Source organism: Sciurus vulgaris (genome assembly GCF_902686455.1).
Source record: "Sciurus vulgaris genome assembly, chromosome: 13".
Taxonomy (NCBI): domain Eukaryota; kingdom Metazoa; phylum Chordata; class Mammalia; order Rodentia; family Sciuridae; genus Sciurus; species Sciurus vulgaris.
Genome location: NC_136474.1, coordinates 61,049,797 through 61,291,441, shown reverse-complemented (window position 1 = coordinate 61,291,441; position 241,645 = coordinate 61,049,797). Strand labels below are relative to the sequence as shown.

The following is a 241,645-nucleotide window of genomic DNA, read 5'->3' as shown; positions in this document are numbered from 1 at the left end:
GTGCCACCAAAATGAACCAGGCTCTTCCCTTCTTAGTGAGCTCTAGAATTGTATTTTTTATGAGCAGTGAGTGTTGACAGTGACCTCCAAGGTAGAAATGAGGAAATATGGATAAGGGGGAAGTAAAGGTAGAAAAATAAAAGGGAAGTGGGTTAATGTCAACACCCACGATTCCTACCAAGAGTCCTGAATGGTGGCGAGAGGAGGGTCAGAAATAAAGCTCAGCTCTTCCAGCAGCCAGACAAAGAGGACCCATCAGTGGTCCTTCAGCGTCACAGAGGGAACTCTCTTGAGTTCTTCAGGAACAGAGAGACTGGAGGGAGTTTCTAGTGCAGGTCCTGGTGAAGATGGCACTGGGTGACCTGGCAAGGAAAGTCCTTGGGTGGTCATTGGGGCGGCTTTCCCAACTCCTGGTTCAGCCTAAAGCATTAATCTAAACCTTTAGCTCCCTCACAAGTGGCTGTGGGGTAATGTCCCCAGCCAGGCAATGAGTTGGGACAAGTGTTCTGGGCAAGGTGAGGTTCTAGAAAAGGTTTTCTTGCCTTGAAGAAGAGTGGCCTTCCTCTCCGGCAATGTGGTTCTGCTCACATGTGACACATGTGCCTCCCCATGCTGCCACAGCCAAAATGACCGGGCTTCAGATAAGGCTCCAGGGAGGAGGAGAGAGAGAACTGAAGTTGAGCTTCCTCCGAACCTCTGCTGTATGAAGTGACACTTTTCCTTTTTTTTTAAGGCCCTCGGATGAGGGATTTACAAGACTTAGAGCTGGAAGCATTGCATTTTCCAGCTGTTTTCTCAATTTTTTAGAGCTTCTTTAATTTCTCTTTTTGTTCTCTTTGTTATTCATAAATGCCCTACATGTATTTCAATAAATCATTCTTAAGGGCTGGAGTATTGCTCAATGGTAAAACCCTACTGTAGCATGGGCGGGTGTAGCATAGCACCTGTTTAATCACCAATTCAAGTGTCATGAAACTTGTCCTGATGTATTCTTGTAGGAGTTTTATAATTTTAGATCTTATGTTTAGGTTTTTAATCTATTTGGAGTTAATTTATGTTTATGGTATAAGATGAGGGTCTTATTTAATTCTTTTGCATGCAGATATCCAGTTTTTCCAACACCATTTGTTGAAGAGATTGTTCTTTAACCACTGAGTGGTCTTCTTGCCCTTGTTGAAGATACTTGGGTCATATATATGAGTTTATTTCTGGGCTCTAAATTCTATATAAATCTTGGTTATTCCCACTATTGCTTTTTTTTCAAAATTGTTTTAGCTAATTGTTTTTCTTCCTTTCCATATAAATTATAGAATAATCTTGTCTGTATCTACAAAAAAAAAATCTTGCCAAGAAATTTGATAGAATTTGCATTAGATCTGTATATTGATATGGGATAAATTGACATCTTTACTCTGTTGCATTTTTCAATCCACAAGCATGGTATGTTTCTCCACACATCAAAGAAATCTTTGATTTCTTTCATTAGCATAGTGTAGTTTTATCATAAAAATTGCGTACATGTATGTTTTGTTAAGGTTTATTGAACTTGTAGATTTACACATCAATATTTTTATTTTAGCAATTATAAATGGCATTATATTTTTAATATTGGTAACTAATATCATAGAGCATCTTTTTGTATCCTCATTGGCCATTTCTAAATTTCTTTTGGAGGAATGGCCATTCAAATCCTTTGCCCATGAAAAAAAAATTGACCTTTTTATTGTTGTCATTTAAGAGAGTTTCATATATATTCCAGACAGAAGTTCATTATCATGTATAAGTTCATTATACATGATTAACCAATATTTTATTCCATCCTGTCCCACTTTCTTGATGGTGTATTAGTATTTTTTTTTTTTTTGCTGATGTTTTTGGTTTTATATCTAAGAAGCAATTGCTGCTTTGAAGTCATGAGAATGATGTCAATATCGTCAGTTTTAGTTTGCTATTTTCCCACCATGACCAAAAGAACAATTTTAGAGAAGAAAAAGTTTCTTTGGGGCTTACAGTTTCAGAAATCTCAGTCTATAGATGGCTGAATTCATTGTTCTGGGCCTGAGGTGAGGCAGAGTATCATGGGGGGAGGGTGTGGAGGGGAAAGCAGCTCAGGACATGGCACCAGGTTGCAGAGAGACTGCTCTGCTCTCCAAGGACAATATTAAAACCCCAAAGGCACTTCTCCAGTGACCCACCTCCTCCAGTCACACCCTACCTGCCTATAGTTACCACCACTTAATCCCTATCAGTGGATTAATGCACTGATTATGTTAAGTCTCTCATAACTCAATCATTTCACCTCTAACTTTCTTGCATTGTCTCACACATGATTTTTGGGGGACACCTTATATCGAAACCATAATACTGCCTATTAAAAATTTTATAGATTTAGATTTTATATTTAGATCTTTGATCTACTTTTTGTATATGGTGTGATATAGGGGTCCACCTTCCTTTTGCACACTATCCTACCACCATTTGTTGAAAAGATGGTTCTTTCCATTAAATTATCTTAGGACACTTGTGAAAAAATCAATTGACCACAATCTAGTAAGTGATTATTTCTATATTTTCAATTCTATTCAACTGGCCTCTAGCCTTCCTTATACCAGTACATCACTGCTGAATACTGTCACTTTGTAGTAAGACCTGAAATCAGGAAATGTGAGTACTCTTACCTTTATTCTTTTTTCAAGATTCTTTTAGTGCTTCTGGGTATCATAATTTTCTGTATGAATTTTAGGATTGACTTCACACTTCCTGAAAAAAAAGTCACTTGGGATTTTGACAGTAATTACATTGGATTTGTAAGTCAGTTTGGGAGTATTACCATTATGATTTCTATTGTTATTGTTTCTAATGTGGTCTTGAGGTCTTTGTTGATAGCGGCCATAATCATGATGGCCACTTTTGAGAAGACGCTTACTGGGGTAAAGTTAGGTTCAGGTATGTGTGTCAGATGAGACACAATGAAGACGTGGAATCAAGAGTCATCGAGTGGAAGAAATGCATTACTCACAGGTCCCAGAAAGGTTAGGGGTGCCTATGAGGCTGTCAGGAAGCTGGAGACAGCAAGGAGTTCCGCCAGCAGGAGGTGATGGAAGAGGACTGTGGGACTTAGCCTTTAGTCCCAAGGGCATTAAATTTGAGGCTTTCCCTCAGAGGCTGTGACTTGGCTAGTTTGAAGAAAACATCCTAGAAGTGGGGATTTGAGACTCTGGTTTTAACCAGTAGGTTTTATCAGAGTCAGCAACTATAAAGCATGTTGAGTTTTGGGTCTGGAGGATGAGGAATGAGGAGGCAATATTGCAAACAAGCATATAAGGAAGGGGCAGTTTTAAATTAGATCAAAGATTAGGGGTAGGACTGAATTTCAAATAACTTTATATTAGGCCTAAAAGTGGAGGTCTGGGCAGCAATCCTACTAAACAATTTATGATGACCATCTTAATACCAAGTTTTTTGTTTCATGAACATGTTTATTTAATTCTTAATTTCAGTGATGATTTTTAATGTGTAAATCTTGCACTTTTTAATTAAATTTATTCCTAAATATTTTAGGAGTTCGGGTTGGTGGAGTTGGAAATCAACCCAGGGCCTTGTGCATGCTAGGCAAGTGCTCTGCCCCTGAGCTATCAGCCCTATTTTATTCTTTTTTATGCTATTTTAAGTGGAAATTCTTTTCTTATTTTCTTTTTTTGGGGTGGGGATTGAATTCAGGGCCATTCAATCTCTGAGTCACATCCCTAGTTCTATTTTGTATTTTTTTTAGACGGTGTCTCCCTGAGTTGCTTAGCACCTCACTTTTGCTGAGGCTGGCTTTGAACTCATGATCCTCCTGCATCAGCCTCCTGAGCCGCTGGGATTACAAGCATGTACCACAGCTCCGGCTTCTTATTTTTGTTTTTGAAATGTTCATTGACATTAATGTTCACTAAAAACACACTATTTTTTGTGCATTTATCAGTTCTAATAGTTTTTTAGTGGGTTTATTAGGATTTTCCACATGTAAAATGATGTCATATGCACATGGAATTTTATTTCTTCCCTATCAATATGGATGTATTTTCTTGCCTAATGGCTCTGGCTAGAACCTTCAGTGCCATGGTGAACAGATGTGGCAAGAGTGAGCATTCTCATCATTTTCCTGCTTTTAGGTGAAGAGTATCCAGGCTTTCACCATTAAATGTGGCTGTGAATTTTTCAGTGGGGATCTCTCAGATTGAGGAAATTTCTGTCCTTTCCCAGTTTAAGTTCCCAGAAAGGGCAAGGTTGTTGAATTGAACCCAGGGCCCTGTATATGCTAGGCAAGGGTTTACCTTGAGCTACATTCCCAGCCCAGTGTCTTTTGTCTGTCGAAATTATCAATTGAGGTGGTTTTTGTCCTTTATTCTATATTACCTGATTGATTTGTATATGTTGACCCTAGGATAAATCCCACATTATCATGGTGTATATTTCTTTTGATACATTGTTGGATTCAGTTTACTAGTATTCTGTTGAAGATATTTGCATCTATATTCATCAGGTATTTTGGTCTTTTTTGCTTTTGTTTTTTCCTTGTGTGTGTGTTTTTAACAAGGGATTGAACCCAGGGGCACTTAACCAGTGAGCCACATCCCCAGTCCTTTTTGTTTTGAGATGGGGTCTCTCTAAGTTGCTTTAGGGCTTACTAATTGCTGAGGCTGGCTTTGAACTTGAGATCCTACTGCCTCAGGCTCCCAAGTGGCTGGGATTACAGGTGTGCAACACAGTGCTCTGCTGTGTCTGGCTTTTGTATCAGGTAATGCTGGACTCAGAACAAAATGAGAAGTACTCCTCTCCGCTTTGGAAGAGTCTGTGAAAAACTGATATTAATTCCTTATATGTTTAGTAGATGTAATGGGTTGAATAGGTCTCCTCAAAATATGTATCCAGAACCTCAGACTGGGACCTAATTTGGAAGTAAGATTTATATTATTTTCCTGGTGCTGATATAACAAAGTACTACAAACTGAGTGGCTTCAATAAACAAATTTGTTTGGAAGTTAGAAGTCTAAAATCAAGTTTTGGAGAGTTAGTTGTTTCTAAGGACTTTGAGGGATTATCTGAAAGGCTCTCTCCTAGCTTCTGAGACTTCTCCCTTACTAGGGGTTAGTATTTAACTTTCTCATGGGTGGACCCAATTCCAACCTCAACAGGGTCTTTGCAGATATGTTAAGGTCATATTGGTTTTGGGTGGGCTCTAAAGCTAGTATAAATGGTGTTAGAAGAGATAGAGGCGCACAGAGGAATGCTGCATGAAGATAGAGATTGGAGTGACCCATTGGCAAGCCGAGGACTGCCAACAACCACAGGATTGAAAATGGTACAGGGTCTTCCACTTAAAGGCTCCATTTTGGGTCTTCTTTATTTCTGATTCTCAAACACATGTATTTGATCTTGAAGGCAGTTCACCAATGCCAACTTATATATATATAAGGAGGATGTTTTCTGGGAAAAAGCTGTGATCTTACCCAGCACTTTACTAGGGTATAGTGTACACAAAGTAAAATGCATGTACCTTAAATATAAGTCAATAAATTATATCCTCCCCAATAATATATATATATATATATATATATATATATATATATATATATGGCTCACTTTGGAAATTTTTAATTGATCTAAGTTCACTGAGCCTTTCTTATGCATGTTCTAATTGCTATTAATCCATTTAAGTGAATTTTAAGACACTTCAAGTTTTAGAATTATTTTTCTCATTTCTAGATCTTTTCAGAAATCTCCATCTTTTTACTTATCATAAATCCAAATTTCTTTCTGCATTTTAAAATACTGATTTCAAAGAATTTGCTAATTCCAGTATCTAGATAATTGATGGGTCTGTTTTTATTGACTTTTTAAAAATAAAGGTCACTTTCTTGATTCATTTTGTGGGTAGGGTCCTAGGGGATTGAGCTCATGCTAAGCATAGGTTCTTGCACAAGTCTACACCCCCAACTTAATCACTGTACTTTGTGACAGTGCATTGAAGAGACTATTCTGTTATCTTGCTGAGTTTGTTTTGCCTAAGAAGGCAATTTAAAGTGCTAGAACATTAATGTTGTAGAAGCTTGACTTTATACTTAGATATATGTAGTTCCATCTTGTACTTGACCCTATCAAATAGCCCTAAATCCTTACTAATGGTCTTTACTGATACACAGTACACATTCTGAGGTACTGAGGGTTCAGATTTCACATAAATCTCATACTGCTTTTGCTTTCTTCTTGGATTTCAACATAGTCTTAAGTGTTCATTAAGCCCCTGTAAATCTGAACTCATCTCTGTTGTTGGTGCTGGGTGACTGCTAAGATCTTTGCTCAATTCTTTTTGCCTTTTAGTTGTTTTCCTCTGGGTTTTTGGAGTTTCATCCTGTACACCCTTAATCAGTCATGGATTTGAGAAAAGTTTATATGCAGACTTGGGGGCCCCTCTGACTACCTGGGATTTTCTCCTTCAACTTCCAGATATTTTGTTTGCTCCCAAGACTGTAGACTCCTTAGCCTAATCCTATAGTTTGTGGAACTCTACCTCCAGTGTGCTATGTTCATGGAGGATGTTTTCTGGGAAAAAGCTGTGATCTTACCCAGCACTTTACTAGGGTATAGTGTACATAAAGTAAAATGCATGTACCTTAAATATAAGTCAATAAATTATATCCTCCCCAATAAATTAGCTTTTCTTGTTCGACAATTTTTAGATTTATCCCGTTGTCAGTTAACTCATTCACGCATTCTTTCAATTTTAGAATAGTATCTAATGTATAAATTGATTTTTATTATCCATTAACTTATAGCTGTTGAAGTGTAATCACTGATAGGCATATACTTTCCTAGGAACTAGCAAACTCTTTCCCAAGGGATTATGCCATCCTACATTCTAATAGTTGCTCCATGTTATCACCATTTGGCAGGTATGCACTGGTAGTCCTTGTGATTCCATTTTGCATTCCCTGATGACTAATGTGGAACACACTTTCCTATAGTGTTTGTGTATTTGGATGGCTTCTGTGAAAGTGTATATTCAAATCACCTACTCATTTTTATATTAGATTGTTGTTACAATGTTTTTAAAAAGTTCTGGTTTTCTGGATGAGTTTTGTCAGTTATATGTATTCTAATATTTTCTTAGGTCATGGCACTTCAGCAGTATCTTTTTGATAAGGAGTATCTAATTTTGCTGAAAATTATCAGCTTTTACTTCTAGATTTAATAATTTTGTGTCCTAAGATATTTTCCCAAATCCCAAGGTCATGAAGATAACCTGTTTTCTCCTGCAAAGTTTATTGTTTTGTTCTTCACATTTAGGTCTATAATCCATTTTCAATAAACACAGAACACATCAATGTTCAGGTTTTTTTACTGTACGAATATCTAATTACTCAGTTTTGATAGGGAAAAAAAAAACCTTCCCTTTTCCAATAGAATTGCTTGGTATTTTTATTGAAAAGTAAATGACCATGTATATGTAGGTCTATTTCTGGACTCTATCTATTGATATATTTGTCCTAACTCTAGTATCACATACTCTTATTTATTGCAACTTTAGAGAAGAAAAATCTTGAAATTTGGAATTATAAAGTCCTCCAATTTTAGTTTCTTTCTTCAACATTATCTTAGCTATTCCATGTCTATTTCATTTCCACTTCAATTTCTATAAAGCCTACAGGTATTTTGATTTCATTGAATCTATGGGTCAATTTGTGGGAAACTGACATCTTAACATTATGCAATCTTTCAATCAATAACAACAGTGTATTTATTTACTGTGTGTGGTGGTCTATAATTTTTTTAGCACTGTTTTCTAGTTTTCAGAGAAGAGGACTTAAAAACCTTTTGTCTTAAACAACTTTATTCCTAGATATTTGACTCTTGTTAATTGTATCTCATTATAAATGGCAATTTTAAAATTTAATTTCATTTATTTCAAATGTATAAATATACAACTGAGTTTTGTATATTTGCCTCATCATGAAAAATGGCAGAAAAATTAAGTAACTCTTTGTATACAACCTCTCATAGTTATCACTCCACAAACACTACTTTTGAATTTCTTTCTCCTTTGAAGAACATGTTAACTATAGAGTTAAATTTGTTTTTGGTATACGTTGTGGAAGATAATAAGAGCACCAAAGCCTTACAAAGAGGAACCTCTGTTTTTCAGCTAAATGGAGAACAGGGGAAATGAGGACATGGAGGCTTACATGGTGTTCTCCATTTGCAGAATGGTGAACAAAGTGGTGTTTCTCGGGAATATCAATTAGGACAGAGAGACATATTAAAATGGACCGAGATTAGGGTTGGGTGAATAGATTTGTTGAGATTCAAATTATCTTTAATTGCCACACTTATAATTCTTCTCTGGCCAAATAATAGTTCTATGTATTCATCCTTTGCTTTCTTTTTTCATTCTTCTCAATTTGATTTGTAATAGATTAGCATCTGCCTAATCTACAAATAGCTATGATAAAAAAGGATTCATTTGAATTTCAAATAAAACCAATGTAAAGCACAACTATTCAGGAATATTTTATATTTTCAAAGTATTTAGGAATATTTAATTAGAAAAATAAAGGCAATGGGATTTCTATCAGGTTCTAAAAGTACCCATGAATTTAATCACTCATATCCCCCACTTAAAAAACAAAACAAAACAAAACCTTAAATCACATTGCGGTTAAGCTTTCTTACAGTAAGGAATAATACCAAGCTATGCTAGAGTATACAAACCTGAAATTCTGAGCATGAAAATAATTTATTGATTATAGACATCTGATTCATTCAAGCAGTAGGCCTACTGAAAGTAGAATTAACACAGCTCATGGAATATAAAAAAAATTCCATCCAGCACCTGCATCATTTCAAATTTCCTGGGGACATTATGCATTCTGTATCATAGCCTCACCCAAAAGCATCCACATGTGCTTGATGTTGATTAACTTCAACAGGATATAAGAAACTTCATGTACACTCAGTTTGGCAAATATCGTTAGTGATGTGACTTTCAGAAACATTCTTAGGCACTAGAAATAGCACTGCCTGCAGTGAGTCTTTGAAAATCAAAGAAAAGAATATCATTAAATATAATCTAAAAAACAGGAAAGAAAATATACGCAGTTTTGCCAATGGATTGCTTTACATATCAGAAAAAATGTTGCAATGAGATTTTCTTTCTAGAAGATTAAAAAAGTAACTTTTAATTGATAGGTGATTTTGTGGTACTAAAAATCAGAAAAAAATAAAACCAATATAACTGAAATGGAATTTAGGAAGAAATGCAGGACTAGTAATATGGAACAAGAGCTGCACTTCTTTGGCTAACTTATTAAAAACTGCCAATTAAACATTTTCAGTCAAATTTTATTAAAAAAAGCAGCAGATCAACATTACAATTCAAGAATCTAATCTAAATATGCACTTAACAATGAAGCACATCTGAGTATGGAGTGAAAAAGGTTTTCCAAAAAACCATCAAATATATTATCTCCAAATAACCAAATTATAAACCACTCCTTGAAAGACTTTTGTTAAGTGGAATCATAAAGAACTGAAGATTTATTGCTGTGAAAACAAATTTGTAGTACAGTAGTATGAATCTTGGGTATTAAGCATCATCAGTTGAATCAAGTTAAGAAGTTGAAAATGTGATAAGAAAGTGTGTGTGTTTAAGAGAGAGACAGAGAGAGAAAGAGAGGGGGAAGGGAAGAAAGGGGGAGAGGGAGGGAAGGGGGAGAGGGGAGAAAGGGGGAGGGAGAGAGGGGGGGGAGAGAGAGAGAGAGAGGAGAGAGAGGAGAGAGAGAGAGAGAGAGAGAGAGAGAGAGAGAGAGAGAGAGAGAGTAAGAGAGAGACTATAAGCCAGTTGACCCAAGAACAACTGAGATATCTAACTTGTCCGGTTGAGACCAGGCATCATGTTAAATCTCCATTTTTTTAGAAGGCAATTAAAAAATCACAATTCCAACAGCCCACAAATCAAATAAAAATATTGTAGAAAGAAATTAAAACTATGTTCAAAGAGCTTTTTCTCCCAGCTCATTTTCAGCACCCCAAGGAAAATAAAAGCATCCATGACTATCACAGATGAAAACAAAATGAATGTCATTGGAATCAGTTATTTTTCCCCACTGAGGTATAAAATCTATATAGAAATTTGATACTATACTATAACAAATTGTACTTCTCATAGTTCTGTTTTAATTTTGTTTAAACCCTGTTTAATATAGTTTTTTTTTTTTTAAATTGTTGTAAAAATGTTATTTTCATGATTCTGAATCTGGTTCCAGTTCTTTTCATTTGCTTTTATGTCAATATTTAATGTACTGGCTACCAGTTCTAATCAGAAAAAAAAAAATCTTGGTAATCTCTTCTTTGTCAGCACACTCAGCAGAAATTACTGATGTGCAAGCAAACCATAAAAGGTGCAGCTTTCCAGAAAGCACATTTTGTTGATCGTTTCATTGTCTGAATATTCTTTCCCATGATTCTTGATGAAAGACTCTTTCAATCTTGTAAACATCAGTGTGCACAGTCTCACTACTATGCAGTTTCACGTCCTTGGACAGGAAGGCTGGTTCACAGCTAGTGAAAAGCTAGAGGAGTTTGAGTTTTAATGGCTGATAAACCTTACATCCCGCAGAGGAGGAAAGCACTTTTCCTTTTTTGCTACTTAAGAATGTGGCAGAAATGTATGCTGAGGTAGCCCAGTCAATCCTTAATTTTTTCTTTTTTTTTTTAAATTTGGTCTCAGAATATTTCTGGAAGGGTGACATTTCGAAGAAGCCACTGCTGGGACCGGCTTCCATTGCAGTCTCTAATGCTGGGCACCTGGCTGTCCTCTTCCGTGGCTTTATCCAGGCACTGATTACTGTTCACATGCTGCAGGGTTAATTTCTGAAATGACAGAAAAAAAATAAATCTTAACATGAAAGTGGAGAAGAAAAACATCTCAATCTTTTTTTTTTCTTTTCTTTCTTTGTTGGTACCGGGGATTGAACCCAGGATTGCTCAACCACTAAGCCACTTCCCTAGTCCTGTTTTACTTTGAGACAAGGTCTTGGTAAGTTGCTTAGAGCCTAAGTTGACCAAGCTGGCCTCAAACTTGCTATCCTCTGGCTTCAGCCTCCCCAGTTGCTGGGATTATAGGCATATATCACCATATCCAGCTTCAACCACCATTTTGATGATTACTAAATTTGTCTGTGAAAAGATTTTTGGTGGGCAATGTAAATTATTTAAAAGACAATAGAGAAAATGTGCATATTTAAAGATGCATTAAGAGCTAAGTGGGAGAGAAAAATCGATTTGGTTCAGTGGGACACAATTGACTTGCAGGAAGATGACCTAATTCTAAGCCCTAATTCTTGCATAAGCTCTATAACACTGTGAGAAACTTCTCTTTTTATGAGTGTGTGCTCTGGTTTCCCTAAAAAAAGAAAGGGGAAAAAAAAAAAAATAGAAAGAAAGAAAGAAAGGAAGACCAGACTGGTTCCTAATTTAAGATCCTTCAACCTATTTCCAAATAGCAAATTTCAAAGTTTTTTCATTTCCCTGTGATAAGGCTGCTCGTGTAAATTCTGTGATTTCAAATCGCAAGCTCTAGAAATTCAGGTCCTTTAGAATTAAAGCTGTATGAACACTTGGATGGCTAAGATTTGTTATAATCAATCTTAAGTATTCAATCCAGAAAGACTATTCTTGTGGTTAAGAGAGTTGGTGTAGGACACAAGAACACGGGAACTTGGAATTAGTTTGGGTTCATAGCCTGGGTAACTTGGCCTTTCTCATTTTTAAAATGAAGATTATGTTACATATTTTGAGCAGATTCTGTGGTGTTCAGAGAGGACAAAATTTAAAAACACGGTCTCTCACAAAGGAGGTTCTTAACAAATGGCTGACAGATAAGCTATTCGTCTTCCTATCTACTCATTTACATTTTGTATTTGATACTATCATGTTGATTTTTAGGATAATTTCGAAAAGGCAGGAAAGAGAGTTAATAGATACAGTTAAGATGATCCAAACTCTGATAATGTACTCTGGTCACATTAAGGTCTTCTAAGAGTTGTGCAGCCATAAACTTCAAGTTATTCTATAAATTCAAATAATTTTAAATCAAACTCTAATGATTATGTAACAACTATTCTGGCTTCTAGTCATTTACTATTCTTGAATTAAAATGAAATGAGAACTGGCAAAAGATAGTATACATGCAGATGTCTCTATTCATACTGATTTAAGTTCAGTGACTTCTTAATTTCTACAAATGCAAAAAAACAGAACCAAAAGACAGTGGCTATTTTAATTTTTTCAAGCAGATGCTGTATAGTTTACTGGCTGATAAGATGGGCTTAGCAGTCAGACATTCCTGGAATGAATTTTGGATTTGTCAACTGAAGCTTAATGAAACGTGTCAGAGAAACTTAACCTCTCTGAGGCTCAGTTTTCTCACTATGAAAAGGGGGCAAAAATTCTTACTTCATTTGATTTTTGTGAGGAAACAATGAGTTAATGTACATAAAGTGCTATCCAGTCCAGACTAAGTACTTGACAAATGGTACTTACTAGAAAACAATATCCTAGCTACAGCAGCCGTGAACACAATCCAGCGGCCAGACAGCTGAAGCTCTGCTGCCAAAGCAGTCACATTAACAATGCAGCACAAGAACAAATTCAGCAAAGTGGCAGGATACAAAATCAACATACAAAAATCAATAGCTATATAACAATAATAAACTTAATGAAAAGAAATCAGGAAAACAATTCCATTCAAAATAGCCTTAGAAACAAAACAAAACCAAATCTGGGAGTAAATATAACAAAAGAGGTAAAAGACCTTTACGATGAAAATTACAGAACACTGAGGAAAGAAATTAAAGATACTGTAAGGCAGGAAGACCCCCTAGGTTCTTAGATAGGCAGAATTAATATTAAAATGGTCATATTACAAAAAAGTGATTTATAGATTTAATATAACTCCTATCAAAATACCAATGACATTCTTCACAGACCTAGAAAGAAGTCTTAAAATTCATATTGAAGAATAAAAGACCCAGAGTAGTCAAAGCAATTCTGAGCAATAAGAACAAAGTGGAGGCATCACGATACCCAATCTCAAATAATACTATCGAGCTTCAGAAACGAACCAGTATGGTATTGTCAAAAAAACAAGACATGAAGACCAATGGAATAGAAGACACACAGACCAATCCACACAGGTACAGTTATTTGATCTTTGAAAAGGGTGCCAAAAACATGCATTCCAGAAAAAAGAGCCTTTTTAACAAATAGTGCTGGGAAAACTGGTTATCCATATGCAGAAGAACAAACTACATCCCAATCTATCATCCTGCACAAAAGTCAACTCAAAATGCGTAAGAACTGGGAATTAGAAATTTCTCAACTGCTAAAAGAAAACATAGGGGAAGCACACCAAGATACCAATTCAGGTATCAATTTCCTTAATAAGACTCCTAAAGCTCAGTAAATAAAACTAAGAATCAATAAATGAAATGGCATCAAATTATAAGCTTCTGCACAGCAAAGGAAACAATTAAGAGCATGAAAAGAAGCCTACGAATGAGAGAAAATCTTTGCTAGTTACTCTTCTGCTAGGAAATGAACTAAATAGACACTTCTCAAAAGAAGAAATGCAAATGGCCAACAAACATGAAACATCCTAAGTAATCAAGGAAAAGCAAATTACAACTACACTGAAATTTCATCTCATTCAGTTAAGAGCGGCAATCATCAAGAATATAAATAACAGATGATGGTGAGGATGTGTGGATAAAGAAACACTTACATGTTGTTGGTGGGATTGCAAATTAGCACAACCACAATGGAGATTCCTCAAAAGACAAGGAATGAAGCCACTATATGACCTAGTCATTCCAGTCTTTGGTATTTATCCAAAAGAACTTGAGTCTTTTTTTTTCGTTGTTGGGGATTGAATTCAGGACCTCATACATACTAGGCATAGCACTCTATACCACTAAGCCATATTCCCAGCCCTCCCATCAATGTTTTTAGCAGTGCAATTCACAATAGCCAAGTTACAGAACCATTGATAGACACAGAACCCGTTCATGTCACCAACAAAGGAATGGATAAAGAATATGTGATCTACTCAGCCATAAAGAAGACTGAAATTATGTCATTTGCTAGTAAATGGAAGGACTTGAAGAATATTATGTTAAGTGAAATAAGCCAGACTCAGAGTCAAGAATCGAACATTTTCTCATATGTGAAAGTTAGAGAGAAAAAAAAAAAAAAAAGAGGAAGGGATCTCACAAAAATATAAGAGACTGGTATAATAGAGAAGGGAGGTCAGGATAAGAAAAGAAGTGAGGGAAAGGGGAAGTACTGGGGAATGAAATGGAACAAATTATGTACATGTATGAATATGTCATAATGAACTCCACTATTATGTACAACATAATACACTATTAAAAAAAGAAAAAGAAAAAGAAAAAGAAAACCCCCAAAGGTTCTAAAACTTCCCACAAAGCTTGTCCCACTGGCATTCTTCCTCAGGTCCATGGTCAATATTATTAAAAGCAGCAAGAAATTTAAGTACAACAAAAATGTGGTTAGACAAATCCCAATTTCTAAAAATGTGTATTTCATTTACCTAAATTCATTAAAATAAACTTGAAACAAATTAGGTTATTGTTTGGTACTGGTTACTTAACTGTTTAACAACAATATAAAATTCCCATAATTCATGTAAACAAGCACCCCAAAGACCTGGACTCTTGTGAGGAACCTTGCTCCAGACAAGGCTCTGACAGCTGACAGCAGGTACAGAGCTGTGTGGCTCCGTGACACTGTGAGCTCTGTCATCACAGGACTCAGCAGAGAACCTACCTAATACTGAGTAGTCTCCGCATAGAGAAAACTCAATTAAGACAACTAGACAGGCAAGTGACAAATATCTACCTGTAATCTTTGAAGGGGAGGATAAAAGTTATAATTAGTTTTTGCAAAAAGTCTACCTGTAAGCTGGAAAAAATAATTTGCCTACTTCCTGTCTCTGATCGCTAGATGTAAAAGGTTCTTAATTTGCATTATATTCTAGAAGGGACAGCTATAAATTGTCAAAGCAAAAAAGCCTGGTGTTACATTATGAATTTTATATAATATAAACAAGTTTTAAAAATATATGAATATAGAAATTTAACTAAAAAGACAGCATGGTATTGGACAAATAGTCCAAGATCAAAAATCAAGAATCCTTGGTCTGAGATCTAGTTTATACCATCTATCTGCTCTGTGCAACTGAGTTCCATTCTGGGCTTTAATTCCTACTCATATAAAACAGTGTCCTGGATTTTATTTCCAGAGTTCCTTTGAAAACGAAGATTTCATTATTTTGAGTTTACATTTATAGATTACTGACATAAATATTTTGTTCTCTCTCCAGTTTGTTATGTTTTCAACAGCTAGAAGCAGGGCAATTCTGATGGACTGCTCTCCTCTAGAGATCACTACTGCAGTTAGCTCCGGCTGCTGGAGCTGGACCAGTATTGCAGCTTGACTTCTCCTTCTGCCCAAATTTTGCCTTCTCTCTTTTCTTTTCACAGGTTTTGATTCAAAAGGTGTCCCTAATAAACATCTGAACACTAAATTTTATCCTAGAGACTGCTTCTGGGAGAAACCAGCCTGTGACACTGAATTTTTAACTCAGGAAAAAAAACTCTGCAAAGTGATTCAGAAGTTTTAAAAAAACCTCACATAACTGGTTCTTTGTTAAAAATACCCCATCTCCAGCCTCTTATATTTCTAAGCAAACATTTACTTTTCAAGTACCTGCTGTGGTAGACTGTGTACGCTAGCTAGCCAACAGTCACTCCCTGTCTTTGTCATTTGGCAATCTCATACTACAAAGACTATAAAACCAAATGCTTAGTTTTCCATTCTTCTTTGTCACTCAGCTAGGGGTCACTATGGGATAAAGTTCTGGCCCTTAAGAAATAAGCAGAGCTTGCTAAAAGGGTTTCAGGAAAAGCTTTTGTTTTCCTGAGAAAGAGCAACACATGTGGTAGTGAAACACTACCTCTTCCCTTCTCTTTCTACTTTGAGTTGAGATGTGACAGTGAGAGCTTCAGCAACTATCTTCTGACCACATAGAAAAGCTGATAATATCACAGTTATGCTTTCCCTGACATTACTGTGCCACTGAATCTACACCAGAAACCAGACTTAAGAAAAATAAATGCCCATTTAAGCTATTATAAATAGTTTTCATATTGTCTAATTAACATGCTGTTATTTTCCAATGAACTTAAAAATGGGAGATTTTTCATGTTTAAAAAGTTTTGGTTGTCACAATGGCTGTGCCACTGGTATGGTCTGTCTCATGCCAGAGATACTCTAATCTTTCAATGCATGGGGCAGACACACCCAAGACAGCAGTAGCATGCACCAAAGAATATGCCAGAACAGACTATTCAGGCCATTTCCATGGCCATATTAACCATATTAGTTAATATGTTATTAATCACAGGGGCTACAACGAATATAAACATACTCAATGACAGTCTTAATTATTTTACTCTTATAGGCAATTGGATAAGTAACTTACCACTGGGTCATACTCCCAGAGCTGGTTGCCTTTTAGGTGGTGGCATTTGAGCATGGTAACTGGGCCATTAAGTTTGGAAACATCCAAGCAAAGGTCATCTGTTCTAATTTCTTTATTGGCAGTATAAGAGAAAACCTGGAAAACAAAATGGACACATGTAAGCTTTAATAACAAAAAGAAATTAGCCAGTGTTTTAGATACTCAGTAACTTAGGAGGGGAAAAAAAAATTCCAAGATACATGACTTTGCATTTTATTAAAGTAATGGAGAATTAAATGACTCCTAAAAGCTACCACTAGGTTTATACAGAGAAAAGTAAAAATGGCCTTAGTTCTCTGTATACACTAAGTGTGCTGTCAGTGAGTATAATTTCACTAAAAAGGGCAAAATAAAATTTGTGTTTAGCAATATTAATATAGTTTTCTCAAGGAGTCTGTTACAAAATGTTTTATTTTAAAAAATCATTAAAATGAAGGTTTCCTTCACCTAATGGTCATTATTATTTTCTCTTTAAAAACAAAAGTATTTCCTGAATGATGTCATGGATAAAGTGGGCAAAGCAAAAACAAACTTAAAATAATTCTTTTCATAAGTTTATTAAGATACTCACCTGATTGCCTCCCATACCATGACAATTAAAAATTCCAACTTTTTCATTCTCTTTTCTAGCCATGTTATCTAGACACTGATTTGTTTCCACATTTCGTATCTATGGGACAACAATGAAAATATCATGAGGGGTTAACTAGAGATAAACACACATACACTGAAAAATCAATTTAAGTTTTCCCATATAAAGATGGTAGGCTGGGGTGCTGGGTGAAGAGGATCAGTAACTGGCTATCTGGAATTCTTTGGTCTAGAAAGAAATATATATAATTTCTGTGTTTACGGGAAAAATTCCTTTAAATTTCTTTTCTTTCATTCTTCCACTGTCCTCTAGAACTTGTATTTAGTCTAATAAATTCTATTCTATCTAATAATTTAAACCAATGTAACAACTCCCTGAGGACACTATTAACAATTAAGATAAGCATATTATATTACTTTTGGTAACTACACTGATGTAGTTACCAGATACTTAAGATGAGGCATTTTCTAGTCAAAGACCTTGGGAATTGGCTTATTTTGGAAGCCTAGCATGGGAGGTACAAACTTTACTCTTTTGTTAGATATTTATCAATTACACAAAAGGAATTTAAATCAGTTATGACTTAGGAGGGCTATTTTGAGCAATGCCCCTTGACATTTTGCTTTCTTTAAATCACTGTAGCTTCAAAGCATTTGATAAATTAATAGACACCTGAAAATCCTAAATTTATTACCATGCATGGTATGGTTAGCAGGTAAGCCAGAGGGAGATGTGTGATATAGACTATAAGTGTCATGCTTATAGACAAAACAAAATGTAATTTTGTGTGATGAAGTAGGGTTAACATTAAAAGCACAAATAAGCAATTTACTTTTATAAACAAAAATATGGCTTACATATTATTCCAAAATTTTAATAAGGTACTAAGAAGGCCAGATACATATAAGTACAAGGGCACAGTGTAACATCTATTATTCCCAGATAGCCAAGAATGAGAATTGAGGCTTTGGCATAGAAGACCTAGATTTATCCAAGTGGCCCAAATCTTTTTAGATTGGTAATGGCGGTCAAGGTTGGCAGAGGGGATGGGGGATGACGACTGAGAACACTATAATGAGGTTATGTAAGACAGTGCATCAAGATATCTACTTCAGAGTCCAGTATAGCTAGATTCAGAAACAGCAATAATCTGCATCGCTACATTATCACTAGTCTCCAACATCTGGCTATTCAACCACCTTATTCAAAACAGATTTTTCAATTTTTCAATACTAATACTTTCTCATCCAACATTTTAATATGCTCCCACCCCACCTTGAGAATTGCTACCTGAAACATACCTCATTATCACTCCTCAAAACACTTTCCTTATTCTCCTGATTATCATTAATCTCACAACTTATCCAATATTCAAGTTGGATATCCTAAGTCTTTTTTTTTCTGAGTGCAATAATCATATCAGTGTGTAGTAACTCTTTTATCACAAGATTCATATACGTATGTGTATGTTTGTATGCATATATAAATGTACATACACACACACATATTTTTGGTACTGGGGACTGAACACAGGCCACTTTGTTACTTAGCCACATCCCTTTTTATTTCTCATTTTGAGACTGAGTCTAAGTTGATGATATTACAGGCACGTGCCACTGTGCCTGGCCAATTCATATCATCTTTTTAATCTATTATTTAAATTCAGGAACCTATTACCTAATAGATTATATAAAAGATTTTATAATTAAATATAAATTTGCATATAGAAAATCTTCCTATACCACAATTGGTGATCAATTAATACTTGATGATGATGACTATCTTATTTGAAAAAGAATTTAGTTCAAGTTATGACAAGACGATGTGTTCACACAAATCAATTATTCCTTAGAGTTTTGATTAAATGACAAACTCTGCTTGTTTTTCTTAATTTTTTTTTTTCTTCCAAAAGAAAAAAAAAATTGCTGAAGAAAGGGGATACATGTGACAGGAATGATTAGAGTACAACTGATGATATCCCTGGCTTCCCTCTCTATCAAAGAAAATGGCTATTTGGTTAAATAATTGTTTATCTTTAATCAAACTAAAAACTAATTTTTTAAGAATGCAATTTTCCCCAAAATATAATAGGGCTTCCTATCACTTTGTAAATATTTTATAATAAATGAACTTTGGCCATTTTGCTTCCATAAGTGATATGTTGCTAATAAATGATAGCAAATAAATTGGGCTTACTCTGCCAGGCACTGTTGTATGAGATCTATGTAAGAGCTTATATCATGTATATAGTACTCACATGACTAATTCTGGATTGTTGTCTGAAATGAGAGCTGATCTCTATCCCTTGGGGTTACTAAAGACTACTAGATGTTGAAAGTGAAGTTTCTCCAAGGACCCAACACTATTGCTTCCCATAAGCTGTTAAAACTGAGGGAAAATTAGCCTGTATAAGTGAGATGTGGCAGTGAGCCCCAGGTGGGCAGCCTGGAGGAGACCCAGTGTTAGTGCCTCTGGCAGGGCTTGGTGACACATCTCTAAAATGCAGGGAAAGTGGAGAGATGCCCTGCATTAGACTTCTGGAGGAGGACAGTTATGATGTTTTAGTCTTGAGTGGCTTTAACATTAGAAGGAAGAGAGGTTTGTTTGCCTTAACAAATTCATACCTTCTTTGTAGCAAGAAGGGGATGTCTTTTTTGTCCCAGGTGTGTTGGCTAGAAGATGCAATTTGGGGAAAATATCCTTCTTCTCCTTATAGGAATGTATGTGGATTACTTCACTATTAGGTGTTTTCTCAAGAATATACTAAAAATCAGGATGACTAGAGGGTCAGTTTAGGAAACAATTTTATTAGGATCCTAGGAGGGAGAGGATCATCTAGATTTATCTGGTGGGAGTTAAATATGAAGCACCTCTGGAGAAGAGAATAATTAGGAACAAACATTTTCTAGGGATGAAGAATTAGATGCTCAAAATTGTAATTCTGCACAGCTTTGAGGATATGCAAATGACTGTCAGCTTTCTAGTGAAATGTGGAGTAGAAATGATGGCAACACTCAGTGTTTATATTGGGATGGACATAGGTTCTAGGGTTGATCATTCAACATGTGACACGTTAAAGAATATATGAAACAAGAGTGTTAGAAAAATATAGAATGATATCAAACATAGGGAGTAGGAAAATATGTGTAAGAATGTAAGGATATGTGTAAGAATGTAAGGATATTCTACACAAATGACTCCTTTGACTTTTTAAAAAAAGGGAAAATCTTCTGACAAGTTAGGCAGTATTTTGAAGTTCAATACAAAGAACAGAGGGCTAACTTCTTTTTGGATTTTCCTAGTCATTCAAGATTTTATTCCATTTTTTGGCGTACATACAGTGCAAGGCTAACTTGTCTCACGACACTATTAATTCTTTTTAGTTTGTTTACCTTCCAAATCACACCTTGATGACTATCTTGGAAAGAGGATGTTTCCTTGTTTGGTAACATAATCATAGCAACTAAGATTCTAAATCATTGGGAACTGTTAAACTAAAAGGCTGATTTAATATGGGAAAAGAAGGGAGCTCTTCCTGGTTGAAGTGGAAATTCCCAAGCATCAGTATGGTGCTAATGTTCTCCTTAATCCAGTGGGAAGATAATTACTGACAGGATGGCTTGGGAATTTGACATGAGTTATTTAAGAGTAAGGGGTGTTACAGAGAATATATGTTAACTCTGATTTTTTTAAACCCGTGAGTTTGACAAGTCAGATATGGGCATCACAACTGAGGACCTAGGCAGAGAGAAGTAAGTGAAATGACAGGGTAGCAGTGTAGATACAGATAGATGAATGACCTCCTGTGCTGGCTGGCTGTGTTAATGACTCCAGCATCATCCAACAAAACTTTCTGTAATGATGGCAATGTCTATATTTGTGCTCTTCAATATTCTGCTTGATAACAACCTTGTCCCAGATATAACTGGTATTAAAGACATATTAGGTCAAGTTAATAAGCCAATAGCAATAAGGCCACATATGGTAAAATCTGTGACTTTACCAAGGAAGAGAGCTGGCAAGAGGTAGATAAGTGGTCAGCTTGCCTTGGCTATCATCTATTAAGAGTTAGAATGCCTTTACTTCATGTACAAACAGAGAAATAGTATGTATCCCATTTGTGTACAATAAAAATAAATTAAAAAAAAAAAAGAGTTAGACAAGTGTCTCTGAAATATGCCTATACTCTGGCTCAGTCAACAATGCCTTGGCACTCTCCAAAACTGGATCAGTTCAAAGGGAAAAACCCAACTCTTCACTTCCTATTTTAAAAGTAAGTTACAGGAAGTGACTGTTGTAAATCCTTCCATGGCATATCAGTCACCTTGGGCCTTTATTGACTAGATGGGGCTGCAGCAAAGAAAACAAGACTCTTTAATCATCAGAAGTTCAAGAAACTCAACAAACTGCTCACTTGTTTGAGGATGAATTCCTTAAGTTATGATAAAGTTCAGAGGTAGGTAGCTCAAGTCAACCCTGTAGTAGCCTCAATAACTACTAAGGATAAACATGGGGGGCAGCGCCTGTTATACTTCTAGAGAAAACACAGTTGAGCTAAATGGTTTCACTAACTCGCTGATTGGTCCATTTCTGTTATCTACTTCTTCTCCCATATCCTGCATTTCTGTTTTATATTTTTCCCTTCTTTACTCAAGTCCCTACATCACCAACACCTACTTCTCCACTCTCAGTCAGTCATTAGAAGAGAACTTCTTCACATTTCCACCTCCGAATCTGTATCTGATCTGTATTTGTCCCCATCCCTTCTACTTTCCATTCTATTCCTAGGGATTAAATGCCTTCTTCCCACATCCTTAATTAATAACCTCCTTTTGTGTACTCATCTCCCAACTACTTAAATATATAACTTCCATGACTATTGGCTCCCCTCGCCAGCCCTGGTTAAAAAAAAAAAAAAAAAAAACATGAAACATAAAAGTTATCATTTTAACCAGTTTCAAGTATGCAATTCAGCAGTGTTAGTATATTCACATTGTTGTGAAACCGATTTCTGTTCACTTCTCCACCTTGCAAATCTGAAACTTTATACCCATTAAACAAATTGTCTTTCCCACCTCCCTTCAGCCCATTGTAGCCAGCATTGTACTTTCTGTTTCTATGAATTTGGCTACTCTAGGTACCTCACTCATGTAAGCAGAAGTACACAAATTACACATTATTTGTCTTTTTGTCACTGGTTTATTTCACTTAAGAATATCTTCAAGGGTCATCTATATTGTAGCACATGCCAGAATTTCCTTCCTTTACAAAGGCTGAATAATATTCCATGGTAGGCATGTATCACATTTTGTTTATCCATTCATCTGTTGATGGACATTAGGTCTGCTCCCACCTCTTAGCTATTGTGAATAGTGCTGCAATGAACATGGATACACAAATATCTCTCTGAGACTCTGCTTTCAGTTCTTTTGGATATATAGTACAGCAAGAGATGGCACACCTGCATCATATGGTAATTGTATATTTTTAAAAATGTTTTTGGCACTGGGGATCAAATTCAGGGGTGTGTTATCAATGAGCTACACCACCAGCCCTTTTTATATTTTTTATTTTGAGGCAAGGTCTTGCTAAGTTGATTAGGGCCTTGTTAAGTTGAGGCTGGCTTTGAACTCATGATCCTCGTGCCTCAGCTTTTCCAGCTCCTGGGATTACAGGTGTGCACCACCATGCCCAGAGGTAGCTGTATTTTTAAATTTATTTTTATTTATTTTTATTTTTTGCAGTGCTAGGGATCAAACCCAGGTTTTCAAACATGTTAAGGCAAGAGCTCTACCACTGAGCCACATTCCTAGCCCTGTATTTTTAATTTTTTGAGAAACCTCCGTAGTACTTTCCAGAGTAGCTGTACCATTTTACACTCCCACCAAAAGTGCATGAGGCTTCAGATTTTTCCACACCTTTCCCACACTTGCTATTGTCTATTTTTTTGACACAAACCAGGTTAATGGTTGTAAATGGTTAATGGTTGGTCCTTTCTTGTGTATTTTCCAATTTTCTCTTTGGTGTCTACTCATATCAGCCCAATTTTATCTTAATAAAAAGAAACAAAAACTCTTAGCTCCATGTTCTCTTCCAGTCACCACCCATTTTTCTGCTGTCCTTCTCAACAAAATTCCTTGCAAGACTGTTGAACATTCATGACCCACAGTTCTCCCATTCTCTCCTGATAATCTCCATGGAAACTCCTTTTGACACTAAGGCAGAGACTACTTATAGCATTTCCTCAGCCAAAGGCAATGACCAGTTCTCAGTACTCATGTTGCTTGTTTCCTCTTTCTTGAGGCAAATCCTTCACACACAGTCTCTGGGACACCATTTTCTCAGTTCTCCTATTTTCCTGTCTACTTCTCAAAATTTTGTGTGTATGTGATTCTTTCTTATCTCCATGACTTCTCAACTGTGAATTTCCTTTGGCTTTGTTCTATCTTCTTTCTCCACATGTATTTGCTCTCCCAAGGTAACCGCATGTAGTTTTGTAACTAAGAATCATATATACGCTGACGACCCTTATATTTAGATCTCCATTGCCAACTTCTTCCCCAAACTGCAGATTTTTCAATGTCACTAACAGAGTCAACATCTTCCCTTGGATCTCAAATTTAATGTGCTCCAAACTGCTCTGCTGAATCCCTTCAGAAACTGCTCTTTCTACAGACATTTTCAATGCCAGCCACACCAGTACCAGTTAAAAACTTGATATAATCCTTGACTATTCTCTTCCTTCCATTGATACACTGTTTGACTCTTGATCCCACATATTTTTGCTCCACCAAGAGGTGATCTGATCCTTTTTTCAAAGGAAAGTTTGCTCATCTCTCTATGGTTTCCCATCTTTTATTGTTACTCAGAATAAAATCCAAAGTCCTCATTATAGTCCATAAGCTCTATATGACCTTATCCTCATTATGTTGTTGACCTTATCTTCTACTATCCCCTTACTTGTTCACTGTAGACAACTCCTTTTTGCTGTTTATGGAATATGCCAAATACACGTACATCTTAGGAATGTGTGTGCTTGGAGTTCTCTGTGCTCATAATATTCCCAGAAATTTATATGACTTGCTCACTCACTTCCTTCAAATCTCTACTCACTAATTACCTTATAAGAAGCCTGTTTCAACTACCCTATGAAAACCAGCACCATTGCCTATGCTTACCAGTTGTTCTTTATTCATTCTGCTTTGGCTATCATCTCATATACTGTATATTTTTCATAATTTGTTTCCTCCCATAGACTGTAAGATCAACAAGGGCAGGATCTTTATTCATTGCTGTGTTCCCAGTATTTAATTAGTATCTATTACACAGTAGGTACTGAAATATTTCTGAATAAATGAACTGAAAAAGAGACAACTTCCTACAGAGTGGGGTGGGGATTACTTCCTGAGTGTCAGGAAGACTAAATGTTAGGATATGGCTTAGCTGTGGCCCTGACCACACATATCATCATTTGCTGCTATGCCTTACAAAAGGAAATTTTGTCCTATCAATTTCTATCACAAAAGACTGCATTTTTCGTTCCACTTGGCTTCATGTTCTTTCTATAAAAGCTATTTTTAAAATTAAAATTTTTATAATTAAAAGCTAATAAAGACCTGCAATGAACTGAAGATAGCCCAGCCCATTAATGAAACACATTGCTACAGGGAAAGAATGGCAGAAAAAAGGCAAGATAATACATGATACACATACCTTCAGGCACACCAACCCAATGAAATGACTTTTTGGGAAAGGTGGGAGCAAAAGAGTATTATAAGACTATGGGATAAAAAGGAGGAAGGAAGCGAAGAAGTTCAATTTTATCAATTGGAGAAAATGCCTCAATAAAGGCTCCAAGTGGACAAAGACAAGCTGTAATAATAAATGAGGATAAGGAAGATTGCCAGTGACTGTTCCTGACTGAATATTCCAGGAGTCAGTAAATATTTTCTTAAAGGGGCAGAAAGTAAATATTTCAGTCTTGTGGGTCATATGGTCTCTGGAGAAACTACTCAACTCTAGTGCTGTAGTGCAAAAGTAACTAACTACTGTAAATAAATACAGGGGCATGGCCATGTTCCAATGAATATTTATTTACGAAAACAGGCAACAGGCTGGACTTAGCCTGCAGGCCATGGTGTGATGATCCCTGTCAGAGACCACCAAATATATGCCTGTGCTCCTAGAATAACTCTTCTCGTTCCCTCTCTAGAACTTTTCTGTATGTCAAATGACTATGGAGTCAAAACAAGGATGGCTACATCTTTTTACAAAGGGCCTAAGTACAAGTAATTCTTTTAACTGCTAAGACTGTCCCAGATAAAATGAGCCAATGTCAAGCAAAGGAGTTTGTGCAGGGGTGGAAAAGGAAGTAATGACTATATTATGCAAGGTAGAAGGCCTTGGAAGTAATGACTATATTATGCAAGGAAGTAATGACTATATTATGCAAGGTAGAAGGTAGAAGGTGTTCTCTGGGTGAAAGGAACAGAATGCAAAAAAGACGGTGAATCTATACTGAAAAGGTGGAACTTTTTTTCAACAACTTGTAGTTGTTGAAAGCACTAACTTAAGGTAGACTTTCAGAGACGCATACTGAAATCTCTAAAGCAACCATGAAAACAAAAACACAAGAAATACAACTAAGAAATCAACAACAGAGAATAAAAAGAAAATGTAAAAAAAAGAAAATGGCTCCTATTTCTTGGGAATGGAGGAAAGAACAGAGATGTAGTAAGGCTATAGGTGAAGACAGTTTTGTCTTCTTCCAAGAGAAGGAGGAACTCAGACTTGTAGGAGAACTTTGACCTAGAAACTCAACATTTTGGATTAACAAACAACAACCAGAACTCTGGGCTAGGGGAAGAACCTATTTGGATCCCTAGACATAGAGCCAAAGTCTGGCTGGGACACAGAATGGGTGGCCACTGGCATTCAAGGAAGAGGGCATACAAAATGGTTGCTTATGACCACCCTGGATTTACACCTGTAAATCTCTCTGTTACAACTGATCCGTGCAATATGGGAATTCAATGGGATAAAAGATAACTTTCAAAGTACAACTAACTTGTTTTAATTAATTATAAGCAACAATAGGCAGAGATTACTTCAGGTTTCAAGAACATTTGCTGAATTCTAAGAGAAATAACTAAAAGCATCATTAGAAACAAACAAGTTTATCAACATTCTTTCCAACTTCCCTGCCCAGAGATTTACAACTCCCAAGGGATAATAAAATGTGCCAAAAATAAATTGTTATGAACGATCTTTCAAATTCTTAAGCTTTGATTTGGACTAAAATTAAGTATAAGTTTTATGAGTATGTGATCTCAAGTAAATGGATTAGTTTGTTAAATAATAAGCTTAATGAAGATACTTAAACTGTAATAAGATAGAGCATTTTTATTTTAATAAAATATAACATGATAACATAAGATTTCAACTTATTAGGCAGACTGGGTAAACTAATCCATACTTGGGATTATCATTATTTAAAAAAATATTTTAGTTGTAGATGGACACAATAATTTCATTTATTTTTATGTGGCGCTGAGGATCGAACCCAGTGCCTCACAAGTGCTAGGTGAGTACTCTACTACTGAGTCACAACCCCACCAGTCCCCACACTTGAGATTATTTAATTTTAATGAGAAGGTACTTTGAAGTATCTTAGATGTTGAAAATTTAATCTTTATTTTTTTGAGGAGCTAAGAACATAATAAACACAAATGATACATGCTTTTACCTCTCCCAGTGAAAAATAGTGACGTGGAATTTGAGAATCAGGGTATATATTCTCCAGGTACCAAGAGAAAGGTTTGCACTGTAGTTTGTGTCTTAGACCAAGTCTTGATGATATATCCCCATAATCTACCTTTGTAACACCTGTTAAAAGAAATAATTGATGCTGAATTATCAGCGTCCTTTATTAAGTAATGAAAATTCATTTATATGTTGATTCTAACAAGACAGCTGAATAGAAAAGTGGTATTATTTGGGTGAGATGATTACATAAGTTACATACCATGAATCTATCTCTAAAGTATAAAACAAAGAAGACCTTAAAAGTGTTTTAATCTTTCAAAATAAAACTACATTTATATGAGAACAAAATACATAATAACAATATTATATGCAAAAATAAGTTATATAGGATCAGAAAACTTTAATAATACATGTTCAGGCAAAACAAAAAAATCAAAATTATTTTGCTAAATAGTGCACTTGTTTCCAGAAAGATTTCTCTCACACAGCTCACCGAACTGTGTACACTGCTACTTGACAGTCTTGTAGTAAATGAAAAATGAGGACAAATGGTTAACAATGTCAGGCAGAGTTATAGTTGATGAAACAATGGTTCCCACAAAACCCTGAACAGCAGAGAAATGTTCCTGGAGACCACATCCCTTAAGGCCCATTAAAGAGCTTTGCATTGGCCTATGACACTTGACAGTTTAACAAAATCTTGTATGATGGCATCAAGAACGTGCTTTCAGAAAATGATCATGACCTACTGCCAAAACACTGGATTTTTTTTTCCCTTGGAAAAAAAAGTCAAGAATCCATAAAGTTATATAAGCTAGGAAAATGGCTGAAACATCACAGAATAAATGTCAACTGTGGCAGTTATGTTTTAAAAAAAAGGAGGAGGAGGAGAGGGGAGGGAGGGAGGGAGGGAGAGAGAGAGGGAAGGAGGAAGAAGAGGAAAAACGAAGGAGGAGGAGGAAGGCAGAGAAGGAAGAAGGAAGAAAAAGAACACCTGGGCTGGCAAAAGTGACCATGATAATTTAGTATTATTGCCAATGATACACTGGGTACTTTGCCAAGCCCATTCTTTTACTATGATTTCATTACTTTTTATTATGATCTTATTATAGGGCAGGCATTCATACTCAAAGTTTCTTTTCCACCCTTTTTACCTCTCTTCAGAATGTATAGGATTAGGAACAAGAAAGGTATAGTCTTTTACTTCTAATGCAAAATAAACTAACCTGGAGAAATTATATAGAAGAAATTCTTGAATTCATCCATCCACACTTCTGCAAGTCGTCTGTTATTTTTATTGATAATTTGCCCTGTGCCTCCTGGAAATGTGTACGGGGTAGCTTTCCGAAACACATGTCCAACATGTGAGCAAGTGACAATTTCCAAAGTTCCTCCACATTGCCAAATCTGAACAAAATGGTAAAGAATACTATGTAAGACATTGCTCAGTAAACCAGGAAAAGGTAATCTTAGTCTTTCCATACCATTTTTCCTTTCAAATGAATAGAGGTTTAGTTTTAATTTAAGCTTAAATGGAAAATTTGCATTTACTGGTGAAAACTTTGCTAACTATCATCACATTACCAAATCTGAAAATGGCAAAGAAGACCATATCAAACATTGATTTTTTTTTAAACTATTGATAACTATTGCATTTTATGGTTGGAGTTTCATAGAATCCCAGGGAAAGAGTGGTTTACTATTGTTTGATTACAAAGCCAATGCTTCTTAGGAGCAAATGTTTCTCCAATCATCCATTTTGATCAAACCAAAAATAGCAGATTAACAGAGAAAATATAGATTACAGGCTAAATACAGAAGAGACAGAAGATATTGAGCACTTATTTTTCTAAACACAGGTCAAGATTCATAAGAGGTTCATAAATTCAAATGCCTGCATTACGTCCAGTCCTTGTTAACAAGGACATGCTATTGCTTTGAGTGTGTGTATAATGTGCTTATTAATGTGGTTCTTGGTTAAAAACAAAATATGAAACTGATCATGTAGTATCCAGCCAGATTTTCTGTCCTCCCCTCTCTAATACTCTGTCACTATTTATACATTAGACAGAACATAGGAATCTAAGTCAGATTCATTGTAAGTTATTCATGGAGGCAGTGATGACATGATTTGTTGTAAAAACAATAAAAACAAAAAAGGGGAAAAACATCATGTATGGGCTTTAATGCAGAATACTTCTCCTTTCAAAATATATTTTCTCCCTAAATTAAAAATCTCATAGCTATTTGCAATTAAAATCACACTTTAAAAAGTTTTGATTTTGTTAACTATTTAGAGCCTATCTTCAAGTTTTCCTAGGATCACAGAAAGTGTTAAGAGCTGGACAGGATCTCCAAGAGGATCTAGGGTCTAATAGTCTCCTTTTATAAAGGGCAAAGTGATTCACTAGGAATAAGTGAGCTCAGTGGTTCAGATTATAATACACTTCAGTGTGGTTTCTATTATAGTGAGATATGTGTTGAAGAATATATATTGTTATCTAAATGTTGATTTTAGTGAACATAAAATATAAAGGTTTTGATATAAGGTCAACTGTCTTAAATTAATTTAGAGCCATTTTAGAAGTTTTGCATTCTGCTTTTTATTGAAAAATATAAAGCTGATAAAATGACCAGGTATTATATAAATGAAAAATGTTTATGTAAGACAAAAAGCATATCACAGAATATGAAATTAAGTTTTGGCAGTTAAGTACTAAAGTAGCATGTATAAACTATATATTATTTTTTTAGAGCTTGAATTGTTTCCTTGAAAAATGATAAAAATGAAAAATGATTAGGGGACCTTGTGTAAATTTTACAGTTGGACTATTAAAATAATTGGATTATTTGCTTAAATAGTTTATAATAACCCTTAACAGTATAACCAAAGTTTTTGTGGGCCAAAGGTTTTGGAGTCAGATTAAACTAACATTAACTTCAATTTAATTTTTTTTAGAGATAACATGAATAATCAAAGCATATCTGTATTTGAGGTTAAATACAAGATTTATTTTTCTCAAAGGAAACTTACCCTAAAGGAAATTTCTAGGTTTTCTCCTCCCCAAATATCCATTCCAGCATCATATGTTCCAATTTCCTGAAAGTAATCTCTGTCTATTGAAAAAAGGCCTCCTGCCATTGTAGGTGTTCTGAAATTCAATCATAACACTATACCATTAATTTTAATGATTTAAAATTTACAATGCATTTTTGTTTTTTAAAAATACTATAGTTTTGTAACTGTTTGTAACTATAGAATAATGATTATTCACATACTCTTCAAAAAGTTTCAAAGGCCTCTAGGGGTTTTTGATGTCAGACATGACTGTACCCAGCTTATACTACCTGCTGGAACCACTGTTCAGTTTCTGCCTGGATGTCCCTTATGTACAAGTCTTAAGGATATTCCCTGTCTTTAGCACTTTTTCTGTCCTCAGTTCTGATTGAGGTTCTGCCTCAAACTCCTTAAACTGAAACTATTGCTCATGATTCTCTCCATGTGACTGTGTACACATCACACAGTTCTGAGCAACTATAAAGGCAATTAATTGACTATATGAACTCAGGTTAAGGTTAATATGGCAGGTTCAAAAAGGTGGCAAATACTGCAAAGTCATTAGATTAAACAGAATGAAAATGATGAGATCTTTTTCCTATGGCTAATAGAATAATCTTAAAAATTCTATTAAATCTTAATGATTCTATTAAATATTCTGAATAGAATCATCATTCTGGCCAAGTATGGTATGTTTCTCACAAAGTGGAGCCCAAATCATTGCCCCAAGTATGCAAGGGATGGGGATTGGGGTGTGGGAATCAGTGGATTAAGCAGAGAAATGGTAATCAAGAAAGATTTAGGGCTGGAGAGATAGCTCAGTTGGTATAGTGCTCACCTCGAGAGCACAAGGCCCTGGGTTCGATCCCCAGCACCACACACACACACACACACACACACACACACACACACACACACACACACACACACACACAAAAATCAAGAAAGATTTAAATAAATGAGCATCAGTTAACCATTTGATTTCCATGAAGGATGAGTATGCAGACAACAGGGACACCAGCCAGGAGAAAGTAAATACTAGGGTCTGAGATTATTATAGAGATTATATTTTAAGATGAACTGGTCACCTCTGTAACCCTAAAATGTATTCAATTCCAGGGTCTATTTAAGGTAACAGCATTTGCCTTTCCAGTGTGGAAAATTTTTTCCAAAAAAGATTTGGACTTATTTTGATTTTAGAAGAGAAAAAGAATGAGAAAAGGTTAATATCTTAGGACACAGGCCAACATGTAGAGTTACTGTTTAGTATAGGGGTACCTGACCTTCTAAATCTTCTCTAAGTGCATGTGCACCTTTCATCAGATTTTTAAGTAAGTCCAGCATCTTCAAATTGTTGAAGAACCCCTAATTTAGATGTTGAAATGAAGTAACACCTACAGAGAGGGAAAGTCCCTTGTACTGGTAAGAACTCAGACTGGCTGAGGAAAAGAACATAGTGAAAAAAATCTTAACTTTGCGAGAATTGGACTTGAATTCATGGGAAAGCAGACTTCAGAAGACCAGAACAAAAGAAAGCAGAAGGCTAAAGAAACTGAAAGCACTCTTAATTACTACAGAAGCAATATGTGGATGCAACTGGGATAAATACTAGATGAGTTAGAAAGCTCAAAGATCTCAATTCCATGACATGAACTACATAAAGATTTTTCTGTGGGGCTGAGGTTGTGGCCCAGTGGTAGAACACTTGCCTCACATGAGTGAGGCACTGGGTTCAATTCTCAGCACCACATATAAATAAATGAATTAAATAAAGGTTCATCAACAACTAAAAAATAAGAAATAAAAAAATAAAAGATTTTTCTGAAAAAAATCTATATATAGTCAAGTGTGAAAAAAAGAAAAATCAAAAAATATATTAATGGAAGGAAATCATTTAATTTTAACTTTGTTAATTCTAGTTATTTTTATGTTTGAAACAAGCTTTGCTAGCCTTATCAGACAGTAACTATCATCCAGATGGTATGAGTTTGAATTCAAAGTCTTACAATGCAAGGATCCAGTTTTATGTAGTTTTCACATACTGACACAATTCATTAAGGGTCAGTTTGATTAATGCTAAATATTATTATTCTTAACAAATGAATTAAAGCAGATTGGACTTCCACATTTTCAAAATGGTCATAGAGAAATGAAATAATATATTTCATGTGTACTAGATTTATAGAATGGAAAAGTTCTAATTTTATTGATTAAAATCCTTTTTAAAAAATATTGATACATGTGAAATATGGCTCTTAACTACATGAGATATAATTACTTCATGTTTCTCAAAATATAGTTATAATCCTTTTGATATGACTCCCAAAGCTTTATAATCCTCTATCAATAATACTTAAGGGAAAACAGATTAATTACCTGACAGGAAGGGTTCGATCACCTTTCCTTCTGTCCATTTCTCTCTGGGGAACAGGATACCAGCGAAAATTGAGCTTCCAGTTGAATCCACCATAGGTCATATCAGAGCCTGCCATGTACTCAAAAGTATCATCGCTGATCACATCAATGATAGGACATACCACTGTTCTCCTATCATAAAAACAATTTAAAAATCTTTCAGATTGTTCCTGCTTACCATAGTTATATAACAATTATACATCTAGTGTTTTTTTTAAGTAAAAACATATTCTATAATGTTAAAGACAATAGTGAAAAAACTTTCTTGCTATAGACTACACTAACATCATGATTACTTGTTGGCTGATAATCCTCTGTCCCTTTTTCATTTACACTTTTGCATATTTGCCACATTTTAAAAATGCAAAATATTTCTACAGGTTTTAAAAAATAACACTTTAAAAAAGTGACTCTGTATTTAATCATTTTAAGGTAATTTTTTAAATAAACAACTCTTGGACACTTGTGTTCCTTACAGTTTTTTGCTAATGAGATACTAGTAAATAAAAGGCACTATTCCTTATTGTTTTCCAGAAGTGTTACATGTGTACGTACAGATGTCTTCCTGCAGCTTTTCCATAATGCTATCAACTTTGGATGTTCTTTTCTTTCTTTTTTTTATTTTTTTTGTGGTGCTGGGAATTGAACCCGCGGCCTTATGCTTGCAAGGCAAGCACTTTACCGACTGAGCTATCTCCCCAGCCCTTATTTTCCTATATAATAACATTAAATAATATCTCTGGATTTTTAAAATTTGCATTTTCTAATTATTAGGATACTTTTCCTTCAGGTTTATATTTCTTTACACAAACTAGCTGATCACAAATTGAAGGGATTTTCAATTGGCATTTTAGTTTTTTAAAAATAAGTCTGAAAACACATACAAATGACCAAAGCCCTTTCTAAGGAAATGTGCCTTACACAGAGGCTTTGTTAGCCAGATTTGTAGTATGTGATATCCTACCCAGCCTATTGGTGTCTTATTTAAGAGATCTTTTCCTCTCCCAAGAGCATAAAAATATTTCTCCTATGTTGTCTTAACAAAAGAAGTATACTTTTGCTTTTCACATTAAAATTTTTAATCTTCAAGAAACTGATTTTTGGTATGATGAGCTAAGTATCCAACTTCATTTATTTTCCTTACGGATACTCAATTGTTCCAGCACTACTTGATAGTCCCTTTTTGCTCTGCTATAATTATCAGCACCTGCTCTGTCATAAACTCTATCTAAAATCAAGTATGCATGTGAAAATGGGTTGATTTCTGGATGCTGCCCTTTCACTAGTCTTTTTGTGAATTCCTACATCAATGTCATTGTCATAAGTAATATAGCTTTAAAATAAATCTTCAAGGCTGGCAGGGCAAGTTCCCTTTAGGACCATCTTAACCTTTTTGGTTTTTTGGCATTTCCATGTAAATGTTAGAATCAGCGTGCCCAGTTTCTCAGGGGAGAAAAAAAAAATTTGAGATTTCAACTGAAAACTCATTGAATTTATAGACCAATTTGGGAAAAGTTGGTATTTTTATGATAATGACTTTTCTACCCCTTATTTCACTTCAATTATTTTTCAGTGAATTTTACTACTTTCATATTTCATGCATCTTTTAATAATATATCCCTAAGTACAGTTTGTGACTTCTATCACTATTTTAAATGGTATCTTCTGTTTTTACCATTGTATTCTAATTATTCCTTGCTCGTTTAGACAAGGCAATTTATTTTTCTCATATTTGGCAATATTGTTAAATTCTTATTATTTCTATTATTTTGTGTACAAATTATTTTTCTTCACAGACAGGCACATCATTTGCAGTTCACAATATTTTCCCCCTTTTACTAAAAACTCAAGATTTCTACTGATACCAACAGTGGTGATTTCCTTTTGATCCTTCAGATTAAACCCATGTACTTATATGTGTTCTACCAGTGAGTTACATCCACAGCCCAATTCAGGGCATTCTTATTTTTCTTCCTTTTTTTTTTTTTTTTTTTTTTAATAACACTTTTTAAAAAAATATTTTTGGTTGTAGATGGACATAATACCTTTGTTTTATTTATTTTTATGTGGTGCTGAGGATCAAACCCAGTGTGAGGCAAGTGCTCCACTGCTGAGCCCCAAACCTAGACCCTCTCCTTATCTTTAAAAAACAAAACAAACAAAAAAAACTCATACTTGAGAACCTTCCATCTCAACCTCCTGAATAGCTGGGATTACAGGTGTGTACCACCACACTTGCTGCTTTCAACATTTTTCCTTTTATGTACTGTTTGCTTGTGAAGATTTTTTAAAAATATTCTTTCTTGGATTAGTAAATTTCCATTCCATAATAGCTTACTAAGCATTTTCTAATAACAAATGGATGTTAAATTTTAGTGAACACTTGTTTTCTCTATTTATGGAAGTGATCTCATAGGCTTCTAATACATTTATAATTATAATTTTAATATTATAGGAATGGGTTTTAAGCTAAACCAATTAGTTGTGTGTGTGTGAGTGTGTCTGTGTAATGCGTGTTTTGTTGGGTACAGTTGGCTGGTATTGTGAGATTTTTATACTAGCATTCCCAATAGGTTTGGGCCATGATTTTCCTCATAGTTCTTTATGGTTTTTTTAATGAAAGTTACCCTAGTTTGGTAGTTTGGTTGCTTCCCATTTTTTCTATATTCTGTTTATAAATCCTTATGGGAAAGTTGTTTCCCCTTTTCCATCCCATACTAAGTTTGAGACAGGCAAGTTATCTTTGATGTGGTGGGGTCTATATCTCATTCTCACACTGAGGTATAGATTTTGGATCCCAGCTTTATATAGGTGTTTGCTATGAATCTTTCCACCTTATGAAAGGCTTAGGTTTCTCCTCCTGTCCTCTCATGTTATTTACCTATCAAAAAAGAAGCTTAGTGTCTCCAGAGTTTGGCAATAAACTCCATAAGTGAAAGCTGGTTTTGTTAGGACAGTTCATTTGCTCTCACTTTGTTTTGAGATGGGCAAATTTCTTAAATTTCTGTGTTGTCAACTCAATGATGCATTTAAAATTTTGTTTTGTATTTTATCTTTTTTAGTTGAAAAAGTTATTTAGGATATCTGATCCACCACACAGTCCAAAATGGAAGTCACTATATTTGTTATTTTGGCCAATTCTCTTTTACACTATCGTCACTGCACACTGCCTTCTGTGGGTTCAAGTTCTTGTTTCTAAAGGTTATATTACTTTTATGCAACCAAATATTTCCTAAATCAGTCATTTATTATTTATAGAAAATGATGTATGGAGATAATCTATTCCTTTGATCCTTTAGGGCAATGTTCTCTTTCCTAAAGCTGCTGGTTTCTCCCTTTGGCCCAAAATTGTTTTGTGTTATCCAGTCATCTTTGAAAAGAAAGTGATGTAGGTCTGGCATTTGCTAACAAACAGAATAGATGCTGTGGTCTTAGCTTTTTCCAACTCATCTTACTACAAACCTTAATGGTGACACAGCTTCTAACTCACATTGCAATGACAAACAGAAATTCAACTAATGCAATTCTAGCAATCTGAAGTTAGGTTCTCTCATGATAACTAAGACAGATCCAAGTAATAGGTAATTCTTTAAAAAATGTGTAACATGAAAGACCATAATCACAAGTGTGCATTATCAATGGTCTTCTTACATTATCTAACATTACAGTACTTATTTATATACAATTAAGAATTTCAAGATACAATGTGCCCTTTCTATTTGTACTGCTAGAAGATAAAAGCTACATTCCCAGTGAAGATGTGCAAAGAGATGAGATGACCTGCCCCATTGTTACCCTAGAGAGCAGGGGCAGTAAAGGATTTTATCCTGCCTTTCTTGAGTTCATTGTCCACGTTTGCTTCTGTTTGGTGAACACAGCACATACTACGTATTCGAACAACATGCTTCCTAAGTTTAGGTTTAGGTTATGGTCTTATTTTGTTTAGAATTTTCAGGGTTTTATTATTTATTTATTTATTTATTGGCACCAGGAATTGAAAGCCAGGGACACTTAAACCACTGAGGCATATCACCAGCCCTTTTTATTTTTATTTTGAGATAGGGTCTCACTAAGTTGTTTAGGGCCTTGCTAAGTTGCTGAGGTGGGCCTCAAACTTGTGATCTGCCTTAGCTTCCTGAGTTGCTGGGATTAAGGCATATGACACCAAGCCTCGCTTCTTCAGGGAATTTTAAAGACAATTCAAGAGGAAATTATTTTTATATTTGTTTAAAAATAAAGAATCAGGGGCTAGGGCTGTAGCGCAGTGGTACGGCACTTGCCTATCATGTGTGAGGTACTGGGTTCGATTCTTAGCATCACATAAAAATAAAATAAATTAAAATAAAAGTATTCTGTCTGTCAACAACAACAACAAAGAATCTTGCAACTCACCATGTAGTCTAGGACAAATGTACTGAGAACAAGTTTAAGATTCAAAAAAATTACCTGTCATGTTTGATCCTTGCTAAGAGAGGCTCCAGCCATCCCACTGTGCACTCGCAATGAGCATCTAAGAAGGTGATCACCTGGCCTTTGGATACTGCAGCTCCTTTCAATCTAGCTCTGATCAATCCAGAACGCTGTTCCATTCGAATTACATGAACTGGCACTTTCAGTTTCTTCACATAACTCTCTAGAGGTCTTTTCAAAAAGTCTGAAAGAATCAACAAAACGATATCATGAAAAACTTCTGAACTAATGCTATCTAGATGATGTAAAGCAATTTTGATCTGTAATATTCCTTTGATGCATATTTACCAAGCACTACCAGCAAGGATCCCTGCCTCACAATGTATTTCCTGAAAGGAAGACTTCATTTCATGAGAGTGCAGATTAGGCTGCCTCTCCCTTGTTACATGTGGAGCTAGGACAGCATCTTTGGCTCTGGCTTCACCCAGAATAGGCATGTCACAACACTTCTCTTAAGTAACTCTGTCAGGCTCAATGCTTTATTTTCTAACCATACTTAAGGATCAGCAATACAAAGAAAGTAGTTTGAAAACATTAAATCCAGGTATCGACAAAGAGAAGGAAGAAAATATGCCACAGCTATTACAGTTCTGTTAATTCTGAAATTTCTTCAGAGGCAGAAACTGTCTTATTGATCACCATAGTCTTTGATTATACAGTCTTTTGTTAGGAGGGAGGAAGTGAGGTGAAAGAGATGAGAAATGCTAGACTGTAACTGCAGGTCCAAACAGAGATCCTTAACAGAAAAGTAGACGTAAGGAAAAAGTTTTTTAGAGGGAGGGGCAATTAAAGATGAAAAGGAAGAAAAAAGGAAAGGGAGAGCTATCTTGGAGGTCATATAAGAGGTTATTGTCTGTGAGGCAAGCATGTCCTACCTGCAAAGTTCACAACTGACTTTAAAAAGCAGAAAAGGCACAGTTTCATCAAAGCAAAGAGAAAAGGTCTTTTGAATCAGGTCACTTTGTAGGATTTTATGGCAGAGAAGTTACCGATGGTAATATGACCAGATAAGTGTCTTTTTCAACTAGTCCCCATGTGACTGACATAAGGATAATCTCTGTAGGACAGGAAACATTGAGGTGGAACTACTAATATTCCTCTGGTTAGCGCTGCCCAATAGGACTCTAGCAATTCACAGAACCCAGGATGTAAATTAAGGGATTCTTTTAATATTGAGCATAAGAACCCAAAGTGCTTCCTATATGGTAGGGTAGGGAGGACAAATGGGAGTGATGTGATTCCTGTTTGGTAAAAGCAGAATGAGTCAAAAATGAAGTAATCAGGGATATGAAAACTGTCCCACTACCCCAGATTACAAATAATTTCCATTTCTGCTAACATACTTCCTAATATTTGAGCTAAAAAGAATATCTAAAAAAGATCAATATGGTTTTATGAACCAAACCTTCAGATCAGGAAGGCCTAACTAGATTATGAGTAAAAAGGTAAGAATTGCAAATCCCAGGAAAAAAGCTATGTTTTGCAGTAGCACCTAACATTTTGTGACTGTTGAGCACAGTGCTAAACTTGTTAAATATTTTATCTTACTTAATCTTCACAACCACCCTGTGGGTTAAGTGTTACTATGCATACTTTAGAAATGAAAATCTAAGACTCAGAAAGTTATATAAATTCTATCCAGGTGATACAGTTTGTTATGGGGTTGGATGCAAGATTCAAAGCCAGGTCTGTCTGCCTTCAAAGGTCACCTTTTTGGCCAGAGCAAGAAAATTCTAGAAGGAAATGCTAAAGAGAACAATTCAGGGCTGTGGAAACACCTGATCCAGTATCAATTTAAAATATTTTTATCTCTAGAATTTGACAGAATCTCATGTGGTACGTATATGATCAGTCAAGATGATTGTATCATAAAATGTCTCCCAAGAAGCTTTTCCAAAAAGTGTTTAAAATGCTTCTTAAAAACCAAAGCAATCTAATCTCCAAGTCCCACGCCTTTGAAATACGTTATTTCTTTTTGTTTGTTTTTGGTATTGAGGATTAAACCCGGGGTGCTTAGCCACTGAGCTACAACCCCCTTTTTTTAAATTTAGAGACAGAGTCTTGCTGAGTTGCTAAGTGCCTCACTAAGTTGCTAGGGCTGGATTTGAACTCATGATTCTCCTGCCTCAGCCTCCTGGGCCATGCACACTCATGCCTGGTTCATAACTGTTCTTGTTAATGCACAGAATAAAAAACACATAAGACTGTGTATGATAATGTTAAAAACTTGTTATTTTACAAATTTTCTTGGAATCTGTGGTTTTCATGCAATAAGACTAAAATTAGTTGTCTTCCTTTCAGTTCATACAGAATTAAAGACTCAGGACTGGGTGGGAGTATAGGAACTATCAAGCCACATTTTATAAAAATGAAGCCATGAGAAGTGAAGTGACTGGTTAGAAGCTATTACTTCACCTAAAAAACAAGGTGAATCTTGTGTATTAGAACCTATAGTTATTGTCCTATAAATGGACCCCTAAACACCTCTCCATCAGGAAGCATGAGGCTATCAGTGAGAAAGGGAAAATCTTACTATTCATAGCAACATCTGAGAAATATTAACTAGCACTCTAAAGAGTAGTAGGAAGAGCAAGAAATTTAGAGGGTAATAAATCTAATTTGATTTCTTTTGTATAAAATGAGAAAAACAACAGTCATCTCAGATGAGGAACCTTATAAAAATTCTAAGACTTAAGATAAACTTTTAAGGTTATGATTACATAACTCTTGACACAAACTAGGGATTCATTCTTTCTCTGACTTCATTACAGATCTTACAATAGTAAAGTTCTGTGGAGGTAGTCAGAAGGAATGTATGCATAAGTTAAGAGGTCAGGCCCTTGTTTACAGAGTTTGGATCCCAAATGGGTAATTATAGCACCTATTTCATACTGTTGTTATAAACAGAGCTGCTCAGGAGGTTAACTGTGGAATCAAGTATAAAAGCTCTGAGCAGACTATGCATACCATACACTCTAATTAGAAACTCTGCATAGAGAATTAAAGGATGACAGACCATTCATACTAAACAGTTCATGGGCACCAAGGAGATAATAGTGAGCAAATAACCCTGATGGAGAGATTAGTCTAATAGAAGAACACACACATCAAACACCCAAGTCAATAATGGAAACTCTATAAGCACTGTGGAGGAATAGAAAGTGTTCCAAGATCAAGGAGACAATGGTGAGCAAATAACCCTGATGGAGGGATTAGTCTAATAGAAAAACAGACATCAAACATACAAGTCAATAATGGAAAACTCTGTAAGCACTGTGGAGGAATAGAAAGTGTTCCAAGATGTGTTCAGAGAGATGTAACAGCGTCTGGAGAGGTCAAGGAATTCCTCTCTAAATAAATCACATTTGAACTGAATTGTAAAGATGATGACATGTTAAGTAGGCTTGGGAAATGGTAGAGATGAACATTCCCTGGAGAACAATGTTCTAGAATAAAGATAGCAACAGCACAAGGGAAAGGTTCTGAAAAAGAAAGAATGGTACTTTTAACAAATTCAAAGAAGAAAATTGTGGACAAAGGACAGAAGTACGATTACATGAATGGTGTGAATCTACAACATATACAACCACAGAAATGAAAAGTTGTACCCCACTGTGTACAATGAATCAAAAGGCAGTCTGTAAAATTTTTATTTAAAAATATTGTTAAAAAAGGGGGGGGGGGAACAAAAGTATGGGACTAGAGTGGCAGGGAATGGTTCAAGAAGTCCCTGGAGATGCCAGATGGGGTTAAGTCACATAAACCTTAATCAGAGAAATGACACTATCATGTTTTTATAATTAAAAGCTCACTCTATGTACTGGGGTGAAAAGATGGAAGGGCTATCTAGATAATTCTCAATCTGGAAAGCAAAGTCTATACCCAAGAAAATAATACCTAGTGGTTTCCACATATCAGACATGAGTACCTGGATACTTGACACTTTGTAGGAAGAAAGATAAAAAGGGAATCAGACCCTAGAACAGAGACTCTGGGCTATCCTTCAGGAGACTGTGCCTAGTAACTAAGAGCCTTGATGGACCAGAAAAATAGGTATCTTCCCACATCAGTTTTCACTCAGATTTATACAAGTTGAGATATTAAGTAACTGCATGAGGAATGGGAAAGAGCTGGCATACTTGAGTTTTTTGGTTTTGGTTTGGGTACAAGTACATTCCTAAGGAAGACATATTCTACCCAAAATTACACTTCTATACAGCCTTTTAGGCATACACAGAGTAAGAGAAAACCAAAGGAGGAAATGGAAAAATAATTCATTTTATTTAAGAAAAATATCTCCCCTTGAGAAATAGTTAATTTAGCAAATGTCAGCATATAAGTAAATAAAGCACAAGTCACTTGCAGGATAAATGTTTGTACCATGATGTGCTGCATAATGCTATTTTGGTCAACGATGGACAGTACATATGATGGTGGTCCACAAAATTACATGGCCTAGTGTCATCACAGCTGTCTTAGTTTGTGTAAGTACACTGTTGTTTGCACAATGACAGTCTCCTAACAATAAATTTCTCAGAAATGTCCCCATCATTGAACAATTGCTCCTTAAATTAACTTAGGTTAATTTTCTCGAAGAGGGATGAGCTTCTAGTAAAAAGATACCCATATGAAACTTTTATTTTTATTGTCGATAGTAATTATTTCTTTGTCTTAAGGGTGGTATTCCTGGTATATAACAACTCTCATTTTGACAATGAATTGTTATACATTATATATACTACTAAGTCTTGTGTGATTATAAATTATTCCTTTAATCAGAGTAATACTTGAGAAGGTAACTATATCCTTTATTTTATTTATTGATTGATTGATTGATTGATTGATTGATTGATTGATTGATTGATTGTGCTGGGGATCCAACTCAGGGCCTTGTACATGCTGGGTAAGTGCTTTACCACTGAACTATATCCCTATCCCTAGAACTATACCTTATTCATTTGTACCTGTACAATCTGGCAAAATAACATTTAAATTGTTATTAACACATATATTACTCCCTATAATTAATATTTAGTGTGGGCAGAGGAAGGAGAGGGTATAGTACCTGACTAAACCATCTTAGGAGACACAACGATAGAATAGGCAAAATGAGTTGAAGATAATAACAAAAGAAGTTAAAGTAACAGTCATGAGTTTAAAGCTGATCAAGGAAGAGATAAAAAGCAACAGGAAACTCTTTTCTGTGGCTCCTTCCAAATTTTTCTTAAACAGGAAAATTGGGGGAACATATAACACCAATGATTCCTAAATAGATATGCTGCGGGGAAAAAAAAGGAAATTAGGAAATATTGGCTGAGTTTCTTTACTGATGGACTACATTTTTTTCTATAGTACTCTGCAGTGTGAAATCTCCAAGGATTTGGAATAAATAACACCAGTCCATTTAATTAATATAATTTTTCCCAAAAGAGTGTTTCATGAAACAATTTAGGAGATTCTAAGCTTATGAAAAATTCTGAGATTCTTAGAAGGATATATGGGTAAAAGTTATTGCTCAGATTTATTAAGAGATTAGAGTCATACTATATACCACTTTCATCCATCTTAATCCCCCCCCACCTTTTTTTTTGGTACTAGAGATTGAACTCAGGCACACTTTATCACTGAGTAACATCACCAGGCCTTTTTATTTTTTATTCTGATATAGAGTCTCACTAAGTTGCTGAGGCTGGCCTCAAATGTTGTGATCCTCTTGCCTTAGACTCCAAAGTTGCTGGGATTACAGGTGTACACCACCATGCCTGGCTCATCCTTCTTAGTCCTTTAAATAACTTAAGATACTGATCATTCCTGAAACTCAGAAATAAATAAATAGTGAAAGTTCAGAAGAATTTGGAGTACTGAGGGCTCATCCAGTTTAAGACTCCATTGTGCTCTCAAAAGTGCTTCCTATACATAGAACTAAAATTCTCTTTTCATAGCTATAAGTAGGATCTAGTCTCTTTCCACTGACTTAGGGCTATAGCTTTCCACAGAGGAAATTCTAACAAAATTATGCGAGTTTTTTTTTTTTTTAATTGTTCTCATAAACATTTACATTATAAAAAATTATTTCTTTTAAAAATAAGATTAAGATGTTATATAAATTAAATGCTAAATGAATACTCTGCATTTTATGTTATTTTTTTGCATAGGTGAATAAATTCAAATGCCATAAAAATTTTAGGATCAATTACAAGTTTACATAAAATCATTATAAGAATTAGAGCAACTAATTTGTAAACTATTAGTGACAAATGTGTAGGATATTACTGCCATCACAATTTACCTCTTTCACTGGCATCATCTACTAGAACAATTTCTTCTATCATGTGTCTTGGTGAGCGATTAATGACACTATGGACAGTTCGCAGAAGTGTGCTCCAAGCCTCATTATGGAAAACAATCACCACACTTGTTGTAGGAAGATTATCTGGATACACCTTTGTTTTACACCTAAAAACAAAGAAAATGCCTTTATAAAAAGTGACTGTTAAGACAATATAACAAATCAGTCTGGACTAGAAGTGATGAAAGAACAATAAAAATAGTATGCTTTAGTGGTGAGTTTCTTAGTACCTTTTTTTTTATTTAGGTTGTTTAAAAATATCTATCTAAAGCAATATGTTATTTTAAAGATGTTGCTCATACTTTCAAAATTAGGTACCTCTTCCTGATGAATGTTTCTAGTTGATTTATTTTAAGATAGAATAAACTAAGATTGTATTATCAATCCCACACTGAATGTATTTCAAGAATCCAATTAAACAAAAAAATCAGAAACACTAGTTTAATAACCTAAACAAAACTATCACTTCTACAAAGGAAGAGAAATAGCATTTACTGAATACCTGTTATGTACCAAGTTCTTATTCTTTCTACTCACTCTGTAAGGAAAACTGAAGTCACATGTCACACACATGTGACAAGACAGATAGTTAGGAAGCAGCAGGGCCTGCCTGAAGACTTCATAACCCAGGTTCTGCTGAGCAAACTCCTTATGCTGCTGCCTCCATAACTAAATATCAAGTGAATTCATCTCATTTAGTAAAGATTATGCTTGAACATGCAATCATCAGAAAGATCAAACATATCCAAAATATATTCACATAAAATCAGCACATTACATTGCATGTTTCTACCACTGTGTTAAGTACCATCAACTTTGTTAGCTAGATGAAACTACTAGAGGACAGATACTAGAGAACAGTAACAGCAGTAAGCAATCAGGTATCAAAGAATGTGATTTTTAGAAAATATGTCTCCTAAAAAGAGCATCTATAACTCCCTCTTAGGTATCTACAACGGTAATAGTTTCTCTAGTCTTTCTTCCTTTTTTCCCCGATTTCTCTCAAAAACCTTGCGCTTCTTATGCTCATCTGTTATAACCTGTCAACAGGAGTGGAGAATGGGAAGAAGGGGGAGGGACTAAGGAAAACATCAACCAAACCCCTCTTCTGAAGCTTCTACACAATCCTGCTTTCTGAACACACTACCCTAGGGCTGCTCACAGGCAGTAGGAAGAAAAGGAAAAGGACAAGAAAAATTATGACAAGGTAAAGGGGATAAAAGGAAAAATAGAGAGGAAGTCACTATAGAGCCCCATCAGTCCTTGTCTCTCCTGTCTCCTAGAGGAAAAGAACAAACAAGTAGCTTCGATTGTTCTTCATAATATACCATTTCAGCTCCTCTCATCCTTTTTACCAAATTCCGATGACCCCCGCTTTCACAGCATGGTCTCCATCTCCTATTACCAGGAACCTCACTATCTAACTGCAAATGATCCAGAAGGCCCACAGCCTCATTTTTACATCCCTGTCCATGCCCTTTTACCCTGTTTACTCCAAGCCCCTGTATATGATCTCTTTTCCCAACTTAATCCTCACTAATTTAACAGAATTGGGAAGGAGAAAGCAGCCAAGGTTACTATGACTTGCCAAAACAACAAAAATATCAAGTGAAACAGAAGGTGATTAGGTAAAATGTACAAACAGCACTGTTTGTTAGCCACATTTAAAGAAAGCAGAAAGCAGTAGAAGACCCACATACTCTACCACACTCTATAGCTCCTTCCCTCCAAGTCTGAGATAAAGGGATGGAGCCCAAAAGACTAGTTGTCTAGGTCATAGGAAAGAAAATGTGTCCCTAGAATTCCTAATAATACTTCTGAAAAGTTTTCCATCACAACTTCGTTATAATCAGTAGCTAGATTATGCTTCAGGTAGGTGATAAGTAATCAATCCAAGATATTCAATGTTTTTATGAGGATACATCCTGAATGCCTGACTTGCAGACTACTGGCAAAAGACTGAAGTCAGGAATGGCCTGTATATGAGCCAAGAAGTTCAGAGAAACAGTTTTTTTTATTATTTAGCTGGATTTATTGTGCCATTTGTTTTTTTCCTAAGTTAACAAGGAGAAAACCGTTAAGGTAACTTTATAACTGCTGGTTTACCAAAAATCAAGTGGGACAATAGATGATTAGGCAAAGTGTATACTGTACAAACAGCTTTGACAGCTATGCCCAAAACTACAAGGCAGAAAGGAAGACAAAAAAATCTGAGACAGGTTTTGCAGAAGAGAAGTAATGATTTAGATTTATTGTGTGGATGATGTGTTAAAGAATTAAATACAACTGAATGGGAAAGAAAGAAGACCATAAGAACATAGTCTTCAAAAAGAGAAAATTAGGAAGGATCCAGGAAAATTACATACACAATAATAGAGGACAACAGTTAAATAATATCCTAAGTCAACAGTTAAACCTAATAATTTAGAAACCATAACAAATTTGTAAAGGATAATATTATCCCAAAGTAAATCAGAAAATACCAAAAAGAGTGGGAAAATCATGTGTGCACATGAACGAACACAGCACCACCTGGAGAGCCACAAAACACTTGAGAAGAACCAAAGAACCTTTTGGTATTACAGTTCAGCTTTTCCAATGGAGACACCACCTGTCTGTGTGCAATGATCTGGACATGATTCATGAGCTCAAAGTCTGGCTTTCAATGTGGTGATGCTGGGGGGTAGTAGTATTTTTACAAGGTGGGCCGCAGTGAAAGGTCACTGGAGATGTTGCCCTTGGGAGAAGAGATGTAGTTCTTATGGGATCCTAGCTAGTTGGCTCCCTCAAGTAGGTTGTTATAAAAGAGCAAGACTGATCCCATGTTGGTTTCCTGCATTCTTATCTGATTCATCACTCTCACACATACTCCACCTTTATGCCATCTGCCATAGGGTACCTCATTATACTGTTTGGATTTTTAGCCTCCAAAATTGTGAGCTAAATAAACCACTTCTCTTTTTTCTCCATATTTTTTTATTGGTGTGTCATAGTTGTACATAATAGTAGGATCTGTTGTTACATATTCGTACATGTGCACAACATAATAGAATTTGGTCAATGTCATTCCCTAATTTTGTTTTGTTTTTGTGGTGCTGGGGATTGAACCCAGCATGCGAGGCAAGCACTCTACCAACTGAGCTATATCCCCAGTCCTAGTATTTTCTTTATAAAGTACCAACTTCAGTATTTCTTTACTATAATAGAATATGAACTAAATAACACTGTGTGTATTGGGGGGAATTCACAGAATGCAGAGCTGAGGATGAGCAGAAAGGCCTCAGGCAATGTTATGAAGCAGACTGTGTCTACACTGTCAAAACTCAGTCTTTAATCTTCAGTCATGAAACTAGACAGAGTGAGTTTGTGGTAATTTTTAGAAGTTACATACAGGAATAACAACAAAGTATGAGGTTAGGAAGAGAGGAAAATGTCTTCCCTTTTTTACTGAAATATAATACAAACATAATAGAATAATAATAATAAACATAATAATAATATATAAAACACTGACAAATTTTAAGTGTTTAGCTGAATGAACTTCCACAAAGTGAGTGCATGAAGTAGTCCACACCCAGTTAAAGAAACTCTCAAAAGGCTTCCACTGTGCTCCTTCTCTACTGGACTTCTAATTACAGGTGAGTACTGCCTGTTTATAAAGCAGTGCTCTAACTTTTTTTGACTTATAATCCCCTTATGCATATAGAAATTGAGGACCTGAAAAAGTTTTTCTTTAAGTGGGTTGGTTATATCTATTGCTACTGACAATATTACAAACTAAGACAGAACTTTGAAATTAAAACAGGAGAACCCATAAACACATTGCATCAACTGCCTGAGATAACCCATCATGTCAAGTAGTGCCCATTATGCATTTATTGCCTCCAAGCTCTAAACAGACTTTTCATTACCTGTTCTATGACAATGGAATTGGTCCCTCCAAGTGGTTCTCCTTTGCAATAGGTGTCACGTATACAGAAGCTCTGTTAATGAAGGGTGTTGGAAGGACACTCCAGGAAGAAGAAACTTCCCTTCTAAACTTGGAATGGACCTACCATTTGACCCAGCTATCCCACTCCTCGGCCTATACCCAAAGGACTTAAAATCAGCATACTACAGAGATACAGCCACATCAATGTTCATAGCTGCTCAATTCACAATAGCCAAACTGTGGAACCAACCTAGATGCCCTTCAATTGATGAGTGGATAAAGAAACTGTGAGATACACACACACACACACACACACACACACACACACACACAATGGAATATTACTCAGCTATGAAGAATAAAATTATGGCATTTGCAGGCAAATGGATGAAATTGGAGATTATCATACTAAGTGAGATAAGCCAATCTCAAAAATCCAAAAGACAAATGATCTCACTGATAAGTGAATGATGACACATAATGGGGGGGTGGGAGGGGGGCAAGAATGGAGGAAGGAGGGACTATATAGAGGGAAAAGAGAGGTGGGAGGGGTGGGGGGGGAGGAAAAAAATAACGGAATGAATCAAACATCATTACCCTATGTAAATGTATGATTATGCAAATGGTATGCTGTTACTCCATGTACAAACAGAAACATGTATCCCATTTGCTTACAATAAAAATAAATTTAAAAAAGAAACTTCCCTTCTAATTCCCCTGGGTTTCCATTCGTTTTTTTTCACCTTCCTACAGTATGGCTCTCAGGAGTGGGGTGAATACCCAGAGGCATTTAACGAACTTTTCTGCTATCCAGTGGACTACAATCAGACCTTCTTCAAAGAAATCTGAATCTTAGCCTTAGGGAAGGAGCGTCCTTCTGTGGTTTTTTTCCTTCCTTGTACTTTTTGCCAACTCTACGGTGTCCATTATGTCTTCATCCCTTTATAGTTTGTCCCATTAAAATTAATAATTATTGACATTAAACTTTTAAAATTATTGCATGATCTGTCGACTACTTGGTTGCTAATTCACATAGCCCCAGCATGACAATTTGAGAACTAGTGATACAGAGCATAATCTTTTGTCTAAATTTTTTCACTCAAAGTGATGTTTGTATATCATCCATGCTGTCATGGACAATAGTTAATAAACTATTATTAACTTTTATTACTACATGGCACTAAACTATATGAAACTGGATTATTATGCACAGTGCTGTGATCATCATTCATTACATGTCTTTTGGTGGTTGTATGTATACATTTCTGTATTGTTGGGAAATGTATAAATTGTAGGGTATGTATAAATTCAGCTTTAGTAAATACCATGAAACTGTTTCCTAAAGAAGCTGTTAACAATTCACACTGTTACCTACAGTGTGTTACAGAGTTCTAGTTGTTCTCCAAACTCATCAATATTTGGTTTTGTGTCATTTTTTTCCCATTAAATTAATTTTTGGGGGATGGGCAAAGTTCTGAGTTTTAACACATGTACAGATTCATATAACCACCACCACCAGTCAACAGAACAGTTGCTTTTCCCCAAAGAACTCCCTCATGCTATCGTTTTATAGTCACATCCTGACCCTAGGCCAACATCCATTCTCTGTTGCCAAATTTTATTTTTTAAATTTGGAGACAGGGGCTTGCTACATTGCTGAGACTGGCCTAGAACTTGTAATACTCCTGCCTACAGGGATTACAGGTCTATTATGCCTGGTTATATTTTCCTTTTCTTTTCTTTCTTTACTGTGCTGGGGATTGAAATCAGGGTCTCATTCATACTCAGCAAGTGCTCTACCACTGAGTCACATCCCCAGCTGTTCCATTACTACAATTTTGACTTCTCACAAGTATCATGTGAATGGAAGCATTCAGTGAGTCATCTTTAAGACTGGTTTTATTCACTCAGTATAATGTATAATAATCTCTGAAATACATTCAAGTTATTGTATGTATTAATAATTTATTACTTTTAATTGCTGAGCATATCCTTCATTATATGGATATATCATAGTTTATTTATCCATTCATTTGTTGTTTGGGCCATTATGAAGAGTTGCCACGTACAGATTTCTGGATGAAAATGTTTTCATTTCTCTCAGGCTAACACACAGTAATGGGCTCATAAGTTTCATGTAAATATAACTTTATTAAAAAAAAATTGCCTACCTCTGCCAGAGAGATTGTAGAAATATATGAGCATTCCAATTATTCAATATCTTTGTCAGCACTTCATTTTTAATTTTAGCCATTTAAATAGGTGTAGAGTGGTATCTCATTATGGTTTTAATTGGCATTTCCCCATGGCTAGTGTCTTTTCATGTGCTCATTTGCCAACCAAACAGCATTTCAGGTGACATATCAAGTCTTTTTGTTTAATTTTTATTTTATTAATTTAAAAAATTATATTGTATATTTAAAAGTTCTTTAAATATTCTGCACACAAGAATATGCAGAATATGTTCTTTATGGGATATTTGGTTTGCAAACATTTTCTTCCAGTCTTTAGCTTGTCATTTCATTCTCTGTGCAGTGGCTTTATAGTAGGGTGAAAGTTTTAAAATTTGATGAAGTTCATTTATCAAATTTATTCTTTTATGAAATCATGCTTTTGGTATTATACGTAAACATTCTGCCTCGTTTCAGTTACTGAATATATTCTAAAAGTTATAAATTTTTAGGTACTAGATTTAGACCTATGAGTCAATTTGACTTAATTTTAACAGAACATGAGATTTAGGTTGAGATTCACATTTCTGCATAGAGATGTCTAATACTTGCAACACCCTTTGTTGAGAAGAAATCTTTTCTCTATTGTGTTATCTTTTATACTTAAATAGTCAAATCTGTGTGAGTCTAATTCTGAACTCTCAATTCTATTTCACTAATCTATATATCTATTTCTTTGCAAACACTACCCTGTCTACTACTGTAGCTTTACAGTGAATCTTCAAATTGGGTGCTATTCATTCCTCTAACTTCATTCGTTTTTTAAAAAAAGGGATGTTGAAATAATTTTTCATAGGAGATATTCTACTTTCTTTGCCTTTCAAAATAAATTTTTAAATCCCTTGTTGGAACTTGAATTGGATTGCACTAATAGTTCTATATAGCAATTGGGAAGACGTTTTATGATTGAGTCTCCCACCAGAGCTAGAAGAGATGAGCTGTCAGTTTCCTTCCTCTGCTGTGTACTTCTGAGGACTATGTCATGTGCCCTAAGTCAATTGACAGAAGATAGAAAAAGGAAAGCAATGGTGATTCTACTCACTCTCTAGGATTAGAGTTTTTCTGGTTAGAGAGAGGATTCCCCTTCTCTCACAGTTTTAGTTGCTTTCTTGAACACTGCTCCCATTGCTGTGTCACCTTGGCAAAATTGCCTGGAAGGTGCTGTAGTAAAAAAGGGGAAAGGTGAAAAAAAAAAGAGAGAGAGAAATAGCCCTCTCCTTCTAACATTCTGTTGTTTTCTGAACCAGAAAAAGAGGACTTCTCTTGGGGTTCTCTTCTTTCTGCATCCAGTGTGCACTCCTGAGTATTGGGCTGCCTTTAATACAATTCTTAATAAAAGCAATGAGAACAGACATTCCTTTCTTGTTTGTGTTTTTAAGGTAAAAGCTTTCAGTCTTTCACTATTAAGCATGATATGATACTGAAAGCACAATTTGTAAAAGAAACAGTTGATTATTAAGGAAGTGCAAAGACAAGTCACAGGGCTGGGATTGTGGCTCAGTGGTAGAGTATTTGCCTAGCATAAGTGAGGCACTGGGTTTAATCCTCAGCACCACACACAAAACTAAATAAAGTTATTATTAAAAAAAAAAATCTACTCAAGAAAAAAAAAAGACAAGCCAAAAACTGGGAGAAAATATGAGGAAACAATTGGAGTAAAGTATTTGTACTGAGAGTACACAAGAAAACTTGACGACAGGAAGACAAATAATCAAAGGAAAATCAGGTCAAAGATTTGGTGACATTTAATAATAGATAAAAGAATGGTAAAATAAGTACATGAAAAGATCCTCAATATTCTTAGTAGTTAGAAAAATGCAAGTTAAAAATCACAAGATGCCACTTAACACTCAGTAAAACAGCTGTAGCAGAAAAGTAAAAAAGAAGCATTAATGAACACGTGGAGAAACTAGATCCTTATAACATTGTTAGTGGGAATGCAAATGGTATAGCCACTTTGGAAAACAGTTTGCCAATTTCTTAAACAGTTAAACATAGTCACCAAGGGACCCACCAACTGAATTTCTAGGAATCTACCCAAGAAAAGTGAAAACTTATATTCATACCAATATGCTCAGCAACATTATGAATAACAATCAGAAAATGAAACAACACTGGACAATACAAAAGACCAAAGGATACATGCTAAAACATAAATGAATTCAAACATTATCCTCAAGAAAAAAGCCCAGACGCTAATGACTACATAGTATTTGACTACATTTACATGAATATGTGCAGAAAAAGCAAATCTAAACTGAGAGTACATTAGTTAATCTAAGCCTGGGGCTGGGAGTAGGAATGGAAAGTAACTACAAATGTGCAGGAGAAATATTTTGGGGGTGATGGAAAACTTCTAAAACTTGTGATAGTTGCATAACCCTGCACACTGACTATATAAATAATTGAATCATACACTTCAAATGGGTATACTATTTGGTTCCAGGGAAGATGGAGTAAATGCACTCCATTCTCTCTTCCTTGAGTCAAATCTGGAAAGAATTCATAAAGCAGCTCTCTAAGGCGACTTATTATGAAATGTAAATGGTAGCAAGTCCACTAGAGGAGACCAGCATTCAAAGTTCCCCTGAAGTAGATACTTGTCTAGCATATGCAAAGCCCTGGATTTTCCATTCATCCTCCCTCTGGCATTAGCAAGGCACACTCAAATATAGTCCAAAGTGGTGATTGTGTACTATATAGTATTAAGGAAAAAAAAAAAAAAAAAAAAGCCCCTCAAAGCCCCAAGAGAAGCCCTCTCCAATCTGAGGAATGAGAAAGGGGTGTCTTAAAAGTCAAGAGAGTAGGGAAAAAATCTCCCTGTTTATTCTTTTTTCTTTCTCTCCTACCCAAGCAAGTTTGAGAAGCTCTAGATTCAATCAGTCTGTGCTGGGTGAGATGTATATAGAGAGCAGAATTATCTGAACAATTTTTTATATTTTTAGTTTGATCAAAGTTATATACACATGCTTAAAGAGTCAAACAACTTTCTAATCCTTGTTTAAAAGAAAGAAGAAAAAAAAAAAAAAATCCAAAAGAAAACTGTTCCTTCAATTCTCTGTTCCCAATTTTTTCTCTTGCTTCTCTTTCTTGCTATTTAACCTCCAAAGGTCTAAGTATTGTGTATTTTTACTTCCTGGGTTTTAAATTTCCAGTTCTAGGTATCATGCATTTGCTTCCTACTACAGAATATGAGAATTCATTTCTATCCCCATCCCAACGCATATACTTCCTAGTTCCTCAATCTCTCAATGTAACTTTGTGATATCATTATTTAATATTTACATTAGGATTACGTAAAATGCAATTCACAGCTGAGTTATATATTATGAATACTTTTCCTTTCTGCACAAGATTCCTTCTCCATTTTATCCTGCCCCTCCCCCTTGATTAGTTTTCTATGTATTTGCTGCTAATTTCAAACTCAGAGATAAAGGATATGTGGAGATAGGCAGGTTTTCCAACCATTATTACTATAGGGAACTGATGATGTTCACAAGGGAGTGAGTTAAACACTGGAGTAGAACTGGAGAAAATCCCTGTTTTGTTTGTTTTTCTGTGGTACTAGGGATCAAATGCAGGGCCTCCACCAAATCTCTAGTTTTTAAACCATGAGTGAAAATACTCACGGTTTCATTTATGTCCCTGTTCACTAAAATGTAAAAAATGGTCTACGTATTGAACACTCTTTATAAGTGGGTGAAAGGATTACTTAATAAACTGATGCAGGAAATTCACTATGTGATCTAAGAAATAACTTGAGTCCCTACCCTGAGTAGTGGTGTTTCTGGGAATAAAAAGATTATTAAAGATTACTTAGGATAATTCTCATCTGAGTAAGACTAGCTGACTAAAAAATCTAACCCATGCAAATACCTAACAAATTCAGTAATAGTGAATAGAAGTCATCTGATATTTATTAATACTGTTATTTTTCAATCATTAAAGTCTAACTCTACTTGTCTTAAATTTCAGGGCACTGATCTGAAAAGGTCCTGCTACTATACTAAGAGGTTAAGATGCATTATTCCACTTACAACTTACAACTCTTAAGATGATTACAACTCTTAAGATGAAGTATTACTATCCCAATTTTACATATGAGAAAACTGAGGCTTAGAGAAATGAAGTAGCTTGTCCAATGTAGCAGCTAGTAAGTGGCAGAATTATAAGCTGAATCCACAACTTAGGATAAAACTTGTGCCATTTATCCATCATCCATATGGAAAGACTACACTATGAAAGAAGAGGCCAGAAAAGAATTTTTAAGAGTTTTCCATATCAAGGCAAACATGAGCACATAATCCAATCCTCTTTTCCATTCATGATAGAGTCAAACCAGCTGCAGCAGTGGCAGTGGCACTTAAGAAGGGAGAAATAACAGAGAAATACAACAGACAAATTTGGCATGGAAAAACTTGTAGAACAAAAAAGCAGTCTGAACTTAGCTGATCCAGAGGCTGCACAGTGAACTGGTATTTGAAAAGTGCTCGTTTCTCAATTGGCAAGCTCTCAAGAATTTAGGTGGGGAGCAATCCTGAGGAGGCCACACTGCAGCTTGCTTCTGCAGGAGCCAGGGAGATCACCACAGACATTGTCACAATGTTCCAACAAGCACCTACCACATGGCTTAGGGTGTACCTAGCAGTGAAACAGGCATAGAGTAGATTGTATCCAGGGGGATTCAAGTCAAAGATACAGAGGAGAGTGCAACTTGTTTTTCTCTTTGAGTCTGGCGCTCAAGTGATCAAATGAAGAGGGTTGGGAAAATGAAGAGACTAAGCCTAGGAAGGCCATATCTGTTGACAGTGAAGTGGGTGAGACTTGTGAAGGGTTTGCTCCCTGTCCCACAAGTAGAATTCTTGGGAGGGTCCTGAGATCCAGACCTCCAGCAGAGATCAGCATCTGCCTGACCCTAGGGGGGTACTGATCTAATCTTTCCAAATCAGACACCACCCAATAAAGTCCCTAAGACCTGATCAGAGCTAAGCCCCAACTTCTCCAGAACTCCCCACTTAGAACTCTGCAGCAGTCTCATCCTGGGAGTTCAACCATCTAGTCTTTCTAGACAAAATTCCAAAAGAGAGTACTTCCCATTCCATCCTACCTCACAGTGGTGAGAAGGGAAGTTGGAAGCTATTTCAATCAGCTCCAGCTTCAGTTTTAGGTCACTACAGCTGGCAGCTTGATGAGCAACACACAAAAAGAAAGGGTTTAATAATGCCCAGCCCTCGAGTGTGTGAGAGCACATGCGTACTCTCTCTCTGTACATAGCCCAAAAAGAAACAGAAAGAACAGTCAGCATAGGCAGTCACAAACTATCCTTACTGACATTTATGACCACTGAGGAGACAACTGTTTCATTTTTCACTGAGAATTTTTCTCCTTTGGTATTCTTGTTGTGCTGTGTTGGTATTCTGTGTTGGTATTCGCGCGCGCGCGCACACACACACACACACACACACACACACATTTCTTTTTCTCATTTTTAGCATTTTTTAAAAATTGCTCTTTGTCATCTTTTGAGGGTTAGGGTTTTTGTGGTTTATTTTGGTTTTATGTTGTTTTTGTTTCTCTTTCTCTCCTTTCTTCTTCCTCTAATAGCCAAATTCTCTTGTTCTTTCCCTCTCCCTTGACTCAGTATTTAAAAAAAAAAATTTTTTTTTTTAGTTGTCAATGAATCTTTTATTTATTTATATGTGATGCTGAGTATCAAACCCAGGATCTTACACATGCCAGGCAAGCGTTCTACCCCGAGCCACAACTCCAGCCCAACTTAATATTTTTTAATTTAGTTTTTATCCTCCTCCTTTACAGCTGTCATTTGCTACATCCCTTCTGCTTTCTCTTTTTACATTTTGAATTTTCTAAACTCTCTACTACCTTCCTATTATATTTTCTTTTAACTGTATTTCTGCCACCTTTTAGAACTATTTAGATTATGTAACTCCTGATCCCACAATTCATGTTGTTGCAGTGATCAGTATGATGGATGACAAGCTATTTATTGTTTTTGCTTTTGGCAATTGCTTACTCTACCATTCTTCTTGTTGTGGACTGGGACATTTATTTTAATGTTATACATTGTTTGCTTCTTCCTTTTCTGTGAGGTGCTGGGAATCTCCTGGGACAATACAAGTTCAAAGGATAGAAACTCTGCTACTGAGCTAAACTTAGCCAAGAAACAGAGTACCTTGCTCTACATTCAAATTAACCAGGCTTAAACTTTAGCGATACTTTAATACAAAAAAAGAGAAGAGGCAAAAATTCAAACTAATGACCATACCCCAAGTAATAACAGATAGTGGGGCCACTCAGGCAGGTCCCACTCATGGACATAACAAAAACAGAATTAGCACAAAGGCTGTAACACCACACCTATGACAGGTCTCAGTCTAGATCAATCCAATAACCCTTTAGAATATACAGAATTGTTAGTGAAAAAGAATAACCAGAGAGGGTATATCCCATATAGCATGTTTGAATATAATACAATTGCCAGATCAACAAGAAGACCCCATTCTTTTGAGAACTACAGGAAAAATGGAATCCTAAAACTCTGACACAATATACACTGTATCAAAATACACTAATAATCACCAAAGAACTAGCAGGGAAACTATACTATAATACCCATTTAGAAATATATTGAAAAATTCATAACAACCTGATATCCTGGAACACTTTGGCAAGAGAAGGCTGTGCCAAAGCCCAATGGAGTGGAAGAGAAATCTCTCCCAACAGCTGCATAAATCCAACACAAGAATATGAGAAATATGAAAAAACAAGGTAACATAATGCCTCCTTTAATTTATAATAGAACAATAACCAACACTAAAGATACTGAAGTGGGGAAAATACCAGAAAAAGAATTCAAAAAAATGATTACAAAAATGATCAATGAATTCCAAGAGAACACAGGAAAACAACTGAATGAATTAATGAAATGAGTATAGGATATTAAAGAGAATTTCAATAAGAAAATAAAGATACCGATAAAGAATCAAACAAATTGTAGAAAAGAGAAACACAATAAGTCAGATAAAATGTTCAGTTGGAAGTTCATAGAGTAGATTATGCTGAAGACAGAATCTCAGAGTTGGAAGATAAAGTGACTGCCTTGAACATTCAGATGGTATTAAAGAAAGAAAATAATCATGATTAAAATATACAAGAGCTCTGGGACAACATTAAGAGACCAAATTTAAGAATCACAAGATTCAAAAAGAATATCTTCACAACACATTATAATTAAAATGTCCAACACAAAGAACAAAGATAGAATTTTAAAAGCCTCCAGAGAAAAATCTAAAGTCACATTTAGATGCAAGTCAATCAGAATTCCAGTTTCTCAGCACAAACTCTAAAATCCAAGAGAGCTTGGAATGATGTGTTCCAAGTTCTGAAAGAAAATAACCATCATCCATGATTGTTATATCCAGCAAAGCGATCCTTCAGAATTGGAAAACAAAAACAAAAACAAAAAACAAAACAAGACAAAAACCCTTCCAAGAAGAAACAAAGAGATTTTATGGCTATTAAGCCAACACACTGAAAATACTTATAGAAATACTACACCCAGAAGGGGGGGAGGAACCAAACAAACCCAGAATTCACAAATGAATAAATTCCATTTGAAGAGTAGCTAAGCAAATGAGAAATAGGAGCAAATTAAACATTAAAAGTAAATCAAGCCAGGCACGCCTGTAATCCCAGTGGCTAAGGAGGCTGAGGCAGGAGGATTTCGAGTTTAAAGCCAGCCTCAGCAAAAAAAAAAAAAAAAAAAACAAGTGCTAATAAGTAACTCAGTAAGACATTGTCTATAAATAAAATACAAAATAGGGCTGGGGATGTGGCTCAGTGGTTAAGTGTCCCTGAGTTCAATCCCTGCTGTCTCACCCCCAAAAAATCAAAGTGGCAGAAATTATTAAGCATCTTTCTATAATAACATTGACAATACTCTCCATTAAAACACATAGGCTGGCAGAATGGATTAAAAAACAAAACCCAGTTAAATATTTCAAGAGACTCACTTTGCAGGCAGGTGGAAAGTAAAAGGATATAAATTGATATACATTACAAATGGAGGCCCCCAAAAGCAGGAATAGCTACTCTCATATCTGACAAAGCAATAGTCAAACCAAAATTAATCAGAGACCAAGATGGTCACTTCATATTGGTAAAGAGAATAATTCAACAAGAAGATACAACAATAGTAAAAGTTTATGCTCCCAAATGTTTGTACACCTAATTACATAAAACAGACACTAGTTGAATTTAAGCTTCAGATAGAACCAGTACAATAAAACTGAGTGACTTCAACACACCTCTCTCACCAATAGGTAGGTAGTTTGTCCAGACATAAATGCAGTAAATACTATAAATCCAAAGGATCTAAAAAATATCTAAAGAATATTTAATCCAACAGCCAAACCCATATTCTACTCAGCTGCTCATAGAAACTCCTCCAAAATGCACCACAAAGCAACTCTTAGCAAATACTACATATATATAATTATACTACAGAGTTACGGTAACAAAAGTTGCATGGTTACTGACACATACATACATACATACGTACATATATATATATATATATATATATATATATAAAATATGTGTGTCAGTAATATATCAGTATAATCCCTTGGATCTTATCTGATAATAATGGAATAAAATTAGAAATCAACACACACATACACACACATGGAGACATGGAGACCAATACAATTTTGAATGATGAATGGATGATAGAATAAATCAGGGAGGAGACTAAAAATCTCTTTGAACTGATGAGAATAGTGATACAACATACCAAAACCTATGGGAAACTATGAAGACAGTTCCAAGATAAAAGTTTATAGCTATGACTGCCTACATAAGAAAATCTGAAAGATCTCAAATAAATAACCTAATGATGTATCTCAAGGTGCTTGAAAAACAAGAACAAATCAATTCCCAAACCACTAGAAGGAAGGAATTAAGGAACTCAATGAAACAGAGATTAAAAAAAAAAAAAAAAAAAAAAAACCTTACAAAGAATTAAAGTTTGTTCCTTACAAAGATAAACAAGATTGAAAAAGCCCCAAAATAATAAAATTAGGGATGAAAAAAGGAGAAATCACCACGAATGTCACAGAATCACAGAAATTCAGAAGATCATTAGGAACTATGTTGAAATTTAGTACTCAAAAAAAACCGGAAAACCTAGAGGAAATGGATGTATTTGTAGACACACATGACCTGCCAAAATTGAATCAAGAGGATACAGAAAACCTAAACAGATCAATAACTAGCAAAGATGCAGAAGCAGTAATAAAAAGCCTTACAACATGAAAAAGTTCAGGACTAGATGGATTCTGAGCTGAATTCTACCAGACCTTTAAAGATAAACTATTTTTAGTGTCACTTCTCTTTAAATTATTCCATGAAATAGAATGGAACCAAGTATCACCCTCATACTAAAATGAGATAAGGACACATCAAGAAGAGAAAACTATAGACCAATATCTCTGATGAACTTAGATATAAAATTATACTACAGAGTTACGGCAACAAAAACAGCATGGTTACTGACATAAAAACAGACACAAAGTTCAATGGTATCAAATAGAAGATAGAGACAGAATCCATATAGATACAGTTATCTGATCCTTTACAAAGATGCCAAAAATGTATGATGGAGAAAAGACATCCTTTAAAACAAATGAAGCTGAGAAAACTGGTTATTCATATTTAGAATGAGTCTAGATCCTTCTCTCGCCCTGCGTAAGTCAACTCAAGATTGAACCAGAAACTATGTAAATCCTTGCAGAAAAGTTAGCATCAACACTCCAACATACAGGCACAGGCAACAACTTTCTCAATAGGACACAAAATAGCTCAAGAAATAATGCTACAGATTAATAGATTAATAAATGGGATGGCAGTTATCAAATTAAAAAGTTTCTGCACAGCAAAGGAAACAATTCAGAATGTGAAGAACGAACCTACAGAATGGGATAAAATCTCTGCTCACTATTCTTCTGACAGGGAATTAATATCCAGAATACATAAAGAACTCAAAAACTTAACACCAAAACAAAACAAAGAAATAAACAACAACAAAAATAAACCAATTAAAAACGGGCAAACTGGCTGGGTTCAGTGGCCCAAGCTTATTATTCCAGCAGATTGGGAGGTTTGAGGTAGGAGGGTAGGAAATTCAAAGCCAGTCTCAGCAGCTTAGTGAGGTCCTAAGCAACTCAGTGAGACTTTGTCTCTAAAAAAGGGCTGGGGATGTGGTTCAGCGGTTAAGTATTCCTGAGTTCAATCCCTAGTACCAAAGGTGGGGGAAGCAAATTAAACAGACACTTCTCAAAAGAAGTATGTGTGGCCAACAAATATATGGAAAAAAGGTTCAATATCTTTAGCAACTAGGGAAATGCAAATCAAAATCACACAGATTTCATCTCACTCTAGTTAGAATGGCAGCCATCAAGAATCATATTCAGCACCACATATCAATAAATAAAATAAAAGATCCACTGACAACTAAAAATAAATTTAAAAAAAAAAGAATACAAATGTACAACAGTAAGTACTGAAAAGGATGTGAAGAAAAAGAAACAGTTACACTGTTGGTAGACATTGTTGATGAAATTACAAATTAGTACAACCACTATGGAAATCAGTATGGAGGTTCCTCAAAAGTCACTATATGACCCAGTTCTACCATTCCTGGGTATTTATCCTAAAGACTTAAAGTCAGCACACTATAATGATACACATATACTCATGTTTACAGCAGCACAATTCACAACAGCCAAACTATGGATGGAACTTGAGAACATTAAGCAAAATCAGTCAAACTCAGAAAGCTGACAGTTGTATGTTTTTTCTCATTTATATAGCAGCTAGAGAGGAAAAAGGAAAAGAAAAGTGGCAGGAAAATCAAAGGGAGATCAGGAGAGGATACGGACCCAGTGGGAGAAAGGAAGGAAGGAAAAGGGAGAAATACTAGGGAATTTTGTTGACCAAATCATATTGTTATATTGTATACATGTACAAATATGTAGCAACAAATCCAATCATTATGTATAACTATCATATACCAATAAAAATAGGCGAAAAAAGAGTTGGAAGCTAAAACTTCATCAGTTAAATCTGTATCAACTAGCAAAGCACGAAAGGAGGGGGAAATGAAAAAGATAATAAACAGAAAACTAGATTAGGTCAAAATTTATTAAACTGCAGTTCAATCCAACTGATTTTGTACTTGAGTTGCTGTGTGTGACTAAAGAAACATATGACCACGCTGAATGGTATCATTTCAAACTTACAATCACAAGCCACAAGTAGACTCAGCATTTTCAACAACACTGCTGCAATTCCTAATCAACTCCTTCAAACTACTATCTCTCCACAGATTCTCAAAACCTCTTCCTTTCTCCTCACCCACAACCTTGTTTTTAATTCCACTGGACAAAATAAATAAATAAAAGTCACCAGATAAGAATTTTCATACTGTATGCACCTGGGATCATAAACACTGTATTTTCTCCTGCTACACAATGGCTGAATACCCCTGTTCTTGTAAAAGCCAACTATATCCCTTCTCACCTACTCCTGTTCAAGGCTCTTGGTGTAACTCTTCTCTCAAACATTCCCTCTCAATTGGATCATTTCTATTAGCATACAGAAATACTGTACTATACACTGTCTTTATACAAGATAAAAGTCTCCTTTGATTGTATGCTCCTCCCATAACAATCCTTTCTCTTTATTCTTCACAACAGCCTCACCTCAGAAGCACTGCAAAATATTTATGGCTGTTTGAATAATCTCTTCTATGATACGCTCTCTCCACAGCTTCACCTCCCACTTCTTTCCAATCTGATTTTACTATGAAATATAGCATGAATACTGAAATGGAGTGCACAAAAACATAAAAATGAGCTAAATGAGTATTGCAGAGCAATCACCATGTAACCACCATTCAGAAAAGAAGCACCTCACAAGCCCCCTCACTCTTGGTTAATCTCTTTCCTTTCCAAAGGTGATCAATCACTATATTGTATTATTTTGCCCATTTTGACTTCCTAGAAACAGTAGCACTCTGTATATACTCTTATTTGATTACTTTGCACAATATAATATTGTTATATTGGTGAGATTCATCCATGGTGTGGCATGTAGCGTTTGTTCATTTTTACTGTTTATATATTCTATTGTATGAACATACCACACCACATTCTTCTGTTGATAAACGTGTTTTTCAGTTCACAATGAATACAATAGCACCGCTATAGACATTTTGGTCCTTTACCCCAGAACACACATTTCTAACATACCTAGGAGTGGAAGTGCTACCTGTCTTCAACTAAGTGTTCAAAGTATGCATGAGACTGGTTATAAACTCCCTATTTTGCTCCACTAATCTATTCATCTATCCTTGTAACATTATGCCACATTATCTTAATTATTACAGTTTTCTTTTTAAAAATATTCATAATTCTTCTATAGGAATGTTTGACTCTTTCAGGTCTTTGCATTTCTAGTGACATTTGAGAATCAACTTGTCAAATCACATATACACTAGGTTATGAATGACACTACAATGAATTTATAAATTAATTTGAGAAGGAACATCTTTACAATATTGAGCAATACAAACCATGAACATGAGGTATTTCTTCACTTATTTAACTTCTTTCAATGTTTCAGAATTTCCCTTGAAGAGTAGGTTGCTTTATTTTTGATAGTTTACATTTTGACTGCATTTAAGTGATACTTAAAAAATTTTATTTTCTAGTTGTTAGAAAACAACTGACATACAGAAATACAATTGACCTTTCTTATAAATACTGACCATAAAACCATCAACCTTGATGAATACTTACTCATTTGAATCTTTACCTGTACTTCATTTGGATTTTCATCCTACACAATCGTGTCAACTGCAAATAACATGGTTCAATTCCCTTTTTTTGAATCCTTATAACCTTATTTTTCTTGCTAAGACCTCCAGTGTAACAATGAAAAGCAGTAATGACAAGGGATATCTAGGTTTGTTTCAGGTCTCAAAGGGAAAGTTTTGAAATTATTGCTAAATATGGGCAACTTTGTGTTTTGTTTGTTTAGGCTCTCTTTATCAGATTAAGGAAGTTCCCTTCTGCTCCTAGTTTGCTAAGGAGCTTTATCATAATAGTGACAAATTTATCAAATATTTTCTCTGTATCTAATCAGTCACATAACTTGTAACCTTAACCCCTGTTAAGTAGTAAATTTAAATGAGTTTCAAGTACCAAAACAACTTTCTAGGTCTGACTAAAACACTTGAGTTTTGATGTATCAATTTTACATATTGCTGGATTTAACAAGTTCATTTAATTAATGTCCTTTTGTCCTTGTCAAATTTTCTTGTCAACATCATGCTGATTATATGAAACACATTTAGTATGGTCCCTCTTTTTCAAAAAGTTTGTTAGTTTGGCATTATTTCTTCCTTAAATGTATATAAAAATATAATTCATTAACAAAGTTAGTTATGCCTGAAAGTTTGTTAGCATTTATGTATGTGTATCTTTGGATGAAGTTTTAAATAATTATAGTACTTATTTAAAAGAGTACTTTATTTTTTCTATTTTTTTCTGGTGTAGTTATATTTTTCCAGGAACTGTCAATTTTATCTGAAGTTTTAAATAATTTTATTCATAATATTGATTTATAATCTTACATTTATTTTATTGTGGTTAAAAAAAAAAACAATATGAGGGTAGCTGGTCACATGGTCAGGGTGGGGGTGAGGGGGCCTCTCTAGCCTGCGGCCTGTCTATGGTCCCACCCGTAAGGTCCAGCTGCCCAGGACCGTGCTCAAGGGTATGGTGCCAAAGGAACCAGTTCCAGAGTCCCAATAACAGGCCTGTCCCCTCAGCTCTTGGCCTGGTGAGAAGGTCTCCCCTGACCTGAGAATGGCTACCTCACGATATGACCCAGTGGCTGAAATTGGTGTCAGTGCCTATGGGAAGGTACAAAGCTCATGACCCCACAGTGGCCACTTTGTGGCCCTCAAAAGCGTGAGTCCCCAATGGAGGAGGAGCTGCAGGGGGCCTTCCCATCAGCACAGTTCATGAGGTGGCCTTACTGAGGTGCCTGGAGACTTTTGAGCATCCCAATGTTGTCCGGCTGACAGATGTCTGTGCCACTTCCTGGACTGACTAGGAAATCAGGGTGACCCTAGTGTGTTTGAGCATGTTTACCAAGACCTAAGGACCTATCTGGACAAGGCACCGCCACCTGGCTTGCCAATTGAGACCATCAGGGATCTGATGCGCCAGTTTCTAAGAGGCCTGAATTTTCTTCATGCCAATTGCATCATTCATCAGGACCTGAAGCCAGAAAATATTCTGGTGACAAGTGGTAACAAGTGGTGGGACAGTCAAGCTGGCTGACTTTGGCCTGGCCAGAATATACAGCTACCAGATGGCCCTTACACCTCTGGTGGTTACACTCTGGTATCATGCTCCCCAAGTGCTTCTGCAGTCTACACATGCAACCCCTGTGGACATGTGGAGCGTTGGCTGTATCTTTGCAGAGATGTTTCGTTGGAAGCCTCTCTTCTGTGGAAATTCTGAAGCTGACCAGTTGGGCAAAATCTTTGACCTGATTGGGCTGCCTCCAAAGGATGACTGGCCCCGAGATGTATCTCTACCCCGAGGAGTCTTCCCCCCACAGGACCTCGCCCAGTACAGTCAGTGGTGCCTGAGATGGAGGACTCTGGAGCTCAGTTGCTCCTGAAAATGCTGACTTTTAACCCACACAAGTGAATCTCTGCCTTCCAAGCCCTGCAGCACTCTTATCTACATAAGGAAGATGATCCGGAGTGAGCACTGAAGTGGCTGCCACAGAAGGAAGAGACGGTGCCATTATCCTCCTTCTGGACACTTGAGTGAAGAGAACCCCACTGAAAAGGTGACCTCTGCCTCTCTCTGAGGCTGTGAAGACTCCCCCAACTTTTGACAGAGAATATTTTGCTGCCTTAATAACATTTTCCACCTACCCCTCCTTTTGAGGCTTATCTCCTGCCCCACCCCCTTTTCTATACACTAAGGGGTCTATCTCTCCCCCACCCACCTTGATATTGGGGTCCTTTTTTAAACAGGAAAACAAAACATGACAAAGAAACATGGTCTTTAAAAAAAAAAAAAAAAAAAAAAACCCACAATGAGATGTACCTTCTTAAAAAATGTTTAAGTGCACAATGAGTAAGTACTGTTATCTACAGACAGTGCTATGCAGTAAACCTCTAGCTAATTATCTTGCATAACTGAAGCTTTAGGCTTACTGATAACTTCTCATTTTCCCCTGCCCACTACAATTCTATCCTCTGCTTCTGTGAGTCCAACTATTTTAGGTATTTTACACAATCCACTTATAATATTTTAAATCACTACAGGATATGCAGTGATACCCTCTTTTTCATTCAGTACTTATTATTTAGAAAAGCATTTCTTGTTTTGTTAACTTCTTTCAAGGAACTAACTCTCAGCTTCATTGAGTATCTATACTTTATGTTTCTGTTCTATTTTATTAATTTCTGCCCTTAATAATTATTTTCAGATCTGGACATACAATAGCTCCCCTTTCCATTTCTCACATAAATCATCTGTGACTCCTATTTTCAAGATTGGTTACTTTTATTAGTCTTTTTCAATGAACCAGCATTTGACTTTGCTGTTTCTCTACCGTATATTTGTTTACTATTTCCTAAGTTTTCAGTCTTTAAGTTTCTACTTTTGCTTCTATTTGTTTGAGTTCAATTTGTTTTTCTTTGTCTAATTTCCTAAAATGGCTAGTTCTTTCATTTTCCATCTTCTTTTTTGTAAAATTAAATGCATTCAGAGTTATACAGTTTCAGCTAACTGAAATGCATCCCACAAGTTCTGAATTGTAATACTGGCATTATTAATTAAGATAAAGTATTTTATTCCTCAGTGTATTTAATGCCTGGCTAATAGAAGTTACAAAAAGAGAAAACAGACAAATGAGAAATATGGACCTGTCGAATGATGATATAATACTTATGGGCAAGATTTCACACCTTTATTACCACAAGCACACAATTTACTTGAATGCAAAGATACTGGGTACACAATCCCTCTAGATGTAACTACCAATCTACAGGGAAAAAAGAAAACAAAGAAACATGTTCAATGATATCAGAGAGATGCAGTCAGCAATATGCAGACTAAGAAAACAACATTATACCTGCACTCTTCATATAGTAAACTGTAGGGGAGGAAGATGGGGAAGGATCTTAAGGTTTAAGAGACATATGCACCAGCTGCAATATATAGATCTTATTTCTATCCTGATAATACAGAAAAGAAAAGAAAACTATGACATAAGGAGGGAAGTTTGAACAGAAACTGTATTTCAAGGTACGAAGGAAATCACTGTCAACATATTTTTAGGCATGAAAATAGAACCATGATTTTCCTTCTTTCTCTTTTCCAATGGGTCCGTATCTTTCAGAGGTACATACAGAAATATGTATGAATGGTATGGCTTTGCCTGGAATTGGAAAATCTACTTCTAATTTTATTGTCTGTAGATGCTTCTAATTTTACAGAGTGCAGAAACTATATAGGTTTCTCTATAAATGTTGCTCTTGTCAAATCAGCTGCTTACCCTAAAGTATATGACTCACAAGAGTAAAAGTCCAAAATGTATGCCACAGTGTATTTAATAGTTTAATTTTGGAAGTTACACTTTGCTACTCATATCCTGTACTACTGCTCAAACAGACCAACCCTAGCACAATGTGAGAAGAGATTATACACAGGGGTGAATATCTAGAGGCAGAGATTGTTGGAGGCTATCTTAGAAGGGACAGATGAGTGTATAAACTGAGACTGCTGGGAACTGCTGAAAATAGCCTGTGAATACATGAAGATTCATTATATTATTATCTCTATGTTATTTTCATAATAGAAAAAGTAAAATTTTTTAAAAAGGGGATGCCAGTATAAAAAGGCAACTTTATGATAGTAGTGAGTCCCTCTGAAATTCTATTGTTAGTCAAAAGGATTGCATATAGCAGCTATACTTTGTCAAGTCTGACAAAGCCTCATCGAGCCTAAAACCTATTGTGCAAGCATGTGTATCATACCATTTACACAGTATTTTAAATATGAAAGTATTCACTGTCAAAAAATTAATGACTAATAATGCTTCTCACTGATACACAAAGGGAGGTTTTCAAGATGGCAGAATACAGGAGGTCACTTTCCTGGCTGCTCCATGGCATGACACCAAGAAAGCAGACAGGCAGCTTCTTAGCAAGTAAGGTACTGGAAAACTTCAGAGACACTTTAAGTCCAGGGGGTAGAAACTACTGCCTCAGATCCATACTGTTCGATGGGTAGACACAAACAAACAACATGAAAAAGCAAGGGAACAAATTGCCCCAAGCAAACCAAGATATTTCTAATAACAGAATCCATCGACACCACAGTACAAGAAAAGACACAGGAGTTTAGAATGTACTAAACTGATCAACAAGGTAAAAGATGGTTTAAGGAGTGAAATCAGAGAAAATGCATTAAGTAAAAGATTACTTCAATAAAGAGACAGAGTCTACAAAAAACAAAAACAAAAACAAAAACAAAACAGAAATCTTTAAAATTAAGGAATCAATAAACCAAATTAAAAAGTCAATTGAAAACATCACCAACAGACTAGATCACTTGGAAGACAGAGCTTCGGAAAATGAAGACAAAATATATAAGCTTTTCTGGGGGTGGTGGGGCTTACCGACTATTGAATTCAGGGGTACTTGACCACTAAGCCACATTACCAGCCCTATTTTGTATTTTATTGAGAAAGGGTCTCACTGAGTTGCTTAGCACCTTGCTGCTGCTGAGGCTGGCTTTGAACTCTTGATCATCCTGCCTCAGCTTCCCGAGCTGCTGGGATAATAAGCATGTATCACTGCACCCAGCAAAACATAAACAATCTTGAAAACAAAATTGAACATGGAGAAAAGATGTTAAGAGACCATGAAAAGAACTTCCACGGAATGTGGGATAATCAGAAAAGATCAAACTAAAGATTTATTGGGATACGTGAAGGCTCAGAGATACAAATGAAAGAAATGCACGATCTTTACAAAGAAATAATATTAGAAAATTTCCCAAACCTACAAAACAAAATGAAAAAGCAAATAGGAGGCTTACAGAACCCCAAATATACAAAATTACAACAGAGTCACACCAAGGCACATTATTATGAAAATGCTTAACATACAGAAAAAGGATGGAATTTTGAAGGCTTCCAGAGAAAAGTGACAGGTAACATTTAAAGAGAAACCAATCTTGAGCCCAGCTGATCTCACAACCCAGACACTCAAGGTTAGTAGATCTAGGAATAATATACACCAAAAAAAACAGAGGCCAAGAATATTATATCCAGAAAAATTAAGCTTCAGAATTGATGATGAAATGAAAATCTTCCATGATAAAAAAAAGTTAAAAGAATTCACAACTAGAAAGCCTATACTATAAAACATACTCTAAGATATTTCATGAAGAAGAAATGAAAAATAAAAGTAAAAACCAGCAAAAGGAGGAAGTACACAAAAAGAATAGTGAATCAATGGACAAACAAATTCTAATTAAAAGCCAGAAATAAATCAAAATGACAGGGAACAAAAATCATATCTCAATAATAACACTGAATGTAAATGGTCTAAATTCAGCAATTAAAAGATTCAGACTGGCAAACTGTAATAAAAAATAACACCCAACAATACGCTACTTCCAAAGAGACTCACCTCATAGGCAAATAAATCCACAGACTGAGGTAAAAGGACAGGAAAAAAACATATCATTCATATGTCTCTTGTAAACAAGCAGGGGTTTCTATCCTCATATCAGATAAAGTGGACTTCAAGCCAAAGTTTATGAGAGGGGAAAAGAGGATATTTCATACTGTTTTAAGGGAATTACACATCAATAATACATAACAATTATAAATATTTATGCCCCCAAACAATGGAGCATCTACTTATATCAAACAACCTTTCTTGATTTCAAAAAGAGACCACAACACAATGATACTGGGTGATTTTAACATGCCTCTCTCACCACTGAATAGATCCTCCAAATAAAAATTAAATAAAGAAGCTATAGAACTAAAAATACAATAAATAATTCAGACTTAACAGACATACACGTATAGTATTTCAACCACTGATGACTAAATACACTTTTTTCTCAGCAGTCCATGTATTCTTCTCTAAAACAGACCATATTTTGGTCACAAAGTAACTTCTAGCAAATACAAAAAAAGAGATAATATCTTGCATCATAGATCAAAATGGAATGAAATTAGAAATCAACAAAAAAATAAAAAACAGAACCCACTCTAACACCTGGAGACTAATATTATGCTATGGAATGACCAATGGATAGCAGAAGAAATCAGGGATGAAATGAACAAACACTTAGAAGTAAAAGAAAACAGCAATACAACATATCAAAATCTCTGGGACACTATGAAGGCAGTAATAAGTGGAAATTTCACTGCACTGAGCTCATTCATTAAAAGAACAAGTGGATGATGATATATAATAGGGGTGGGGAGTGAGAAAAGATTGGAGGAGCTTTAGATTGTGTCGAGGGAAATGAGGGGGGGTATGAAAAATGGTGGAATGAGACAGACATCATTACCCTATGTACATGTATGATTATACAAATGGTATGAATCTACATTGTGTACAACCATAGAAATGAAACGATGTACCTCATTTGTGTACAATGAATCAAAATGCAGTCTGTAAACAATAAAAAATAATTTAAAAAAAGAACAGAAAGTCAACAAATAACCTAATATTACATCTCAAAGCCCTAGAAAAAGAACAAATCCACACTAAAAGCAGCAGAAGACAGGAAAGAATTAAAACCAGAGCTGAAATCAATGAAATTGAAACAGAAGAAATGATCCAAAACAATATAAAAAAATGAAAAGTTGTTTCTTTGAAAAAAAAAAAACCAATAAAATTGATAAACACTTATCCAAGCTAACAAAGAGAGAGAAATCAAATTACTAAAATTTGTGATGAAAAAGGAAATATCACAACAGACACTACTGAAATAAGACAATAATCAGCACATATTTTGAAAATTTATACTCTAATAAAATAGAAAATCTTGAAGACATCAACAAATTTCTAGAAATGTATGACCTACCCAAATTGAATCAGGAGGACACAGAAAATTTAAAAAGATCAATATCAAGCAATGAAATTAAAAATGTTATCAAAAGCCTACCAAGAAAGAAAAACCCAGGACTAGATGGATTCTCAGCCAGATTCTATCAGACATTCAAAGAAGAACCAATACCAATCCTTCTAAAATTATTCCATGAAATAGAAAGGGAGAGAACATTCCAAACTCATTTTATGAAGCTAGCTAGTATCAACCTGTACCAAAATCAGACAAAGACACAGCAAGAAAATAAAATCTCAGACCAAAATCCTTGATAAACATAAATGTAAAAATTCTTAATAAAATACTGGCAAATCACATACAAAAAACATATAAAAAGATAATGCACCATGATCAAGAGGGGCTCATACCAGGAATGCAAGGTTAATTCAATATATGAAAATCAATAAATGTAATTCATCATGTCATTAGACTTACAGTCAGGAATCACATGATTATGTCATCAGATGCAGAAAAACTATTTGACAAAATATAGCATCCATTCGTGTTTGAAACACTAGGGACAGTAGGAACATACCTCAACATTGTAAAGCTACATATGCAAAACTCAAAGACAACATTCTAAATGAAGAAAAATTGAAAACATTCCCTCTAAAAACTGGAACAAGACAGGTATGCCCTCTTTCACCACTTCTACTCAACATAGTCCTGGAAATTGGCCAGAGCAATTAGACAGATCAAAAAAATTAAAGGGATACAAATAGGAAAAGAATTCAAACTATCCCTATTTGCTGACATGATTCTATATTTAGAAGATCAAAGAAACTTCAGCAGAAAAATTCTAGAATTCATTCAGTAAATCAGCAGGATATAAAATTACAGCCATGAATCAACTGCATTCCTATACAGTGATACATAAACTTTAAGTGAAATTAGAAAAACTATCCCATTCAAAATAGCCTCAAAGAGAATAAAAATATTTGGGACTCAATCTAACAAAGGAGGTAAAAGACCTCTACAATGAAAACTACAGAACACTAAACAAAGAAACTGAAGAAAACCTTAGAAGATGGAATGATCTCCCATGTTCTTGGACAGGCAGGATTAATACTGTCAAAGTGACTATACTACCAAAGGTGCTATAGAGTTAATGCAATTCCTATTAAAATTCCAATGATGCTCTTCACAGAAATAGAACAAGCAGTCATGAAATGCATTTGGAAAAATAAGAGGTGCCAACTGGTACTGGCACCAGAACAGAAGACACAGAGACAAAGCCACATAAATATAGTTACCTCATACTAGACAAAGGCACCACAAACTATACTGGAGAAAAGACAGCCTCTTCAACAAATGGTGCTTGGGAAGACTGGAAATATGAAATACATACATAACAAAGTGAAATTAGACCCCTATCTCTCACCCTGCTCAAAACTCACCTCAAAGTGGCATTAGGCCAGAGACCCTGCACCTATTAGAAGAAAATGTAGGCCCAAATATCCATTACATTGGCTTAGGAACTGAATTCTTCAACAAAACTCCTAAGGCACAAGAAGTAAAACCAAGAATCAATAAATGGGATTATATTAAACTAAGAAGCTTCTTCACAACAAAGGAAAACAATCAAGAACATGGAGAGTGAGACTACAGAAGGAGAAAATCTTAGCCACCTGCACTTCAGATAGAGCATTAATCTCCAGGATATATAAAGAACTCTAAAAACTTAACACCAAAAAAACAAATAACCCAATCAATAAATGGGCAAAGGAACTGAACAGTTACTTCACAGAAGAAGAAATATAAATGGTCAACAAATATATGAAAAAAATGTAGAATATCTCTAGTAATTACAGAAATGCAAATTAAAACTACCCTGAGATTTCATCTCACTCCAGTCAGAATGATGATTATCAAGAATACAAGTAACGATAAATGTTGACGAGGATGTGAGGGAAAAGGTACATTCACACATTGCTGGTGGAACTGCAAACTGGTGCAACAGCAAAGGAAAGCAGTCTGGATATTACTCAGAAAACTTAGAATGGAACCACCATTTGACCCAGTTATCCCACTCCTGGGCATATACCCAAAGAACTTAAAATCAGCACACTAGCCAGGTGTAGTGGGGCATGACAGAAATCCTAGTGGCTTGGGAGGCTGAGGAAGGAGAATCAAGAGTTCAAAGTCAGCCTCAGCAACAGCAAGGTGCTAAGCAACTGAGTGAGACCTTATCTTTAAATAAAATACAAAACAGGCTGAGGATGTGCTCAGTGGTTGAGTGCCCAAGTACCCCTCCAAAAAAAAAAAAAAAAAAAAAAAACCAACAACATACTATAGTGATGTGGCCACATCAATGTTTATAGCAGCTCAGTTCACAATATCTAAGATAGGCAACCAACCTAGGTGCTGTTCAACAGATGAATGAATTAACAAAATGTATACATATACAATGGAATATTATTTAGCCATAAAGAATGAAATCATGACATTTGCCAGCAAATGGATGGAACTGGAGGCTATGAAACTAAGTGAAATAAGCCAATAAAAAAAAAAGAAAAAAGAAAAAAAAAAAAAACAACAAAGGTGGAATGCTTTCTGAATGCAGATGCTCACTCACGATAGGCAGGGATGTAGGAGGAGTGGAGCTTCACTGGATTGGAGGGAGCAGGGGATAGAGGGAAAGGAGGTGAGATGAAGATGGAACAGACAGTAGAATGAATTGAACATAACTTCCCTATGTTTATACATGCATACATAACCAGGGTAATTCCACATCATGTATAACCACAAGAATAGGAAGTTTTACTCCATGTATATATATGTCAAAATACATTTTACCCACGTGAATCTCCAGTGCCAGCCTACACGACAGGATCTCTAACACCCACCTGCCCTGTGCAGACCCCACACTGTGTCCTCACATCTACCAATGGGACACCTCTGCCACCATCTTGGATTGTCTTGCCTCTGCTGCTGCCATCTTTAATTGGGGCAGCATCCATTTGGGATTCCTGTTGGAGACCAGAAGTTCATTAGCAAGGTACCTACAGGTTAGTCACTGCTGCTGTCACCAGCTTGGGATGTGGCCACTTACATCCAGGGATAATAGCCAGGACCTGAAATATCATTAAGGGCCCCTGCAGGTTTGGTTGCATCTGAGGTATCCCTGCTAGGTTGTGCTAATAGCCACCATCTTCATGAAGAGACAGGAAAGGGTCTTGAGAGGGCTCGTTAGGTGGGAAAAGGGTGTGAGGACATCTTGATCCCAGCTCATCCAGTCAACTAGCCTGGTACCCACAAGGATCCCAGAGACAACTCGGGAACACTTGTTGAGACTCAACATCAGCCCGGTCCAGGACTCCACAAAGCACCTGGTCCTCCCAGTTTGGCAATCAACAGGGACCTCCGGCTCTTCAATCTCCAGTCTCCCAACCATCCCCTAGCCACCAACCAGTATAGTAGAAAAAATGTCAGAAAGGAGTTCAGAATGTACAAAATTAAAATGATTCATGAAGTAAAGGATGATATAAGAGAGCAAATGCAGGCAACAAAAGATCACCACAATAAACAAAAGAGCAAATGCAGGAAGCTAATGATTATTTCAATAAAGAGAGATTAAAACAAAAAACAAAGAACAAAAAACAAAAAAAGGAAATGCTTGAAATGAAGGAAATAATAAATTACAAACTCAATAGAGGGCTGGGGTTGTGGCTCAGTGGTAGAGCACTTGCCTCACATGTGAGGCCTTAGAGTCAATCCTCAGCACCATAAATAAATAAATAAATAAATAAATAAATAAATATCCATTGAAAACTGTAAAAATATTTTTAAAAAACTCAATAGAAAGCATCACCAACAGACTAGATCATTGCACGACAGAACCTCAGACAAGGAAGACAAAATATTTAATCTTGAAAATAAAGTTGACCACACAGAGAAGATGGTAAGAAACCATGAAGAGAATCTCCAAGAATCAAGGGATAACATAAAGAGAACAAATTTAAGAATTACTGAGATTGAGGAAGGCACAGAGATACAAACCAAAGGAATGAACAATGTATTCAATGAAATAATATCAGTAAATTTCCTCATCTGAAAAATGAAATGGAAAATCAACTGCAAGAAACTTACAGAACACCAAATGTACAAAATTACAACAGATCCACACCGAAGCACATTATAATGAAAATGTCCAATATTCAAAATAAGGACAGAATTTTTAAGGCTGTGAGAGAAAAGTATCAGATTATATATAGGGGAAAACCAATACATATATCAGCAGATTTCTCAAAGCAGACTCTAAAAGCTAGAAGGGCCTGAAACAACATAGTTCAAGTTCTGAAAGAAAAAGGTTGGCAACCAAGAATCTTATACCCAGCAATACTAACCTTCAGATTTGAGGATAAAATAATATCCTTCCACGATAAAAGATAAAAGAATTTAAAAATAGAAAGCCCACACTACAGAACATTCTCAGCAAAATATTCCATGAGGAGGAAAGGAAAAATAACAATGTAGGTCAGCAAAGGGAGGAACTGCCTTAAAGGAAAAGTCAATCAAAGGATAAACCAACACAAGTTAAAAACTGAAAATAAGCCAAAATGACCAGGAATACAAATCATATCTCAATAAAACCCCTGAATGTTAATGACCTAAACTCATTAATCAAAAGACATAAACTGTCAGACTGGATTTCAAAAGAAAACCGAACAATGTTGCTGCCTTCAAGGGACTCATCTCATAGGAAAAGATATCTACAGACTGAAGATGAAAGGATGGGATAAAATATATCATGCACCCGGACTCCATAAAAAAAGCAGGGGTTTCCATCCTCATATTAGATAGAATGGACTTCAAGCCAAAGTTAGTTAGAAGAGATAAGGAAGAACATTTCATATTGCTTAAGGGAATCATAAATCAACAAGGCTTAACAATTATAAATAATTATACCCCAAACAACAGAGCTTCTATGTATGTCAAACAAATCCTCCTCAATTTCAGGAATCAAATAAACCAAAACACAATAATAGTGAGTTACTTTAACACACCTCTCTCATTACTGGATAGATCTTCCAAACAGAAACTGAACAAAGAAACCGTAGAACTCAATAATACAGTCAATAATTTAGACTTAACAGACATATATCCAATATTCCATCCATCAATGAGTGAATATATTTTCTTCTCAGCAGTAAATGGACCCTTCTCTAAAACAGACCATATATTATGCCACAAAGCAACTCTTAGCAAATACAAAAAAAAAGATACTACCTTGCATTCTATCAGATCATAATGGAAATTAGAAATCAATGATAAAATAAAAAATAGAAATTACTACAGCACCTAGAGACTAAATAATATGCTACTGAATGATGCATGGCTAGCAGAAGACATCAGGGAGGAAATAAAAAAATTCTTAGAGGTAAATGAGAACACCAATACAACATACCAAAATCTCTGGGACACTATGAAAGCAGTACTAAGAGGAAAATTCATTGCATTGAGTTCATTCAATAAAAGAATAAAACGCCAACAAATAAATGACCTAACATTACATCTCAAAGCCCTAGAAAAAGAAGAACAAATCCACACCAAAAGTAGAAGACGGGAAATAATTAAAATCAGAACTGAAATCAATGAACTTGAAACAAAAAAAAAAATGAAAAGCTGACAAAACAAAAAGTTGCATCTTTGAAAAAAATAAACAAAATTGATAAACCCTTAGCCACACTAACAAAGAGGAGAGAAAACTCTTAATAAAATTCATGATGAAAAAGGAAACATCATGACAGAGACTAATGAAATACAAAACATAATTAGAAGCTATTATGAAAATCTATACTCCAACAAAATAGAAAATCTCAAAGACACTGACAAATTTCTAGAGACATATGATCCACACAAACTGAATCAGGAGGACAAACACAATTTGAACAGATCAATTTCAAGCAATGAAACAGAAGACGCCATCAAAGCCTACCAACCAAGAAAAGTCTGGGACCAGACGGATTCTCAGCTGAGTTCCACAAAGAAAAACTAATACCAGTACTACCCGAAGTATTCCATGAAATAGAAAAGGAGGGAACCCTTCCAAACTCATTCTATGAAGATAGTATCATCTGATACCAAAACCAGACAAACACACATCAGGAAGGAAAACTTCTGACAAATATCCTTGATGAACATAGACGCAAAAATTATCAACAAAATTCTGGCAAATTGCAGACAAAAACATTAAGAAGACAGTGCACCACAATCAAGTGGGGTTCATCACAGGGATCCAAGGTTGGTTCAACATCTGAAAATCAATAAATGTAATCTATCACATAAATAGACTTAAAGTTAAGAATCATATGATCATTTCAATAGATGCATAAAAAGCATCTGATAAAATATAGCACTCCTTCATGCTCAAAACACTAGAAAAAATAGGGATAGTGGGAATATACCTCAACATTGTAAAGGCTATTGATGCTAAACCTAAGGTCAACATCATTCTAAATGGAGAAAGAGTGAAAGCATTCCCTCCAAAAACTGGAACAAGACAGGGATGCCTTCTTTCACCACTTCTATTCAACATGGTCCTTGAAACTCTAGCCAGAGCAATTAGACAAACCAAAGAAATTAAAGGGATACGAATAGGAAAAGAAGAACTCAAACTATCACTATTTGCCAATAACATGGTTCTGTATTTAGAGGATCCAAACAATTCCACCAGAAAACTTCTAGAACTAATAAATGAATTCAGCAAAATATAAAATCAACAGGAAATAAAATCAACACTCATAAATCTAATGCATTTCTATTCATAAGAGACGAATCCTCTGAAAGAGAAATTAGGAAAACTACCCAATTCACAATAGCCTTAAAAAAAAAAAAAAAATTGGGAATCAATCTAACAGAAGAGGTAAAAGACTTCTACAATGAAAACTACAGATGACATTCTTCATAGAAATAGAGAAAGCAATCATAAAATTCGTTTGGAAAAATAAGAGACCCAGAATAGCTAAAGCAATCCTTAGCACTAAGAGTTAAGCAGGAGGGATCATAATACCAGACCTTAAACTATACTACAGAGCAACAGTAACAAAAACAGCATGGTATTGGCACCAAAATATACAGGTAGACCACTAGTACACAAAAGAAGACAATGAGACAAACCCACATAACTACAGTGACCTCATACTAGACAAAGGAGTCAAAAAAATACAACGGAGAAAAGACAGTCTTTTCGACAAATGGTGTTGGTAAACTGGAAATTCATATGCAGCAAAATGAAGTTATCTCTCACTCTGCACAAAACTCAACTCAAAATGAATCACCTAGGAATTAGACCAGAGAACCTGCACCAAACAGAAGAAAAAGTAGAATCAAATCTTTATTATGCATTCTTAGGACCAGACTTCCTTAACAAGACTCCCAGAGCACAAGAAATAAAACAAGAATCAATAAATGGGATGGATTCAAACTAAAAAGCTTTTTCTCAGCAAAGGAAACAATAATGTGAAGAGAGAGCCTACAGAGTGGGAGAAAATTCTTATCACACACTTCAGATAGAGCACTAATCTCCAGAATTCATAGAGAACTCAAAAAACTTAACACCAAAAATACAAATAACCCAATCAATAAATGGGCTAAAGAACTGAACAGACACTTCACAGAATATATACAATTGATCAACATAAATATAAGAAAAAATGTTCAACATCTCTAGTAATCAGAGAAATGCAAATCAAAACTACCCTAAGATTCCATCTTACTCCAATTAGAATAGCTATTATCAAGAACAGTAGGTGTTGTTGAGGATGTAGGGAAAATGGTACACTCATATATTGCTGGTGGGATTGCAAATTGGTGTAGCCACTCTGGAAAGCAGTATGGAGAAATCTTGGAATGGAACCACCATTTGACCCACCTATCCCACTCCTTGGCCTATATCCAAAGGACTTAAAATCAGCACACTACAGTGTTGCAGCCACATCAATGTTTATAGCAGCTCAATTCACAATAGCTAGATAGTGGAACCAACCTAGATGTCCTTCAACAGATGAATGGATAAAAAAAATGTGGTATATATACACAGTGGAATATTAGCCATAAAGAAGAATGAAATTATGGCATTTGCTGGTAAATGGATGAAGCTGGAGAATATCATGCTAAGTGAGATAAGTCAATCCCAAAAAACCAAAGGCCAAATGTTTTCTCTGATAAGTGGATACTGATACATAACAGGGGGTAGGGGAAGAATGGAGGAACTTTGGATTATGTAGAGGAAATGAGGGGAGGGGAAAGGGCAGGGGGAAGAAAAGATGGTGGAATGAGACAAACATCATTACCCTGTACATGTATGATTACACAAATGGTGTGACTACATCGTGTACAACCAGAGAAATGAAAATTGGAGGGATTCAAGATGGCGGACTAGAGGATGGCTGCGTTTCGTGTTGCTCCAGGACTCAGGACTCAAGAAGAAGAGATATAGAGAGACTTGGGACCAACTCAAAGCAGCCGGGCGAGAGTCTCCCCCTGGGCAGGCGTCCCGGACGGGGCAGGCGTCCTGGACGGGGCGGTAGCCCCGAAAGCAGGGATCTTTGCGAAGTAGAGCTGCCGGCGAGACGCCCCTCCCCCTGCCGGAGCAGTGATAGCAGACAACTGTGAGCATTGGAGAGGTGGCTGTTCACCACAGCGCTTGGACTCCGCGCAACCCACCCGGGCTCTGGGAGGCTGCCCAAAGGAGAAGGTGCTTGGTGAGCTGTTTGGACTGAAAGCGACCACCCCTGAACACAGGGGGCTGCCCAGAGGAGGAGAAATACGGGCTCGGCACGTCGCTTGGACTTGGAGCAGCTGCGCCAGGGCTCCGGGCGGCTATCCGGAGGAGCAGCGTGGACTCAGGACTCAAGAAAAGGAGATACTGAGAGACTTGGGACCAACTCAAAGCAGCCGGGTGAGTGTTTCCCACTGGGCAGGCGTCCCGGACGGGGCAGGCGTCCCGGAAGGGGCGGTAGCCCCGAAAGCAGGGAACTTTTGTGAAGTAGAGCTGCCGGCGAGATACCCCTCCCCCCGCCGGAGCAGTGATCGCAGACAACTGGGAGTATTGGAGAGGTGGCTGTTCACCACAGCGATTGGACTCGGCGCAACCGACCCGGGCTCTGGGAGGCTGCCCAAAGGAGAAGGTGCTTGGTGAGCTGTTTGGACTGAAAGTGACCACCCCTGACACAGGGGGCTGCCCAGAGGAGAAGGAGAAATACGGACTCGGCACGTCGCTTGGAATTGGAGCAGCTGCGCCAGGGCTCTGGGCGGCTATCCGGTGGAACAGCGTGGTGAGTGGTTTGGTCCCAGAGCATCTGCTCCGGAAAACAGGGGGGTTGTCTGGAGAAGGAGGAGGAGCACGGCGGGGTGTTTGGGCTCAAAGTGACTGCACCAGGGCTACGGGAGGCAGTTGGGACAAGAAGGTGCACAGTGAGTTCTTGGGACTCGTGACGCACCAGATCTCTGGGTGACTGCCTGGTGGAGAAAGAGGTGCGTGGTGGGTCACTTGGTCTTAGAGCGACCGCACAGAACACCAGGTGGCTGCCGGAGGAAAAGGCGTGTGGCGGGTCACTGGGACTCGGAGCGATTGTAAGGGGCTCCAGGTGGCTGCTCAGAGGAGGGGCCGCATAGCCAGGCGAAAACTGCAGAGCAGGGTCCTAGACGGCTTCTTGGTGGAAGAGCCCCACAGACAAACTGAGGGACGGAGCGAAGGCTCCAGGACTGCAGGCAGCTTCTCTGAGGAGAGGCAGCCTAAGGAGATTTGTTTGCGAAGGGTGAGGCTTCCAGGCCCAGGAGGTAGGTCCGGGTCCCTGGGAACATTGCAGAAGAAGGCTGCCCAGCCCAGGCGGTAGTTGTGAATTGAACGGAACCTCTGGGAGGAAAACCGACCAGCGAGACCTCCCCACTGGGTGACTCCTCCCTGTTGGGTGAGGTTCTCCCGAAAGGATTGTAATATCAGAGACACAGGCCCAAACTGGTCTTGCATCAGCCCACATCCTACTTCCCTTCTGGATGACCATTCATCAGCAAGTGAAGGTACCTCTGCCCACTAGCAGGGAATATACCCCACCGGAAGGCCACCACCCCTAGGGAGTCAGCTCCCTTGTGGAGCACTGCATTATCAACTTCCTCCAAGACTTCAGGCTACTGAAGACTAAGAGGGGATATAATAGAAATCTTCAGGGATATTATAAGACAATAGAGGAAATCTGCAAAATCACAGCGGTCAACTGATACCTGAACAATATGAGAAAACAAGGAAAGAAAATGCTGCAAACAAATCTAGATGTTACATCAATGAAACCCAACGACAGCATGGCAGAAGAAATGACAGAAAGGGAGTTCAGAATGTACATAATTAAAATGCTCAGGGAAGCAAATGACGAGATGCAAGAGCAAATGCAGGCACTGAATGATCGCACCAATCGACAGTTAAAAGAGCAAATACAGGAAGCAAAAGATCACTTCAATAAAGAGTGAGATATTGAAAAAAAACCAAACAGAAATCCTTGAAATGAAGGAAACAAGAAACCAAATTAAGAACTCCATAGAAAGCATAACCAATAGAATAGAACACCTGGAAGACAGAACATCAGACATTGAAGATAAAATATTTAACCTTGAAAACAAAGTTGAACAAACAGAGAAGATGGTAAGAAATCATGAACAGAATCTCCAAGAACTATGGGATATCATGAAGAGGCCAAATTTAAGAATTATTGGAATTGAGGAAGGCTTAGAGAAACAGACCAAAGGAATGAACAATCTATTCAATGAAATACTATCAGAAAATTTCCCAAATGTGAAGAATGAAATGGAAGATCAAGTACAAGAGGCTTATAGGACTCCAAATATACAAAATTACAACAGACCCACACCAAGGCACATTATAATGAAAATGCCCAACATACAAAATAAAGACAGAATTTTAAAGGCCGCAAGAGAGAGGAATCAAATTACATTCAGGGGGAAACCAATACGGATATCAGCAGATTTTTCAATCCAGACCCTAAAAGCTAGAAGGGCCTGGAACAACATTTTTCAAGCCCTGAAAGAAAATGGATGCCAACCAAGAATCTTATACCCAGCAAAACTTACCTTCAAATTTGATGATGAAATAAAATCCTTTCATGATAAACAAAAGCTAAAAGAATTTACAAAAAGAAAGCCAGCATTACAGAACATTCTCAGCAAAATATTCCACGAGGAAGAGATGAAAAACAAACAAACAAATCAGCAATGGGAGGAACTATCCTAAAGGAATTGTCAAATAAAGGAAGAACCAAGTCGTCTCAAAATAAATAAATAAATAAATAAATAAAATGAACCAAATGACCGGGAATACTAATCATATCTCAATAATAACCCTGAATATTAATGGCCTGAACTCATCAATCAAAAGACATAGACTGGCAGATTGGATCAAAAAGAAAGATCCAACAATATGTTGCCTGCAAGAGACTCACCTCGTAGAAAGAGATACACATAGACTAAAGGTGAAAGGATGGGGGAAAACATATCATGCACATGGACTCAGCAAAAAAGCTGGGGTATCCATCCTCATTTCAGATAATGTGGACTTCAAGTCAAAACTAGTCAGAAGGGATAAAGAAGGACATTACATACTGCTTAAGGGAACCATAAATCAGCAAGACATAACAATCATAAACATCTATGCCCCAAACAGTGGCTCATCCATGTATGTCAAACAAATCCTTCTCAATTTCAGAAACCAAATAGACCATAACACAATAATACGAGGTGATTTTAACACGCCTCTCTCACCACTGGACAGATCTTCCAAACAAAAATTGAACAAAGAAACCATAGATCTCAATAACACAATCAATAATTTAGACTTAACGGACATTTATAGAATATACCATCCAACCAAGAGCGAATACACTTTCTTCTCAGCAGCACATGGATCCTTCTCTAAAATAGACCATATATTATGCCACAAAGCTAATGTAAGCAAATACAAGAAGGTAGAGGCACTACCTTGTATTCTATCAGATCATAATGGATTGAAGTTAGAAATAAATGAAAGAGTAAAAAACAGAAGCTACTCCAATACCTGGAGATTAAACAATATGCTATTACATGATGAATGGATAACAGAAGATATTAGGAAGGAAATTAAAAAACTCTTAGAGGTAAATGAGAACAAAGAAACATCATATCAAAATCTTTGGGACACTATGAAAGCAGTACTTAGAGGAAAATTTATTTCATGGAGCGCATTCAATAAAAGAAGTAAAAATCAACAAATAAACAACCTAACACTTCAGCTCAAAGCCCTAGAAAAAGAAGAACAGACCAACACCAAAAGTAGTAGAAGACAGGAAATAGTTAAACTCAGAGCTGAAATCAACGAAATTGAAACAAAAGAAACTATACAAAAAATTGACAAAATAAATAGTTGGTTCTTTGAAAAAATAAACAAAATTGATAAACCCTTAGCCACTCTAACAAAGAGAAGACGAGAGAAAACTCAAATCACCAAAATTCGGAATGAACAAGGAAATATCACAACAGACACGATTGAAATACAAAACATAATTAGAAGCTATTTTGAAAATCTATATTCTAATCAAATAGAAAATTTCGAAGACATCAACAGGTTTCTAGAGACATATGAATCGCCTAAATTGAACGAGGAGGACATACACAATTTAAATAGAACAATTTCAAGTAATGAAGTAGAAGAGGTCATCAAAAGCCTACCAACAAAGAAAAGTCCAGGACCAGATGGGTTCTCAGCCGAGTTCTACAAAATCTTTAAAGAAGAGCTCATTCCAATACTTCTCAAAGTATTCCATGAAATAGAAGAGGAGGGTACCCTCCCAAACTCATTCTATGAAACCAATATTACCCTGATACCCAAGCCAGACAGAGATAAATCGAGGAAAGAAAATTTCAGACCGATATCATTAATGAACATTGACGCAAAAATTCTCAATAAAATTTTAGCAAATTGCATACAAAAATATATTAAAAAGATAGTGCACCACGATCAAGTGGGTTTTATCCCAGGGATGCAAGGTTGGTTCAACATCCGGAAATCAATAAATGTAATTCACCATATCAATAGACTTAAAGTCAAGAATCACATGATTATTTCAATAGATGCAGAAAAAGCATTTGATAAAATACAACACCCCTTCATGCTCAAAACACTAGAAAAAATAGGGATAGTGGGAACATTCCTTAACATTGTAAAGGCCATCTATGCTAAGCCCATGGCTAATATCATTCTAAACGGTGAAAAACTGAAAGCATTCCCCCTAAAAACTGGAACAAGACAGGGATGCCCTCTTTCACCACTCCTATTCAATATCGTTATTGAGACTCTAGCCAGAGCAATTAGACAGACCAAGGAAATTAAAGGAATACGAATAGGAAAAGAAGAACTCAAACTATCCCTATTTGTGGATGATATGATTATATACTTAGAGGAACCAGGAAATTCCACCAGAAAACTGTTAGAACTCGTAAGTGAATTCAGTAAAGTGGCAGGTTACAAGATCAATGCTCATAAATCCAATGCATTTTTATACATAAGTGAGGAATCCTCAGAAAGAGAAATTATGAAAACTACCCCATTCACCATAGCATCGACAAAAATAAAATACTTGGGAATCAATCTCACAAAAGAGGTGAAAGACCTCTACAATGAGAACTACAGAACACTAAAGAAAGAAATCGAAGAAAACCTTAGAAGATGGAAAGATCTCCCATGTTCTTGGATAGGCCGAATTAATATTGTCAAAATGGCCATACTACCAAAAGTGCTATACAGATTCAATGCAATCCCAATTAAAATCCCAATGACGTACCTTACAGAAATAGAGCAAGCAATCATGAAATTCATCTGGAAGAATAAGAAACCCAGAATAGCTAAAGCAATCCTTTGCAGGAAAAATGAAGCAGGGGGTATCGCAATACCCGAACTTCAACTTTATTACAAAGCAATAGTAACAAAGACGGCATGGTACTGGTACCAAAATAGACAGGTAGATCAATGGTACAGAACAGAGGACACGGACACAAACCCAAATAAATACAACTTTCTAATACTAGACAAAGGCGCCAAAAATATGCAATGGAGAAAAGATAGCCTCTTCAACAAATGGTGCTGGGAGAATTGGAAATCCATATGCAACAGAATGAAACTAAACCCATATCTCTCACCCTGCACAAACTCAACTCAAAATGGATTAAGGACCTTGGAATCAGACCAGAGACTCTGCAGATTATAGAAGAAAAAGTAGGTCCCGATCTTCAACATGTCGGCCTAGGACCAGACTTCCTCAACAGGACTCCCATAGCACAAGAAATAAAAGCAAGAATCAATAACTGGGATAGATTCAAACTCAAAAGCTTTCTCTCAGCAAAGGAAACTATCAGTAATGTGAAGAAAGAGCCTACAGAGTGGGAGAATATCTTTGCCAATCATACTTCAGATAGAGCACTAATCTCCAGAATCTATAAAGAACTCAAAAAACTCTACACCAACAATACAAATAATCCAATCGACAAATGGGCTAAGGAAATGAACAGACACTTCACAGAAGAAAATGTACAAGCAATCAATAAACATATGAAAAAATGTTCAACATCTCTAGTAATAAGAGAAATGCAAATCAAAACCACCCTAAGATTCCATCTCACCCCAATTAGAATGGCGATTATCAAAAATACAAGCAACAGGTGTTGGCGAGGATGTGGGGAGAAAGGTACACTCATACATTGCTGGTGGGGCTGCAAATTAGTGCAGCCACTCTGGAAAGCAGTGTGGAGATTCCTTAGAAAACTTGGAATGGACCCTCCATTTGACCCAGCTATCCCACTCCTTGGCCTATACCCAAAAAGGACCTAAAATCAGCATACTACAGAGATACAGCCACATCAATGTTCATAGCTGCTCAATTCACAATAGCCAGACTGTGGAACCAACCTAGATGCCCTTCAATTGATGAGTGGATAAAGAAACTGTGGTATATATACACAATGGAATATTACTCAGCCATAAAGAATGACAAAATTATGGCATTTGCAGGCAAATGGATGAAATTGGAGAATATCATGCTAAGTGAGATAAGCCAATCTCAAAAAGCCAAGGGACGAATGATATCGCTAATAAGTGGAGGATGACACATAAAGGGGGGGAGGGAAGGGTTAATGTTAGGGTTAGAGTTAGGGTTAGGGAGCGGGGCAAGTATGGAGGAAGAAAGTACTGTATAGAGGGTAAAGAGGGGTGGGAGGGGTGGGGGGAAGGGAAAAAATAACAAAATGAATCAAACAACATTACTGTATGTGGATTTATGATTACACAAATGGTATGCCTTTGCAGCCATGTACAGAGAGGCAACATGTATCCCATTTGTTTACAATAAAATTAAAAAAATTAAAAAAAAATAAAGAAATGAAAATTGTACTGTATTTGTATACAATGAATCAAAATGCATTCTGCTGTCACGTATAACTAAATAGAATGAGCAATAAAAACTGCATGCTACTGTCCATTTATAACTAAAATAAATAAAAACTTTTAAAGAATCACATAAAAGATGAAAAGAAAAAGCTTAATAAAATGTATCAAGTGTGGTGATGTACTTAATTATTAAAATTTAAAAACCAATTCTAGTAGAAGAAATAATAGCTAAAGCTATTATTTCAAAAGTACAAGATTTATTATTTTTAATAATTATTTATTAAACTAATTTAAATTTAAATTTATTAAATTTACTAATAATTAAATAATTATTTATTATAACATCATTTTAACTGTTAATTCCTGAAGAATCCATAGCCTACTTCAATACTGTTTAAACTGTTTGGGAAAGTAAACCATTTATGAAACTCTTTAAGATTATAATTAAGCATCTTTTGACTAATCTCCACTTGAACAACTTGATGGACAAAGACGTACTCTTTATCTCAGTTTAGTTTTTACCTACACAATATTCAACGGTTATCTTAATATGACTTATTCACAGCTATATCATGTAGTAGACTGTTACTTTTATTTTCTGAGCATCTTTTTAAAAGTTTTACCTGTAGTTTATTGGGTTTTTTTCTTGCTACGGTTTTCTATATATTCACTTACTAATTAATTCCCCAGATTTCCATCAAGTATTTAAATTCCCAGTAAAACTTAACTGAGAATGGAAGTGTTTCTAGACCCTACATATTAAAAAAACTTACTTATTAAACCTACATGCTTGACTTAGAGTTGGCCTGAATACAGAAATTATTCAAACATTAGATCGGAATCAATTTTCAGATGCTTTTACTCTTGTCCAACTCTTTAGTTACACTTGTGTGGAAGATTTCCTTTGTGTCTGCTATTATATTTTTGCTTCCATTTTTTTTTATTTCAAAAGTTCTTATTGGTTTTCTGAGTATCTTTTGAACTGTATTCTATTCTTGCTTTATATTTAAAATGTGTTTTCTATTTTGCTAAGATAAATATTTAAGTTTTCTTCTTCTAGAGTGATACAGGAGGCAACACAATACCTGATCTCAAATTATACTACAGAGCTATAGTAACTAAAACAACATGGTACTGGCATCAAAACACACATGAAGTCCCATGGAACAGAATAGAAGACCCAGAGAAAAACCCACAGATACAGCCATCTGATACCTAACAAAAGTGCCAAAAACGTATGTTGGAGGAAAGATAAGTCTTCTTAACAAACAGTTCTAGGAAAACTGGATATTCATATGTAGAAGAATGAAACTAGATTCCTATCTATTCATCCAGCATAAAAGTCAAATCAAAGTGGATCAAAGACTTAGAAATCAGACCAGAAATCTTGCAACTGCTAGAAGAAAACATAGGGTCAACAATCCTTAATACTGCTGCAGGCACCAACTCCCTTATTAACAAGATCCCTAAAGCTCAAGAAATAAAACAAAGAATAAGTGGGATACCATCAAATTAAAAAGCTTCTGCACAGTAAAGGAAATGATTAAGAGTGTGAAGAAAGAGCCTACTAAAGTGGGAGAAAATCTTTGCCCACTACTTCTCTGACAGGGGATTAATATCCAAAATATATAAAGAACTCAAAAAAACTTAATTCCCTCCCCCGCAAAAAACACCCAGCAAATATCCCAGTCAATAAAAGGGCAAAAGAGCTAAACAGATGTTTCTCAAAAGAAGAGGGGCTGGGGCTGTAGCTCCATGGTAGAGCACTTGCCTAGCATGTGTGAGGTATTGGATCTGATCCCAGCACCACATAAAAATAAATAAATAAAGGTATTGTGTCCATTTTTAAAAAAGAAGAAACCCAATGATCAACAAATACATGAAAAAGTGTTCAATGTCTCTGACAATCAGGGAAACATAAATCAAAACTACACTAAAATTTCATCTCACTGCAGTCAGAATAATAATCATCAAAAATACAACTAATAAATGCTGGCAAAGATGTGGAAAAAAAAAAGGTACACTCAAAAATTGTTGGTGCAACTGCAAATTAGTACAACTACTCTGGAAAGCAGTGATGAGGATTCCTCAAAAAACTAGGAATGGTACCACCTCATGACACAGGTATTCTACTCCTTGGTATTTATTCAAAAGAACTACAGTCAGCATATTATAACAATACATGCATACCCATGTTTACAGCAACACAATTCACAATAGACAAATTATGGAACCAGCCGAGATGTCCATCAGTAGATGAATGGATTAAGCAAATATGGCATTTACATATGTGTGTGTGCGCACACACACACACACAATGGAGTTTTACTCAGCCACAAGAAATGGTATTACAGCAATTGCTGGTAAATACATAAAACTAGAGAACATCATGCTAAGTGAAATGAGTCAAACTCAGAAAAATCAAGGGTTGAATGTTTTCTCTCATATGTGTAAGCTAGAGCAAAATAAGGGAAAAGGGCAAGAGGTGAGGTAAGGGAGCCAAATATCATAAAGATATAGGGAAGAACAGAGGAGCAGAGGGAGATTGAGGGGGAGAAGGGACGGATGGGGAAGGGGAGGAAATGCTGAATGAATGTAACAAAATCACATTATGTACATATAAAAACATACCACAGAGAATTCCACCTTTATATGTAGAAAGCACCAATCAAAAATAAATAGATAAGTAGGGCTGGGGTTGTAGCTCAGTGGTATAGCACTTGTCTAGCTTGTGTAAGGCACTGAGTTTGATTCTTAGCACCACATGGTCCATTGACAACTAAAAATTTTTTTTAAATAAATTAAAACAATAAATAAGTAAATGTATGAAAGGAAGATCAGTAGAGGAAGAATAGGGGGAGGGAGAAGGGAAATGAACAGGGACTGAAAGGGGGTACAATAAAGTCAATGCATGCATGATTTTGTCAAAATGAACCCAACTACTATGTGTAACTATACTGCTCTAATAAATTTTTTTTCTTCTTCCTGAATAGTTTTTGTTTCCTCCTAGTTGCTTTTGTTTGTTTTAAACTCTACCTTTCATGTTTGAGGACTTACTATAATGTCTAGTATTCCACAGTTATCTGTTATTAAGAATGGAAGACCAAAAAACTGAATATGGATAGTTTACAAGATATGAGCTTTCATAAAGGATGATTATTTGGAAAATCCACAAAGTCATTGTCTATACGGTGTTTTTTCTCCAATATGACTAGTTCAACTCTGAAAAAGATTCTCCAATTTCTTGCCTAGGACTGGAAAGCCTGGCATGGCTACAATAATGAAAGCCATATAGAGCAAGGTGGCTAGGGGTCTCAGCAGGCAGAATGTACATGAGCCCTTAATCCATTTGTTTTTTTACACAGTTCCTTTGCTTTTAACAGGGCCTATTATCTAGTCCAGATATTTTGTATTATCTTCTTCGCAAGGAACAACTAGACCTTTAATATTACTGATAAGAATGGAAATTGATAAAAACATTTTGGAAAAATGTTTGGCTATATACATTTTTAGCCTATTCTCCCTTCCACAATAAAAATGAAAGTTTAAGCCATCCAAAAGGCATGCACAAGAATGTCATAATGACTTTATTTACAATAGTTAAAATGTGGAAAGAACCCAAGTATCTGTCAATGTAAAAAATACAACCTGATACTACCATGGCGAGAAAAATGTCAGGTATATGCAACAATATGAGTCTCAAAGATAAAAGAACACACACATACCTACCTACTATGTGGATCTATTTATAAAACAAATTAAAAACAAAGACATAATTAAACTGTATTTAGAGAGGTCAAAACAATGGTTGCCTCTGGGTGGGGGGGAAATCAATGATTGAAATGGAAAATGAGGGAAATTTCAGGAGTGAAAATGTTCTGTCTTGTTTGAGATGATGGTTACACAGTTGTATACATAATAAAAATTCAATAAGCTATACACTTATGACCATGTACTTCACTGCATGTTATACACAACTCATGTCTTGTAAGAAATACATGAATATTTTGGTAATAACGAAGTTTAAAATCTCCCTATTAATCCATTAAGATAAATGATTATTTTCCAATAATTGGAATAGTCATTAGATCAGCAATATCTTGAGGTATTATTTGATTATCATTTAAATGTTTTAACTGCATTAAGTAATAACTTAATAAATGTGACATTTAAAAACAACGAGCACTTAAGTGCAATTTACTGGGAATTCAGAATGTTTTTCATTCAAATACTAATGGAACCACACTAGGTACTTACCCTTCTAACCTAACATCTGGTAAAGATCTGTTGAGTGCAATCATCTCGCTTGCCATTAAATTGAACTGATTGATTTTAAACATCTCTTTCATCTTTTCTTGATCCTCTTTAGGAATGACGACTGGTTTCCCCATTTCTCCAGGACCTTCATGAGGTTTTTGTACTGGCTCTAGAACTAAGAATAAGGAAACTTAATTAAAGTTAATTTCATAGCAATTACTTTATGTTTCTGTTTAATAACATTTGAGTTGAAATTGTGCCTTCAAAAACCAGAGCCATTTCTCAGCCCATATTCTCCCACTCTGTTAATACCTCTGAGGGCCTGGGCTGTCCTCCATGTCCATGCTGGGATGACCTGACTCAAGATGTACTCACTTTGTCCCACTCATCTGAATTGCTGCATAGCTTTGCATTCTCCATCTCAAATATTTTTACCACATTAAGTTTCCTAAAGCATAGCCTTCACTGTTTTTTTTCATGGTCTCCTAAAGTCTAGCCTCTTTAATAAAGAATTTAACTCAACTTTCCAAACCAATTACCTATTTGGTGCTCCTCCACCACCCCTCAGTATTCCTTCCTTCAGTTTGATACTGACTCACTAATTTTCTTCAAATGTGCCTCATGTTCTCTTGCTTTCATGTCTTTCTCCAAACAGGTCCTCTCCCTTGACATCCCCATTCCTACTCCGATCTCTGTATTATAAAACCCCAATTTGTCAGGTCAGGCCCAACTAAAATAGCTTTTCTTGCCTGCAGTTTTTTAAATCTTTCTATGGAAATAACTTACTATTCTTAATTATCACACCATTTCATCTAGGACTTTTACATCACTAATCAATTGCTAGCTCCAACCGTAATGATTGCTAAACCTGTTACACAACACCCCCCACCAAGACACAATCTCTTTTTGGCTGGGATTTGAGTCATTCACACATCTTGTATGGAGTTTAGCCTGGTGCCTTATAACAGCTTTGTTAACTATATGCTGAATTAATATGTAAGTACAAATGCTATTCAAAGTAAGTCAAGATGAAAATCCTATACTTGATAATGTAAGGCATTATAATGAGGTTTATGCAAGGTGGGACATCAGGAACAATAATTCTAATCGAAAGTAATGTTACACCATTACATGTGTATGTGTGTGTAATACAAAATAAGTAATATGCCAGATTAGCACTTCCCAAACATTGTTCCTTATTTTATGTTTCTGAGATGTTAATAATGTTCCAAGAAAAACATGTTTTGAGACACTGAACTTGGAAAATATTGTGTTATATTTCTCATGTAAAAGGGACAGAGAATGTGGTAAGGCCAAGAATGGAATGAAAATAAGTTCTGCATGTTACTTGCTTATTTTTAAAGCTGAAAGTTTTATTTTCCTCTAGTGTTTTTTTATATTCGTGGGGCGTGTGTGTGTGTGTGTGTGTGTGTGTGTGTGTGCACGTGCGCATTTTGCTGGGGACTGAACCAGGGGTGCACTACCACTGAGTAACATCCTCAACCCTTTTTATTTTTTGAGACAAGTCTCACCAAGTTGCTGAGGCTGGCCTTGAACTTGTGATTCTCCTGCAGGGATCCTCTCCTGACAGGGATTACAGGTATACACCACCATGTCGGGCCCTTCTACTGTGTTTTTTAGGCATTCTCAAAATATCTACCAATTAGATATATATATATATTTTTTTTTTTTAATGCTAGCATCAAGGGAACTGAAGAGCCATCTCTTCAATCAGGTTTCATCTGCCCAATAACAGCACTAGTTGTAAAGCTGTTCTGTAGGATGACTGTTACAGATGGTGGTACAAAGCAATCTACCAATAACAGAGATGTAGAATATGGAATTATTCAGTGCGTTCTCAACAACTTTCTCAGAATATAAAAATCTATTTCACAGAACTCTTAAGAGAAAAATGATGTATAATAATTTTCCCCATTCTTAGAATAAACTGGTTTTAGGAAGGACATTAAAATATTAAGAAATAATTTTCAAAACTGTAGAAAACTCAAGTAATAGTTTTTGAAAACAAATTATGTCAACTGTCTACCAATCAAGTAAACTCTTTAAATATAACAGTTGGCAGAATTTTTAAAAAATTCTCAAAAAGTATAATAAAAACTGTAACACTAGTATAGAAAGATGTGTAATGTCTTTTTTTTTTTTTAACTTTGAAATCATTAATCATAAAACTCTTAAAGGTCATGTCTGTTTACTTACCTCTGAAAGTAAAGAACAATCAACAGATTCTGGGATTGGAATGTGCAAGAATCAATAGGAAGAAGCAGAGGTGACAATGATATTTTATGGATGGCACACATAAGGAGTAGGTGGGAAACATCTAGTGGCCCTGATTATAAATATTCTTCTCTTACCTTTGCTCTATTTTGGTATAAGGTTAAAATAGATATACTTTCATGCTGCTCAATTTAAAAATTACGAGTATTAAGTTATACAAACATCATCTATAATTTGTTTTTACTGAAATAATAAAAATCCTAAATCTGATCAAGCCTCTGGACCAACTACCAATTTACAGGGATATGGGGGACAGAAGGACATAATAAACAACATTAAAAGGGTTGCAAATTCTGGCTGTGGTAAACTGCAAAAAGAAACAATACAATTTCTTCTTTTTCAAAGACAAAAAGGAAGGTTGGGGAACAAAGAGAAAGAAGTATCTGTACCACAAGACTAGCCATGAACTGACAACTCTTGAAGCCAGATGATATAAGTTTAATTTTCTATTCTTGCTTTGTTTCAAATTTCCATGGTGGCGGGCATGAAGAAGGACTCAAGAAATTAAAGAAATTATTATCATTTAAGTACTATATAGTATAAGCATGACTGCTTATAGAATAAGAAACTAGATATGATTAGAAATTTAAACATCACCCCATGGTTGCTGACTTTGAGATCTTAAAGAATCAAGTCAAGAATGTACAACATATAATCCTGCTGCAATATTTTATAAGTTTAATTACCTGGTACTTACTATAATTTAAATTCTGATATAAGGCCTACATCGAAATTACTGGTACACATGAGCTATCAGAGCCACATTAAAAATTACCATTAACCAAAAGTTGTAGTCTCCTAGCAGCTCAGGAGGCTGAGGCAGGAGGATCATGAGTTCAAAGTCAGTCTCAGGGTTGGGGATATAGCTCAAAGTGTCTGCCTCGCAAGCACAAGGCCCTGGGTTCAATCCCCAGCACCGCAAAAAAAAAAAAAAAAAAAGCCAGTCTCAGCCAAAGTGAGGTGCTAAGCAACTCAGTGAGACCCTGTCTCTAAATAAAATACAAAACAGGGCTGGGGATGTGGCTCGGTGGTCAAGTGTCCCTGAGTTCAATCCCCAATACCCCCATCAAAAGAAAAAAAAAGTTGTATGACTACTGCATGACTTACAGAATCTACCATAATACTCTAATAAAGAAATGGTAATATCCTGAAGAATTACATGAACTATTAATTTTCCTTGGCAAAAAGGCCTGGATAAAATGCAAGCAGCTAGTGAATACATTTAACTATTATTAGTAGAAAGCAACCAACAAAAAAGGTGGTATTAAGTTTCCATGTACTCACCCATCTTTCTTATAAATTAAAAGTGAACTTAGGGTCTCAGAGTGTAGTTCGGAGCTAGAGTGCATGCTCAGTAAGCATCAGGCTTGGGTTCAAGCCCCAGTACCAAAACACACACATGCAAGAGTTTAGGGAAATTTTTGTTTGAAATTAACTAAAATGGGGCTGAGGTGTCATTTCAACAACCGAAAAAACTTTCTTGGCATATAATTCTACATGCAGATCATTTCTAAGAACCAAATCAACTTTGACAAGGGAGTGACAAAGGTGTCTGTTAAAGTTTGGATAAGGGTACCTGCAAAGACCTGTGCATTAAAATGCCTGGTTCCTAGTTCGTGGCACTACTGGATGGTGGTAGAACTTTAAGAGTTGGGGACTGGTTCAAAATTTTCTTTCTGGTGATATGGGGACATGCCCTATATGGGGATGCTGGCAACCTGCTTCTTCCCACTCTTCTCTTTTTGCTTCCCTGCCATCATGAGGCAAGTAGCTTACTCTGCCATGTGCTCCCATCATGACACACTGCCTTGCTCGGGCCCAAAAGCAACAGATAATTTATCTCAGTATTTTGATAACAGTGATGAAAACCTAACACAGTGTTGTCCCAAAGTATTATGTGAGGAAAAAAATACTTCAGTTAAACTTCATATACATGATAATTAGAAAAGTATCATGTTTTAATAAACTTAATTACCAAGAAAACTACTGATCCGCTCTGAAAGCATGAAAGTAAAACATACATAAACTAGAGGGCATACTTTGAGTGTACTTTAATCAATCTTTTTCAAATTTCTAATCTGTGGTTTTCTCATGAAAACAGAATAAAGAGGTACAAAGTTACAACTCCTTTTCTGGGGAAAAATTATTAATAAAGGCAAAAATTTTTTTTCCAAACTATATTTTACCTTATTAAAAGTTATCATCTTTATTGTCTTTATGTAATACATTTCACCTATTCCAAAACCTTTTTTCCAAATATTAACATCTCTGAAACTGGAATGTGGCTTAAAATAATTGGAATATAGTTGCTTTCACAGTGGCATATAAAATAGCTATCCTATAAACAAAGGTATAAGATGTAATGAAATGTAGTACATTATCTCATTCTTTTAAACATCAAGATATCATCTATAAATTTGTTTCTAACACTACTACTTCAATATCCTTGCCAATTTCAACCTTTGTTCCAATCTAATATTCAATTTATAAAACTCTAAATGATTTTAAATAATTCTAATAGAATTTCTGAAAGCTTTTAATAATAATATTTTTATTTTTTAATCACTGGAAACTCTTCTGTAAAGTGTGCCCTCAAGGTTTCATAATATTTGACAACTAGAATAATTTCAACAAAAGAACCTGAAAGTTGAACCATCAATATTTCAATGATCTGGATATGAAGTACAGTGGTAAGCCTGATAGATCAATTCCCACTTAAAACTGTACCTATAAAAATATTGAACACTCCATCCTAATTCATAAACTGAAGGAGTGAGCTAATACTGAAAAGCAGAATTCCCGGGCTATAACCCACACTAACCTTGGTATTTCAAAGAAGCCCCATCTAACACTCTAACATCAGAAGAATTTTGCTATTTTCAGATAGTCTAGAACATAAAACTCAAGTACAAAACTGAGAGAAAACTACTCAGGAAAACAAAACAAACTCCTATGGAATCACTGAGGAATGGCCCTCCATTCCTTAAAGGAAGTAGAACCTAAATAATGAATGACAGGACTCTGACAGAACTTTAAATTGTACAACCACTACAATGAAACTTCACTTCAGGGCAGAATTTTCAACTGTACCTTTTCCCCTAATCACTTCTCTTCCTTTCGATTCAACCTCTTAACTGTTTTTACAGTATGAAACCAGCAGCTCCAAAGCCCTGTGAGAAACATCACCACTTAAGGCCTTCAAGGTTGCCTTCTGGCTCAAGTCTCAGCCCTCGTCTCTTACTCTTCACTGCTGACTTCCTTCTCAGTCTGTCCCACTGAATACCAAACACCTGCCCGAAAGAACACCCCCTGACCCCCATGCCCCGGTCATTACAGTCTCTTCATCTTGCCCTATCTACAGGTATGATGCAAATCCAGCTCTCCTCCAGGGTCCACTAACCTCACAACCTTTTCTGTGAGAATTGTTCATTTGCCCTTTCGCCAGCTCCACACTGTTATTTCCAGACCATTTCTCCCTTATTTTGTGCAAACCTACTCTTTTTTTTTTTTTTTTTTTTTGAGGTTCATGCCACTAGTGTTTTTAAACTGTTATTTACCTTAAGATACTCCTTAAGAATAATCCTTTTCTTATAGTTTTGATACTACACTGTCTCATTATAATTTGCTCTTTCAAGCATTCCTTTTTTCCTCTATATTTAAAACCTCTCTTCTCAGCTAACATAAATAACACATACATACATCTGTAGAAAATCAACTTTGGCTCTATTCCTTCCTTGTAACTCTTGTTTCACTACCTCCCTTTATGCCAAAACTTCCTAGAGAACAAGTTACACATCTTTACTACTTCACTGGTACATCAAATCCACAGGTCTCCACACTTAACACTCTGAAATGCCAGGGTCATTAGACACTCCATTACCAAATATATCAGAAACACTTCATCTTAGGTAAAATCTACACAAATGTCACGCCAGAATCACATCAAAGCTGCTCATCCTCTGGGAGTTCCACTCCTTAACAATTTGTCTAACCAAGGAGACCTAAGAGTCACCTTAAACTTTTCTTTCTCTTATTCCCAATATTCAATGCTTCCCAAGTTACATAAATTCCAGTAACACTTTTCATGTATATGCATTTTCTCTCCACCTCCAGTATCATTTTAGTGTAGGCTGTGGGTACATTTCCAGATTTTCACCATAACCTCCAAATGGTCTTTGCTACCTGTCACATTCTCTTCGAGTCCGACAGCAACATGACCACCAAAGAGTTCTTCTAAAATACAGATTTGATCTCAAGTTAGGATGACTTAACTTCCTTGTTTAAAAATCTTCAAGGGCATGCCACTGACTACAGGATAAAGTTCAAAATCCTCAGTATGCCATAAGGATTTTGTGACATTCATGATGTGGCTTCTGCCAATTCCCGAAATTCATCCCATGAATCCTCCAATCCATCAACTTTCCCTTATCTTGCACATGCTTCTTTCCTTGGTTTAGCCAGTATTCATCTCCCACATCAAATCTGACAATATCTACTTACTCTGATACTCGATTGGAGCACACTGCCTTGTTATACCTTCTCAGTCATCCCAAGCCCTTCCTTCCTTTCTACTCATATACTTCTGTGATTTCTATTATATCATTAGTTTAGAATTATTCTCTCTCCATTAGACTGAGTTTTTTTTTTTTTTTTTTTTTTAGTTGTCAATGCACCTTTACTTTTATTTATTTACATGCAGTGCTGAGAATCAAACCCCAGTGCCTCACATGTGCTAGGCAAGTGCTCTACCTCTGAGCCAAACCCCAGCTCAAGACTGAGTTTCTTGAAGGGAGGAATTCTGTCTCACTTAAGTTGTTGTTCAACCATGTTATCACCAGAACCTAGTACATTGTTCAGCAATGTATCAGCACTTCAAAAATATATGCCAAGTGAATCTTCGTAAGTTACAGGTTCTATTCTTTCTCACTTTTAGGCCTTTGAAGGCACTGAACTAAGGTAGAATGAGGGGAAATTTAATCCATTCTGTTTGAGAAAAGAATACTTGAATTTCTTACTGGAGAATGGTAATACTGTTCTGTGATTTACAGGTATACATACAGGAGGAATAGCTCTAACAACAGTTACAGAGTTAGTGTTTTATTACCCAGTAAAGTTACTAAACAGAGGAGTCATAAAGTAAATATTATGCAAATTAATAAGCTGACTTTGAATAAAATAGTGTTTTATTAAAACTACTGGAAAAAGCAAAAAATTAAAAAGTTAATGGTTAGCCTAGGTATTACTAGCATCCCATGCTAGCAACAGAACCTTATTTAAGGCAAATTTCCCAAGAAGAAATAAAGTGAATTGGCTATATAAATCCATCTATAAAATTTATGGTTAAATAGGCAGTTACCAATACAAATGAATAATTTTTGGATTATAAATTTTGAGGGAATACCTTTTCTCCAATAAAAGTGTAAAAAAAATTCAAATGTGGCTATATACTCAAAGAAAACCTATGCTAAAAAAACTATTATTTGCATAATATTCCTAAAACAGTGGAAGTATTATATAGCCATGCATTCTATTACTAATCAGAGAGTTCAGAGCCTAGAACAGTTAAACTAATAACTCTTCACAGTACAGTTATTTTCAAAACTGAATTTTCTGAGTGTTCTCTGCCAAAATATCAGTACTACCTATCTTGGCCTTCCATATTTTCTTTTCTTCCCCTTGCTCCCATATCATTGCAATGATCTCACTATAGCCCCTATTCTACATCCTGATCCTAAGCCCTCCCCTAAAAGCACTAACTGGAGCTATCTGTAGCATCAACAAAAGAACTCTTCAGAACACATGTATCTATAAAACTTCTTCCCCATAAGAATAAGATCACAGGGCAGGAGAAACATCTCTTGATAAATGATAGTATTTTAATGCTCCAACCAGCATGTGGCATTAGACTAATCTTTTGTAAAATTTTGATAGCTCCCACTAAGAGATTTCCTACATTATTTGCTAACATAAAATAATTTGTAGAAAATTAACTATACTTAATATTGAATGTAAAACCAAAACTTAGTGACTCAATAATGATACTTCAATATTAGAAGAAACCATTAAAGAATTGTTGGAAATATGATCAAAACATATAAATAGGAAGTTAGGAATTATATCTAAAATGCTTAAATTTTATATTATTCAAACTAGTAAAAACTAGTGATATGTTTATCAAAATAGTTGTATTATAAAATATCACTCACCATCCCCAGCAGGAAGTCCTCTCTCCTTTTTCTCATCACATTTGTTGCATTCACTGAAGTAAAGCAGCAAGAACATATCCAACAGTACCCAAATTAAGGAGGTGGCTAAGACCACCTTACAATATGCAAATTTTCTCATGGCACTTTAAGTCAAATGCAAAATTTTAAAATATATATATATATATAAATATACAAAGATCATGAAAATGATTCCAATCCAGTTTCATCAGAAATCACGTTCACATCCTATAAGGAAATAAAGAAAAGAATGACTTAAAAATTTGGAACCTGGAAAATTATCTGATTAATATATTAAGATATTAATTAATTTCATTAATAATATGAAACTTCATGATTATATATATAACTCTTTAAAAAGCTGTATCCAGTAGAAAAATGGATAAAGGATTTTAAAAGGCACTTTGCAGAAGGAAAAGATACATAGTCAACAAACGTGTAGAAATGTGCTCAATTTCCTATAATTAGACATATGAATTAAAACAACATCAAGTTTGCTATTTTACATCCATCAAATACATGGATATTGACTCCCTTTCTATACAACTGCTATATTAAATGCTAAGGCAAAAACTAATCTATTAATTGCCTTGGGAATTTAAACAAGAGGTGATCCCACCTATTTCAAATATCCACATTCATGTCCAAAGATCTCCCCATAGCCTGTACTGCAGCAGTTCTTCAGAGTAACTGTTGTTCTTCTTCCCCCCTGAATCCTATCCTAAAAACTCTACAATCACCAATCACTCAGGAAACACAGAAAACATCATGAAAAAGACAAAGATATCATACAATCAGAGATGGAGGCTTCACTTTGACTTCCCTGATTTTTAGTTTCTATTTCCCACCAAACCATTTTTCATTCTTCTGTTGTAATAGTATGAGAAAGTGACTGGAGTAACTGGCCAAATTTGGAAAGTAAACTGGGATAGTTTGACTAGAAATGTTTCTGGCACATAAAAAGTTTATCTTGCCAGGGGAGGTAGAGCATGCTATAATAACCAGCAACTCAGGAAGCTGAGACAGAAGGATGGCAAGTTCAAGTCTAGCTTGGGCAGTTATTGAGAAAGATCCTGTCTCAAAATTAAAAAATGAAAAGGGCTGGGGATGCAGTTCAGTTGTAGAGTGTCCCTGGGATAATTCCCAGTATCAAAACAAAAAATAAAATAAAACTAATTCATCTTGATAAGCTATGGTGCAGTTTGAGACCTCAGAGAGAAAAGGAATTATGTCATTGTGTAACTGACACCCAAGTTCAAAAACCTGTGTCACTGCTGATCAGGAGAGCGATAAACCAAGGGCATTCCAATGATGTAAACAGAAGAATTATATAGTATGCATGTGTGTTCCATGCTGAGAGCCACATAAGCAAATGTTCTAAAGTGTGGGCTGATAGGATGTAGCTTCTTGTTTACAAGGGCAACTTTATGTAACAAGTTCCAAGGTAGCCAGCAGAGATGGCTGAACAACCTAAACAATTCAGGACAGGTGAGTGATTTTATATATAAAATACATATAGTAGCTCTTCACAAGGTTGCTAGACAACAATCTGAAAATCACCTAAAAAAATATAAGGAATACTTTGAAGTGTAAAATATTACTTTTTCTGCTCATCTCTCTGGAGTCTGATTTCTCTTTCATCAGACAAACATTCTCTGACTGCAAGGTGAGAACAAGGATGCTATTGCCATACTCCTGTCTTAAAACCATGCTAAATCAATTTAACACTTGATACTGTGTCACATGCAGTGAGCAGCTACCCATAATTATGGTAACGGGTAAAAGGATTATAGGGCACAATGTCATGAAACAACAGTTCTCTCCACAGAAACAGATATATAAATTTATATTCTGAGTTATTTCACATGAAAGGTTACACCTCTTTTGGTCACTGGCAAAGCATTTGATTACTCATGAAATGAATTTCAAATGTGGCTTCACGGTCTCTAAAATCTTAATAATTTTTTAAACTAACACACAGTCAGTTCAGTTTTTCAAAGGAAAGCCCTCAAGAGAAAGGAAAACATGTCTACACAAAGACCTGTATGCACATTTTTTTAATATCCCCATTCCCTGTATCCAAATCCTTACAGCAGTTAAATCATAATCAAAATCCGGAAACAATTAAATATCCATCACCTGACAAATGAATAAACAAACTGTAGTACAGATTGAGCATTCCTTATCCAAAGGGCTTGGGATCAGAACTGTTTCAGATTTTTCACATTCTATTCATAAAGTAATATATGTTCAAGGTAAAGAACCTAGCAAACACAGAAAGATAAAAAACTACCTGTAAATTTACTTCCCAGTTAAACTCCATTGTCAAGGAGTTTTGTGTCCTTTCAGTCATTCAGAACAGATAGTAAATAATTCAATTTTAAAATAAGTTTGTAATATCTATTTTGACTCAAATGCTTTAATTTTCTTCAGTGGCTTCATTATGGGGAGCGGGGGGAAAGTGGGTATAACTACAAAGTGGTAACATGAAAGACCTTCATAATCATTCTGCATTTTGATTTTTTAACAAATAATGTGTTCAACAGATACCCCTCTTCCCACCACAACCACTAAGAATTGTGTCTTTTTTTTTTTGGAGCGTGGAGTGGAGTACTGGGAATTGAACCTAGGGAGCACTTAACCAAGGAGTCATATCCCCAACCCTTTTTTAAAATTTGAGACAGGGTCTCACTATGTTGCTTAAAGCCTCATTAAGTTGCTGAGGCTGGCTTTGAAATTGTGACCTTCTGCCTCAGCTTCCACGTTGCTGGGATTACAGGTGTGTGCCACCACACCTGGTTTGAGTACTGTGTGTTAAACAACATCATATGTCTTAATCCTCAAATCATAGATAGCTATGATATCTACATAGAGTTATGTCAAAATGGCACATATATTGCTGTATACTTAAAGAACAGACATGTAACAGACACAAACAAAGGAGGCTTCTTGGTTCAAGATTCTAGGAACTTATCCCCATTCCCATTGGCTCCTCTAAGCACTGAGATACACTATTCGGTAGTGAAAAATGTTTAAAAATGGAAAATTCTGAGAATTGCTGTTTTTCTAACATTGTGTTCTGAGATTCATCCATATACTGAACATAGCTGTAGTTAATTCATTTTCGCTACTGAACAATATTCTATCAGTTTAGCATATCACAGTTTCTTTACCCTTAATAGGCCTTTAAGTTCTTTTCACATTTGTTATTATAAGTAGCATGCTACAACTATACGGAACATGTTCCCTGGCACACACATACAGAAGTATTTATGCAGGGCAGAGGTTGCCCAACTTTTATGGCGAAGGGCCAAATGATAAAAATTTTAGGTTTTGCTGCCCATGGTGGAGCATGCCTGCAATTCCAGGAATGTGGGAGGCTAAGGCAGGAGGATCACAAGTTTGAGGCCAGTAGCAAGGCCCTAAGCAATTTAGTGAGACCCTTCTCAAAATAAAAAATAAAAAAGGCCCAGGATGTGGTTAAATGGTTAAGTGCCCCCTGAATTCAATCCATGGAATGAAAAAAAAAAAAAAATTAGGTTTTGTGTTTTGTGGGTCAATCTCTGTTGCAACCACTAAACTCTGGTTGTATTGTGAATGCTGCCATAAATGAATGTGACAATATTCAACAATTTATTTATAAACACTGAAATGTGAATCATATAATTTTCATATTACAAAATACATATAAAATGTTATTCTATTTTTAAGCACTTAAAAATGTTAAAAACTATTTTTAATTCATGAGTCATCACAATGACCCCTGATCTAGATGCCTGGGAGTGTTAGGTCAGAAGGTATGTGTATTTTCAATATGATTAGCTAACATTGATTTGTTTTCCCAGGTGGTCGAAACAAACTACGTAAGAATTCTGGTAGATGTATTCAATCCTTGGCCAGACTTACTGTTGTCAGATTTTTGTTTTTGACAATCCTGGTGAATGTGTAGTTGGTATATTAATGTAGTTTTAATGTGCATTTCCCCATCATCTGAAATTACTGGTCATTCCATTTCTTCTGTGATGTGCCTATTGAAGTCTGGTTTACTATTCTATTAGATGAGTAGTTTTACCTGTCTTCTTAGTTTGTGAAAATCTTAACACAATGTTGTATCAGTTTTATCTCCTTCAAGAATCTTTTCTTAGTTTAGAGAGAAATACCAACCCAAGAAAACTGGCAGGAAAAGACACATTCAGATAGAGAAATTTTCAAACAAGTTTTATCAGTAGGCAGTATAAGATAAGTTTCAAGTCAGTTTTTTCTACAGTTGTTTTGTTTCTGACTCTCCTTTACCTAAAATCTTTTCATGGCTTCCCATTGTCCTTTAATCAATGTTTCCCACTGTCCTGTTTTTTCTAAAGAACACTGGTACTACAGGACCCATACTTGAGTGAGTCTTCACTAAAGAAATTCCATCTTATTCCATCAAATAAGTTGGGGAAATGTTATACACTTATATTTGCCCTAGAAGATTCATATTGCATACTACTAGTACTAAAGGGTCTGTGAAGTTGTAAAAATTAAAAAAAAAAAAAAAAAAAAAAGAAAAAGGAAAGCCAGGAACAGTGGCTCATTCCTATAATCCCAGTGGCTCAGGAGGCTGAGGCAGAAGGATCCCAAGTTCAAAGCCAGCCGCAGCAATGGGAAGACACTAAGCAACTCAGTGAGACAGTCTCTAAATAAAATTCAAAAATAGGCTAGAGATGTGGCTCAGTGGTTGAGTGCCCCTGAGTTCAATCCCCGGTACCAAAAAATTTTTTTAAAAAAGGGAAATCTATTTTTAAACTCACAACGCTTCACTTTCAAGCATGGAACTTTCTCCATGTACTCTATATTTATTGTATAACTTGAAACAGAGTTCTAATAGCAACAGAGTAGTAAAAATTTGCTCCAAATCCTAAAATTAGGCAATTTTTAAAATTACAGACTGTTTGCTTTTGTGAAACTGATATTTTTGTGAATCTGCAAATTCTATTAAAAAAAAGGAGGGAGGAAATTCCCCACTGTGTTTAAAAGTCAACCACAAAGCAGACCTTCATGAAGTGAAGATTAATTTTGTAATATATTTACTTAACTTTTAAGTTCATATTTCTCTATTCTTGTTTAACATAAGTGTATATACATATAAATCAAATATTTGTGGACAAAAAGGCTGGAAATATAAAAGTCCATTATATAAATCCCTAAAAAGCGAAGAATCTACATACAAACTTCCCCTGAGAAAAATGAAATTTATCAACTATTTCTACTATCTCTCTCTCGGTTTTTTTTTTTTTTTTTTTTTTTTTTTGGGGGGGGGGGCTCCTAAACATTGAACCCAGAGGCATTTGAATACTGAGCTACATCCCAAAAACTTTATTTTATTTTGAGACAGGGCCCTCACTAAGTTGGTGAGGCTGACCTCAAACTTGTGATTCTCTTGCCTCAGCCTCCCAAGTTGCTGGGATTCCAGGCATGCACCATTGTGCCCGGTTTTTTTAAGTTTAGAATATCATGCTCCAAAGAATATATCTAGCATCAAATACTTCATTATTTCATGTAGGATACCATGAAAAAAGAATTAAACACAGTATTCTTGTTAATCTTTAGGGCATATCTGAACCCTGGTGATAACCCTAGCCAAACTCTGAGAACTAAAACTTAGAATGTTCATAGCTACTGGTTAATGATCTTATTCTTCTATATGTTCCAGGCAATGGTCAGGTTGTAATAGACTGTTAGCACTATTAAAAGTAATCGTCAAGATTTGTGACGTGTACCTGGTATCTGTCTAGGGTTTCAAGGTTCAGTTACCAGAGATAATCATACAGCAGAATAAACATACTTGTGCAACCAGCTCCATATAAGATTGTAACACTTGGGGCCATGGCTACAGATATCTTGTAGATGTCTCTCTCATTCACAGCCAGAGAGAAAAGCATGTCCATGTGCTTCTCAAAAGGAATACCTGGAAGCCAGGGCCTGACTTCTCTTATATTCGCCTATACATCTTTTCTCTGCTGTTTTGTACTGTAATCTTTGCTATAATAAATGTAAGCCTTCAGTGCAAATTTATATTGAGCTGTGTGAGACTTTCCAGCAAATCAGTGGCAACTGGAACCACTAAAAACATATCATTTTAAAATGTGATTTGCCATCATACCTATTTCTCTATTTGTCAGAAAGTGATTATAATTATAATCCCTTTAAATGAATAAATCAATGAACAGGGGAAATTTTAACATAGGAAACCTGAAATTGCTATCCTTAGAAAGACTTAATTGGCAAGGTTGCCCTTGGCTGGCACCTGGGAACCTGAATGGTAAAACAGTTTTCTACACTGATATAAAATTTCCCCTAAATGGTTTTGTTTTTTTTAAGTTCATGTCCTTTATTAACTCATACACATTACTTGTCTTCTGGTTTGTTCAAACAGTAAGTCAGACAACACTTGCCACAATAATGTCTGTCAAAGTGGCTGGCCGTGAAAACTCCAGCACCACATTCATCTGAAGGGCACTACCAGAGAAGGAGACTAATTTTGCCATTTTCATCCACCTTATATTTCGAGACAGCCAACAACCTTTCTCTTATGCCTATTCTTCTTGGGAGTGGTATAAGACTTCTTCCTTTTCTTAGCACCACCATGAAGCCTCAGCACAAGATGAAGGGTGGACTCCTTCTGAATGTTGTAGTCAGAAAAAGTACATCCATCTTACCAGCAAAGATCAGCCTTTGCTGATCAGGAGGGATTCCTTCCTTATCCTGGATCTTGATTTTTACATTTTCTATAGTGTCCGAGGGTTCAACCTTGAGCGTGATAGTCTTTCCCTGCAAGGGTTTTTATGAAAATCTACATCACAGTCCCACCACAGATGGCAATCAGAAAGCTCCCTAAATGTTAAGTGTGGATCACTGTGCCTAACTGTACAAACAGTATGATTTATGCCAAACATCTGCTTTCCTTCTGGGAATCTAGAATTTGTGTATGTGCTAAACAGAAGGTGCCTACATGAGCAGCCCCAATAAAAACCTCGGGACCTGAATCTCTAATGAGTTTTCCTGGTAGACAACATTTCACATGTGTTGTCACAATTCACTGTTGGAGGAATTAAGCATATCCTGTGTTACTCCACAGGTAGGGTTCTTGGAAGACTGTGCCTAGTTTCTTCCTCATTTCATCCTTGCACTTTTCCCCTTGCTTTGTAACCTTTTGCTGTAATAAATCTTAGCTGATAGTATGACTATGTGAGTCCTTCTAGCCAATCACTGAACATAGGGGTGGTCTGAGGAACCCACAACACAATCATCACATTAAAACAGAAGTGTGAATTTTTATGAAACAAAATACTGAAGTTCAAATGTAAACTCAAATTACAGTTCCAACACTTACACATGAAACTAGCTAAGTTAATTTACAAAAACCTGAGCTTCTTTATTCCTTAAATGAAAAAAACATACCCACTTCATAGTACCATCACAGTAAATTAAATGAGGAAATGTACAAATACACTATATTATACACACAATAAATACTAAATGGTATTTCTGGAGGTACTTTCTTAGATGAAACAATCGAAATCTTTTACATGTATACTGACACAATGAAAATTCAAATGGTCATTTGGGGTGCCACAAAAAGAAGCTAAGAGACAATTTTTGACCTTGTATCTTCAAATGCTGGCTTTATGAATTATTTCCAGATCACATGACAGGATTACTAGGTAAGCTTGACCAAGTGAAACTCTTATATAAGAATTAGCTTTTGATTTCTAAGCCTGCTCTTCATTTAATCTTCAAATTGCTCTCTAATGAGAAATGAAATTTGTCTTTCAAATTATTAAACTAGGATTTTAGCATAAGCCCTTCTCTTACATGTATGAGGCATAATGTTCAACTAATGTAAGTTCAAAACATAACCAGGTTTTCAAATCTAGAAAGCTGTAAGATCAAACCTAAATGTAAAAAGAAGCACAACCCTGAAGTGATTCACTCCAGTCTCTCAACTTACCCCAAAGCGGTTTTTCAAATGAATTCATATTCCAAATCCACATGTCCCACATTTCCTGTTGAAAAATAAATTTCCTAAAATGAGTAGATTTCAGAGTAATACTCTGTTCCCCCAAAGTTCATATGTTAGAAATTTAATTCCCAAATTCATATGCTGATGGCTTTTGGAGATAGGGTCTTTGGGGAGGTAATCAGGGTTATATGAGGTCACGAGGTAGGTGTCCCCATGATTAATGACTTAAAAGAAAACAAAGTGACCTAAGCTGAAATGTTCCCTTGCTCTCACCATGTGATGCCCCCTCCACCATGTTAGACATAGCACTAGAAGGTCTTTATCAGGTGCTAACATCTTGATATTGGACTTCCCAGCCTCTAAAACTGAAAGAATTAAATTTCTTTTGTTTGTGAGTTATCCAGTCTCAGGTATTCTATTGTAGCAACACAAAAGAGACTAAGACAGTGCTTTCCCTCAAACAGTTTGATATGGGAGATAACAGGGCAAGCTTATGTGGCACTCTATAATTATTATTGTTGTTGTATTTTTGCAAAAGTTTCCAAAAGCATAAGGGGCTACATTGTACAAAAGAGACAAACTGGTGGGAACAAAGACTAGAAAATTGGTCTGGGTTAGAAAAATCCAACAAGGAATTTCAGGTGGACAAACAGAGCTAAAATAGGAAATGTCTGAGGAATAGCAAACAGAAAAATTAGTAGATATAGTTGAAAGGATATATTCACAACAGAGGAATTCTTGGCTATTTTGCTGAAGTATTTGAATGGCCAGAGTAAGTCATTAATTTCTTCCCCTATTTTTATTTCTTTTGAACACAAATGCCAGATCATTACAACTGATCAATCTGTCGTGATTTGAAAAAATATGTATCATTCCCCCAACCATGAACTTAAACATTAAGAAATACAGTGTCACCATCATTAACAATGCAAGAACCTGGGGATTATGAGGAGCAGCTTCTGGGAAGTAAAGGTTCCAGCAGGAAATTCCTTCAGACCAGAGGCCCATGCTAATTTCTGGTCACAGAGTCCCCAAACTCTCCAACATTTTGTGGTTTTTACCACAATACCGATCTTAGCCTCAAGTGCCATCATGTTGGCCTATTTCCCTCAGATTATCCTCTCTTCTTTACTATCCTCTGTGCAAGCAGTCTTTATTCTCTGTCTCTAAGGTCTGGCTTCACTTCAATGAAACTGCTTGTTGATCAAGTCATTCCAACATCCCACCAAGAACAGATGCTTTTCTAGCCTCATTCCACTTGATGTCTCAGTCATCTTAAATTACTCTGGGAATAGGTAGACTATAAATAAACCTCTTCTTCTCATGGCTTCCAGGATCATTCCTTTTCTCCTACTTTTCTGACCATGCTTCAATCTTCTTTACTGGTTCTTCCCCCTCTGCCCTGAGTCTATGCTCAAGGCCCTTGATATACACTATATCTTTCTGGAGAAATTCATCAGTTGCACAGTTTTATCCACCATGTGCTGATAGCTCTCATATCTCTTATTTTCTTCCTGGGGTTTCTGGTTAGACTGCAAGCTTCTCCAGCAAGGGAACTGTTTTTCATACTTGAACCCTAAAACTGTTATGAACTATCTGAAGACAACAGACACTTATCTACAAAATAGCAATTCCTCTCCAATGTTAGTGTTTATCCTTTCCTAATACTTCACTTTCCACTATAGCATCAACCACTAATATATTTTATAATACATTATTAGTTAGCTTGTGAGCTCCACAATTGAAAGAACTTTGTTGTGTTTAATCCAATATATTCCTCGAACATCTAGTGTAGTGCTCTGCATAAGGTAGAAGAGTTTAACATTTATTATATAAATAAAATATCAGAAAACAACTCATGTGAGAAGGACTAAAGGTAGAAGAAATAAAAACATTTAAAGTTGTTTACATACAGAATAGATATTTACTTAATGTTAAGACTTTTTACTCAAATATCACAGTGAAAATTAAAAGGTAACAACTATGTAAGTAAAACAATGTTAAATGTAAAAATCAAAATTAAAAAGGGAATAAGAAAACCAATCAATTGAAAATAAGTAAAAGAATTTAAAACCACAAATATAGAAAGCACAAAATGAAATAGCAGGAGAAAAATTCAATAAAAAGATGTGCCCATTAAAAGATAATTGTCAAGGGCTGTGACAATTGTGTGGCTCAGTGAAACTGCATGTGCTTAGCACGTATGAGTACTTAGGTTCAATTCCTACCACCGGGCAGTGGGGGGAATAAGATAAACTATCAGACTGGATATTTTAAATTAACTTATTAATAAAAGTTATGTTACTTATGAGACACACACCAAAAACAAGGATTCCAATTAAGTTAAAAGTGAAAGCATGGAAGACTTTCACTCAGAAAACTAGACTAGCTTATACTGGACTAACCCACCCATAAACAGTAAATTATGATCTCTGGCCAAAACATAAAACTATTTTCAGGCTCCGGAGAGCAAACAAAAGGCAGAAACTAGGGAGAAGTCAACACCTGAAAGAGAAAAACATATACTAGGTGAGATATGCTTTTATACAACTGCTTGCCTGAGGACAGATACCAACCCATACTGCAGAGTAGCTAAAACTCAAGAAACTGCAATTACATTACCTGGAGGCACTCAAGGATGAGGTTCAAGCTAGCACAATAATTGTAAAGTGAGGAGGAAAACCTAGAAAATGGAACCTTCAAAGTATGTAGTGAATTCTACCACAATCCTTAGCTGAGCCATGAACTCTATGAACACAAGGCAGATTTCTATTGCAAAAGCAATAGTTAGATGGTTAAAATAACTGAGCAAATTTACCACCTGTTGCCCAATTTAGGGATCAGTTTAGAGTTGAAGTCTAGCCAGTTAATTATCTGCTAGAACAACAAAGAATAAATACTCTAGGAGAAAACTGAATTGAGGGTCAGAAAAAGTATTATCCACAATACCCAGTATACAATAAAAGATTGCTACACATGAAAACAAACAGGAAAATGTGACCCATCATGAAGGAAAAGAAGCATTCAAAAGGTAGGGAACATAAAATGACCCAGATGATGGAATCTGTTGAAGATTACAAGGTAGCTATCATAGCTGAACATGATGGTACATGCCTATAATCCCAGGAGGCTGAGACAGAAGGATTAGGCGTTCAAAGCCAGCCTCAGCAAAAGTAAGGCCCTAAGCAACTCAGTGAGACCCTGTCTCTAAATAAAATAAAAAATAGGGCTGGTGATGTGTCTCAGTGATTAAATGTCCCTGAGTTCAATCCCCGGTACCACCACCACCCCCACAAAAAAGAAAAAAGAAAAAAAGTACTAATCATACTATCGTACATAAGTTTAGAAAGTTAATAAATGAAGAGAAATCTCTCATCTGACAAAACTATACAAAAGAACCATGGAAAACACAAAAATACAAAGTCTGAAATGCAGTTTGCTTAATGGTTTTAACAGCAGATCAGAGACAACAAACTATAAAATCAATCAACTTAAACATAGATCAAAAGAAACTACCCAATCTGAAAATATGAAAGAAAATTTTTTTAATAAACAGAACCTCAATGAGCTATAATACAACATAAATTTAACTTGTGAAACTGGGAGTCCCAAAAGGATAGTATAAAGTGAACCCTAAAGAAGATAAATGTAAGAAAGTAATGAATCCTATAATTAGACATCATATTTAAACTGTTAAAAATCAAAGATAAAGAAAAAATCTTGAAAGCAGCCAAAGGGAAACTTGACATTTTATATATGGGGGGAAATAGCTGACTTTTCTACATGAAACAAAAGACATTTTCATGTAAAGAAATGCCAAGACAACTTATCTCTGCCTTGCACTGTAAGAAATGTTAAAGGTTCTTCAAGTAGAAAGGGACTGACTCCAGAGGAGGCTGTAAGAATAAATGAATGAATAACATAAAAAATATATAAATATACAACTAAATTAAAAAGTCTACTTTCCCTTTTTCTTTTTTTTTTTTTTTTTTTCAGTGCTGGGGATCAAACCCAGGGCCTTGTGCTTGCAAGGCAAGCACTCTACCGACTGAGCTATCTCCTCAGCCCCTTAATTTCTAAAAGACATATAACTGGTAAAAACAAAAATTATAGCTTTGCACGATTTAATTTATTAACATGAAGATGTAACACATGACAAAATTAGAGCAAAGGGGAGAAGTGGGGGAAGTTCAACTACACAGTTGAAAGGGATTTACATATTATGTAATACAGTACGACTCAGTACCCATTAATGATATTTAAAGCTTAAAAAAAAAAAAAAGAAAAAAAAATCCTCCTGGGAAATTAAAATAGGAAAGCTCTTTGTTAACCTGATGAAGGATACCTGCCCCCTGCCCCAAATCTACCATTAAAAACATAGAAAACATTTACTGATAAAGTGTTGGAAACATTACCTTAAAAGTTAGGAAAAAGACAAAGATGCTTTCTATCACTTTCTTATGTCTACAGTGTACTAGAGCTCCTACTCAGCACAGTAAAACAAACAAACAACAAAAAAAGAAACAAAAGATTTAAGAATTAGTAAGAAGAAAACAAAATACAAAAAAAAAAAAGAAAAAAATCAGATAAAAAAAAATCCAAGGGAAAAAAGACTATTAGAATTTACAAGATCAACATACAAAATTTAACTGAATTACATGGTACAAACTAAAATAATACATACAACTGGAATGTGCACTTCAGTAAAGCGGTAAATTCTCTATGTACTTAACGTTTCCAATCAAAAATGTCAACATACTTCTTTACAGAACTTTAAAAGTAGATTCTAAAACCACATGGAAAATGGCCAAGAAAGTCATTAAAATTTTGAACAAAGTGAGAGAACGCAAACATATCGAGCAATGAATAAGTCAGTTGATACACGAGACTGAATAACAGACCAACAAAACAGAACAGAGCCCACAATCTGACCCATATGAATATGTGAACTTGATATATGACATAAATGGAACTACAAATCAGTGTGAAAAGGATAGGCTCTTCGAAAAATATTCATCCATGTGTAAAAATAAAATTCTTACTTTATACCATACCAAAAAAAAAATCAGTTCCATGCAAATTAAAAATTTAAGAATATATATCTCTCCAAAACTTTAAAATATTGGCCTATAGTTCCCTGTAACTGGGTAGGAAAGAATTTCTTAAATAGCAATAAAAGAGAAGAATAATTTCTACTATACAAAAATAATATTTTTAATACAACCAAAGACATAACAGACAGTTAAAAGTGGCCAAAGATATGAAGAAAATGTCCACAAAACAAATAATCAACAAAAGATTAGTGTCAGAATGTATTCAAAACTTCTCTAAATTAAAACAAACAATAAACAAGAATGCACACAACTGAAAATGGCCAACAGGTATGAAAGGGCAAACTATAGACAAAAAAAAAAAAACAAAAAACAGAAATAGCCAATGACATATATAAAAATATGTTCAACCAGGCACAGTGGTGTGGGTATCCAATTCAGGAGATTGACACAGGAGGATTGCAAGTTAAAAGCCAAGCCTCAGCAACTTAGCAAGATGCTGGCTCAAAATTAAAAAAATAAATAAAAGGGCTAGGGATGTAGCTCAATGGGTAAGTATCCTTGGGTTCAATCCCAGGTAAAGGGGGGAGGGGTGTTTTCAACCTCAGTAGTATTAGGAAAATGAATTTAACATCATCAGATTAATAAAAACACAAATATTAGTAGGGAATAAAGAAACGGAACACTCATACATTATTGTTCGAAGTGTAGTTTGGCACTGCCACTTTGAAGGGTGATTAGCAAAGCTGAACAAAATACTACCCTATCACTCAGTAATTCTACTTCTAGATTCATACCCTGAAGAAACTCTTCCATGTGAGTATAAGTAGACATGACTGCACCATTGTTTATAATGACAATAAATAAATAAATATGAACTGTTACAGAATACTAAATGTACATCATGAAGAAAATGATAAATGAACTGTATTATTACAGAGCACTACAGAGTGATTAAAATGAATAAGCTAGAACTACATCAATATGAGTAAAAAACACTGAATGAGGGGAAAAAAAGTAACTTGCAGGATACATACAGCCTATTCCATTTATATTATAGTTTTAAAACAAGACATACTGCTTATGGGCACAAATATAAATTGTAAAGATAGAAGAAGGCATGTTAGTGGTTATTGTTGAGGAAGAAAATGGCTTAAAATATATTAAAACTTTTTTTGTAGAAAACATCTACATTATGGCAGACTCCTACTTGTTCACTTAGTATCTACTTTCTTTCTTGTCCTTTCTTAGCAATCAAACTGTTATTACTAAAAGTGGCAATCTATATCTCCTGACCTGCCTTGCAGATTAGGGTGGCCACTAAGATAAAATCAGAAGTCATTGGATAGGGCTCTGGGAAAGATATTTAAAGGAGACAGACTTCACTGGAAGATGGGCCCTTTTGCCCTTACTCCTTCCTTGAAACTGCTCCCTGGAATGTGAACACAATGGATGAAGCTGCAAGGACCTTCTGTACAATCATGTGATAACCATGAGAGGGAAAGTCACAAGCTAAAAAAAGATAAAAGAAGCTGGTCCTTGACAATCACACAGCTACCATATGGAGAGTGGGGGGACTGGACTTTAGTTTGTTTTAAAGCACCTTTCTGTGGGGAAAGAAGGAATGCTGAGATCTTTCAGATGCAACCAAACCTAATCCTAACTGACACAGGATGAAATAAGGCAATATGTTAAGATAAGACAGGGGAGAAGACACATGACTCATTCCTTATCTTCAACTAACTGGGCTTTTCTGTAGGTTTTTATCCTTTATTTTAAAAACCTTTCACTTCTCAGATTTTGAACAGCAATTCTCAAACATTACCCAAAACGTCCACTGGTCAGCATATCAAGCTAAGAGCAAAGACAACACATATATATACTCTGAGGTGGTCAACCAGAGTGGATAAAGAATTCACTAAGAACTTGCCAACTACACTGTAGAGAGAAAAGCTGCCACTGCCAGTTTGGATAACGAACAAGACTGTAAGATCCCACAGTCTCTTGGCACTGGACTGGGGATGAAAAAGACCAAAAACAATGTGCAGACTAAATGGAAATCTGTTGTCACTCCTTTTCCCCTATTTTTCCTTCTCCATGCACTTCCCAGAGCTCAGTCCCATACTTTTCTTCCTCAACAGGATCACCAAGGAGAAGGGAAAAAATTATCAAAGGGCAGTGGTTCCCTTAGATGAAATTTTGGTTGTCTTTCACAATCATAAACATGAAACTTCCTCTAAACTAATTCCACCATTGTGTGATGTGAGCCAGGCCCTGCCAAGCTCTGGGCTGCGGAGGGATACAGTCGCTCTCAGGACCTTCGGGGCAAAGCCTCCTGGCCCTGCCTGGTCACCGTGGCACCCAGGCCCTGGCCCCTTGCCACCTCCGGTGGGTAAGTGCCGCGATGTGGTGGAGACTCCCCGCATGCCAGCTGGCCCTGGGAAGGTCCTGTTGTCCTGCAAGTTTGTCCCACCTGGGCCCATGCCTGCCACGGCTTCCCGCCAAGCCAGCAGCTTGCGCTCCGCCTTCCCAAGTAGTTCGGCCTCCCATCCCTGCCCCGGGCCAGGTGGCGGGGCGCTGGTGGTCCCTGCCGCTTCCCTCCAGGGGCAGCCCTAGCCCTGCTGCGGGCTGTTGGACCAGGCGTTCCAGGCCCCGCCCTGCCAGCCAGCTCCCCGGTCAGTGAGGCACAAGTGCGTTTCTTTTCATCAGAGGGAGAAGTATCTTGCGTTGGCTGCTGACTCTCCCTGTGTGTAGCACATTGTCTGGGTGACTGTGTCCAGCTTTATTGCTCGTTGTTTCTATGCGAAAGAAGATTCTTAACGAAGGGAAAACAACAGCAATAACATTCGTATCTGTGAAGCAGCTAACCCGTCCCGACGCCCTGCTTTCCTACAGAAAGCCAGTGTAGAGCAGCTGACGTGTATATACTTACTGTCTCATTTTACACCTTTGTAATATACCTGTATATGGTGGTTCCTTTTTCAGAAACTTTTCTTATCTGTTAGTTGTCTTATTTTCTGGGTTGTTTTTAACTGAGGAAAAAAATGCTCCTCTGCTAGAGGGGACGGAGCAGCCCCTGGGCTGTGCCTCCGGCCAGCCCTCCTGGCCCCTAGGACCCAGGTCTGGGGACCCTTGACACCCGCCCTCACCCCCCAGACGGGGGAGGCGCCCCTTCTCCCACTCAGGATTCTCATGTTTTTCGATTAAGGAAGCAGACCCCCACCTCTACCTTTACAACCTGCATCCCGCACCCAGTGTCCCACGCTGCTGCTAATGACAATACGATGGCTTACTTTGCTACTGGAAAACTATTTTTATGTAATTAATGTATGCTTTCTGGTTTATGAATGCCTGATTTTAAAAGGAAGAAAAAAAAAACTGTGTGATGTTTCTTGGATATTAAGTGGCCTTTTGAGATCTAAAGTTTTCAAATTCACTCAAAAACAAAAACAAAAATTTGGGATGGGGTAGATTTTTTATTTTGGCCCAAGATAATAGCCAGAAATATTTAGTTACCACTGAAAACACAAAACAAAGAAACTGTTCATCTGTAAGCTTGGTAGATAGTATTCTAGTTAATTACGAATTCAATTTCACAAATTTATCACAGTACCACACACTATAAAAAGCACATATCCCTCATTTTCTTTCCTTAACTAGCCATCAATTTGGTATTCTGGTTCTTATACTGTTGTTTTTCTTCATTTGGTTTCTTTCTTATTTAGTTTCTCCCTAATGCCATTTAACTTTTACTAGTTTATGACCTTAGTGGTTGTTTGAATTCTCTCTTGCTGATCTTTCTGTCAATAGCTACCACCTGCCTCATTTCCTCCTTTCATCTTCTCTGTAGTCTCAGCTATATCTCTGTGGTCTCAAGCTTCTGCATTCATACTAGTTAAGATCCCTTTTAGGGAATGACATTTCAGTATTTTTTACTGTTTTTTTTTTTTTTTTTTTTTTTTTAGCTTTTTGGGGAGATTATAGGATCTGCTTCCTGCTCTGAAACAAACAAAAATAGTGCAATTAAGCTGTTATTTACTCAACAATGTAATAGGAAATTAAGTAAATTGTTGAAAGTCCCCTCAAAATCTTGCTGTTTAATTCACATCAATAACTCAAAACATTTCATTTGCATTATTTTTTTTAAATTTCATCTAAATTCTCAAAATTGTATGTTACTAAAAAAAAAACCTCTAAACCCTTAGGTTAGCTCTCCCTTCCTTATTAAAAACCCTAAGAGGTTACACGTTTGTCTTTTTACCATTAAAAATGTTCACTAAAAAATAACTTTTGCAGATGACATTCTCCACTTGTTTCAGAGAACATAATTAAGTTCACCCAAAGCAGTCTATTCCAAATACAAATATTATACTGTAGACTAGTCTCAAGCTTCCTCCTTATAACCATAAAGTCAAGGGAAATAACTACAAAAATTTTAAAGATATATGTAAGCATTTTCAAAAAGCATACTTTTTAATAAATATAAAATAACATTTCAGTTTTCAGTCCTCTAACAGCACTGCATATAATGCTATGCCACTGAATGAGAAAGTTCAGAGAATAGTTACATGTAACTGTAATTTTCAGTTCTGTATTTTACTGTGCTGTTAATTGTACTGCTGCCCTATACACTTAAGTGTTTTATTCTTAAAACAAACCAAAAAAAAAAATAGCACAGAAGTCTTAAAAGAGATGAAACGTTCACCTGATATAGCAAAGTTTATGGTTTCATTATAAAGAATCCTAATCTTGAGGGAGAGTTATAAAAAAGGAGGAGGAAAAGAAAAATACTAAAAACCAGGTATTTTACTCTTCCTAAGCAGAACTTTTTCATAAAAACCAATGTAATGTGTGGGCCTTGTGTCACTTCTGAATCTATAAACCTACTTAAACAGACACTTTAGGGACCACTGGGGAAATCTGATAAGGGATTAGATATTAGATACTACTAAGGAATTACTCTTATTTTATTAAGAATAACAGAATTGTGCTGGGCTTGGGGGCACATGCCTATAATCCCAGCAACTCAGAAGGCTGAGGCAGGAGGATCACAGATTCAAGGTCAGCCTCAGCAACTCAGCAAGACCCTCAGGAATTTAGTAAGAACCCTGCTGCAAAATTAGAACTTAAATGAGCTGGGGATGTAGTCCAGTGGTAAAGCTCCCCTGGGTTCAACATGCAGTACCAAAAAATTTAAATAAATAAATAAAATAATAAAAAATGGCTTTGTAGTCCTATTTTTAAATGTTCTCATATTGGGGCTGGGGAGGTGGCCCAATAGTACAGCACTTGCCTAATATGTGAAGCCTTGAGTTTAATACCCAGCACTGGGTGGGGGATTTTCACTTTAAAAGATTCATACTGAAGAATATTAGAATAAAATGATTACCACTTTAAAATACTTGCTCTTGGGCTAGGGGAGAGGAGAAGAGATTGAGGGGTGAAGCACAAAGGGGTAAAATCTTGGTTTCTGTTGAATCTGGAGGATGGTTCCTCCAGGTTTAAGTTTATTATACCCTCCACATTTATGTATGTTAGAATTTTCTAAAACACAAAGTTAAAGATATAACTTAAATGTGTTTCAAATAGCTAAAAGCTAAATTAAGACTACCAATGGATTTAATATCCTACTTTGGCAGGCCGAGTATTACAAACACTAGTTTTCCATAAACTCGGGACATGCACATATTCACTCACTTAACTTCGTTTTATCAGACCCTGGGAGAACAAAGATAAGTTAGACAACATCGCTGTTCTTAGGAAGGACAGAGTAAAAATGAATTCTAGATGTTTTAATAGAAGGGTATGGAGAATAGCAGCAAGACAGAAGATGGAAGGGGAAACTGTCTGAATGGCTACAATGTGCCATAGGTATTATATTTACATATCACTGCTATTCAAATGGGAGTGAAATTACTCAGGAAGTTTTGTTTGTTTTCATACCAGACCTCATCCCAGCATAATAAAATCAGAATATATGGATACAGGATTCTTCCATGAATAATTATTCATTAGAGAATTTCACCCTAACAACAACCCTTCAAAATGGGTTTTATCTTCATTTTCAAGCTGAGGAAGCTGTACAGTCAGAAGTTTTAGGGGTGATTAGAACATTGACATTTACAGAACTGGACGGTCTTAGAAGTCAGAGGAGACTCTGGAGAGTGGTGTCTAAAACAAAAGGACAAGCCGGGGTGGTGGTGTACAACTGTAATCCCAGTGGCTCGGGAGGCTGAGGCAGCATGATCTCAAGTTCAAAACCAGCCTCAGCAATAGCAAGGTGCTAAACAACTCAGTGAGACCCTGTCTCTAAATAAAATACAAAATAAGGCTGGGGATGTGGCTTAGTGGTTGAATGCTCCTGATTTCAATTCCTGGTACCCAAAAACATAACATAACATAACATAACATAACATAAAATATAAAATTAAAAAAACAGAACAGAGTTCTGAGACAGGAGTTATGGACACTGCTAAAGAGAAAGATTAAGTGACAACAGAAACTTGTTTCAGCCAGGTATTCAGCAAGCAACAGTGAGTTTGGTGATTTAAGTGCACCCCTAAAAATATCAGAGGGGCTTACAAACTGTGGTAAGTAAAGAAAATTAAACATTACTCAAGACTTTAGGGTGAGGATATTTGAGGGCTGAGGACTAGTCACATATTACCTATACACGATACAAATCTGGATAAAAAAGTAATCTGCAATTCCCAAAGCAATAAAGAATATCTTTTTAAAAACAGGATGTAAGTTAAAGGAAGACAATTAAAGTATAACAATCACTGAGTACTTAATATATACTAAGCACTTTAACTGGTACCATATTACATAATCCTTTCAACAACCTAATGAGGTAGGTCTTCCATGCTCACCATCTTACAGACATGAAATAACACTTTGGCATAGAACGCTCCCCATGCCACACCTGGCTCTGCTGGCTTTGTACATCTGTCCGTGCCCACCATGGTCAACATCTGGAAGCTGATAGGAAGATGGCACCTTATAGTCAGCAAAGACGGATGGATATACATGAAGCAAGTAGGAGTGGTACAGCTGATAGAATGCCTGCAACTTTACAGATGGTGTATGGGTTTAACACCAGGAGTGGGATAGGAAGAAAAACACAACAAGAAAATTGAAAGATGGAAAATTGCTTGCATCCCACCTTATGCACAAGTGGCACCAGTAGTCATGTCAATGAAAAAGTAGAACAAAAATTCCATTATCACTTTAGGAATTAGCGGTAAGAACAAACAAGCTCAGTTCAATGAGCAAATCTCCATACTCTTTTTCTTCCCATTACTGTGTTCAATTATCCTTATTATAAATACTTTACAAGCAATTATTTTAGAGTTGCTTTTGCATTGTTGGTTTGCATTTGTGCTAAAAACAAAACCAAAAACTCCATAAAAAAATAAATAAAAACCTAACACTTTTAAAAATTTTCAAGCACAGTGGTGCACGCCTGTAATCCCAGAGATTAGGAAGGCTAAGCCTGGAGGATCACAAGTTCAAGACCAGCCTCAGCAATTTAGCAAGGCTCTAAGAAACTTAATGAGACCCTGTCTCAAAATAAAAACTAAAAAGGGCTGGGGATGTGGCTCAGTGATAAACCCACAGGGGTTCAAGCCCTAGTACCCCCCCCCCCCCAAAAAATAGGTAATTTGATCAAAGTTACAGAATATAAATGTCAAGGCCAGAATTCAAAATTAATCAAGTCCCAGTATCCATGGTAAAAAACTCATAAATCTGTACCCTTTATATTGATTGTTCCCTTCTGGAATTTACATAAATGAAATCATACTACAATTTATCTTCTGCTTCCTTTTTAATCCAATATGTTTTTAAGACTCATCCATAATGATGCAGTAATAGTTCATTAACTACCACATTGCAAAGCAAGGGTTGGCAAACTATTTTTGTAAAAACAATTTTTGTGGGAATACAGTCACACCCATTCATTTATATATGGCTTATGACTGCTTTTGCACTATAATGACAAAGATGAATAATTCTGAAAGAGAAAACTTTTGGCCTGCAAAGCAAAAAATATTTACTATCTGGTCCTTTAAGGAAAATTTGCTGACAATTGCCATAGAGGTACATGGATAATGCATGTCAAACTTTCACAATTTTGTCAATATAGTTTTTTAATTTCTAATTTAATTAATAAATGTTTAGTGGCTATTCAATTTTTCTTCTATGAAATGGCTCTTGCTCATTTAGCTTTTTCACATCTATATACATGAGTACCAACAAATACACTGTATATTGTAAGATCCTTTCTTATGTGTTAGAAATTTTTTTTTTTATCCTTCCTATTCCCATACCCCTTCCCTTCTCTTCACTCCCCTCTACCTAATATAAAATAATGCTATTCTTCCCTACCCCACTCCCCATTCTGAATTAGCATCTGCATATCACAGAAAACATTCGGCCTATTTTTTTTGGTTTTGGTTTATTTCACTTAGAATGATATTCTCTAACTCCATCCATTTACCAGCAAATGACATAATTTCATTCTTCTTTAAAGCTGAGTAACATTCCATGATACACACACACACACACACACACGTGTATATGTATACACATACATACACTCCACATTTTCTTTTGCTCACTTGGAGTATTTTATGTTTTATTTTTGTGTTTGTGTGGTTTTTCTTTTGTTTTGTTTTTTGGTCATTTTGGATATTTTTCTATACAGGGAGTAATATCCTACAAACAGTGGATATTTCATGTTTTATCTTGCCTCATTACACTGGCTAGGGTCTCCAGTACACTGCTGAATAGGAGCAGTGAGAGAGTATGTCTTTACCTGTTCTTAATCATAGATGGGGAAAGCATAGATGGGGAAATTTTAGCTCTTGATTTTTTTGTAATGGCCCTTTTCAGGTTAAGGACCTTCCCTTTGATTTTGAATTTACTGAGAATTTTACAGTAATTTTCTCAAATGCTTTTTGCATCAATTAAATAATCATATTGTTTTTATTCTTTAGTCCATTTTTTACTCATAGAATTGGAAGAAATGCAAAGCATTGTTAAATATAAAGTATACAGAGCATTCTAGTCAACTACAGTTGTGTAACAGCTATTTGTTTTTGGATTTTGTCCAGAGAAACCTGTGTTTGTTTCCAGAGAGAATGAAAAACGTTATACACACCTGATCAGTTACTCCTCACTGAAGAATGCATAAAATGGCATTCTTTGTAGAGCCCACTGAATCCAGCTTCCCAACACTGTTACTTTCCTTTTTCCTTTCCCTCACCTCATTTCACTCTGGGTTCTATGTTCGTAAAACACAGGCATTCAGATTTTCTTCAAAAACATGTATGTACCATGATCAGAAGAAGTACCAAGTTTTCTAGTAGTTGTCCCCTTTTCTATTTCCAGATCTCTGCCATATTTAGTTCCAAATCTTTAAGACCTTTTAAGGCTTGAAGATTTCCTGTGTAAAAAGCTACATCTACTGTAAACAACCCATCTTGAGGTCCTCCATCATTTATCATGTTTAAGTGAGATAATTGCTTTTTCAAGTGAAGTTTGTAACTTTCATTAATTTTTTTTTTCCCTTTGAGGAAGAATTTATTAGGTGGTATAATTATTATAAAAATTAGTACTGATACTCAAGGAATCATATTGAAAGCTTCAAAAGTTTTTCAATATTGCAGAGGATATACACATACGTCCCTCCAAAACAGACATGCTATAGCTTTTGGGGGGGTCTGATTCCTAGGGGTGGAAGCTTTGAAAGTGTCTCAGATGTGTTCTGAGAAAGAAGTCTTCAGCGGGTCCTGGATTTCCCACTTACAGCTCTTGTCAGAGGGCTGCTGGACAACTAGCCTTCTCCCTTCAGAGTCTGGGGCAAAGCCAAGTGTCACCCCAAAAGACTTAGTGCTTTTTATGATTTCCCTTTCCATAATGCAAGACACATCACAGTGGATTCCAAGGAGCTGACAGGAGAACTGTGCTGGCCACAGGGCTCGAGTAGTAGAAATTTCTTCTACTGCATACTTGGGTTTTTTTTTTTTTTTTTGGTTTTGTTTTAGAGGTACTGAGGTTTGAACCCAGGGGCACTATCACTAAGTGACATCCCTAGCCCTTTTTAAATTTTCATCTCAAGATTTAGTCTCATTAAATTGCCTGGACTAGTTTTGGATTTGTGAGGGAGTAAGGCCAGGGCCCTTGCACAGGCTATGCAAGTTCTCTACCTCTCAGCTAAACATTTAGTTACACTCTACACTAAGTCTTAAAATCTGGTAGGACAAGTGCCTGCTTCAGGAATAAACAGATTTTAGAATTAACTTGTCAAGTTCCACAAAAACAAACAAAATCATATCCTGCAGGGTTTTTTAAAAAATACCAATGAATTTGTACATTAATGTCAGGTTAACTAATATATTTTCAATAAACAGTCGGTCTCTATGAACATACATTTAAGTCCCTACATACACTTAAGTCTTTTTTAAATGTCCTTCAATATATTTTTACAACTTTTATGATTTAAAGATCTTGCCCTCCGTGCATAGTTTGATCCTGAACATCACCAAAATGCCCATACATTAAAGGCTTGTCAGTTCCCTGTGGGCTGAAGATGAACCTTTAAGAGATGGAGCCTAGTTGGAGGAAGTTATATCGCTGGGGCTGGGAGGGCAGGGGGGTCCTTCAAGGGGATATAGAACCCAGGTCCCTTCCTGTCCTTTTTTCTTTTTCCAGCAGAGCTTTGAGATAATCAGGTCTCTTTTGCCACATGCTCCCACCATGATGTACTATGCCACCACAGGCCCAAAGCAACAAGGCCAAGCAACAATGAAATGAAACCTTTGAAACTGAGAGCCAAAACAAAACTTTCTTCCTTTTAAGATAAATCTCACCAGGCATGGTGGTGTACACCTGTGATTCTAGTGCTCAGGAGGCTGAGACAGGAGGATCACAAGTTCAAAATCAGCCTTGGTAATTTAGTGAGGGCCTAAGAAACTTAGCGAGACCCTATCTCAAAATAAAATATAAAAAGGGATGGGAATGTGACTCACAGGTCAAGAGTTCCTGAGTTCAATTCCTGGCAACCCCCCCCCCCCCCAAATATCTATCTATCTATATATAGATATATATATTTTTTTTTAATCTGTTACTTTTTTTTTTTTTTGCGGTGCTGGGGATTTGAACCCAGGGCCCTGTGCTTGCAAGGCAAGCACTCTACCAACTGAGTTATATCCCTAGCCCTCAGTTACTTTTTATAGTGGCAAAAAACTAACAAATTCCCCTTAAACAGTTATTCCTAGGTAGCTCTTTAATTATTGTGAAATGCTGAGAATTTTACTATTTTACTATTTCAAGCTTAGGTTAAGCAATTTACTGAACTATTATAAATCCAAAAAATTTATTTGTGGCCTCTTGAGTTTTTTATGATGATATTCATATTGACTCTAGAGAATGTTCACTTGGTCATTTCTTAAATAAAGCCTTATAATATTTTCTTGTGTTACTGCAGTATCTCGTATTTCCGGTGGAGATACAATGTAATGCTAGAGAGATAAAATATAATGGACATCTTTATATTGTATTATTGCTCATATTTAAAGGAATACTATTAATCAAGTATGATATCTGCAGTAGGTTTCTCATAGTCTTAATCAAGTCACAGAATTTCCTTTATATTCTATCTGTAATGAGTTTTTACCATAAAAGATTGTTGAATTTTAATAAATTCCTTTTCTGCATTTTTTTTTAAACTTTCAAGTGTTCATGTGGATAATTACATTAATAGACTTTGAAATGTTGATTCAAGCTTGCCTTCCTGGAAAAAACTTTTTTTTCAATATGTAGTAGTTCTTTATACACTGCTGAATTCAGCTTGCCTTCCTATTTTTGATAGCCTTTTGGTTCCTTAAACACGTATTTTTACCCTTTATACACATTAAACATTTTATATTCTGAATCTGACAACTAGAATATCAGCATTTTTGAAAACCTGGTTATACGGTTTTCTTGATCTGCTCATTAACTCACTGTGGCTTATTTGAAGTCTTTTTTGTTTTTTATTTTTTTCATCATGAGCTCACATTCCTAGAAACTTTGCCTGTGTTATTTCTCTGAGACCTGTGTTCCTATATTTCTCCAGAGAGGAACTGATTTGGTTCTCAGTCCTAACAACCTGAGACCACTTTTCATTAAATTCTTGCCTTGGGATGGTTGTTGCTGTTTTCTGCTTGCTTGTTGTTTTTTGTTTTACCATTCGGATAGTAGGAACTCTACCCCAAAATCCAGTTAGAACAAACTTGTAGTTATAATTTCTCAGGGAAGACTATTTTACCCTCTCAGTGAAAAACAAGCTTAGGCAACTTTCCCTTTCCTATCCCACACTTCTCCCTGACTGTGGGATGGGTTTTCTATTTTTTCCTAGTTTTACCCACTGACTCCTTTCACAGAGTTTCAGCTTTACACAAAGGTTGCTAGATATAACTTCTTACCTTGCTGGATATCCCATGGTTACCTGAAAAAGTCAAATCTCTAGGTTTCCAGAGATCTACAAAATCCCTGGTATAGCAGCTAGAATGACTATTACATAATCTCTCTGGATTCAAGGTTTCTTGTTTTTCAACTCTGTTATGGTTTGGATTTGAGATGTATCCCGAAAGCTCCAGTTACTACAAAAATATTCAGAGGTGAAATAATTAATCATGAAAGCAATAACCCAATCAATCCATCCCATTTTTGAATAAATATGCAGGGGGCATGGCTGGAGGAGATGGGTAATGAGGGTTGGGGGTGGAGGAGAGGGGGCACTGCCCTGAAAGACAGCATCTTCCCTGTGGTCCTTCCTCCTCCTCTCTGCTTCCTGACACCGAAATAAGTTAAGCAGCTTTCCTCAAATAGGTCCTTGCCCCACCTTAGGCCCAGAGCAATGGAGTCATCCTTCTATAGACTGAGACCTCTAAAACCATGAAACCCAAATAAATTTTTCTTCCTCTAAGTTATTTTTGGTCACAGCAAAGCATAGGCCAACTAAAATAGTCTCTGGAGAGTTACCTTATTTGTATGTAAACTCAACAATGGATTTAAAATGTTTTGAGTATTTGGTCCAGTATTATTGTTTTACAATGAAGGGCTTCCCCCTCCCCCCATTTGAAAGTCTAGTCTGCCACATTGCCAGAAAAAGAAACCTTTCTTCTACAAGCTACAATAACTGGTCAGCTGAGTATTTTTCCCCAGAAGAAATGTACCTCTACTACTTAAAACCAAAAGAAAGCTGATTAACAAGTACGTGCCAAACACTGTTCTAGGCACTTAGCACATAACAGTAAACTAAACAAAAATTAATGCAAAGTGCCTATGTGGGAGGAGAACAGACAGCAAACAATAAACATAAGTAAACTGGGTTATATTAGAGAAAGTATAGTGGGAAGAAATTAAAAAATCAAGTGTCTGGGTAATTAAAGGATCAAGAATGTATGGTGTTGGGACTGGGGGAGTAACTTGGTGGTAAAGAACTTGTCCTGCATGTATCAGGCCCTGGGTTTGATCTCCAGCACACCCCCCCCCCACACACACACACACATACACAAAGTTGTGGCATAGTGGTTGCAATCCTACAAAGTAGCTATTACTAAAACATTTCATACTTCCCTACAACATACCACCAATTAATTTTTATTAAGCACAAAATTATAAGGAACTGAGCATTTTCCTTTTCTTTCGGTGTGGGGTAGCAAGGAGGACAGCCTACAGATATGTTATTACTACATGACTCCACCTACTTCAAAGAAACTGGGGCACACTTTAATATTAACACTTGGAGATGGTGCTCAAAAACTTGTGATACTCCCTAATCAAAAAACTTAAAATAAGTGAAATTTTAAAATAAACATGAAAAAAATATGACAGGATCAAAGTCAGTACTTGATGTTCACTGAAAGAATGGTTTAACAAGCAAAAATATCTTTCACAAACACTTCTAAAGATAATTAATATTTAACTGTATTCCAGTCAGTCAATTCTTTTGAATGTTATACCTAACCTAAAAGGCAACTTGTCCAATTATCTGATTCTTTTATGGAGGTATACCCTATTAACTCATTAAGATGGTTTTTTCTTCTCTTTATAAGAACTGATAAAAAGCTAATAAATCACACCTTAAAAAACTAAACTCCAAAACCAAGATAGTACTTCGTAGCCTTCTAATTATTTTTATTGTTTTTCTCTTTATCTTTCAAATTTTTGCTCTTAAAATGTAGCAAATAAAACTAAAGCTCACATTTTAAATAAACACTGTGATATAAATACAACAAATTATCTCTCTTTTTAATGATATGAATGATAAATAGTGAGAGTAATGAGACCACTTTATGTTGTCTGTCAGATAAAACTCCCAAAAGGACAGGGCCTACAAAACTTAGAGATAGGATTTACTTATAAAAACAACAACTTTATAGGAAAGTTTTGCTGTGATCCCCTTTTCGAAGCAAAAAACAATTGTAATCATTTCATGCCCAAAGAAAAAAGCCCAAGTCGAGAATGTTTCCCAAGGCAGACAAATATAGTATTTTAACAAAGCAACTAAAATCAGTTAATAATAATGGCATTTAAAGCACTTCCAAGCTCTAGTCTTGCTCTTGTCAGCTGCCATTCTCCCTCAATGTCCAGACCATGACAATTCCTCCTATATTTGGCCAATATATTTAGTCTTCCCAATTCCCAAAATTCAGCTTCCTATAACTCCTTACTTTTACATATTATCAGGTATACAAAGGAAACAAACTTTTAAAAATCTACATTAGATATTTAAAAATGTTTCTATAAAGTTGTTGTAAATCACAGTAAAATTTTCTTACTGACTTACACAAAATTGGAAAATAAAACCCAGAAACAACTTCTTTTTTTTGTGAAAGCTGGCCTTGATAACATACTAATACTTATATTTCAATGCTTACAATGTTAGTAATAAGCTAAGATATATATTAACAGGCCATTAAATAAACTATAAAATGTGGTACCAAGTGTAAAATCCCCATAGTATGTTCAAGTGTCTCTCTTGTTCTAACACAATATCCCCACCCTGGAGATATCAATCCCTTGGCCAATTCAGTAGCTTAGCCAAGGAATGAGAATGAAAGGAAAAGGCACAACTCCAGAAACCTCCCCCTCCTCTCTCAATCCCAGCACAAATGCACTTTAACCCATATGGTTCCACTCTGTCTCTGTACAATGAAAATGAGTACAAAATATTATTTGAAAATGTACTCCTGCTACTAAAAAGTCTAAAAACCACCTCTAGCAACAATTCTTAGTGAAGTACAGGGATCTTCCCCGCATCCTAGGGATCATCAAGACCACTTCTGCAAAGTCAAAACAATTTTCATACTATCTTACATTATTTGCCATTTTGCCCTCATTCTCTAAGTAAATAGCCAAGTTCCCAGGTCTACATGACATGCAGCATCAAAAGACTGAATACATAAAAAGATTATAGGAATTCAGCTATAAGAAAGTCAGATACTAAGTTTTTGTTTGTCAAGTTATTTTTCATAAAAATAAATACACTAAGATATAATCAGATTATTTTTGTCCCCTTTTTTTCTTTTTCTTTTTTTTGCAGTACTGGGAGTTGAACCCAGGGTCTGGTGTGTACTAGACAAGCAGCTCTTCCACAGAGCTGTATCCCCAGCTCTCAACTTACTACTTTAAATGAACTACTTAAAAATTTCTATTTTTATCTTTAATATAGTAAATATCAACATTTATTCCCCATAAAACAAACTCTTTGGAGACCTTAGTCATTTTAAAAAAGCAAAATGGTCTAGAGGACAATAAGAAGCACCAATCTATAGAACAAAATCAAAATCATAGTTAAAAAAAGAAAATTCTGCACTTTCATTCATTCCATAACATATATTAAATGCCTGCTTTACACTAGGTTCTAGGTCCTGGGGATACAGCAATAAATAGGACAGACGATGTTCTACTCTCATCAAACTATAGTCAAGTGTTCAGAAATACACAATAAAGTGACAGCTAATAAGAAACTCTATGAATAAAAGAAAGTTGGCATGTTTGCAAAGTGACTATGTTACCATATTATACTAGCTGTTTATACTGCAACTTCCTTAACCCACAATGTTCTTAATTTTCACAAGCTCTGAATAGTTTACTTATACACTTTTCTAGTAGTTCTCTTGAATTGCTTACCCAGTTATTGAACTGAGCCTATAGTGAATACATTCTTTTCTTCATTCTCCTTCCTGTGGGTCTTTCAAGATTGGTTAGAACGCTCAGAATTTGTAGGAAAATAAAGAAATTTAAACCTACACCAATAAATAAAACAGTAGGCCCACAAAGATGATTTATTTATTCTGGTGCTGAGGACTGAACCCAGTTTCATTCTCTACCACTGAATTATATCCCTAGCTCCTATGACAATTTTTTTAAAAAACAAAACTTGTTGGAAGGAACACAACATTGGGTATGCCAAAGTAACTATAAGAAGGTAAACATTCACATTTTAAAGTGCTTTAACTATGCATCATGTTTAAGCAGCTACCTACTTCAACTTATATCTATCAGCAGTCATAATGTTAAGTTTAAAGCTATCAGCATAGTTTTAAGTTTAAAGTGATTTTGAAAAACAGAAAAACTATTGATTCTCTATATTATTCTCTATATTATTAAAATCTTTTTGACTTCTGGATTGCTGCTGTACTGTCATTTCTCCATTACTGGCAGAGCATGCATGAGGCCCTGAGATCCATCCTCAGCACCGCCCCCAACACACACACACAAAAAGACACACTCATTAACTATCCTCAAACGTAATGGTGACATCGAGATCAAGTGACTCAATTCCACCTCTAAAAAAGTACCTGTTATGTTCCTGCACACAAATCATCTGGACTAGTTCATTAGCCTCATTTCTTTTTTATAGTCTTTTATTAAAGTAACTTTCTTGTACATTCTAGCTTAATTTTCATCATGTCAATTAATACACTCATCAAAATCCTTCAAAAGAGCCTCTTGCCTTCCAACTATCCATACTCTTCTGTTTAGCATTCAAAGCCCCTCTCAGTCCTACCCAAGCCATCCTAGCAAGGCAGTCTAGTTTGTTAGTTACGACAATAAACTCTGGAGCCAGAATGCCATGTTAAATAGACAGACAAGGAAACAGGCACAGATCCTTGTTTGGCCACTTAACTTCACCATGCCATTTAATTTTATTACAAACATCAAATGAATAAATACAAGTAGAGTGCTTTGAATAGTGTGTGGCATGTGGTCAATGCTATCTATGTTGTGTTTTGCAGTCCCATCTCCAATTATCAACAGACAGTATTCTGGTATGTCTGAACCAATTCACTGTTGCCTTAATACTCAGAACTTTCCCTTCTTGAGGCAAGAGTCCACCTGACAAACTGACGGGGTTGCATTTCCTTCTCTAACTTAAAAGCATTCCCAGTCTAAAGTTTCTGTCACAAAAGGTCCTTTCTCTATACATTGCATGCACTGAAACGCTGCTTATCTAAAGAACTTCCAACCCTGATCAAAGATTCTCAGTCTGCAATTAGCCACCTTCTTTTTCCCTCTATTTCTCACTCCCCTCTCAAGTTGCTAATCAGAAATCATCTTAACACCACTTTTCATCCCTAATAGCAAAGCTGTTTTAGTTCTTTTATGCCCCTAAACTAGGTAAAAGTTGAAACTCTCATGCTATTCTCCCCATAAATAGTCTTATTACTTCGGATTGTGTTTAATTTGCATGAAATAGAACAACCTTCTCTGACAGAAGACTCTTCCTGGGTCAAAGGTATATGAGTAGTTCTGCTCCCCTACGAGAACCTTTAAACAACTTCTCAGGAAAGCTGAGTGAACCCCAAACAGGATAAACTCAAAGAAACCCATAATAAAAAGTACCATAAACTTCAGAAACAAAATGTGGAACACAGCTAAAACAATGCTCTTCAAGAGAGAAACTTTTAGTGCTAAATACCCGCATGATTATAAATGCAAAAATCTTTAACAAAACATTGGTAAGCAGAATTGAGAAATATATAAAAAAGAATTATATGGTATGACTGGAGAGGTTTATTTCAGAGATAAACTTCAGAAAATTAAAAAAAAAAAAAAAAAAAAAATTTCCTAAGAACCATCAGAGAAAAATGACACCTCAACTAGAGGAAAAATTATTTGAATACAATGGATTTTTCATCTGAACCCAAGGAGACCAGAAGAAAGTGGTACAATGTATTTGAAAGACTGAAAGAAAAAGAACTATGCATACAGAATCCTATACCCACAGAAAATGGAAGGGGAAATCAAGACATTCTCACATGAAGGAAAACTTAAAGAAGTTTTCATCAGAAGACTTACACTAAAAGAATGGATAAAGAAAGTTTTTAAAAGAAAGTAATATATAAAAGAAGGAATCTCAAGAACTCAAGAAAGTACACAGCAAGGAAAAATATGGGTAAATATCACAGGTTTGGGGTTTTCTAATTTATTTTTGACTTGGAAAGCTAAAATTATAACACTGTCTCATGTGGGTCTAACTATGTAGAAGAAACATTTGTAATTATATTATAAAGAGGGAAGTGTAAAGGAATGTAAAAAGGTTTCTATATCAACTGAATAGGTAAAATGAAAACACCAGCAGATTAAAATAAGCTCTATAAACATAATATCTAGAGCTACCAATGAAAACAAAACAAAATCTATACAAAGAATAACACTCAAAAACTGTATAGAAAGTCAAAATGAAAAACTTTGAAATGTTCAAGCAAGCACAGGAAATCAGGGAAAGAAAAAAAACAGAAGAAACAAGAAAAAATAAAATAGCAGAATTAAGTCCCAATATAGCAATAATTACATTAAATATAAATGGTTTACATGCACCAATAAAAACAGAGACTGGCCAAAAAAGATTAAAAATATGACCCAAATTTCTGCTGTTTACAATAAACCGACTTCAAATAAATACCAAAATAAGCAAGTTGAAAGTCAAAGGGTCAAAATAGATACATCAGACAAACAATCAAAGGCAAGCAGTAGTGGCTATGTTAACATCAGGTAATGTACAATTCAGTGCAAAGAGAAGACTAGGACAGAGGAAGACCTTATGTAATGACAAAAAGGCCAATCTACCAAGAAAACACAGTGACCCTAAATGTGTATAAAACAGAGTTGAAAAATACATAAAGCAAAACTAAAATGATTTAAATAAACAAATCCACAACTATAATTAGAAACCTGAATAACCCTTTCTCAATTTTTAATAGAATACCTAGACAGAAAATGAGAAGACTGCAGGTATAACTCAGTGGCAAAGCACTTGCCTAGCATACTCAGGCCCTGGGTTCTATCTCCAGTACTGCAGAAGAAGAAGAAAAGCAAAGATAGTGATTCAACACCATTAACCAACAGAACTGGCACTTAGAACACACTCCACCCAACAGGAGAAAACACATTCAATGCCCACAGAACATATACCAAAACAGATTATATTCTGGGTTATAAAACAAAATCTCAACAATTTTTAATTTTGTATTTGTTCTTTTTAGTTATACATGGCAGTAGAATGTATTTTGACATATGATACATACATGTAGTATAACTTCCCATTTTTGTAGTCGTACATGATGTGGAGATACACTGGTCACATTTTTGTATATAAACATAAGAAAGTTTCATCTGATTCAGTCTACTGTCTTTCCTGTTTCCCTCCCCACTTCCTTCCCTTCATTCCCCTTTGTCTAATCCACTGAAGTTCTATTCCGGCCACCCCGCCACCCCGCCCCGCTTACTGTGAGTTAGCATCTGCATATCAGGGAACATTTGGCCTTTGGTTTTTTGGAATTGGCTTATTTCACTTAGTATAATAGTCTCCAGTTGCATCCATTTACCAGCAAATGCCATAATTTCATTCTTTTTTATGGCTGAGTAATATTCCATTGTGTATATGTACCATTGCAACAAATTTAAAAGAACTGAAATCATACAGAGTATGTTCTTCAATCACAATGGAATCAGACTGGAAGCCAGGAAGAAATATCAGGATAATCTCCGAACACCTGTAATACAACACAGTTCAAAATAATCATAGATCAAAGAGAAAATCTCAAGGAAAATAAAAACATACATAGAACTGAAATAAAATGAAAATAAAAATACAACATATTAAAATCTGTGGAACACAGATAAAACAGTGCTCTTCAAAAGGCAAACTTTTAATGCTAAATGCCCTTGTGATTATAAATGCAAAAATCTTTAAATATAAGTAACTAGAATTCAGAAATATATAAAAAAGAATTACAGGGCATATCCAGTGAGGTTTATTCCAGGGATAAACCTGGCTCAATATTCAAAACTCAATCAACAGAATTCACTGTATCAAAAAGAAAAATCAAGGCTAGGGAGGCAGCTCAGGAGTAGAGTGTGTGATTAGCATATATGAGGACACTGTAAAAAAGCAAGAAAGGAGAAAAGATCAATCATGATTAATAGAAAACAAAATTCAACATCTACCTATGATAAAAAAATTCTTCATAATGAGGAATGAGAGAACTTCCTCAACTCAATAAAGAATACCTATTAAAAAAATCTATACAACATACTTAAGGGTGAAAGAAGAAACACTTTCCCCCTAAGGTCAGGAACAAGGCAAAGATGTCTTTTCTTACCCTTCTTACTCAACACAGTAAAAGAAACTTTAGTCAATGCAATAAGAAAAGGTAATAAAATGCATATAGAATAAAAAAGATGAAATGAAATTACCTCTATCTACAGAAAATAGGTATCTACATAAAAAATTCCAAGGAGTCTACAAAAAACTCCAAGAACTAATAAGTAGGTTAAGCAAGAACATAAAATACAAGACCAGCATGTGAAAGTTAATTTACTTTTATATACTATCAATGAGTGCAAGGATACTAAAATTAGAAATTCAATACCACTTATAGTTGCTAAAAATTTATGTATATATTCATGTATATAAAAGCCTAACAAAAACCAACTAGATCTAAGAAAACTTTTCCCTCTGTGGTTTTGGGTATTGAACCCACTACTAGGGAAGTGCTGTGACACTTACACTCCTTGTCCTAAGGAATCATATGTATAGGACTCATGATAAAAGTACAAAATGCTGATGAAAGAAATCAAAGATCTAAATAAACAGTACAGTGCTCAGTAATTGGAAAATGCAACATAGTAAAAATGTCAATTTTACCCAAATGGACTCAGGTCTATCAAAATCACAGCAAAATGTCTTTGTAGATATAGATTATTTTACAATTTATATGAAAAAGGAACATGAATAACTAAATCAACTTTGAAAAGGGAAGAATAAAGCGTGAGAAATCAGTCTACCCTGTTTAAAAATAACTATAGTTACCAAAACTGTGTGATACTGGCAGACAGATATACAGAACAATGGAACAGAACAGAGAATCCAGTAACAGACTTATACAAATATGCCCAATTATTTTTTGGCAAACATACAAAAGCAATTCAATGGAGGAAAGACAGCCTTTTTAACAATTAGTGCTGGGGCAACTGATCATCCATAGGCAATAAAGAAATAAACTTTGACCTAAGTCTCATACCCTATACAAAAAAATTAACTCAAAATAGATCATATAAAACTATAAAATTTTTAGGAAGAAAGCACAGAAGAAAATCTTCAGGTCTAGATAAAGGGTTCCTCAATTTGACACCAAAGGCATGATCCACAAAACAAAAAATTGAGAAACTGGACTTGGACTCTGCAGAAACCTTCCTAAGGGAATAAAAAGACATTTATAGACAAATTACATCTCTAACAAAGAACTAGTTTGTAGAATATATAAAGAATTCTTACAACTTAATAACAACATAATTCAATTAGAAAATGAGCAAAATTCATTTCCCTACAGCATGACAAATAAGCACATAAAAAAGACAAATAAAATGACAAATAAGCATATAAAAAAGATGATCAAGCGCTGGAGGTATACTCACTGGAGAGTTTGCCTAGCATGTACAGGGCCCTGGGTTTAATATCCAACGCTGCCAAAAACAAACTAAGTCAAAATCATTAGCCATTAAGAAAAAGCACATTAAAATCATAGTGAGATTATCACACTGTACCTAACAGAATAGCTAAAATCTAAAAAATAGTGACAACACCAAATGTGGAAAGGATACCGAGAAACTGATCATTCATACATTGCTAAAAGGAACAGAAAAATGTTTCAGCCACTCTGGAACTTGGCAGTTTCTATTAAAAAATAATAATAAATATTCAACTATCACACAACCCACCAACTACACTCCTTCATTTTATCCCAGAAGACTTATGTTTACACTAAAACCTGTATTTAAATGCTTATAGCAGTTTTACTTGTAATAGCCAAAAATTGGAATCAATCTGATGTCCAAAAGGTAAATGGTTAAAAGAACCATAAAAGTACATTCACACTATGAAATACTACTAATCAATAAAAAGGAAGCAATTACCAATGTATGTAACAAATTGGGTTAATCTCTTTATTATATGATTCCATTTATAAAATATTCTTGAAATAACAAAATTGCAAAAATGGAGGACAGATTACTTACTATAGGGCTTAAGAAGGAGGTGGAGGTGGGAGATAGAGAGGTATAGTCATTTTAAAAAGCCACAAAAGAAAATCTTGTGGAGATGGATATATTTTGTATCTTAACTGTATTGCTGTCACCATTATGGGTCAGATATCATGGGTACTATAGTTTTATAAGAGGATATCACTAGAAATATCTAGGTAAAGGGTACATGGGATCTTTCTGATTATTCCTCATAACTGCACGTGGATCTATAATTATCTCACAATTAAATGTTTTATTAAAACAAAACTAGACTTTCACTTGCTGTTCTAAGGGTCATCACCCAAATGTGAACACTTCAGATCACCATTCGAACCCCTTATTAGTTCTACTTTGTGCTAGACTAAGCGAAGACACAAAAATATAAATGCAAAGTATTATCGCTACATTTGATCATCACACAAAGAGAGGGACAAACACAGGCATAATTCAACAGTGACAGGCTTCATAAAGGAGATGGGATGTGATCAAACATTTCCACAAGAGGCAGCACTTCTGCAAGTGAAGGTGGAAAGGGGAACATCTTGGGAAGAGAAGAAATTGTTAAAGTCACAGAGCCAGAAATAAATACAGTGCCTGTGAAGAAAGTGTATGTTGTGAAACAAACAAAGATGGGATAAGCAATTTGGGGTCAATTAGGGAGGGCCCCTAAAAACCAAAGACAGGAGTTTAAATGTCACTCAGAGAAGCCCTCCTCACCAACCCAGCCAACAAAGTTGTCAATCCCTCAACCCCTCTTTCCCACCATCCAGTCACTTCAAGATCCTTTACAGCACTTATCACAAGCTATAATTATTAGGTAATGGATTCATCTGTATGTTTACTTGTTTAAGGCTGCCTGCCTGCCCCCCAGTTATCTTGAGTCTCTAGCACAAGTCAGGCATACATTAATCATTCAATAAATATTAACTGAATAAGTGAACAAACAGTAAGTATTCACTTCTGGTTCTATCTATGCAGCTACCTTACTCCTTCTATTTTCTTTCACTCTTTTGCCTTGATCCTTCTCTGACATTTCCCCTTTCCTGCCTCTTTCACCTTAGTCCTTATCTTAACTCACCATAAAAATAAAACTCAGTACATACTAAAACAGTGGTACACAACTGCAATGTTGTAACATTCCCCAGGCTCAATCAATGAGGAACTGTATCCAAGAATTTGTTACTGAAAACAAAGGACAAATATTGTTGTTACCTAAAAATAAGAAATGATATGTATTACACAAACAAATTAAGAGCTGAAATGGGGTTGTCCCTGTTATGGTCTTACTTTCCAAAGTATGAAAACGTTTCCCAGACTAGATGATTCTGTCTGGTCTGAGGAAGCCAAAAGAAAAGCCGCTGATGTGGTGGCAAATGCCTCTAGTCCCAGAGGACAGGGACACACAAGAGGATCACTTATGCACAGGAGTTGAGACCAGTTTTTACAACACAAGATCCTGTCTCATAAAAATAAATAGGAAACCAGAACAGTACTCCTCCAGGTCACCACAGTTATGAAAAACAAGGAAAGCTAAGAAAATGCCACAGACCAAAGACTAAGAGACATGACACTTTAATAAAATGTAGTACCTTGGACTGCACTAGGGAACAAAAAGAAGATATCAGTGGAAAAACTGGTGAAATCCAAATAAAGTTCAGAGTTTAATTTTTTTTTTAAATCCTATGTATAAGACACTAACATATGATTAAAATTTGAATTTATTAATATTAAGTTATTAAAAAGAGAGCTAGAGAGTATACCAGGATCAAAACTCCAACCAGGTGGCTAGAGCTTTTTCAACTGTGGTCCCATGAGCTCACCCGATGCAGTATGAGTGCTTGGGACTTAGAACCAGTTTTAACTATCTTAGTAGCTCATTCCTTTACTCAGCAAACACTTACTGAGTGCCTACTATTTACCAGACACTGTAAAGTCTCTAAAGATACAGGGCTAGAAAAGAAAAGAAAAAAAAAGTTAAACTAAACTGAGAAGCCAGGCATTTAACAAGTATTTGCATAAATGGTGAATGCTCCCAATTTTTTACAGCCTGCTGCTTAAACAAACCATCAGGACATTCATTAAGCCCAGTTATCCCGGGTATTCTGAATAAGGCTTTTTAAGATTTCAACGTACACAAAAATAATCTGGAACCTTATTAAAGCAGAAATTAATTCAGTTGATGGAATATGGGGCCTGAGATTCTGCATTTCTTCCAGACTCCCAGGTGACTAGAATTTTGCTGGTCTATGAGCCACACTTGAAATAAAAAAGCTCTGAAGTACTACTGTTTTACATCCTCAAACTATCATGCAAAACACAAGCTCCAAAAAGGCAAAGACATTTGGTCTCTCATTTGCCACAATATTCCCAGGACTTAAAACTGTGCCCAGTGTACTCAAGATTTAAAACTAGACAGATGGCACTCAAATATTTACTGAATAAATAAATGGATGCATGATCTAGACTGTGCTGTTCAACTGTAGCCACTTAAACCAATTGGCTATTAAACACTTGAAATGTGGCTAATGAGTAAGGAGTTGAATTTTTCTTTAATTTTAATTTAATTAACCACAAGTCACATGCGGTTAAATTAAGACTACTGGAAAGTCTAAGTCTAGACACAGATGTGACATAAAGAGCTCTAGACTAATAAAAGTCTAGGTTTGAATTCCAACTCTTGCCGTTTAGCCTGTGACCTGGGAAGTTTAACTTCATGAGTCCTCAACTTTTTCATTTGTGAAATGAGGGCAAGATCTCCTACCTCTCAAGGTTCTTGACAAGAACTATCATAAAGTAATGTATTAAACATAAAGAATGATAAAGGTGGGCATTTTCTGCCCTCCAGAAACAGTTCCCAATCACAAAAAGACCACTTTGCCCACACTTGCCAGAAAATGCCAAGCGAGTTTGGTTAAAGGGCCGGTTAGCTCAGTGGCTTTGAGAATGAGGCCAAGGTCATAAAATGGGTGGTAGGGGTCGCTTAGTAAGGTTGATGTAAGATTGGCAATGACAATGCAAATCACCACAATTCCTGGCAAATCTTTAAACAGGCATTGTATTGATTATGGGTGAGTAAATGACATTTCATTCATTCATTCTTCCAGGAAGGGCTCCCACATTACCTAAAGCCCGCTACTTCCCAAGCACAGACCTTTGCTAATTCGGAGCCCGGTCCTCTGGGACCGCAGCCGGCCGGGAAGCCCCCGCCTCCGGTTGCCGGCGTGTCTTCCCCTCCCCCGTCGCGCCAGCCCGGCGAGGGTCAGGCTGGTACCGCGGCTCCAAGTACCACACGGCCGAACCCAGAAGCCATATTTAGCTATATTTTTGTCAATAAAACAAACTTCCGTCTTCCAAAGAAAAACGGTTCCAACTCAATGTCAAACTAGGACGGAAACTCGCTGCTCGCCTCAGCTGCCAACCAGAGACGCCGCGTGTCCCGCGGCCCTGGAGTCCCCGACCAAGACACCGCAGCGAGCGCACCCGCGCCCCGGCCCACGGCAGCGCCCGCCACAAAGGGATGGGGACGCGGGCGGGCCTCCTCCTCCTCCTCCTCCTCTTGGCCCCGCGCTAGCGGCTGCGGCTCCCGGGCTGCCTGGGCGCGAGCGGACACTCACCTCGCTCCGCGCGCGGCGGCGGCGGCGGCGGGCGCTCCTCCGGGCCGGCCCGGGCGGTCGCGGCGCGGTCCCGCGGGCCGCAGCGCGGGCGCTACTCTCGGGCCGCCGTCCGCCGCGCCGCCTCCTCGGCCACTGCCGGCGGCTCCCCTGGCGGGCGGGCGGGCGGGCCCGACGCGAGCCCCGCCTCCGCCGCGCCCGCCCCCGCCTCCGCGGAGGGCCTCCCGGGCTCGGCGGGCTAGTCGTGGCCGCCCCGCATGCCGCCGCCACTGCCGCTCGCTCTGGGCCCCCTCAGCGCCGCTGGCCGGGGCCGCAGGGCCGCCCGCAGGCCGCTCGGGCGCGGTCCTCACAGCGCGCGGCGTGCTCGGCGGCAGCGGCGGCCCGTGCGGCTGCGCGGGGGAGGCGGGGGCGCCGCGCGCTCACCCGGATGCGCCGGCCTCCTCCTCTGCAGCGGGCCCACCTCGCGGCGGTCGCGCTTCTCTCTCGACCCGGGAGGTTCCGGCCGCTCAGCTTGGCTGCCTTTTTTTGCCCGACCCACCGCGAGGCGCGGGACCGCGGCGCCGGGGCCAGCGTCGCCAGGCGGGAGGCTCCCCCTGCGACGGGCTCTGCTGTGCTGTCTGGGCCTAGGGATTTCTCCCCAAACCTGTGTACCGACAAAGAGGCTGCGGCAGCAAGTAAAATAAACTCAGGCCGTTTCACGTCGATCCTGTCATGGGTGGGAGAAAATGGAGGTGCCCTCACCGCGCCGAGGAGGCCCTCGGATCGGCCCGGGGCCGTGCAGAAGGCCACCCCTGACTCGGGCAGAGCCACCTGTAGTGTCCGGGAGGTCCGAAGCTGGAGAGCTGTCGGTGGTGCTTCTTCACACCCTGCGGAGCCTGGCAACTGGGATGCTGTGGTCCAGGACTCGGGTGGGCGGTGAGAGGAGAGAGGCCACCGACCCGTACGGCCGGAAGAGTCAGCCCGGTCCCAAGGGACCAAAAAATACCAGCGGGTGGGGGGATGCACAATTGGGACCGTTTAGTTCCCTACAAGTATCTTTCCACTATTCCTCCTTGGAAAGTACTTTACTCAATACCCAGCAGCACTCTACCCTGAAGAGTATTAGGCAGAATCCTGGTCCTCTATCAAACTAGGCATAACCAACCGTTTTTTAAACCAAGTAAATTTTCTCCTTCAGTCATCCAGAGGTTTGTGTCTTACTGCGTGCCAACCAAGAGCTGGAATGATAAGAGATTGTACCATTAAAATAGCCCCATTTAAAACTTTTAAATACATATTGTTATATAGGCTGGGGGCGTAGCCCAGTGGTAGAGCCCTTGCCTACAACGTGCAAGGCCTTGCATTTGCTCCCTGGCACTACAAAAAATGCAGGTGTGTGTGTGTGTTGACATCACCAAAAGGCTGTTAGAAAAGAAAACTTTACCAAAGAAATTTACTATTTTGCTTTTGTGATTATCTACATCTTCCAAGTACTGTATTCAAAAATAAAAATTAAAAGGTACCATTTTAAAAATACTTATGTAATATTTTGGAAGAAAGTCAGTGATTAGCCTTTTAATGTTCCACAAGGAAACGTCACTTTGAAATAAAGACGTAGTCTTTTAAAAAATACTGTATCCAAAAAATACCATAGTTTGTGAGCAAATATTTGCAAATCATATCTGATAAAGGATTTTATGCAAAACATACAAAGAAATCATACAACTTAAGACCAATAATCCAATTAAAAGTGGACAAAAAACGGACATTTTACCAAAGATTTAAGTGATCAACAATTATTATTCAAAGTTATTAGTCACTTAGGGAAATGCAAATTAAAACCTTACTGGGAAAACTCTTCACACCTACTAAAATGGCTACAATTAAAAAGCAAAAAAAGAAAAAGAAATCCCAGGTAATTACCAGCATGTAGAGAAATCAGAACCTTCATATACATTACTTAAGAAAATGTTTAAAAATGTACCCACTTGGAAAACAGTTTTTCAGATTCTTACAAAGTTATACATAAAACTAACATATGACCCAACAACTCAACTCCTAGATATATACTCAAAGAATTGAAAATATGTTCAAATGATGTATCCTGAAATATTCATGACAGCATTATTCATAATTATCATAAAGTGAAAACAAATGTCCAAAAACTCTTGAGTAGTTAAGCAAAATGTGCTGTGTCCATATAGTGGACTTGTTGATAAAAGGGAACAAAGTACATAAAAGACACAACACAAAGGAACCTCAAAATTAAATGGAAGAAGCCAGATGCAAAACAGCACATATAATATGATCCTATTTGTATGAAATGTCTAGAAAAAGCAAATCCATACAGATAGTTGATTGATGGTCACCTCAGGCTGAAGGCAGGAATAACAAGTGACTGCAGATGGATTTGCAGTGATAGGCATATTCTAAAATTGGGTTGTAGCTAGGCGCAGTAGCTCACATCTGTAATCCAAGCAACTCAGGGAGGTTAAGGCAGGGGGATTGCAAGTTCGAGGCCAACTTGGGCAACTTATCGAGACCCTATCTCAAAATAATAAAAAGGTCTGGGGATGTAGCTCAGTAGTAGAATATACCTAGATTGAATCCCCAGTACATACATCCATACATACTCACATACATAAATGACTTGTGGTAATGGTTGTGCAACTCTGTAGATCCAAAATCTGAAACAAGTGAATATTGTGGTATGTAAAATTGTTTCAATTTTTAAAAAATTTTAAAGATTTCTCTGTACCCTTGAGTAACCCAGCAAAATAATATCTATTTTGTCTGGTTTCAAAAATCCTTTGCAATTAAAAAAAAAAAGTAAATAGAAAATGGGGTATAATTTGCATTGTACAATGTAATGAAATGCACTCTTTGCGACTGGTAGTATAGTCAAACACATTTAACCTCCAGTGCCCCCAGTATGCTTACTCCTATTCATTCAAAAATGCTTCTTCATTTAATCCACTGTGAGAACAGGAAGTGGGGTAGAAAAGGATAAACATGTTTGAGAGCAAGAAGGAACTGAGTATCTCCCATCCGGGTCAAGCTCACCAACAAAGAGTAGATAAGAGGGCACAGATCAGAGAATCCAAAGTAAGGACACTGACATATCTTTCCAATGTTATCCTCATTTCCCTTACTCTCTGTGCCCCAGGACTCTGGTTTCCTCCAAGTATGCAGATGTGTGCCTCAAGGGGAGCTCTACCTTTGGGCTAGATAATAATATAATTCAGAATTTTTAAATAATTTTATGTATTTTAAAAGGATTTTTATGACTTCTATGATTTTAACCATTGAAGAAATTGACTCCTAGAAGATTGATTAGTGTAGACACATTGAAATTGAACTATCCCATATGAAGTAGTCTATTTGACCTGCATTCCTTCTTCACAGCTCCCTATCCCAGAAAACACACCAGAGGCTGCTGCTTCTTTGAAGTAATCAGTAACTCAGTGCATTGTTTCTAGAAGGCCCTCTTTTAAATGGTTGTTATTTGAATGATGCTGGTATTCTTTTGATTTGTGAATAAGGTCAAGTTTGTTCCTAGCTAGCTAAAAAGTAAATGAATGATTCCCAGGATAGATTGGTTTTTGTGCAAACATATGGGAGATGGCCTGAAGCAAAATAAACTGCCCATAGGTGATCGACCTATGGTAAGAGGACAGAGGAAGGAAGAAGAGATTGGTTATACATAATTTTGTGTTAAGTACCCAAAGGGTAAGAAAGAGCGAAGAGGTTGATGAGTGAAAGAGGAACAAGCCAAGACAAGCCCAAACAGGAGTTGGAATGACATAAAGTATGTGGAATCATGCAGACCACATAAACGCTCTTTCATTGATTTTTTTTTTTTTTTACTCCCTGTTTTTACATTTCCAAGCAAAGAGTTGGCAGCCTTGCCTTGTGGCTACAGCCTGAGGAACGAATAGGGGTGCACTTCATTGTATCATAGCTCCCTTCTCCATAGCATATCATCAGTGTCAGGACGGCTGCACTGCTCTGAGGCCCAGGAACTAAAGGGTGCAAATTGGTTGAGGCAGGAAGCTGTTCATCTTTTAGGTGGTAATCGTGTATAAAGTCAGGTGGTGAGTCTGCAGTTCTGGGCAGATGAAGGTGAAATCATAGTCAGGATCCCACCAAAGCCTTGAATCTGATGATCAGAGCAGGTAACTATGACTAACAGGTGTAGTACTATATTAGATGACTGTAAACAAAAGCCCCAAATCCTGGTGCTTTAAAACTATGCAAGTTCCGGGTGGGAGGGAGGCAAGAATGGAGGAAGGAGGGACTGTATAGAGGGAAAAGAGAGGTGGGAGGGGTGGGGGGGAAGAAAAAAATAACAGAATGAATCAAACACAATTACCCTATGTAAATGTATGATTACACAAATGGTATGCCTCTATTTCATGTACAGAGAAACAAGTTGTACCCCATTTGTTTTTAAAAAAAAAAAAAAAAAATGCAAGTTCCTTTCTGTCTCACACTCCATGTCCCTTGAGAGTCAGTGGGGCTCTGCACATCACCGTGAGCCCATGCTAAAGGACAATCAAAATAGCATTCGGCTCCTCAGTGGAAAAGATAGCGAGAGTGCAAGTGGTGGCTTACACGGGGTCTCTACACTTCTTCCCCAGTATCTTTTTCATGCTTGTACTTCATTGGTCAGATAGAATCACATCGCCATATCTAATATCCCAGGAGGCAGGGAAACAGACTCAATCCCCGTATGTGCCCTGAAAGCAGAGAGGGAAATATGTAGATCGCAATATTAGTGACTACCAAACATCAAACTCAGGATAATTTTTTTTTAACTTTTTACTTTGAAATAATTATAGATTCACGAAATGTTTTAAAAACTGAACAGAGAGATTCTTTATACCCTTCACTCAGTTTCCTCCAATGATTACATCTTACGTTGCCAATAGTGTAGTATCAAAACCAGGAAACTGACATTAGTGCAACATGTGCATATAGCTCTTTGCCATTTTAGCACATGTGTAATTTCTGTAAACTACCACAAGAATCAAGATACAGAACTACTCCATCACCACAAAAATTTCCCTCATTCTGTCCTTTTACATATAGTCACACCCACTTCTTCCCTACCCCCACTCTCTTCAACCCCTAGCAACCACTAATCTGCTCTCCATCTCTATAATTTTGTCATTCTGAGAATGTTATATAAATGGAATCATACAGTATGTGACCTTTTGAGATCGACCTTTTTATTCAGTATATTACCCTTGCAAACAGTGGGATCATGTTTTTGTACTGTCCACTCTATCAACTGGCAGGGATGGAAGTCCTGGCTTCAACTTGGTCTTCTCTGACACCACCCCAGAAATGAAATGGGGTCCCTAGGGATGCCTGGTGAAGGTGGGAATCTAAGATTTCTATTTAGCCTTTGCTGACTTGGGTAGGAATGAGACAGTGTTTTCTGTGTTTTTGTTTTTCCTGCAGTGTTTGGCTGGAATGGGGCAAGTTATTGTCTAAAAGTTTTGTCTAGCGATATTACTCCTTTCTTGATCTTTAGCCTAGAAAGAGCAAGGCATTTCTTGGATTTTTTAAAATCTGATCTATAATAGTCCAGTGTTGTCTACTTCTCAAGCACTCAGTCCAGAATGTATGAAGCAAGAAGAAACCCAGGAGAACTTTTTGCCGTGTCATTCCTTAGGTTCCAAGATTCTTAGTCAATTGCCTACCTCTCTCCACATACCTGAATTTTCTTCTGTTTGTTTATATACAGTGCACAGGACATGTACTCCATCCTCTATTTTACTTTGTTCTGCAATAAAAGTTGAGAACAAATTTTTAAAACATACCTTAGGGCAGATAGCAAATTATTCCTACAAAAAATGTCACTCTCAGTTTCTTGTGTTGCATTTCTTTCTTGAGTTAGAAAGAAAAGGAAAGATTTACTGCTGGTCTACTGGGAGTTCCACACATACACTTTGGACATCCATATGGGTCATAATGTTTATTATAGTGAGAAAAATGCCCCAACTGCTAGCTAGATCACAGACCCAGTTGGAGTCTGCAGTCAGCAAGTATGGAGGAAAGGGAAAGTGGAGACAGTCAGTGAGAAGAAAAAGCCTGAGGCACAGCAGGCACATAGATCAGTACTTGCATTGATAAGGGCAAAAAATACTGTCTGGAAACATGGTCAATGAGGTAAAGAAGGTAGTGCACAAAAAGAAATCCAAGAAGCTGAAATTTTAAAAGTCAGACAAGTCATCAATATGAATTCTCTTATTTTTATTTTTAAAGAAAGCAGGAGTCAGGACAGAAGAAAAACATTTCTGGTACAAAAAAATATCAAGGAAAAGAGAAGCAAGTCTTAAAAAACAATAGGTTTGGTTTTGGGTTTTTTTTTTTTTCTTTTTTTCTTTCTTTCTTTTCATGTGTGTGTTGTGTTTTATTTTTTGTTTTGTTTTGTTTTTTGGTGTCGGGGAGTGGGCTGAGGATTAACCAAATCAAATGGGGTTGCACAATTTGACCAGAGGGGACCAAAGCCACATAATGTCACTAGCTCACTAACCCATCCATGCCAAATGAATTGTGAGGAAGATGATTGGGACAGCAATGCAAAAATAAACTGCTGAAGTGAGTGACCAGGTTTGCTCTGGATCCTTATTTATTCAATTATTTTAATCAGTGAAAACCCTTCTTTGCTCACAATGCCCTTCAACTTTCCACAGTGAAGTATATTGTGCTTCTCAAGGCTTTGCCTATTCCACAGACAAAGCATGTGAAACATGAACTGGCTGAGATTGTTCTCAGAGTTGGAAAAGTCATGGATCCAGTGACTGCAGGAAAATGCCGTGCAGAAACAACTTACCTGGAGAGTCCAGTCAGTTTGTAAACCTAACCCAAAAGCTGGAAGACTCAGTATCTCTTCAACACAGTTAAGGAGGAGCAGAGGAGCCAAAGGGAAAGATTTATGTTTTTGCTTTATGGAAAAAGAAAATTTTCTAAGTTTCATCACAAACTGTGTCCTATTTCTCTGTGGTATTTATGAAATAGCTAAAAGTAAATGGAGTAAAGGGCTTATTATAATTTTTCATAAAGGTTTATGATTCTGTTTCTCACATTTTCTTTTCAGTAACACACTTTATATTGCACTTAGTATGCCTACCAATCTGCTGCATTATTTTGTAATCTCACTGTTTCAGAAAGTATATTAGAGGTTTTTTTTTTTCTTTTTCTTCTTCATTTGAAAGAATTTTGAATTTATCTGAGAATTTTATTTGAGGAGAATAAAATATTTTATATAAAAATGTAAGTCCACATTAAGTGACTATTTTTGATGGTCTACATTCAAAATAAATTAAAATTTTTTTCTCTGACTTCACCAGTTCCAAAGGGAAATCATTAAAATGTTTGTGGTCAAAATTTTTTAGATTAAGCTGTATTAATAAGAATATTGAATGTGGAAAATAAAATTTTTAAATTCAGGGGGAAAAAAATCAAATGACATGAACCTCAAATGAGAAATAGAAGAGGTGACACATACTTGATTTAAAATAGGTACTATAGCCAGCATGGTGACACACAACAACAGCTATACCAGCTACTCCAGAGACTGAAGCAGGAGGGTCACTTGGTCTCAGGAGTTCAGACTGGGCAAGGTAGTGAGTCCTCATTGCAAAAGGAAACTAAAAAGAAAGACAGAGATAATGTAAGTCTAAGACTATACTCAGTGGTAGAGTGCACGCTTAGCCAGCACAAAGTCCTGGGTTAAATTCCAGCATGGGGTAGGGAGAGACAGGGAGAGGTAGTGAGTGGGAGAGTAGAGTAGAAAGGGAGGCAGAGAGGGAGAGAGGGAGGGAGGGAGAGAGAAAGAGAGAGAGAGAGAGAGACAGACAGACAGACAGACAGACCAAAAAGGACTGTAGAGTAAGAATGAAAATTATAGCTACCAGTTTATGGTATTATTAGATGATATTTAGGAAAACTCAATGAAAGAAACCATGTCAAGTAACACAAGGTGGGGATAATTTCTACAGGTCTTTTCCAGTTAGGAAATCTTTTTCAGAGGTTTATATTAAAGCCTCTTCTTTCACCAAGACATATCTTTCCAGTCCGGCAGGGCAATCAAATTGCTTACCTGAATAATGAACCACATATTTCTAGCAAAAGAGTGAGACACTGCTCTTTTGAAAATGTAGGCCTGGGGCTGGGGAGATAGCTCAGTCGGTAAAGTGCTTGTCTTGCAAGCACAAGGCCCTGGGTTCCATCCCCAGCACCCCCCCCCCCCCAAAAAATGTAGGCCCAAGGGATATGGGAGCAAAAGTTACACAACTTAATAACAATGCCTTGACATATGCTACACCACCTGCCTAAGTGGCCCTTGAGAACATTTCCACCAGCTCTGAGGACTCTCTTCTCAGTACACAACCCATTCTACACAGACCTGCCATCTTGGTCTTCCTAAAGCACCTAGTTCATGAAACAAATGTTTTTGCACACTTGTTGGTCAAGCCTTCCAAGTTCTTTAGAACAGAACCAAGTGTCTCCTTCCCAACTTGCTCCTTTTGCTCCTTCTGAAGTATCTTCATGAATAGAAGAACTCTATTCAGAACAGGCCACTGTCACCCCAGCCCTCTTGCCATAGTTCACCCATAATAGTTCTCTGCTCCAGCCATGCCACCCACCTCACTCTCCCCCAGCTCTCCACATTTCATATGCTGTTTGTTTCATTTTTATTTACTTTCCTCCATTTCTCTTAACCCCAAAGGATCCATTCTACTACAATTTTCTTTGCCTTCAATGAACTCTTCAGTTAGATTGATATTTTCTTTTTTCGGAATTCCTACAATTTCATCAGCTGTAGTACTTTATTTTTTCTGACATTAATTAAAGATCTCATCATACCACTGCTATAATATTTTATGTTTTGAAGGTTTAACCGCCTAGATAGTGTGCACTGTTTTGTATATTTTAAATATAAAAATAACATTGGCATTTGATTAAAAAGGCACATGGCAGGAAGATATAAAATAAAAATTTAAACTGTTCCCCAACGCCATCCCCCAAAGTAATGACTTTTTAACCATTTCTGTTGCTGCATACCTCTCCTGTAAATACTTCCCTAGCTCTAGAAATACACTTAGAATTCCAAATTTTTATTTATAAAGTTTAGATAGTGTGTCAATTTTTTGCCGCCATACAAACAATCCCCAAATCATGGTTTACAACATTTAGTTCAAGCTTGTGAGTCATTGCCTGCAGCTATGCTGGACTTGGTCCTGTGTGGCTCTGTGTATCTTCTCATTTTGGGACTGGGATAAAGGAGTGGCCATTGTTTGGGACACATTGTTTCCATGGCAAAGGGCCACAGCTCAAGAGGAGCAAACATGATACTTCAGAAGGTCTCTGTTCAGAACAGGCCACTGTTACTTCCAACTGTTACTTCCACCTGTATTCTATGGTTCAGAATAACACAAAGTTGAATCTAGAGTCAATCAATAGGGGTGACACTATATGTGCTTTATCAGGATGCAAGGCAAAAATCACATGATCAACAGTGTGGGTATATAATATATTACAGAAGGGGAGCAAGGAATTGGGAACAATTGGAACAATGGTCCATTCCAAATACACAAATATCTCCTGAGTCCCACTTTTCAAAGGTAAAGAGTCAGGCTGGGGATATATAGAGTGCTTGCCTCACATGCACAAGGTCCTGGATTCAATCCCCAGCAGCACCACAAAAAAAAAAAAAAAAAAAAAAAGATAAGGAACTGATTTCATTAATATCATTAATATAATATCACTCCTACCTCCCTCTTCTCAAAGTTTCTCAATTGTATAACATGTACTTCTTCTACTCTGTAACTTTAGATAATAGAGATAAAATGCTTTCTCGAAACTCAGCTTTAGATAGAATCTCATCAGTTTTTATTATTAAAAATGAGATATATAACCCTTAGATTTTTATCTCTTTCCACCTGAAAACACTTATTTCATGAACATTTGTAACATTTCCATTGTTTTAATAACACTAAATTCAAGTATTTTATGCCTTGTATGCAAGTTGATTTACAAAACTAAAAGTCAATAAAGATCACTTACAATACTATCATTGTGCACATATTATTCTCCGCAGAACCAAGAAATGTAGTTGGACTTGTAGAAAAATAAAATGGAAACCCCCTGCTAAGTTCGTGTAAATAAATATTTTAAAAACTGAAGTCAAATGATTTATTCTTCATGACACTCGACTGTATGCTATTCAGAATCATGCTACACTTAATTTATTTTATATAGGGCTGTGCTTTTTGCTGTAAAGTTTTTTGTTTTTCAAGAAGTTTCTCCTTATCTTACACTTTCCTTGTTGACAGGAAAATCTACTACACTATCTCTACATTCATAACAATTCTTAAATCGTACTTATTTGCTGAAGTGAATTCAGCTTCTTATCAAATACATTCATCTTCAAGCCTGACTACTTGTTTAATTTGAACCAATTGCCTTGATACCTACTGCCCAGCCAATTAGCCTTGGGGTTCTTTTTATTAGTATTCTTTTTTTTTAAATTTATTTTTATTGTAAATAAATGGGATACATGTTGTTTCTGTTTGTACATGGAGTAACAACATACCATTTGCATAATCATACATTTACATAGGGTAATGATGTTTGATTCATTCCGTTGTTTTTTTCCTCTCCCCCACCCCTCCCACCTCTCTTTTCCCTCTATACAGTCCCTCCTTCCTCCATTCTTGTCCCCCTCCCACCCCCCATTATGTGTCATCATCTGCTTATCAGTGAGATCATTCATCTTTTGGACTTTTCAGATTGACTTATCTCACTTAACATGATATTCTCCAATTTCATCCATTTGCCTGCAAATGTCATAATTTTATTATTCTTTATAGCTGAGTAATATTCCATTGTATATATATATACCACAGTTTCTTTATCCATTCATCAATTGAAGGGCATCTAGGTTTTTATTAGTATTCTGAGTTGTGACCATTATTTCTTTTTTCTTTCTTTCTTTTTTTTTTTTTTTTTTTTCTTTTGTGGTGCTGGGGATTTGAACCCAGGGCTTTGTGCTTATGAGGCAAGCACTCTACCAACTGAGCTGTATCCCCAGCCCCCATTATTTCTTGGATACCTTATCTTCAACTTTTAGTATTTCCATTTTCATTTTCCTAGAGCATGTACTCCAGTGATTTGTTTTTTCCAAAAAGGAATTAAATGTTGAGCCTTTTCAGTCTGACTTACAGACTGATGAATTGGGCATAGAATTCTGTGTCCCAGGTCACTTTCTGTTACCACTGTGAAGGCATCGTTCCATCGTTTTCCTGCCTAAAGCTGGAAAATCCAAAAGCCAATATGATTCTCATCCCTGTGCAAATGAGTTGTTTTTCTCTCAGAAAGCTTTTAAAAGTTTAACATTGTGTACTGAAATTTCATGAGGATATAAAAGTTCACAATGAGTGTTTTTTAAAAAACAGCTGTTTAACTGATGGGTATTTTTAATATCATGCTACATGGTCTATAGTGTTGAAGATGTGGGGAATATACAAAAGAAATACAATTATTTCTCAGAGAGTTTCAATCCATAGGACAATTACAATCTAGACAAAGAAAGAACTCTTAAGTGGCTCTTATGAAATGAATTCTTAATTAGCCAAAGTGAGTTCTGACATTTATTTTGTGTCTGATGGTATCATGTGTAGTAGAGGTTATTTATTTTTGAAACTTCGGGTAAAAAAAAATCTGAAACTTTGTGAGAAGGGAACAAAGGAAGTCATTTCTTTGCTCTGCTGTCTCTGTGAAAAGCTAAAGTTATTTTTCTACTAATCCTTCTCCATTGTTGTCATTTAAAAATAACTTCAAAAAAATGTTTTAAATTATATTACAATAGACCATTCACTTAGTAAATTACTACAGAAATTGAAATTAATTATTTTTGTTTCTTTTTTTGTATTTGGTACTGGGGATTATACCCACTAGTTATATACCCAGTTCTTTTTATTTTGTACTTTGAGACATGGTCTCCTCTAAGTTGCTGAAGGTTTCACTAAATTGCTGAGGCTGGCCTCAAACCTGCAATTCTTCTGCCTCAGCTTCCTGTGTTGCTGGGATTTCAGATATACTCATCATGCAGGGCTCATTTTCTCTTTTTAATTTTTTCTGTAGCTTGATCTCATCTGCAATAAGCTTTTTGGTGATTTGGTTTGTCATCTTTAGAGTATTACTATGTTTTCCTTTAGGATCACAGAAATCACACACCAAACCATGGCCATTTTTCACTTTTCTTTGTGATCACATGCCTAGAAGTGATCTAAGACCAGATTCCTCTCATCACAGTGAATGAGAACACGATCTTCCAAAGTAGAGGGAAATAAATGAGATATGGCGAGAATACAGACACCAGAGAGTCTTCCCCCAACCCCCAGAAAAAAGAATAAAGTGAGAGTACCTCCTCTGAATGTTTTACGATCTACGTGTCACCAATGAGAGAAAACGATCAAGGAATAATCTAGAGAAATTAGTAATTTAAAAAGGGAAAAGAGTATACTTTTTTTTATGTTAAAGATCCCTTAAAATCATGTTTCTCAATCCTTAATGTGATTCAGAGTTCTCAGAAGATGCTCGTTAAACATACAATTCTCTGGGCCTCACCCTTGTAGTATCTTGGAGCAGGTAGAGCTGGCTTTATCCCCTCCCAGTCTCAGAGATCTTTCTGGAAAGTCCTTGAGATTTTTTGATACAGAAGTTAAAAAACCTAAGGCTCTATTGCAAAACAACAGTTAGTTGCAATTGCTAAACCATTGTTACCTACCCCACCCTCAAAAGGTGTTGGCATGTTCAGAAGGCCTTCTAGTGTTTATATTTCTTTGGGTATCTGTAACTTAGATAACTAACTTGTTGACTGTTAGAAGAGATAGGACACACAAATTTTCCCTTTGGGATTTTTCTCGATGTATTTTTCTCAGACAAATGATTGGAAGATAAATCTCATATCTGAAAAAATTGAATCCCTAATAATGGGAGTGTGTGTGTGTGTGTGTGTGTGTGTGTGTGTGTATTCTTCCACACATGATCGCTCTTAGATATATAACCATGTACACAAGACTCTTTACTATAGAGATGACAGTCCATAATCAGAAGACAATGTCAGAGCGTCCTTCTGATACATAGCTGATCAGAAGAGCTTCTAGGCATGAGCAAATGAAATAATTTGAAAAACAACACAAAAATGAGATAAAATACTAGGATTTTCAGGACTGTATGGACACTAAGTCCTATTCTTTCTCTCATGTCTTAATATCCTTCCTGACTTCTCCACCAAGTGGTCATCAGCCCAGGTTTGAACTTTTCAATGGATGGGAAATTTATTGGCTCCACAGGTCACTATTCTACTTTTGTTCTTGTTCCCTAGGGATTTTTTCCCCTACATCAACAGGAAATCTAGAGCCTTTAGTTTCACCTTAATGTCTAGATTTTATCTGATTTTATCATGTGTTTTGCCACCTATTTTTCTGTTTCGGTAATTTTTCTCTATCCTTTCATTTTCAACTCTGTGCCTTCATTCAGGTATGTCGCCTGCAAATGACATATAGTTAGAATATTAAAAAAAAAAATCTCTGCAACAAATTTTTCTTTGAAACTGTGTTTGTTCTCTTGAGAATTACATTTGAATTTATTTCTACTACTCATTGAATGGATTCTATTTGTCCTACTTTTCTGATGTCTTTTATCCTTTCTTTTTAAATTCAATTCTACTTTCCCCCCATCACTTAATTTTTACCCATGTAGTAGTTTGGAGATTACCTACTTTATCTCTATTTCTTCTAGAAACTTAACAATATTTAATTTACTGATAATTTTATTTGCTAGCCATTTCTTCTAATATTTCAGATCTTGCCTCTGAGATCTTTTCATAATTGCCTGAAACACAACCCTTACTGCTCACATTAGAGAGGATCTGTTGGTACTAAACCATTTCTATTTGTCAGAACATATCTTTATTTCATAACATATCTTTATTCTTGAAAGAGTTTCAATGGGAATACAATCCTAGATTAATGGTCAGTGTATTGAAGATACCATTTCAATATTTCTTGGCTTCCATTATCACTGTTGAGAAATCAGCTTTCAAAAACATTTTTATTTATTAATCAGTAATTTATATTTTTGTTTCTGGCTGCTTTTTAAAAACTTGTCATTTTTTGAAATAACTAGAAATTCATAGGAAGCTGCAACATAGTACAGAGAGGTCTTTTAGACCCTTCCCCAGGTTTTCCCATTGACTTTATCTTACATAACTATAATATAATAGCAAAATGAGGAATTTGATGCTGGGACAATGTGTATACATTGTCCTGTGCCACTTTATTACATGTGTAGATCCTGTAACCACATCTCGTTTCAAGATGCAGGACTACTCCATAACCCACCACAAACATCTTCACAATGGCCCTTATAGTGACACCGAACCCCTGCCATCCCTAACCCCTAGAACTACCAATCTTCTTTTCACCTCTATAATTTTATATTTTTAAAAGCATCATATAAATGGAATTATATTGTGTGCAGTGCACTGAATTATATCTCCCCAAATTCACATGCTGAAGCCCTAACCCCCAATTTGACTGCATTTGGAACTAAGGCCCTTACGTGATAATTAAAGTAAAATAAGGAGACACCAGGCAACTCCTCATGCCTTCTTCTCTTTCTCTCTCTCTCTCTCTGCCTTGGGTATGCAGAAGGAAGGTGGCTATTAGCAAGCCAGAAGATGGCCATCACCAGAAACCACCAGTTAGATTATTATTTTTTTAAGTTGTAGATGCACACAGTGCCTTTATTTTAATTTTTATTTCTTTTGATACTGGTTATTTTATTTTATTTTTATGTGGTGCTGAGGATCAAACCTAGTCACTCACATGCTAGGCAAGTTCTCTACCACTAAACCAACCCCAGTCCCCACCAGTTAGACCTCTTTTTTAAATTTTTATTTATTTTTTATTTTTTTCCAGTTAGATCTTGATCTAAGATTTACAGATCAATTTTCTTTACAACTATCAAAAAATAAATTTCTGTTATTTAAGCCAGTCTATGGGATCTATTTATGGCTGCCCAAGTGGACTTACGCATCATATGTAAATTTTTGATACTTTTTTTTTCACTCAGGATTATATTCTTGAAATCCACTCAAGTTGGTGGGTGTGTTAATGGTTTATTCCTTTTTATTATTGACTATTCTTCTAACTGGCTGCTTTCAAGAGCTTCAATTTGGTTTTGGTGTTCTATAGTTTAGTTATGATGTGTCTAGGTGAAATTTTTAAAATTTTTCTTTTTAATTTCTTCTTGAGACTTTTTCTCTTCCCAAATCTGAGAAAGGATGCCTTTAATCAATTCTGGAGAATAGTCTTCTGGTATGGCATCTCTCCCATTCTCTTTTCTTTCCTTCTGGAACTCTGATTAGACATATGTTAGATGTCCTCACTTTATCCTCCATGCCTCTTACATTGTCTCTGTCTATCTGTCTCTGTCTCTCTTCACATATGTATATATTATACTCTGAATCATACTGTTAGATTTATGTTCCAGTTCTCTTATGTTTTCTAGTAGCTTATTCCATCTATTGAGTTTTTATATTGTAAAAATTTCATAATAATATAATTCACATTATATTAACCCTTTAAAAGTGCACAGATTTCATGTTTTTAGTGTATTCACAGAGTTGTGCATCCATACCACTCTGATCCAGAATATTGTCATCATCCCAGAAACTCCATACTCATCAGCAGACATTCCCCAGCCCTCTCTTTTCCAATCCCTGAAAACTACTAATCTACTTTGTCTCTTAAGTTTATCTATTCTGGACATTTCAGATCCATGGAATCCTACAATATGTACCCTTTTGTGTCTTTTTTTTTCATTCACCATGATGCTTTCAAGTTTCATTCATATCATATCAGCATTTCATTTCCTGTCATTGCAAAATACCAGTCTATTGTAGCAGACCATATCCCATATCACCATTTATTTGTTAACTGTTCATCAGTTGACGGGGTTGTTTCTACTTTCGGCTGTTGTGAACTACGCTGTTATGAACATTCATGTACAAGTTTTTGTGTGAACATATATTTTCAATCCTCTTGGTTACATACGTAGGAGTAGATTTGTTGGGTAATACGGTACCTCTGTTTAATCATTTGAGGAATTGCCAAATTGTTTTCCAAAGTGGCTGCATGATTTAACACGCCCCCCAGCAATATGGGAGGGTTCCAGGGTTTCAGTTTTCTTATATGCTTGCCAATACTTCCTTTGTTTGTATTACAGTAATCCTAGAGGGTGTGTTGCAGTAGTATCTCCTTGCAATTTTGATTAGCAATTTTCTAATGACTAATGATGGCTTCTTTGGAGAAATCTAGTTAAATACTTGGATCATTTAAAAATTGGATTCTCTGACTGTTGCTGAATTTTTTTTTTTTTTTTTTCACCATGCTGGGGATTGAACCCAGGGCCTTGTGCTTGCGAGGCAGGCACTCTATCAACTGAGCTATATCCCCAGCCCCTGTTGCTGAATTTTAAGAGATTTTTATACAGTCTAGATATAAACCCCTAATCAAGTATAGGTTTTATGAATATTTTCTCTGAATCTTTGGGTTGTCTTTCACTTTTCCCCAGTTTTGTCCATTGAAACACAAAAGTTTTTAGTTTCGATGAAACCTAGTTATCATTCCCTGTTCTATTGTTCCTATTGTTTCATGACATTTATCCAAGAAACCTTTGCTAAATCCAAAGTCATAATGATATGTTCATGTTTTCTTCTTACAAGTACTGCACGCTGATTGAGCTACTGAAGCTCCTGTATGTTTTATTCTAAGAGTTTTATAGTTTCAACTATAACATTTAGATTATAGGTCCATTCAGAGTTAATTTTTGCATGTGGTATGAGTTAAAAGTCCAACCTCATTATTTTGCATGTAAATGCCCAGTTGTCCCAGAACAATTTATTGAAAAGATTATTCTTTCTTACATTAAATTGTATTTGTGCTTTTTTTTTCCCCCCAACAGTCTGGAGGAATAATTCAGTGTACAGTGCATGCTTAGCATTTTGAGACAGGCTCTAGGTTGTTTAGGGCCTCCCCAAATTGCTGAAGCTGGTTTTGAACCTACAATCCTTCTGCCTCAGTCCCCTGAGCTGCTGGGATTACAGGTGTGCATCACCATACCTGGCTTCTCTCTAGTCTTTATGATTTCCTTTTTTCTCCTTTCTGGGGTTTTGTTTGCTCTTCCTTTGTTCTATCTTTTCTTTCCTCCTTCCTTCTTTTCTTTCTTTTGTCTTCCCCCTCTTCTCCTCTCTCTGTGTATCTTTCCTTCCTTCCCCTTTCCTCCTTCCTTCCTTCTTTTTTTCAGTGCTGGGGATCAACCCCAGGGCCTTGTGTGTGCTAGGCAAGCACTCTATTATTGAACTACACCCCTGATTTCCTTTTTTTTTTTTTTTTAAATTATAATGTTACCCAAAGCTTGGTCCTTGTATCTGATGACAACCTAGTAATGAGGACGTGGTTTTTGAAAAAAAGGAGGAAGAAAGTTTATTGCTTTGCTAGCAAAGGAGAAACACAGGGGCCTCCTGTCCCATGGGCTGTGATTCTGCCCATCAGTAGGAACAGGGGGCTTTTAAAGAGGTGATTCAAAGACTACATTCCATGTGTTCTCTGTTGGAGTTGTAATTCGCTTGTTAATTTGGGGGACAGTCATTTCTGAGATCTTCTGGTTCCATCCTCAAAGTATGGATTACTTCATTTCTGTTTCTCCATTTCCCTGGTCCACTTTATGCTTTAAATATAGCCCTTGCTCTGCCACTCTAATTTAGTTTTAAAATGGACATGTTTCTTTCTCTTCCTCTCTCCCTGCTCCTCCCTAATCTCTCTCTGTCCATAATCTCAGGGGAAACAGGATTATCTTTTCCCCCCCCACCTTAGGCAGATTTATCTGTCCTTAAGTACACACCCACCATAGGAAAAAACCAATCCAGTGGAGGCTGCTGGCCACAAAGTATGTGGCAGTAAGTTCCAGCATTGTAATTTATGATCTGAGGACAGAAATAGTCTCTCCTTTAATAGTCTCTCTGATCTTACAGGATTCCCCATTTGGCAAGGGGATATTCATCACTGGGGTAGAGCAATTCTTTCTATAACAGTATCCCATCAAACTGGGGAGTGCCTGGGGAGACTGACAGAATAAATAACAGTACTCAGAAAAGATAAAGACAGAAACTAAGGCCAATCAATGTTTTGTAGGCAGCCTCTGCAAAGGGATCTTCAAGGAATCCTAAAGAAAAGGGTGGAAAGGGCCTTCTCTGTTGCATATCAATATACCTAGTATAAGAAAAAGGCCCCAATGGAGCCTCTGGGTACAATTGACAGTGGGAAACTCACTTCAAGGTGATGGCACATGATAATGATAATTCAGACAGGTCAGGCTCAAAAAATATCCTGTGCTCCAACACCTTGAAAACCACCTGGGAGAGAAAAGATGAAGTCCCAGTTTTTGTATATACCAGATTGTCTGATCTCTCTCCTAGGATAAAATTCTTTGTGTAAATTAAATGCACAAATAACATTCATAAAGATTATTTCAGAATATAAATTTAAGAAAAGGTTCACAACTAGAAAAGATAAAAGAATTTATGGGCATAGGAATACATTTTAGTATGGAAAATTAGAAGGTAAATAAATGTTTCTGGGTGAGAAAGTATTTTGTCCAGTAAAGTAATATTCTTGGGCTAAAGTCTAAGATGAAAGAGAACAAAGTTAAGGATGCAATCAAGTTGTGACTCTCTAAATAAGTTGCAGAAGGTTTGTGGAAGGTAAATCTCAAAAAATTTGTTTTTGTGATTAAATTAACTCTAATTAGCAGAATCAGTCAAAATTATTTGAACTTTTATACTGTTAGGAAATAAAGTCTGAAACATTGATCTGCTCTTTTATATCAGGATATTTTCTTTATATGTTAGGTTTTATTACTTGGGGAAATTGAGTCTTAAAGGAAACATGGTTTGTACAAATAGGGTTATTTGTTAATGAGTTACAAAGTAATTATTTGTACACAATTTTGTGCTACTCTTCACACTGGAATTGGAATTTAAATGTGTTTTTGGAAAGTAATGAGAGTCTGATCTGTTTAAAAGTGACACTGTAAAACATGGAAGCATTCTGCCACTTTTAACACAAAAAGAAAGTTAAAAGTTCTCTTAACCTTTCTTTGATTCATGTTTCAGATGTAATGTTGTATTGCTATTTGTGAAGAGCCCAGTCTTACCTGAGATAGTGCCCTGTCTTACCCGAGGTAAGTCTCTGTCTCCCACCTTACTCCATGTTAGAATGGCTCCAAAATACACTAGAATTCAGCCCACATAAAGTTGTGTTCAAAACTTTGTAAAAATTACTGTGATCTCAAACAGGGGATATTCTGTGTACTAAGTAAAGGTTCAAGATTGTAAAAGTCATTTTTCTTGGTTCATAGCTATTAGACCCAAGCTGAATGTGTTTTTGTTCTGTTAATTTCATTTTGTATTTTTGTTGTAAACTTTATAACTGTTGCATTAGTGTTTTTGCAGAGGTGCTATTTCTGAAACAAGCAAAAACCAACCTGGGTTATTTTGAGATAATAAACCATCACCCATAGGACAGATAGTATATAATGCTGATTTCCAGTACTAATACTGACCCTATTTAAATGAAAGGGGTAACTGAAAAATTATAGATATTGAAGTTATAACCTGTTACTCCCTCTTTAAGACTGGTGAAACTGGTTTGCTAGGTGTTTAAAACCAAAAACATGGAGACTAAATTCAAGGAAGTACTGAGCCAAAGAAAAAGCAGTCAACATTTTGGCCCTTGCCCTCTAAGGTCAGCTAGGACCCAGAGAACAATGTGACCCCTCTCTGGGTCCTGCAATTCTGGTAAGTCACCCAATCTGCTGATCAGGGAGATCAAGAGGACCTTAGGGAACAGGAAGCCAACCAGTGTACATTCTGAAAGGAGGATCATTGAAGATGGAAATATCCTTGATGTTTCCAACAGAAGCCATATATGGCTAGCAGGACCCTGGCAGATGGCACCACTGGTAGAGGAAAGCTAAAGGAGCCAAAAGACTTTGCATACATCCCCAAGAGTGATCTTCTGACTCTTAAGAGTAGATAGGAACAAGGTCAGTTTTGACCAATTTGGTCTTAAATACCTGGCAGGAGAGTATAGTCTAAGTACAGTTCTACATGGACATTTAAAAGGAAAATGTTTTTTCACATGTAATTTGAGATGTACACTTGTGTCAGCCCTACCAAAAGTAAGTAAAGCTGGGGGCTATAAAGGAAGTGTCCTTGTGTGGGAATCCCTAATAATAATGATCACAAAGGACTTTAGAGTCGCAAATGTCCTGAGTTAATTTAAGTCTGATCTCATAGACTTACAAATCTTCCTAACCTCCTACATTGATAAACCTAATCTGTTTTTCACTGATAAGATTGAGTTACTGTCCTCATGGTTTTTAGAGATTGGCGAAATATTAATTGCTTTTTTGCCAATTGTTTACAAAAAAGTAATGCTTTGCTGTCTTGTTTATTGTTGGCTTAGCATGATCCCTGCCCTATGCATGCCTTATCTAGTCATTGGCCATCTGCCACTGTGGACCTCTGGACTACTCTGATGCTGAATGCCCTTAACTGTACACACCCCACCTGAAAGGGAACAAGAACCTTGGGTTACTTCCTACAACTTTGCCCTCTTTCAGCAAGAAGCCATTTGTAGATGTTGTTACCCATTTTCCCATAGAAATGGAATATAGAAATTGACAGTGGGGAAATGTAACAGCGGTCTACTTTATGCTTTGAATATAACCCTTGCTCCTCCACCACTGCAATTTATTTAAAAAAATTTTTTTCTAGTTGTAGATGGACAACAATACCTTCATTTATTTATATGTGGTGCTAACTATCGAACCTAATGCCTCAAACATGCAAGGCAAGTGTTCTACCACTGAGCCACAACTCCAGCCCACATGCAACTTATTTTTAAAATGGACGTGTTTCTTTCTCTTTCTCTCTCTCTACTCCTATCTAATCTCAGGGGAAATAGGATTACCCTCTTCTCCCATTTTAGGCAGATTTTTGTGTCCTTGAGAACACACCCACCATAGCAACAAAGTAATCCAGATTTTGGGGATAGTACCAGAAGATTGCAGAAATGACTATTCACCAAATTATCAAGTGAATTACAACTCCAACAGAGAACACATGGAAGGTAACCTTTGAATCACCTCTTTAAAAGCCCCCTGTTCCTGCTGATGGGCAGAATCACAGCCTTTGGGATAGGAGTTCTTTGTGTTTCTTCTTTGCTAGCAAAGCAATACACTTTCTTTTTCTTTTTTCTCAAATTCTGTGTCCTTGTTATTGGATTGGCATTGGGGACAAGGACCGAGTTTTGACAACAAAGGTAGTCTATTAGATTCTTGGTGTGGGCTTTTTCTTCTTTATAAATTATAGCCCTGCTTTTACTGCATCCCGTAAGCTTTGGTATGTTGTGTTTTCATTTTTATTAATCTCAAAGTACAGTATTTTCTAATTTCCCTTGTGATTTTTTCTTTGATCCTTTGGTTATTTAAGAGTGAATTGTTTAATTTCCACGTATTTGTGAATATTATGGATTCTTTCTGTAATTGATTTCTAACTTCATTTCATTATGGCCAAAGTATATCTTCTGTGATTTCAAACTTGATTTTTAAATTTATTTGGTTTTGTTTTATGCTTGGGCATATGGTTTGTCCTGGAGAATGTATCAAATATACTTAAGAAGAATGGAAAAAATACATATTCTGTTGTTATAGGATGGAATTTTCTATACATGCCTGTTAGGTGTAGTTGGTTTATAGGATTAAGTCATCTGTTTCTTAAATTATCTTTTGCCTGGTTCTTGAAAAATTTTAATGTTTTTAATCTATAAATTTTTTGGTCCTTTAAAATTATGCTGGGTTATTTTTAATTAGCTTTTTTCTCTCTCGTTATATTTTACCTCCTAATTCTAAATTTTTATATACAGATTAAACAAACTTACTTTATATTTAGTATCTGATAATTCAAATAACTGAAGTCTGTTAGATTGAATTTGTTGTTTGCTCTCACCCATGCTACCTTGTTTTCTTATATGTTCTGTAATACTTGACAGAGATCGTCTATACTTTGGAACTTTGTGGAAATTCTTTGAGCCCTGACTTCAGGGCATATTCTTTCATAAAAGATTTGGCTTGCTCCTGTGGGTGCCTGAAGCTACTTTAAATTTTCAGACTGAAGTTTTTAAAACCTCATGAGCAGTTTGAATTCAGGCCAAAACCCATATGTGTAATCCTACTGAGGATTACATATTATAAGGGAAGATTTTTGGCCTCCACTCAATGCCAAAGTTAAGACAGGCAAGTTTCCTTGCTGTCTTTTTCTTCATGGTGATTGTATTTGTAGTCTATCATTACATTGACATGGTACCCCTTGGGTTTCCCAATTTTATGCAGACATCTCCTTTTAGATTCTGTACTTTGAGCAGGCCTTGGATTTTAGTTCCTGTTTGTCATACACTGAAGGACCATTCAGTGAAATCTCAAGGTCACCAGGGTTGACTAGATGAACTCAAGGTTAAAGTCAACTCAGTGCTTTCCCTCTTATCCAAATTTCAACTTTCATTTCATTTCTGTCTTGGGAGGCTTTCTTACTGCCTGGCAAGTTCAAAGCACTTGTATATGTTTATAACACATATTTCAAAAACTTATTTAGCACTTTTAATTATTTTCTGGTATAGAGTTACTTAAGGTATGTTCTGTACATGTTCATTAGGTTTTGTTGGTATCTACTATTATTGTTTAAATCATCTTTTAAAATATTGATCTTCTGCCCTGTTCTTGAAATATTACATTTTTAATTTCTAGAACTTACTTTTGGCTTTTAAAATTATGATTGGTTACCTCATTATCTTTTTTTCCAGGATAGGCAGAGTATTGTATAGTAAGTAGCATATAGTGTGTATGGTATATGCATAGAACATACTGCCCCTTAGTATAAATTAGTCCTCAACAGCCCAACAAATTTGGAGGAAAGAGCATATTAAAAAGTTGCCACTTCTGACTAGCTTCTTACTGCATCTCAGAAAATACACTTCTTTACAAAGAGGTGCTTGAGGCATAACCATTCCCATTGCCCACCCTCAGCACTTCCTTCATGTGTCCACCCAGCTTCCTGGACCCCAAGGTCTCAGGCCAGGAAGAAAGTATTCCCACAGCAGAAAGCAGCAGGAAGAACCAATGTGTCTGGACAATCAATAGGAACACTGTCAAGCTGAAGGTCAGGAGCAGGTGGATAGTTGGACTAAAGAGAGGAACGAAGTGTGAAAGCCAGAGCCAGAGACCATGGCCATGGCTATATAGAGTTAGAGTGCCACAGGTTGGCCCTCCAATATCTACTCCACCCAAAGTGGTAGTTTCATGCTACATCTGGTTTTTCTCAAAGCTGTGCCACTTCATCTTTTACACTGCAGCATGAGACTGCTGCTTGAGACGTTGTAGCAGAGCCATTTGTCCCTTGTAGCAGACACTGTCTCTTTAGTGTGGTCAGCCAGACTTTGCCTGCTGACTCATTCTAGCTGACACCTAAAACACCCCATACTAACTCATCCCCCCATTATTATCTGATTGAATTTTGTTTTTAAATCTGAGCACATAAACACATTCAGATTCAGCCCACCATTTGAGCCCTCAAGAGCTTTTCATTCTGATCTGTCTACATTAGTATTTACTATCTTTCTTGGTTTCATGTCACCTGACAACTTCATGAGCAATTCACTATCTACTCATCTAAATCACTGATGAAAATATCAAGCCAGATCAAGGCACACTTTTTGAACTTTTTTTCCCCAGCTGATGTGGATGCATTGCTCCATACCCTTTGCGTATGATTGTTCAACTAGTTATTAATTCACAGAGCTATACCTGTACCCAGAACAGGTCTGCATGGTTATCATGTGTGTTCTTGTCAATAGCCTTGTTGCAAGTACATATTTTGTCAAACTACCTGCATAGTAATCATCTCAAAAGACAGGTTTAACAAGACTTGTTCTTCGCGCATCTACTTTAGGGTCTAGTGATTGCTACCACCTAATTACTCACCAACCTTCCTTTATTAATCCACTCTAAAAAATGACCCAAGATCACCTTCAAATTCACCAGTCAAAATTTATGGACTATGCCTTCTCTCTTAAAAAAAACAAACAGGGCTGGGGAGATATCTCAGCTGGTAGAGTGCTTGCTTTGCAAGCACAAGGCCCTGAGTTCGATCCCCAGTACCGCAAAAAAAAAAAAAAAAAAATCTTAAAAAGAAAAACAATGACTTATCCTTCATTTACTTCCTTCATTTACTATTCCTGCTTCCTAATATACTTAAAAAAAAAAAAACAAAAAACTTCTTGGTTAGTTTGTGTGTGTGTGTGTGTGTGTGTGTGTGTGTGTGTGTGTGTGAAGAATAAATGAAATATTCTGCATAAAGAAACAAGCAGTAGAGTACTCAGTACTTGGAATGTTCAACAAATACTTGTTTCCTTCCTCCTTCCTACTTCTGCCAGAAAAACAATTTTTCCATTTAAATTCATTGAAATTATTTAGCCTATTTGCACTCTTACATAGTTAATCAGGTAGGCAAAGGAAGCCTAAATTACAGGGGCTTATGCAAAACAGAAGTTTATTTCTCCTACACATAAAAGCTGTGCAGTCAGCTCCATAACACGTAGAAACCCACACCCTCCCTCTTGGGGCTGTGGTGTTCTTACCAGGCAATTTCCACCTCTCAGTTTAGACAGCAAGTGTGCCCTTCTTTTCACCTCTGAACTACTGGGAAAACAGGAAGGAAGGAAGAGGAGAGCATGCTTCCATGAGAACAACCCAGTAATTTCACACATCATTTTTGCTTGCATTTCATCAGGTAGAACTTAATTGCATGGCTAAATCTACTTAGAAATAAAGCTGGGAAATAATCATCTTCATTTTGGGTGACCAAGGGCCTACCTTGGGTGACCAACTCATCTTGGGTTCTCTAGGTCTTTCCTGGCTTTGGCATCGAAAGTCCTGCATGCTGGCAACTCTCTTAGTCCTGAGCAAACTTATGTGTAGCTAAAAACATTGGGTTCTAAAGACAGGAGAGAGAAGTGGATATGTATGGACCACTAGCTCTCTTCCTCACTCTCCAATTTGTTTTTTTGAAGCTGCTATTTCTTCCTGGTTGTGGGGCTATTCTTTCTCATTTTAGCTCTAAGAGGACCAAGGTAGAATAGATGTTAAGAGAGTCTGCATGGGCCTTATTCTCTGTCAACTTTGTGTCTGTTATTAACTGTCACTTCCCTTGGCTCTGAACGTTTATTTAAATTCCATTTGATGATCTTGGCGTTAAAAAACAGATACTCAGACAATTTGCAAAAGAATATATAAAATGACTAATAAGGGCATGAATAGGTACTTAACATCACTAATAATCAGGAACATGCAAATTAAACCTGCAACGAGATCCCATTTGACTTTTTTTTTTTTTTGAGGTGCTGGGGATCGAACCCAGGGTCTTGTGCTTGCAAGGCAAGCACTCTACCGACTGAGCTATCTCCCCAGCCCGACGAGATCCCATTTGAATCACTAAAATTTTAGAAGACTGATAATATCAAATATTGGTGAGAAGGTGGTGCAACTGGCATTCTCATAAACTGCTATTGAGTTTATAAAACGGTACACCAGTTTAGAAGATAGTTTGACAGCATCTTAAAATGTTAAACATACATCTATCAGGACTCACAGTGGAATTTGCCCAAGAAAAAAAAAAAACACAAAGCTTGTGTTTATACAAAAACTTGGCCATACAATCATAGCAACTTTATTTGTAATAACAATAAACCTGTAAAGAGCCCAAATGTCTGTCAACAGGCTATGAATATACAAATTGTGGTATTTACATATAATAGGATGCTATTCGGCAACACCAAGGAACAAACCACCAACTCTGGCACCAGATGAATCTCAAAATCATTATGCTGAGTGAAGGAAGCCAGACAAAAAACAGAACAGAAAAACAGAAATGTGTTATGTCATTTGTACAAAATCTAGAAAATACAAACTAATGTACCATGATAGATCAGACTGTGGCCAGGGATACAAGGAGGGATGGATTATAGATGGACTTAACAAAACTTTCAGGGATGATGGAAATGTTCACTACTTTGATTTTTTTGTGAAGCTTAATTTTACCTTTCAAACATGTGAAGTTTATGCCTTAACAAAATAATTTCAAGAAAGTGAAATGCTTTGGGCAAAACTAAGCTAAAGGTGTTAGAAGACAGGTTAGTGGTTAGCCTTGGTGGTGTTGGGAAGTGTTTGGATGCATAATGATAGAAAGGAGTCATGAGGATATTTCTGGGAATGCTGGAAATATTTTGTGTTTTGATTTAGATGCTGGTTACGTAGGTGTATATTATTATTATTTTTATTTTTATTTTTTACAGACTGCATTTAGATTCACTGTAAACAAATGGGGTACAACTTTTCATTTTTATGGTTGTACCATAGGTGTACGTTTTTAGTTGGATGTTGGTTACATAGGTATGTTCAGTTTGTGAAAATGAATTGAGATGTTTGTTTGTGTTTGCTGTGCTTTTAGTACATGAGCTATTGCTCAATAAAGATGGTTATTAAGAAAAAAAAAATTGAGCCCCATCTCTTTTTGTCCATTATTCTTCCTGATATCATTCTTTGTTTTTGGTACCAGGGATTGAACCCAGGGGCGCTTTAACCACTGAGCCAAATCCTCAGTCCTTTTTATATTTTATTTAGACACAGGGTCTCACTAAGTTGCTTAGGGCCTTGCTAAATTGCTGAGGCTGGCTTTGAACTCAAGATCCTTCTGCCTCAACCTCCCAAGCAACTGGGATTACAGGTGTGTACCACCATGCCCGACCCCAATATCATTCTCACCCATCTTTCTAACCATGTAGAGTCTTCATTGGTTCTGCTCCCTTCTTTCCATCCAAACTGACCACACATTGGAACTCTCAGAAAATAACAGCTTTCTTGCAGTGTGCCCTTATTTTCTTCCCAGAACAACATATTATATTTAATGGTTATATTTCCATTATATCATCAGGAATTCTAAAAGCAACAGGTGTCAGATTCCAACATCTAGAACAGTTCCTGGCACACCCTATATGTTTAATAAATATCCACTTACTTCCTCATGATTGTTGCATGTTTTCTTGATAAGCTACCTAATATGTGCTTCTATTGGCTAAAGGCAGCTCTTACGTTGTAGTCTACTTTTTTTGTTGTTGTTTGCAGTGCTGTGGTTGGAACTCAGGGCCTCACACATGTTGGGCAAGTGCTATACCACTGAGCTACACTTCTAGCCCCCATATTCTGCTTTTGAATCTCACCATACCAGTCTCAATTAAATCTGTAAATTTACGTTATTGGCCATGTCCTGCACATTGAGGCCATGTTATGATTTAGATATAAGGTGTCCCCCAAAAGTTCATTTGTGAGACAATGCAAGAATTTTCAGAGGTGAGATGATTAGATTATGAGAGGTGTAACTAATCAGTGGATTAATCCACTGATGAATCAACTGGGCACTGTAGGCAAGTAATGTATGACTGGAGAAAGTAGGTCACTGTGGTGTGCATGACTTTGGGGTTTATATTTTTTCTAGTGAGCAGAGATTGATCTCTCTCTCTCTCTCTCTCTCTCTGCTTCCTGGTTGCCATGTCCTGAGTTCATGTACTGAAACTCTGAAACTGTGAGTCAAAGCAAACTTTTCCTCCTCTAAGTTCTTATCAGGTCTTTTGGTCACAGCCATGAAAAAGTTGGCGAAACTGGGCCATAAGCATTTTTCTCATAGAAATTGCTGAGAATCTCCTGCCCTCTTAATCGCTCCATACCATATGTGTTGTGGTATGTTTAATTGTTTAATATTAAGATTTATTTTGTGCTGGGTGTGATAGCACACACCTGTAATCCCAGTGACTCAGTGGGGCTATGGCAAGAGGATCACAAGTTTGAAGCCAGCCTCAGCAACTTAATGAGATCCTGTCTCAGAATAAAAAAATCAAAAGGACTGGAGATGTAGCTCAGTGGAAAAGCACTCTTGGGTTCAATCCCCAATACCCTCTCTGCCCAAATATATATGGATGTATTTGAATCATTTTGTTTTCATCTTCATACATCTTTTTGTTTTTTAAAAAACTAACACACTTTCTAAAATCCTCTTGATAGGCTCACTTAGTCTTTGAGCAAGCCAGTTCTTCCTTAACTTTGTGAAGTCTACTTCATCACTAGCTAGAATTTTTATACCAGTTTTCTACGTTAAGGTCCATAATGTTAAATGTCCCCATAACCTCTGGTAAACAAACAAAAAATCCACTATTTCCCTCCTACATTCCCATCCCAAAGTCTCTGTGGCATAAGAAGAAATATATATTTGGTCTGTACCCCAGAGTTTCTGAGACCGAACTTCTAAAGTTAAAGCTTATAAATTCCTGAATGATGGGAGCATCTCTGATATATTTAGTGCTAGTTCCCAGTTACACAAGAGCTTCTAAAACCCGTGGTTTGGCTGAATGATTTGTGTATGTTAATGAGGTGCCTGGTGGCTGAAAACCCCTAGATCACTTCAGGAGCAGGGCTGGTTGCAAGAGGAATCAAGCTTGTGACTAGAGGACCGGCAATTTCAGCCCACCTCCTTTCCTCCTTGCGGGGAAGGAGAGCTAGAGATTTAATTCAATCACCAATAGTCAACTTTGATCAATCATGCCTACATAATAGAACTTCCATAAAAACCCTAAATAGTAGGGAGTGTGGTGTGCCCTTAACTCCATTGGGACAGAGGGCCTGTGCTAATGACCCTTCCGGATCTTGCCCTGTGTTCATCTGTATCCTTTGTAATAGCCTTCATAATAAACCTGTAAATGTAAGTAAGTGTTTCCCTGAATTTTGTGAGCTATTACAGCAAATTATTAAACATGAAGAAGGGATTGCAGAAGCCCCAATTTATAGTTGGTTGGTTAGAAATGGAACATGGAACATGGATGTCAGGTGGGTTCTTTGTGTCATGATTTTGAAGAATGAAATCCACAGACACAAAGTTGAGAGCAAAGTAACAGGATTTATTAAAGTGGTAAAAAGAAAGCAAAGGTCCCAAAGAGGGAAGGGTCCCGAGAGAGCTACGAATGGGAGTCTGTTGTCTAGTGTTTTTTTATGGGCTTGATCTGTCCCTATAGGTGACTGGTGGAATGACATGTAAATATAGAATTTAGAAAGGGGGCCAATCAACTCTCTTTATTTTTTCTTCTCTAGAAAATATAGAGAAAAGTCATTTCTAATCCTTTATTAGCACAAGGGTGGGGATGAGGGTCTGTTGTCACAAGAGGAAACACCTTTTGCAGTTAGTCTTGTCTAGGGACTGCTAAGGAACTGTGGCTAGGACCAGCTGGAGCCAGAAGCTTTATTTCCCAATCCTCTCTTCCTCCTTTCCTTCTCTCAGACACTTTTCCTGGCTGTCTATGAGTGGTCTATGTGTCTCAGGAGTACAGGTAACAACCTGGGAGTGGTGGCTGGCATCTGAAATCAGGGCAGTCTTGTGAAACTGAACCCTTCACTTGTTGGATCCTATGTCAACTCAAGGCAGACAGTGTTAGAATTGAATTGAATTACAGAATACCCAGCTAGAATCTGGAGAGTTGGAGAAGTGATCATTGGTGAGGAAAAACCACACACCAACCTATAGATAACTTGCGAAAATACCACTTATATTCCTTGGGTTTTCAGTCTCCTGTCTAATAATTTTCAAATAATTTACAGTGATGCAGCCACATCAATGTTTATAGCAGCTCAAATAACAAGAGCTAAACTATGGAACCAACCTAGATGTCCTTCAGCAGATGAGTGGATAAAGAAAATGTGGTATATACATATGATGGAATTGACTCATCTTTAAAGAAGAATGAAATTATGACATTTGCCGGTAAATGGATGGAGTTGGAGAATATTATGCTAAGTGAAATCAAACCCAAAAAACCAAAGGCCAAATTTTTTCTCTGATATGCAGATGCTAATTCACAATAAGGGGGGGAGGCACTAGGGAAGAATAGAGTTACTTCAGATTAGGTAGAGGGGAATAAAGGGAGGGGAAGGAGAATGGGGGTAGGAAGGATAGTAGAGTGAAACAGACATTATTACCTCATGTGCTTATATGACTGCATGACCGATGTGATCCTACAATATGTACAATCAGAAAAATGAGAAATTATATACCATTTACGTATGACTTATCAAAATGCAAAACCAAAAATCCTTCTGGTCTCTTTTAAGCAGTACCACTTGTCTTTCTGTAAATCAGCATATATGACCTTCCATGAGTGGGTCTGAGATAAGATTCACCCAATATTATCCCATTTTAGAAGGTGGCAGAAGCCCTTGGCACTACTTAGATCTATCAGTTCCTAACTTTCTGTCTATCTATCTATCTACCTACCTATCTATCTACTCTGGGCTTCTTTTCCAGAGGTTTTGTATATTCTAATTGAGTTATGATTCTCTAGGGCTATACTGATTCTTTACTTTCTCTTTCTTCTCTGCTACCTTTTGGTTCTAGACAACATTTGGTTCAGGTTTTATTCCTATTCACTTTCTTAGAATCATACATTTCTCAGTTTCTCTTCTTTCTGAGAAGTATATTATTTCTTCTAATATATCTAGGGATTTTACCTCCTTTTAAATGGCATCAGAATAATATAAAAATTGCTCTTATGGCAGGGAAAATATGAATTCAGAAACATGAGTATCCCCTTTAAAAAGAGAATTGGTTTTGGGTTAAGGGGAAATAAGGACGCAACCCCATGAGTCTTTGTTTATTCAGGTGCAGTACAGTAAATTGCCTCTGCTCCAGAATATTTCCAGTGCTTGCAAGTTACACAGTTCATTTCAGAGCTGGCCTGGGTGGACTTAGATCAAAGGTCTGTGCAGGCAGCACTCTGCTGTTCTCTGGTTTTGCCTCCTGGATTTCATTCACCTTTTGCTTAGAGTCCAAGGAGATAAGAACTCTCTTGGCTATGTTAGAGAGTCTGCCTTTATCTTTCAAAATAAGCACTAACCTCCATGCATATATCTCTAGGTTTGTGAACAACATTAGATAAACTTACAAAGCCAGAAATGTAGTAGAGTACAGGACACTGGAGTGGATGCTGGCTTGAATCTGGTTCTGAATTTCTAGTGGTCATGGCCTCTAGTAGAGGGACTAGTGTGTGAGAGAATGAGAGCCACACACAGGCAGATGTAGAGATATGAATGGACAAAGAACCTGTCACTATTGTCCTGGAGGATTGCCTATCTGTCTTGTCATGCATTATTCACTTTAGACTAAATGTCTTTACTCAACCTTATATTATCTGTTTCTGTCAATACCAACCAAAACTCCCTGGGCAGCACATGAGCCTGCCCTGGGACTCCAATTGCTGAGGGCCCTTGTCAGGAACTGAACATTGAGAAGGCAGGGTAAGATCTGGATCCTTTAGACCTGCAGACCTGTTTGGATGCTCCGTGGAAATGAGGAGAGAGAAAAGAGTGGATCAAAGACAGTTGGGAGGTAGAAGTAGTTCCTGATTCTCCCAGGTTCTGCCAAGGTCACCCTGGGAATCCAGGTCATTGTCATCTACAGAAAGCAAAATCACAGCAGTTTCCAAACTTTATGCAGCTCCCTTTCCTTATTTTCAATGCCCATTGGCTATTCCCTTTTCAAGTGGAAGCTCTCAATAGAGGTAACAGTTGCAACTATCAAAGGTTCACCTTCCCCTCGCCAAGGCAATAATAAAACTGTTTGAGTTCTCAGGTACTGACTTGTTTTATTACATCACAATGCTAATAGTTAGACCTATCGTTATACCCTTGTTGTTTATGTAAGAAAACTAAGGCATAAAGCAAATAAATATCAAGTTGGGGTCCTGCAGCTCCTAAGTGTTACAGCTGGGACAGCAGCTTGGAAGTCTGGTTCCAGAACTGACCAGCAGAACAATCTACATTCAACAAAGATCTACATTTCTTTTGTGAAATTGTGTTGGAAGGCCCACTTCATATGTGTGACTTACGACTAATGTTCTGCTTCTGTCATGTTGAAATTCTAAATACTTTTCGAACAAGAGGTCCCACATTTTCAGTTTGCACTGGGTTCCATCAATTAGGTAGTTGATCTTGTGAACTGATGAGGTTCAGAAGTAGGGATACAGGTGTGGTGGTGGCTAGAGGTGATGTGCAGGCTATCGTGATAGGAAAAGTTAAGTGAATGTCAATCACTGAACTGTAAGACACCCCCACTCTCTTCCCCCACCTTGTTGCCACAACCACATATTTCATACCTCTCTCTACCCAGTTTTTATCATTACATTTTTTTTATTGGAGTTGAAGGAATTCCCAACTCTGCTTATGTTACAGGCACTTACTTTACAATGTTGATTCCAATGATCACTTTACTGCCCATTTTCCACATTCCTTTCATATATATATATATATATATAAATATATACACACATATGAATATATATATATATATATCCTGAACACACACACACACGGGTGTATATGTATGTATAAATGAATATATATATATATATATATATACAGTATATATCCTGACAGACCCAGGATGAAGGTTTTTCATGTGTAAAACAAACAACAAAAAAAGAGGCAGACTAACTTCAAATTCACAACTTTTTGGAAGACTGTGGGGAGCTGAGTTTACACAGTAACTAAATGATCCAACATCTGAGGAGAGAAAAGCACCTGCAGGGAGAAAGGGACCCCAATAGGAAAAATTGGGCAGTGTTTTAGTCAGCTTTTTGTCATTGTAACCAAAATAAAGTATCTGACAAGAGCAACATAGATGAAGAGGGAAAGTTTCTTTTGGCTTACACTTTCAGAGGTTCAGTCCATGGTCAGACGACCCCATAGGTCTGGACCCAAGATGAGGCAGAACATTGTGGTCAAAGGGCTTGGCAGAGGAAAGAAGCTCAGGACACAGCAACCAGGAGAGAAAGAGAGAGAGAGAGAGAGAGAGAGAGAGAGAGAGAGAGAGAGAGAGAGAGAGAGAGAGAGAGAGAGAGAGAGAGAGAGAGAGAGAGGCAGGGCAGAGGGTGGGTGCTCACCCAGGGACAAAATATAAGCCCCAAATGCATGTCCCCAGTGATCTACTTTCTCCAGCCACACCTTATCTGCCTATAGTTACTACTACCCAGTTAATCCATATCAGTGAATTAACTCACTGATTATGTTAAGGCTCCATAACCTGATCATTTTGCTTCTGAGTGTTCTAGCATCGTGTCACACATAAGCTTTTGGAGACACCACATATCCAACTCAACAATGGGTAAAACGCCGGTTCAGAGCTGGTGAATCCGAGCTGAGGTTTGCTGTCATTCAGGAGATTCTTTCAGTAAAGGTCACCTATAGCTAGAATGAAGTGTTGTCTTGGAGTGTGTTATATATAAGAATAAAATTCTGTTTAAAAAAGGTAAAGTCACAAGTGACTAAAAAGTACTATTTAGGGAATAATCACAATACCTTGAATATTTAAATGAGCGAAAGGGATCACAACGGTGGGCATCTGTAATCTCAGTGACTCAGGAGGCTGAAGCAGGAGGAACCAAAATTCAAGGCCAGATTCAGCAACTTAGTGAGACCCAATTTCAAAAAAAAGAAAAAGTGGAGGAATGGATGCTCAGTGGTAGAGCATACCTAGATTCAACCCGCAGAAAAAAAACATGATGGGAAGAATATACACTAACATAAATAGTCTCTCTCTCTCTGAAGATAGGATTAAATATTTTCTTTATGCTTTTTCTATTTCTTCAATGAATATGTATTACCTTTATAATTAGGAAAAATTACTTTTAAAAAGGAAGGTGCTCTTGTAAGATTTGTGAGCCAGAAATGAAAAAGGAAAGAAAAGAAATAGCCTGACATAATAGCAATTGTCCAAAATACTTTAAGATTACTATATTCACCTAATTTTGATGCTCTAAACACCATTTTAAATTAAGTTACATATTCAATAACTTTGAACTGGTTAATTTTCTCTTATTCTTTTACATCATAGGCAACAGTCAAAGGAATAATGAATTCACATTGAGCTGTTAAATGTACTGGGAACTGAAAAAGAATTTTATTTTGCACTTTTTATTGTAGACTGTTTTTGTTCTTTTAGGTTAAGAATGCATAAAGTTGTCCTAGAAGCTTTCTTGGATTTCAGCAGAGCTCCGACCTGTTAGTGGTAACTCTTGTCCCTCCTCATCTTCAGGGTAGGATTGAGTACTCATTAGTTCAAGTTGCTGTTGTGGTTGGGGAAGGCAGAGTCTGGGAAAGGCAGAAGACTAACACCCACTGAACACTGCCTGGGGCAATGTACTTGGCTATCTCTGATTATCGTGCTTAAGATAAGACCATGTTCCTATAAATCCAAGCATATAAAAGAACCAGTCACAACATGGAAAAGCCTATGCCTAGCCCTCTGCTGGTGGACTCTGCATTGCTTTCCTGGTAGCCATGCCCCTACTGCCACAACCTCAGGCCTGCAGACTGAAGGGGAAGGATCCCATCCTTCAAACTACAGCAGGGAGAAGACATGAGGAGAGAGGGAGGCTCTGGCAGCACAGTCTCGCTGCCCAGATTTTGCTTCCTGTTATTCAACATTCATTTGATACACACTTATTGAGGTCCCTCTATATTCCAGGCAGTAGACCAGGCACTGGGGACAGAGCAGCGTTATAGACTGAATGGTGTCTCCCCAAATTCACTTGTTGGAGTCTTAATTCCTAGTTCCTCAAAATGTAACTATGTTGGGAAATAGGGTCTTTGCAGAGGCGACTAAATTAAATTGAGGTTGTTAGGGTGGACCCTAATCCTGTATCGTTATAGAGAAAAAAAAATTGGACAGAAGAAAGATGATGTGAAATCACAGGGAGAAGATGACCATTTATAAACCAAGGTGAAAATGGGAATAAATTCCTCATGGTCTTAGAATGAACCAACTCTACCAATGCCTCGATCTTAGGTTTAGACCTTAACTTCCAGAGTTGTGGAGAAATGAAATTCTGTTGTTTAAACCAACCAGTCCGTGAAACTTGTTACAGCAGTCCTAGGAAACTAACACAGACTGAAGGAAGGTATAAGACCCTTACTTCTTGAAACTTAAGTTTTTAAAAAAAACCTTTCATTATGGACATTTTTCAAATATATCTGAAAGTAGAGAAAATCTTATAATGAAACTCAAAGACCCATAATGTAACAGTCCCTTTGAAATAAAAGTCACAAATTATGTTTTTGTTTTTCTCTCCAATTTCCAATTTTCAGTATCTCTCCATCCCATCCCAGAATGGACACTGGAAAGCTGCCCCTTGCCCTCCCCCTTGGTCCTGGTGGGTACCAATGAAACTGGAATTGCCATGTTTCTCTGGCTAACACATCCCTGCTGAGTCTACATATGTATATTTCCTGGCTTTTCTTCCTATTTGTTGTAACATTCCTGTGGGCTGGTGGAGACAGTTTGGGCCAAATTGTGAGAATTCATTTTTCCTTTTTATATTACTTTCTCTTATTTCTTTTTTTTTTTTTTTTTTTTTTTTTTTTCAGTTGTATAAACTGTCTTTAATTGAGAAAGCATAGAATGGTGACCCACTCCCCCAGTTGGAGTGTCAGGAGATGGGTGGAGTCTGAGCGGGGTTTGTGTGGGTGAGGAGGGGAAACCTACCCCTCTTGCGACAAGCCAAAAGTAAAAAGAGCCTGAGAAAAAGTGACCTGTCTTTGAACACTAGCCCCTCATTTAGTATTTCAGTCTATCCCGCCCAGGTCTGTGGCGCTTGGGGATCTAGTTCACTAATGGGTTCCCAGTCCTTTTCAGGCCTCTTTATCCACGTTTTTCAGGAAAATCTAGTCAGGCCCTTTGGGTACCTAAAACCCAGCTGAGGATATAAGCTGTAAGATAATGCAAATTTTATTTACTTAGAAGCTCTGGGGGTGTATCAGGTCTCGAGCTCAAGAGGTCCTCACCCTCCTTGGCCTGACCTGTAGGGGAGACGGGTGGAACTTATTGCTGAACTGGAGTATCCTCACGTGGGGAGAGGTATCAAGGCTGTGTCCCATTTGTCCTTTTAGTTCTAGACCTATTGCCTTAAAAACCTCAGCTTTAAAGGGGACCTGGAAGGAATTCCTGCTGAGGTAGCTAAGTGTTCATGTCCCCCACCAACCCAGACACAGATTCAATCATGCCATGGCTTTTGGCTCCTTTCCCCTCCCAGCTTCCTGGGTCAGGGATCCTTTCAAAATTCTTTTGCCCTTCCCCAGACTTTTCCCTGGAAGGACCCTGGCTGGGTTGCAGGGGCTGGAACTGCATGTAAAAATAAGGTTAGCATTCTACATGGAAGAATAAAATTTTTTTTTAGAAAATTATCCAAGAAAATAAGTGGTTCTTGATTCAGTCAGAACTAATAGTTCTTTATGAATCATAGCTGGGTTCTTTTCAGAGCTCATTCTTAATAGATATCACTGGTCTAGAATTCAAGAGTCTAGAACTAATATGGCTATATAGGCCCTAGTTCCATCCTGGAAAGAGGGCTGAAAGTCAAGGTGTATGTTTTAGAGCTATGATTCAGGAGGAATTATGGCTCCATAAGTGTCTAGAACACCATGCTCTAGAACTGAGTATCTCTGGGATAAGAAGGTTAAACCTGTGGTGATCTGAGACTGGTCGAAGTTCAGGCCAAGGTCAACATCTAGACAGGGCTCAAATCCAATCTCTCTACTTGAAAGCCAAGGGTCCAACTGGGTCAAGGGTAGAAGCTTGATGGATCCAGAACAGAACCTGGCAGCATGCCTAGGTTCTAGCACAGAGCCCTAGAACAGAAATGGCCCTGGCTGGGAGGTTTGGTGTTTCAGAACCTGACCAGACAAAGGCAGAAAGTAGAGTAGGGAAAGAAGAAAACTAATCCTGAGCTCTAGTGGACCTATGGCTCAGTGGAAAAGAAAAGGGGTATAGGGTTCTGGGAAGTGGCTGAGCCAGGGAGAGGAGTTATGCCTGGGCTTTTCCAGGTTTAGAACCCCTAGTGCCATCTTGAGAAAAGGCTTTGGGGGAAGAGAGTGAGTATGGAAATAAGTGATCAGCCAGACTATTTTCAGATATCTGCCCGCCCCACACCACTCAAGGATCTAAGAGTCTCAACAGCCCTGAAAGTCCTAGCCAGCCCCTAGGCTCTTTCAGTGTAGAGCACCTGGTGGGACCTGGCTGCTCAGGGCATGTGTGTGGCAGCAGGGGTAAGAGCAGGGCCAGGAGCAGGGCTGGGAGACAGGCTGTGGTGGTGGCTGGCTCACTGGGAATGCAGGGAGCTTCCAGTCTGGGGACTACATTTCAGGGGGCAGGAAGACTGGAAGGGGAAGTCTCAGGGACACTGTGGAGAGAAGGCTCCCGGTACATGGCCACTGTGGAGGGGAGAGAGAGAGAGGAGCAAGGAAGGAGAGTTAGGCAGAGAGACCATGGCAAAACCAGAGCTCTGAGAAAGCTCTCTTCCCCTGCACTTGCCCAAAGAACCCCAACCCAAAGGAGAAGACCCCCAAATCCCCAAAGGCCAAAGCCTTCCCAGCTTGACCTGTCATAACACATCCTCTTTTTTTTTTTTTTTTCTTGTGAAACTTAGGATTGAGCCCAGGGTTCCACCACTGGGTTACATCCCAACACTTTTTATTAAATTACCAAGGTTGGCCTCAAACTTGCAATCCTCCTGCCTCAACCACCCCAGTCTGGGATTGCATGCACCACCACGCCGGGATAATAGCATCCTCTTAATATTCATAATCTGAGCTGTGTATCACTAAATGTTCATGTCAAGGTCAATACCCTCCCACATGGCCCACCTTTTCTTGAGTCCATACCCACCCTCCAGGAGCTTGGGCACAAAGTGGGCGGCTGCCTTGGTCTTCTTGACTCGGTTTCCCTTCATGACCCGGCCTTCCTTATCCAGGCCTAGGTACCAGGCCCGGCCAGAACGGCGCTGACGGTACAGAGCAGAAGCATACAGGACATAGTAATTCTCAAAGACACACTCCTTAAAGCGACACTCGGCAGTGAAATGTGGCTGAGGAGATAAAGACCCAGAAAGGCACACACAGAGAGATAGAAAGGCACATCACTGGCAGAAGGAAGCCCTTGGGACAAACAAGCCAGGATATAATATATACATTTTTGGGGGAAGAGGAAGGCAACTTCTGAATCCAGAGTGGAACTGAGTGAAAAGGGAGGATAAGGAAGAGTCTAGGAGGCCCCTGAAAGTTATAAACTAGACTTTTTGGGGCCCTGGAATAAGATCCCTATTCTCTATTTCCAACTTTTCACCACCACTTATCCCGCATGACTCTGGGGGAGTGAGTAATAATCAAGTTTGGAGGAGGCAAGATGAGAAGTGAGGACCCTAAAAGGCTGAAAGCATTAGACACCCAAAGAGCCTGGGGTTGGGCTGTGCAAGAAGCAGGGATTGGACACATCCTAGAGGTGGTGTGGGGTAAAAGTGACCATATGCCATAAACCAAAGCTGGAGGTGGGGAGTCCTGGGTGTGAAATATCTATAGCTGTAGAAGGTCATATGCTGGATGTGTCCCCAGTACCCTAGGCCACTCAGCCTCATCATCTCACCGAGCAGTACAGCAGCCCCTCTGCGTTCATGGCCATGTAATGACCCAGCTTGGCACTCTGGATGGTGACAACACGGAGCCCCACAGGAATCAGGTTGAAGTGAGTGAAGGAGCTGGTGTCCTCTGGGGTGCCCTGGATGCTTCCATCAGGATTCGCCTGGAGGTAGAAACCCTGGCGGCAGAACAGTTTGGTGACTATGCCTTTGAGCTGAGGTTCCAGGCCGCGGTCGGGCCGCGTTGGCCGCCCCCCGCACAGTCGCACCTTGGACAGCAGGATGAGGAGCTGCTTCTGACAAAGGGACTTGGTGCCGCGGGGACACACGCGCCGCTGCGCCGACACCGGCCGGCTGCCCCCGGGCTCGCGGACCTCCCGCTTCTGCCGGATCAGGCTACTGGCCAGCGCCGCCATGGCGCCCCAGGAGAAGACACCCCCCAAACAGCAGGCGCCAGGAGCGCCCTGGGCTCCTCCAGAGGAGCCCTCTCACCGGGGCATGCTCTTGAAGCTCAGGTTCCAACTCACCGCCCCACCCACAGGACCTGAGGATCACTTTCTCTTATTTCTGATAGGGGCAGGTAACCGAACCCTGTCTGTGGGAACCTTAGCAGGACCTCTGACCTAGGATGCTGGCTTCAACCATAATCGACACATGGTCAACCTTATTTCTTCTGTACTTCGCCCATACCCTCTGGATTGCCACTTTTTATGTTAAAACAAATGTCAATTATCTTATCATTTTTAATCTATAAATACTTAGAGATGTATCTAAAAGATAAGAACTCTACTTTTAAAACAGTCACAATACCATTATCATACTATAAAAATTAACATTTCATTGAAATCATTTGCTATTCAGTCAATGTTCCAATTTCCCTGTTGTCTAGGGTTATCTTTTGTTGTTATGGTGCTGGTGTTAGGGACCGAACCCAGGGCCTGGGGTGTGCTGGGTAAGCACTTTACCATTTAGCTACATCCCTAACCTGCCTCATTTTCTGCCCAAGAGTTGAGACATTTGATCAGGATTCAAACAAGCTCTACACACTCCCATTGGCTGACATCTTTTGAGTCTCCTTTAATTTCTAACCTTTCTTTACCTCCTTTTTTCTTACTATTATTTATTGTAGAAATCAATTCATTTGTCTTGTAGAATTACTCAGAATTTGGGAAAGCGCATCCCTGTGGTATTATTTAACATGTTCTTCTATTTATTATTTTTAAAAATAAACTGATGTTTGGGAGTAGAGGCTTGATTCGATTCAGGATAATTATTTTACAAGAATATTTCAAAAGTGGCTTTGTGAGTTTCCTATTACATCACACCATAATGTGTATGTGTGTGTGTGGTGTGTGCATACTTGTATAAGATTGATTAGTGGGTTTAAGTAATCTTATCCATTTATTGGTCTAATTATTATAGAGTTCTTAAGAGATTGCAGAGAAAATATGATTCTGCAGAGTTGTAGCTTTCTAAGTAAGTTTTATTGAAATTTGTTCCCTGACCCAAGAGCGAGCTTGGAGGGCAATTTATGCATGATCAGCTAGTGAGAGCATTCCAAAGAGATTGACCTAACTCTGGCAGTAAGAGGCTCAGAGCCTTGGAGACATCTCTGAGTTGAAAAACTGAATACACTGGGCTTATCTTTTCCCTCAGAGATTTATTTTCCTATTGAAGGACTAGGGGAAGGATTCTTCCACCTGATCTCCAAGGTGACTCAGAAGGGGAGTAGGGGAAATGGTGTCTTAGCCCTTTATCAACAAAAGAAATCCATATTTCTCTGCAGCCCACTGCTTGTGAACAGTATTTTTTTTTTTTTTTTTTTTCTGTTTGATTCTCACAGGGCACTCCATGGGGATGCTGGATGTTGGGGACCAGTGCTGCAATGTTTTGCTTGCTGTTGATCTTTCTGTGAGTATAAAAAGAGATCTGTCTCTGATCTAAAAACCTTGTATATATGTTCAGGAAAAATGAATAAAGATGAATGTTAAAATACCAAAGCAGGGGCTGGGATTGTGACTCAGTGGTAGAGCAATCGCCCAGCATGCATGGGTTTGATCCTCAGCACTATGTAAAAATGAAGTAAAGGTATTGTGTCCATCTACAACTAAAACAAAATATATTTTTTTAAAAAAGTAAAGGAAACAATCAATAGAATGAAAAGACAATTTGTGGAAAGGGAAAAAATATTTGCAAATGATAGATTTAATAAGGGGGAAACACCAAAATATGTATGGAACTCAAACAACTCAATAGAGCAAAAAACAAAACAAAACACCCAAATAACTCTGATTTTTAAAATGGGCTAGGCACTGTCTTATTTTTATTAATTCCCTCCTTCTGACTTTGGGTATATGTTACTCTTGCTTTTTCTAGTTTAAGGTGAAACCCTAGATCGTTTACATGAAAACTTTCTTATTGTTTAAAAGGAGCATTCAATACTATAAATTTCTAAACACTGCTATAGCTGCATCTCACAAAATTTTAATATATAGTATTTTCATTTTCCTCTAATTCAAAATATTTTCAAATTTTCCTTGATATTGCCTCTTTAATGCATAACTATTTAGAAGCATTTTATTTAATTTCTTAGCATTTGGAGGTTTTCCACTTACATTTCTGTTGTTCATTTTCAGTTTAATTTCATTAAGGGCAAAGACAAATCTTTATATGATTTAAATTATTTTATATTTGTTAATATCTGTTTTATGACTCTGGAAGTACTGTATCTTGATGAGTCATCTATGTATGTCTGAAAGAGATTCGTTGTTCTGATTTTGTTGTTCTGCTTTTTTAATGTCAATTAGATCCAGTTGTTTCATGTGGTGTTCAGTTCTATATTTTTGCTGGTTTTCTGTTTACTTGTTTTATCAACAATTGAGAAAGAAATGTTAAAATCTCCGGTATATTTCTGGACTTTTTTATCATTTCAATTCTGTCCATTTTTGTTGTATTTCAAAGCTCTGTTATTTGGTGCATACACATTTAGGATTGATATGTCTTTTTGGAGAATTAATGGTTTTCTTATTAAGCAAGTTTCTCTTTTGTTCTGGTAATTTTCCTTTCTCTAAAGTGTACTTTGATATTAATATGGCATTTGATTAGTGATTGCATGGCTCCTGTCAGAAGGTCTCTGGACAGAGACCTGTAGGAGACTGGGTGTTCCCATGGCTTGAGTTTCCACAAGAATGCCTGACCCTGTGGCTTGCACATTTTCCTCAGGGCAGGTTTCTAATCTGCTCCTGCCTTCCCTGTGAAACACTGGTCCTGCCTAAACTACTTCTTCCTCTCTGTTCGGATCCTATCAGTGCCTCTGCTTAAGTACAAATTCAACTAGCCCACCCCTCACTAAGGAAATCAGATACACCCATGGAGAAAAGTGTAGTGATATATTTGGAATTAACTCAAGCAACGACACATAAAAACACTTCGGCGCTGTGGCACATCCCTGTAGTCCCAGCTGTTTGAGAGGCTGAGGCAGGAGGATCTTTTAAGCCCAGGAGTTCAAAACAGCCTGCACAAATAGTGACATCCTGTTTCAAAACAACAACAGAACCAATCAACCAACCACCACCACCAACAAAAAAAAAACACTTGAAAATGTTTGGGAATCTGAGGCTGGAGATTTGCTCAAACTGGTAAGAAAAAGTAGGGAAGAACAAAAGCAAATTTGCTGAAAGCCTTAGTAGCAGAAGGCTGCCGTAGTAACACGAAAAATGATCTGAATTAGGAGAGTACTCCAGGGTTGGAACACACGAGAGGGAAAGAAAATCTTGTATGAAGGAAGGAAGGGGAGAAAGGATTGAGAGAATTGTGGAGTTCAGAGGGAATCAAGAAAGAGGGAAGAGGTTCAAGAAAGGTGCAAGAAAGGAAGAAAAGGGCTGGAGACCTCAACTATAAAAGAAGAGCTTCTCCAGTATTTTCTCTGTTATTTTTGTTTTTGTTTTATTTTTATTTTTATTTTTTAATTCTATAACTAGAAGTAGAACAGGCAGGGACAGAACTGACAGGTAAGTTTGTTCCCCATCTTGTGGATTCATTCGCTCACTCAGTGATGCTGTGGTATATCAGTCATGCTGCCAGGTAGTGGGATATGAACACCAGTGAATTCTCAGATTCTCAAGTCACTTGCAACCTGGGATAGGGTTGGTATCAGCGAAGTGCTGGCTGAAGGTTCTGTGGAGTGTTTTGTTCAGAAGCTCCCTGGAGGAAGGCCAGGCTCTCTTTTACTCATTTTGAGCTTTAGAAAGGATAAAGCAAACAAGAAATAGATATGTGTAAAAAGCATGTATTAGTCCACTTTCCATTTCCATTGCAAACTACCTAAAGTTGTGGGGTTATCTAGCTCACAGTTTTGGAGGTTGAAAGCCTAAAATGTGGCAGCCCCATCTATTCTACCTCAGGTGGTACTGTCTACCTGGTAAGAGTGTGTGCAAGAGAGAGAGGTCATCTAGCAAGGCAGGAAGCCAGGGAGAGAAAGAGACTGGGGAGGGCCAGTCTTGCTGTTTTATAACAACCCTCTCATGAGAATTAACCAGGGTTCCATGAGAATTACACTAATTCCTTCTGAGGGCAGCACCCACTGGATCTCACCTCTTAATATCATCACCTGGGGACCAAGTTTCCAACACATGAACCTTTAGGGGCCAAACCACATTCAAACCATAGCAATCAAATTGTCTAAGAGCTAAAGTTGCATAAGGCCACCTCCTACCCAAATAACTGCTGGACTACAGGGACACTGAAGTTCTGCACTGAGTGGGAAGAAAGGAAAGGAAGCAGCAGAGTCTTCTATCAGTGCTTTCCACAGACTAGTTTCAAAGCTAGCCATAGGAATACAAAAACAAAGCACTGGGCTTCATGCCCAGATCTGCTACTTATTAGCTATGTGACTGTGAACAAGTTACTTAAATTTTTTTTTTTTTTGGCTGTCCTGGGGATGGAACCTAGGGGTACTCTATCTCTGTGCTACATTCCCAGCCCTTTTCATTTTTTATTTTGAGACAGACTCTCAATAAATTGCTGAGACTGGCCTGGAATTTGTAATCCTTTTGCCTCAGCCTATCAAGCAGCTGGGAATACAGGCATGCACCCTGGTACTCAGTTCAATAGCTGTTATCATCATCTATCTGAGGAGCCATGATTAGACCCTAGGTCATTAGGTAGGATGGCTCCGACGCTGTGGAGGATGCCATGTGTCACTGCTTTTTGTTCTACAAACTCATGGTTGGAAGTATTGACATTGTCAGAATATGTGGTACCCATAAAACAGCTGCAAGGTATTGTTGCCTCTGAAGAAGTTAGATGATTATACCACTAAGAACCACTTATTTTTATTTGCTTTCTTAATAAAAAGTTCAATCTGATTAAACAAATATGAATTTATAGCCCTCAGGGAAAATTTCTATAAATTTCCACAAGTGGCAAAGGGCAAAGAGTAACATTATCAATTTTCATTTTCAGGAAAATGAACCCTAGGATATGTGTCTTGGCACCAAGGAGTCCCCTAGCTAACTTCTCTTCCTGCTGAACTTAAGCCAGGATGCTCAGATATATTCTGATATTTGTCTCCTCTGTAAGCCTAAAACCCCTGGAGGACCAGGATAAAGTTTGTTCATTTACTTACTCCTGGTCCCCAGTACAACACCAGGCACATAGTAGGAGTTCAATAAACACTTGATGAATGGATAAAGAAATGATAAATATATGTGAGATCAGGCCCCAGACTGTGTATTTCTTCCCAAGGAAGAAATTTCATTCCATCAGCTAAATCTAGCATATGTTGGCTACATTACTATACAACTAGGTCATTGTATAAGATAAGGGAATTTAGTGACAGAAACTCCCAGAGTTCAGGTAGGTTAGTATGTACTCAGATATTCCCCAGTCGACTCTGTCCAGGTTTTAAGCAGGAGACAACTTCTCCCAGGCACTCCCAGATTTCCTTCCCCTCTGAAGGCTAAGCCTGCCCTCCTTCAAACCCCAGTTTTTATCATTCTGTATTCCAAATGTTGTCATCAAAAGCAAGCATTTATTGAGGACCTGAGACTATGTACAAAGCTGGATTCTGAGGATTCAGGTAAGGGTGGGTCATAGCAGTACCTTGAAGTTTAGAATCCTGTATCTGTACAAAACAAACTGTCTTCAAAAGTATTAGTAAATAAAAATAAATATTATTTTTTTCACAATTTCCTGGGTTGGTTAGGATGGCTTTTATGGTCCAGGCCAAATTAGTCCAACTGGTTGATTTAGAATGGTTTCACTCTCACATGTGGCAGTTGGCCAGTTGCTCAGACCAGAACAGGTCATTTTTGGTTGGCCAACTGAAATGACCCATCTCTTCTCTTTGTAGTTTCTCTCATCCTTTATTGGCTAACCCAGGTTCCTCATATGCTGGTCTCAGAGTTTTCTATATTCTATTGGCCAAAACAAGTCATAGTCAGATTCAGGCTTAGATTCAAAGAGTAAAGACAGAGACTGACTCTTGGGGGCAAAAGTGGCAAAGGGGCATCTATATAAGTATGGGAGAAATGACTGTGGTCATATTGCAAACTATCATTGGGACAAGGATGACACATACAAATCTAAAGAACAATATAAAAGAGTACAGGATACATACCAGGAAAACCACATAGAGGAAGCCAGACTGAAATTGAGCAGGAGAGATGGAACAAAGATTAGATAGAGGTAGAACATTCCAGCTTGAGAGCACCACAGATGTGGAAATGCATTTGATGTGTTTAGTGGGCAATGAATGCATGACTTTGATCATAGCAGAGAGCTCACTTAGTGGGTAAGGGGGAACTTAGGACAATAGAGTAGTTGACAGCCAAATTGGCAGGATCTTGATGTAAGGCACTTGGGCTTAACTCTCTAGGCAGTAGGGAGCGGTGCTCATTTTTGATCCAGGGTCAAGCAGTACTTTAAGAATACTCTGCAATAAGGTACAGACTGGAAAGGGAGGATGTGTACCAGAGGGAAGATATGATTTTGTACAAATGCAGTGTTACGCCTTGACTACCGCACAAGTGGTCAAGCACAAGAGGGGCTTTTTAGTGGAGGGTTGTTCTTTGTTATTGTTGTTTTGTTTTGTTGCTATTTTTAACTCTATGTATACCTTGGTTACAGACATACAATACTTAACTTCTAGGGTTGTTGTAGGATTGAATTGTCAAATATGTTTAAAGGTCTCAGCATAGCACTTGATTTTTTGTAATACAGAGTACAGAGATTTTGGAAAAGGAGTCACAATAAGCAGGAGAAAAGCTTATATAGTATATTGAGGCTCTGCTGTGTTGAAATTCTTAATATTTTTGAAAAGGGACCCCATCATGTACAAGAACCCACAAATTAAGTAACTAGTCCTAGCCATGTGGTCTGTGTGCTAAATGGGTAAACCCATGCTAGATGTAGAGAAAGAGACTGGTTCTAGAATGATCTATGTGTCCTCTCTGTCCAAATGTGGTGCGACCTTAGCTCATTATAGATCAGGCTGGAAAGGAACCTGGCAACAGAGCACCTACAATTTTCTTTGTTTGCAATTAAATTTTTTTTTAGCAAATTTAAAAGTAGAAATGTCAACCTTTCCTTCTCTTAAACCTTAACACCTTGTGTGTGCCTATCATTCATGCTGGGGGTGGAGGAGGAAGATGGGAAATGTGCTAAGGGTGGGATGGAACAGGAAGTGGTCAGTGGACAGAGATGGTGGAGGAGGTTTAGGAAAGTCCTAGAGAAGAAGTACGTGGGTGAGCTGACTTGCAAGGAATTCTATCACAATTTTCCACATCCTCTTTTGTTATCTTTTCTTTGTGCATTCAAGATGCAAGAAACAACAATGTTCAAGCATTCAGAGAGAATGTTAAAGTACCTGCATTTATAGTAAATGTATGTACTCTTACCTCTTGGTTTATATACACAGATAGATATATTGATATAATATATACATATTTAATATTAGTAGAATATTGACTCACAAAGTCCCAAAGAGAGTTATGCTGCAAGAATACTCTAAATATATCTTAGAATGGTAGAGGTGACCAGTGTCCATAGAGTCCTCCATAGGCAATGACAATAACTGAGAACATTCCGAGGGTTTTAGGAAGCATAGGCAGCCTAGTATAGTGGTGCTTACCTGTAATATCAGCTACTCAGGAGTCTGAATAAGAAGAATCACAAGTTTGAGGCCAACCTGGACAGCTTAGCAAGACCCTGACTCAAAAATAAAATAAAAAGGGTTAGAGATGTAGCTCAGTGGTACAGCACTTGCCTAGCATGCATGAAGTACTAGATTGAACCCAGTACCATGCACACACTAAAGTACCAACTAAGGGCTGGTATATATAGCTCAATGGCAGATCATTTGCTTAGTATGCACAAAGCCCCTGGGTTCCATCCCCAGTATGTGGGGAAAGACAAAAAAGAAGTCTAGGATGCCTCCTCTATTACTCTGATCTCTGGCTTTTTGTTTTTGACTTGTATGTATGAGCTAATGTGATGTGAGATAAATTTCCATATATTTTTTCCTTCTTTCTCATCCAAGCTGATAGTTAACTCGGTTTTCATTTCCCTAAGGCATTATCTTCCAAAAGTCTGTGCTTTTAGGTCAGACCCAGGTACTTTGGAATAAACAACAAGGGAGAAGTGTTCTTCCTTGGCTAGACAGAGCATGTAGGGCCTGGAGTGTTGTTTTACTGAGTCAGCTGAACCAGGCAGGTGCAAATGGGGAAAATGGTTTTATTTTACCTCTTTTCTTTGACTTCAAAAATTTTTTGCCATTTCCATTCTTGACTCTTTGATGTCTCAGGCTAACTTTTATTTTTAGGGTTTTAAGTCTCCAATGGCATTTCATTTAAAATGTCAGTCCCCTCTTCTCTGAGCAGGGCTGCGTGCGTGGTGGTGCAAGGTGGATGCGGCAGTCTCTTGGCTCTCCCTTCCCTTTCACACTGCAGTGTGTTCCAGTCATGAGGAGAGGCCACTTCCCTCTCCAGTCACTGACAATTTCTCTCCTTTAGTGAGCTCTCCCTCTTGAATTTCAATCCTCCACTTTTACCTAAACATGGAACTGAAGGTGAAGGACCAGTTTAACTCTCTACCTGCAGGTTCTATGGGGATGTTCTTTAGGATGTGAGTGTGAGGAAGGGATCCAGGAGAGATGGACACACACACACACACACACACACACACACACACACACACACACAGGTAAGGTCCTAAAACAAGAGAAATCTGAGCTGAGATGCTCAGCAGCTTCCAGAGAGATGGGTGCAACCCAGAGAGGAGAGACTGGCACCCAGGGGCCATAGCCAGATTTGGTTATAGAGACAGATGTTTTCTTTTTCATGGATCATGGTGCTGTAAACAATTTGAATGTCACTACAGGTTGTGGTTGACAGAGTGTTCCCTGGAGTCTGGCCTCTAGCAGGTCCTCCTCATTTCTATTCATAGTCAGGAGGCCATTACATACTTGGAAACTCAGGCCTCAGGCTGCAACTCAGATTGCCACTCCCTGAGGCATCCTTGGTATACATGTGGCCAAAGAACCTGAGACCCAAAGAGGCTACTTGGGGACATAGAATAAGAGCTGGTTCTTTCCTACCACACACTCATACCCTGGCACTATGTAACCTAGGCAGAGGAGAGACATCCCAGCAAGGAGAGCACAAGTCCTTCACAAGCCAGGAAGATTTGGGGCTGGGAGCCAACAATTAATCACTTAAAAAAAAAAAAAAATCAAGTCTTAGCCCATTTTGTGCTGGGAAAAAAAAAAAAAAACAACAACTGATTTTGCATACTTGGATTAGTAAGAGAAAAAAATTAGAAAGTAAAATTAACCATTTGTCGAGTTTTCTTACTCCTCACATCACCTGTCATGCATCCTTTCAAACACCTATTTTTGTAGTCATCTTCACTCTTATCCAGTTATTGCCTTTCATCGCTGAGCTTGTGTATGCATCCATTAAAACAAAAAAAAAAACCCACCACCTTTCTGTGATGGAGACTTAGGACAAAAATAATCAGCAGCAACAACAACAACAAAATAATAAATAAAAATAAAAAACCTGACAGCATCTCTGCCCTGGATGAATCTACAACTGGAGGAAGGAAGAGGTATAATCCTCAGAAACATGCTCACCTTGACCACAAGCAAACATGTCCTAAATCATGGCCATTCTGCTGCTTAAAGTAGATGTTATTTGCTTAGTAGCAACTTAATGTGAAGGCGATGAACTAGTTCAAGGGCTGCTATTCCCTGCACTCCTAACTTCTCATCATAGGGAAATGCTGAATGAAAAGCATGGAATCAGAACTGATGCCATTCTGCCTGGACAAAAGGGCCACTGCAAATGGCTGCTGGTTGTGTGTATGTGTGTATACCAGTGGATGAGAGCAGCTATGTATATACGTATATATGAGTGTGTGAAAGTACAAGTGCTTGTGTATACAGAGCATCATAGGGATGCTGGATTGGGCACCCTGGTCTTGTCTGCTCAAGAGACCTGACCAAGTTGCTCCATGTGAGGGGCCATGAACTCAGGACAGGAAAAGAACAGGCAGAAAACACTGCAGTTCCATAAAGGCTTTCACCCTGTGGAAAAAGGGAATGGTGAATTTGCTGAAACCTCCAATTTTGCTCTTCCTTCACTGGAAGTCTGAAACTGCCTGACTCCTAGTAAATAATTCTTACATAAGAATGATTGCCATATGCTGTGCAGGGTGTCCTAAAATTCAGTATTATAAAATGCAGGGTCAAGTTACAAGAAAATAACTATAGTCACGGATGACCTGAACAGCCAATGAAGACTTACGTTGAAACTTCTCAAGTTTATGCAGGTGTGTTCCTGAGTATGAGGAGAGATTAACATTTTTCACACCCTGGTCTGGCAGTGTGGGGACAAACTGTGGTGGGACGGATAGCTTAGGAAGGGTAAGAAGCTCACCTGGGCACAGAAAATTGCTATGGGATACCATGGTTGTCTATGATATGAGCCACCCCAAAGCCTCTGTGTGTGTATGACATATTAATATCCAACTTCCTTTTTGGTCCCTGAACAGTGAAATATCAACCTATGAGAGGTAAGAAAAAGCATCTCATATTTTGACAGGGACCATTTTCCCTTTATGAGACTGTCCAGATGGGAAATTCTGGTCTTTGAGACGCATCATGGTATGGACAGGAAGTATGTCACTCCCAGTACCACAGGGCAGTCCTGAATCCAAAACTTGGTGACCTTGGTCAGAAAAGGTGACCATGGGAAGGTCCATGAACATCTTGGAAAGGGGTGTTGCATGGGAAGTCCCTGCAACATCTCCTTCCAAGTGAGGGACTGTTTGTGTTTGTGATGTACAAAGACATTGTGAAATCCGGGAGCCCATAGCATCACTGGGGTATGGGAGCCAGTGAGGGAAAGACAATCCCCGCCTGTGACATGGGGACTACAGCCCTCACCATAGGACCGACCCGAGGATGAATGTGGTAATGCATGTGACATGTTTGGCACAGGTTAGCATGCAGGACATGCTCAGGACAGAACATCTGGGCATTTTGGCACGTTTAGTCCACAGGCTGAAACTTGGCCTCACTAAACTTACTAACTGGCTGAATCTAATAGTGATTGCTTATGCCAGTGACTCAAAAACACAATTCCCCCTACTCTATATAGAGAAGAGGAAGAGTTTAAAGTTGCCCATGATTCCAAATTTCAGGTGTGATTTAAAACATGTTTCACAGTAACATTGACAGTATTTTGGGCTGGGGATGTGGCTCAGTGGTAGAGTACTTGTCTGGTGTTTGTCAGGACCTTAATTGCCTCAAATGAAATCAAAGTATTTTTTTTTTGACCCTGCTCTCATTTGAGTTGTTCTCCTTTGTTAGGAGGTTATGTCAAGGCATCTATACCCCAATGTGATGTGGAATTTCAACCTGTCATTACTTCCGAATGAAGATTTCAATACTTAATAGTCTTTTGGCAAGAAATTAACAACACTCTCAAGTTAGGAAAATTCATGGAGGTTTTAATGAAATAACAGTGTGGGCTGGGTACTGGGAGACTACAAGGAATAGTGCAACTCCCCCAGGCTACTATGGGAATCTGGGAGGAAACCACATAGAGGTGTGGAGACCTCCAGGACCTTAGGTTCAGGAAGGTAGCCCACTCAAAGTGACCTTGCCCAGAGGAAGCTAGGGGAATGAATACCCAGACTTTACTCTTCTTTGCTCATCCCATGCAGTTGTTCCCCATGGGTTGAACCCACCTAGTCTCCAGAGGGCCCTTGACCTGTCCATCTGGTCAGCCTTTAGGCAAAAATCAGAAGGTGAGGGAAGAAAAGCAGAGCCGAGATATGGAAGACTATTTTTCAGGGGAATGAGTTTCCAATTTTAGATATGAACTTCTAGATAGAGAAGTGAATGTACTTTCTCAGGTATGTACAACACAGTGGGGTAACACCTAAAGAAGTAAAACCTAACCTGAGTGTGTGGTAAACCAAGGAGCTGCAAAATATGCATCACTGGACATTTTACCTCAGAGTAGGTTTTAATCTAAATATGATCTAAAATATAATCATATATAATCCACAAGAATAAAATGTCAGTCAATCTGCATGTGATCTGGGTTCCAACTAGGACTGTGTGTGTGTGTGTGTGTGTGTGTGTGTGAGCCGAGTCCCTCTTACATGCAGAATCAGAAGGTTCAAGGCACTTGCTATATGTAACTCAGATTCAAGCTAACAGCTGTCCTCCAGAGATTATGTAAGAAAAGAATAACTATGCATGCAAGCACATGGATGAGCTGGATTTCTCTGGGCAAGAACTGAAACTGTGATGTCTTCCCCAACACCCTCATTAGGGTTGGGCTTTGCAACTGAGAGTTTCCATCATGCCCTCTCTCAGTCCAGGAGAGTTGCTGTCTTTGTTGATTACTCATTTCCAATACCTGATATGACCCAATGCACAGCCAGCCCAAGTCATGACAACAATAAATATACTAGAAAGGCAACAGGGGAAGGCAGGAGAAAAGGAGAAATCATACAGCCAGGACACTGAGGCCAAGACAGAGCCATGAGAAAATACAAAGAGGCATTCCAGGATATAAACCCAGAGAAACAAGGATCAGAAAAATGGGGAGCCAGTGAGAGGGAATATTTAGAGACTTTATGGTTTGGTTGCTAAATACGCAAATTTTAACAACTGTGCCACTGTGGATAGCTTGGTTTTCAAGCATGATTAATTCTGCCTAATGGGGAGAGTGGATAGCATTCATTTGGGGGAGATTATCTTCTGTCTGTCTGTCTGTCTATCTATCTATCTATCTATCTATCTATCTATCTATCTATCTATCTATCTATCTATCTCTCTATCTATCCTTTTGAAATGGACCAGGGTGGGTTTCTGACTAAGGAAACAACATGAGGCCTGGGACAGGGAGTAGCATGTGGTAGTGGGGGCTCAAGGAAGGAGCAATGAGACCAAGCACGTGGCCAGAGGAAGCATGGCAGTGCCATAGCTGGAAAGAGGGGCCTAGTACAGTGGAATCATGTACTTGGTAGGACATACTAAAGTTTTTAGGCAAAATGTTTTAGATATTAGAAGATACAACTTTTTTGACATATATACTTTTAAAATCAGAAGTCATTTTGCCAATAAGAAAGCCAAGTAATGTTTAAGAGATACACATATCTACATACAATATGTGCGATCATTTATGAGAAAAAATGATATACAAAGAGACATTTTTTCTAGTATTTTCTTTCTAGTGGGTCTATTTTGGAATGAGAAGCTTCATGAAATTGGAATTCTTATGTAACATGCTATAATGTAGCATGTTAATGTAGCCTAAAAATGTAGACCTCACATTAGATGCTCTGAGGCAGTATAAGACAAATAGCTTACAGTCTAGTTGGAAAAATATACAGGAACCAATGAGAAAATAGCACAAGGTAGGTTTTAACAAAGGGCTTAGCTGTGTAGGTCTGGTTGTCACGGTGACGGAAATTCTGAGAAAGGTCTGTGTGGTGATGACAGGTTCTCAGGAAGTCAAGAAGAATGCCAGCTGGGTCTGGAAGGAGGGAGATGATCTGAAGCATGTATAAGAGAGAATCTGCTGCCTGAGAACTGGAGACTATGAGTGTAGAGGGTGGGGTGGAAACCAACTGAGCTGAAGGTCCTGGGTGAAGGGGGTGAAAAAGAACATTGCTACAGCATCTGAAGAAGTACTCATTCTCAGAAGTCATTGGTTGCTGAAATATTTAGGTCAGATGAGAAAGAAGCTCTTTGTGAATTCAGCCCACAAGTTGCCACTAGAACATCATTCTGGCACTAGCTTCATTCTTCCCAGGGGCTGGCAGGGACAATTAAAAATAATGACACTGTTTCCTATTAGTAAGAATGTTGAAATTAACAATAGCAATTAGGATTGTCAGTTGTTGACATTTTCTGCATTATTTTTATTTATTTAACTTAAATAACAACCAAGGATCCTTGAAACAGCCACAAATAGCTTTACTGATGAAGCTATTTCCTTAGAGAAAATCCTTAGAGAAGAAATAATATGCAAAGTCTTCTGGGTAACTGAAGAAGAGGAAATATGTCTAAACTCAATTAGGTTACCCTAATACCAAAACCAGGCAAAAACATGACAAGAAAAGAAACTAAAGACCAATATTTCTCATGGATATAGATGCAAAAAGTTCTTAATAAAGTTGTAGAAAATTAAATTCAATATTAAAAGGATAAGATATTATATACCCAAGTGATATTTGGTTCAGTAATTCAGGGTTGGTTTAACATTTAAAAATCAATTTAATTTGTCATATTAATGGACAAGAAAAGCTATCTGTCCTTAATAGATGCAGGACAAGCATTTGGTGAAATCCAATCTCCATTCCTGATTATGAACTCTCAACAAACCAGGAGTAGAAGAGAACTTCCTCACCTTGATAAAGGGCACATGTTAGTCAGCTTTCCATTTCTGTGACAAAATACACAGATAAAATTGTAAGGAGAAAAGTTTTATTTTGATTCACACTTTTGCACGTTCAGTCCATGGTTGATTATCTTGTTGCTTTTGGACCTGTAGAGAGGCAGTGCATCATGGAGAGGAGTATGTGATGGAGGAAACCACACACCTTATGGTGACCAAGAAGGAGGGGGGGGGGATGAAGTGGAGGGAAGGTGTCGGGTCCCCAAATTCCCCACAAGGACCTGCCCCCCAATGACCTTCCTTCTACCATCTCCTAAGCCTTTAACACATGGACCTTTGGGGGACACCCTGGATCCAAACTACAGCAGGACATCTAAAAATACCACAGCTAATGTCACACTTAATGGTCAAAGATGAATGCTTTCCCTCTAAGATCAAGAAGTAAACAAACAAACAAACAAAAAAGAATACAAGCTGGGCGCGGTGGCACACACCTGTAATCCCAGCAGCTCAGGAGGCTGAGACAAGAGGATCGAGAGTTCAAAGCCAGTCTCAGAAAGCAAGGCACTAAGCAACTCAGTGAGACCCTGTCTCTAAATAAAATACAAAATAGGGCTAGGGATGTGGCTCAGTGGTCAAGTGCCCCTGAGTTCAATCCCCAGTATCCCCCCAGAAAAATAATACAATAAGGATATCTATTCTCATTGCTTCTATTCTACATTGCACTGGAGATTCTGAACAGTGCAATAAGCAAGAAGAAAAGATCAAAGATTTGATTGACTCAGCACTGATACCAAGAAACAGGGCTGGGTTCTCCATGAATGCCTCTGACGTTTTCCTACATATGTCTTGCTTATGTAAATGAGCTTGGCAACTGTGTAACTGTGTGGCCTTATAATATTTCTTAACTTCTTGGAACCTCAGTTTCTTAAAGTGTTGGGATGACCATAATAGCAGATCTGTTGTGAAGATTAAGTGGAGTAAGTATACACATGAAAAACCTTATAAACTGTAAAGGGCTAGTCCAGCTTTCGGCTTTGTTACATGCATGTTGAATCACAGCAGGAGCAATGTGATCCTTTGAAGGTGCAGCAGGGAGATGTGAGGGTTGGGATTTGAGGAGCTAAGTTGTCTCGGTGCTCAAGGAGGGGCTAGAGATCAGGTTACAGATGTGGTCCAATACTTGCTAGGTGGTAGCTAGACTAAGCCTCTGAGCACCCTGGGTGGTATTCCAGCTTGAGCTGCACCTCTCCTCTTAGGTTGTGGCAAAGGTGGGGTATGGTGGCTGGTAGGAAGAAGGGGCAGGGGACACAAAGGCCCTGGATGCGATGAGCTTGTGAGTTTCCTTCTTACTGCTCTATTCTCTTTGATGAACTTTAGATGCTCTCCCCAATCCCTGGTTCAGGGGGAAATAACTCTTGGTGGGCCACCAGGCCTTAGTGACTCAACACTTGACTTCTTTAGGGAACATCTGCTTTCTAAGATGGCGAAGGTTGAAGGCAGTACCACAGTGGTTCTCCAGGGCTTTGTAGGGGCACTGGGATGTCTATCCAGAAGGTGGTTTAAGTCATATTCTCTGCAGAGTCCTCTCTTCTCAGACTGAGTAGACAGATGGCCTGCCCTGTAGCAGGGAATAAGGGAAGTAAGCAAATAACTTTCATGAGAGAATGAGGCAATTTTTCAGGAGAAAGCACCACATGGAGGAGAGAAGAAGATGGAGAAAGGCAGAGCAGAAGTGGCTGTTAAATGGTATACCTACAAGTGGCCCCAAGAGGAGGGCTCAGTCATACAAAAGCCACCCAGTCTGACCAGCTTCCAGGAGAATGGCCAGGAGAGTCAGGGACTAAGGAGGATCACCTGGGTGTGCTTGTGATGAATGTGCATCTGTTAGTGTACAGCTGTGCTTCTGGGAAGATGAGAGGAAGCAGAATTCCACTGTTCTCAGAATTGAGTGCCTGATCAGGTGTTTGCTTGAAGTAGAGTACAATCATTCAGATCTTTGAGGAATCAAAAAGCAGTATATTCCAGGTCTGGGAATAAAACATGCCCTGTTGGATGGTTGCTTCAAATACTGAGAAATTAAAGTGGCTTGTTGGGCCACCACTTGGTTTGGCAAGTCCTCTGGCATACCTGGCACAGTTTTGGGATGCTGCGTCACATCTGGACGTTTGACAGTTATACATTTGAGAGTGGGCTTTGTCTAAGGTGTGGATCTTGGGAGTTGTAACTATAGAAAATAATGAGGAATAAAATAATCAAAATGAAGAAAATATTCAGATACTCTTTAACTGTGATTTTTTTAAACCTAGAAAAAGGTTGAGCAACTGGTAATTGCTTTAGCTTTTATTATCATGACTATCCACAATACTAATGGTCTGATATCTAAACCCCTTTTGGGGTTCAGAGACCCTTCCTTGTACAGAAGTTGAAAAAGTCACATCCACATTCTTTACATGTCCCTTGTAGCCAGGGTCTGAGCACAGGTCACAGGCTCCCCACACCCAATGGCCTAGCTCAAACTTTCTTTTGGGAGCGCATTGCAGGAAGGAAACTGGCAGAGGAAGCAGCATCCCACCTGTCTGGCCCAGACATGGAGGAGTAGGTGCTAGCAGTCACTCACCCATGGTAGCTGAAGCACACCTCTGCCACAGGCTCCTTTCAAACTCTGACCATGCTCTAGCTCTGATTTGCTTCTTGGGACAAAATAACACCACTCCAAGGCCAAGAACACTTTTGGCAAATTCTCATTCACTTCCCACCCTCTCTTCTTAAGCCCTTCAGCTGATCAGTGTCCTTGGACCAATTCCATCACTGCACTTGAAGCAGTGCTACTTTGGCACACATGAACACATCTGTTGTTTAATGTCTTCTCAGAGCTGACCCTGGGACTAACACAGGGAGACACCAGAAATATGAGATGAAAGAAGCATGAGGAAGCAGGAAAATCACAAAATGAGTGACTTTTATAGACAAACACAGTCTTATAAATCATCACTGATTTAGAGATGAGGACTTCATGGTCCAGAACAATAGCATGCTTCACTTGAAGTTTCACTTGAGTGATTTCTACAATACTCTACTGCCTCTTTCCTTTCTAGGTGCATTTATTTGACAAAAATAGTTATTCATCCAAAGTTCAATGAAAAAGTCCTGATCATGTGGTATAACTGGAACTCTCATTTGCTGCTGGTACCACCACTTATTAAAACTGTTGGACAATATCTATTAGACCACACTCTGACACCAAGACATTCCATTCTTGGAATAACCCAACAGACATGTGTAACTATGCACACTAAAATATATGTGTGTACAATGCTCAAAGCAGCTTGATTCAAAAGAAACAAAGATGCTGGAAAGTTCCTCAATGTCCTGCAGAATAGGAACATTGTAGGATATTGTTGCAATGGAAAATTGTATAGCAATGACCATGAACTACTGCCACATGCCACAAAGATGGATCTCACCAGAGAGGGTAGACATGCATAAATTTGTACAACATGTGTATGATTGCATTTCTATAATGTTCAGAACTAATCTCTGGTGTTAGAAGTCAGAACAGGGTTGGGGTTGTGCGTCAGTGGTAGAGCGCTTGCCTAGCATGTGTGAGGCACTGGGTTCAATCCTCAGCACTGCATATAAATAAATGAATAAAATAAAGGTCTATCAACATCTAAAAATATATTTAAAAAAAACAAGTCAGAACAGTGGTACCTTGTAGTGTGGTTGTCTTTTGGGAATGGCAGTAGGCATAAACGAGGGGCTTTAAGGTATTAATAACATTCTAACCCTTAAACTGGTTCATCGATGATGTTACTTTGCAAAAATTCATCTGGTTGTTCACTTATGATTTGTGTACTTTTCTGTATGTGAGTTATGCTTTAATAAAAGTGTTCAATTAAAAAAAAAACTTTCTAACTGGGCATGGTGGTACATGCCTGTAAACCAGTGACTCAGGAGGCTGAGGCAGGAGGATCCCAAGTTTGAGGCCAGTTTCAGCAATTTAGTAAGACCCTGTCTCAAAATAAAAAGCAAGAAGGAATGAGGACATAGCTCAGTGGTAAAGCATCTTTGGATTCAATCCCCAGCACCACTTCCTATCCCCCAAATCTCTGACAACACAGGTAAACAAATTGATTAGTTCCAAGGAAACTGAAGCCAAAAAGAGTTACAAGATTTACAAGAATACAGTTATGTTGGTGCTGGATCATTTCCTATGAGGAAAACCCTATTATACAGCTTCTCACAAGAACTTCTTTTTATTAGAACATAGTCCAAAAACTGTCCGGTTCACACTAGCAACCTCCAATCTTTGCAAAAAGTTCTGATCCTTAATGCAAACAGGTGGGAACCAAGCAGAACATTTCAGAAAGAGCTCCACAGCAGGGCCAAGGAGTTGTGAAAGTAGACGTGGAGGAAGGCAAGAGGCCAGAGCCACTAGCCACGTAAGTCCAGGAAGTGGGATCAAAAGAGCCAAGGCAGAACTTGAGCCAGGTTAGGGGTGTAATTCAGCCCTCCAAGAGCCCAAAGAACTGGGATGAAGAGGAGGACAGCTGGACTTAATCAGAACCCATTCAACATTCTAGTGCCCCAATGTGAGAATTAAAAAGGAAAGATGAAGGGCTAGGACATAGGGCATCCTGCGCAGTTTGAGTCTTTGAGACTAAAAAAAATTCTAAAAATCTGTAAGCATGTTCCATTTCCTGCATTCCAAAAAATGTCCAGCTTTCTCGGACAAGGCAGAGGATGGGAACTTCTTTGTCCCATCAACTTCTGAGTTTTCTCAGGGCCATGCCCAGGAAGAAAACTGCTGACAGCCAGTCCTCCCACCGTTCTTTGCCTAGAATGAATCTCCCTCCCTCAGCCACACCCTCTGCTGGCTCTCCCCAGGGCTGGAACACATTCTGGGAGCTGGACTGGTTGACTCACCTACTTGGAGCAAGAGTAGTAACATCTTGTGAGTGTTGAGTAAGGGTTACCCTGGAAGAGGCCTCAGTCTTTCAGTCTTCGGGAGAGCCTCCACATCACCTCTGTTTAGTTCCATAACCAACTGCCCCCAAAGCTTTTGGAATGACCTTCTCTAGAACTGTATCAATGTACCTGTACAGTTGACAGAAACAAACTGTCACATGTGAATAAAAGCAAACAAAAACAAACAACACAGTAGCAGATTTAGGAAAATGAAACTGGAGGAAAATGGAAGCAGGCTGACAATTTAAGAAGGCAAGTGTTGTCCCAGCCTGGGGATTAGCAAATGTGAGGTTTTAGGAGAGCAAAAAAGGGAGAAAAATCTCAGAGATGGAAGAATTATAGTAATTAGAATTGTTTTCTTTCTCTATGGTATGCACAAAGAGTGCTAAAATAATAATTCATTTTAAGTATGGGTGGCACCTTTGGTAAGAGGAGGAAAGGACCAGTGCCCAGAGCGGGATTCACAGGGGTGGGTACCAAGGGTGGGGAAAATGCCACCCTGGGAGCATGATCTTGCCTCTCACAATGAAAGGTAAGTACCCCATTATTTGGAAAGTCCTTTGTCAGCCGTTTTGGGCTGTATATGTAGTGCTAAATTGGTGTTTACTTAACACACATGGATTTAAGAAGTAATTCCATTAAGCAAAGGGGCCCATAAAACTATTTTCCCTCATTCAGACTTTGCAAAACAATATTACCTCTTGAGGCCAAAATTCAGAGAGAAGATTGCATGAGCCTGGTTGTGTTAGGTATGACTATGCAAGAGGCACAGTGTCTGACTCCAGGGGTTGCCATTTGCATTGCAGTTGCTGTAAAGGGGCACTCTGGAATTCTGAGCTGTGAGCTCAGAATGCCCAAGTGGACACACAACTTGGTACTGCCAGGAAGTTTTTCATAGGTCCCCTCTCAGCCTTCTCTTACGATACCATTAAAGGGTGGTTTTTCCAAATCTTGCCTATGACCCTTCACAAGCCTCTGCCATCTTTTCTCTACTAGCAGGCGATACTGAATCCTCCCCCTCCCTGTCCCTGCAAAAGCCAGGACTACAAGTTGGAGATCACATCAACTTCCTGCTTTCTCAATTAAAAATGCATCCCTTTCTGGGTCTGCATTTCCCTCTCCCATCCCAGCTGAAAGGGAAGATGGAGTTTCTTGACCCTCACTCAAGCTCCTTATCTGGGGTCTTCTCAGGACTCCAGCACAGGCTATCGGCCATACGCACCCTGGCTTGGGCAAGAGGGCTCCCTTCTTGCTGTGATCTTCTGCACTGAGCAAGGAGTCTGGAGACATGGGCCCAAGGTCCTGCTTTAAGAATGTGTTCTGGGTACTGAGAACATGAGAATCTCCTGCCCAAATGGTTCTGTATCCCCTTCAGGGACTCCAAGATCCTTGTTCTAGGTTTGAGGTGCCTCCCCAAAGACGAGGGGTGGTCAACAGGAGGCTGTTTATGGGGCTGGAGGAGAGCATGGATGAAGCTCGGATATGTGGGTTGGATTTCCACATGTGTAAACACATGTCTCCCTGTGATTCCCTCAGGAGCAAGGGATGAAAAGAAGATGGGCTTGAGCCAGAATAGTTCTGTCTACACTACAATATCCAGAGCAAAACTCCAAGGAATTCAAGCATTTTTAATCCAACTCTGGTCTTCTAATGTATGAAGGTATGTTTACCAAGGGAGAAGAGTAGACCACATTTTAGTTTATAGTTTTTTAGTTTGATTTGTACATTTAAATATCAAGACTGGGGCTGGGGCTCAGTTGAAGGGTGCTTGTCTAGCATATGTGAGGCACTGGGTTCAATCCTCAGCACCACATATAAATAAATAAAATAAAGGTCCATCAACAACTGAAAAAAAAAAAAAAATATATAAAGGCCCTCATTTACAATCTTGCCCTAGACCCAGCAAATGTTAAGGTCAGGCCTATTTTCAATCACTCTTTCCTGCCTTTAAATACTTACATGCATCTGTCAGGTGAGAAATAAGTAACTAAATGAGTAAAGGCCTGTCCCCAACCCTCACTGGCCCCATCTCTCTTCCAAATACAGATTGTTTAACTAATGAGGAACTCAGCAGACTGTCACAGAGGAACTGCAGTGCTCCGAGAACAATGAAGAAACTACCTCTGCCCAAGTAAGTATGTGAACCACAAGTATTTACCTCACATGTACTTTGGTCTGTGATGGAAAAAACATAGGTGACTTCAAGAAGATTCTTCAGAAAGGTATCCCAAAAACAAGCACCACTCTCACACCCCCAAGAAGGTTGTGATTAATTTCTGAGGAACTCCATTAGCTTCCTGTAGTGGTGGATTTGTCTTTGGCTGCTTATCCCATAGCTCGGAATATGCAATGCACAATGTGCTATCTCTTGAAGTGGCTCTGAGTTGGGGGTTTAGAGGGTACTGACTGCGTGAGCTTCAAGGTTTTTTTCCCATAATTAAGAAATCCTATATCAACTGGATCAGTCATTTTTTATATGGCAAGCAGTTGCTAGTATACTTCATGCATATTAACAAGAGAAGATGCACACACAGTGCGCCTTCTATCCAGCAGCTCCATGATCCCAAATATTCACCCTGTTTCCTGAGCTTTTTGAGAAACAATAAACTAGACACTCTATGTCTTAGATGATACTGAGTAGCTTAAAAAGTACATTATTCATGTATAATCCTTGTCTTAACTGAGATCAAGACTTTGGCTGAGACTGCATAATTGATGCACCTCAATCCTGTAGTGTCACCAGCATCCTTGGGGGGCTCTAGCAAGCTTTGGCAAAGGAAGCATGGCAACAGTGAAGGACTCAGGTGCTTGCTGAAGAGGAAGTGCACAAAAAGGCTCACACTGCTACAAAGGTGAGACACACCTTCCAAGTTATCAACCATAACGTGGCTAGGTATTTGGGGGAGGTTTAGGTTCTGTCTCAATATGCAAGCTAGCAGAATATGGGTCATCAGTGCTAATTTTACCAATGCATACAAAAACATGAGTTACAAATGCCACGGCATGTACCAACACTGGGTAATGACTGGTGCTGCCAAGATTGCCTTTGCTATTTCAAAGCCTTTGCTCCCTTGCATGGATGTCCTCATGAGCATTTCTCTCATGTTCTTTCTTGCTACCATCTTTTGGTGCTCTGCCACTCAATCCTTGATGACTCTGGCAACTGCCCACAGTGAGTTTATATCCAGCTAAGAAGACAAATAAATGCCTCTCCTTCCCTACTAGATTGGAGGCTCTTGAAAGAAGGAACTAAGAATAGTCCATTATCTTCATCCTCAGTAATTAGTATATAAAAGGCAACCAAGGGATACTGGATAACTGTGACTGATGGGAACATGGAACTGAACCAAAGGGATTAAAAAAGGATAACAACATTGCATGTCAACCAAGTTAGAAAGGGTAAGTAGAAATTAATGAGAATGTAGAAGGGTGGTGTTGGGGGAAAGGCAGCTTTCAGGAAGGAGCAATGAGTCTCTAGGCCCTGAATGATGGAGGCACACAGCTGGCTGTTGGAACTGACAACAGTGAAAACTGAGTGGGAGGCAGAGACCTGGGGCAAAGGCAAGGCTGGAGAGATGGCAGGTCTCTGAGGCCTTTGAAACAATGTTGTGAACATTGGGCTTCGTTCTAGGGTCTGCAATAAGCCACTGAAGTGTTTTAAGTAGGGGACATGATCTGAAAACTGCAGTATTATCTTCAAAGAGATCATCTGGATCAACAGTGGGAGTAGGGAAACAACTCATGAGGCAATGTGTGAGTCCAAGAGAGACAGGCGATGGTGGCCAGCACAGGGTTATGGTGTGGAGGCCTCTGAAGAGGAGGAATTAAGCATGACTCCCAGCTTTTTAGTTTGAACAACTACTAGATAATTGTGGAATTTACTGACATAGGAAACACTGAAGGAGGAGAGGGAAGATGATGAATTCTGTTTTGTCATGCTGAGTACAAAATGCCTGTAAGCATTTGCATTTATTATGTATCTGGGTGGGGAATTTTATATCTTGGAATGTATCTTTGGAGAATGAATCAGGTAAGAGATACACATGGAAAGTAGTCTCTATGAGATAATAATTTAGGCCCCAAGAGTTGGTAAATGACCGAGGAGAATATAGACTAAGAAGGACAGGGTAGCTTGGACATCATGAAACTCTCAGTGTGCAAGGACTGAGCAGGAACAGTCTGGTTCCAAACAGGGCTTCTCACGAGAACATTTGGGATACTTTAAAAATATGCATCTTCAGGAGAATGTGACTATGCAATATATATTTTGAAAATTCTGTAATAGCACTAGAAACCATTTGGTAAAAGAAGATAACTATCAAAGAGGTAACCAGTGGTTGGGGGTGGTGTTTCAGATATGAAGGGGAGAATTTAAAAAAAAATAATAATCTTCTAGGACTGGGGATATAGCTACTTTGGTAGAGTGCTTGCCTTGCATGCACAAGGCCCTAGGTTCAATCCCTAGCACCACAAAAAAAAAAAAAAAAAAAAAAGTAATCTTTTAAAAGGAGGACTGACTTTAGTAACAAGAAGCCAAATGGTGGTGCATCCACTTGTCTGACTCTTAAAAGTAGGAAATTAGTGTTTGAACTCAAAAAACATTACAAGAAGGTACCCAGCAAAGCACCCTGTGCTCAATGTCCTCAGACAAGTGGACAAAATAGAGATGGGAAGGAGAGGAGAAGGAAGGTGCTTTAGATGGCAGAAAGTTTCTCACTGGAAGCAGAATTTGAACTGAGGCAAAACAGATGGTAATGAGACAAGCAGTTAAGCATTCCTAGGAGAGGAAATAATGGAAACAAAAGTATGAGTTAAAAGAACAAGTCCCTTGGATGGAGCAAAAGGCATTAAGTGTTAGGAATGAGGGTAGGGCCCAAGTTATTAAGGACCTTACATAGCAAGTTTAAAGTTATTTGACCTTTATCTTCAAGGTAAAAAGGACCCAAGGAATATAATAAAATAAGTGGTGTAGTTAGATTTGTGACTTAGAAAGCCCATCCTGGCAGCTAGTGGGAAGGATGGTCTGGGGTCAGAGATGGATTAAGATGGAGACCCAAACTCCCACTTGGAGACTGTTGCAAGGATCTGAACGTAGATGGGTTCACCAGGGCAGGAGCAGTGAAGAAGAGAGGTGAGCTGAGCTGAAGGGGTGATTGGAATAGGAGGTGGGTGGGATACCAGAAGTTTGCTTAGGTGACTGGCTAGTTGAAGGTATGAGCACTTGAGATGAATAAGGAACAAACTAGATTTAGGGAGGGTAGGGGTAGAGATTAAGGAACAAACTAGATTTAGGGGAGGATAGGGGTAGAGATTCAGTATGGCAGAGAACATTTTGACACTGGTAGGTTATTCCAAACTCCAAAAGAGAAAAGGTATCAGTAACAAAATTGTTTCCTTAACTGCTCTTTTACCTGTAAGTCATTCTATAGCATTCTTCTTTCAAATATCCAGACTCAAGTCACTTTTTTCCAACCAGTCACTACAGGAAGTCCATTCATTTATTATTTACCTCATCCAAACATAATTACAAAGCATCAATAACTTCCAAGTTACTGTGACTGTGAACAGACAAGTAAGACATAACTTGCCCTCTCCTCAGAGACTACATTCTAGTTAGAACCAAAAGGACAATAACCATCCAATTATAAATCATGTCGTTTGATGCCTTAAAGTTTCTGAGGAAGTATAGGGTAGGGTGAGGCAAAGAACAATGGGGTGAGGCACAGAGATTAATAAATGGGCTTTAGGAGATCTGTGACCTCCCTGAAATCTGTATGTAAAATTTTGTCTATATTCAATTGGCGGGAGGAGTAAAGAAAAGGAAGGAAGGGTAGCATGCTTAAACAGGTCTTTGACCCCTAAAAGGTTAAGAAACAATCTTTCAAGTTCATTTGGGTACTATTGAAACCCTTTTCCAGCATGGAAAGAGAGACCAAGGGGATGCTAATAGCTTGGCAATCTGTCTAATCCACTCATAATGGACTACAAGGTCTTTTATTTTTATTTTTGTGGTACTGGGGATTGAACTAAGGGACTTAGACCTGCTAGGCAAGCATTCTTACCACTGGCTACACCCTCGACCCTGGACTACCTTCGTTCTTTTTTAAAAATTAATTAATTTATTTTTTTAGTTGTCAATGGACCTTTTATTTTATTTATATGTGGTGCTGAGAATCGAATTCAGTGCCTCACACATGCTAGGTGAGTGCTCTTCCGCTGAGCCAAAACCCAGCCCCACCTTCGTTCTTACAAACATCAAAAGTCACCAATCTTCTTACTTAACGTGAGAAAAGGCATCACGATCATTAATTCTTAAAAGCCTAGTTATTTTAAAAGATCAGATGTTCCCTGGGGATTTCCAAGCACTTGCCCCAACGCCCGAGAAACAGGGCACCGCCTGGCTGACACCTTCCGGCCCCGGCCGAATAAACTAATCCGAGCTCCGCCTTTTAGATTTGACCGAGAGAAGTCAAAGAAAGCTGTGGAATCCAGACCAGGTTTTCAAGCATCAAGACGGAAGTAACAACGAGCCGGAAGTTCCAAAGCCAGCCCTGGAAAAGGGGGAGGGGGAGCAGGAGAAAGACTCTGGGTAGGATGGCGGCTCAAATTCCAATTGTGGCAACCACTTCCACTCCTGGGATAGCCCGGAACAGCAAGAAGAGGCCAGCCAGCCCTTCCTACAACGGCAGCAGCGGAGGGGGCTACGGCGCCAATAAAAAGAAAAAGGTATCCACCTCTGGCTTTGCGCAGGTACGCTGTCGCCCTCCTACTCTGCGCGTGCGCGGGGCCGACAGAGCGAGAGCGCATGCGCACAGCCGGAGGAGGCGGAGCGGAGGGTAGGTGCGTGCGCGTGCGTAGTGCCGGGCTGTGCGCGAGGTTCTGGCCCGCTGAGGTAGATGCTGGTCGGTGGTGTAAATGAGTATTTTTTCCCCCCTCTTAATTTAGACGCTTCGGCTTTGATTAGAGTCATCACCCACCTTGTGTTGTGAGGCCAGAAGGGGAGATGGGTGGTTATTACAGATTTAATAGAAGGACCGCCTATTTCCATCCAGGTCGCATTTCGAGCGAGGCGCATGACTTTTCTGGGTGTCATTGAAAGGTAGTGGATTGCCTCTTGGTTCATCCTACAGACATTCGCTGAGTGTCTAAGGTGCAGAGCGCCTTAATGTCCTACATGAAGGAACATGAAGATGCACTGATAATGTATGGTTTCCCTCATTTAGGAAATTTGTTTTTTAATTCCAGCGTTATGATACCTGCGCAGAGGCAGGCTGGCCTCTTGAAACATCCTTTGTGTTTCCAAACATAAATGAAATCACACCGAACATATTCTTTTGTGTCCCTCTAGGTTCCTTTGTGGAAACGTTTTTTTGATAGTCGTTCATTAAGTACACCTGACATCTTATACAAACATTAATTACTGATGGACATTTGAGTTATTTGTAGGTTTTGGCTTTTATGCATTAGCTGCTGTGAGCACTCGTACAAATCTTTGGGTTTATGCTTTCATTTCTCTTCAGTAGTAGTGGAATTGCTGGGTCAGAAGGTAGACACATTTAACAAGAAACTGTTAAGTGATATTTCACAGAGTAGTTGCTTGCATAATTTTGCATTCTCACCAGCAAAGTTTGAGAATTCCAATTATTCCAGATCTTCAACAGCACTTAGCATTATCAGTCTTAAAAATTTGGTCATCCTGTTGAGCAGGCAGTGATCACTCATCGCTTTAATTTATTTCACCAGTAGCTAATATCAACTGCCTTTTCATATGCTGTTGACCATTCCGATATCTTTCTGTTTGATTCAGGATTCAGGTGTAGGAGGTTTTTTTTTTTGCATTTCCAGGCACACTGGCACTGAGCTGCATTCCCAGCCCTTTACCTTTTTATATTGAGGCAGGGTCTTGCTTAGTTGCCCAGGCTGGCCTGGAACTTGCCAGTCTCCTGCCTTAGCCTCCCCAGTGGCGACTTCCACTTGTGCATATTCTTTATTGGAGTCTTTTCTCAAATATATCATGAATACTTTATCCCAGTATGCCTATTGTTTCAATATTCATATTCAGATATGTCAAGACCAAGGAATGTAGTCAATATGTTTGAGGAGGAATGATTATTTTGACCCCAAAGGTTGCGTTGATCAACTCCCACCATAGCAATTTTCAGAGAATGACCAAATGACTTCAGGGTGCTGGAAATTCCAACAGCCCAATGTAGTGGAAATTACAATTCTGGTGGCCTTAAGTCTCTCACTGAAGGGAAGGGCCTTCTAGGTACTCCCTGAGAACCTTCTTTGTCTTAGCAGCACCCTCTAGAGAGGCTGGATAAAGCAGGACATTTCCTGGCATAGTGAACTCTTTTTTTGCTTCTCCTCTTCTCAGCTGATGTTTAAGGGGTGTAGTAACCAGTTACCACCTCCACCCTCAGTATCCATCCCAAGAGGAAGGAAAGTAACTTGGCTTCTCTGGCAACAAGTCTTAGATTTTTGTCCTGCTCTATTTCCTTAATCCACAGCCATTAGCACAGTACTTCCTTGAGAACTGCCTAGAATTTTTCCAGAGGTGATCCTCATCTATGCTCAGCCTTTCTGTTCTATTTCAGTTCAGTTCAGTCAGCAAGTGTTTATGGTACTGTGTTTCTGTTATGTCACCAGAAGTATACTTAGCATATTTCAAAGTATTATATCTTATCCCCTCCCAAAAGTCAGAAAAAGAGAATGTCAGATATACATTGTATTAGTTTTCTGTTGCTGCTAATAGGAATTACTACAAATTTCATGGCTTAAAGATCTCATAGGATCAGAAGCTCAACCACAGAAAAACCAATGTCAGAGAACAAGTGTTGTGGGGAAAAGAAAGGCTTTAAAGAATGGGAGGAGGAAACTTTGCTCACAAATCAGCTTCTTGACTCCAGCCGGGGGTTGAAGATTACAGAGATATAGGATAGGAATGGTGAGGGAAAGGCTAATAAAGAGGAGGAATATTCACGTCTTTTCTGGGTCTAGGCGGTGATAGTCCAGGAACTTGGGTGCTACCTTCTTTAACTCCTTCCATGAACTGGTGTATCTGGGCATGGTGGCTAGTAGGTGTCTTTAGCTTTAAATGGAGAGAGGCTAGGCAGGTAGGTTTAGGTCTATATTATATTTTGGACAAAACATTTCTCAAATCTTCAACAGGTCTACTTGCAGAGCTGAGTGGAATCTGACCCAAAAGTTAAGGCAACAGAGGAGACAGACAGAATATGAAGATAGAGATGCCAACATTTCAATCACCCATGGGACATCTGTAGGCCCAAGTGAAGAGTTAGAACTTGCAGCAAAAGTGGTCTTCAGGTCCATGAAGAGAAATGTAGGCAACAGTTAATCATCATAATCCACATGTCAGAGGTATTATCTACAACAAATCTAGTGGAAGACTAATAATTTATTACCTAGCTCTGTGACCTCCAAAATTAGTAATTTTCAAGTCAATAAAGAGCAAGTAAAGCTAGAGGGCTTATTTAGGCTTTCTTTGGTAACACATTCATTAGCTCATGCTTCTATAGGTCAGAAGTCCTAGCATAACATGACTCTTTGGTTCCCTGTTCTGGGTATCACAAAGCTGAAATCCAAATGTCAATTGGGCTTTCCTACCTAAAGGTCCTAGGGGAAAAAACATTCAACCTCATTCATATTGTTGGCAGAGTTCATTTTGGGTTAGTAGGGGTGTGGATCCCTATCTCCTTGCTGGCAATCAGCTACTATCCATATTCTGGTCATATGGCCTCCTCCATCTCCCAACTGGCTGTGGAGAATCTCCTTTTATCCAGTCCCTCTCAAGCTTCAAATGTCTCTCACTTATCTCTGACCTCTGGATTTAGATTTAAAGGATTTATGTGATTAGGACAAACCTACTTGGATAATCACCTTTGTTTAAGGTCAGCTAATTTGGGAATTTAATTGCATGTGCAAAGCTCCCTTCACCACAGTAACTAGATAAGGGTTTACTTGAATAACTGGGAGAAGGTGCTTGTACACCTGGGACCATGCTACAATTCTACCTGTCAGATATATGGGGAAACATGATAATTTCTAATCGTGATCCCAAGTTCATTGTAGGTATTCTTCCATGTTAGTTCTTTATTGTGGCAGGACAGAGGAAGATGAGGACTTGTAATAGTAAAGGAGAGGTAGAGAGGAAAAGGAACTTGAGGTGGACTGAGGGGTAGTAGGTTTGAATGGGGAAGGTGTTCCTGGCTCAGAGCTTTGTACATGTTAAAATTAACTCAGATTCCCCAAAGTTTAACCAGTGGGGAGGTTAGTGTTTTTATATGAATGACTATTTCTTGAGTTAAAAGGGATTTTACAGTTCTTTCAGCACTTAAAATTCCCTACATCAGTAATTTTACCTATTTTTTTTTCTTAAAAGCAAAATGTATAAAACATGAGATTTAAAATTTTACAAAGAATTTTTACTGAAGACATTATTAAGTGTTTTTAGGGATTTTTGAAAAAATATGATATCTTGGATTCTTGGATTTTTTTTAATATCATAAATTCTTAAGGCAAGTTTTACTTTCCAGAAATGTGCATATGGTTTCTAAAGTAAAATTGAGTGCATAGTTGAAATTTAAAGATGTTTGTAAATTTAAATGCTTAAAAGATCTCAGGATTTGAGGGGGATGTTTTTGACCTAATGGTATTTTGAGCAAAGCATTTTTTAATGTTTTCCTTTACATCAAACTTAGGAACTAGTTTAATAGTACAAGAACAATTTTGTTTTATTATACCATCAAGGTGGATCTTTATTCAGTTCAGCAGAAATTATTATTAAGTGTTTATACTTGTTAAATTTTGTAAATTGTCTTAGAATTACAGTTCTGTTTGGATTTATAAGTATATTTTTTTTTTCTTTCTTTTTTTTTTTGTGGTGGTGGGGATTGAACCCAGGGCCTTGTGCATGCAAGACAAGCAAGCACTCTACCCACTGAGCTATATACCCAGCCCAAGGATTTATATTTTCAATGTAGTTAATGTGGTTATTGATGAATAATGTTATAAAAGCACAGTCTTCCATTCTGGTTATGATATTTTGAAAAGGATTACTGTTAGACTGGTAGAATGGGAAATAGATATTGTGTTAGAGTAAAGAAAATAATGATAAATAATTGTAATTAATGTTTGAGCATTTACTATGTGCTAGACACGTATTCTAAGCACTTTCTAAGCATTGTCATTTAATCCTCAAACCAACTTTGTGTGGGTTGTTACTCTCATTTTATAGATCAAAAGATTAAGGGAATAGAAAAAGTAAATAATTTGCCCATTTTTCACACAGCTCATAAGTGGTTAGAGTCAGGATTCAAACCCAAGTGGGCTGTCTGGAGTTCACATTCTTTTTTTTTTTTTTTTATTTTATTTTTCCAGACTGCATTTTGATTCATTGTACACACATGGGGTCCAGCTTTTCATCTCGATTATGCACGATGTAGCTACACACCATTTGTGTAATCATACATGAACATAGGGTAATGATGTCTGTCTCATTCCACTATCTTTTCTTCTCCTGCCCCTCCCCGCCTCATTTCCCTCTACACATTCTTTTTTTTTTTTTTTTTAATTGCCTTTCTTTATAACCCTACATTATACAATGGAATTAGATTTCTGGTATAACTAACTCCATGAGGCAAAGAAATTATTTTGGAGGGAATATTTCTGCCTATTCTAGTTGTTAAATTTTTCTGAGAATTCTAATTGACCTACAGATTAGAGTGTTACTTAGTCAACTTTTGATTTATAATGGTTAATAAGCAGTTAACAAAGCATCTTCAGTTGAAGCTGCTTTTGCTTCTTTAGAAGAATAATGCAAAGTACAGATGACTAGGGGCATAGAGATGATGGTAGACTCTTTTGTAATTGGAGGCAGCCAGAGAATGCTGGACTGACTTTGAATTATTCATTTAAAAATAATCATTCTATCACAACTTTTAATAAATTATGGTAATCTTAAATCATGTTATTCTTTCTATAGTAGGTATAGTTTTCATATTTTATTTGGTGTATAATATTCTGTATCCTGTTTTTCACTTAGCATTATTTTGTGAACATTTCTCTCTATTGATAGTCATCTCAGTCAGTCTAATAAATTTTTATGATTAATTGATTTCACAGTGTTCCAAGGAAGTAAGTGCTCTTATTTAACTGACTTTATTAAATATTGAGGTTGTATCTTGCATTTTTGCTATAGTAACCCTGTAATTTTGGACTAGAATTGTCCTTTTTTAAAAAATCTAGGATACTATTCAATAGATATATCTGGTATTTGCTTTTTCAGTGATAAAACAAAAGACATTTGTCTCCTTTCTTTGTAACCACAGACAGAAGGCCCAAGTTATCCTGAAGTCTGTGTCTGAGTCATGCAGGCTGCTGTCTGGAAAGAAGAAGCTATTTATTTGGGCTCTGAAATTGGGCAGAGCTGGGCTGAGACCCTAGGCCTTGCTGACTCCAGTGTCTTAGTGACAGACGTGTGCTTCTTTAATAGCAGTCCAGATTTCTCTTCTCTGGGGCTCACATCAGCTCTTTTAGTGCTGCAAAGAGAGGACAGCCTGTAGTGCTAGGCGTTACTTCCTCTCCTCTCCTCTGCTTAGTGTGTTCGTATCTCTGGACGGGACAGTTTATCGCATAAAATCTCTTAGTGTTTATAGTGCTTTTGTAATATGGAAAGTATACATCATTTTAAATGTTATTTTACCACATTTGAGCCCCAGAGACGTGGTCTTCCTTTGGCTAAGGTTTCTCCCTCCCATCCTGTTATATATGAAGTCTTGTCTTGGCTGAGGTGGAGGGGAAAGAAGGTGAAGGTGGAGTAATATGCGGGGTGGGAGTAAGGTTGAGGAGGAAAGACAAGCAGAAAACCAGTCTGGACTTCCTGTGGGGGTTTATCTAGTTAAAGAGTCAAGAAAGCATCCCAGTATTTTCAGAGGCAAGAGCCACTCTGGAATTATATGGCTTAATTTTGTCCAGGTGGTTTTCTTTCTCAGCCCCTTCTCCAACTTGATTTCTCAGAGAGTTCAGGCTTGCCAAAGGGAAGAACAGAGGATGGAGTGGGCCCTCCAGGAGGGAAGGGGTCTGTTTCAAAAATCCATACTTTAGCACATCATCTTCCTTCCCTTCTTGATTCTGTAGCTTGGGGCTTGGAACACTGACTTCCAGCCCTCTCTTTTAGAAGCCACCCTTCTCACTGTCAGCAGATGCACTTGTCTGATGGTGTGACCTCTCCCCTTGCAGGACTTCCAGCTTGTCTGGCCTACACTGTCTTGCTGAGTACCTGCTTTTCATCATGGCTTTTGGGAAAGTCACCTACCCTAATCCATTGAGATGCTGTTCTCTGGCTCTGTTCCCCTGGTCTGCCTTGAGACAAAAAGCCAATGTCAAAAGCATTCCTTCTCTCTCACTGGGCATTCAACTCCTTTGAGCTTCCCTGCTGGGAATCTGGAGGAGAATGCGTGGGGGGTGTGTGGAAGAGAAAAACAGAAAGGGAGAGGTGCAGTCTTGGAACATTTCTGGAGAAGAAAAAGTCAGTTGCACTCTCTGAGGCTGGGGCTCTTGTGGACCTTTCTGTAATCACTGTCTAAGGCCTTGGGTCCCAGTTTGTCTTTCTCTTTTGAATTTCCTCTTTGCTTATTTAGCAGTTCAATTTGTTTGTTTCTCTCGGAAACAATATTATATCAGTAGGCATATTCTTTATGTAAATCTCAAACTATTAATAAAGTTGAAACTTGAAGTGTATCTGGCCTCAGGAAATCTCTTTCATATTCTGCCTATTTTCCCTGGACTAGACCCTGAGTCACCCCTAGTTGTCTTGGTATCTCTTATGATGTGATGCCCACTAGTTCTTAAGGCACAAGCTCTCTCTCTTCCTCTTTCCTCCCCCCCCCCCTCTCTAGTTCTTAGGATTGTTTCGGTTTGGGTTTTTTTTTTCTCTTTTTCTTCAATTTAGACCACAGTAGGCCTGGCCTCCTTATAGTGCAGGGGCATTGGCCTATTTCCTGCCGAGTAGTCTAATGGGGCACCCTTATGAATAGTTGGATTCCTTGGGAGAATAATCTCTTCCCTTCTCACTCTGGCAGGTTTCCTTAGATCTATTCCCATCATGTCCCTTCCAGTCAGGGACATGATGGGCTTTCTCCTTTGTCCCTGGATTACTACCTCTTAAAAGAGTGATTTAAGTGTGAATTTACTAAAACCAAAGGTTTTGCATAATCACAGGTAAGACTGTGGTTTGAGTGAGGATGAAGGGTGGGGCCATTCAGACAGAGGGGAGGGAATATGGGTTCCAGATTCCTTGACAGGAGCCCCAGCCCACCCCAAAACCCAGAGAGAAGTCTGGGAACATATTTGAGGAAAGACTGGTTAGAGAATTGTTATGACAGAGTGAATGCTCCTTGTTTTTTCCATTCCTCTTCCCTCTCAACAGATCCCATTGAGGGGACAGGGAAGCATGTGTACACATACACACAGACGTAACTTCTCATAAAGTTAAACATGACTTACCAAATAACACAACCACTCCACTCTGAAGTATTTACCCAAAAGAAAGGAAAATATCACAGGAGCTTTATTTATAGTAACTAGGCACTGAAAACAAACCAAATGTTCATCAACAGGAAAATGGATAAACAGTTTGTAGCACATCTGTGTAGTGGAATTCTCCTTTGCTGGATAGTAGTAGGTAAATACATTCAAACAAACTACTGATCCATATACATCAACTGGTATATGTCTCAAAAACTTCATGCTGAGCTAAAAAAGTACATGCTATTAGATTTCATTTATATGAAGTGCTAGAACAGGTATAAGTAATGTGGTAGGAATCAGAGTAGTGGTTGCCCTGGACTGGAACGTATTGACAAGGAAGGGGCATGAGAGAACTTTGTGGGATGATGGAAGTTGTTCTATATCTTGATAGCAATTGAATTACACCAGTATATACATTTGGCAAATCTGTGAAACCTACACCTAAGATCTGTACATTTTACTGTATGTAAATTTTATCTCAGTTTTAAAAAGTTTATTGTAGTCTGAAAAGATTGGAAATTGCTTCTCAAATCAGATATGATTTTTTTTAACTTTAGCTATTTCTAATTTGTTGTTAACAGCTTAAAGATTTCTTGTCTTGAAATCTAATAGCATGTACTTTTTTAGCTCAGCATGAAGTTTTTGAGACATATACCAGTTGATGTATATGGATCAGTAGTTTGTTTGAATGTATTTACCTACTACTATCCAGCAAAGGAGAATTCCTTTGACCTGTGGCCCTCCAGCTTCCTCTTATTTTCCTTCCTCAGAATGCCCATGTCCTGTTGTGCCCTTATGCATGCTCGTTCCTGCATAGGTTCTCTGGATGACTAGACCCTTAAGGTGCTTAGCCTTTTTGCCTTAATATTTTAAGACACAGCTGACAAGATCAGCAGGAGTTGGGATTGTGTGGTACCATAGAAATGGTGGGGTCTTTAGAATTTGCCTGACCTGGGTTTGAATCCAAAGGTGGAGTACTGTGGGGCCTCGACTCCATCCCTCTGAGCCTCAGTTTACTTTTTTTATAAGTGGGAATGATAACACTTCCTTTGTAGCTGTTTTCAGAATTAAATGAACCAGCTTGGGTAGGACAGCCATCCCTGAGCTTGGCACTAAGATGAACCAGGAAACATGGCAGCTGGAGGTCCTGTCCTCTCTGCTGTGGCCTCTGCATAACAGGTGCTCCCCATTAGGCAGGGTCTCCTCTGGGGCAGGCTACCTGCTGGAGTGCTGGATGCACTGTTCTCCTTTACATGTCCTGCCTTGTGAGAGCAGATATGAGGAATCCTGCTAGAAGAAACTGACTTCATACAGTTCTTATTATGTTTTAAGGGTGTTGGCATGGAAGCCATGAATGAAAATAAAATGGTGTCCTCTGAGTTTAGCACAGGACCAGTGGAAAAAGCTGCCAAACCTTTGCCATTTAAGGATCCCAACTTTGTGGTAAGTTTCTAAGGTATTATATGAATGACAAACCAATCCCATGTTGGCTGCTGATCATGCTGAGCCTGCAGCTATGGTGACTCTGGTGTCCCTATCTTCAGTCTAAGTTGCAACCTTTTCTCCATGGGCTGTTATGGGAGGGAGGGGGCAGGATAAGAAGGACCCTTCCTGTTGATCTCCCACTGTGCCAGACCCCAAGGACTTTGGTGCCCTTTGTGGAATTTATTAAAGAATAACATTTTGAGGGTGGATCATTCCCATGATGATTGCTTTCCTTCCCTTTTTATTGGTCTTATGTAAGGTCTCAGATAAGTCTTGAAATATTTAACAGAAAGAAGCGTGCTCCTCATTAGTTTCTTTAAATAAATCTAAGCTATTTCTACAAAGTAGAAATGGGTACTTTTTCTTTGATTCTTGAGGGGTATAATAACATTGATTCAAAGATTCAGACTATACTATTAAAAGTTTATTTTTTATGAATGAGTTTTATAAATACAATGTCACAAATATTTTGGTTTTTTTTTTTTTTTTTTTTTTTCATTTTATTTTGTAATCGTCATAGGACCAATAAAAGAGCGAGATTTCCAGAAGGCTTGTTGTCATGCTGCAATTGAGGCTTACTCAGGTTTTCCAGGATCACTAGTAATTTGGAAGGCAGTCTTGCCTTCACAAGGGAATTCAGAGATTCAGTCATGAAATTAATCTAACTTTGTAGTAAATTTATTTTAAGGTGATGAAGTCATGAGTGAATTCTGCAATGCTAGACCCAGTAAAAGATTTGATTTTCTGTGTGCATATAAAAACATAACCATTTATTTCTATTCCATCACCAGCTAACTCATGGGTTTTGACAGTCCAGAATTTTCATGTTTTCAAATAAAAACAAGAATGTACAATGAAATACTTTTTAAAAATGTCTCAGACTGGGCATGGTGGTGCATGCCTGTAATTCTGGCAACTAGGGAGGCTGAGACAGGAGAATCAAGAGTTCAAAGCCAGTCTCAGCAAAAGTGAGGCGCTAAGCCTCACTTTAGACCCTGACTCTAAATAAAATACAAAATGGGACTGGGATGTGACTCAGTGGTTGAGTGCCCCTGAGTTCAATCCCTGGTACAAAAAAAAAGACTCAAGGTACAGATGACTGGTGATAGAATGAAAGGTACATAACAGTTATGATAGCATAAATGTCAAATTCTCATGGTAGTCTCTATTGATTTTTGTTTCTTTTATTCCATACTTTTAATTTGAGCACTCTGGCCATGGTGGTGCAGTAGCTGGCAAGAAGAACAGAACCTGGAAGAACCTGAAACAAATTCTTGCTGCTGAAAGGGCATTGCCGTGGCAACTGAATGATCCTAACTGTGAGTTGTCTAGAGCTTTCCATGTGTTTGTAATACTCAGATTAGGAACTTACAACAGACCTCTGTTATTTTATTGTGTTTGCATTATTGTAGGAAACTGTTTTTAGCTTGAAAATTTTATAGTGGCATCGATCTAGGAATATTATGTGTTTATTTCCTATGAACTGTGTCTGTGTTAAACCTGTTTGTGTTGTCATGGTTATATGGTTTTTAGTGTCATCATTAATATTTTAGTTTGAGAGCTAGATCCTGAAATGATAATATTGATGTTTCTGTTAGACAGTATTCAAAAGTCTACTCTTAAAATTTATTTCCAAGAACAGGGTAACCCAAATATAATGCTAGATTTAGGAGGGTTCCAACAACCAGCTTAAAGTCCAACTCTTTTGCACTCTAAGCCAGCGTCTTTGAGTGTGAATACTTTCTGCATATTATGTTCAAATTTATATAAAACACTGAGATGTTCTGTTCAACTTCTTTGGAAAATACAGGTTCAGTGATCACTACACCTCCTGTCTTGCAATGCATCTTTCATGGAGGTGACTCAGATGGGTAACAAATAAGCTAGTCAGTTATCTGGGTGTGGGCATTCATGAGTCTGGGTGCTCAGATCCAGTTATTGGTTTGTTTGACATTTCGTCACCATCAACCCATGGAGCCTGAGACTGTGAAAGTAACTTGTGGGCAGATGAATTTTCCAGCAGTTCTGGTAGAATAAAAGATCCCTGGTGACAAGGCAGGGCTGGATCCAGTCCTGTACTTAGTCTGTGACATACTGTACTATTTCTATTGTCTATTCTATTTCTATTGTTTTGTTAATACACAGAGAATTTTATAAGTACATAAAGGAAATTTTCAGGAATATTATCGAATGTTATTTAAAGTGTGTGTGTGCGGGGGAGGAATGGAATTAGAATGTTTTAAGACCAGTTTAGTCATCTTTTTTTTCCCCCTCTCAGACTTTAGTATTGATGCTCCTCCATCCTTTAAACCAGCCAAGAAGTATTCTGATGTTTCGGGTCTTCTTGTGAGTATAATTACATTTCTATTTATTATTATAACATTAAACTAAAAAGAAGATTACAGTAATGTCCAGACTATGTTCAGCATTCACCACCAATGGTTCTGCCCACAGACCAAGTACTATGAATAGGTAATAGGTTTGGCAAGGCATCCATTCTACAATCTGGGACAGCTGTGTGGGCACCCCAGAGGGAGGATTGTTCTAGAAAGCAGGAGACATGAGTTTCACTTCCTTTTTCTCTGATAGTTAACTATTTGGAACAACATGAAAGAAACAACTATTTCTTTTTTTACTGCTAAAGTTTCAAAAACCTACATTTTAGATGATTGTACTTAAAACAAAATATTTAGGGCTGGAGGTGTAGCTCAGTTGTAGAATGCTTGCCTCACATGCTTTAGGCCCTACGTTCAATGTCCAGCATTGGAAAAATAAATAAATAAATGTCTCCATGGAAGCACTGTAATAAAGGTAGTGACTTTCAAACTTAAGCACCAGAACCCTTTTTTTTCCCCAAATGAAATCATGAGAGAATCCATATGTCTAGAAGGGCTGGCGCTTTCCTAGCCAATGAGATCTCATGTGTTTTTTCCTCCTCTCCACCCCCACCTGGGTGACCCCCTCAAGTGCTTCTTGGGAACATAGTTTGGAAACCACTAGTGGAGCTGTAAGTGGAAATTGGGCAAGTTACTGAAACTCAGGGACTGAAAAAAGCCCTATTTCCTTATTTGCAGAATGTAAAGCAAGTGGGGATTCTGTAAAGTTGTATTCAGCTCACCTTAATCTCTTTTTTCATTTCTTATGAATTTGGAAGATGGGCTTTTTCTCATAACTATAGAAATAAAACTTGCTGATTTTAAACACATATACCTATCACTTAAATGCTTTACATTTTAATGAAAATGTGTGATCCCCAAAGTCTATAACTAATTGACCAAATTAATTATATACTTAAAGGAGTATTGCATCCTTCATCCTTACATAATATCCTTCTTTAATCCTGATCATTTTCATTGTTCCAAAGTCTACTTTGTTTGGCATTAATACTTTATATGCTATAATTTGGATATAATTCATCCCCCAAAGGTTCATGTACTATGAAGCTTGGTCTCCAGTGTGGCAGTGTTGAGAGATGATGGAGTCTTTAGAGGTAGGCTTAATTAAATGTACTTAGATCGTGGAGGCTCCACCCTCGTGAATGGTTTAGTGCTGTCTCTCAGGACCCTGTCAGGTCTGGGTCTGATTTTTTAGGAATGAATTAATTCTTATGAGAGAGAGGTTTTATAGAAAGAGCAGTGAAGTTGGCCCCTGTCTAGTCTCTTGCTTCCTTTCCTTGTTTGCACCTGCACCCCTTCTGCACTGACCATTTACATTGTGAAAAGGGAAGCCTTCACCCTCACCATGCTCTTTGGACTTTTTAAACATTATGATCATAAGCAAAGGAAGCCTTTTTTCTTTGTAAAATACACAGGTTTGTTTTTATAGTAGCACAATAAGAACTAAAATGCTATCCCAGCCTTCTTTTTATTCATGGTTGAATGGGTTGAATGGTATATCTTTTTGATCTTTTGTTTTTAAACTATATCTTTATATTTAAAGTTGATTTCTTATAGAAAGCACATTATTGGGTCCTACTTTTATCCATTTGACAATCTTTTAACTGTTAACTTAAAATTCTTCACATTGAAAATGATAATGTGGTTGGACTTAAATCTGTTTAGCTGTTTTTATTTGTTTTGTTCATGTTTGTTTATTCCTCTTTCTTTCTCCTTCTCTGGTATTTTTTAAATGAACATTTTTCCATATTGTATTTTTAGATTTATAGAAAAATTGAAAAGATAGTATAGAGAGAGTTCTTGTATACCCCAAACTCAGTTTCTCCTATTATCAATATCTATGATATATGTTATGATTAATGAACCACTAGTGATATTATATTAACTAAAGTTCATAGTTTATTCAGATTTCCTTGGTTTTTGCCTAATTTCCTCTTTCTATTCTAGAATCCCATCCAGGATACTATACCACATTTAGTTGTCATGTCTCTTTAAGCTCCTTCTGGCTGAGGCAGTTTCTCAGATTTTCCTTACTTTTAATTACCTGGTTACTTTTAAGGAGTGCTGATCAGACATTTTGTAGAACACTCTACTGTAGAAATTTATCTAATGTTTTTTCATGTTAAGACTGGGTTATATAAACATTTTAAAATTCTATTTATTTCCTAACATAAGTTACATATTTTTAAAATTTTTGAATGGTTTTTCTTATATTTCCAATATACATTTTTAAATAATATGAATCTATTTTCAAATATTATTCCACTTCATATGTAGTGTGAGGATCTTATAGTTGTGTATTGCCAATTATAATCATCCATTCTCTGTTTTCTTATAATTTACTTTTTCATGTGCTATAACATAAAATACATTGCCTTTATTTTTTGCTTTAATCACCTGTCTTTTAGAGAAATAAAAACAAGAAAAAATTAATTTTCTTTTACCTTCATTTATTCTACTTCCAGCTTTTTCCATTTTATTGGGTACATATAATTTGCAATATGACATCATAGTCTTTCTATAAGAATAATTTCCTTCAGGATTTTTTTATACCATAGATATGTCAACAAAGTATTCCTTCAGTTTTTGTTTATATGAAGAAGGCTTTATTTCTTCTTCATCTTTGAATGATATTTTCAATGGGTACAGAAGTCTGGGTTGACACATTCTGTTATCACTTCATATATTATTCTTTTGCTTCCATTGTTTCTGATGAATAGTATCATTCTGGTATCATTCTTATCTTTGTTCCTCTCTACTTAATACTTCTTTTTATTTGTCTGCCTTCAAGATTTTCTCTTTGTCATTTGTTTTTTAACAGTTTGAATATGACATGTCTGGATATCATTTTTCTGGTTATCTATCCTGCTTGATATTCTCAGAGCTTTTGAATCTGTGGTTTGGTATCTGTCATGAATTTTGAAAAATTCTTACTTCTTCAAATTCTTTTGTCTTGTCTGTATTTTTTCTGGTTCCCAATAATGTGTATGTTAAACCATTTGACAATGTCTCATAACTCTTAGATACTCTGTTCTTTTGTTTTATTTTGATTTTTAACTTTTTTATTTCTTCATGGTTTAGTTTGAGTGATTTCTATTGATGTGTCTTCAAGTTCTTTCTTTATTATACTGAGTATGTCAATGAGCTCATTAGAAGCATTCTTCATCTCTGTTACTGTGTTTTTAATTTCTAGCTTTTCTATTTGATTCTTGTGGTTTCCGTGTCTCTGGTGGAATACTTTCTAGTCTTACATGTTGTCCTACTTTTAACTCCTTTAACATATTAATTGTAGTTATTTTAAATCTCCTGTCTGATGGTTTCAAGATCTATTTCATATCCAAGCCTGGTTTTATTGATTTCCTTTCTTGTTAGTCGTTAAGTATTTGTGTGTGTGTGTGTGTGTGTGTGTGTATGTGTGTATGTGTGAGAGAGAGAGAGAGAGAGAGAGAGAGAGAGACAGAGCTTGAACACATTTTTAGTAAATGTTTTAAAGTGCTTCTGTGCTATTTCCAACATTTGGTTCACTTTGGTCAGTTTCTGTTGACTGCTTTTTTTCTTAAGTATAGATTACATTTCCCATTTATTGCACATCTACTAGTTTTTTATTGTGTCATGGACATTGTGAATGACACATTATACAAACTCTAGATTCTGTTGTCTTTTTCTGAAGAGTATTGATTATTTTTCCCCTGTAGGTAGCTTGCTTACTGACTAATCATCTTGAATGGGTGTAGGTTTACTTTCGTCTTGTTTTATTAGGACAGGTCTATGGAAAGGCCAATGTTTTCAAACTCCTTTAACAAAGTTGCACTTGACCTCTAAAGCTCTTTATCCCCTGCCAATCTTATGGAAGTTTGTTAGTGTTTGTTTTGGTGGGACTGGAATAGGCCTTACCTAAGGGCCTGGTTTTTACTCCTAAGTTGTGCCCTTCTGGTGTTTTAGCTGCATACCTGGAATGTTATAGAACTCTGTCCACTTTGGCTGAGCTGAAACATCAGTGATTCCCAGCACTGCTCAACCTCCCAAGTCTCTATTCCTCTCTTAACCACTGCACAAGATTTGTGCAGTATTGCACTGAACATGCATAGTCTATCCCATGCTTTTGGACTCCCAAGGAATCCCAAGCAGTCTTAAGCCCTTTTCTGTGCAGCTCCCCATCTTTTGGTGCCCAACTTTGCAGATTCCAACAGTTTCAGTAGCCCCTCACTGTGGTCTCTGCTCCCAGCTCAGTGGATCCATTGTACTCTGCTTGAGCTCCAGCTTTCTGCCCTGTAGTCAGGAAATGGTCATGGCAGAGGGAGTTGGTATGATTTCAGGTCTTATCTTATAGGCTTCTTTTTTCTCAGCACTGTAGTCTTGTACTACCTCTTTTTTTTTTTTTTTTTTTTAATATTTTTAGTTCTAGATGGACATAATACCTTTGTTTTATTTATTTATTTTTATGTGGTGCTGAGGATTGAACCCAGTGCCTCACACATGATAGGCAAGTGTTCTACCACTGAGCCACAACCCCAGCCCTTGTACTACCTCTTATCAAAAGTAGTTGCTTCATATTTTTGATCCATCTTAATAGTGTTTATGGCAGAAGAACTAGTCTGGCACAAGTTATTGTGTTATGGCCCAAAGTGGAAATCTTTTGCTGTGTGAATTTGAACTTTTGGAAGTCAGACTTGGAGACTGACTTAGAAAGTCAGCTTTATCCTTACCATTTTGGGCAGTTCATTTACTAGTACAGTGATTTTCACCTGTTAGGAGGCTTGAGGACCATTTTGAGAAACATTTTTCCAGGTCTCTTTATGCCATTGGCAAAAGACTTGCTATGTTATGCAATACTTAAAAACCTCTTCCCCCACTGTTTATAAGATTTAAAACATTCTGAATATATAAACAACATCAAATGATTAGAAGACAATCTCGTAGGAAAATTGGCCAAAATAATAAGAATAGGAAATTATGGTAGAGGAAATGCAGATGCCTACTAATAAGTAGGCATTTAATTATAAAAAGAACTCATTCAACAGGGAAAAAATTAAGAGTTTTTTTTTTTTCCTATACTGGAGATCGAACCCAAGAGTGCTTTACCATTAGTCCACATCCCCAGCCCCTTTTGTTTATTTTTTATTTTGAGTCAGGATCTCACTGAGTTGCTTAGGACCTTGCTAAGTTGCTGAGGCTGGCCTGGAACTTGCAATCCTCCTGTCTCAGCCTCCTCAGTTGTGTTCCACTACACCCAGCCAGAAATTAAGACATTTGATTACATATTTTGGCACCAACATAAGCAAGTGAATATATGCATACATTGCTGTTTTGAGGTGGGAATGTGCATTAATACAGCTTCGTGAAATGACAATTTGGCATTCCTCTTGTTACAAAGAAGCAAAACATATGATCCAGCAATTTGCCTTCTAGGCAGTTGCCTAGAGAAATAGGTGCACAAGGAACTTCATGCAGAAATTCTTATGGAGACTGTGTTAGCAAAATGTTGAAAACAACAGTAAGCTCTATCACAGAGGATATTATCATACTGTACTATGAGCTTGATGCATATCAACATGCATAAAGTTCTAGGATGCAAAACGGTATAAGCAGCTTGGTACCATTACATAAAAATCAGCACACAGTTCTCACTTCTGTAGCATATATGCTAAAATTGGTATGATACAGAGATCTTAGTACAACCCCTGTGTAAGAATGACATGCAAATTCATGAAGTGTTCCATATTTTTAATTATTATTTTTACTATGCCAAGTTTAGTCTTTCTTCCATAGGATTTCATACAAAACAGGAATAAGCAAATTATGGCCAACATGGCAGATTTATCTAAATTCTACTTTTCTATGAGTACCTTTGTTGTTATTGGTTATAATTTCTTTATAGTCATTTGGTGATTCATGGTATTCTTGTGACTTAAACTACCTTTAAGTAGTATATATAAGGGCCTTATAGGGGTATACCTGGTTTATTTCTTTCCAGTACTAATGTATACTTTACTCCTACATGTTATAAATTCCACAAAAACTTGTTATTATCTTGCTTCAAGTGGTCAACACATCTTTAAAGAATTTGAAAATAAGAAAAAAAATCTCTACTCCCATACAAAAATAACACATTCACAAAAAATATATATTGACTAATTTCTCTGTTGTTTATGTGTTAAGAGTATAAATAAAAACTTCTGGAAGGATGCCCACCTAGCAGTGGTTTCCTTAGGGGAAGGCAAGAACTTGTGGGTGGAAAATGATAAAGGGAGACTTTAGTCTTATTTGTAATGTTTGATTTTTTTTTTTCCAGAGGAGAACATGGTTTAATCTATTACTTGTATAATTTAAAGCTACATAATTAAAAACTAAAGCCTAACTCACATTTACAGTGACCTACCTGCCTTCAGCCAGCCACATGACTGTTTCCTCTGTGCTTTGGCATGGTAGGAAGGCATGTGGAGGTCACACTTGTGTTTAGCCCTCATTGCAAAGCCATAGAAAATATTGGAACTCTAGGTAAGATGGGGACGCTGTGAGCACTGCCTGTCACTTTTTGCCTGACACCTGCAGCAAGGGGGACTAAAGCTATTTGCTGATTGCCCTATAGGAACATGGCCTCTGTTTCATCTGGGCTCAAGGGACAGAATACAGGATTGTCCTTCTCTTCAAAATGCAGGATGCTGGCTCCTGGGTCAGGCCCACTCTGTTTCAGTTTTTGTTGGGATCTCTGTGTTCCACATTGTTTCTTCAGCAGCCTTCTTGGCAATGAGGTCTGAACTTGGGCAGTTTGCTCAACGCAGTTTGGTGTGGAGAGAGAGGCAGCCACACAGTGGAGCCAAGCTGAGGCCAACTCTTATATGGAGGCTAGTTGGTCCATGCCAGATGACATGCCTGCACTCTGCTCAGAGCTTCAGACATTCTTCCCCTGCCAGATAGTTAATCTAACTGCCTCAGGGCCATGAGCCCTCGAAAGGGAGAGGTGTCACTGTTTTTCTAATTAAGTTTTCTCTTATAGTACTATCATTAAAGGAAATGTGATACAGAAAGGTACTATTTAGATCAAGCCAGAGGATCAAAGTTTTATTGTATATAGAGCTTTAATTAATCTTAGCTTTTGGGAATACATCCCACTTTTTGGATACACAGTAGCTAAATACTGTAGGGAGATGCCAGGTGGCAGGATTGAGACTTTTTAGAACATGAGAAACCTATGACTCAGTTCCCTTCGGCTTGTTGCCTCTTCCCTGAAGTCTTCCCCCTCATCAAGCCACAAAATTACTAAGAGTCTAGGTCCACACACACATGACAGAAGTGAAGCAGACAGTCCACCCTTGAATAATTATTGGACATTATCTGTCTAGACTTTAATGCCATCTTTTATAAATTTTCATGGAGCTTAAAATTACATATTATTTTATAATTAAATATATAAATAAATTATAGAAGCCATGCTCTTTGAGATATATGGTAACTAAATTATTTTGTCTTCTTTGCACATGGGAAAAGCAGAGACCAAAAGAGAATTTTGATATGTCTGGGAAACAAGTACTCTTTTCTTTTGTGATGGTCCTGATTGCTCATTTGCTTGTCATTCATTAATTCATTCATCAATCATTCAACATACAAACACTGATGGTTTCTTGTGCTCTCTGCATTTCACAAGGAACTAGTCTACAATGACAAGCAAACCAGCTCATCTACCTTGTAGAGCCTCACAGCCTAAACGTTAATCAGAGAGTGTGCAGATATTAAACTTCAAAGCCACCGAGATAAGCACTGCACAGGAGAGCTCTATAGTGCTATGAATATGGAGGGTGGGTCCTGACCTTCTGCAGAGACACTGATAAGCCTTCCCTGAGGGTGTGACTTTCTGGCTGAGTTCAGAAGGAAGAGAAGGTTTTTACTAAGCAAAGTGGGCCAGGCAGGGTTGGGGCCTCTGCCAAGAAAACAGTGGATGGGACATGGCAGGAAGGAGAGACTTAAAAGGCCAGGGTGGTTGGAACCAAAGAGTAGGGACATGTGACTGAGGAGGTAGGAGGCCCAGTGCCTGAGAAGGCACACTGAGGGCTTGCCTTTTGTGTGATGAGCACAGAGGAGCCATTTGAAGAGGTTTGATACTGAGATTATAAGTTGTGAAGATAACCTTGGCTGCCTTTGTAGAATGGCAGTCCCTTCCAGTGGGAGGGTGGGAGAGGGTGGCCAACACAGTGCTGCAGGGTAGGTCAGGGAGCATGGAAGAGGTGTAGGGGGTGGAAGGGCCAGAGAGGAGCACATGGAGTAGATAGGACATGGCAGGAAGGGTGTGGGCCCAGCACACATGGGTACAGCACCTGCCTGGAAGAGCACAGACCTGGAGCACTTGTTGGAAGGGAGTAGATGCTGGAAAGCAGGGAGCAATGACCATCCTGAGTTCGGTTTTGGAACTGTTGTTTACAGCCCTTGAGGCACCAAGAAGAAGGGTCCTAGAATAGGATGTGGTTATTCCTCTTCCTTCAGTCTGTTCCCTGAAGTGTTTCTCAAGTCTGGGGAGATTAATGAGTCTTTGCCAAAGTGAGCAATTCAGTGTTCTTGGTGACAGTAAAACATAATGAAGATTTATTTCACTTTTAGTGAAGTAAGAAAAAAATGTTAAAACTTGTGCTTGAACTTGAAATATCACAACCGAAAACTTTCCGTCTTTCACTGTGGCCATATCTCACCCAGGCCAACTACACAGACCCCCAGAGCAAGTTGCGGTTCAGCACCATCGAAGAGTTTTCCTATATTCGGAGGCTGCCATCCGATGTCATCACTGGCTACCTGGCCCTAAGGAAGGCCACGAGCATCGTTCCCTGAGTCTGAGCAGTGGAGAAGAAGTGGGAAATGTTTCAGAGGCAGACTCTGGGCTCGTGATTTTGTTTCATGGAAACAAACTCATTCTGCTGTCAATCTGAAAATGTCAGTGCTGTGCCTTGGAAAGAATGTTTGGCTTTAATTTAAGAGTTTTTTTTTTAATTTCTGTGTTTTCCCTCCAAGTGTGATATTTCCTGTTGAATTAAATTATACTTCAGTTGTGCCTCAAGTAAAATTGTTTGACAAGAAAATACAATAAAATTGTTTTTAATTTAACTCAAATAAGTTCCCAAATTTTTATTTCTAAGCTCTGAACTCTTGTCTAACATTTAAAGACTCTGCAATGAATCCACAACAGATCTGATTGGAAGAAGTCCAAAATTGGGAATGAAGAAGAAAGAACTGAGTGCCCCACCCCATCACGATGGACTAGTCCTTGCCCTGTGCATCAGCCTCTCCTTGTCTCTGGACATGTGGAAACCAACGCTGATGCTCCCAGTCTGAGAATAAGTCTTGTCTTGGTGGAGGATGCTGTCCTTGGGCTGCAGCCTACTCCAGAAAGTTTGCATGTGCTTCCCTGTTCTATAAGGAGTGGAAGCATTTCCTTGGACCAGGTGAAGGAATCTGGAGATGTGCCTGGCTTTGCTGAGCTCTGTTCCCATAGTTCTGTAGTACCAGGCCTTGGATCTTCTGGGGCCAGCTCTTCCTACAACCCACCACAGGCTTAGAGGAAAGAAAACAGCCGCATCAGCTGGGAGAGCAACCTGTTGGCTGGTAGTAGCTATCTAAAACTTGACTTTCCTTCCTCCAGGTGCAGTAGCCCCAGTGTCCTTCAGTACCTTCCCACTCACTAGTGGTAGCAGAGAAGGGGTGCTGTGTGATGTCCTCTTCCCCATGGCAAGGGACCTGTGGTGGTGTCTAGGTGGTGACACATGGTCATCAAGCAATTGAGCCTCTGGTGCTAGGATTCTCAAACCACAGCAAGCATCAGAGTTACCTAAAGGCTTGTGATATGTTGGGGCCCATCCTGGAGTGTCTGATATAGTAGGTAATCTGGGGCAGTGCCCAAGAATTTGCATTTCTAACAAGAGATGTGAGGTATGCTCTGATGGTGAAATTGAAGGTGTCTGAAAAACCAGAGACTGCCAGTAGGTTTCTCTTGAGGAAATCCCCCAGCTTCCCTTTCCATAGAAACAAGGAGTACAGTTAGTCAAGGACACTTCCTGTTTCTGCTTCCATCTTCTATTACATAGAGTAAACTTGGAATTGGTCCATGTCTTTTTCCATGAAGACCCTCCTACCAAATGGGCATTTCCATTCAACACTGATGCTGGATGCAGCCCGACACTTACCTATTCAGGCTCTCTAGGGGCAAGTTGGGGACTAAAGAGAGAAGCCCTGCCCTGCACATGCCCTCTGGGAGGACCTGCAGACTGTTGCTTCCTTGGGCCTCAGTGTTTCTGGGTGTATTTTCCTTGAATCCTGTAGTGAATTGCTAAAATGAAATTCCTGGTATACACCTGAGACCCCTCAGAAAGATTCAGAAATCTGCATTTGAAAAATACCCCAGTGTGACTACAATACACACAGGAGTTTGAGAGCCACCACCTTCCACAGGCAGAAGGCAAGATCATGGACTGGACATTTTGTTCCTTTCTTTCCTGTTCCCCTGCCTGGTTTTCCCCATGGGATTTTTTTCTGAAGACCTATGAGTTCCAAAGTTTAGGTCATTTCTCACCCCAACCTCCAGAAGTCAAGCTGAGCCAAACCAAGCATTAAGTTGTGAATTTTTTCAATAATGAGTCCTATAGTTTTGAATGGGCACGTAATCAATCCTGTGCTGAAATAGCCCTTGCCATCCATGTGGTGGCCCAGCAGTTCTCAACACTGGCTACATGCAAGAATCACCTTGAGGGGAATGGTGAGAGATGTCTAAAAGTACCCAGAGAGATTTTAAAACCTAGATTTATTAAAGCATATTTTAAACATAAGTTGCTAATTTTAAGTTACTATGCAATGAGTTTTGACAAATGAATGCAATCAAGTCTCCCTCAAAATCAACATTTGAAAATTTTCATTCACCTCAAAATGTAGAGGCTGGTTTTTTTATCATTCAGATTTTAATGAAACATAAATGGAGGAGCTATCTATTTCAAGTTTACCTCATGTTTATATCTAATTTGTTACTAACTAAATCACTTTTTCCTGGTTTTAAGGGAAAAAAATAACAAATTCTGATTCGACTGGACTGAGCAGGGCGTAGGCATAGTATTTTTAAAACTTCAGATGATTTTAATATGCAGCCCATTCTGAGAATCCCTGTTAGAAGTACAAAGAAAATATCTCACATGGGATATGTTTTCTTATTCCCGGATGGACCAACTCTTTCTGTCTCAGGACCACGGACAATTTGGAAGAAGGTTCAGGTTATGTGTGTGTGTGTGTTCATTTTTCATTAATATAATGAAATACTTTATGTAAGAGAAGAGATATATTTAGATCACAGTTTCTGGAGATTCGAGGGCATGGTGTTGGCTTTGGCTTAGATCTTGTGAGAGCCTCCTTGGCAATGTCATATGGTGGAAACACATGTGAGAAGAGGGATCACGTTGAAAACCAGGAAGTCAGAGAAAAGACTGGGGTTGTTCATTTCCTTCAGAGGGCATGCCTGAAGACCTAAGGACCTCCCACTAGGCCTCACTCATAAAGGCCCCACCTCCAACATTGCCACACTGAGGACTAAGTCTCCCAACTTAACCTTTGGGGGAGAAAAATACCGAAATCATAGCAGTGTGTGTTTAGGATTTCTATTTATGGCATCCCACACTGGAGCTGGAAATATGAATGTCACTGCAGACTCCTCCTTCCTCTGTCTTTACCCCCTACACTCAGTTGCCCACCCCCACCCCAGTTTCTTCCTCCTCAGTTCTCATACTGTCCCCTTCCTCTTCTACTTGGCCCTCCTCCAACCTGACTTCAGGAGCACCTCACCTCCTGTGTGGACACTTTTGGCATCCTCCTAACTGCTCCTTCCTAGATACTGTCCCCTCCCCTCTGCTTTCTACTCTGCTGTCAGAGGGCCTTTGAATGACTTTGCCCATCAAGTTCTGTCTGCTGATGACTTGTCTCTGATACCTGGTCAATTCTGGCATTGGCCTCTAGGGCCCAAAGGAGAACACAGCCCTTAAAAGGAAAAACAACAATTAGCTGGATTTGAGAAATCAAATTTTCTTTTTGAGACCACACTGAGATTCAATCTGCTCTAACTGGAGTTCGAAAATATCTTGTACATGTTTTCACAGTAAGAGGAGAGCAATCTAGGCATATTTAAAGACGATGTGTAATGTTGGAGATGTGCTTTCCAGAACTGTGGGCAGCACTCGTGGGTGAAGGAGACCTGTTTGCCCTGCCTCCCAAGTTAAAGCATGCATCCATCCAGATTTGACATGTGTTTTGAAATTGATTTGGCAACTGATGGAGGGCTAAAAGTGTTTGTAATGAGAAATCTCTGTTTTATGAACCCATGGCTCTTGGGAGGCAATATCAGACACTGGATGCCGTTTTCAGCAGCTATATCTGTAAGTTGGGAGTGTTTGTTGAACTAAGTAAATATAGAGGGTAAGGAAAAAAAGCAGATATTGGTCTGTTGTCAAACAGGACAGACATATTGGGGAGATTGCAAATTATGTCCTCTTACAAATGTGTGGAAAAAATAGTGTTATTTACGACAGTGTTTCACTTGCAGAAATGTGTGGCTCTTATATGGAATCTGATTCAAACAAAAAACTTAAAATATTTTTGAGACAAGTGGAAATTTTGATATGTTTTGATATTTGATGATATTTAGGAATTCCTATGAATACTTTCAATTGTGATGATTATAATGTTAAAAGGAAGGGTTCATATTCTTAGAGACACGTGCTGAAATATTTGTGGGTGGAATGATATGATTTCTGGACTCTGTTTTGGGATGATGTAGGAGGAAGGAAGTGGATAGGAGTAGTGTTGAAACAAGATTGGCCATGAGTCATTTATTGTTAAAACGGAGTGCTAAGTACATGGAGGCTTGTTATACTATTCTACTTTTGTTTGTGTTTGAATTTCTTTGCAATAAAAAAAAATTGAAGAATATGATGTTCTCATCCTAAACATTGTGATGAAATTGGTGATCGATTTGAATTCACTTGAATTGGCTCGTGGATGTTGAAAGTTTGAAAATGCTGCCCGAATGATGAGATCTTGAGTAGAGAAAACACTCAATGCCTAAAGCAACTCACAGAGAAGAGATTAGGAGAAAAGAACCACAAGGTAGGTGAGCTTGTCCTTTACATGTTCTTAATAGAGATCTCTGTTGTGTGTTCACTTGTCCTGGAAGACTGTGAGAGTACTTAGGAACATGTTCTGTGAAGTGAGGATGAGAACAAGACCGGGGCTGGGGAGATAGCTCAGTCGGTAGAGTGCTTGCCTTGGAAGCACAAGGCCCTGGGTTCGATCCCCAGCACCCCCCCCCCCCAAAAAAAAAAAAGAGAATAAGGAGACCAAAGATATCAGCATTGAGTGTCTCATAGGGTATAAAGAAATCATACTAAAGAGAGTTTGGGACACATTGAAATGACTGACAATAGTTTGAGAACATACCTGTTACTCAAATTCCCAAAGACTCTGCACATAGAGAAGATTGGCAATGAGTAGGCACACATTCTTAGGTTACAGTTCCTCTACAAAACCTTCTAGACAGCCAAGCAAGGAGTTTGGGGGAGTTGTACAAATGTATACTTCTGAAGCATCATTTTAAGATCTGTTATGTCTTTAAAGAGACTTTTTATTGAAAAGACCAGAAATTCTCATCTTTTTCTCTAGTTAGCAATTTCCTTCTCAGTAGTTATGAGGGGAGGTATCGGTCAGCAAGGCCTTGGCTGGATCCCCATGAAGGGCCCTTGCAATATTACACCCTGAAGACCCCCAGAATGTGCCCTCCTGCAGTCATCTGGAAACACAGGAAAGGAAATTAGATCATCAAAAAACTAAGCACATGACTAACTGTTGGAATTTCAGAAATTGCTTTCACTGAATTTCAACTGGGTTTACATTTTTGTGCTCATATACTAAGGAACTGCACTGAAAGAGGTGAGCAGAAACAGGCCTTCAAAAATGCCTATTATGTGGGCTAAGGAAATGAACAGACACTTCACAGAAGAAGATGTACAAGCAATCAACAGATATATGAAAAAATGTTCAACATCTCTAGTAATAAGAGAAATGCAAATCAAAACTAAGATTCCATCTCACCCCAATTAGAACAGTGATTATCAAGAACACAAGCAACAATAGGTGTTGGCGAGGATGTGGGGAAAAAAGTACACTCATACATTGCTGGTGGGGCTGCAAATTAGTGCAGCCACTCTGGAAAGCAGTATGGAGATTCCTCAGAAAGCTTGGAATGGAACCACCATTTGACCCAGCTATCCCACTCCTTGGCCTATACCCAAAGGACTTAAAATCAGCATACTACAGAGATACAGCCACATCAATGTTCATTGCTGCTCAATTCACCATAGCCAGATTGTGGAACCAACCTAGATGCCCTTCAATTGATGAATGGATAAAGAAACTGTGACATATATATACAATGGAATATTACTCCACCATGAAGAATGATAAAATTATGGCATTTGCAGGCAAATGGATGAAATTGGAGAATATCATGCTAAGCGAGATAAGCCAATCTCAAAAAGCTAAAGGACGAATGATCTCGCTGATAAGTGGATGAGGACATATAATGGGGGGTGGGAGGGGTTAGCATTAGGGTTAGGGTTTGGTTTAGGGTTTGGGATAAGAAGGGTGGTATGAATGGAGGAAGGAAGGACTGTATAGAGGGAAAAGAGGGGTGGGAGGGGTGGGGGGAAGGGAAAAAAATAACAGAATGAATCAAACAACATTGCTCTATGTAAATTTATGATTACACAAATGGTATGCCTTGACTCCATGTACAAATAGAGAAACAACATGTATCCCATTTGTTTACAATAAAAAAAAAATGCCTATTGTGTTTTTGCAGACTCAGCCTGCAGAAGTCTCCCACTACCCTGCAGGATGAGCTTTCTGGTTCAGCACCCAGACATAGAGCCTGATCCCCTGGGTTTGAATGTCACTTTTACCATCGACTAACTCTATAGTCTTGGGAAAGTTACTTACTCTTGAATTTGTAGTTTTCTTATCTGTAAGACGAGCATCATAATGGTGTCCACCCGACATGATTGTCAGGATCAAAGGGGAAAATATCATCTAAGCATCAAACTCAGTCCCTTGCCAGGTGGACAGTGATCAGCTATCTCCCCTGGTCTGGGCATTAGAAAGGCAGATCTCTTCCTGACTTGTACCTTCTGACTTGCGTCTTCATTTCTTTGGCTTATGCTTCAATCCAAATTTGCAGTGCACTCTGGTAACTGAACTACATCCTGTGATAGACATTTCCACATGCTCCTCTTTATTTTCTACCAATTATTTTTCTTATCTTTTTCATGGATTATCTTGGACATTTACTCCATCCTTTATTCTGTACATTTTAATAAGCCAGCTCAAATTTTTTATGGGATAAGGGAAAGAGTAAATAACCAGTTAAAAATATAAGTAGTGATCTGTGATTGAGGCCAGGAGGAGAGAGGGGTTAAGGAAGTCATAGGGTGGATAGCAGAGGACACTAATGGATGAACTCCTTCAGAATAAAGAAGGCAGAGGAGAAACCAATGAAAACCACTCGCTGGTCTTCTTAAAAACCATTGCTTTCTACCTTCTTTGGTATTCATTGTGTATATACTGTGTTTGTTTCCCATGACAAGCTATAAAACCCTAAAGACAAAAACAGGGCTCATTGCTCACTTGTTTTGGTGACAGGGTTGGGTGGGGAAAATGGGGGATCCTTCTTCCCACTACAAACACAGGATTCCTGAATCCACCTGGGTTTCTTCCATGACTGAGTGGCCTCTGTCCACTGGTACTTCTGTTCCAACTGCAGACAAAGAGTCTGCAGTTTCCTGGGAAGAGTCAGTGTTTTCCTGACCTACAGGATGCTGACTGATGACAGGTGTGCAGTGTGCACCAAACATACCACTTTCCTCTGCCTGGGGTCAGGAAGATGAGTCATATCCACCAGCCCTGGTGACTAGGAACCTTGGATCTTCCTAGCATGAATGCAGGAGGGCATGGCCTGGGGGTCTGCAGTGTGGAATATCACAAGAACTTTTTTTGCAGGGATCTAGCCAAGGCCTTGCTGACTGATAGCTCTCCTCCCAAAACAGAAAGGAAATTGCTAACTGGAGATAAATATGAGAGTTCCTGATCTCTTCAAAAAGTACCTTCAGAGACAATACCAGATCTTAAAAACGATGCCCCAAAAGCATATATCTTTGTAAAATTCCCCCAAACTCCTTGAGTGGCTATCTGGAAGGTTTTGTAGAGAACCAGTAAACTAAGGATCTGTGCCCTCTGATTTCCCTTTTTTCCTGAAATTTGATGCTGCCATTTCTTTGCTTATGAAGTGGCAGAGGGCCAATGCTTTTGACTCAACCTGAAAGCAAACATGACTACAGAGGCCAAAAGAAAGACAGGACACTCTAAGGATGGAGTTAGTAAGTGGGGACATCTAGGTGCAGGTTGGGTCTCAGAGGGCAAAGGTAAGACCTTGTGGTAGCACTGACTAGGCCAAGGCCCTTTCAAGGGAAAAGGGAGCTAGATAATGTAGACATTCCCTCTCAGGAAAATTATTTCCTAGGCCTATAGCAGGGCTCATCTTATAAGAAATCTTTCTCTCATCTCTATTTTAATAGAGAATAGAAAAATTTAGCATCCCCCCAAAAAGGTCAGACTTAGATATGAAAAAACACATATGGTATGTGGCTAAGTGAACAACAACAATAAAATAAAAAAAACATAGACAAACTTTCCATCCTCTGAATGTATCCCCCCAAGTTCACGAGCTGGAAATTCACTCCCTAGTGCAACCATGTTGGGATGTGGTGTCTTTAAGAAGTGATCAGATCACAAAGGCTCTGCCCCCATGAATGGATTAATGGTTATTAAAGGAGTAGGTTAATTTTCTCAGGAGAGGGTTCCTGATAAAAAGGATGAGCTCAGTCCCTACCCCTTCCTGTCTTGTGTGTGCCCACCTGCCCTTCCACCATGAAATGCCACAGTACAAAGTCCTGTACCAGGAGGTGCCATGTTCTTGGACTTCCCAGCTATCGAAACCAAGAGCCAAATACATTTGTGTTGTTTGTAATTTACTCAGTATGTGGTATTCTGATGTAGCTGCAGAAAACAGATTAAAACAAATGTCATTTTTGTAGCAAAAAAAAAAAAAAAAAAAAAAAGCCATTAGGAAGGAATGTGAAATGATTTGTGCCAAGGAGTTAATAGTTGTTTCCTTTGAAAAAGGGAGTGATTGGGTTAGGGGGAGATGAAAAAGGGAAACTTAGACTTTTTAAGTTGAATTTTTGGAAAAGAAGACATAGTAATTTAAGAAGAGAGACACTCAATTTAGGAGCTCAGGGTTGGGAGGATTGCTGATGCTTTCCCACGGAAGCCAGACTCATCCTTGAAGTTAGATTTTCCTTTCCCCCAAGGAAAGCCCACCCAAATCCATTAAGACGTGGACCCTTCTGCTGCTCTGTGTCAGAGCATTCAAGCCCTTCCTGACAGGGCAATGACTGAACTTAGGAGAAAACAAACATCACCCCCTGTACATTATTTCCATCTCACACAATAATCCAGCAAGGTCAGTAAATAGAGCAGTGTGCTCACTTGGCATGAAGGAACATGAGATTCAAGGGTAAAACTGCACGACTACTAGGGAAAGGGAGGACTGTGAGTCAGGCCCCTCTGTCCACACACAGGACCTCCAGCCCCGACTTCTTCTGGCAGGAGGTTGGCCTAGAGCTACTTGAAGAGGGCCAGACAAGCACAGGGACTCCACCTGCATGTGCCTGGGGACACCAAAATCATCCTTTAGTGTGTCATCCTGTATCATGTTCTGTGATGGTTAATTTTATGTGTCAGCCTGGCTAGACCACAATATTCAGGTCTTTGATCAAAGGTGTCTGGCTGTTCCTGCCAGGGTACTTTTTAGATGAGATTAGCACTTAAACTAAAAGAGTTTAAGTAAAGCAGATTACTCTCTATGATAGGGATAGGCCTTATCCAATCTGTTGAAGGCCCTATAAGAACAAGATCTCCCAAAGAGGAGGAAATTCTGGACTCAAATATTCTCTGGGTCTCTAGCTTCCTCATCTGCTGTGTGGTGTTCAGATTTGTTAGCCCCCATAATTGTGTGTTGATTCCTGAAGATAAATCTCTCTGTATGTATACACACATACCTTCTTGTTCAGTTTCTGTGGAGAATTTTGACCAATACACTCTCTTTAAAGGGAAGATTGGGTGGACACACTTAATTCAACCTACTTTTCATAGGAATTGCCACACCTAGAAGTGAGCCTTGTGCATCTTAAATGCGTCACAAATTTTTAAGTGAAAAGCAATAGCAAACCAAACAGCTGGGGAGGGTGAGGCAGGAGGATGGCAAGTTCCAAGCCAACCTTGTCAACTTAGTGAGACCCTAAACAACTTAGAGAGACCCTGTCTCAAAATAAAAAATAAAAAATAAAAAGTGCTGGAGATGTGGCTCAGTGAGCTCCCCTGGGTTCAATCCCTGGTACCCCACCCAACCCCCCAAAAAATAAAGAAAAGAAAAGCAATGGCAAGACTGAAACTGTTGGATGGCTTTGCCAAATGTGGTATTTATTTAAACTATCATTTTGTTCCCTTATGAGTCATTGAATCTAATGGAAAGGAACAGAAATTGTTTTGATGAAATTGGGAGGGAGGGAGGTGGTGAGATTCTTTCAATTTCTGATCCATCATTATTCCAGAAACTCTAGTTTTGTTTTTTTGTTTTTTGTTTTTTGTCTTTTAAATTAGAGTAAACAGGAGCTGGGAGGTCCAGAAGGCGAACTCTCAGGTAGCATTGTCCTCTTCCAACCCCAGGTTCCCTGAGCCTCTGTGCAGACCCTTCCTCACAGAGAAGCCCCATTCCATTCTGTCCTTGTCACAAACACCACTTACTGGCTGTTTTCCTTAGCTGTTCCTGGTGGGGCTCCCCCAGGACTCCTTGAGCACCCTCTGAGGCAGGCATTATTAATTCTGTTTTCAGGAGACATGGAGAGGTGTCAGGAGGATGTGTCCTAGCTTCCCTGAGATCTTTATGACCCATGCTCACCACTTCCTGAAGAGCAGATCCTGATGAAGGGATTGAGACTTTGTATTGTGGCTCCACCTTCCTCAGAGCTACATCCTGGGTATGGAAGAGTGCTTCTTAATTCCCATTCCCATTTCTGGCCTAATGTCTTCTTTTTAAGTAAGTTGTGTCCAACATAACATTTCATTTTCCACAACAGGGCAAGCTTATCTCCTGTCACCTGTCTTCTGGAGTGCTCCCTTATCCTTCAACTCTCAGCTCACTAGTTACCTCCTCCAGAAAGCTTCTCTGTCCCCTCCTCTGCCCCTGCCTTCCCTCACTCCACCGGCATTGCCAGCCCATCAGGTTGAGTTCCTTAAGGAGAGGGAGGCTGACTCCCAGCAGAGCCTTCACATGGCAGAACTCTGCACAGTGTGGTGACCAAGCCAAGAAAGCAGCTCACAGCAATGTGATAGTATAAGTTATTAAACCAGTGAATTTTTTGACAGGAGAGAATAACTAGAAACTACTAATCATCTTACATGACACAGGTACTCAGTGTTCATAGAATAATGTGCGGTTCTTCAAAGTGACAATCATAAATTGGGTGTGGTGGCACAGACCTGTAATCCCAGCTACTTGGGAGGCTGAGGCAAGAGGATCACAAGTTCAAGACCAGCCTGAAGCAACTTAGTGAGACCCTATCTCAAAATTTAGAAATTAAAAAAAAAAAAATTTTAAAGGTAGCTTGGTAGTAGAGCATTCCCAGGTTTAATCCCTAATACCCCTGTGACACACACACTAAGGAAAAGAAAAACTGACAATAATGAGTGATTCTCCAAACTGGGGAGAATATTCAGAGAATAAATACCTCCTCCAACCTAATATGTGCTATCGGGACACTGGACGGTACCACTGTCATTTCTGAGTAAACATGTCAATGACCAGGAAGAAAAATGTTTTTGATACTAAGTTTTCCTCCCATAAATTTTCTAAAACTATAGGCATTCCTTGCTACCTATCTAAACTCTAGTAATTAGTGCCAAATTTAGCCCCAAACTATGTATTATAGGTATTTTAAACTTGAAAATCCAATATGATATGATTCTAAGGACCTACCACTTATTTAAGATACATAAACTACACTTGGTCAACATTTCTGTCCAATTCCACAAATTCAAACTCACTTGGTTTAGATGTTTGGCATCATTGTAATAGTTCATTTTCCATCATTCATCCAGCCAGTCACACGAGGAATGGTGAGAAGCCTCCTGCCATAAGAAGGTTAAAAAATGGTCAATTTCCAGTGGAATGTAACTACTGAACTTCCTGGAAAAATAAAGTCAAAAGATGATCAAGGCTGGGGATGCAGCTCAGTGGTAGAGTGCTTGCCTGGCATGTGTGATGCCCTGGGTTCCATCCGCAGCACCATAAATCAAACAACATCTAAAAAGATGGTCAAGGACAAAGGCATTGATAAGCATGAAGGAGAAGGTCAGAAAAGCACTGGAGATGTGGATGGGAGTGAGCCTGCACCAAACTGAGAAGGACAGGCTTGACCCTTGATCAAAATGGTGTTCAAGTAGTCAAGGAAAACTAGGTAAAAAGAAATGTAATGTTGTAATCAGAATGAAGGACAGCAGGAATGGGATAGGCTAGATTTTTGAGCAGGATACAGAAAAAGTAAGGGAATAACTTAGGAAGGGAAAATTTTCTTGGATAATACATAGTCATTTCATGTAGGCAATAAAAATAAATCAGTAGTGTTCACAGAGAAAAAAAGGACAAGCAAACTATGGACTGTGGCTTGGTCCCTAGGCCAAACTGGAAGCAAGGTAGTCTGGGGCCTGGAGCAGTGACTCAGGCAGGAGGAATGTGGCTCAGGCTGCCTGCAGCTGCGATAAGGAGGACAGGATGGGGCACTGCAGAGGACATCCTGGAGCAGCCTGGGGACTTTCCATGCAGGAGCACATGTGGAAACACACAGTCTAAGAGAATTCTGGCCTGCATGCCAGGCAGAGTCCTTGAGTGTAAGCAAGAAGGTTGGAAATTCTCTCTCTCCATCTCCCAGGTCTGGTGGGTTTGGGAGATGGGATGGCCAAAGTCCCCTGGGCTGTACAGACCCTGCAGTCTCCTGCCTTCTGGGGCCTAGCAGCCCATGAGTTGTGCTAAACCCCTTTTCTGGATACCCCAGGGTATGTCCATGCCCTGCAGCTCCTGACCCTCCCTTCTGAATCTCAGACACATTTCTGCTGCTGACCTGGTCTGGTTTGTGCCATATCTGCATAGTGCCTGTGCCTTAATGTACCTAGGACGCTCCTTGAACAGCTCATTTTAAACACAACCTCTGCCCCTAAGCAACTACCCATATTCACAAATGACTCCTACCCAAATCAGTGCCACACCAACCCCAAGGGACTCCTGGGCTTCCTTGAAGCACAGTAAGTACCCTTTCTGGATACCTTCTCCTAGGTACCAGGTGGGTTCAGGTGGCAGGCACAGGTTCCCTCTTTGGAAGTAATCTCCTTCCCTCAGCAGTGTAAGTCTGGTGGCTTCTTGGGAGACACTCTCATGGTCCCTGCCTGGTCGGGGTTTCCCCCCAATTTCCATTGCTGGATCTGGAGTCCAAATCCCTCTCCAGCAGCCTCTTGCACACATGCCTGGGAACTGGGGTGTGGCCCACCCTTTAGGAAGCTCTGTGCTGCCCTCAGGAGGTCAAAATCACCTTGTTACCACCCACAGTGAAAGGTTACTTTGATCCCTTATTACCACCCACAGTGAAAAGTCACTTTGATTCCTTGGTAGGACACGATGAGAATGGCATTTCACCTCTGTGGTTCCTCTGGAACCCAGGAAGCCCAGTCTAAATATGAGAACATTAGACAAACCCCACAGGGGGTGCAGTCTACACAATATCGGAGCAGCACTCCTTAAAACTGGCGAGGTCAAAAAAATAAAAGTCTGGGAAATTGTCATAGCCAAGAGGAGCCCACGGGGACGTGACAACTATGTGTAATGTGGTGTCCTAGATGGGATCACGGAACAGGCATAAACTAAGGAAATCTGAATAAGTTGTGGACTTCAGTTAATAATAATATATTCATTTTAGTTCATTAATTTTAACTAATGTAGCACACTTAGGTTAAGATGTTAACAATATGGGACACCAGGTATTAGGAACATAGAAACTCCATGTAGTATCTTTGCAATTTTTCTATCAGTCTAAAACTATTTTTAAGTTAAAAGTTTATTAAAAACAATAAAGGGTCAAAAGCAGCCCATAGCTCTCAATGGCGCAGTAGCTGCTTTTCTAGATAACATGGGAAGAAATCTTACTCAGGAATCCTAAGCACTGCCTTTCAAACTACAGACCTGATAAAGTATAAACTAGTTTTCAAGTGAGAACTCATCTGCTTTAGCTTCCTTATTACTATTTTAAATATCTGTTATATAAACCACAAGAATTGTTAATATATACTTTACAAACCTGGTTAGACTTATTTCTGATTCAAAAGGCAACTTGTTACTTTGTAGAACCTGAAAAAAAGAAATTGCTATCAAAATTATTTCTACATTAAGAAATAGTATTATTTGAAGAACTTCTCTTAAAAGATCTTTCAGAAATGACTCAGAATGTCCACTTACTCCACCACATTCTACCCAGTGATAAAGAAGCAGTGAGAACCAGGTGTGCTAACCCCAAACCAGTAGGTTCCTTGTATCCTGTGCGCATGTAAGGTTTAGCCCATTCTTTCCTATAGGACTTTGTGAGGTTATAAACACATGTTACTCTGATTTTCATCCATCATGTGTTTTCTCATGCTGCTGTTGTTTTATAGAGAAAGGGAGGATTTGGGAAGGGCAGAGATGTAGGAGAAAATAGGAGAAGGAACTGTTTCCTTTTTTCAGTAGAAATATCTCAAATATAACATTAGGGCTTTGATTGACCTATTTGTGTCACATTAACACCACATGATACTATTCAAGCTGTAGAAGACTTTCTACCAAAGGAAATAAATGGAAAAGAATCAAGTAGGCAAATGCCTTTGAACAACTGAGATATAAACTCGGTCTGGTGGCACATGACTATAATCCCAGTGACTCAGGAGGCTGAGGCAGGAGTATCACAAGTTGCAATTTAGCAAGACCCTAACCAATTTAGGAAGACCCTGTCTCAAAATTAAAAATAAAAAAAGATCTGTGGGTGTGGTTCAGTGATTAAGCACCCCTGGGTTCAATCCCTAGTACCAAAAAAAAAAAAAAAACAAAAAACAAAACTGAAATATATATTATGAAGCTTGCACCCCTAGAACTGCCCACCTCTGAAATCCTAATAACATCACTGTCTTATTTTACCTGTGATCTCTCCGCTTTCTTGTTTTGGTTTGGGTTTTTTGGGGAGGTGGTGGGGGGTACTGAGGATTGAACCCTAGGGTGCTCAACCACTGAACCCCCTCCCTAGGCTTTTAAAATTTTTTTAAATTTTGAAACAGAGTCTCACTACGTTGATTAGGGCCTCACTAAATTGTTGAGACTGGCTTGGAACTTGCCATCCTCCTGTAAAGTCAGCCTCCTGAATCTGACTTTACAGGTGTGTGGTACCATGCCCCATCTCCAGTTCTCTTATCTCTTGGGATGCTTCACATCTCAGTCCTGGCCTCTTGTTTTCTAACCTTTGCCGCTTCTTCCTGGCTTCATGTCCAATTATGACCTTTACCTGTTTAGGAGTCAACACAGAAGACTCTATCCAGAGGAGTCAGTCAACATGACTTTCTTTCTTTCTTTCTTTCTTTCTTTCTTTCTTTCTTTCTTTCTTTCTTTCTTTCTTTCTTCCTTCCTTCCTTCCTTCCTTCCTTCCTTCCTTCCTTCCTTCCTTCCTTCCTCTCTCTCTCTCTCTCTCTCTCTCTCTCTCTCTCTCTCTCTCTCTCTCTCTCTCTCTTTCCTCTTTCTTTCCTCTTTCTTTCTTCTCTTTCTCCTATAAGGGGTTAACACAATTTCTATTGAGTTCCCTGTATGCCCAGTTCTTTGACAAGCATTCCTCATGGCTTATCTCATTAGTTAGCAATGTTTTTGGCATTTCATAATAAAATGAGGATTAGAAACACAAATCAATCAGTCTGTGAAAAGTTTCACTGACTGACTTCAACATCTTAAAATGCATATCTGAGCCTGGTCCACAGCCAGAGTGAGGACCCAGTGGAATGAGTCTTTTTGGGCAGTGTCCTCACTTACTCTTTAACCAGTGAATCAAAGGATCCCCAAGTTAGGCAAAATCCAAGTGGTCTATTCATACTTGGAGGTTCTAATGCTGCTTGCTACCACCAAACAAAAGGTTAGGATTCCCACAGCCTTCAGTGGCATTACGTTTGCTGCTTACACAGCACAAAGTAATGCTGGGATAGGCAAAAAACATCTGGTTGGTTCTGTCACCATTCTATAAATTTAGTAAATGTTGGCATGTGGATCCACCTCCCTGTGCTGAAGAAGCAGAATTAGTGATTATTTCTCATCCTCTTACATCCGGGCCTGACAGTGCAGTAAGAAATACTCAACTTGGAGTCTGAGGATCTGGGTTTGAGTTCCAAGCCTTCACTTACTAGGTAGGTGTAGTCAATTACAAGAATGTTTTGAAATCTTAATGTGTTCATCTTAAAAAGAAAGAATCCTTGTGTATTGCAGGGGTCATGTAAAAATTCACATAAAAGTACTTTTTGTTGGGTACTACAGATCTGAAGTACTTTAGCACTGGCAGTATAAAATCATTACAGAAGATACTTTTTGAGCAAGCTTAGGTATTATGCAAGCAGTTTTGGAACTGTCAATTTCATCATGACATTCAAAATGTGATTCTTAAGGCCACAAGTGCCTGGAGATTGGCTACCAATTGAATGCTAAAGAGTGTTGAGAAAGCCATGGCTATTGGTATTTGCAGAGATTTCATTAGAAGTGCAGTATTTGTTGTTAGAAAGCTCTTGAATTGGGGAGGTGTTTTAGTCAGTTTTGTTGCTGCTATGACTAAAAGAACCCAACCAGAACAACTGTGGAGGAGGAAAAGTTTATTTGTGGGCTTGTGGTTTTAGAGGTCTTAGTTCATAGAAGGCCAACTCCATTCCCTGGGGCAGAGGGAAGCAGCTCACATGATGATCAGAAAGCAGAGAGAGAGAGACTCCATTCTCCAGATACAAAATATATATACCCCATAGCCACACCCCCAATGAATCACCTCCTCCAGCCACACCCCATCTGCTGCCAGATCCCACTCAGTTAATCCCATTAGGGATTAATTAACTGATTAGGTTAAGGCTATAACCCAATCATTTCTCCTCCAAACCTTCTTGCATTGTCTCACAAGTGAGCTTTTGGGGAACACCACATCTAAACCATAACAGGAAGATTGTACTCTTTTCTCACCATTTGTCAATCTGTCAGTCTGAAAGAAAGATGGGTAGGAATTGAGGAGGTCTTTTTTTTTTTTTTTTTTTTTTAATTTTGGTACCAGGGATTGAACCTAGGGGTGCTCAACCACTGAGCCACATCTCCACTCTTCTTTTATATTTTATTTAGAGACAGGGTCTCGCCCATTGCTTAGGGTTTTGCTAAATGGCTGATGCTTGGCTTTGAACTCACAATCTTCCTGCCTCAGCCTCCCCAACTGCTGGGATTAACAGATGTGCACCATCGCACCCAGCTTACCATTGCTTTTCACTTAAAATTTGTGAAGCGTATAAGATACACAAGGCTCACTCATAGTCGTGACAATGCCCATGAAAAACTGATTGCATTAAGTGTGTCACCTGGCTTGACAAGATCTTTTAAATGATCCAAACCTTTGAAGCAGGAAAGTGGGAAGCCAGTAAGTTGCTGGGGCTAGTGCCATCAAACAGAATGTGTGAGTTCATTCTTTTCATTTTATAAATGATAAGTCTTGATGAGCTGAGTTTTAATTTTGATGCCCTTTTGAATCTTTTCCCCACGCTTGTACTTAGTTCTTTTTGTGTGCTAAGAAATCTCTGCCTACCTCAAAGTCATGAAGAAAGTCTTCTCTCCTTTAGAAGCATTATAGTTTTACCTTTCATATTTAAATTTGTTATCCATCTTGAATTAAATATTTTGTGTATAATGTGAGGTAGGGATAAAGATTATTATTATTATTTTTTTTTTTGTGTGGATAGTCAATATTCAAGTACTAGTTGTTGCAAAGACTTTCTTTCCCCCGTGAATTACTTTGGTGCCTGTCTTGAAAATCAATGAGACATCCTTGTGTGGGTTATTTCTGATCTTTTCTGTTTGATCCCATTGATGTTCTCTTTATGCTAATGTTGAAGCCACATCCTGTGTTAAGATTTTTTTACTCCTCCATTTCTTCTTTTCAATTTCTGCAACTTTGTTTTCTCCTGCAGTGTGCTCCATATTTTAATGACCAAGTGTACAATTAGCTAAAATACATGGGCCCTTTCCCTGTGCTCATTCCCAGGTTACAGAAAAGGTCACAATTAAAATGTAGTTGTCAGGAATACATAAAGCAGAGACTGGCTGTGATAGAAACCAGATGCACATACTTTCAAATAATAAGCCTCTGAACAGTCCTTACTCTTTTAGAATTACAGGTCCAGGATGCTGCTGATCTCCAAACCAAGATAGGTAGCTCACAACTCATGTTCCAGAACTGGAAGTTTCTCAAGACTCATTAACTAACCTGGCATTCATTTGCCTGAAACTGAGATAATATTCCCACAAACGGTGCTATATAAACCTTCTCTTGGAAGCACCAGGCAAGATGGTCACAGGCATTAGCTGTCTGGTTGCTAATAAAAACCTTTCCTCTTCACTCTGTCTCTTGGGTTATTGGCTCTGGTGAGGGGCAGTAGAACTGGACCTTTCACAGTCAATTACAATACTGCACAGCCACAATTACTATAGATTTACAGAAGTGCTAAAGTCAGGCAATGTAGGTCTTTTTTGAGATTGTCGTAGCTATTCCAGGCCCTTGTTTTTTCCACATAAATGGTAAAACCAGACTTTTGTTTAGTTTCTAAACCCCCCAAAATCCTACTAGGATTTTAATTGGGATTGCATTGAGTCTAAAGATCAATTTCAGAAGAATTAATATCTTATTGGTATTGAGACTTCCAAAATATGAACTTGACCTATCCCTGCATTTACTTAGGTATTCTTCAGTTTCTCTCAGTACTGTTTCATAGTTTCCAGTGTAGAGGTCTTGACTATATTTTATTAAATTTATTCCTAATATTTTATGGGCTTTTCATTACAATTAGAAATGATATTTAAAATATGTATTTACATAGAGTAATTTTCACAATTTTGGTTTACATTTCTATGTTGCAAATACTTTTTTTCTGAAGAATTAGGATATAATTTACACACAGTAAAA

At 37.8% G+C, this 241,645-nt stretch overlaps 3 protein-coding genes, 2 long non-coding RNA genes and 2 pseudogenes across 13 annotated transcripts; 3 read left to right on the top strand and 4 right to left on the bottom strand.

Annotated features, from left to right (window-relative positions):
• Positions 1–10,195: 10,195 nt before the first annotated feature.
• GALNT1 (polypeptide N-acetylgalactosaminyltransferase 1) lies at positions 10,196–137,304 on the bottom strand. Of its 3 annotated transcripts, none has more exons than XM_079108537.1 (13): positions 137,160–137,304; positions 105,899–105,953; positions 97,891–98,136; positions 89,390–89,564; positions 43,235–43,401; positions 36,922–37,129; positions 32,437–32,607; positions 30,037–30,154; positions 28,229–28,409; positions 26,983–27,122; positions 17,217–17,315; positions 16,607–16,741; positions 10,196–10,914 (listed from the first exon to the last, which is right to left on the bottom strand). In XM_079108537.1, the coding sequence occupies exons 3-13, from the start codon at positions 98,027–98,029 to the stop codon at positions 10,768–10,770; spliced, it is 1,680 nt and encodes a 559-aa protein (XP_078964663.1). In that variant the 5' UTR covers positions 98,030–98,136; positions 105,899–105,953; positions 137,160–137,304; the 3' UTR covers positions 10,196–10,767. The 3 variants fall into 3 exon arrangements, with proteins under 3 accessions (XP_078964663.1, XP_078964664.1, XP_078964665.1); XM_079108538.1 differs by lacking the exon at positions 137,160–137,304 and adding an exon at positions 136,697–137,117; XM_079108539.1 differs by lacking the exons at positions 43,235–43,401; positions 97,891–98,136; positions 105,899–105,953; positions 137,160–137,304 and having other exon boundaries at positions 89,390–89,529.
• Positions 60,963–76,568, top strand: LOC306643353 (cyclin-dependent kinase 4-like; annotated as a pseudogene). Its single transcript has one exon. The product of its transcript is annotated as a cyclin-dependent kinase 4-like (transcript).
• Positions 85,464–87,897, top strand: LOC306642780. Its single transcript, XR_013758683.1, has 2 exons — positions 85,464–86,102; positions 86,166–87,897. It is a non-coding gene; the product is annotated as an uncharacterized lncRNA (long non-coding RNA).
• LOC306643124 (ubiquitin-ribosomal protein eS31 fusion protein-like) lies at positions 104,253–104,730 on the bottom strand (annotated as a pseudogene). The gene has a single exon. The product of its transcript is annotated as a ubiquitin-ribosomal protein eS31 fusion protein-like (transcript).
• A 35,547-nt stretch (positions 137,305–172,851) lies between the features above and the next one.
• LOC306642935 (fibroblast growth factor 11) lies at positions 172,852–176,437 on the bottom strand. 3 transcript variants are annotated; one of them, XM_079108757.1, is made up of 3 exons: positions 175,900–176,437; positions 175,125–175,345; positions 172,852–174,692 (listed from the first exon to the last, which is right to left on the bottom strand). In XM_079108757.1, exons 1-3 carry the CDS (start codon positions 176,305–176,307, stop codon positions 174,653–174,655), a joined length of 669 nt encoding a protein of 222 aa, XP_078964883.1. In that variant the 5' UTR covers positions 176,308–176,437; the 3' UTR covers positions 172,852–174,652. The 3 variants fall into 3 exon arrangements, with proteins under 3 accessions (XP_078964883.1, XP_078964884.1, XP_078964882.1); XM_079108758.1 differs by having other exon boundaries at positions 172,853–174,692; positions 175,147–175,261; XM_079108756.1 differs by having other exon boundaries at positions 172,854–174,692; positions 175,147–175,345.
• Positions 176,438–192,406: 15,969 nt separating this feature from the next.
• LOC306643313 lies at positions 192,407–193,566 on the bottom strand. Its single transcript, XR_013758887.1, has 3 exons — positions 193,430–193,566; positions 192,940–193,036; positions 192,407–192,839 (listed from the first exon to the last, which is right to left on the bottom strand). It is a non-coding gene; the product is annotated as an uncharacterized lncRNA (long non-coding RNA).
• An 8,706-nt stretch (positions 193,567–202,272) lies between these two features.
• On the top strand, positions 202,273–223,285 carry INO80C (INO80 complex subunit C). 3 transcript variants are annotated; one of them, XM_079108597.1, is made up of 5 exons: positions 202,273–202,530; positions 211,663–211,773; positions 213,023–213,134; positions 214,094–214,161; positions 222,897–223,285. In XM_079108597.1, the coding sequence occupies exons 1-5, from the start codon at positions 202,375–202,377 to the stop codon at positions 223,026–223,028; spliced, it is 579 nt and encodes a 192-aa protein (XP_078964723.1). In that variant the 5' UTR covers positions 202,273–202,374; the 3' UTR covers positions 223,029–223,285. The 3 variants fall into 3 exon arrangements, with proteins under 3 accessions (XP_078964723.1, XP_078964724.1, XP_078964725.1); XM_079108598.1 differs by having other exon boundaries at positions 202,274–202,506; XM_079108599.1 differs by having other exon boundaries at positions 202,513–202,616.
• Positions 223,286–241,645: the final 18,360 nt, after the last annotated feature.

Bases quoted from the DNA above. Each gene is read 5' to 3' on its own strand.
- LOC306642935 (XM_079108756.1), bottom strand. From the start codon at position 176,307: ATGGCGGCGCTGGCCAGTAGCCTGATCCGGCAGAAGCGGGAGGTCCGC. The intron at 175,346-175,899 runs GTGAGATGATGA...TTATCTCCTCAG, and splicing joins AGGGGCTGCTGTACTGCTCG to CCACATTTCACTGCCGAGTG. The intron at 174,693-175,146 runs GTGGGTATGGAC...TCCCCTCCACAG, and splicing joins TGTGCCCAAGCTCCTGGAGG to TGGCCATGTACCGGGAGCCT.
- INO80C (XM_079108597.1), top strand. From the start codon at position 202,375: ATGGCGGCTCAAATTCCAATTGTGGCAACCACTTCCACTCCTGGGATA. The intron at 202,531-211,662 runs GTACGCTGTCGC...TTATGTTTTAAG, and splicing joins CCACCTCTGGCTTTGCGCAG to GGTGTTGGCATGGAAGCCAT. The intron at 213,135-214,093 runs GTGAGTTGTCTA...TCCCCCTCTCAG, and splicing joins GCAACTGAATGATCCTAACT to ACTTTAGTATTGATGCTCCT.
- GALNT1 (XM_079108537.1), bottom strand. From the start codon at position 98,029: ATGAGAAAATTTGCATATTGTAAGGTGGTCTTAGCCACCTCCTTAATT. The intron at 27,123-28,228 runs GTTAGTTTATTT...TTCTTTTAACAG, and splicing joins CTTCTATATAATTTCTCCAG to GTGTTACAAAGGTAGATTAT. The intron at 16,742-17,216 runs GTGAGTATCTTA...TTTGTTTTCCAG, and splicing joins ATGGTATGGGAGGCAATCAG to GTTTTCTCTTATACTGCCAA.